This window comes from Sus scrofa, chromosome 7 (genome assembly GCF_054392235.1).
Source record: "Sus scrofa isolate SSC_HxYL_T2T_F1_AM1 chromosome 7, Sscrofa_HxYL_maternal_Yorkshire_Landrace_v2.0, whole genome shotgun sequence".
NCBI classification, from domain to species: domain Eukaryota; kingdom Metazoa; phylum Chordata; class Mammalia; order Artiodactyla; family Suidae; genus Sus; species Sus scrofa.
The window spans coordinates 63,725,852-63,976,265 of NC_139389.1; the positions used below are offsets into that span (position 1 = coordinate 63,725,852).

The following is a 250,414-nucleotide window of genomic DNA, read 5'->3' on the forward strand; positions in this document are numbered from 1 at the left end:
CCAAAATTTCCACCAATGATAAAATGCTTTTCTCACACTCTCACCTGCCCAGTCCGGTGTGTGTGTGTGGGGGGGTGGTGGTGGCATTTCTGGTAACTCACTGTGGTGGCTTATTTTTGGATGGTTTGGTTTCTTCTTTTGGCAATACTAAACATTTGGTTTAGCATTTAACTGTCTCTAAAGTATTCTGTGTCCTGCTGCTTCTAATTCCCCCTAGAGAAAATGTTTAGCTTATTCTTCCTTTACATCTGTCCGTCACCATCACTAACAGTATGCAGATAGGCATTAACTTTTTTTTCTTTTTAGAGCCGTACCTGCAGAATATGGAAGTTCCCAGGCTAGGGGTCAAATTGGAGTTGTAGCTGCTGACCTACACCACAGCAACGAGGAATCTGAGCTGCATCTGTGACCTACGACAGAGCTCACAGCAACACAAGATCCGTAAACTAGCGAGCTAGACCAGGGATCGAAGCTACATCCTCATGGATACTAGAGGGTTTCTTAAGCCACTGAGTCACGGTGAGAATTCCAATAACTTTTCATTAACTGAATAAAAGGGTAGAAAACAGGGAGAAAAAGAGAAACAATTATTAAACAAACAAACAAGCTTGGGGGGGATTGTTGACTGGGGAGAAAAAATGTAAATTAATCAGATCTCTGTCTTTATTTTAAATGAAGACCTGACCAATTAACTTTATTCTTAAAAGTATTCTTAGTCTCTCCTTATGAAGCAGTTTTATGATCTAGGTCAAAAGCATTGTGCCCTGGGAACCTGCTTTTTGGACCTCAATTTGATTCCATCTGTGGTCCTGCTGTGCATAAAATCACAGAAAAGATTCTTCAAATTGCTCAGAGTTTCAGTTTCCTCTGTTTGTAAAAGCTTGAGTTTTATTAATAACTATTTAGAAGTTAGCGTGGGGAATAGGGAGCAAAATCCTATCTCAGGCCTTTTGCATTCAATGTTCCCTTTTCCTGGAACTCTCTTCTTTTTTTTTGCCTTTTTTTTTTTTTTTAGGACTACACCTGCAGAATATGGACGTTCTCCAGCTAGGGGCTGAATCTGAGCTGATGGTAATGCTGGATCCTTAACCCACTGAAAGAGGCCAGGGAGCAAACCTGCATCCTCATGGATACTAGTAGAATTTGTTACCAATGAGCCACCATGGGAACTCTCTTCTTACATGGCCAATCTCTTAAGTCTTTATTATTATTATTTTGTCTTTTTGCCTTTTCTAGGGCCACTCCTGCGGCATATGGAGGTTCCCAGGCTAGGGGTCTAATCAGAGCTGTAGCCACCGGCCTACACCACAGTCGCAGAAACTCGGGATCCGACCTGCGTCTGCAACCTACAGCACAGCTCACGGCAACGCCGGATCCTTAACCCACTGAGCAATGCCAGGGATTGAACCTGCAACCTCATGATTCCTAGTCAGATTCGTTAACCACTGAGCCATGATGGGAACTTTGAGTCTTTATTGAAATGTCACCTCAGTGTGGCTTCCCTGATTGTCCTATTTGGAACCGCATATGCTTCTTACCTATTCCTTATCCCTTTTTCAACTTAATTCTTCTCCAAAGCTCTTATCACCATCTAACATATTACATCTTTTACTTATTTTTATTGATTGGCTCCCCCTACTAGAATGTAAACTTCCCAGGGAAAGGACATTTTGTTCCCTGATAATGACTGCTTTTTGAATGAATGAACACCACAACAGGTGTAGTCGTTTTTTTAGCTAGCACCTGAAATCTTAAGACTAACAAATGTTTGTTGCTCTAAAATGACCGTGGGTGTGGATAGGTGGATCCGGAAACATCAGTGTTTTTTATTCAAGGACAATCCACAAAGTATCAGTGGTGGTCTTCCTAGAAATATTTGGCTCAGAGAATTGCAGGATTGGAAGGAAATTTAGACACAGGCCAGTCTTAGCTAGAGTTTAAATTCTGCTCTACTTTCAACAAAAAGGTCCTTTTCATTAAGGATATTCCACCTGAATGTAAAAGTTAAATAGAAATGTAGAACTGTAGGGAGTTCCCATTGTGGCGCTGCGGAAACCAATCCGACTAGCATCTATGAGGATGCAGGTTCGATTCCTGGCCTCACTCACTAAGGACCCGAGATTGCTGTGAGCCGTGGTGCTGGTCACAGTGAAATGGAGTTTTTACTAAAGAACAAACCTTCTTCCCCCCCCCCCCCCCCCCCCCCCCCCCCCCCCCCGCTTGGCTAAGAAGGCAGCTGCAAGCCTTTCCAGCTGTGCTCATCACTATGCCACCCTTCTTGTAATAATGTAACAACTGTGTGCTCTCTGTCCAAGCCAGCAGCCCTGCTAATCAGGTACCCAGCATTGCTTATCAGTTCTGCTTCTGTAACCTTGCTTGCTCAGTTTCTTAGGGAGGAACACTGTCTGCTTGGGGATGGGGGAGGTCCGGGATGCTTACATGGGAAAATCAAGACCTTGTAGTGTATAAAAGTTACTGAGAACAAAGACCTGGTGCTCAGACTCTGGAGGTGACTCCTCTGAGCCCACACCAGTGCTGAATAAAACCTTGCTTTTCCATATCTCCAAGTGCTGTTTGTCTCCTTCCACTGCCAGTTTTTGCAGTTTCCGCAACAACAGAGGCGGCTTGGATCTGGCGTTGCTGTGGCGTAGGCCAGCGGCTGTAGCTCTGACTGGACACGTAGCCTGGGAACTTCCATATGAGGCCATGAAAAGCAAAAATAAAAAAACATATACAGGACTTCCCTTGCGGCTCACAATGTAACTATGGTGGCTGTGGCTCCACCCCTGACTGGGGAACTTCCATATGCCACAGGTTCGGCCACTGAAAAAAAAGAAAAAATAATAAAAAATAAGCACACACACAGTATATTTGGGGATCTCACTGCATTGTGCTGTGTTTGCAGTCTTTTTCCACCTAACATTACGTATAAAAACATTACTTTAAAAACCTACGTGATGTTCCTCTTGGGAGGGGTACCATACATCATTTAATCATTCCCAAGTTGTTTTTTATTTTTCTCAAGTTAAACTTTTATCCTGCTCTCCGATTACTTTGTTCAGAGAAATGCCTAAAAGCTCCTGAGGCAAAGGGAGTAAACGTTTAATAATTATTTCTGAAATTACAGAAAATGTTAAGTCTTCACCATTGGATTCCACAAGATGGAAACTTTAGAGTGGCTTTAAGCAGTTCAATTCAAGCCTTTTTTTTTTTTTTTTTTTTTTTTTAAGGTCTTAGTAAACATTTCTCAGCACCATTGCACGGACGCCGTCGGCCCTCACAAAAGGGAAACTTAAAGGTACAGGCCGCAAGCACCACCTCTTTAAATTTTAAAACGGAGGCCCAGGCCAATGAACGTTACATTTCTCCCGGAACACAGCGTCCCGCCCACAGTCTCACCCTCCACCAATTAAGCAGCGTTCTTCACCAACGCTCCTCCAATCTGCGCCAAGGATGGAAGTAGCTCACGTAACTTACGTAAGGCGAGCGACCAATAGAAGTTGACCTTTGGAGGTAGCTCCACCAATGGTAGCAGCCCTTGGAGAGCGCGGGAGCCTTTCGACTGGGGACCTGCGAGCAGCAGAGAATGGCGCTGGTTCCCTGAAGCAAGAGTCCCGGAGGTAAGCCTGAGGCGGCCGCGCGGCCGACATGGCCTGCTGTCACAACGTCATGCTGCTGCTGGACACCGCGGGCGGCGCCGCTGGGGAAAGCCCGGTGCGGCGGGCCGCCCTGCGCCTCCTCACCTACCTGAGTTGCCGGTTCGGCCTGGCCAGGGTCCGCTGGGCCTTCAGGTTCTTTGACTCTCAGGGGGCGCGGAGCCGGCCTTCTCGCGTGTCGGACTTCCGCGAGCTGGGCGTCCGCTCGTGGGAGGACTTCGAGGAGGAGCTGGAGGCCAGGCTCGGGGATGGCGCCCGCGGCGCCCACCTGCCAGGCCCAGCTCCGCGCGCCACCCACACACACAGCGCCCTGATGGAGACGCTGCTAGACTATCAGTGGGACCGGCCCGAGATCACGTCGCCCACGAAGCCGATCCTGCGCAGCAGCAGGCGAAGACTGCTGGACGTGGAGGGCGAGGCTAAGGAGGCGGCGTCGGCGCTCGGGAGCTTTGTGAACGCAGTCTTCCTCCTGGGCCCCTGTCCGCACTCGCAGAGGGAGCTGCTGCAGTTCGTGGCCGGGTGCGAGGCCCAGGCCCAGCGCCTGCCGCCCTCTCCGAAGCAGGTGATGGATAAGTTGCTGCCCAGGAGAGTCCAGGAGGTCATGATCGCCCGGAAAATCACCTTGTACTGGGTGGATACCACCGAGTGGTCTAAGGTAAGGTGGAAGGGTGACGCGCTGGTTCTGGGGAACCCGAACTTGGCAGCCTGTAGACCCGGGAGGAGACCCACAGGTGTCCCTCCAGAAGGCAAGTCCCGGGGACACAGACAAACAGGGACAGGCATCACAGCGAGGTGGGAAGGTCCTCTGTACCTACTGGATTGAAGCGTTTGTGGTCCTTCACAATTTCGGCCCTACCTGCCTTCCCAGGCTTAATTTCTCCTACACACGACGTGTATTCCAGCCTGTTGAAGCGTGGTCTAGTTGGCCAGCAGGTCTCGAACACCTTGTTTGTCTTATCAGTCGCCTGAAATGCCAGCGCTCAAGCTTTCGTGCCAGTTTAAATCACAGTCTTTTTTTTTTTTTTTTTTTTTTGGCCGCCTCGCGGCTTATGGAGTTTCCAGGTGAGGGATCAGATTCCAGCCTAAGCCGCAGCTGCGGAAATGCAGGATCCTTAATCCACGTTGCCGGGCCAAAGATCGAACTTGCATCCCAGTGCCCCCAAGACACCACCAATCCTCTGGCCCCACAGCGGGAACTCCCACACTCATTCTTAAATTTTTAGGGCCGAACTTGGAGCCTGTGGAAGTTCCCAGGCTAGGGGTCCAATCGGAGCTGCAGCTGCTGGCTTACGCCGGATCTGAGCAGCATCTCCAACCTACACCACAGCCCACGGCACCACGGGATCCTTAACCCACTGAGTGAGGCCAGGAATCAAACCGGCATCGTTATGGATACTAGTCAGGTTCTTAACCCTCTGAGCCACAAAGGGAACTCTCCCACACTCATTCTTAAGGCCTTGCCCACATGACAGCTACTCAGTCTCAACTTCTGAATTTCTATACACTTTTGTGGCACTTACCCTTTCTCCGTTACATGTTCCAATTGCGCAATCTCTGGTTTTCCATTTCCTCCAAGAATAACCTCAGAGGCAGGCACACACATCTCTCTATCTCTTGCAGATGTGTATTGGTCGTTATAGGTGTTGAGTAAATATTTGTTGACCAAAACGAACAGATTCTTACACACTTACTATATGGCCAATTTGGGTTTTTGTAGAGGCAGTGGAGCCCCTGCTCCAGTTAAATGCTGTGATTGGGATATATTTTTACCTTCACTATTTTCTTCCTGTCGCTTCCCTTTGTCATCGCTCACCTGAGGAGCCACTGCTTTGAGTACCTCCTATGTAGTTTGAGCTGCTGAGGTTGTGGTGAACTAGGTGGAGTTTACCTTCTGGGGGAAGATTTGTTAAATAGTATGATTAACATATTAAACAGGTGAGGATAGGATGTCAAATAATGCTTTGAAGAAAATAAAGCTGGGTAAGGAGCCTGGGGAGGGGCAGAGGAGTTAGAAGGGAAAGCAGTTGTACCTAGGGTGGTAGTCTGGGAAGGGCTTTTGGAGCAGAGAATTGAATGGTGAAGGAGGAGGAACATGGAAGGTTGGGAAAGAACATTCGAGGCAAAGAGAAGAGCGTCTTTTTTGTGTAAAGATTTGAGCTGGAAATGAGCCCCGTTTGTTTTGGAAACAAAACAGAGTGCTGGAGTTCCCACTGTGGCGCAGTGGAAACATCCGTCTAGTAACCATGAGGCGGCGGGTTCGATCCCTAGCCCCTCAGTGGGTTAAGGATATGGCATTTCTGCAAGCTGTGGTGTAGGTTGCAGATGCGGCTTGGATCTGGTGTTGCTGTGACTGTGGTGTAGACCGGCAGCTACAGCTCCAATTAGACCCCTAGCCTGGGAACCTCCATACGCTGAGGGTGCGGCCCTGAAAAGCAAAACAAAAAAACGGAATGCTGAAACCTAGTAAGCAGGGACGAGCACAATAGGAGAGGAAGTCAGAGGCCTCTCTGTAGGGCAAGGTAATAAATTCGGATTTCGTTGTAATTGTTGGGAGAGTGGCTTAACCAGGTGAAAGATACACTTGCATCTAGGAGTGGGTTAAATTATCAAGTTACAAATAAGCAGGTACATAAAACAAATGATGTGGTATAGTGTGTTAAAATTTCCAAATTTTACATAAAAAGCCTAAGAAGGGCTAGCAAATGAAAAATTAGGCAGCAGTGTCTTGTCAAAGAAAAGGAAAAGACAAGTATTTAAGGGATGGTAAACTTTGATGGAGAAAATGGAATCCTAAAACTTTGTTAAGGCAGCAAGTCCGGTGCTGGGCACAATACACAACATTTAAGTGCTTAATTTAGGATAACTGATATTAAATCATGTCAAGGAATTTATTCTGGAATTGTATCATATCAAATACTGGCTAGAGGTGTTACTATTGTGGCTCAGTGGTAACGAATCTGACTAGTATCTATCCATGAGAACTCGAGTTTGATCCTTGGCCTCGATTAGTGGCTTAGGGATCTGGTGTTGCCATGAACTGTAGTGTAGGTTGCAGACATGCTCAGATCTGGTGTTGCTGTGGTGTAGGCCGGCAGCTGCAGCTCTGATTAGAACCCTAGCCTGGGAACTTCCATATGCTGCAGGTGTGGCCCTAAAAAGCAAAAAAAAAAATATATATATATATATATATATATGCTAGAAATAAGTCCTAGCAGATAGGGCTTGAAGATTGTTTTTCTCTTTTCAGAATGGCATTAAAATAAGTAAGTTGACAGAGTCTTTTTAAAGTTTCTTTTAGTTCTCACATTTCATCATCTGAGGAAATGGGTCTCCTCTGAGGCATCTTATATCTGTTTTGTTGTTTCCCATAACAACAAACCCCTCTGACAATCTGAAGCTTTTTTGGAATTTTTTTTTTTTTGGTGGATATCCATCTTTTCCAGTTCAAAAGCCTCTGCCTAGCCGTACTGTGGAGGTGAAAGGAAGACTTGGCTCTGTCCTTGGGGACCTCTCACTATGAGGGTAGAGAGAGGAAAAGAGAAATTTCAGGGTCTGCCTAATGAAGCTCTTAGTCTAGAACATAGAACTGGGAGAAACAGACAGGGGAGGGGGGCAAGCACATAGAACTCTTGCAAAGATAAAGAATAGAAAGAGCATAGGGAACCCCTTCCACCTTTTAAATTTCATGCCTCTGATTTCTCAACACATACCTGTTGTTGAATAAACTTAGAGGTATGCTGGGTACCAGGTGCTCTACCCTTGAACCAGGCAGATCTGGCCTCTGCTGTCCTGGATCTTGTAGTCTTGTGGACATTTATAAATCCCTAAATTTGAAACTATTACTAAGACTTGTCACTTATCCTATAATATGCATAAAAATGAAAAATGTAGCCAATATATTTGTTGTGGGTTTTTTTAATCATGTGCATATATTTTTTTTAATTTTTTATTTTTTGGCCATGCCTGAGACATGTGGAAGTTCTCTGGGCCAGGGATGGAACCCGTGCCTCCACAGTGACCCGAGCTGCTGCAGTGACAATGCCGTATCATTACCTTCAGCACCACAAGAAAACTCCAGTGTGCATATATTTTTAACCAAAACTAATGTCCTTTTCAGCTCCTCTTAAAGTTTTACTTTTCATTTGCTAAGCAATTTTTTTTTTTTTTTTCCTGGCTGGTCCTCTGGCTGAAATAATTTCAGTGAGTTTTTTGTTTCCCTTTGGCAGAAAATTCTTATTGGGATCTCTGATGCTTGAAGTAGCTTATCATTCTCCCCATAGCAGTGAGTGCAGGTGTGGACACATGGATGGTCACGTCAAATACTAATTGATTAATCTAGCACAGCATTTTCCAAACTGAAGCAAACAGGGCATAACTGAAGCAAGTTTTACAGTACATTGTTTGTCTTCATTACAAACAATGTACTGTAAAACAGATATTTTCTGTTATGCTCAGATATTTTCTTTCCTATTTTTTTTCTTTAACACAGATCTTAAACCACTCAATTGATTTGTCAAAGGGTCCATCCAGGTCCATCAATGTCACAATCCTCATTTTATTTTTTATTTATTTAGTTACTTGTTTTTTAGGGCCGCACTGGTTCCCAGGCTAGGGTTCAAATCAGAGTTGTAGCTGCTGGCCTACACCACAGCCACAGCAACGCCAGATCCGAGCCACCTCTGTGACCTTACCACAGCTCATGGCAGCACGAGATCCTTAACCCACTGAGCAAGGTCAGGGATAGAACCTGTGTCCTCGTGGATGCTAGCCAGGTTGGTTAACCACTTAGCCACGATGGGAACGCCACAATCTTCATTTTAAAAGCACTATCCAAGAGAGTCCTGGATTGTTGGACTGGACTAGCATTACCTTACTATGAACTTGGGCACCCTTATGCCCTCTTTGAGCTTTATATAATGGAAAGTTTGGAGATGACCTAGAAGATCCTTCTAGTTCTGATACATATTTTTAAAATTTTTATTTTATGGCCACACCTGCGGCATATGGAAGCTCCGGGGCCAGGGATTGAATCTGAGCTGCAGCTGTGGCAATGCCAGATCCTTTTAACCCACTGTTCCAGGCTGGGGATCGAACTTCATCTGCAGTGGGATTCTTTTCTTTTTTGTTTTTAGGACTGCATGTGTGGCGTGTAGAAATTCCCAGGCTAGTTGTAGCTGCCGGTCTACACCACAGCCACGGCAACACCAGATCCAAGCCCCGTCTGCGACCTACACCACAGCTCACGGCAACGCTGGATCTGAGTGAGGCCAGGGATCAAACCTGCATCCTTGTGGCTACTAGTCAGATTCTTAACCCACTGTTCAACAGCAGAAACTCCTAGTTCTGATTTTTCACATTCGCATAGCAATTTATGGTGTATAGTTAACTTGCATGTGGAGTAGGCAAGCCAGCATGAAAATGTATTCTAGGGTAGGTGTTCTTTCGTGTTTCCATAGTATCTGAATATTGTCACAGTATGTTTTGATTATGAGTTAAATATTTCACGTTCTTGCTGTTTTATTCACCCCACCCTTTAAGATCATAGAAGACAGAGACTGTCTTGCTAGTTCATGGTGTTACTGACCTGGGTCCTTTCTACTGATTAGAATCAGTAGAAAGTGATGAGGGCAGATGAGAAACTCAGGCAAGGCTTTACTGGGACCTGGGCTGAGGGAGCAAGAATAAGAAACAGGTGTCCTTCCTCACTCCCTGAGATGGGGTGAGCTGGTTCCTTAAATGGGGTAAGGGTAGGAGCAGTTTAGTGGGTTGGACTGGAGGCGTAGCTTCAGTGATCTGATCCTTTGGTGGTGCTGTGTACCGTTCCCTGCCTTTGCTCTTAGCACCTCAGAAGTGGCAGTTGGCTTGTGGCCTTTTTGTATCTTATTGTTCATAATTGCCCCTACTGTGTGCAGTTATGTTCAGTCCCTTATAGTTTCTTTGTGTTCTGTTGCTTGAGGAAACACTTGTCCAGGTGCAAGCACTGCCGTAAAGGGTGTCAGGTCCCAGCCTATCTCCATGGCACATAAAGGTTGCTCAATAAAATTTTGTTGAAAGAAGGTTGGATGAAGAGTCAGCAGTGTGTGAAGGAGTGAGGAGTGGCTTTTACAGAGACAGCAGGTTTGAGCTAGATGATGAAGTATAAGCATCCAGTTGGTGAAGATGGAAGGGGAAGATGCAGCAAACAGAACCAGCAAAAACAGGGAAGCATTATGAAATGTGCATGTTCAAGAAACAGCAAACAGTTCAGTGCGCCTGGAAGGTAGAGGTGGCTGAGGGAACGATGCTGTGTTGGGAAAGGTTGTTTAGGGCTGGGTTGTAAAGGGCTTTATTGTGGTCATGCTGTAGAGCAGTGGGAAGCTCTTGAGAATTTTTACAGCAGAAGCACAGGTTTGTGGTTGAGAAGAATACTTCTTAAAACAAAGGAGGAAAGATTAGAGACAGAGCACAGACTCTGTAGGTAATACGGTAGGAGTCCAGGCTTTAGTGAAAACAGTGAAGGTCTCCACACAGACCTGTGGGTGTGGGTGGGGTGGGTGAGTCATTGATGATCACCCTCTAAGGGAGGTGCTCCTGCCTCGCTCCCATGACACCTGGCCTGTGTTGTGTTGTGGAGGACACAATTATTTTTATTTTTTATTTATTTTTTGTGTCTTTTGTCCTTATAGGGCCATACCAGCAGCATATGGAGGTTCCCAGGCTAGAGGTCGAATCAGAGCTATAGCTGCCAGCCTACACCACAGCCACAGCAACGCCAGATCCAAGCTGCATCTGCGACCTACACCACAGCTCACAGCAATGCCGGATCCTTAACCCACTGAGTGAGGCCAGGGATCGAACCTGAAACTTCATGGTTCCTAGTCAGATTCGTTTCCACTGCACCATGACGGGAACTCCGACACAATTATTTTTAATGTGTGGTGGTTTTGTATTCCTTCTAACATTTTATGATTTATCCCTAGGGATTTGCATCACTTCTGTTCCTTGACAGAAAATAGAATTGAAGTGCTGTTTTCACTAAATAGATGCATTTTTGAAGGCATTAAATTGTATAGCAGCTCTTCAAAGGCTCTAAAGTAATGGGATGCTGGCCATTATTTGTATTTGATTCAACAAAAACATTGTGTACTTTGATCCCTTGATGTATGTATTAACTTTACTTTCTCCTGATTTCCCTCAGCTTTGGGAACGCCTAATTTATCACAACCTGTGATTCTTTGTAATTTTTATTTTAGTTGTGGGAATCCCCAGACCATGTTGGGTATTGGACAGTATGTGAACTGCTCCGCCATGTAGGAGGAACGGTCTTGCCATTTGAAACTTTCAGCCAGGATTTTACTAAGACTGGGGGAATGCCGCTGGGGAGCGAAAGCAAGCTGTTTAGGGAACCTCGCCTCTCTTCCTGGATTTCAACTCTACCAACTGATTCCACTTTAAACTGCTTGCTCTATAACTCTCATGAGTATGAAGCCTCATTTCCACGGATGGAAGGAACATTATTTCTCCCTGTTGAAGGTAAGCAAATGGTATGGGGCCGGGGCAGTGTTGGTCTCAGTTTCATTCATTTCTTCAAGGTAGGCCCATGGTTGTCTTTAGAATCTCCAGCAGCTTAGGCACTCCATTAATGCTTGTAATTAAAAGATAAGAAAAACTGAAGTTACCACAGAAGGGACTGAAGTCTGATACAATTGCAAGCCCAGGTAAAAAGGAGTGAATGATTTGAAAGAGTTTCCTAATCTTTTTGCAGGGAAGGATAATATTGTATAGGTGCCCAAACAAATCAGTGGTAAAGTTTCACTGCCTCATAGAAGAGATTGATAAGTTGAGACTGTAGTAAATCAATGATTGGCTCAGGGAAGAAATAACAAATTAGTCAGTTGAAGCTGAAAATGGTGCTTGTTATCAGGAAGAGCCAGCATGTTGGAATTTTCATAAATTTGCTTTATCATATGATTTGCTATCTGGTGAATCTAATTTCTGAATCACTATATAGTCACACAAATAATACTTTACAAACATAAAAGTATTATACATTATGGACAGTTTAAGGAAACTGTAAGAGTAGTTTTATTTAGGCAGTTTTGTCTTACATGGTCTTTAGAATTTAACCTCAAAAAATAAGATGCACTGTATTTTATGGATTAAGAAGCAGTGGGTTTTATGTGTGTGTGCGCGTGCATGTATGTTGCTTGAATAATTATTTCTAAATCACAGCAACTGAGAAATTCTAACATCAAGGCCTACCCTTATAACTCCAGTCATATATAGCTTTTCCTATAGAACTAAACGAACTTACTATGGTAGCCTGTTGGCAGTAGAACGAGAGTTGAAGTTGAACTAAGTGACAGTATTAGTACCTCAACTATCAATCTAATTTTTTTCTTATACTTACTATTAAATCTCTTTGTAGGAACTATTTCTTTTTTCTTTTTCTTTCTTTTTTTTTTTTTTTGTCTTTTCTAGGGCCATACTCTCGGCATATGGAGGTTCCCGGGCTAGGGGTCTAATTGGAGCTGTGGCCACCAGCCTATGCCAGAGCCACAGTGACGCAGGATCCGAGCCACGTCTGCAACCTACACCACAGCTCATAGCAACTCCAGATCCTTAACCCACTGATCGAGGCCAGGGATCGAACCTGAAACCTCATGGTTCCTAGTCGGATTTGTTAACCACTGAGCCACGACAGGAACTCCTAGGAACTATTTCTTATACTGGAATTTCAACATTCTTTATTTCTAACAGGCAAAGAGACTCAGGAAACATGGACAGTTATGCTAGAGCCCTTGGCCATGTATCAGAGACATTTTCAGAAACCAGTCCGAATTTTCCTAAAAGGCACGGTGACCAAGTGGTCCCTCCCAACAAGTGGTCCTTTGAGCACTGATAGCTGGATGCTACAAAGTCTGGAGGGGAACAGATCAACTCAAAGGATGTTATTTCAGCAGCTGGTAAACAGGCTGGCTGCTGAAGAGTTACATCTGGTAGGTATCCACCATGTGGTAAGTTATTCTGGTCTGATAACACACTAGTAAAGTGAAATAAGAACTTTTATGAAATGTCAAGGATTGCCCTATATAATAGAGTCTCAGTGAAACATGATGTTTTTGCAAATGTTATGGCGTCATAACAATGCTCATTAGCGAAGAAAACAATTTATAAAATTTGTGTACTTTGAATCTAGTTAAGCTAAATTATAGTTACAAAGCAAAAAGGCAGTGGGCCCAATGGAATGATTATATTAGTGAAGTGATGCGTAGTTTCTCATTATTTTTAAATATTCTATTATGTGTTTATCACTTTTACATCATACAAACATTTTATTTTTTAAACCCCTAAATTAGATATAATAGTGTCCAATAGTGATACAAAATTAAAAATGTCTTCTGAAAAGGAATACATACCTAGATTTGATTTAAAGGTGATGGTAATTTTTAAACTACCAGTAAATTCCATTCCTCACTTGATCTTTTGCCTTTGTAAACTCAGAAGGTCTCTATCTTCTAGACTCCATTGTGAAACATTCCACCAAAAAACTGGGTAGTCATCTGGTGGGTTTTTTTTTGTTTTTTTGTTTTTTTTTAAGAGCTACACCTGCAGTGTATGGAGGTTTCCAGGCTAGTAGTCCAATTGGAGCTACAGCTGCCGGCCTACACCAAAGCCACGTCTGGGACCTATACCACGGCTCACCAGATCCCTGACCCACTGAGCGAGGCCAGGGATCAAACCCAAATCCTCATGGATACTAGTTGGATTCATTTCTGCTGTGCCACATCAGGAGCTCCCTAGATGTTCTAAGAGTTGTGTGTTCCGACAGAAAGAGCACTGGGGTCAGGGAATCAGGTGACCTGGATTAAGTCTTAGCTCTGCTGCCCACCCTGTGCTCTGAATAAATCCCTTAAGTGGTGGAACTACTTCCTGGTTGAAAGCATGGGTTTCAGATTCATATACTTCTGTCTCTTAATAACAGGTTGCTTATTTCTCAACCTCAGTTCCTCCTCTGTAAGATGGGAATAATCTGTTTTTCCTTCAAGTGGTTATGAGGATTCACTGAGTTATGTAATAAGTACATAACTAGTGCTTAGTAAATATTCCTGGTAACCTCAGGGCTCTTCTTATTTGTAAATTGATGGATTAGGATTATAGGATCATTAAGTTCACTTCTAGCACTAATACCTATCAAGACTATCTTTTCCAGTTTTCTCTTTTATATTAATCATTGGACGAAACTATGTAGTCTTTCACTAAACTATTTGCTTTTTTAGACATGTCGCCAATATTCTCAACTAATTAGAACTTCCTTTGTAGGTTGCCAGTGTAGACCCTGGCGAAGGCTGGCCTCCCATCACTGGAGTTATTTCACCCTTCTCTGCCAGTGCAACAGTTCTCACTGTGTTCCACGCCAAGGAGACTGAATTTCAAAGACACTTTGTCCAAACAGTGCTGGCAGAGAGACCCCAGGATTCAGCTTCCCTTCTTTCCGAAGTTATGGATGGTGTGTTGAATCAGATTCACCATTCACTTGAAGATCCTGCTACCTCTGGTAAGCTTCTGAACCAATAACTACCATACTCTAGTCGGTGGTTTACCATCTTTTCTAGCATCATAATACTTTTTTCAATATACTTTTAGTAGAACCCAGTATCTGTTATAAAACAGGTAAAACTAGACTATAATATTTCTGGCAGTTGAAATCATTATTTATAGTAATCCTGAAACACTTCTGAGGAGGCCAAAGGCTCTGTGAAACGAGTTTGAAATAAAGGTGTCGGAGGAAGCCTGGTTTTTAATGTGTTTGATAAAGACTGCTTGTAAAACTGTTAGCATTCTGTCTACCTTCCACTTTGTTGCGTGGATACCGATATGATACAAACCTTATTTCTTCCATGCACATTTACTCAGTAGATTTATTGAGTGCCTACTGTGTGTAAGGCTCTGTTCCAGGTGTTAGGAGTACTTCAGGGAATACTATAGACAAGCTTCATGAAAACAAAGAACTTTTTCTAGTCAGGGGAGGCAAGACCATAAACTAAGGGAATTATATATAGTATATTTGAGAGTTAAGTGTGTAATGACAAAGCAGAGAAAAGGGAGTGGGGAGCGTTAAGGAGTGGGAGGGTTGCAGGTTTCAACAGGCCTTGTTGAAAAAGTAATGTCTGAGCAAAGACTTTGAAGGAAATGATAGAGAACCTTGTAGAGGCAACAGATGGTGCCAGGGCTTGTGTCTAGTGTGTTTGCAGAACTTTGAGGAAGCCCATGTTTGCACATTTTTGGAGTAGCATTTTTCATAGACAGTATAGGCCTGATGGGTTTGATGGTGCAGTTGAAGGAAAGTTGTTAGTGATGTCGCTTTGTCTGTCCTCTGGAGGAACACAGTCAGTCTAAGGGAGAAGCAAGTACTTGGAATTCTCGGCTTTGGTTCTAATGCCTCTTTTCCTCTTCGATTTTTCTCTGCTTCTTTCTTCCCACAGCTCCACCTGTTCCAGAATGGGCCCAGCAGGAGCTTGGCCGCACCACTCCCTGGAGTTCGACTATTGTGGAGAAGTGGTTTCCTTGCTCTAACTTAAGCGGTGCCAGTTCAAATTTGATGGAATCATTTTGGTAAAACATTTATTTCTCTGGGTATTGGTTATTGAAATCAGCTCTCAGTTATCTGCATGTGGATTTGTTATTGTTTTTAGCAGACCACATTTTCTGACTATTGTCCAATAATATTAAAAACTAATTACAAATGGAAAATATTGTTTAAGGATATAGAGTTTCAGTTTTACAAGATGAAAAGAATTCTTGGAGTTCCCGTCATGGCTCAGTGGTTAACGAATCCAACTAGGGACCATGAGGTTGCGGGTTCAATCCCTGGCCTTGCTCAGTGGGTTAAGGATCCAGCGTTGCCGAGAGCTGTGGTGTAGGTCACAGATGTGGCTCGGATCCCACGTTGCTGTTGTTCTGGCGTAGGCCAGCAGCTACAGCTCCTATTAGACCCCTAGCCTGGGAATCTCCATATGCTGTGGGTGTGGCCATAGAAAAGACAAAAAAAAAGAATTATGGAGATGGATGGAGATGATAGTAGCATATTATGAATATGCTTAATACCATCAAACTATATACCTAAGTGATTAAGATGACAAATTTATATTGTGTATTTTACCAGAATTAAAAATTTTGGGAGTTCCCATCGTGGGTCAGCAGTAATGAAGCTGACTAGTATCCATGAGGACTCTGGTTCGATCCCTGGCCTTACTCAGTGGGTTAAGGATCTGGTGTTGCCCGTTAGTTGTGGTGTAGGTCACAAATGCAGCTCGGATCCTGCTTTGCTGTGACTGTGGTGTAGGTCAGCAGCTGCATTTCCGATTTAACCCCTAGCCTGGGAACCTCCATATGCCACTGGTGCAGCCCTAAAAAGACAGAAAAAAAAAAAAAAATTGGAAAGTTAATTACAAAGATAAAATACTCTTTTATGTTATAGATGTTGGAAAATATTTAACATTAAAATCTCAATAAAAATGAAAACCAGCAAACTTTAAAATGCAGCTAAATTTATACTTATAGGAAAACTTAGACTTAAAATATCTTTTAAAGAAGAAAAATTAAAAACCAATTATCTGAGTTCAATAGAAGAAATAACATGATAATAAATCTGAAAATTTTAAAAAGGTAATAAAAATATGAGAAAAAAATGAATAGAAACCAATAGAAAGAAAAGATTCTTTGAGAAGCCAAATATAAAAATATCTCAATCTTGCTATAGATTATCTTGAGGCATCATTAAATAAATAATATTGGAAATGTGAAACATGACAATTTCAAAATATTAAGTGATGTTAAGGTTTATTTTTTCCTTAGAGATACCCAGATGTTCCAACACTATTTAAGACAAACTTTTTCTCATTGAATCACTGTGACACCTTTGTCAAAATCAATGTTCAGATCTATTTCTAGAAAAGAGTCTAGTCTAGAAATTATGTTAATATTACATTATCATGAGTAGTGAAATCAGGTAGTCCTCCTAACTTTTTTTTCCCCAGAATTGCTTTAGCTATTTTAGATTCTTTGCATTTTCATGTAAGTTCACACATACAACCTGCTAGGATTTTTGATTGAGAGTATATCAAGTCTGCAGTTCAATTTGGGAAGATGGACATCCTAATAATAATGCTTCTGATTCATGGACATGATACAGCTTTAAAAGACTTAAGAACAAAGCCAGGTGGACCTCCCTTATGAGATGGCAACATTTACCATAAAGCTCTGGTAAACAATGCAGTGTAGTTACAGTGCAGGATCAACAAATAGACAAGTGGAGTAGAATAGCAGGAAAAATAGACTCTTCAATAAATGTGTGCAATTGGCTATTCAGAAGAAAAAAGACAAATTAGATTTCCACTTCACAGCATATATAATGATAAATTCCAAATAAACTAAAAAAACAAATGTGAAAAGTAAAAATTTTAAAATGTATAAGAAGAAACACAGGAGGAGATTAGCCTAAGGATGAATTTCTCAAATGAGACCTAAAAAATTAAAAACTGTGAAGGAAAATGTATGACTATAATGAATTTTATAATGAATTTTAAAATGTCTATGATGAACAAGACTAGTCGCAGACTTGAGTAGCTTAAATCCATAAAATCAGCCAAGGACTAGTATCCAAATTAGAACAGAGCTCCTAAAAAAGAAAAAGACAAGTAATCCAATAGAAAATCATGTGAAAAATGTGAACAAGCAATTCATATGACAAGATTCAGCAGAGTGGTAACTTAGACACTTGACTGAGGCAAATAGAAACAAAAACCACAACAATGAAAAACCTACATGATTCTCTTTTGTACCTATTAGTTTGTCAGAAATTAGTAAATCTAACAATAGAATGTGGGAAGATGAGAACACCTTATTTTTTTTACTTTTATTTTTGTCTTTTTGTCTTCTTAGGGCCGATTCAGCAGCTTATGGAGGTTCCCAGGCTAGGGGTCTAATCGGAGCTGTGGCCGCTGGCCTACACCACAGCCACAGCAACACAGGATCTGAGCCACGTCTGTGACCTACACCAGAGCTCACATGCAATGCCAGATCCTTAACCCACTGAGTGAGGCCAGGGATTCAACCTGTGTCCTCATGGATGCTAGTTGGGTTTGTTAACCACTGAGCCACGACGGGAACTCCCAAGAACACTTTAGATGATAGAAGTATAAATTGCTACAGCCGTCTTAGAGGATAATATTCCTAGTAAAGCAGAAACCTCACATACTTGACCCTTAGCAATTCTACTTCCAGGTGTCTGCATTGAAGAAATTTTTGCATGAACACAAGGAGAGCTATACTAGAATGTTCATTTCCCATAATAGTAAAAAGTAAAAAGAACTAGCAGACCCTCAACAGGAAAAATGGATAAGCTTATATAGTGTTTAAATATAATGGATACAACTATATAATGATGGATTAACTATACAACAGAATATTATACATAGATTAATAAAATGGAATAAACTAGAGCTATTTATATGCATGTGAAAAATGTGCTGCGTGCAAACAAGATTACCAAAGTATGGTGGTGTAAATTTTACGAAAATTATACAACATGAAATAGCAATTTATGTTGGTTTTGTTACCTATGTATGTCTCTGTAAATAAATCTGGGAATACTTCTGGAAGGGATAGGAGGAGATTGGGTAAAGCTTTCTCTGTGTTTATGATGCTTCATTTCATTAAAAAAAAAATCTGATGCTGATTTGGCAAATTAATAGGGAAAAATAAACTGTCCTTACTGTTAAAGGAAATAGTGGCACCCTTAGGGAGAATTAGTGTGCTTCAGACCTGCTGGTTGTATGAATGGATTCAACTAATGGGACCATAACTTTCTCCTAAGTCAGATGCTATCAAATAATGGAAGATAATGAAATAGCAATAATACATTTTGAAAGTTGTGCTATTTTAGTTACTTCCTCAGTGACTGATTTGTAGCTCTAGGAGGAAAAGCATTTAATGACTTAATCATCTCCCCGCCCTACTTCTTCCCTTTTCATCAATCCCAAATTAGTTGATAGAGTATGAAATCATTATTCAGAAGTCATTCAGGTGCTTCACATCATCTTCTGCTTTAATGTCTGGATATAGGGTAAAAACCTACGGTGAAAGCCCAGGAGTAAACTAGCTGCCATAATTAAACATGTACTCTAGGACATGAAGACTCTTATTAATAAAAGTCAGTACTGTGTGTATTAATACATTAATGGTTTTGAGAATGGGTAGAATTTGCCACTGAATTTGTAAAAATCATAACTGAGAAGAGAGACATATTCCCTCCTGAGAAAAAGTACTTTGAAGGCATCTTCTGGGGACATCCTTTTATTAGCTTTTAAAAGGATAATGAGTTTTGTTGTTTTGTTTGTTTTCATTTTGGCAAATCTGAATTTCTTCTTTATACTAGATATCTTGACTGATTCACAGGTTACTACAGGCTGCCTCGTCTAATAAGGAAGAGTCTTCCAAAACTGAAAGTGAATTGACACGTTGCCTCTCTGAGTTCTACCAGGGAAAGTCTCGTGAGGAATCCACTGGATACAATCAGGAAGACAGCAGAAAGAAAAGTAAGCACATAGAAAGGCTGTTTCTTAAGTCTTTTTTGGCACTATATGTTTTAAAAGATTGATATTCCCTAAAATGAAGTTGAAGGGGTAACTGAGTAAAGAAGGTCAAGTTCTTATATTTCAAATTTGAAAATAATTACAAAAAAAAAAAAAAAAAAAAAAAGGTGGGGGAGAGTTCCCTTTGTGGCTCAGTTGTTAATGAACCTGACTAGGATCCATGAGGACACGGGTTCAATGCTGGCCTTGATCAGTGGGTTAAGGATCCAGCGTTGCTGTGAGCTGTGATGTAGGTTGCAGGCATGGCTCAGATCCTGCATTTGCTGTGGCTGTGGCATAGGCTGGCAGCTGTAGCTTCAATTCGACCCCTAGTTTGGAACTTCCATTTGCTGTGGGTAAGGCCCTAAAAAGCAAAAAAGAAAAAAAAGAAACTGTGGCTTGGATCTGATCCTTGGCTCAAGAATTCCATATACCATAGGGATACCAAAAAAGGAAAAGAAAAATATTTTTAAAAATATAAAAAAGATAATTACACTAGTTCAATAGTGATTTAAAATCACTCACAATCCTGTCTTCTAAATGAATAAACTATTTCCATTTTTAGTTATAACAGAAATTTAAATAATTTTGTATGCCATTTTGTTTATCTGCTACCTTGATATTTTTGGTTACGATTCTATCTCATTGCTTAACAAAATTTTCAGATTTCTTTCTTTTCTTTTTTATTTTTTCCTTTTTGTTAGGGCCACACTTGTGGCATACAGAAATTCCCAGGTTAGGGGTTGAAGCAGAGCCACAGCCACCGGCCTATGCCCATCGGCCTATGCCACAGCCACAGCAACGTGGAATCTGAGCCGAGTCTGACCTATACCACAGCTCACGTCAACGCCGGATCCTTAACCCACTGAATGCGGCCAGGGATTAAACTCGCATCCTCATGGATACTAGTTGTGTTCTTAACCTGCTAAGCCACAACGGGAACTCTGCAAATTTCTTATGTTGTTGAACATATAGATTATTTTCAGTTTTTGCCATTATAAATATTATAATATACATCATGTGTATAACTTAGACTTTGAGTGATTTCCTTAGTATTAGTTTCCAGGAACAAGTTACTGTATCAAAGGGTGGGGAAAGGTAGCTCTAGATGTAGACTGATAACTTGCCTTTCGAAAGAGATTCATCACAACTCTGTAACTAATCGGTAACACCAGCATGAGTCTGTTTGTCATTAGATGTAAAAATCATCTAATCACATTGAGATATTTAGTTGCTAAACTTAAGTCAAAAGAAGAGCTCTGAAATAGCAACAACAACAACAAAAGACAAAAAGACAAAAGACAAAAAAAAAAAAAAAAAAAAAAAGAAGAGCTCTTTTGGAGTTTCTGTTGTGGCTTCGCAGATTACAAACACAACTAGTATCCATGAGGATGTGGGTTCGATCCCTGGCCTCCCTCAGTGAGTTAAGGATCCAGTGTTGTGGTGAGCTGGGGTGTAGGTTGCAAATGTGGCTTGGATTCTGCGTTACTGTGGCTGTGGTGTAGGCCAGTAGCTGAAGCTCCAATTCAACCCCTAGCCTGGGAACTTCCATATGCTGCAGGTGCGGCCATTAAAAAAAAGAAAAAAAAAAAAAGTAGTTCTTGATTCCACAGAAGTAAAATTTATTTATTTATTTTTCCCCATGTTGTCGTTTTGGTAGGAGGTGTCCCTCGTACTCCAGTGAGACAGAAGATGAATACCATGTGCCGTTCCTTAAAGATGCTGAACGTTGCAAGACTGAATGTAAAGGCTCAGAAATTACATCCAGATGGCAGTCCGGACACAGCTGGGGAGAAGGGAATCCAAAAGATAGCCAGTGGAAGAACAACAGATAAATTTGAAAACAGAGGAAGAACACTAAGAAGTTCTAAACCTAAAGGTATTCCTCAATTCCATTGCACTCCGTTATCTAAATTCACGTTTACTTTCATATTTTAAAGTTTTAATGACAGCCCTCACTTACTGAACATTTGTTGAGTATCTGCTACATGTCCACAGGTGTGTTATGGGGAGTAAGTAAATAATTTAATTTACTCTCCTTAGAATTCTGATCCAGGAGTTCCCATTGTGATTCAGTGGTTAACGAACCTGGCTAGCATCCATGAGGATGCATGTGTGATCCCTGGCCTCGCGCAGTGGGTTAAGGATCTGGTGTTGCCATGAGCTCTGGTTTAGGTTACAGATGCAGCTCAGATCCCGTGCTGTAGGCCAGCGGCTATGGCTTTGATTTGACCCCTAGCCTGGGAACCTCCATGTGCTGTGGGTGCAGCACTAAAAAAAAAAAAAAGATATCTGATCCAGCTACAAAGAATAATAACGAACATATATATATATACACACACACACATAAATACATACATACACACAATGAACTGATAAATTTATAAGAGAGCCAAGAGTCTACAACAGAAAATACTTAGTCATTTTGGAAGTAAAGACATACTAGGAATTGAGAAAAGGAAAGTTAGTCTTGGGCAAGAACAGGCTAAGAAGGCTTCTAAGGAGCCACTGGAGCCCAGGTTAGATTTCGAGCAGTATAGATGGCAAAAAGTGTGTGCTAGATGAATGATTAGCATAAGCAAAATCACAAAAAAGAGCTGTGGCTTGGCCATAGCACAAGTGGTTAAAGAAGATTTATACATTTGTGAATAAGGAGAGAGGGGAGAAAGATTCATGAATAATCTAGGGTTAGATTACTGAGGTCTTTCAAAGTTGGGCAAAAGAATTTAGTCCAATACCTTTTGTTTTCCTCCCCCACTTTAAAAATGGATTGAATGATAGTATGTTTCCTCGTGGTACTCTCTTCGGTCACACTGACAGTTCTCGTCCTGTGGTGACTGTGATAATAACTTGTGAACTTTGGGCAATGACTGCCTGATAACACCTTTGAGTTCTTTTGAAAATTCTGGAATGAAAGTTTTCTGCATCTTTAAACATGTACCTCTTGTGGAATGCCAAATCATAGATGAGAATCGGTTTGAACAGACTGTCTCTGAGCTAGTAAGGTATTCAGGAAAGGGGATGATTCATTCAAGGGAGAGCAGAATGAACAGCAATGCAAGGCAGTGTGGGGTAACAGAGTTTCTGGACTAGAACTTTGCCAGAAATAGACTTGCACAACAGAAATAAATTGATGTTTGGAAACAGTGCCCAAACAGTTCAATAGAACAAGGATAGTTTTTTCAACAAATGGTGCTGGAACAACTGGATATCATTATGGAAAAAATGAACTTGGCCTTACCTCTTAATAATATTTTGAATTTCTCTCTCTCTCTCTCTCTCTTTTTTTTTTTTTTTGTCATTTCTAGGGCTTCACTCTCAGCATATGGAGGTTCCCAGGCTAGGGGTCTAGTTGGAGCTGTAGCCACCAGCTTACACCATAGCTCACGGCAACGCCAGATCCTTAACCCACTGAGCAAGACAAGGGATTGAACCCGCAACCTCATGGTTCCTAGTCAGATTCATTTCTGCTGTGCCACAAGAGGAACTCCAATTTTTCTTTAAAAAGATAATTTGTCTATAAATTTTCCTTTTATATAAATTTAACTGCATTATGTGTTTGCTCTATGTTCTGTGTTCACTGAGACTTAGTTCTGAATATTCTGACATCAATAATATAAGGAAGTGTTTTATTTTTGTAATTAGCTTTTGATGTTTTAAGACTGTGTGCAGACAGTGTGTTTTATGATACTGAATCTTTAATACTTGATGAAACTTAGTGGTCTAATAATGTCAAGTTTTGTTAATACTCTATGTGTATTTGAAAATAGTATATATTCTCTCATTTTAGGGTATTTGATTCTATACATATCCATGTTATTAATATTTGGATATTCAACCTTCTCATTAATTTTTTTCTATCTCTTTTAACTATAACTGAGATCATCATGTTACAGTCTTTCACCATGTAGATTTGTCCAAGTTTCCTTGCAGTTCTGCATTTTTTGCATCATACATTTTGAGGCTTTCTTTTTAGGTCCATACAAAATCATTATATCTTCCATGTGACTATGTCTTTTGTAATTACTCCCTTTATTTATTTCTAATAACTTTATGCCATGAAGTGTATTAATAATGTAGCTATACTACCTATCTTTTGGTCAGCGCTTGCCTCAGTATTTTTACCTACTCCTTTATTTCTTTGTCATGTGTTTCGGGTATATCTTTTTTTCTTTTTTTTTTTAAGGGCAGAACCTGCGGCATGTGAAAGTTCCCAGGCCTAGGGGTCGAATTCAAGCTGTGTCTGTAACCTATACCACAGGTCAGGGTGATGCTGGATCCTTAATCCACTAAGCGAGGCCAGGGAACCTGCATCCTCATGGTACTAGTCAGGTTCGTTACTACTGAGCCACATTGGGAACTCCTGGGTATATCTTTTATAAACAGCATAATTCTTTTTTTTTTTTTTTTTTTTTGTCTTTTTGCCTCTTCTTAGGCTGCTCCCAAGGCACATGGAGGTTTCCAGGCTAGGTATCTAATTGGAGCTGTAGCCACTGGTCTACGCCAGAGCCACAGCAACGCTGGATCCCCAACCCACTGAGCAAGGTCGGGGATCAAACCCGAAACCTCATGGTTCCTAGTCGGATTCATTAACCACTGCGCCACGACAGGAACTCCTAAACAGCATAATTCTTTAAAAAATTCTGATAATTTCTACCTTTTAACCAGCAAGTGTATTTGTAAAATAAATATTTAAAATTAGGATTACTGATAAGCTAGGGTGTATTTAAGTGGCTTATTTTGTGCTTTCTATTTTTTTTTCCTTTCTAGCAGGCTATGTCATTAATCAAGAGTGTTTTTTGTTTTTTGTTTTTTGCCATTCCTGTGGCATATGGAAGTTCCCAGGGCAGGGAATGAACGAACCCCTGCCACAGCAGCAACCTAAGCCACTGCAGTGACAACACCAGATCCTTAACCTACTGCACCATAGGAGAACTCCTAATCAAGTGTTTTTTATGCATCTTTTTCCTTTCCACTAGGTTTGAAGGTCATATGGTTTGTTTCCCTTTACTGGTTACCCTTAAATTTATAACATGTACACTTGATTTGAAAACCCTTAAAATTAATCACTATTTCTGAAAATTTTCAGGCTTGGTATTTTTAACATTTTGGACCAGATTAATTCTATAAACTATAGGATGTTTAGAAGCATCCCTGGCCTCCACTCATTAGATTCCAGTAGCACCCTCTGCCTCCCCACCAGTCACAGCCATCCAGATATAGCCAGATGTCCCCTGGGCAGCAAAACTTCCCAATTGATAACACTGGCTTAAACAATACAATGACTTTTGCTGGGTCTGATGATCAAGTTGACTTTTTTCCCACAGGTTTTAAAACTGAGGAGGAGCTACTATCTTACATACATGAAAATTACCAGAAGACTATGGCTACAGGAGAAATCACGTTGTATTCATGTGCTCGGAACATGATCTCAAACATTAAAGCATTCCTAAAGTCCAGAGGCCCCAAGGAATTGGACGTAAGCGAGTCTGGGTATTGTAAATGCAGTGGTTGGTTGCTTGTTGGTGGGTCTGGCTCATGTGTCTTGGCAGTGTATATTACACTTGGCATATTTCAAAAATGATAAGATGCGTGAGAGGGTAGACACAGTTTTAGGTCTTGGAAGGTAGACATGGTAATTATGGCAGAAATCAAGGAAACAGACCAGGTGTGGGTAATTACATTTACTTCTCTTCAAATGAAAGCTCTGTTTTCCTCTGAGCTGCATGTTAGTTTTTGGGGGGTTTTTTTTGTTTGTTTGTTTGTTTTTGTCTTTTTGCCTTTTCTAGGGCCGCTCCCTTGGCATATGGAGGTTCCCAGGCTAGGGGTTGAATTGGAGCCATAGCCACTGGCCTATGCCAAATCCACAGCAATGCGGGATCCAAGCCGTGTCTGCAGCCTACACCACAGCTCAACCCACCGGATCCCCAACCCACTGAGCAAGGCCAGGGATCGAACCCGCTACCTCATGGTTCCTAGTCAGATTCATTAACCACTGCGCCACAACAGGAACTCCTACATGTTAGTTGCATGACTTAAGCCACTGGTTCTTAACCGTGGCTACACTTTAGAGTCATCTGGAACATTTTAAAATGTTGATGTATTTTGCTTAGACTTCTCAATCAATACTTTACCAAATCTTCCTTTTATGAAAGTTCAAATCTGCAGGATTGCTGTATCTATGCCCACTTGCTCTCAAATACTTTTCTACATGTTCTTTCTAAAAGTATAAAAGAAAAATATGGGAGTTTCTGTTGTGGCGCAGCAGAAATGAATCCAACTAGTATCTATGAGGATTCGGATTTAATACCTGGCCTCGCTCAGTGGGTCAGGGATCCAGTGTTGCAGTGAGCTGTGGTGTAGGTTGCAGACATGGCTTGAATCCCCTGTTGCTGCCAGCAGCTGCAACTCCTATTTGACTCCTGGTCTGGTAGCTTCCATATGCCATGGGGGCAGCCCTAAAAGAACAAAACCAAAAAATATTTCACAAATTTTCAGCCAAATGAAAGAAAGGAGATATACTTCCTTTCTTTTTCTTTCTTTCTTTTTTTTTTTTTTTTGGTCTTTCTGCCTTTTCTAGGGCAGCTCCGAGTCATATGGACGTTCCCAGGCTAGGGGTCTAATCAGAGATGTAGCCACCAGCCTACGCCAGAGCCACAGCAACACCAGATCCTTAACCCACTGAGCGAGGTCAGGGATCGAACCCACAACCTCATGGTTCCTAGTCAGATTTGTTAACCACTGAGCCAAGACAGGAACTCCCCATATACTTTCTTTCTTAGGGGATTAGTCAGCTGTAAAGAAATGAGAAATAATGATAATTAGGGAGCTCTGGTTGTGGCTTAGTGGGTTAAGGATCCAACTAGTATCCATGAGGATGTGGGGTTGGATCTGGCATTGCTGTAGCTTTGGCAAAGGCCTGCAGCTGCAGCTTCGATTTGACCCCCTAGCCCAGACACTTCCATATGCCATAGGTGTGGCCCTTAAAAGAAAAAAAAGAAAGAAAGGAAATAATAAGTATTAATATTCTCCTATGTGATAATTTTGTATTTTCAGATGAATTGCCTACATCAAGTTAGAAACAACCTCTTAAAAACTAGCAAAAGTCTTCGACAGAATGTAGGAAAACTGGATAAAGAGGACAAAGTCAGAGAGTAAGTACTTATCTTTTATTTTAAAAAAAGAACTTTAAAACAAAGCTCCCAAGATTTGCTCACATCACTTTAATTTTTTAAAAAATTTTTAGGGAGTTCCCGTCGTGGCGCAGTGGTTAACGAATCCGACTAGGAACCGTGAGGTTGCGGGTTCGGTCCCTGCCCTTGCTCAGTGGGCTAACGATCCGGCGTTGCCGTGAACTGTGGTGTAGGTTGCAGACTCGGCTCGGATCCCGAGTTGCTGTGGCTCTGGCGTAGGCTAGTGGCTGCGGCTCCGATTAGACCCCTAGCCTGGGAGCCTCCATATGCCGCGGGAGCGGCCCAAGAAATAGCAACAATAACAACAAAAAGCCAAAAAAAAAAAAAAAAAAAATTTTTTTTTAATTCTTTTTCATCATGGTTTTTTACAGGACATTGAATATAGTTCCCTGTGCTGTGCAGCAGGACCTTGTTGTTTATTTTATATATGGTAGTTTGTATCTGCTAATCCCAAACTGGTAATTTATCCCTCCCTCGCTCCCTTTCCTTTGGTAACCCTAAGTTTGTTTTTTTGTCTGTTTGTCTTTTTAATGTCTGTGAGTCTGTTTCTGTTTTGTTAAGTAGTTCATTTGTATCATATTTTAAATTCCACATACAAGTGATGTGACATTCATCTTTTTCTTTCTAACTTTCTTCACTTAGTATGGTAATCTCCAGGTCCATCCATGTTGCTGCAAATGGCATTATTTCATCCTTTTTTGTGGCAGGTTATGATGTATTAGTTTAAGTTTATTGCCAGTTACTCAGAGAAGCTTTCATAGCCGATTCTTTATGGTGCTCTAGCATGAATTTACCTAATAACCATATCATTATTTATAAAGCAATGACTCTTCTTTTTGGTTGTTCTTTTTCTTTCTTTTTTTTAAGGGTCGCACCCACAGCATATGGAAGTTCCCAGGCTAGGGGATTAAATTAGAGCTGCAGCTGCTGGCCTTCACCACAGCCACAGCAATGTGGAATCTGAGCCACATCGGAGAACTACACCACAGCTCATAGCAACACCAGATCCTTAACCCACTGAGCAAGGCCAGGGATCGAACCCACATCCTTGGGGATACTAGTCAGGTTTGTAACCCACTGAGTCACAATGGGAACTCCCAGTTGTTGTTTCTTATATAAACTGATCTACAGATGAGGAAGGAACTTTGATTTTAGTTAAGTGACACTCAAAGTAACTTCACCAGGTATTTTTTTCTCTCAAGATGCCAGCTTCAGGTATTTCTTCGTTTGGAGCTGTGTCTGCAGTGCCCTTCAATACATGAAAGTATAGATGACATGGAGCAGGTAGTGGAGGAGGCAAGTATGCTGCTTAGCGCCACTGGGGATTTGCTATAGATGCTTTCAGCTTCCCTGCAGAGGCCATGTGGTAATTTTCTACAATCTCCTTCAGATGACAGATTTGCTGCGCATGATGTATTTAACTGAAGATTCGGCATACCTAGCAAAGTTTTTGGAAGAAATTTTGGGATTGTAAGTTTGATGACTACTAATTTAAATTTAAAATTGTATTTACCAAGAACTCTGTGGGGTATTAGAATTGTGAAGACTGTTTTTCCCGCTGAGGGAGGGAGGTGTGGAGAGAGTGGAAAGGTGAGTCTCTTCCACACTTGACCAGTCTCTTCCACAGGTATAGTGACTCAATCCCAGAGACACTTGGAAAGCTTTACAACAGCCTGGGATTTGTGATTCCTCAGAAGCTGGCTGGTGTCCTTCCTACAGATTTTTTCAGTGATGACTCCATGACTCAGGAGAGCAAATCACCCCTTTCTGTGCCTCTTATGTCAAGTGCTCATAGATCAGTGTCAGGTGGCACTGAATCAGACCAACTGGAAGAGCTTCGTACCAGGTCAGCTAAGAAGAGAAGGTAGGCTCTCAAAGAAGTAAAGGAATTACTTGCATTGTTATGGTTCTGGGGTAGGGCACATTTAAGCTTTAATTCAGTTGTTGGTTGTCTTTGTAATTTATTGAATGAATAGTTGCCCTTATGTCTGAATCACAGAACCCAATTATTGGAGTCCCTTACAAGGATCACCTGATACCCTCTATATTATCCGGGGAACATATAGTATGTATTATGTAGTCCGAAGCCCCCTTAATTGCCCACGTGGGGTCTCCAGAACTAGGAGCTTTCCATGAGATAGGCTGAAGGGTTTTTTTAAGTTTCTTTTCTTTTCTTTTTTTTTTTTTATTCTTATAGTCACACCAATAACATGGAAGTTCCCAAGCCAGGAATTTATTGAGTCCCAGCTGCAACCTACTGCAGCTGTGGCAATACTGGATCCTGTTAACCCACTGCACTGGGTCAGGGATCAAACCCATGCCTCTGCAGCCACCCAAGGTGCTGTACTCAGATTCTTAACCCACTATGCCAATGGGAGGAACTCCTGATTTTTTTATATTTTCCATGATGCTTTTCATTGTCCAGAACTCGTTAAATTAATAGTAGTTACTTTTAGAGATTCTGGGGTTGACTTGTTTTGTTGTAAGTTCAGGCTAACCTCAACATAACTTTTATTTTAAGTGTTTCTTTTAAACTCCGATTCCTTTTTTTTGCTTTTTGCTTTTTAGGGTTGCACCTGCAGCATGTGGAGGTTCCCAGGCCAGGGGTCAAATCAAGAGCTGCACTCCCAGCCTGCACCCCTGCCACAACAATACCAGGTCTGAGCTGCATCTGTGACCTACACTGCAGCTCATGGTAATGCCGGATCCTTAACCCACCGAGTGGGGCAAGAGATCTGAACCGGCATCCTCAGGGATACCAGTTGGGTTCATTACCACTGAGCCACAACAGGAGCTCCTAGTTCCATTCTAATCTGACTAGTTATAACCTCTATTAAGTATATATCAACTATTTCTTTTCTGGTTTTGAAAGGAAAAATGCAATAAGACATAAAAGCATTGCAGAAGTTTCACAAAATCTTCGACAAATTGAAATTCCCAAAGTGTCCAAGAGAGCTACAAAAAACGTAAGTCATTTCCAGGAGGTAAGAAATGGTACCACTGGAGTTCTTCAGGCATGAGTTGATATAATAAATAATAGAAGAAAGCGTCTTCACGTTTAAGAAATGAATGTTGAAGCATACAGAAATTGTGTTGTTTTTATTTAGGGCTGCACCCAAGGTGTGTGAAAGTTCCCAGGCTAGGGATCTAGTTGGAGCTCTAGCTGCTGGCCTACGCCACAGGCACAACACCATCAGATCTGAGCCACGTCTGCGACCTATTCCACAGTACACGGTATCACTGAATCCCTGACCCACTGGTCAAGGCCAGGGATTGAACCCAAATCATCATGGATACTAGTCAGATTAGTTTCCACTGTGCCACAATGGGAAATCCCAGAAATTAAATATTTTTATGAAGGTGTCTACAAGTATAATCTAAGAAGTAAAGAAACATAAATTTGTTAAAGAATAATCATTTAACCCAAAGTGTGACCAAAGTGTGACAGAGGTAATATTTTAAAATAAAATGATCATTGTACAACCATAAATTAATAAATTCATTGAGTAATAAAAAAATTAAAACAATAAAATTAGTAAAAGTTAGGAAAGAAGAATAAGTTAATTCAAAATCGTTAATGTTTTTGAGAAACTCATGAAATAATAACATAAGAGGCCACTGAGAAATAACATACAATCATAACAGGACTTTATGTACCAGAAAGCACTTTTCAGTACATATTTTACTTCAGTAACAAGTTTAAAAAAAAAAAAAACAAAACACAAATCCTCTCATGAAGCCAGCCAGGTGGTAATTATTTTTCTGTGGCAGTAGATGTTAGGACTGGATTGCAAAAAAAAAAAAAAGCCAGCTGGAGTCTGTTTACTAAGTATAATCAATGTTTTACTAAGGGAAGAAGAGACACAAAGAATGCTCAATGCAAACGTTTCAATAACTTTTGAACTGCATGAATTATGAGAAGAGTTAAAATTCTCTGAGAACTAGCTTTAGAAGCATTACTCGTTATAGAAGTGCTTTTCTCTGTTTCCAGAGATTTAAAGCTGTCTTTGAGAATTGGAGGTGGGATATCTTTTAAAGAGTGGCATGGGAGTTCCTAATTGTGGCGCAACAGAAACGAATTTGACTAGGAACCATGAGGTTGCAGGTTCGATCCCTGACCTCACTCAGTGGGTTAAGGATCTGGCGTTGCCGTGAGTTGTGGTGTAGGTCGCAGGCACAGCTCAGGTCTGGCGTTGCTGTGGCTGTGGCATAGGCTGGCAGCTGCAGCTCCAATTTGACCCCTAGCCTGGGAACCTCCATTTGCTGTGGGTGTGGCCCTAAAAAGACAAAGGCCAAAAAAAAAAAAAGAGTATTGAAATTGGAGTTCCCATTGTGGCTTAATGGAAATGAACACTAGTATCCATGAGGATGCACGTTCAATCCCTGGCCTTGCTCAGTGGGTTAAGGGTCCGTGTTGCTATGAGCTGTGGTCTAGGTCACAAACAAGGCTCAGATTTGATGTTGCTATGGCTGTGGTGTAGGGTAGCTACAGCTCTGATTCAACCACTAGCCTGGGAACTTTTATATTGCTGTACCTGTGGCTTTAAAAATTAAAATTGAAATTATATAAAGTCAAATGTTAGTGCTTCTTCACCATCCATTCTTCAGAAGTAATCACTGACAACAGTTTGTTATGATATTCCCAGGCCCTATTTTTGTGCATTTTATAGCTATTTCTGTTATGTAGTCTTACAGGTGGAATTGCAAGGGTCAAAGGGTTTCATGTGGAATTTTTATTTATTTTTTTCTCTATGGAAGTTCCTGGGCTAGGGTTAAATCAGAGCTGCAGCTGCTGGCCTAGGCCACAACCACAGCAATGTGGGATCCAAGCTATATCTGTCCTGCACCATAGCTCGCAGCAATGCCAGATCCTTAACCTATTAAGCATGGCCAGGGATCAAGCCCAAATCCTCATGGATACTAGACAGGTTCTTAACATGCTGAGCCACAATGAGAACACTTTATTCTTATATTTTAAATGAATTCCTATTTAAATTTTCTGACTGGATTTTCTCATCTTTTAGGAGAATTCTCAGCCTAGTCTTCAGCAGCCTCCACTCCCAGTGAAAGAAACTGTACAAGGTATTCTTTGTTTCCTCGTTGTACACAATGACAATTTTATTTATTTTTTACTTTTTAGGGCCTCATGTGTAGCACATGGAAGTTCTCAGGCTCTCAGGGTCGAATCGGAGCTGCAGCTGCCGGCCTTCACCACAGCCACAGCAACCCTAGATCTGAACCATGTCTGCAACATACACCACAGCTCACGGCAACGCAGGACCCTTAACCCACTGAACGAGGCCAGGGATCGAACCCACATCCTCATGGATAGTAGTCAGTTTCCATGACTAGTACTGCTGAGCCATGACACATGTATTTTTATTGCATTTGTTTAAGCAGTTGCATATAGTTAGAAACTAGTTTTATATAATTGATGGTTAATGAAATATGTTCAAATGCCATGTGCTAAGGGATTGAGATGTTCACATGGTCTCAAAATACTGCATTTTGCAAAATAACTGGCCTGAAATATGTTTTTTAAATTCATTAACATGAAAGCCAAAAAAGAAAATAGGCAGCAGAACTGGTTTAGATGAAAAGGGTTTAAGTGTGACATAAATACACTACATGATCCCTGCTCGGATCTTAAATTTAGAGGAAGAAAAGCTATAAAAAATGTTATTGAGATAAGAGAAATTCAGAGGCGTATTAGATAATATGCCCTTGTTCTTTGAAGATTCAAACTGAAATACAGGAACCTGAAAAGTTGTGATGTCTGCACCTTACCTCTGGCATCCAGGGTAAGCAGTTATGTAAATGAAGAGAGAGGAGGAGGGGAAGAAAACAGATGTGACAGTTGGTAAAGTTTAGTGGCGACTCTTTATTGTCCTTTGAAATTTTCTATAGATATTAAACCTTTTCCAAAACTTGGGAAAAACAAAAAGTAATAAATTTCAAATTTGGCTGTCAGGTCATGTTTCATACAATGCCCAAGGCAGGTAACAGGCTTTTCCAATGGAGCTAGAAAAACATTTTTTGAAACTTTGGTGTGCATTATTGGTGTCCTTAATGTTTATGTCATTGATGGGTAAAGGGCTTCTTCCATTTTGTGGATCCTGGTTTATTTGTGTGTGTGTGTGTGTGTGTTAATCGAGGTGTGTGATTTACAATGTTATGTAAATTACGGCCACACAGCAAAGTGATCCAGTTATACACACACACACACACACACACACACACACACACACACACACACACACACATATATATATTCTTTTTTAAAATATGTTTTTCCATTATAGTTTATCATAGGATATTGAATATAGTTCCCTGTGCCGTGCAGTAGGACCTCATTGTTTATCCATTCTACATTTGCTAACCCCAACCTCCTACCCCACCTCTCCCACAACCTCCTCCCCGCTGGCAACCACAAATCTGTTCTCTTTGTCCGTTTCCGTTTTGTAGATGCAGATACATTTGTGTCATATTTTTCTGTGTATGTGTTTAATTCAGATTTTATTGCTTTTTAGTGGTGTCTTTGTCTAGTTTTGGTATCAGTATATTTGATTTTTACCTAAGTGACTTGCTCTTTAAAGAATTTTTTTACCCTTGCTAAATTTTTGAATATCCTCCACTCAACCATCCTGCTAGATTGCCGAGTATTTCTTGACTCTTCAGCTATTACTTTGAGTCTAGATGGCTGCAACTCTCATGCTCTGGAGTTAGGAAGAGGATTTAAAATACAGTAGTTGCCCCTTATCCATGGAGAGGGGTGTGGTATGTTCCAGTACCCCCAGTGGATGCCTAAAAACTGCAGATAGTACTGAACCCTATATATACTGTTTTTTTTTTTTTCTATACATACATATCTGTGATAAAGTTTAATTTATAAATTAGGCACAGTAAGAATTATCAATACTTAATAATAAAATAGAAAAATTATATCGATATAATAAAAGTTATGTGAATGTGATCTCTCTCTCTTTCTCTCTCTCAAAATATCTTGTACAAATTTAATGCCTTTTCCATCATTTTTTTTTTCCCCTGTCCTTTTAGGTCTGCACCCATGGCATATGGAAGTTTCCAGGCTATGGGTTGAATCAGAGCTGCAGCTGCCAGCCTACACCACAGCCACAGCAACACCAGATCTTAGCCGCATCTGCAACCTACACCACAGCTCATGGCAACACAGGATCCTTAATCCACTGAGCAAGGCCAGGGATGGAACCTGCACCCTCATGATTACTAGTCAGATTCATTTTTGCTGAGCCACGTCAGGAACTCCTTTTCCATCTTAAATAAGCACTTCTCATGCACCATGGCCATAATTTTTTCAGTTTGAGGTGAGACAAAAACTAGCATGAATCTTTCCTTTTTTAAAAAAATTTTTTAAAAAATTATAGTTGATTTACAATGTTGTGCCAATTTCTGCTATGTAACAAAGTGACCCAGTCATACATATGTATACTTTCCCTTCCTTATATTATCTTCCATCTTGTTCTATCCCAATATCCATTCTAAGGGTAATAGTTTGCATCTACTAACCCCGAGCTCCCTGTCCATCCTTCCCCACTTCCCTTGGCAACCACATGTTTGTTCTCTGTCTGTGAGTCTGTTTCTGTTGTGTAGATAGGTTCATTTGTGCTATATTTTAGATTCCAAACATATAAGTGATATCATATGGTGTTTGTCTTTCTCTTTCTTTTTTTTTTTTTTTTTTTTGTCTTTTGTCTTTTTTGTTGTTGCTGTTGTTGTTGTTGCTATTTCTTGGGCCGCTCCTTCGGCATATGGAGGTTCCCAGGCTAGGGGTTGAATCGGAGCTGTAGCCACCGGCCTACGCCAGAGCCACAGCAACGCGGGATCCGAGCCGCGTCTGCAACCTACACCACAGCTCAAGGCAACGCCGGATCGTTAACCCACTGAGCAAGGGCAGGGACCGAACCGGCAACCTCATGGTTCCTAGTCGGATTCGTTAACCACTGCGCCACGACGGGAACTCCTGTCTTTCTCTTTCTGACTTACTTCACTTAGTATGATAAGCTCTAAGTCCTCCCATGTTGCTGCAAATGGCATCATTTTCGTTTTTTATGGCTGAGTAGTATTCCATTGTGTATATATACCACATATTCCTAATCCAGTCATCTGTTGATGGACATTTAGCTTGTTTCCATGTCTTGGCTATTGTGAATAGTGCTGCAGTGAACATAGGGGTGCATGTATTTTCTTTGAATTATAGTTTTGTCTGGATATATGCTCAGGAGTGGGATTGGTGGATCGTACGGTGGTTCTATATTCTGTTTTCTGAGGAACCTCCATACCATTCTCCATAGTTATTGCATCGATTTACATTCCCACCAATAGTGTAGGAGGGGAGTTCCCATCGTGGCTCAGTGGTAACCAACCTGACTAGTATCCATGAGGATATGGGTTTAATCCCTGGCCTCACTCAGTGGGGTAAGGATTCAGTGTTGGCATGAGCTGTGGTGTAGGTCGCAGATACAGCTCAGATCCTGCATGGCTGTGGTTGTGGGGGTAGGCCAGCAGCTGTAGGTCCGAGTCGACCCCTAGCCTGGGAACTTCCATATGCTGTGGGTTCAGCTCTAAAAAGAAAAAAAAAAAAGTGTAGGGCAGGGTTTCCTTTTCTCCACACTCTCCAGCATTTGTTATTTGCAGACTTTTAATTACGGCTATTCTGACTGGTGTGAGGTGGTACCTCATTGTAGTTTCGATTTGCTTTTCTCTAATAATTAGTGATGTTGAGCATTTTTTCATGTGCCTGTTGGCCATCTGTATATCTTCTTTGGAGAAATGTCTATTTTGGTCTTCCCATTTTTCAGTTGGGTTGTTTGTTTGCTTTGAGTTATGAGTTGTTAGTATGTTTTGGAGATTAAGCCTTCATCAGTTGGATTGTTTGCAACTGTTTTCTCCCATTCTGTAGGTTGTCTTTTCACTTTTTTAATGGTTTCCTTTGCTGTGCAAAAGCTTGTAAGTTTGGTTAGATCCCTTTGGTTTATTTTTGGTTTGGTTCCTTTGTCTTAGGAGACTAACCTAAGAAAACATTTGTATGGTTTATGTCAGAGAATGCTTTGCCTAAGTTCTCTTCTAGTTTTATGGTGTCATGTCTTATGTTTAAGTCTTTAAGCCATTTTGAGTTGTTGGTTTTTTTGTTTTTTTGTTTTTTTGGTGCATGGTGTGAGGGTGTGTTCCAGTTTCATTGATTTTCATGTAGCTGTCCAGGTTTTCCGAGCACCACTTGGTAAAGAGACTGTCTTTTTCCCATTTTATATTCTTGCCTCTTGTTGAACATCAATTGACTGTAGGTGTCTGGGTTTATTTCTGGGCTCTCTTTTTGGTTCCATTTATCTGCATGTCTGTTTTTGTACCAGTAACCAAACTGTCTTGATTAATGTAGCTTTGTAATATTGTCCGGGAGAGTTATGCCTCCTCCTTGGTTTTTTCCCTCAGGATTACTTTGGCAATTCTGGGTCTTTTATGGTTCCATACAAATTTTTGGATTATTCGTTCTAGTTCTGTGAAGAATGTCATGGGTAATTTGATAGGGATCACTTTAAATCTGCACATTGCTTGGGGTAGTATGACCATTTTAACAATATTAATTCTTCCAATCCAGGAACATGGGATATCTTTCCATTTCTTTGAATCCTCTTTAATTTCCTTGATTAATGTTTTATAGTTCTCAGTGTGTAAGTCTTTCACTCCTCGGTCAGGTTTATTCCTAAGTATTTTATTTTTGGGGGTGTGATTTTAAAAGGTACTTTTTAATATTCTTTTTCTAATATTTTATTGCTAGTATACAGGAGTGAAACCGATTTCTGAATGTTAATCTTGTATCCTACTACTTTGCTGAATTCGTTGACCAGATCAAGTAGTTTTTGTGCGGAGTCTTTAGGGTTTTCTATATATAGTATCACGTCATCTGCATGAAGTGACAATTTTGCCTCTCTCTTCCAATTTGGATACCATGTATTTATGTGCTTATTTATTTTCTGATTGTTGTGGCTAGGACTTCAAATAAAAGTGGTGAGAGTAGGAGTTCCCATCGTGGTGCAGTGGAAACAAATCTGACAAGGAACCATGAAGTTGCAGGTTCGATCCCTGGCCTCACTTAGTGGGTTAAGGATCTAACATTGCCATGAGCTGTGGTGTAGGTTGCAGAAGCAGCTCAGATCTGGCGTGGCTATGGCATAGACTGGCAGCTACAGTTCTGATTAGACCCCTAGTGTGGGAACCTCCATATGCCACGGGTGCGGCCCTAAAAAAAAAAAAAAAAAAGACAAAGAAAACAAAAAGTGGCGAGAGTAGGCATCCTTGTCTTGTTCCAGATTTTAGCAGGAAGGCTTTCAGCTTTTCTCCGTTGAGTATTGGCTGTAAATGGCTTTTATTGTGTTGAGCTATGTTTCCTCTCTCCCCACTTTGGCTAAGCGTTTTTATCATGAATGGATGTTAGATTTTGTCACATGCTTTTTCTGCATCTATTGAGATGATTACGTGGTTTTAGACTTTTATTAGCGTGGTGTATTACATTGATTGATTTGCGCATGTTGAACCATCCTTGTGAACTTGGAATGAATCCCACTTTGTCATGATGTATTACCTTTTTTTTTTTTTTTTTTAATGTGTTGTTTGATTCAGTTGGCTTAAATTTTGTTTAGAATTTTTGCATCTATATCCATCAAAGGTAATGGCCTGTAATTTTCTTTTTGGTACTATCTTTAGTTTTGGTTTTAGGGTGATGGCAGCTTCATAGAATGTCTTTGGAAAAGTTTAAGAAGAATGGGTATGTTTGTGTTTTTGGTAGAATTTTCCTGTGAAGCCATCTGGTCCTGTACTTATGTTTGTAGGCAGTGTTTTTAATTACATATTCAATTTCATTTCTAGTCTCTCTATTCAAATTATCTGTTTCTTCTTGATTCAGTTTTGGTGGGCTGTATGTTTCTAGAAAGCTGTCCATTTCTTCTAGGTCGTCAAATTTGTTGGCATATAATTGTTCATGGTATTCTTTCATGGTCTGGGTTTTGTTTTGTTTTTTAATGTGTTTTATTTTTTCAGTCATGTCTGCAGCACATGGAAGTACTAGGCAAGGGGTTGAACCCATGCCACAATAGCAACCCAAGCTTCTGCCATGATGCCGGGTTCTTAATTCACTGTCACAAGAGAACCTCCAAGTTTTCCTTTTTCACTATTTCATAGATAGGTTTGTTCTTACCACAAATCTTAGCAACCCCAGCACTCATTTTTTTGTTTTTGTTTTTGCATAAGTTGCAAAACCTTTCATTTAAAGAAAGCACTTTAAGATTCTTCAGCATATCCAAGTTGTCAGCATCACTCTTTTTTGGGCTTTGGGGCCTAAGAGGTATTTAAGTAAATACTAAGCACAGTACTGCTGTACTGTGACAGGCCATCTGATAACACAGATGGTTACTTATTGACCAATGGGCAGGATAGGCTGGATAAGGGAATGGTTCGTGTTTCTGATGGGACTGAGCAGCATGGTGTGAGATTTCATCACACTACTCAGAAAGGCACACATTTGAAACTATGAAGGGTTTATTTCTGGGACTTTTCATTTAATGTTTTCAGACCATGGTTGACTACGGGTAACTAAAACTGTGAAAAGTAAAACCACAGATGGGGGAGACTACTATAACTCAGCAAATTAGTAAAATAAAAAAAGAAAAGTGAAATTTCTGGAATTGAAAAGCAGTTTCTCTACTTGAGGCTAAATACAAAGAAGCAAAAAGGCCCAATGTGAGAAAAATCATCCTAACACTGGGATATGTTAAAATGACCATTGGGAGTTCCTGTTGTGGCACAAGGGAAATGAATCTGACTAGGATCCATGAAGATGCAGGTTCAATCCCTGGCCTTGCTCAGTGGGTTAAGGATCTGGTGTTGCCTCGAGCTGTGGTGTAGGTTGCAGACGTGGCTTGGATCCCATGTTATTGTAGTTGTGGCGTAGGCCAATGGCTACAGCTCTGATTTGACCCCTAGCCTGGGAACCTCCATGTGCTACGGGTGCGGCCCTAAAAAAAATAAAATAAACTGACCATGACTCACATTAGTCAACCTTTTTAAGGATTAGGTCCATTTTACAATGAATAAATCTAATTTAACACAACCCCTTGTGTTACTGAAAGTTTGGGCTTAAATTTGTAAGAGTAAATAGTTTTGATAAACCATGTGAGTGTACTATTTAAGGAAATCCCATTGGTAAATGTGAATATTAACAGTCTATAGCATAGTTTCCCCAAACATATGCTGTTTTGGATATCTTTCTTTTCCCATATATGGCATTTCTTAACGACATTTGACTTTTTTTTTTTTTTTTAATGCTTTAAGAAGTGACCAAAGTTCGAAGAAATCTCTTCAACCAGGAAATGATTTCTCCTTCAAAGAGATCCGTAAAGCGGGGGTTGCCTAGAAGCCATTCTGTGTCAGCTGTGGAAGATCTTGACAACTTCAAAAGGACTAAAGGTACAGCATTTTAGGGTAACTACGAGAAGAGGGTTCGTAAACCCCCCCAAAATCTCCGACTCTGGTGCAGAAGCTCGTTAATCCTCATTTATTTTCCTCTCCACTTGGATGAAGAATTAATTCTGGTCATTTTCAGTCCTCCCTTCCAAATTATCCTTACAGACAAACATCTGTTTTATAAAACCAGTTCAACAGAAATGAAGGATAGTGACTAGTTGTTTTTAGTCTTTTGGTTGGTTGTTTTGTGTTTTTGCTTTGTTCTTTTTTATTCAAGTATCATAAAATCAGCTCTTTTACTGGTCTTCATTATAGTTGCAGAGTTGTGCAGCCTTCATTCCAGAACACTTTCATCGCTCCAGAAAGAAGCTCCACACCTGTTACTAGTCACTCCATTTCTCCCAGTCCTCCCAGCTGTAGGCAACCACCAGGACTTTGTTTGTATAGGCTTGCCTATTACATATATTCCTTTTTTGTCTTTTTTTTTTTTTTTTTTTTGTCTTTTTGCTATTTCTTGGGCTGCTCCCGCGGCATATGGAGGTTCCCAGGCTAGGGGTCGAATCAGAGCTGTAGCTGCTGGCCTACGCCACAGCTACAACAACACGGGATCCAAGCCACATCTGCAACCTACACCACAGCTCACGGCAACGCTGGATCGTTAACCCACTGAGCAAGGGCAGGGACCGAACCCGCAACTTCATGGTTCCTAGTCGGATTCATTAACCACTGCACCACGACGGGAACTCCACATATATTTCTTATAAGCAGAATCATTTTATAAGGGCTTCGTAACTATTTTCTTTCACTTAGCATATTATTTTCAAGGTTTATACATGGCGTGGTATGTCTCAGTACTTCATTTCTTCTATTGCCAATAATATATCACTGTATGGGTAAACTACATTTTATTTATAGGTTCTTCAAGCGGTGGGCATTTAAGTTGTTTAGACTTTTTTTGACTATTGTGAGTGCTGCTGTAATAGTCACATACAAGATTATGTATAGACATGGTTTTAATTCTCAGGCATATACCTAGAAATGAAATGACTGGGTTATGTGGCAATTCTTTGTTTAAATTTTTGAGGAATTAACCAAATTGTTTTCCAAAGTGGCTATGCCATTTTAACATTTCTCACTGACAGTGTATGAGGGTCCTAATTTCTCCACGTCCTCACTACCACCTTCCATTGTCCCTCTTTTTTTAAATTTTTATTTATTTATTTATTAGTCTTTTCTAGGGCTGCACCAGCTGCATATGGAGGTTCCCAGTTTAGGGGTCTAATCGGAGCTGTAGCTGCTGGCCTACACCACAGCCACAGCAACGTGGGATCCAAGCCACGTCTACGACCTACACCATAGCTCATGGCAACGCCAGATCCTTAACCCACTGAGCAAGGCCAGGGATCAAACCTGCAACCTCATGGTTCCTAGTCGGATTCATTAACCACTGAGCCACAACGGGAACTCCTGTCCCTCTTTTCTGATCTTGCTCTTCATAGTGTGTGTGAAGTGGTATTTCATTGTAGTTATGAATTGCATTTACTTGATGAATAATGTTGCTGAGCATCTTTTCATGTGCTTACTGGCCATTTGTATTATCTTCTTTGGAGGAATCTTTGCCCATTGTATTTTATTTATTTATTTTTGTCTTTTGCTGCACCCACAACATATGGAAGTTCCCAGGCTTGGGGTTGAACTGGAGCTGCAGCTACCAGCCTATACCACCACAGCCACAGCAACGCTGGATCCGAGCAACATCTGTAACCTACACCACAGCTCATGGCAATGCTAGGTCCTTAACTCAATAAGCAAGGCCAGGGATCAAACCTGCATCTATTTTTAGTTTTTTGAGCAATCTCCATACTGTTTTCCATAGTGGTTGTGCCAATTTATATTCCCACCAACAGTGTAAGAGGGTTCCCTTTTCTCCACACCTTCTCCAGCATTTATTGTTTGTAGACTTTTTGATGATGGCCAAAGGTGTAAGAGGGTACCTCATAGTAGTTTTGATTTGTATTTCTGTAATAATTAACAATGTCAGCATCTTTTCATGTGTTTTTTGGCCATCAGTATGTTGTCTTTGGAGAAATGTCTATTTAGGTCTTTTGCCCATTTTTCCAATTGAGTGGTTTTTTTGATATTTAGCTGCTGGAGGTGTTTGTATATTTTGGAGATTAATCCCTTGTCAGTCACTTCATTTGCAAATATTTTCTCCCATTCTGTGAGTTATCTTTTTGTTTTGCTTATGGTTTCCTTTGTTTTGCAAAAACTTTTCAGTTTAATTAGGTCTCATTTGTTTATTTTTGGTTTTAATCTTTTGTTTTTACTCTAGGAGGTGGATCTGAGAAATACTGCTGCAGTTTATGTTACAGAGTATCCAGTCTTATATTTAGGTCTTTAATCCATTTTGAGTTTATTTTTGTGTATAGTATTTTGATTTCACTCTTTTGCATATATCTATCCAGTTTTCCCAGCATTACTCACTGAAGAGACTGCCTCTTCTCCATTGTATATTTTTGTCTCCATTGTTGTAGATTAGTTGACCATAGGTGTGTGGGTTTACTTCTGGACTTTCTATCCTGTTCCATTGATCTATATTTATTTGTATCTATATATGTTCTTATTGCCCTTCCGTCAATTGTTTTAGATTTGTTTTTGTTGGTCTTTTTTTCTTCCTTCTCTTCTCTTGTGGTTTGATGGCTATCTTTAGTGTTGTGTTTGGAATGCTTTTTCTTTTTCTTTTGTCTTTTTAGGACCATTACCTGAGGCATAGGAAGTTCCCAGGCTAGGGGTCGAATCCGAGCTACAGCTGCCAGCCTACGCCACAGCCACAGCAGCTCGGGACCCGAGCCGCATCTGCGACCTACACCACAGCTCACAGCAATGCTGGATCCTTAACCCACTGAGCAAGGCCAAGGATTGAACCTGTGGCCTCACTACAGATGCTGGCCTACACCACAGCTCACGGCAGCACTGGATTCTTAACCACTGAGTGAGGCCAGGGATTAAACCTGCAACCTCACAGTTCCTAGTCAGATTCAGTTCCACTGCACCACACTGGAAACTCCCAACACAAGATTGTTTTAAGTTGCAGGTCTCTTAATTGCATGTGCATCTCCAGCGTCCTGCATTTGTACCTTCCTCTTCTCACGGTTTTTGTTTTTGGTGGCATATTTCTGTGGATGATTTCCTATCTTTATTATGAGCCTTTACTGGTGAGCCTTCTCATTTGTAATTTTCTTATTTCTAGTTGTGGCCTTTTCTACCTAGAGTAGTTATTTTAGTATTTGTTGTTAAGCTGATTTAGGGGTGCTGAATTCTCTTAGCTTTTGCTTATCTGTAAAGCTTTTGATTTCTCCTTCAAATCTGAATTAGTGCCTTGATTGCATAGAGTATTCTTGACTGGAGGTATTTTTCTTTCATCGCTTTAAGTATATTGGGCCTCTCCCTTCTGGCCTGCAGAGTTTCTGCTTAAAAAAATCAGCTTATAACCTTATCAGGATCCTCCTATGTTATTTGTTTCTTTTCTCTAGCTGCTTTCAATATTTTCTCTGTCTTTAATTTTGGTCAGTTTGATTAATATATGTCTTGGACTGCTCCTCCTTGGGTTTATTTTATATGGTATTGGTTGTGCTTCCTGCATTTGAGTGAGTGAGTCCTTTCCCATGTTAGGGAAGGTTTTGGCTACTATCTCCAAATATTTTCTCTGGCCCTTTCTCTCTGCTCCTTCTGGCACCCCTATAATGCAAATGTTGGTGTGTTTAAAATTGTTCCAGAGTTCTCTTAGACTTTCCTCATTTCTTTTCATTCTTTTCTCTTTATTCTGTTCCATGTCAGTCTTCCACCTCACTTATTTGCTCTTCTGCCTCCTGTATTCTGTTATTGGTTCCTGCCAGTGAATTTTTTTATTTTGGCTGTTGTATTTTGCATCTCTGCTTGTTTAATCTTTAAATCTTCTGTTTCTTTTTCCTTTGTTTTTAGGGCTGTACCCATGGCATATGGAGGTTCCCAGAAGGCATTGAAGTGGAACTGTAGCTGCCAGCCTATGCCAGAGCCATAGCAACGTGAGGTCTGAGCCACATCTGCAACCTACACCACAGCTCATGGCAATGCTGGATCCTTAACCCACTGGGCGAGGCCAGGGATGGAACCCACATCCTCATGAATGCTAGTCGTGTTCATTAACCACTGAGCCACAACCGGAACTCCCTAAATCTTCTATTTCTTTGGTCAACGTTTCTTGTAATTTATCTCTTTGCCTCCAGTTTTTTCCCAGATTTTGGATCATTCTTGCTACCATTACTCAGGACTTTTTCATGGAAGTTGCTTATCTCCAGTTCACTTAGCAGTTCTTCTGGGGGTTTGTCTTGTCCCTTCATCTGGCTCATATTTCTCCATCTTTCCATTTTGTATAGCTTTTTTTGTAGTCTCCTTTTCACACGGTACAGGATTGTAGCTCCTCTTGCTTCTGGTGCTTGCCCTCATGTAGGTGAAGTTGATACAGGGGCTTGTGGCAGGCTTCCTGATGGGAGGGACTGGTACCTGCCCACTGGTAGGTAGAGCTGAGTCTTGTCCCTGTGGTGGCTGGAGCTTTGTCTCGGGTTGGAATTAGGAGGCTGTGTATCTAGGAGGACTTTAGGCAGCCTGTTTGCTGATGGGTGGGGCTGTGTTCCCAAACTGTTGGTTGTTTGGCCTGGGGCTTCTCAGCCCTGCCGGGTGGGGCCAAAGTTTTCCAAGTTCCCAGGCCAGGGATCAAACCTGTGCCACAGTGGCAACCCAAGCCACTGCAGTGACAATGCTGGATCTTTAACTCACTGCAACACAAGAGAACTCCAATACATAAAATATTTTTAATTTTGATGATACCCAGTTTATTTTGTTGTTGCTTATGCCTTTCTTGTCATATCTAAAAATCCATCAGTCAGAGTTCCCATTCGTGGAGCAGTGGTTAACGAATCCGACTAGGAACCATGAGGTTGTGGGTTTGATCCCTGGCCTTACTCAGTGGGTTAAGGATCCAGCATTGCTGTGAGCTGTGGTGTAGGTCGCAGGACGGCTCAGATCCTGTGTGGCTGTGGCTCTGGTGTAGGCCGGTGGCTGCAGCTCCGATTAGACCTCTAGCCTGGGAACCTCCACATGCTGTGGGAGCAGCCCTAGAAAAGGCAAAAAGACAAAAAATAATAATAATAATAAATTTTAAAAATCCATTACTCAATCCAGGTTTTATAGTTAACACTCTTACATTTAGATCTTTGTTCTTTTTGAGTTAATTTTTGTATATTGTGTAAGATGAGTACAATGTCATTCTTTTGCTTGTGGCTGTCTGGCTGTGCCAGTCCTATGTGTTGAAAAGACTGTTCTTTCCTCATTGAATTGTCTTAGCATCCTGCCTGGTCAGGTCAATTGACTATATATGTTAGGGTGTTAATTCTCTTTTAAATGTTTGGTAGAATTCAGCCATTTAATCTTATTTTGGGGAAGTTTTTTGTGATAGCTAATTTCATCCTTTTACTTATTATAGGTTTATTCAGACTTCGTATTTCTTCTTGAGTCTCTTTTCAGTAATTTATGTCTTTCTAGAAATTTGTTCATTTCATCTAGGTTTTCTTTTTTTTTTTTTTTTAACTTTTATTTATTTACTTTTTATGGCTGTACCTATGGCACATGGAATTTTCCGGGCTAGGGATTGAATTGGAGCCACAACCGTAAGCTTAAAATATAGCCATGGCAACACCAGATCCAAAGCACACCTGTGACCTATACCAAAGCTGTGGCAATGCCAGGTCCTTAACCCACTGAGCAAGGCCAGGGATCAAACTCACATCCTTATGGACACTTGGATTCTTCACCCACTGTGAACCACAGTGGAAACTCCTCATTATGACAGTTTTCTAATTTGTTGTCATACAGTTTTTCATAGTATTCCCTTATAGTCAGTCCTTTTTATTTCTGTCAGATTGGTAGTTTTACTCCATCTTTCATAGTTGTTTGTTCTTTTTACTTGGTCAGTCTATCTAAACGTTCATCAATTTAAAGATCTTTTCAAAGGACCAGCTTTTAGTTGTGTTGAATTTTCTATTTTTCTATTCTTGATTTCATTTACTTCCTATGTAATCTTTATTATTTGCTTCCCTGTACTTCCTTTGGTGTTAGTTTGGTCTTTTTCAGTTATTTAAGGTTAAGGTTTTACTGATTTTTTAAAATTACAGGCTTCTTTTTTAATACAAGTATTTATAGGTACAAATTCCCCTCTAAGCACTGCTTCAGCTGCATCCTGTTAAGTTTTGGTATATTGTGTTTTCAGTTTCATTATCTCAAAATATTAGCTAATTTGCCTTGTGATTTCTTCTCTGACCCATTGGCTTTTTAGGAGTGCGTAAATTTTCCCATATTTGTGAGTTTCCCAAAATTCCTTTTGTAATCTCATTCCAATCTCATTGTAATTGGAGGACATATTTGTATGATTTCAGTTTTAAATTTTTTCTTAAATTTTTTATTTTTTTAATTACTTAATGAATTTTATTACATTTATAGGTGTACAACAATCATCACAACCCAGTTTTATAGCATTTCCATCCCAAACCCCCAAGCTGTCTCCTTTGGAAACCATAAGTTTTTCAAAGTCTGTGGCTCAGTATCTGTTCTGCAAAGAAGTTCATTGTGTCCTTTTCCTAGATTCCTCATGTCAGTGAAAGCATTTGATGTTGGTGTCTCATTGTCTGACTGCCTTCACTTAGCATGATAATTTCTAGGTCCATCCATGTTGCAAAAAATGCCATTATTTCTTTCCTTTTAATGGCTGAGTAATATTCCATTCTGTATATGTACCACATCTTCTGGATCCACTCCTCTGTCAATGGACATTTAGGTTGTTCTTCGTTATTGCACATAGTGCTGCAGTGAAGATCGGAGTACATGTGTCTTTTCGAGTCATGGTTTTCTCTGAATAGATGCCCAGGAGTGGGATTGTTGGATCAAATGGTAGTTCTATTTGTAGTTTTCTGAGGCATCTCCATACTGTTTTCCACAGTGGTTGCACCAATTTACAATTCCACCAACAGTGTACTAGGGTTCCTTTTTCTCCACACCCTCTGCAGCACTTATTGTTTGTAGACTTTTTGATGACAGCCATTCTGGCTGGTGGAAGATGGTACCTCATAGTGGTTTGGATTTGCATTTCTTTAATAATTAGTGATGTTGAACATCTTTTCATGTGTTTTTTGGCCATTTGTATGTCTTTGGAGAATTGTCTGTTTAGATCTTCTGCCCATTTTTTGATGGGGCAATTTTTCGAGGCTTGTTTTATTGTCCTAACATTTGACGTGTTCTGGCAAATGTTTTGTGTGTGCTTGAGAAGAAGGTGGATTTAGCTCTTGGGTAGAATGTCCTATATATCTCTGTTACGTCTGGTTGGTTTATGGTGTTGCTCAATCTTCTGTTTCCTTGTTGATCTTCTGTGTAATTGTTCTATTACTGAAAGCAGGATATTATTGAAGTCTCCAAATAATATTGTTGATGTACCTATTTTTTTCCTTCATTTCTGTCTTTTTTTTTTTTTTTTTTTTTCATATAGTTTGAGTTTCCTACTGTTAGGTGTGTATATGTCTACTTAATGTATTGAACTTTTTTCATCTTTATTATAAATTTTTAGAACCTTTTTTATATTTAAAGTATTTAAACTTTTTTTTATAACTTATTGTAATGTACTTTTCTCTTTTGTGCCGTTTTTTGGCCTAAAATCTATTTTGTTTGACAATACTATAACCATGCCTGCTCTCTTTTGTATAAAATATTTTTCCTTATCCTTCTACTTTCCAACCTCTTTGTGTCTTTATATCTAAAGTGAGCTTATAGACAGCATATAGTTGGATAATGTTTTTAAAGATCCATTCTGCTAATTTCTGCCTTTTAATTGAAGCACTTGATCCAGTTACATTTAATGTAATTTAATGTAATTATTGATAGGGAAGGATTTCTGCCACTTTCTACTTATTTTCCATGTATCTTATATCTCTTTTGTTCTTCCATTTTCCATTACTGCCTTTTTTGTATTTAGCTGATTTTTTTTTTGTAGTGTAGTGTACCATTTTAATTCTCTTCATCTTGTCTTTTCTGTATATTTTCTAATTATTTTCTTAGTGTTTACCTTGGAGATTACAGTTAATATCTTAAACTTATCTTATTGAATAATACCAGCTTAGTTTCAGTAGTATACACTCTGTTCCTATATATTTCCATCATATTTAGTAAGTTTACCACCATTATTTCTTCGAATTTTTTCCTACCCTTTTTTCTTCCTTGCTCTTATTCTCAGACTCCCAGTATTTGTATATTATTATGCTTAATGGTATTCCACAGTCCTTTGGGCTGTGTTCATTTTTTTTCATCCTTTTTTCTTTCTGCTCAGATGGATAATTTTGATTATCTTATCTTGATGTTTATTGATTCTTCTGTTTTGCTCAAATCTGATGTTGAACCCCTCTAATGAATTTTTCATTTATTGTTGTATTTTTCAGCTCTAAAATTTCTCTTTGCCTCTGTTTTAGAACTTCTATTACTTTATTAATAGTCTCATTTTGTTTATGCCTTGTTTCCCCCCTTCTTTTAGTTCTTTATTTTTTTTCCTTGAGCTCTTTGAACATATTTAGAATATTTGATTTAACATCTTTGACCAGTGATTCCAGTGTCTGGGCCTTCTCAAAGGTGTTTTTTGTAAAATTCTTCCTTTTTTTTCTTAGGCATATTTTCCTGTTTCTTTATCTGCTTTGTAATTCTTTATTGAGAATATAGGTAATTTGAATATTATAGTTTGTTAGCCCTGGAGTTTAGATTCTCCTGCTCCTGAGGGATTGCTCATCTTTGCTTATTGAGGGCTGTCCACTTGCACCTTTTCCAACTGTTTTTACAAAGCGTGTATTCCTGGAGTTCCTGTTGTGGCACAGCGGAAATGAATCTGACTAGTATCCATGAGGATGCATGTTCGATCCCTGGCCTCGCTCAGTGGGTTAAGGATCTGGGGTTGCCCTGAGCAGTGTAGTCTCAGGTGTGGCTCGGATCTGGCATTGTTGTGGCTGTAGTGTAGGCCAGCAGCTGCAGCTCCAATTTGACCCTTAGACCAAGAACTCCTACATGCCGTGGGTACGGCCCTAAAAAGCAAACAAAAAACTTGTGTGGTCACTGGAGTTTCTGTTCTTTTATCTCTATGGCTAGCCAAGGACCTGACAGATATTTCCTTAAATGTCTGGCTCTAGAAAGGGAAAAACAAGAAGGTTTTCCTGTCGCTTCAAATCTTCTAATAGCTGCAGTGGGAAATGCTTCTACAGCCTGAGAGACCAGAAACAAAGACAGATGTCTGCACCAGCCTCCAGGGCTCCACTCTCCAGGGCACACTGACTGAACTGTGTAACCCCAAATTTGGAAGACGGGGTCCTCACTGTCTGCCCTGCCACCAGCCAACTGCTCCTAGAATATGGGCCGCTGTCCCCACAGCTGCCGTGTAGCTGAGGAAAGGAGGCTGGTAGCTGGTTCCTGTGTGTTATTCTGATCAAGTACTTCCCTGGTTGTCAAAAGTGTCTGGTCAGATTCCAGAGTTCTAAAACAGCTTATTCTGGTTATTTTTTCCTAGTTTACTAGTCATTTTGGAGGAGGGACCAAACCCTAGAGAGCTTCCTACCTCACTGTTTTGTGTGATGTCACTTTCCCTGAGGATTACAGTTAATATTTTATAATTTATCTAGTTGAGGTTAATACCAGCTTAGTTTTAGGAGTATACAAAAACTTTGCTCTTATGTAGCTAGCCCTATTTCCTACCCCCATCTTTGTGCTATATTGTCATACATCTTACATCTTTATACACTGTATGCCCATCAACACAGATTTATAATCATTTATAATCTTATATTTTAACTCAAAGGAGGAAAGAGTTACAAACAAAAATAATTTTATTCCATTTCTGCCTTTCTTTGTACCTTTACCACTGCTCTTTAATTCTTCATGTGGGTTCATGTTACTCTCTAGGGCCCTCTCATTTCAGCCTGAAGGACTCCTGGTAGTAATACTTGTAGGGCTGGTCTGCTCGTGTCAGATTTTCTCAGTGTTGTTTGGGGGTATTTTTTGGCAGGGTTGGGGGAAGGTGCTGATTTCTCCTTCGTGTTTGGAAGAATAGTGTTAACAGGATGTAGAATTCTTGATTGAGTCCTTTTCTTTCAGCCCTTTCCTTTGATCACACTGCCTTTTTGTCATCCTGTGTTTTTGATGAGAAATCATCTGTTAATTTTATTGAGAATTCCTTGTACATGACAGATCTCTTCTAATTTCTTGATTCTGTTAAGATTCTCTTCCCCTTTGGCTTCTGACAGTTTGATTATGATTTGTCTGGTGTGGATCTCTGACTTTATTGAGCTTCCAGGAAATGTAATGCCTTTCATCAGACATGGGAAGTTTTCAGCCAGTATTTCTTCAAATGTTTTTTCTGCTTCTTTATCTCCTCTTCTTCTGGAACTCCCACTGTGTCTATGTTGTGTTTGATTGTGTCCTACAGGTATATGAGACTGTTGACTTTTTTTTATTCTTTTTTCTTTTTGTCCCTCAGACTAGATAATTTCAATTACTTGTCTTCAGATTTGTTGATTCTCCCTTCTGGCACCTCATATCAACTACTGGGCCCCTCTAATGAATTTTTCTTTTTAGATAATGTAATTTTCATCTTTACAATTTCTGTTTGGTTCTTTGTTAACGATTTCTGTCTCTGGCAAGTCATGAAGCTCATACTTTCCTTTAGTTCCTTTAGTTCTTTAGATAGGATTTCTTGTAAGTTCTCTGAACATATTTCAGAAAGCTAGTTTAAAGTTTTAGGCTAATAAATCCAATATCTGGACTTTCTTAGGTTGGTTTTACTGAATGATTTTCCCCCTCTTGTGCATGAGCTATACTTTGTTTCTTGACTCATTTTTTTTGTTGACAACTAGGCATTTTAAATAATACATTGAGTCAACTCCGACATCAGACCTGGGCAGGGTTGTTTTTACTGTTACTGCTTTTGTTTACTTTCCTGACCTCATTCTTTCAAGTTTGTATTCTGTCATATACAGCTGCTGAAGTCTCTGCTTAGTTAGCTGAATGGGCAGCTAAGGGCTGGACAGAGATTTCCTTACATGCCTGGAAATAGTAAGTTTCCTAGCCTTTGCTGAGGGGCGCTATGTGTGCAGTGGCTCATGTCTTTAGTACTCAGTCAGGCATTTTACAACTCTGCATTCTGTTTTCCAGAGCTTCAAGGTCAGCCAAAGGTAACAGCTGAGGGCCTTCTTGGTCCATCCTGGGCGTGCACACACATGGACTGCACGTGGACTTTTAGGTTCCCAAGAACGTGTCAGCAGTTAACAGTGTCCCCTTTAGACATCTCATTTTCTAGTTTTCCAGTCTACACTTTGATTAGCCCCAAGTGGTTTCCCCAAGTGTTATCACCACCTCCAGCAGCTGTGATGTTTATAGTTGCTGCTGATTGTTTTCAGTAGTAAATGCTCCCTGGGAAAAGGTTGTTTGCACCAGATGAATTCTGAGGTAGGTCAAATAGAGACAGGTCTTATGAGTGGGATTTTCCAGGGAGCCGCCAGACAGGCCCGCTGTGACAGTTATCTGGGAGTGGGGTTTTGGAGGAGCTTGGATCCCATTCTCCAGAAGCTCCTGGGCTATTGGTTTCACTGTGATTGTGGGCTATTGAATCTCAAGGTCTGGGGCAAGTTCCACAAAGCTTGCTATTCTTAGTGAGATTCAGCTGTTTTTGTTGAATAAACTACTCCCTGGATTGTTGCAGATTTCCAGAGTTCTGGAAATAATGATTTTGACCATTTTTGCCACTGTGCTCATTCCTGTTATGAGTTTTTTCAAAGGTCTTTATTCCTCATTCCCACTGACATCACTCCTCTTTCTAGTCATTTTTATCTCCCTTAAAACCAGTCCTCCCATTAGTAGTCTGTCTAATTGAAAAAAATGTATGACAGCTAGATTTATCTTTAAATATATTAACATTCCATGGCATATCAGCATTTTCACATGCTTAAGAACTACCAACTAGGTGGACAGATGTGTTAACACTAATGAGTGAGCACTTTTAATAATACTTTACATTGGCTTACTTATTATTAAACTCTAATAGTGCTGCTACTAAAATGTTCTATCATGTTAAATTAGACCATGGTCCACAAGACCATTAAGAGCCACTCCAGCTAAGTTAGAAGCTATATTTAAGTTGAAGCTGTTCCCTCTGCCTGGCTGCTCCTTGATAAAATTCGCACTGTTTTCATTTTAGGTTTTCACAAGCTGCTGACTAAGAGTGTGGCTGAGACTCCAGTACATAAGCAAATCTCCAGAAGGCTACTTCATAGACAGATCAAGGGCAGGTGAGGGACATCCTTGTCTAACTTCTTCATACACCTACGCAGCCCTCCTAATCTCGTGGGTCACTGTTTACCTTCTCATGCCCTTCGTGACTTAAGTCTTTGTGATTGGCCTCTGTTACTTGGCATATATCAATAGTTCATTCTGTTTTATTGCTGAATAGTATTCCGTTGAGCGGCTATTCCACAATTTGTGTTGACATGGGTAGGGAGGGAGGCTCACTGCCTGGGAAGGCTGGAGGCTTGGGGTCCCAGCTTAGCCTGTTCAGACGGGGGTGTGGTGGGGCCACAGTTCTCCTGGTAGTTGGTTGGAGTAGGGCAGCTCTTGTCTGAAAGTCTGTCTTGCTTGGCTGCCCCTTTTCCTGGTTCTTTGGCTAGAGAGAGCTAGCTTTCCTTAGGGCAGTTTCCGTTTGCACTTCTTGGTGTATCAGAGAGCTGTTAGCTTCTCAAGCCCCCAATCCAGGATCTATGAAGCAAAAAGGAAACCCCGGGAGCTTGCCGCTCTCTCCTCAAGTCCTGAGGTCCCCGCCTCTTCTCTCCACTTCTGAGAGTCTTACACTTGGCTTTACATGTAACATGCGGGGTTCTTAGCTGTATGTAACCATGTGGATGAGAAGTGCATCTGCTCCTTCTTGTCCAGGCTTCATCTAGACATTGTGTGTGGATTTTACACACTTGTGCAGTTTATGTGCAGGGTCAATTGCAAGAAGTGAACTCGTGGGTCAGAAGATGTACATGTTTTTAATTTTGATGTTGTAAAACTGCTTTCCAAAAAAAACTGTTGTAACCATTTCACTCTTGACAGTAGTGTATGAGGGCTTGCCAATGTGGTGTCATCAAGACCTCCTGTGGTCCTGTGAGGTGAGAGGCTGTATCTCTGTAACGTGTTAATTATGACTGATACTGAATAGTCCTTGTGCTTGTTGTTCCTCCAGATCCTCTGATCCCGGTCCTGATATTGACGTTGTTGAAGAGTCTCCGGAAAAAGGAGAAGATGGTATTATCTAGTTTTGTTTTTGGGGAGGGGGGGGTTCTATTTTTGTGTGTTTTATCTACTTTCTGTGAAAGCCTTTTTTTTTTTTTTTTTTTTCTTTTTTTGTCTTTTTAGAGCCTGCACCCACAGCATATGGAAGTTCTCAGGCTAGGGGTTGAATCAGAGCTATAGCTGCCAGCCTATATCACAGCCACAGCAACACTGGATCCGAGCCACGTCTGTAACCTACACCACAGCTCATGGCAACGCCGGATCCTTACCCCACTGAGCAAGACCAGGGATCGAACCTGTGTCCTCATGGATACTCATCAGATTTGTTAATCATTGAGCCATGACGAGAACTCCTGTGAAAGCCTTTCTGTACTTGTGGTGTCACTCAGCATATCCTAAGATATTTTACAGACATGACGGCTCTGGGCCCACAGTATATGTCAGTACATGTTTACTGGTAAATGGTCTTTTACACAGAATGTACTGAGAGTTTCTGAGAAGTATTTTTACAAAATATAAATGAGATTCAGAGCAAAAGCTCAACTATGTTAATATAAAGTACTGTAGCTTATTTTTAAACATGATGAATGAGGGGGTTTCCAAACACTAACTCCTTTTTTTTAAATCAAGTAGTTAATGTTTAGTGTAGAAAAATCAGAAAATTTAGAGAAGCCAAAATCTTAATTATCAGTAAATAATCCTGTAAATTAGAAATACTCCGTTAACATTTAGCTTTAATATTACTCTTACAGGGTTTGCTTCTATACAAATATATGTATAAATATGAAAACCATGATTTTTAAATTTTTAGCAAAAGTCACGCTATACTTTACAAACCTTTTTTTTAGTCTATACCACACTTAAAGGTGGCAGTTATGAGACATCTGTAGGTTAATACAGTCTAGGCGTCGTTTTTGGGTTTTTTGTGTTTTTTTCACTTTGTTGGGACCACGTATCTTATCCATATTGGCTTTGTCACAACACTTCAGAGATCTCAAAGCCAGTACCTTGTCAAATATCCATCTTATACATGATGTTACGTAAATCTTATCCATTTCATACATGGGAAAATGTCATGTGTGTTTTGCATTTCTTACTGGTTACTAACTACGATTCTGGTTTTATAGAAGTAAGTTTGAGACGAAGTCCTCGAATCAAGCAACTGTCATTCGGCAGAACAAATTCTGGTTCCTTCTACTCTGTGTCTCAGCCAAAGTCTCGAAGTATACAAAGAGTTCACTCCTTCCAGCAAGTCAAGTCAGGTAACATTCTTTCCTCCCTGTCTTCGGGGGTCCACACGAACTTGGTGGGAGGTATTCTTGGGAAAAGAAGTATGAAATCTGACATTTTCTTACTTGACACTGGGGGGAGTAGACTAGATATAAATATTTGAGGTTCAAGGTGATGGACCAGATGAACAGTCCATGGCCACCGTCATCAGTCATCTCCTTGGATTCATTTGCACAGCAGGTTGTCCACACTGTCCTTGGGGAAATTACCTGTAATTTCCACCCTATGTTCAGATCCTACCAAAAGATATCCCCAGGTGGAAGGTGCTGTCTGTATGTCCTTCTTTTATCCATCATTAGCTTGGATCATCAGATGTGTCTTTTTATATTTGTCTTTGTAAATTAAACTATTTCAGTTGCCTACATCTCCTAACATAGAGACTGTGCTTAATATGCAGTCTTAAAATTCAGGAAGGCACATCATTGCCACTGCTGTCAATTAGGTGGCTCTCAAAAAAGATGAGGTGTCCTCTCTTTTGTATGGACTGGCTGTTTATGAGTCTTGGGGGAGGAGGAGTTGAGAAAGAATTCAATATTGCCACTGTTTTTGACTTGCAGACCAAAGAGAAAATTCTCCAATCCAAAGTATTCGGTCTCCCAAGAGGCTTCTTTTTGGGGCAGTGTCTGAGATGATCAGTCCCTCAGAGAAGGGTTCAGCTCGAATTAAAAGGCCTTCAGGAAACACAATGGATTCTGCAATGCTTACAGCTTATCAGGTATAAAATCACTATGATGTTTACAATAGTCTGAGGAACACAGAGACATGGACGAGGAAATCCCCTGAGTCCATCAGGGAAGAGAAAATAATCATAGAGATGAGAGTTGGTTGGGGTTGACCCAAAGGAATGATTTGTGGGGGGGGGGGGGGGACTTAGGGTAGCAGCTCGGGGGTTGGGGACAGAAAGGGCTCATCTACCATTTACACTGGGCACCACGTATGCCCCTTCCTGCGATGGTCAGTGTCATTTATCTGGTCTGTTAGATTGCCCACTGGATCCAGTTAGAAACCTGGGAGTCCCTGGATGTCTCCCTCTCTTCAGGCTTGCTTGCCTAATCAGTCCTGCCCGTCTTATTGACAGACTATCTCATACCCATTCCCTCTTCTCCATCCCTGCAGTTCCTGCCCAGAACACTTCCGCAGCCTTTTCCCTCTCACACCCATCCTGCCCCAGTGGTTAGAGTGACCTTTGTGACCCCATCAGATGCTCCTCTGACCACATGACTTTGCTTGAAGCTCCACAGACGCTTCATCTCTTAGAAAAAAGTTTTCCTGAAATGGAACCCTGCGCTCAAAAGTAATCATCTTTGTTTGGAAACCCACAAAACTGCCTAGAGGAGGGGGAGGACCTGGAGGGAGCAGTGGGGAAGAGTTTGAAAACCAGAGATCTACAGGACCATGTTCGTCTCCTCCCTGGTCTGCCCCCTGCTGGCCTGGCTGGCCTGGGTCCTCACGCCTGCTTCACACTCCACCTTCCCAGCAGCCTAGGACATAAACAGCTGCTGCTTTTGACCTGTGTGCCTCTGTGTGTTTTCTGTGGCTAAGTTCTCCCCGACATGCCTATCTTTTGTCCCCATTCTTTAAGACATGGCCTGCTATTCCTGTTCCCTCTCCTGCTCGCCAGGTTAGACAGCCAGCCCTGCTTGTGCTCCCCCTGTCACTGCATGGGCCACTGTATTATCTATCTGGGCCTCACATGAAATGATCAAATAAGATTAAACAATAGGTGTCTGACCTCCTCACCCGCTGGAGTATTTAACTGCATTTTTGTTGAGAAGGAAGGGAAGTTTTTGGTTGGGGAGTGTCCTTTCTGAGATGTTAAATTTGTTGCTGTGCCTCATATGTCCATGGCCTGCTATGCCCGTGGATTCCATGTTCCCTCTCACCTCCTGCACATGGCAGGTACTTGAGAGCACGCGTTGAATGCCAGCGAACAGCATGTGATGTGGCTCCTAGAGGCTGCTTTAGGCTGAGATCAGAAATAGTTCCCAGTGAAGAGCAGAGATTACTAAACACTCTTTAGAGAATATGGGTTACAGAGTTCCCGTCAAGGCACAGCAGAAACGAATCTGACTAGGAACCATGAGGTTGTGGGTTTGATCCCTGGCCTCGCTCAGTGGGTTAAGGATCTGGTGTTTCCCTGAGCTGTGGTATAGGTTGAAGACACAGCTTGGATCGGATGTTGCTGTGGCTGTGGCGTAGGCCGGCAGCTGTAGCTCCCGATTGGATCCCCTAGCATGGGAATCTCCATATGCTGCAGGTGAGGCCCTAAATAAAAAGCAAAAAAACGAGAGAGAATATGGGTTATGATGTTCAAACACTGAAATATGCAACTATCATTACAGACTCCTGAGAAGAGGTCCTGGAAATGTCCAAGTTCTAAAGCAACGCCAAGAAGATACCCTCATACACCGCAAACTCCACTGCGCACCCCGGAGAGGCTGCAAGGCTCCCCTGCAGAGATGACCCCAGCCAAACAGGTCATATTTAAGGAGTTCTTAAAAGAGGACTCCTCACACAGCTGGGATTCACCATGTCAATCAAAAGTCACTCCTCGGAAAGGACTCTCCCTAGTAGAAGGTGCTTCTCCTCTTAAAACGATACTGAGAACTCCCCAAAGGCCAGGTAGTCAGCCATCTAGATTTTTGCAGAATTCTTCCTGGCCATCTTTGGTGAATTCCAGTCCAGAAAGCACCTCCTGTTCAGCAGCCGTGGTTCCATCAACTGCCCAGACCAGGGGTGAGTGTCTTACTCCCATCAGATACTCTCCTCGAACACCTTCGAGGGCGGCAGCCCTAAGGGTACAAGGAGAAGCCGCCTTCATGGGCACGCCACCGACTCAGAAACACCAACTCCCCTGGGGCTCCGCAGCATCTCAGGCAGAGAAACTGGCACGGCAGAGGAAGAACGAAGCTGTCAAAACCCCAGGCAGACCAGGGGACACAGCTCTGACTTCTCCAAAGAAGCCCCTTACCTCTTCTTTATGTGCTGTTTCCAAGAGCCCTTTTAGGAAATTGCCTGTAGACTCTCCTCCCCCTGGAGAACAGGATTGGCGAGAGGTCCAGAAATCAGCCAGCACAGCCCCATCTCCCTGCTGTCCTCCTTCGACGCCCTCCAAGATCTGGCAGAGAGCCGGGCCCGCCCCCCGGCCTCCGCCTCCCCCTTCTAAGACTGGGACAGGACCTAGAAAGGCCTCTGAAGCTCAAAGCCACTTCCTGGAAGGCCAGCCTCACAGTTCTGCTGCCCTGAGGGCTGCCATGACCGACAGCCCAGCTCCCATCACCAACAGCCCAGCTCCCATCACAGACACGAGAAAGAAGCAGGAGGAAGCCGCCCTCTCCCCTCTACCTTCTCCCGAAAGCCATAGTCACCATGCGGCAGACTTCGGGGATGACTGGTGTGCGTCCCCTCAGCTGCTTACTGCCGGAGACTCGGCCTTTCTCACTCTGCTGGATGAAGCCCAGCACCGCGGCAGTGAAAACTTGAAAAGCAGCGTTGACCCCGTAGAAGAGGGCGAGGCGTCCAGAACGGTGGCTGCAGATGAGAAGCCGTCACCGCCTCACCCTGGCATTCCTCCGCCTTCTCCCTCCTCCGAGCCCAGCTCCCCTGCGACCCCCTCCTATGACCTGCGCTGCACCGCAGGCAGGAGGCAGCGCCGGGCTGCCGCCCAGCTAGAGACTCTGCGAGCAGCGTCCTGGCCCTCCGGGGCCTCCCCCGGCCCACAGACCTACGAGGTGGAGCTGGAGATGCAAGCCTCCGGTCTGCCCAAGCTGCGGATTAAAAAGGTGGACCCCGGCTCGCTGTCCGAAGCCGAGACCCTGCGAGGGGAGGAGAGCGCCCTCCCCGGGCTCAGCATACCCAGGCCCAGCAAGTCCTCAGGCAAACCCGAAGCCACCTACCTGTCACCCCCCTGCCTTCGTCCCTCGCATAGCACCCCCGGCAAGAGCAGGGGACAGACCTATATCTGCCAGTCCTGTACTCCCACCCGCTGCCCCTCCAGCACCCCCTCTCCATTTCAGACAGACGGTGTCGTTCCTTGGACACCGTCCCCCAAGCACAGCGGGAAGACCACCCCCGACACGATTAAAGACTGGCCCCGCAGGAAGAGAGCGGTGGACTGCAGCCTCGGCCCATCTGCAGGGAGGGGCGAGGTCAGTGGGGACTTCCCTGGGGGCATGTGGCTGCTGGAGCCAGAGGGGAAGGAGCAAGGCCTTGGACTCAGCATCACCAATACCCCCATCCTGGGGGACTTTGAGCTCGGAGTGTGTAAGCTGCCAGACCAGTCGCCTCCCAGGGACAGTGTGCCTAAGGCAGAGGAAGCCGCCTCCTGGGGACAGTTTGGGCTGGGGTCCAGGAAGAGATTCCTTTCAGCAGAGGGGGAAGCTGAGGGTCAAGCCAAAAGGGTCTGCGACGAGCAGAAAGGAGACTCAGAAGTCACTAGGAGTGAGGAGACATCTCCAGGCACCAGTGCGCGGCAGCTTCCCTCCTCGGGAGAGGATGACGAGGTGTTTGCTTCAGGTGAGTCTGCCCAGCAGTTCCACGAGGATGCGCCTTTCGGGAAGGCTCGTCTGGGCTGCGGGCTGCGCTGACTGCGCTGTCGCTTCAGGTGCCACCCCGCCTCCCAGCTATGCCGTGAGGAGCTGCCTCTCTGCCAGCAGTCTGCAGGCGCTGACCCACTCTCCGCTGCTATTCCAGACGAAGATGCCCTCCTCTCGGGGGAAAGACGCCAGAGGTAATTTGTTGAAGCTTGAGATGTTACCAGGATCAAACCTCCATCCTTGTGGTGACCCCTGGTGGCTTGGGGCTTGCAGTAGTTGCGTCTTGGAGGAGCTGTGGGACCCACCCAGTGTGGGATGGATGGGTTCATTCCTGCAGTGTGGTGTGTCCTTCCCAGAGAAATCCGCATTAGGACTTCATGGGAGTTCCCATCGTGGTGCAGGGGAAACAAACCCAACTAGAATCCAGGAGGACCTCGGTTCGATCCCTGGCCTCGCTCAGTGGGTTAAGGATACAGCATTGCTGTGAACTGTGGTGTAGGTCACAGACTTGGCTCGGACCCCACGTTGCTGTGGCTGTGGCGTAGGCCGGCAGCTGTAGCTCTGATTCGACTTGTAGCCTGAAAACCTCCATGTGCCTCGGGTTCGGCCCTAAAAAGCAAAACAAAAAAACAAAAAAAAAAATTTTCATGCATTTGAACGTGAACCTCTCAAAATCCTATCAGATGACTTCAGTTTCTTGAAGATGGTGACCAAGGCGGGCACACAGTCACTTACTGCTCATCTGTGGTCACTGCGGCCTGAGGGGAGAGCAGCACGCATGGCGGGTGGTGTGTGGGGAGCCAGCCATTTCCCTGAGGGGGTGATGCCCGTGTCCCTGTACGTGTGCTCTGAGAAAGGACTGGCTACTGTCATCAGCCTTCAGAGTCTAGGAGTCCCCTTGACCCCCCTGGAAAGAGCAGGACTGAGCCTGTTAACTGTTAGGTTTCCTTCTGCTGCTGGGACTGAAGGGGGAGGGCAGCAGTGGGAGGGGGGTATGTATACACAAAAGAAATTGGTTCTCTTCTGTCCAGACCTTGGTCTAAATCACCAAAGAGCAAAACCCCCACAGATTTGAGACAAAAAGAACGCAAAGTATCGAAGTGCATTTTCACAGCTACTTGCTACTGCAGGGCTCAGTGCTGACATTGAGGGTGGAAAGCCTGGTAGAAAAAAGCAGAGGGAAGGTTTCTGCAGGTGACAGAACCTACAAGCAATGCCGGTTTTCATAAGTCCTTTTCACTGGAAGCCTCTGCAGTCCTAGCCCATTTTCTTTTGTTCCAGTCTCAGTGACTTCCTGCATGCTAGCTAATTCTTTTTGCCTTTTTCTAGAAGAGGATGTAGAAGTATTTCCCTCTGCGGCAGAAGACTCTCCCTTCAGCCGAGCACTCTCCAGGAGACGTCCCATCAGCAGAACATATACACGGAAAAAGCTGATTAGCTAATTAGCGTGGGACTGGTTTCGGGATGTAACCACAAACACTACAGAGCTTGTCCAGAGCCACTGCACTCCCTGACAGGACACGTGCTCTGTAAGCAGTTTCCTCTGGACATAGAAGGAATTCTAGACACGTACCAGAAAAGAATTCTTAGCCATATATCCAGAAATTTGGTTCATCTGAGCCAGGGCCCTGCTGGTCCCTTCAGCATATGTAACCCTCAGCTTGCTGCACAGAAACTGGAATAACCAGGGCTTAATGGAACCGAGGAAATGGAAAACATGACGGTGAGGTCAGCCAGGTCCACGAGGTCGTAAAGGGGGGCCGGCCCCGAGCCTCCTGAAACCGTGATCAGCTCTCCCGCTCATGGAATCCATCCAGCCTCAAGCCCAGCCCTGACCCACCATGCTTGCCCCACGGTAGGGAGGTGCTATTGCTGGTGGCCACTAGTGAGCTACACTAGGTGTAGTTCAGAGGCCACCTAGGAGTCAAGAACCAGACAAGGATCTGTAAGACCAGGATCCCATTCCAGCCCCAGCCGTGATCATTTGCAAGTCAGACTGCTCTGCTTCACCTGTGAAATAGGAGAGGGACCCCAGGCTGGAGGCAGACTTGGAAGCAGCTTACACAAACGGAACACCGTCACAGGGGCAGAACAAATGTTTTGCCTTCCCTGGGGAACAATACATTTATCTCCAGCTACTGAGCATCTGCTGCATTTCTGTATGACGTTCCAGCCTGAGGTTAACTATGACCATAGACTTGCTCTGGTCTGTGGTGCAGCCACATCTCAAGGTCAATCCCGGCAGTCAGACCCTCAGTTCCCACCATTCACAGGGAGACTCACCTGAGTTGTGTTTTTGCCTGGAGCGCCCCATGGACCAGCTCACTGTCAAGTCTTGGCCAGGAGCCTGACTAATGGTGAGGGCTGATTCAGAACTATCTCATAGTCTCCGAAAAGCTTTCAAGCCTGTCATGTTCCCAAATCTGAGTCCTACTGTGATCCTGTAAATCAGACTCTAAGCAAAAACCCCTTTCTCCATCCAGAGATTATTCTCATTTATTTATAAAATGATTTTACAAAACTTTTAAAACTGCTAAGCTTCCCATTTCCCCCCACTGCCATATACATGAGACCGTTTAAACCAGTCCTGTTGCCACTGACAAGCCTTGGCTGAACTCCAGAATTAACAGTACACACATGTTGGCTCGAGACCAGAATCATCCCTCTGAAACTCAAGCCAAAAGGTAGCAATCTGGTACTGCAGCTTAAAGCGAGTGATTGGTAGGAATTTTTAAAAAAGCGATTTGAGTCCCATTCTGGGCTATGGCCCACATTTGTTGACTTCAATTGGAAAGACCAGGACCTGATTTGGAGTTTGAAGTAAGGACTCTACAGAAGCGCGTGTAGGCAACACCCCTTTCAGCAGGCTCCAGGTCTCCCTCCCGAGCGGCTCTCCCTACAGGGGGTTCTTCCTGACGTCAATCATCCCTGGGCTGGCCCTTCGTAGTTCCCGCCGGGGCTTGGGCAAGGACCCGAGGTTCCAGGGTGGACCCACCTCACCCACAGCTAGCACCCGCCCCACCAGGGGCTCAGTGGCCTCCCGCTGCCGCAGCTCCTCAGGGGAGCCCTGCTCCTCACTGCACAGGCTCGAGCGTTTCCATGTCAACGGCAATGGGGCATGGACCAAGTCCCTTATCTCCTCCCGGGCCCTGGGGGCGCCCTCGACGAGGGGGGACTGCCAGAGCGGCTCAGGTGCTGCGTGGGGCCCGTCTTCATTTGCAGGGGCTTGTCTGTTGTCCAGGCACAGGGTCCTCTTCTCCCCACCTGTCACTGGGGACAATGACATCCCTGTCAGAAACAGATGCAGCAGCACCTTCCTAAAGCCCTAACCTCCCAATGCCCTGGCGTAATGAGCAGTGTGTGAGCTGAGGTTAGAGTGGTCTCAGCTCCTCCCAGAACCAAGAAAAAAAACCCGACCTTAGAGCAAGGCAGGGCAAAGCATGCGCACAGGACAATTACCCCTGCCCTGGCCTCCAGTGTCCAAACTGCTGAGCTGCTGCTTCAGTTCCTGGTTTAGCCACACGTGGCGGCCCAGCTCCTTCTCCAGAGCTTGGATCCTGGTCTCATACTGCCTCTTGCTGTCCGCAAACCCTTCACCAAGGTGGTCTGGAGGGGAGACGCAGAAAAAGGATGAGGGGCTGCACGCAGGCCACAGCCACCTCAGCCTCGGGCAGGCCCACGCCTCACCTCGACTCTGCTGGAGCAGGAGCTGCATGTTCTGCTCATGCTCCTTCTGCTGCAGGGTCAGCTGGCGGTCCATCTCCAGGCGCTGCCGCTCCAGGGCTACCTCCAGCCAGTAGACCAGCCTCTGCTGCTCCTCCAACTGCATCTCCAACTCCGAGAAGGCAATCTGCTGCTGGTGCTGCTCCTCTCGGAGCGTCACCACCTGTCCCAAGACCCAGCCAGGCTTAGCCCCCAGCACCAGCTCCCTGCACTGAGGGACTCCTCAACCAGAGATCTGGCCAACTTGCCACCAATGGCCGACAATGCTCCTGCTGAGCCAAGACTTGGCTTCGGTCACCTCAAGGTGGCAATGCTCTAAGCAGCAATTTCCAAATCTTATTTGTCCTCCCTGCCTAAAACTTCTAGTCACACATTAAGAAGCTTCTAGGCAGATTTTAAGGCAAATTCTAAGCAGATCTCAAGCGTAGATCTCAAGATTTTATGGAGGCCAGGATTTCTCAACTCTGGAACATCTGACATTTGGGGTCTCGTAATTCTTGGTTGTAGAGGCCTGCCCTGTGTGTCATGAGATACTTCACTGCATCCTTGGCCTCTACCCCCACGGTTGTGACAACCCAAAGTATGCCTAGATGTGGCCAAATGTTCCCTGGGGCAGGGGATAAAATCCTCCCTTGTTTAGGACCACTGATCTGGGCCACCCTGAAGGTGCCAATAGGACTGGAAGGGGAGGTGGAGGAGACTTGGTCTTGGTTTCACCGAGTAAGGCAGACTTGAGGCATTTGAGACAGCCCTGGAGACTAGAGTTTGTCCTGATTCTGTCTCTCTGTCTGGAAGGGAACAGGGGGTTCTCGAGCTGCCATCAATACTGCCCCTGGCCCCACATTCCAGAAGGAGGAGGCAGAGGTTCGTGAGCCGGTGACCTACCTTGTCAAAGTACTTGCAGAGCAGGGCTCTAGTCTCCGAGGACGAGAGGTAGCTAAGCTTGGCCATGAGGTTCATCTCGCACTGGGACAGCAAGGAGGCTGAGGCCCGCAGCACCCGCTGACGGCACGTGATGGCTTCGTTCTTGTACTCGATGGCCGCATCCAGGGCCTCAATGGCCTCATCCAGCTGGAACAGTGTCCGCTCCTCCTGCGGGGACATGGGGATGTGTGTGTGGGGGGGGTAGGGGTGGACTCCCTGCACCACAGGATGCCCACTCACTGACAACAGAAGGCTCAGGATGTCACACATAGCCACCACCCAGCCCTTAACAGGTCCCCTTAACCACAGTCAGCATGGCGGCCTGTTCTACTACTGCAGGAACGGGTGTGTTTCTATCGCAGTCCTGACTGGGGTGGGCTGGGGGGGCTCTTCTAAGAGGCTCTTTGAAGCATGTGACCTCTGGGGTGATCAGCACTCGGGCTCCAAGACCCTGTCCTAAAGGAAAGGCATGGCGGGACCGCGAGGCACAGTCTGCCACGGTTTCTCTTAGGGCAGGCTGTCTCTGCTGTCGGGACTCAGCGCTGCACTGACATCCTCCCCAGGGAGCTGAGAGTGTGAGCCCGCAGGCCATGGGACAGAGGATGCAGAACAAGCCCAGAGTCCACTGGGCAGGACCGAGAGGCTGGAGTGGGGCGGGGGGGCTGGAGCGGGGCGGGAGTCGGGGGGGGGGTGTCCATCAGGCTCTTTGTGGGCCAGTAGCTGGGAGGACTGTGCATCCCAAAGCCTCGAGGAAGCCAGGGCCCGGGGCCAGCCCGCACCTCAGGGGACAACACGTTGCCCTGCCTCAGCTTGCCATCGATCTCCAGCCGCTGCTTGAGCAGTGAGTCCTTCTCCTGGCGCAGAGCGTCAATCTCCCTGCGGATCTGCTGCTGGCTCTGGGCGCTGCCCTGCCGCAGCTGCTCGCTCTTCTCCGTGAGCTCCTTCTCCAGGTGCTCCAGCCGGCTGGACACTCGCACAATGTCCTCGCTGAGGGCCTGGGGGTGGCACCGCCAGCAATTAGGGAATGAGTGGGTCCCACCCTCCTGGGGGCTAACAGGGACATCCCAGCCCTGCCATCACTGCTGGATGCTAGGGAGGAGGTGGCGCCTTCCTGCAAGAATCTGGCACCCCAAGAGGGCTGCTCAAGGGTAAGCCTGACTCTTGGTCCTGCACTGGGTAGTGAGGGCTGCTGAAACCCATGCCTCTGAGGAGGGGCCCCCAGAGATGGCCTTGAAGGAGGAGACAGATGAGCAGAGGAAAGGATAGTCCTGACCAGGAGGGAACGGATGACATGGGCAAAGGCAGAGCATGGTGGTGATGGCCTGTCACTGAGATTTGTGATGGGAATTGAGAGGAATTAGAGACCAAACCCCAGAGGCCCTTCTGAGAAGCTGACATGGGAGGAAGTGAGGGCTCTAATGGCTGAGGGAAACTGCGGATAATCCAGCATCACCGAAACCCTCTTGGACTCCATGACCGCAGGAGTGGGTCTAGAACCCTGTGGGAGTCTAGCCGGAGGACCCACTCCCAGAACAGGCTCTGGGCTTCGTATATGATGCACCACCCTCTCTAACCCTCATGGCAGCTGTGATTCCATTAGACAGATAGGGAAACTGAATCAGAAGCTTCCTACTGAAAAGGGACCAGGGAAGCCACATGGAGCTGGGTGGGGCCAGGTCCGACTGCCTCCAATGCCAGTGAAAGTTCTTTCTCTTTGGCCGAACCACCTCCATACCTGTGGTTTCTGGTTTTGCTTGCATGGTCCCAGAATGGGTGGTAAATGAGGTAAAATGAATTGTGGGGTAGATACTTGGAGAGGTTTTTCTACCCAGAACCTGCATCACAGGAGTTCCTGTGGTGGCTCAGTTGTAACAAACCCAACTAGTATCCAGGAGAACTCGGGTTCAATCCCTGGCCTCGCTCAGTGGGTTAAGAATCCGGCATTGCTGTGAGCTGTGGTGTAGGTCACAGGTGCAGCTCAGATCCCATGTTGCTGTGGCTGTGGCATAGGCCAGGAGCTGTAGCTCTGATTTGACCCCTAGCCTGGGAACCTCCATATGCCTCAGGTGTGGCCCTAAAAAGCTTACCAAAAAAAAAAAAAAAAAGACATGCATCACAGACACCCCAAAGCCCTAGAATTGTTGAGGGATCCATAGGATATAGCCCAGTAGAACAGCGCTTGACCTGGTTAGAACTTACCTGGCAGGGGTATCACCTAGAAGAACCTCAACTGTCTACACCTCACCTGGCAGGGTTATCACCTGGAGAGACTTCACCTGAAAAGACCTCACCTGGCTGGACCTCACCTGGCTGGACCGCAGCCGCTTGCTCTCCAGCCCTGTCTTCTCCTGCATCAGGGCCTCCTTCTTGGCCAGGATGGCTTCCCGCTTGCGGAGCTCCTCCCCCAGCTCCTCCAGTGCCCGCCGCTGCTGAAGCACCTTCTCCATCTCCTGGTCCAGCCACTTCTTCTGCTCCTCGATCTTCTAAGGGACAGTGGGGGAGGCGGGGAGAGAACTCAGACAGGAAGAAAGCTGTGCCCACTGGCTGACCCCTGGGGAACCCTAGCAACTGGCCAGGCTGTGGGTGCCCCTGGGGTCACAGGCCCAGCCCAGGCCCCACCTGTTGCTGCTCCAGGCTGACCACAGAGCCATTGCTGCCACTGCGCCGCTTCCTCTGAAACGCCGCGATCTCTTCTGTCTTGATCTTCAGGATCTTTTGCTGCTGCTCGTGCTTTAGCTCCAGCTCCTGGGGAGGCACAGGGTTAGCTCAGTGAGCAGGGCCATGAGTGGTGCCAGGGTCCTCCCAGAGCCTGTGACTCCCCACAGCCCGCAGGAGTGCCCGGCCCTGCATAGCATCACCCAGCTTTGCCACCCCCTAGGTCTTGCTGGGGACCAGCAAACAGACGTGAACACTTAACACGTTGCCAGTCCCCTTACACAGGTCATCTCACTGCATTCTGACCCTGGCCTTGAGCTTCCCATAACTCTCCTCATTTTCAGGTGAAGAAACAAACTCAGGGAGGCTGAGTGATCTGCTTGATGAGGTCATGTGGCTGGGAGTGCTGGGACCTGCACGGAGTCCTCTAGCTCTGTGCCCAGTGCAGCCTCCCAGCCTGGACAGGATGCCCCGTCACCAAGCACCCGACCTTGACTCGGTGCTGCCGCTTGTTCATCTCTGTCTCCAGGCGCCGCTTCTGCTCCGTCTCCTCTCGAAGCCGCCTCTGCAGCTGCCCCTGCTGCTGCCGCATAAGTTGCACATTCCTCTCAAGCTCCTGCAGCCGCTTCTCACTCTGGGCCGACAGCGACACCAGCCGCTCTGTCACCTGCTTCTTCTCCTTCAGCACCTGGGACAACACAGGCTCCACTGGGCCATGCATAGCGGCTGCAGAGAGCCTGGCATGGTGTCTGGGTCTCAACAAGGGCATGCAGGACAGAAGGGAAAACGGGTGGATAAATGATGGACTAATAAAAGTATCAAAATGACAAAAATGTCAAAATACTATGACATTTACTAGGTACCAAGTGTTCTCAATATATTAAAAAGTCCTAACAATTCTATGAAAAGGTATGATTATAATTATTCCTACTGGAGTTCCCGTCGTGGCGCAGTGGTTAACGAATCCGACTAGAAACCATGAGGTTGCGGGTTCGGTCCCTGCCCCTTGCTCAGTGGGTTAACGATCCGGCGTTGCCGTGAGCTGTGGTGTAGGTTGCAGACGCGGCTCGGATCCCGCGTTGCTGTGGCTCTGGCGTAGGCCGGTGGCTACAGCTCCGATTCGACCCCTAGCCTGGGAACCTCCATATGCCACGGGAGCGGCCCAAGAAATAGCAACAACAACAATAACAAAAAGACAAAAAAAAAAAATAATAATAATAATAATAATAATTATTCCTACTAAACAGATTAGGAAACTGAGGCGCAGAGAGGTTAAGACACTTGACCAAGGACACACAGCTAGTAAAGGGCAGAGCTGGGATTCAAACCCAAGCAGTCAGGTTCCAAAACCTGTGCTCTTGATCCCGCTACTGTACTGTCTCTTGGACGCGTGAACTGAGCAAAGAAGGGAAGAATGATGGATGGACACTTGGTTGCAAAGAGATGGAAGGGTGGGTAGACAGATGGATGGATAGGATCACATAAAGGTAAAAAACCAGACGGACAGATAATGCACAGATCGATAAAGGGGAATATAAAGACAAATGAAGAGATGCATAAGTGGATTAGATGCATAAATGGATTGGATGGACACATGGACTGATGAGTGGATGGACAGAGGGATGGTGGGACAGAGAGGTGAAAGGAGAAAGGAAGGGTAGATGGAGGGAGGGTGCAGAGGGCTGCATGCGGGAGGGTCAGCTTCTTTTGATGGTCTCCTGGTGGTCTTCAGGCAGGCCCCGCCTCCCTGCCTCTGCTGTGTTTAAAGCCGAGTTGACCCCCAGCTTCTGTCTAACACCAGCCTCATCCCAGGAGGCCAGGAGGCTGTTTGCATCACCAGCCAGGACTGGGGCACAAGCCCCTGAGCACCCACAGGTTCTTCTGTGACCTTGGGCTCTGGAGTTCACACGTCATGACCCCAGGACCACAGCCTCAGAGGCTGCCACCCCAACCCCCGGGGCCTGACACTGACCTGCACCTGGCTTTGAGCGGCAGCAACCCTCTTGCGGAATTCCTGGAGCTGGGAACGTGAGCCAGCGTCCTGGGGCTCCTTGCTCTCAAGCTCCCGCAGCTGCCTCTGGCCTTCGCTCAACTCGGCCCGCACCCGCTCGGCCTCCTGCTCCAGCTCTCGGATACGTTGGCTGTGTTGGCGGTTCAAGGCCTGGGCCGCCTTCCCTGGAAAAAAGGGGGGCTGTGTCGGCCCAGGCAGCCCCTCTCTCTGTAGAGAATCATAGTTTGTTCCCGAGAGGTTTTCCAGAACTGTGTTGCCCCTGGACACCTATGTGAATTTTGCCATACCTTTTTTTTTTTTGGTGGCTGCATGACACTGGTTTGATATGGGATCTCAGTTCCCAGGCCAGGGATTGAATCCTGGGCCATAGTGGTGGAAGCACCAAATCCTAACCACTAGCCCACCAGGGGACTCCCAAAATTGACTTTTTTTTTTTTTTTTTTTTTTTGGTTTTTAGGGCCATGACCACAGCATATGGAAGCTCCTAGGCTAGGGGCCAAATTGGAGCTGTAGCTACCAGCCACAGCCACAGCCACAGCAATGCCATATCCCCAACTCACTGAGCAAGGCAAGGGATTGAACCTGCATCCTCATGGATGCTAGTCAGATTCATTCCCACTGAGCCACAACGGGAACTCCTCATTTTTTAAAAGAGCTTTATCCATAGCAGTGCCCAAGGAAATTATGAATTACCTAGATCTTGTTTCACCTAACGCATGGCTAAAATAAAGGCATAACTTGAGTCTGCATACAGCTAAGCCTCTAGAACTACCATTTATTTGCAGGAAATCTGGAGGACAGAGGAGCAAGCAAGACGACAACACGAAGAGGCTAAGAAACAAATCCAGAACATTTGGGGTTTGGAACATTCTGGAGAATGACTGTGAAGAGGTGAGACAACATAGACTTCAGAGACCTAACAAAAGGAAGTATAATGTGTGGACAAGTCCAAAGCTGTACACAGACGCTACTGAAGAACTGCTTCTGCTCTGGGCACTGAGAGGACACTGGTTTTGTTAGATGTATTGATGGCATTCTGGTTAAAATGTCCAGAAAGAGGCATACTGAAAGGCTTCGGGATAAAAGGACATGACGCCTTGGATTTGTTCCAAAATATTTCAGCAATGAAAAAAGGGAGAGTTGAGCGTTCCTGTCGTGGCATAGCAGTAACAAACCCGAGTAGTATCCATGAGGACGCGGGTTTGATTCCTGACCCCGCTCAGTGGGTTAAGGATCCGGCGTTGCCGTGAGCTGTGGTGCAGGTGGCAGATGCAGCTCGGATCCCACATTGCTGTGGCTGTGCTATAGGCTGGCAGCTGCAATTTCAATGTGACCCCTAGTCTGGGAACTTTCATATGCCTTGGGTGTGGCCCTGAAAAGACCAAAAAAAAAAAAAAACCACGAAAAACCAAAACAGAAAGAAAAAGAGAAAAAGGGGAGAGATGAAACAAACGTGGATGAAGCTTGGAAATGCCACATCTGCTGATGGCTGTGTAGGGAAGCGCTACATTTGTCTATCCTCTCATATGCCCCTTTGAAATTGTTCCCAATGCATTTTGTAATAAATACATTCATAACTATTAAAATAAAAAAGCTCATCTGTGGATTCCCCCTGTGGCACAGTGGGTTAAGGATCCGGCATTGTCATTGCTGTGGCTCAGGTTGCTGCTTTGGCACAAGTTGGATCCCTGGCCCGGGAACTTCCACATACCTTGGGTGTGGCCAAAAAAAAAGCTCAACTGGTCACCACTGGTTACCACCTAAAATCGATCCCTGCTCAATCATGCATATCACCAGTAGCAGACATAGCATGATTTGGAGACACTGCTCTCCCAAGACCAGAAGATTCTATGCCCAGCACAGTGCTTGACACACAGCAAGCAATTGATAAATAATAGTAGTAAAAAGTAAGGCTTCCTGGAGTTCCTGTCATGGCTCAGTGGTTAACAAACCCGACTGGTATCCATGAGGACACGGGTTCGATCCCCGTCCTTGCTCAGTGGGTTGAGGAGCCAGCATTGTCGTGGGCTGCGGTGTAGGTCGTGGATGCAGCTCAGATCTGGTGTTGCTGTGGCTGCCAGTGTAGACCGGCAGTTATAAATAGCTCTGATTCAACCTCTAGCCTGGGAACCTCTATTTGCCATGGGTGTGGCCCTAAAAAGACAACCAAAAAAAAGTAAGGCTTCTTGAAAGCTGCTGTAAGAACTTTACCTGAATTAACTCATTTCAGCAACCTTATAGAGGCAATTGTTATCTTCACCGTTGAGATGAGAAAACTGAAGCACAGAGGGGTTATCCCACCTGTTCAAGGTCACACAGCTGGAAGGAGCTGAGCTGGGTATCAAACCTACACCTTCTGGACCCTGCTGTCAACCAGCTCTGGGTAGGAGGCCCGGGGGTTGGGGGGGGGAAGCCCCTCACCTGTGCGGACCAGCTCGCCGATGAGCTCCTCCTTCATGCGGATGTTGATGGCCAGCTCGCGGATCTTCTGCTGTGCTTGGGCCAGCCGCCACTCAGAGGCGGTGGCAGCCGGAGCCTGGGGGGGCCAAGCTGGGGTCTTGCTCCCACCAACCACTGTAACAGGCCAACCGTCAAGGCTGCTGCCCCAACTGACTATGGGGGAGGCAGGCGAGGGGAGGGGAGAGGAGGGGCCTGCCCTGGCCAGGGGCAGCCAGGGACGGTGGGCGGGCCGTCCGGGGTGGCAGGTCCAGGACTGTGAAGGGGAGAAAGGGGTGGGTCCCCTTCTGTACCCACAGCTCACCTCTGGGCCCCAGGATGGCTGTGCCCAGCTCCCCCAGGCGAAGCTCTGGGTCCTTCCTGCCAAGTGGATTCCCTGAGCAGGCCCCCATCCTCTGGCTCCGCTTACCGATCCCGTTTCTGGAGGGCAGAAATGGGAGTCTGTACCCTCCCCAGTCCCTGCCCCCGGCACAGCCACCTCCTGGAGGTGGCCCAGGAGGGGAAGAGATGCCATTGGATCTTCCAGCCCTCCAGGGTCACTGTGACCCTGGGGTGCCAGTGTGGCAGAATTCTGAGGCCATCAGCTGAGCTCAGAGGGCGCAGGGCAGCTGGGGGCACCGAGGGCCACCTCAGAGGCTAAGAACTGGGAGGCTTGGGCCCATTTGTCAGCACACCCAGCCCAGTGAGAACTCTGCATTCAGAGCCCACCACCCCTGCCTGCTCTCCCCCAAGGACCAGCCAGGGTGACATCGCTGAGGGCACGCTGAGACCACCGTGCGATTCCCCCTCCTGCCGTACCTTGACCTTGAGTTGGTCCTTGTTAGCTTGGCAAAGGGTCCCACTCACCTGCGCAGGTGCAGGGTCCGCCGGAGGGGCTCCAACTCTTCCCCCGCCCCTCCCCCCTCTTCCTCCTCCTCCTCTTCCTCTGATGATGCAGCTGAAGAGCCACTTCCCAGCCTGTCTCCCACCTCCAGAAACCTGGTGCCAGACTCCCTGGCATCTGTCACCTGCAAGGGGATGCCAGAGTTTCAGGACAGGAAGCTTGCAGGGTATTCTCCATCAGCCATCTCTCATCACCAAGTCTTTGCCCCTAACGATGCTCTATCTTGCCTGCCCCCTCACACAACTCCACCTCTTCAAGCCCTACCTCACCCTCAAGATCTAGCTCAGGAGTTCCTGTTGTGGCACAGCAGAAACGAATCTGACTAGGAACCATGAGGTTGCGGGTTTGATTCCTGGCCAGTGGGTTAAGGCTGTGGTGTTGCCATGAGCTGTGGTGCAGACATGGCTCAGATCTGGTGTTGCTGTGGCTGTAGTGTAGGCCGGCAGCTGGAGATCCAATTTGACTCCTAGCCAGGGAACTTCCATATGCTGTGGGTGTGGCCCTAAAAGCTAAAAAAAAAAAAAATGTAGTTCAAATGACATCTCTGGGAAGCCTTCCGTGTCTCCAGGTGGAGTAGGAGCTTTGTCCCTCTTCCCTTGCTCCTTCCTCTTCTTCCCCCCCCCACCCCACCCCCACCTCCCTCCCTGCTCCAGCTCCCAAAGCAAAGCTGGCACTCCTCCTCTGGTGGCAGCCTGCCCATTTCTATCTTGTATACAGGTCCTCCACACCCATGTCTTAGCTCACCAACAATGCCCGCCAGAGTGGGGGGTGCATAACAGGCTTCTGCCAAAGCCACATCCTCCCTCTCCTCAGTCCTCTAGGCCTTTAGAGCTGAGATGACCCAGAGCTTTCAGGCAGATGCAAAGGAGCAGGCTTGGTCCAAAAGGCCCCAAGAGACAGAACTAGAGCAGGAAACCGGGCTCAAGAAGATTAGAGCTCATGGAAAAGTGAACTTGTGAAGAAAGGCAACCACAGACAGAGAGGTGGGGTAGCCTCAGAGGTGATGAGCTCCCCATCTCTGGAGGTATGCAAGCTTTCTGTTCCAGACAAGAAGCTCCTCTGTAACCTCCTCATCCCAAACATCTACTCTGGGGGATGCTCAAGGGCACCAGATCCTTCTGAGAGGCCCTACCCAATTTTGCTTCATTCCTCTAGGGACCCCAGAAAAGGGGCATCTCGTAGCTAGTCCCACGAAAGCATGGGGCAAGGGCACATTACCAGCATTACCTTTCCTTTGCCGGAGCCTGCCTAGGTCAACAGGCCTAACAAATGCCCAGCCTCACCACCTCCTCACCTCTCCCCAGTTCTCAGGACCAGCTCCGTCTCCAGGAAGGCAGCCAGGGGGCACCATGCCCAGCACATGGGTGTTGGCACCCCCCAGGGGAGCTGTGTGAGGACGAGGCACAAAGGACCCAGGGGGCAAGCCCTGCAAGAGCCCTGGGGCCCCCCAGCCAGGCCGCACTAGCTCCAGCCGCAGCCGCAGCTCTGCCATCTCCTCCTGCTGCTCACGAAGACGGTCGCTCTGGAAGACATGGTCCAGGTGCTGACAGAGGACCCAGATGTGGGAGAGGCGGGGTGCAGGGATGCTGACAGGCAGAAGTACAGGGAACTGAAGAGCATGTCTGAGGCCATCCTGCCCTCTCTGGGCTAAAGTGGGGGGTCAAATGCTTCTGACCACTTCTTGGTGTCCCTCTCGCACACAAATTGCCTTAGTTTGGGTTCAAACCCGTCCACCCCGCCACATATCCGAATCACGTCCTCCACAGCCATGCTCCTCACGGCCACCAGAGGGCGCCAGGAGTAATGCTGACCCAGTTACCTTGGGACAAAATGCAGGGCTGCCTCCCCCCATTCCCACTTCCCATCCAACCTCATTCCTTTCTGCACACCCCCTTGTACCAATGTGTTCCTCACCTCCGCACTTTTGCTCATGTTGTGCACCTCCCCGTATTTACCCATCCTGCCAGAACCCTGCCTCCGCTAACTTCCTCTCATCCCAACATGGTGTTTCACCTCCTGACAGAAATGCCCCCCACACGTGGAAGGGGGCAGCCCCACCTGCAGTTTGTACTGCTCCATGGCGTCCTCCAGCGCAGCCAGAAAGTCCCGGTTCTCTTCCTCCAGCTGGGCCACCTGGCTCTGCAGGGCCAGCAGCTGCAGCCCCCCCTCATCTTCCTATGGGGCGGGGAGAGAAGCTTCAGGGGCAGGAGCTGGCTGTCAGGACAAGCCTGCCTAGCCCTGAGACACCTGAGCCCCTTCCCTGCCAGAGGTTCCCCTAACCCTGCTTGCTACTCTGCTCCAAGCCCTATCTGCAGTGGGGGCCCCACCTGGCCTGCGGTCCCCTCTGCAAGCCACGGAGGGTCATGTCTCATCATTATTAATTATATTTCCCTTAAAAGTAACATCACCACTATTAGTAGGAACAGCTTAGCCTTCACCGGCACTTGCTGCATCTTCAATCTTTACATGACCGGGGTTAGCCCTGTTTTACAGATTGAGACTCTAAGAAATGGAAAAGTCATCTCGATCATCAGCAGAAGTGCCTCCGAATCCCGAACGTGCTCTGCTAAGGAGCAAGGGGCAGGGACACACAGTTGGCTGTATAATAACCTTCTTTTTTTTTTTTTTTTTTTTTTTTTTTTGGTTGTTGTTGTTGTTATTTCTTGGGCCGCTCCCGCGGCATATGGAGATTCCCAGGCTAGGGGTCGAATCGGAGCTGTAGCCACCAGCCTACGCCAGAGCCACAGCAACTCGGGATCCGAGCCGCATCTGCAACCTACACCACAGCTCACGGCAACGCCAGATCGTTAACCCACAGAGCAAGGGCAGGGACCGAACCCGCAACCTCATGGTTCCTAGTCAGATTCGTTAACCACTGCGCCACGACGGGAACTCCATATAATAACCTTCTTCCTCCCCTCCCCCAGCCCCGGGAGACACCCGGCCCTTGGCCACCTTTTGCCCGCCAGGCCCCTGCGTGGCCTGCTCCTCGGCGGAGGCGCTCTCGATGCCGCTGTCCGGCCCAGAGGCGGAGCTCAGGGCGCTGCGCTCGCCCTCGACGGCGCACAGCCAGTCGCGCACCTTGCGGGCGGCAGCACCAGGCAGGCCAGGCTCGGCCTGCAGCTCACGCAGGAGGCTGTAGGCGGCGTCGGTGCGGGCTCGGTAGCGCGCACACTCGGCGCCCAGGCGGGCGGTGGCCGCAGCGGAGGCGGCCGCAGGGCCCGGGGCGCGCCGGCCCCGGTGGATGATGCGCGTCTCCGAGCGGTGCTTCGGAGGCCCTCGCGCCAGGACTGCCGCCGCCGCCTCCTCGGGAGCCCGCTCGGCCTCGGGCTGCCAGTTGATGGTGGCGCGGTTACAGATGTTCTGGGCACGGCTGGCGTAGTTGAGGGTGTTGAGGGTCTCGTCAAAGTCGGAGGAGGACGGGCTGACACAGGCGATCATCACTGTCTTGGCGTTCCCGCCCAGGGAGTCTTTGAGGATCCTGAAGACACCAGGAGAGATGTGTCAGGGACCCCAAAGTGGCAGGGCTAGCGCACCAGACGCCAAACAGCGTCTGATCCTCTGTGTGGATCGAACCGCATAAGCGATACACCCCGCAAACCAAAGGCGGGGCTATCTCCTAATCGCCTCCCCCAACCCCAGAAGCCAGAGAACAGGACAGACTAGTGTGGCTCTCGAGGCCCCTTCTCTGTGGGCCAGCGGCCACTGGGCAGCTCACCGGGTGATCTTGGAGTCCCGGTAGGGGATGTGGCTGCTGCGGCGCTGGGGGTCGCCCAGGGCGCTGATGACGTTGCCCAGCGCCAAGAGGCTGCTGTTGATCTGGATGCTCTCCTTGAGCCGCTCACCCGTGCTGCCTGTCTTGAGTACCCTCTCCGAGCCTGCCAGGTCCACGAAGTGGAACTTGGAGATGAGCAGCTGGCCCGCGGGGGGTCGAGGCAGGCGGCTCGGCGCCCGGCCCCTCTGCTCCAGAGTCACGGTGAAGACAGTGTGTGAGCGGCTGGAGAGGCGGTTGAGGTGTGTGGCCCCCGTGTGCCTCGCTGCGTTGCCCATCTCCAGGAGGCTCAGCACCTCGTCCAGGCCCTCCACGTCCACCTCTTTCACCCCACACACAACTGTGGACACAGAAGGCTGTGAGCCCAGGGCAAGGACAGCCTGAGACTGACCAGCCACCAGAGCAGGCAGAGCAGGCCTGATTCTCCACAGGCCTTTTCCTTTTTTTTTTTTCTTTTGTCTTTATAGGGCTGCACCAGAGGCATATGGAGGTTCCCAGGCTAAAGGTCGAATCAGAGCTGCGGTTGCCATGCCTATGCCTATGCCACAGCCACAGCTCACGGAAATACCAGATCTTCAACCCACTGAGTGAGGCCAGGGATTGAACCTGTGTCCTCATGGATGCTAGTCAGGTTCATTTCCGCTGAGCCACAACAGAAATTCTGACGGCCTTTCTTGACTCAGGGGCCTCTTCCCCATGCTTAGGGGGTCCTGCTCATCCTGGCTGGGGGTTGAGGGGATCCAGTTTCTCCCAGGCCCACCTCAATGCTTCTCATTCTGGGTCCACAAATGTATGCTGAGCTTAGTGGGGACAGGGGAAATGAAAGTAAAACCATCCAGAACTTGGCTTTCCCAGTGAGGAGGTATCCCCCCCACACCAGACAGGTAAGCCACCCTAAGCAGGTAAAGCCTCCCCAAGCCAGATACCCTACTCCGAGCCAGTGGAGGACCCAGGAGTTCCTCACCAACATTCCCGCGATCATCCTCCCGAAGCTGGATGTCACGGCTGGCAGTGCCCACCTCCAGCAGGTCCCGGAACTCCTCCTTGTACACTTCCAGGTAGGACACGTGCACCAGACAGTCAAGCAGGTCGTTCTCATCAATCAGCTTGAAGGCCTCAGCCATGGCCCGCGGGATGATGCCCTGTTCATCCTCATGAAGGGAGGCTGGGGGGGATACCACAGGGCCTCCTACCACCATGCCTTCTGCTGGATGTGGCTCCACCTCCAGGCAGCAGCAGAGGCCAGAGTGGACTGGGCAGGCAGAACTCCAGAACTGGAAGCAGCTTCTCCAGGTTCAACCAACCCCTTTCATGATGTTAGTATCCCGTTCACTATACCCCGGCCAGATGGTCAGATACCATTTGCCTGGCTCCTCCTGGGGACTCATTACCATAGTCTGTGCTCAGTTATCTAAAGGACCTCCTGAATTTATCCCAAGGAAGTAGTAAAGACGATGTTCAGAGCACACTCTTCCACATAACTTAATAAAAACGCAAACATCCTAAGCATCTATCCTAACATCCAGTAGGGGATCTGGTTACATAAATTATATTCACAATGGCATGCCAGGCAGCCGCTAAAATTTTTGATCGAAGATTACTTAACGATGTAGAGAAATGGAGTTCCCATCGTGGCTCAGTGGTGAATGAACCCGACTAGGATAGATGAGGATTGGGTTCGATCCCTGCCCTTACTCAGTGGGTTAAGGACCCAGCGTTGCCATGAGCTGTGGTGTAGGTCGCAGACGCAGCTCGGATCTGGCACTGCTGTGGCGTAGGCCGGCTTGGATCCCTAGCTGGTAACCTCCATATGCCTCGGGTGTAGCCCTAAAAAACAAAAAAAAAAAAAGAAAAATGAAAAAAGTAGAGAAATGTTCGTCATACATTGTTAAGAAAATAAAACAGAATACAGGAGTTCGAATTGTGGCTCAGCGGAAACTAATCTCACTAGCATCCATGAGGACGCAGGTTAAATCCCTGGCCTCACTCAGTGGGTTAAGAATCCAGCGTTGCCATGATCTATGGCATAGGTCACAGACGTGGCTGGGATCTGGTGTTGCTGTGACTGTGGTGTAAGCTGGCAGCTACAGCTCAGATTGAACCCCTAGACTGGAAACCTCCATATGTCACAGGTGCAGCCCTAAAAAGAAAAGAAAAAAGAATACAAAAGAACAAGTACAATACCATTGTTTAAGATATAATTTTCATCAAAAGTGAAACTGAAATGCTAATAGGGTGAGTGATTTCTGAAAGGCAAATATCAAGTCAGTTTTATCTTGTGTGTGTGCTTTTCTGTATTTTCCTAAATTTCCACAACAAACATGTCCACAGGATCTGGCATTGCTGTGAGCTGTGGTGTAGGTCGCAGACGTGGCTCAGATCTGGCATTGCTGTGGCTGTGCTGTAGGCCAGCAGCTGTAGCTCCGATTGGACCCCTGGCCTGGGAACCTCCATATGCCTCAGGAGCAGCCCTAAAAAGCAAAAAAAGAAAAAAGAAAAAAAAGTACAGAAATGTTCCAACCTATATTCTGTGTTATTTTCTTAACAATGTCTCACGAACATCCCATTCCAACCACCATTCCAGCTAGAACACGGATTCCTGACCTTTGGCAGCCACCCTGACAACCTCCAGAGACAGGCCAACTTTCTGAGCACCCCTTCTCCCCGTGAGAGGTCCCCAGAACCAGATAACATGGACCCACCTCCATGGAGTAGAGAAGGCCACTCACCTCCAAGGACTCTTCCTTCTTGCCCTACTCTGCCCACTGACATGGCTGGGTGCAGCCTGGGCTGCTGATCTGTTTAGGAAACGCACCCTCCCTCCTCCAACATGCTGTCTCTAGCAGCAAGAGCGCAGGGGCAGAAATTCAGGAGACAGTGAGGCACGGGGCCTCAAGCAGGGTCACTCACCGACACTGGTCTCTCCCATGGTGTACGTCTTCCCAGAGCCTGTCTGACCGTAGGCAAAGACGGTGGCATTGAAGCCCTCAAAGAAAGCCTCCAGGAGGGGCTGCACACAGGCCTGGTATACAGTCTCCTGCCCGGCATCCTCGTCCAGCACTACATGGAAGCCAAAGTGGCGGTCTCGGCCCAGGGTGACTCCGCCATGCCCCGGCTCCACCCTCAGGCAGCTCTGGTGCCCATGCAGCAGCTCCTTGGGAAGCAGCGGGCGGACTCGAAGGGCCACCCTCACTGGGGCCTTCTCGGCCGCTGGCAGCCTCTGGGCCTCCAGCCCCATATTGAGGAAAGTCTGCTCCCGGCCCTGGGAAAAGAGGAAGAGGCCCCTGTCATCAGCAACTGGTCTCACCTTGCAGGGGACCTGGAGCCAGACCCTGCAGCTCCTGACTGTGGACGGATAAAAGGGAGAGTGATCAAGGTTCCAAACATCCTCCGTGCCCCAACCACCTGACGCCCAAATGCTGCAGGGGCCAGCATAAAATCCGACACAGTAACATCATGGCTCCCATCGCTGGCAAAATAAGGCCCTAAGCCCTCCAGTAGACATCCAGGGGCTTCCATGTTCTAGCTGCTTCCTTCCACTCTGACCACATCTCCTAGAAGGATGACACACACACACACAAGCAGCACCACACAGGGACCTTATTTCCCTAACACGCCCTGGGTTTTCTGGTCTCCACCTTTGTCACCTCACACCCACCTTCTTCAAAAAAGTCAGCAGAGGGGTTTCCACCGTAGCAAAGTGGGTTAAGAATCCAGCTTTGTCTCTTCGGCCAGGTGGGTTCAATCCCCGGCCTGGCGCAGAAGGTTAAAGATCCGGCATTGCCACAGCTGTAGCATAGGTCGCAGCTGCCGCTGGGATTCTATCCCTGGCCTAGGAACTTCCATATGTTCCATATGTTTGATGGGTGCGGCCAAAATCGAAGAAGAAAAAAAAAAAAAAAAAAAAAAAAGCCAGCAGATCCTTTGAGAGCAAGACCCCCACGGTCAAATACTGCCAAATCCAATTCCTAAATCAAGTTCACCTGTTTGTCTCCATCCTCTCGCCAAAGCCCTGGTCCCAGCCACAGAGATCTTCACCAGCCTCCTCACTGGCCTCAGCCCCCCTACACCTTCCTATGCTGCGACCAGGGGCATCTTGCAAAAATACAAACGTGATCTAGTCACCCTCCTGCTTAAACTCCCCCCAAAACTGGCTGCCCAATGCCTCTGAGATTCAAAACCTTAACAGAAAACAAACAAACAAAACCTTTATCGGGGCCGGAGTTCCCGTCATGGCTCAGTGGTTAACGAATCTGACTAGGAACCATGAGGTTGCGGGTTCGATCCCTGGCCTTGCTCAGTGGGTTAACGATCCGGCGTTGCTGTAAGCTGTGGTGTAGGTTGCAGACGCGGCTCGGATCCCGAGTCGCTGTGGATCTGGAGTAGGCCGGTGGCTACAGCTCCGATTAGACCCCTAGCCTGGGAACCTCCATATGCCGCGGGAGTGGCCCAAGAAATGGCAAAAAACAAAAAACAAAAAAACCTTAATCGGGGCCCTGCCTATTTACTTCCTGTACCCCACCTTCCCTCACCATCCTCTGCCTGCAGCACACTCAGTGTAGCCTGACTCCCCATCCCGCCAGGCTTAGGCTGGTCCCATCCTCAGGGAGCTAGGGAAGGGCAAGCACACGCCAGCACACACACCCCTGGTTCTTCCAACAGCCACTGACCACTCCCTTCCCTTGCAAAAGCCATATTATCCGTTGGTCTCCCCCTACCTCCCAAACTGGGAGCTAGGAAGCAGGGACCCTCCTGTTCCCTTCGTGCTCCAGCTGCAGCTCCCAGCATAAGGTCCAACGCTTAGTAGCTGCCTAACAGTGATAAATAATCTTTATCCAAGGAACTTTCCTCGTCCCCTTCTTCCCTTCGCTTATCGCAGACCTCACCACATCCAACCCCAACTCTAGGGTCACAGCACTTTTCTTTTCACGATTTAACTTCTCTCAGCACCTGTAATGGTCCGTTCGTTCATTCAGGCCTTGCTGGGTGCCCGGGCCTGAGCACACAGTGGTGCCTGCCACGCAAGATTGTAGGCGCCTCCATGCACCCCTCACCCAGAGCCTTTCCAGCCCCGTTCCGTGCTGGCTTCTCCGCGCCAGGGCTCCGGGCATTGTTCCGCGCCCCCAATCTCCCGGACAACACCGGCGCAGTCGGGCGCCCGGGGTAGGAGATAGGGAGTCAGAGAAGCTGAACTCTCGAGACAGGAACTCACGGAAAGTTTGGAGAAGTGATTACAAACGCGAACCCGACTCTCGCAGCGTGGGCCCTCACTCCTCCTGGCTAGGCCCGGAATGCCGGCCTCAGGCCCCCGACTTAGGGAAGCGGAGAGCCCCCGCCAACTCCAGGAGGCTGGTTAGCAAGGATGGAGGATCCTCGTGTTGGGTCAGGGATCCCCTGGCGTGCCGACGTCCAGGGCCACCCGGCCCAGGTCTGCCAAGGTGGGGGCGAGCGCGCGCCTCCCGCCTCCTAGCCCTCGACCTCCACCGCGTCCCGGACCCACACCCACCTGCTAGGGTAGGAACGCAGTCCCCCTGCGGGCCAGGAAGGCTCTGAACCCCAACTCGGCGCGCTCGGATGCCGTCATTGGGACCCCCGCCCATCAAACATCCCGCCCCTCACCCGCCACTCCGCCCGCCCGGGCGCTCGGGGGCGGAGGCGCTGGCCGCGCGGCGCCGCGGAGTCTGTCCGCAGAAGGGGCGGAGCCGAGACTGGTGGGGCGTGGCCTGGGCGTGGCCTGGGCTGAGGTGGGGGTGCCGCCCACCCCAGGTCCTCTAGCACCGCCTCTGGTCTCAAGCGCTGGGCGCCGATCCTAGCCAGACTCGCCTAATACAGAGGCCACAGCGGCCTCCAAGGCCGGTCTGATTCTCTGAACTGGAGAAGCCCACCAGCCGATGGAGCAGGGCCCCTGCGTCTTAAAATGCAAGTTGTAACAAATGAGAGAAGGAAAACTAACTAGGAGACTTTTGCACTCTGTGAGAAGAGGGTGGATTTTCCAACACTGAGACTCTGGAGAACAGAGGCCTAAAAATAAACTACGATCCGTTCGTTCTTCCTTCATTCATTCCGTTGCAGCCTTTCTCTTTCCCACCATTATTGCCCCTCTATCCCAGCACTCCTTCCACCCCACGCCCTCTCATAGCTCAGCAAAGCTCTCCCTTCCCAGACTCCAGGAAGCCTCCACCCCACTTTTTTCATCTGATTTCACGACTCCTAAAGCTGAGAAAGATTCATCCCCCACGCGAATTTTGCGGTTGGGATGAGTGCCCTGGCTGCACCCTGGGCACTCACACCAGGAAGAGCCCCAGACCCGGGGTGACCCAGGGGTGGAGAGATGAAGCCGCGGCAGAGCTCATTCAGGCCTTCTAGGCTGTGAGGCAGAAAGCAGGGGTTCTGCCCCCGCGGCGGGCTCAACCGGAGCCCGGCCCTGACAAATGTGACCCCACATTTCTGATTTGTAAGCCCCCAGCTTGAAATGGGATGGCATTCACCGGCCCGTTTGAGGACTACATTGCCACCTGGACTTGGGTTCCTGGATGGACAACTGCCCCTAGGAGAGGTCACTGGAGGTGGGGGCTGCTGTAGACATCTTAGCCAACCTCTCTGGTTGGGGAGGCAATTCTGTGGGTGCATGGCCAGTGGAAATCTTGCAGAGGCATTCATTCTGCATCCACCTGGGCAACTGCTGCCCAGGGCTGCCCCCAAACATCTCTTCCAGCAGATGCCCCTCCATCCATCCCATCACTGAAGCCATCTTTGACTCTTCTCTTCCACCATGTCTGATTACCCCTCCTCAGTAGCTTCTAAATCTGGGCAGATCTGTTTTCCACAACCTTTCTGCCCAAGTCACCACTGTCTTTTGCCTGGGCCACTGCAAATCCTCTTTGCTGGCCTCGCTTCTTATAACATACGCCAATTTTAAAAACGGGTTTTAAAGAGCACAAAAGCTGGAGTTCCCACTGTGGCTCAGTGGTAATGAACCTGTCTAGTGTCCACGAGGATGTGGGTTAAAGCCCTGGCCCCCCTCAGTGGGTTGAGGATCCGGTGTTGCTGTGAGCTGTGGTGTAGGTCACAGATGGGGCATGGATTCCCACATTTGGTGTGGTTGTGGTAGGCCAGCAGCTGTAGCTCTGATTCGACCCCTAGCCTGGGAACTTCCACATGTCTCAGGTGTGGCACTAAAAGCAAAAAAAACCAAAAAACAAAAAAATAAAAAAATAAAATAAAATAAAACTCAAAAGTACAGAAGAAGACAGGTAAGCATAGTCATGTCTTGGAGGGTACCCCTCTAACTATTATTCTCTATGTGTCTTTGTCCATTCAGGCTGCTGTAACAAAATACCACAGACTGGGTGACTCATAAACAGCAAATATTTATTTTTCACTATTCTGAGGGCTGAGAAGTGCACGACCATGGTGCTAGAGGACTCAGGGTCAGGTGAGGGCCCACTTCCTAAATGGCCATCTTTGCGGAGTGTCCCAATGGCAGAAGGGACAAGCTAGCTCTCTGGGTTTTTGTTCTTTTCTTTCTTTCTTTTCAGGGCTGCACCCGCGGCATGTGGAGGTTCCCAGGTCAAACCGGAGCTATAGCCCCACACCACAGCCACAGCAACGCCAGATCCGAGCCATGTCTGTGATCTACATCACAGTTCACGGCAACACTGGATCCTTAACCACTGATTGAGGCCAGGGATCGAACCCGAGACTTCACGGATACTAGTCAGGTTCGTTTCCGCTGCGCCCCAACAGGAACTCCTGGGGTTCCTTTTTATGAGGGCACTGATCTCAATCATCAGGGCTCCACCGTCATGACCAAAGGCTCCACCTTCGAATGCCTTCACACTGGGGGTTAGGATTTCAACATACGAATTCGGGGAACACAACATTCAGACTATAGCACTATGATATACAAGCATGTACATACACATATAATATACACAAGAAGAATATACATATTATAACTTGTCCTGCTAAACTGTGAGGTCCTTGAAGGAGGTGTGCCTTATTTATCTCCAAGTCTTTTCCGTGGCCCGAGACCTGGCATAGTCACTCCATAAAGATTTTGGTCAAAGTTACTGAAGAAAAGAAGGAAAAAACTGTCTTTGCATTAACAGAAATATGGACATGGATCAATATGGCTCATATTTTCATTTTGTAGACACAGATGACTGAGTGGTATGCAGAACACCTCTGCAGAATGCAGGCATAGCCTCGCGATGGCATCTCCTTATGTCACGTCTCCAAACTGGACACCAGACAACCCTGTCCTCAGCTCAGAGTCCTTTCTCCATTCACCCCTGTTTTCCACTCTCAGTCCCAAACCACCCCTCCTCACAAAAGACCAGCAGAAATTTACATCTCCCTACATCTAAAAATGCTTTCTCAGATTTAAGATTCTTATTTGCTCACATTTTAACATCTCTGAAATTAAGTTGTATCTTGTAGTCATTGCTAAGGGAAACCAGGCACCAGAAGAGGTGACATAGGAATATCCACATGCTGCCTTAAAGAGATGGTGTTTTCACCTCTGTGACCTCTGATGGGTTGGTGACATTGGGAGCATCATGCATGGCTAAATTTTAATGAACATCTAGAAGCATATTGGTTACTTAAAATGCCATTAGAGAAATTGAACTTGGGAGTTCCCATTGTGGCTCAGCGGGTTAAGGACTCAGCATTGTCTCTCTGAGGATACACGTTCCATCCTTGATCTCACTCACGGGGTTAAGGATCTGGTGTTGGCACAGATCACAGATGCAGCTGCCACTCTGATTCGACCCTTGGCCAAGGAACTTCCATATGACACAGTATGGCCATTAAAAAAAAGAAGAAGGAAGAAAGAAAGGAAGGAAAGAAGGAGGGAGAAAAGAGAAAGAAAGTAGGAAGGAAGGAAGGAAGGAGGGAGAGAGAAAGGAAGAAAACCAAAGGAAAAAAAAGAAGAGAAAAACTGAAATCTGAGACAGTAATGAAACAATTTATTATATGTGCAGAAAATTGCCTGTCACAGACAAGCATTATAATTAAAGGCTGTGGAAATTGCCAAGCCTCTTGGGATAGATCTGTATTAGGAAACCCTCAACCTCAAGAAACAGAAACCACAACTTGAAGTGGCTTGAACAATAGACCATGTGTTATCTCGGTGAACAAAGAGACCAGAAGGAAGAGGGCTCTCAGCCAGGTTGAATCAGTGACAGGAGACCTGGCTTTTCCATTTCTCCCCTTTGCCGTCACCTTCTACCAGAAAACTTCCAGAGGAGAGCACTGTGTCATGCAGCACACTGTTTGGATCGGGGAAGTTTTCCTAGGCACCTTGCTGTCAGCTTTCCTGCACATCTCCTGTACCACATGGCTGAGGCCTGTCCATCCCCCAGAAGTAACCACTGGCAAGGAGGGAGGATTGCTATGGTTGGCTTGCAATATTCACATGGGATGAATATGCATGGATGTTGGGATGTATGATGGTTTGTTGGTTGGTTGGGTTTTTTTTTTTCCCTTTTAGGGTCCCACTTGCGACATATGGAATTTCCCAGGCTATGGGTTGAATCGGAGCTATAGCTGCCGGCCTATACCACAACCAGAGCAACTCGGGATCTGAGCCATGTCTGTGATCTACACCATGGCTCACAGCAACTCCGGATTCTTAACCTGCTGATCCAGGCCAGGTATTGAACCTGCATCCTCATGGATACTAGTCAGGTTCATTTCCGCTACATCACAATGGGAACTCACAGTGAGGGTGTTTTTGAATGAGATTAACATATAAATTTGAGTAAAGCACACCCTTCCCCAACATGGGTGGCCCTCATCCCATAAATTGAAGGCCTGAAGACAACAAAAAGGCTGACCCTGCTCCTGCCAGTCTTTGAACTGAGACTTTGGCTTTTTTCCTGCTTTCAGACTCAAACAAATATCGGCTCTTGGAGTTCCCGTTGTGGCTTAGTGGCTAACGAACCTGACTAGGAACCATGAGGATGCAGGTTTGATCCTCGACGTCACTCAGTGGGTTAAGGATCCAGTATTGCTGTGAGCTGTGGTGTAGGTCGCAGACTCAGCTCAGATCCCATGTTTCTGTAACTGTGGCAGCTGCAGTTCTGATTTGACCCCTTGCCTGGGAACTTCCCCATGTCGTGGGTACAAGGGGAAAACAAACAAACAAACAATATATATATATCGGCTCTTCTGGGTCTTGAGTCTGCCAATCTTCAGTCTGGAACTACACCATTGACCTTCAGGCTTGAACTAGAACTAAACCACTGGCTCTCCTGTGTCTCCAGACTTGCCAACTCAGCCTGTAGTTCTTAGGACTTGCCAGCCTCCACAATCTTGTGAGCTGATTCCTTATAATAAATTTCTTTATATATGTGTGTATGTGTTTATATAGTTACACATACAGTTGACCTTTGAGCAACACAGGTTTGAACTGTGCAGGTCTGCTAATACGCATGTATTTTTCTTTTTCTTTTTTTTTCTTTTTTCTTTTTTTGTCTTTTTGCCATTTCTTGGGCTGCTCTCGCGGCATACGGAGGATCCCAGGCTAGGGGTTTGATTGGAGCTGTAGCCGCCGGCCTATGCCAGAGCCACAGCAACGCGGGATCTGAGCCATGTCTGCGACCTACACCAAAGCTCACGGCAACGCCAGAGCCTTAACCCACTGAGCAAGGGCAGGGATCAAACCCGCAACCTCATGGTTCCTAGTCGGATTTGTTAACCACTGAGCCACGATGGGAACTCCTATTTTTCAATAAATATATACTACAGTACTATACAACCCCTGGCTGGTTGAATCTGCAGATGTAGAGGGCTGACTGTAAAGTTATACTAGGATTTTTTTGGAGTTCCCATTGTGGCTCAGCGGAAACGAACCCGACTACCATCCATGAGGATGCAGGTTTGATCCCTGGCCTGGCTCAGTGGGTTAAGGATCTGGCATTGCCGTGAACTGTCGTGTAGGTCACAGATGTGGCTTGGATCTGATGTTGCTGTGGCTGTAGCTCTAATTCCACCCCTAGCCTGGGAACTTCCATATGTTTCGGGTGTGGCCCTAAAAAGACAAAAAGTAATAATAATAAAGTTATACTAGGATTTTCAACAATGTAGAGGGTTGGCACCCCAACCTGTGTGTTGTCTGAGGGTTAGCTCTGTATATTTCCTACAGGAATAAATTTATACTTCCTATTGGTTCTGTTTCTCTGGAGAGCCCTAATGTAGGAAGTCCTACATAATATCTACCAACAACCTCCTAGAATTTTCTTTCTTTTTTTTTTTTTTTTTCCTTTGTGCAGCCGCTCCTGTGGCATATGGAAGTTCCTGGGTCAGGGGTTAAACTGGAGCTGCAGCTGTAGACTATGCTACAGCCATGGCAACACCAGATCCGAGCTGCATCTGTGACCTATACCACAGCTTGCAGCAATGCCAGATCCTTAACCCACTGATCAAACCTGCATCCTCACAGAGACAATGTCATGTTCTTAACCTGATGAGCCACAACAGGAACTCCTCTTAGAATTTTTAAAGCTAAGAGAAGCTGGTCAACTGATTCATGTATAATGAAGGGCCATCATTCAGGGACTATACATCTATCTGTCAGAAGCTGCCAAAAGGTGTGACTCTTCCTAAAATACAGAATTCAATTAAGGAGAAACTAAAAATTCAAACATTTGGGAAAAGTAGATGAAACCCCAGTGTTTTCTGACATGCTATAGATTATACTGTTTGTTCTAAAATACTCTTTTTTTTTTATTTTTTTGTCTTTTTGGCCGCTCCCACGGCGTATGGAGGTTCCCAGGCTAGGGGTGTAATTGGAGATGTAGCCACCGGCCTGTGCCAGAGCCACAGCAACGTGGGATCCGAACCGCCTCTGTGACCTACACCACAGCTCATGGCAACACTGGATCCTTAACCCACTGAGCAAGGCCAGGGATTGAACCCACAACCTCATGGTTCCTAGTCGGATTTGTTAACCACTGACCCACAACGGGAACTCCCCTGTTCTAAAATATTCTAAAGCAGTTGGGGTCCTCAGCTGGAATAATTCATCCTGTTACCATAATGATTAAAAAAAAAAGATTCATTTATTAACACAACATTGTAAATCAACTATATACTTGAATAAATTTTTTTTTTTTCTTTTTAGGGCCACACCTGAGACATATGGAGGTTCCCAGACTAGGGGTCCAATCAGAGCTACACCTGCTAGCCTACACCACAGACACAGCAATGCCAGATCCAAGCCACATCTGTGACCTACACCACAGCTCATGGCAACGCCGGATCCTTAACCCACTGAGCGAAGCCAAGGATCGAACCTGCGTCCTCATGAACACTAGTCAGATTAATTTCCACTGCACCATAACAGGAATTCCTCAATAAACTGAAATTTTTTGTCTTTTTTTTTTTTTTTTGTCTTTTTTTTTGTTGTTGTTGTTGTTGTTGCTATTTCTTGGGCCGCTCCTGCGGCATATGGAGGTTCCCAGGCTATGGGTTGAATCGGAGCTGTAGCCACCGGCCTACGCCAGAGCCACAGCAATGCGGGATCCGAGCCGCGTCTGCAATCTACACCACAGCTCACGGCAACGCCGGATCATTAACCCACTGAGCAAGGGCAGGGACCGAACCCGCAACCTCATGGTTCCTAGTAGGATTCGTTAACCACTGCGCCAAAATTTTTTAAAAAGATTCACTTAGATGCTGAATGCGAGAAGTCTAAAATTAAAGACTTAGGTCTCTATGTGTGTAAAATAACAAAAAGTGATACTAATTGATGAAAGTTCATATTTAAGAGAAGGAGGTACAATTATAGTTACACTTATAGTACTTATGTTTAGAGAGAAGAAAATTGAAACTTTTGCTACAATAATTCTTTAAAAAATTTGTGATGTTAGAGGTTACCGAAACTATCAGTGTGAATTAAATACCTTTTTTCTAGCTTTCACTAGTGGATGTGCACTGCTTTTCTATCACCAATATTCACATGGGACAATCAGATAGGCATACCCAGGATCCAAGATATTGCCCTTTGAATGTAACCGATTCTGGAGTTCCCACTGTGGTGCAATGGGATTGGTAGCATCTTGGGAGCCCTGGGACGCAGGTTCGATCCCCAGCATTGCCACAGCTGCAGCTTAGATCATGACTGGGACTACTATTTGATCCCTGGCCTGGGAACTCCATATGTCATAGGGCAGCCAAAAATTTTTAAAGAAAATTTAAAAAATAAAAGTAAAAGTAGCTTATTCCATGGATTAGGTCAAGAACTGGAATAATTTTTTTATGGTCAGAAAACTCAGATGCTTTAAAAATGTCTGTCGTAGGCCTAAAGGACAAAGGTCCCAACTTAAAGGGGTCAAACTGTAACTATTTGAGCATCAAAAGTACAAAGAATAATTACAGTTAATTGAAACAAGCTGAGTCTGTAAATTTTCCTTTCATGAAATTTGACAAGTTGACTTTATTGTTTGTATGGAAAAGCAAAGAGCCAGAAGTTGCAAAGACCCTCTTCCAGAAGATCAATGGCAGGGGAGGGGGCTTGCTCAACCAGATATGAGAACATTATTTTTATTTATTCATTTTATTATCTTTTTTTTTTTTTTTTTGTCTTTTCTAGGGCCGCACCCACGCCATATGGAGGTTCCCAGGCTAGGGGTTGAGTCAGAGCTATAGCTGCCAGCCTACACCAGAGCCACAGCAACACGGGATCCGAGATGCATCTGTGACCTACACCACAGCTCACGGAAACCCTGGATCCTTAACCCACTGAGTGAGGCCAGGGATCGAACCTGCAACCTCATCGTTCCCAGTCAGATTCGTTAACCATTGAGCCACGACGGGAACTCCTGAAAACATATTTTTTAAAAAGTTTATGGCTGCACCTATGGCATGTAGAAGTTTCCTGGCCAGGGAGTGAATACAAGCCACAGCTACAGCAATGCCGGATCCTTTAAACCATTGCGCCATGGCAGGAACTCCTGAAAACATATTTTAAGTCAGACAATGTCTTAATGCCACAGGAACAGAACACACTTGGAAACTTGATCTTATTAGAGAAATGCAAATCAAAAACACTGAGATATCACCTCACACCAGTCAGAATGGCCATCATTAAAAAGTCAACAAATAACAAACACTGGAGAGGGTGTGGAATGTAAATTGGTACAACCACTGTGGATAACAGTAAGGAGGTACCTCAGAAAACTAAATATAGAACTATCATATGACCCAGCAATCCCACTCCTGGGCAGATATCCAGACAAAACTTTCATTGAAAAGGATACATGCACCCTCATGTTCACTGCAGCACTATTCACAATAGCCAAGACATAGAAATAACCTAAATGTCCACTGACAGAGGAATAGATTAAGAATATGTGATAATATACGCAATGGAATACTACTCAGCCATAAAAAGAACAAAATAATGCCATTTGCAGCAACATAGATGAAACTAGAGACTCTCACACTAAGTCAGAAAGACAAATACCGTATGATAGCACTTATGTCTAGAATCTAACATACGGCACAAATGAACCTTTCCACTGAAAAGAAACTCATGGACTTGGAGAACACACTTGTGGTTGCCGAGGGGGAGGGGGAGGGAGTGGGATGGCCTGGGAGTTTGGGGTTAATAGATGCAAACTATTGCCTTTGGAATGGATAAGCAATGAGATCCTGCTGTGTAGCACAGGGAACTATATTTAGTCACTTGTGATGGAGCATGATGGAGGATAATGTGGGAAAAAAAATATATATGTATGCATGACTGGTCACTTTGCTGTACAGTCGAAATTGACAGAACACTGTAAATCAATTACAATAGAAAACATAAAAATCATAAAAAAAAGAAACTTGATCTATGACAGAGCTGAGAGTGAGGGGAAGTCAGACTACTCCATACATGAGGCAGAAGCTGGTCCCTCTGCCCCACCTAGATGCAAGAAAGCATCGTTCAGGTATCAGACATCAACAGGCCAGAAGCTTCCAGATGACTTTCATGAGAAAATCTTAACCTTCCCACAGTATAAAATTCAACTAAGGAGAAACTAAAAAATCAAGGAATTAGAAAATATGTAGGATATGGAGTTCCTGTCGTGTCTCAGTGGTTAACGAATCTGACTAGGAACCATGAGGTTGTGGGTTCGATCCCTGGCCTTGCTCAGTGGGTTAAGGATCCGGCATTGCCGTGAGCTGTGGTGTAGGTTGCAGACACGGCTCGGATCCCATGTTGCTGTGGGCTGGTGGCTACAGCTCCGATTCGACCCCTAGCCTGGGATCCTCCATATGCCACAGGTGCAGCCCTAGAAAAGACAAAAAGAAAAAAGAAAAAAAGAAAATATGTAACATAACCAACTATCCATGTGGAAGAAAAAGTCAGATTCCTATTCAAATCATACATAAAAATTAATTAGATGTATAAAGTAAACCTATGAAAACATTTGAAGGAAATACAGGGGAATATCTTTATGACTTCTTGGCAGGAAGAGCTTTTAAAAAAATAATTCAGGAGTTCCCTCATGGCTCAGCAGAAACAAATCTGACTAGCATCCATGAGGACGCAGGTTCGATCCCCAGCCTCGCTCAATGGGTTAGGTTAAGGATCCCACTTTTCTGTGGCTGTGGTGTAAGCCAGCAGCTGCAGCTCTGATTCAACTCCTAGCCTGGGAACCTCCTAAAAAGACCAAAAAAAAAAAAAAAAAAACCAAATTGCAAAACATAAAGGAAAACAATTATAATTATATTATAGATGCAAGAAAGCATCGTTTTAATAATAATTTTATATTATAAACAATTATAATTTTGACTAAATTTGATTATAATTTTGACTAAATTAAAATTCAGAACTTTTGTTCATTGAGAGAAACCATAAAGAGAATGAAAGACAAGCCACACACTGGAAGAAGTGTGATGTGCAGAGCTGATAAAGGATTAGTAACCAGAAAATACAAAAATCTAATAAAGATCAGCTAGAAAAAGAAAAACTACCAATAGAAAATTGCTCAAAAGTTTTGACAGACACTTCACAGAGGAGAAATACAACTATTCAATAAACACAATAAGCCATGTTCAATATCATTGCTAATTAGGGAATTAACTCTATAAAGAGGTACCATTATATACACTTCAGATTTGCAAACATTAAAAACAGACAATGTCAAGTGTGATAAGAATATTGGCAAAAAAAAAAAAAAAAGACAAGTGCAACAACAACAACAACAACAACAAAAAAAAAGACAAAAAAAAAAAAAAGACAAGGGAGTTCCCATAGTGGCTCAGTGGTTAACGAATCTGACTAGGAACCATGAGGTTGCAGGTTCGATCCCTGGCCTCGCTCAGTGGGTTAAGGATCCGACATTGCTATGAGTAATGGTTTATGTCACAGACGTGGCTCGGGCTCGGATCCTGCGTTGCTGTGGCTCTGTTGTAGGCCATTGGCTACAGCTCTGATTCGACCCCTAGCCTGGGAACCTCTATATGCCGAGGGAATGGCCCTAGAAAAGGCAAAAAGACCAAAAAAAAAGAATGTTGACCAAGAGCACTAATACTTCTGGTGAAAATGTGAATCAGCACAACCAAGTTGGAGGACAAGTTGGCAATATTTGGTTAACGATACACATGATTCTTTTTTTTTTTTTTTTTTTTTGTTGTTGTTGTTGTTGTCTTTTTCAGGCTGCAACCACAGCATATAGAAGTTCTCAGGCTAGGAGCTGAATCAGAGCTGTAGCTGCCAGCCTACACCCCAGCCACAGCAACGCCAGATCCAGGTCACGCCTGCGACCTACACTATAGCTCATGGCAGCACCAGATCCTTAACTCACTGAGCGAGGCCAGGGATCAAACCTGTGTCCTCACGGATACTAGTCTTTTTGTATGCTTTTATTGGCCATACCCACAACATGGGGAAGTTCCAGGGCCAGGGATCCAACCTACGTCACAGCAATGGCCTGAGCCACAGCAGTGACAATGCCAGATCTTTAACCTGCTGAGCCACCAGGGAACTCCAGCAATCTCACTTTGAATTATATTCCCTAAGAAACTCATAATAATATTTGCTGCCCAAAGTATGTACTAATTAAACTATAGAAACAACCCAAATGTCTGTGGACAAGACAGTGGGGTAGCAGAGACTTCAACCTGCCCCTCACTCCCAGGATCCACTCCCCTTCCTAGGAAGACCTCAGGTTTTTAGCTGGATGCCTAGCCACTCCAAATGAAGATCATATTTCCCAACCTTGCTTTCAGCTAGATGTGGGTACGAGACTAAGTTTTTTCCAGCAAGTTATAAGCAGAAGGGGCATGTTGCATTTGTCTTACCCCCTTGCTCTTTTCTGTGGCTGGGATGTGGAGTTGATGGCTGGGGCTAGAGCACCTCTCTTGGTCTATGAGAAGACTTTAGAAAAGAAACTCAGAATGTACATATGGATGTGTGCCTGGGTCACCTTGCTATACAGTAGAAAACCAATGGAGCCCTATCAACCAGCTGTAATGGAAAACCATAAAAATCATAAAAAAAAAGAAAAAAGAAAAGGACCTCACTCACAGAAGAACAATAAAATCGAAAAAGCCTGAATCCCTGCCATCCCAGCTCTGGACCATTCATCTCTGCGCTTTTACATAACAGAGAAGTAAACTTCTATCATAGGCTGAACCAGTATGTGCTAGTTTGCATTACTGTTCAGCAAGTATTTGCTTCTCTACCTCGTCCCCTTCCCCACTGATGTGGCTGTGGCTGTATGACATGGTTTGGCCAGAGGAAGTTTGAGTAGATATGCAAGCAGAAGCCTGTTGATCTTGGTTCTCACTCACCAGTGATTTGTTATGGGGAGAGCAGACCCCACAGAGCACAGCCACTGATGCTGCAGCCCTGAACCACCACACCTAGAGCAGATCTGAACCCATGCACAGCCAGGAGCCAAGTTCAGCTGATCCACTGGCTGAAGCAGAGCCACTGTGGGTGCACAGTGGTGAGCTGAACAACAGTAGACCTGCTGACCTCAAAACATAAGAGTAAATGCATGGTTTTGTAAGCCACTGAGTTTTAGGATCGTTTCTTGTGCAGCAATATTATAGCCAAGGCTGACTGATACACACTGTTATTTAGGGCTTTCAGTCCCTCAAAACTGAATTGAATCCAATACAAAAAACTAAATAAGTTGTCACATGTTTATATATTTTTATTAAATTAAAAATACATTTGGCTTGGAGTTCCCTGGTGGCTCAGCAGGTTAAGGATCTGGCATTGTCGCTGCTGTGGCTCTGATTACTGCTGTGGCTTGGGTTCAATCCCTAGCCTAGGAACTTCTACGTGCCACAGGGGTTGGCCAAAAAATAATAAAATACATTTTTCTTAGTCTATTTGGGCTGCTCTAACAAAACACTGCAGAGTGGGGTGGCTTGCTAACAACAGAAAGTTATTTTGTACAGTTCTGGAGGCTGGGAAGTTCAAGATCAAGGTGCCAACATTGTCACATTCTGGGGAAGGCCCTCTTCTGGGTTCATAGCCAGTGTTTCCTTGCTGTGTCCTCACACCTGGTGGGAGAGGCAAGGGATCTTGCTGGAGCCTCTTTTATATGGGCACTAAACCCATCTGTGGGGGCTCTGCCCTCCCATAGGCCCCACCTCCTAATACTGTTATTTTTTGGGGGGGGTTAGGTTTTCAACATATGAATTTGGGAGAGGATACATATAATCAGGCCATATAAATAGCTGCATATTAAAATCTCTAGTGAAAATGAGTGATTCTTAAGAACTTGATTTTGAGTGGGAAAAAAGCAAGTCTCGGAAGAACACATGTAATCCTAAAGTTACAGCATGCAAAAGTAAATAATACTGGGATGTGGTATATACATAGGAAATAAATCTATAAAGAAAAGCAAGGGGGGAGTTCCCACCGTGGCTCAGCAGTAATGAACCCAACTAGTATCCATGAGGATGCAGGTTCAATCCCTGCGCTCACTCAGTGGGTTAAGGATCCGGTATTGTCGCAAGCTGTGGCTTAGGTGGCAGATGCAGCTCAGATCCAGTATGGCCGTGGTGTAGGCCAACAGCTGCAGCTCCAATTTGACCCTTAGCCTGGGAATTTCCATATTCCAGAGATGCAGTGAAAAGAAAAAAAAATGTTAGGATTGTGGTGGAGGGCGCCAGGGTGTAGGTTTTTCCAGTTCTGCTCATGGTCTAGCTCTTCCATGTGCTGGGAAGGGTAGGAGAAGGGTGCTGTAGGAGGAGACCTCACTGAGCCTGTGCAAGCTTAGGCCCCTCTCTGCAAACAGAGGAAACTCTGGATGCGGACAAACTCCAGCGAGATGTCGATAAGACATGCAGAGGTTTCCATTCACTCAGAGTTGATAGAAATGTTTGGCAGAATTTGACGTTTTAGTTTGCAATCAACATTTAAAGATTTTAAATAATTTGATTCATGCATTGTATAAGCTTATATATGAAGTGATTAAACGTTTAGGAAAACTATGCTTAATACAATGAGCATTAAAATCCAAGTCGTGGGCTGTTCTCATGTGAATCAGCAGGTTGAAGATCCGACATTGCCACCGCACTGAGGGGTCAATCCCTGGCCGGGGAACTTCCACGTGCTGTGGGTGAGGCCAGCAAAAAAAAAAAAAAAAAAAAAAATCCAAGTTTTAGAGGTGGCTCTCTCCAGGCACAGAAGTCCTTTGGATATTAAAATCCTAGATAAGTATGGGGGGGAAACGGTAAGTAATTGCATATGGATGTTGGGCTACACCCCACTGGCCTATGAGGCCCCGTGCTCGCCCAGCTTCAAGACCGAAGAAAGAGCCGAGAATCAGCAACAGAGCTATCAATGGTTTAATGGATGGAGCTGACACAGCTAAAGTAAGGAGCTGGCAGTTCCTGTCATGGCTCATCGGAGATGAATCTCACTAGTATCCATGAGGACACAGGTTTGATCCCTGGCCCTGCTCAGTGGCTTAAGGGTCAGGTGTTGCCCTGAGCTGCAGTGTAGGCTCAGATCTGGCGTTGCTGTGGCTGTGTTGTGGGCTAGCAGCTATAGCTCCAATTCTACCCCTAGCCTGGAAACCTCCAAATGCTGCGGGTGCAGCCCTAAAAAAAGGACAATAAATAAAGGTCCTGAAGCAACTCTCTCCTACCCCTTCACCCCCTCCCCACCCCTACCCCCCACCTTCCCACCTCATAGTGTTCGGCGGACAGCAGGCAGGACAAGATGGGTGTCTTGCTTCCTGAGGGAAGGGAAGATTGCCAGTTATAGGGGGAATTGATGCCAGGTTTGTTCATTAGTTTCCAGGGAAACCAGCAGAGGGGCACGGCTCTCAGCACCCCTTTGATAAGCATCACCAGCTGGGGCCTGGGGCAAAGAGCAGGAAGGTAAGTCATGGGCACGAAGGGTGCAGATGAAGCAGGCACTGGTTGAGCAGGGGCCGTAAAGAGAGCAAGAGAACAGCCATCTTGAGTGGCCTGATCACAGAAAAGATAAATGATGCTATGGTCTGTACTGCTTGTGTTTCCAACTCCGAAAGCTGTGATTGAGTTGGAGGTGCATTTTGTGAGCTGGAGTAGAAGAGAGGGGACAGTGTAGAAGAGGGGGACCTGGGCATCCCAGTGTGAAGGGGAGGTCTTCCTGAACTTTGGTCCAGAGCTACCAAAGGCAAGTGTGGACGAGCCCTCACATCCACCTGAGCAAGAAGGCTGGCCAGAGTGATGCCTTGCAGAACAAAGTCCCACATCCAGCCTGGGGCCAACAAAGCAAATTTCTGCTCTTCAGAGGAGATGCTTTGCTCTCATTTCTCACTAAAAAGTATTCAGGAAAACTGAGGGCCAGGCTCAAAGCACTTGGCTCTCAACCTAATGTTAAAAAGAGACTTTTATGACAAACTATTTGCTTCCTGGCTTGTGCTGTGCCATACACTGGTTCCTAGCACCCTGGTTGAGGTCCAGGGCATGGGGAGGGGTCTGGGTCTGACCAGCGGGTGTGTTGACTTCTACAGCCCTCCTGGGTTGCTCCCCCGGGGCAGGAAGGGCCCCTGGACTACGGAGGGGTGGACAGTCAGGAGTGAGGTTTCCGGAGTTCCAGGAAGAAGGCAGCAAGGACAGGCCAGCTGCACATTTCTCTCTACACACCCAGGCCTGAGGCCAGTTCTCCAGCAGCAGCTAGGCTGGGCTCTGTCTTCTTAGCCAAGTCATATCAGCTTCCAAGGGCCCCTCTTGCCAGATCCACACCCCCTCCCCAGGGAACTGCTGAGTGTGGTGGGGATTGTGAGGGGAGAGTGGGGAGGGGTTCCCAAAGCTAGTTCAAGGTCAAAACCATGCCCACATGTATAAGTCCATCAGCAGGCCCCTTTTCCCATTCTGGGCATCCTCAGAGTCCAAAATCATGGAGCAAGGCCAAGAACTCATTACATCAAAGATCTGCCTGGGCCCAGCGTCAGTGTCAGGGGGCTGGACTCACAGAGTGGGGGCCAAGAGGGTGCTCATGGATCTGAGGGGGTCCTATAGGAGAGAGTGTGTATATACACGTGTCTAAAAGGACTGACAGAAGTGTCAGAATTATCTGTGCAGCTGCAAATGCCAATAACAAGAAAAATGGAGTTTGTTTTGGAGGGCCACTTGGCATTATTTGTCAATATTTGAAATGAACATACTCTTTCACTTGGCATGTCATGGTTCCAAGTTACAAATGTTTCCTATAGACATATGCACATATCTACATGAAACATTTTGTATAGAGACATTTATTGCAGCACTGTTTGCAGGAGCAAAAAATTGGGAAACAACCTAAGAGTTCATGACTAAGGAACTAGTGTAATCAAATACAGCACATTTATATTATGAAGCACCTACTACGTGACCATTAGAAAGAGCAAGGAGGATTTATGATACTGACACAAAAAGATTTCTAAGATGTATTGTTGAGTGAAAAAAAAAAAAAGCAGTGAGTATAACATCCCACACATGTGTAAATAGAGTAGAGGGTGTATATAGGTAAGCTTGCCCATGCACAGCCGGTAACCAGAAGGATACTCGAGAGACTGGACCCCCACGGGCTTTGGCAAAGTGGAACCAGAGAACTCAAGGAGGAAGGCACACACCCTTTTGCAATGTCTGAATTTTTACATAATATGAAGGCATTTACCAAATATTAACATTTTCAAAAATAGGGCTGGGAATGAACTGTGGCCATAGAGCCCATATCTAATATCTATATGATCTATATAATGAACGGTTTCTACTGTCCCTCAGCATGCAGGCGGGGGGTGGGGGGTGGCGGGGGGAGGAAGGCAGCATTCAAAAGACGGCTGGAAGGGTGGAAGTGCAGGTGGAAGGAAATAACGCTGCAAATGGAAATGTGTCTGTTGAGCAGGAAGGTGTCGCTATACAGCACAGGCCACGACTCAGCCCGGGAAGACAGCCGGTTACTCAGAAAGTGACGCTAATATGTACATAAACGCTCCTTAGCTTTTGCACCTGACCGCTGTTCCCTTCAAAGTGGTCTGCTGCGAACCTGGATACTCAGAGGAACCTCTGCATTCGGGGCTTAAAAATGTGTCAGGATCTCCCGCTTGAACCCTCGGGGTGGTGACACGTCCCTCGCTGGTGGCAAATATTTGTCTACAGAAGATGGATGTAAATACTGGAAACAGTTAAATGTCATTTGGCCACAAGTTTGGTCAAATAAGCGAGAGATCAAGCTAGGCAATTAATTTTTTGGTAAAAACAAAACAAAACAAAAACCAAGGCATAGAATCAAAGCGGGCTGCTACTCTGATGCTTCTCAAAAATGGGCTCTGACAACTAAGCCCCAAAAGGATGCTCAAAAGATGATGTGTGCCTTGGCAGCGTCCTTGGAACGAAGCTCGGGACGCTCGCTTGGCCGCGCAGGTTCTTCTGGTTTGCAGGAGACAGCGCCCTGGCCCTCGGGGGAGCGGGGGGCGCGCGGGCCGGGCCAGGCCGGGCGCGGGAGGCGAGCTCAGCTCTTCTTGCGCAGCTGGTTGTACTGCGCGCGGCCCAGGATGGGCTCCATGACGCTGGGCCGGAAGAAGCTGTCGCTGACCCTGCGCGCCGGCTTCTCGCGGGGCACTGCCGGGAAGGCGGGGCGCAGCGCGGCAGCGGTGTCCCCCCGGTCTTCGGCGCCAGGGCCCCGAGCGCTGCGCAGGCTGCCGCGGGTCGGCGCGGGGCGCGGCGCGGCTTCCGGGGCGGCGGGCAGCGCCCCGGACCCCCTGCGCTCCGCCTCCCGGCGCTCGGCCTCTGGCGGCGGGTTGTCGATGTCCCGGAACTCGCTCTCGGGCTCCATCAGCGACAGCCTGGGGAGCTGAGGGCCCGGCAGCCCCGTTAGGGCCCCGGCTTGGCCCTCATCCCTGCTCCCTCAACCTCCGCCCCTCAACCCGCGCCGGGGCCCCGGAAGCGGCCGTCAGGAAGGCACAGGCGGCGGTGCAGGAGGAAGGGGGGTGCCGGGGACACCGCTGAGCCCCTGCCCTCTCTGACCTTGTGCACAACCCAGACCCCCAAGGCAAGGCAGGCAGCCACCCTCTAAAGCTTCTGGACCCTTCTGGTCACCCTTGGAGGTCCCTCAGTGAGAGGTCAGCGGCTTTCCTGACCCTTCCTTAGGCTGAGTTGTGGGCTAAGGACGGCCCCCACTTTCCCCCCTCCGGGCACGAACACCTCGCTGTTTCTCTGTTCGAGGCCCGAGGTGGCTGCCAAGACCCCTGTCATGCCTCTTGGTAAGAGTGACTTAGTAATCAATTCCCCCCCACCCCCGACCCCGCAGCACCAACCCTCAGCTCGAAGGGGCTTCCTGCCCAGACCAGCCCTCCTAGTGGCTGCACAACCTGTAACTTGCTCTGGGAAGGGACCCAGGGACTCCCAGAGTGATAGTCCTGGTACCCTTGGAGTTTTCCTGTTGCCCTGGAAATCTCCGTCCAACCTCTTCCCAGGGAGCAGTGGGCAAACCTGCCAGGCCCTTCAGTTGGGAGCTGAAGGGTGAAGGCTGGGCCCCTGGGGATCCCAGACTGATGGTGGGCGCCCTGTGAGCAGCAGGTGGGAAGGGCGGATGTGGGGAAAGGTCTCAGGCCAGGGCCATGGGTCTCTATGCTCTCGGGGCTGTGAAGGCCCCCAGTCAAGGCCAGAGTACGTCGAGGTGTTTCTGGGGCACTGAGGATCGGAGAACCCCCAGGAGACTGGGGAAGGAGCGCAGCTGCAGGCGCTTCTGTCAAATCGGCTTTACCCGTCCTTTCCAGGGGAGAGGGGATTAGGGCAAGGAGGGTGGGGACTCACCGGCACGTAGTGCACCACCGTGTCCACCACGTTGTCAGTAACGCCCTTCAGGGCGTCAGACAAGGACATGGCCCTCCCCTTGGTCGAGGAGACAGCGCGAGCCGGCGTGAAGGGCAGCATCCTCCCAGCGGTGCCCAGCGCAGTCGCAGGTGCCCAAGTCACGAGGGAGATCGTGCTCTGGAGCGCTCTCTGCAGGGTGTGCACCGCTTTGCCCAGGAAGCCTTGCGGGCCAGGCAGGGCTGCTCCCTGGAGGCCAGAGCAAAGTCAGTGCCTCCAAAGGAACCCCCCCCCCCACACACACACCAGAGCCTTCCCCTCCTCACTATCCCCAGGGATAGAGGGGAAAGGACGTGGTCACCAAATTGAAAAAAACTATCGGCCTGGCTCTTGGGTAGGTCGCTTCTGCTTTCTGCACCTCAGTCTCTTCATCTGCAAAATGGGGATGACAAGCTCTGTCCTGCCTATTTTATGGGGTTGTTGTGAAGCTCTGCTGAGCGGACTTTCTTAGCTGGGTGTTCCAGGGTGAGGTGAAGGGCCACTGAACCCATGTCCCTGGGCCTGGAGGCGGAGACCTTGTCTCGGCCGCTCAGTGGGCTGTGGGATCCCCAGTTTCCGTCATCCCCACTCAGCTTCCGCTTTCTCCCTTACCTCACTGAGCTTATTCTCCTCTGTCTCTGGTTCCGCCTCCTCCTCCATCTCCTCCCCCTCTGTGTCCGTCTGGTCATCGTGATCCTCCTCCTGGGTGGCCGCCAGGTTGTGCAGCCAGGGCACCCGCACCACACTCTGCCGCCGGGACACCACCTGCATGGCCGCTGATGCACCCCACTGGGCCAGGCTGCTCTGGGGGTGGGAAGACAGCAGGCCACTGACTTCACAGCACCTGCCAGAGGCTGGGCAGCCCCAGCAGGCAAAGCTCCTCTCCCCCAGGGCCTGACCCCAGCAGACTGTCCTTCACACCTTTTATGGTGTGGTAACTTACACCCACGGAAGCGCACTCAGCCTTGGAGTACAGCTCCAGGAATATTAAGAAGCACACACCTCTGGGACTACCACAGATCAAGATACAGGCCATTTTCAACACCCCAATAGACTCCCTGGACCCTTTATCTAGTCAGTAACCCCCAAGGGTGGCTGCTTTCTAGCCTCTGTCATTCTCTATCATCATGCACTGATTTTGCCCATTTTTGAACTTCATGTAAATGAACTCAATGTGTTATGAACTCAGACAATATGTTTTCTTTTTTTCTTTCTTTTTTTCTCTTTTTTTTTTTTTTTTTTGCTTTCTAGGGCTGCACCCGGGGCATATGGAAGTCCCTAGGCTAAGGGTGGAATCAGAGCTACAGCCGCAGGCCGACACCACAGCCGCGGCAACGGCAGATCCTTAACCCACTGATCAAGGCCAGGGATGGAACCCACATCTTCATAGATCCTAGTCAGGTTCGTTAACTGCTGAGCCACGAAGGAACTCCCACACAATGTGTTTTCTTTCATGAATAGCTTGTGTTCAGTGTCATGAGATTCATCCATGTTTATCTGTTTGTTTAATTTTATGGCCACACCTGCAGCACATGGAAGTTCCCAGGCCAGGGATTGAATATGAGCCACAACTGTGACCTACACTACAGCTGCAACAACGCCAGAACCTTTAACCCACTGCCCTGGGTTAGGCTGGGGAATCAAACCCTCATCTCCACCACGACCACAAGACCTGCTGCAGATAAGTTCTTAACCCACTGTGCCACAGTGGGAACTCCCATCCATGTTATTACTAAGTGTCAGAGTAGTTCCTTCTTTTTCATTTCTGTGTCTATTCCACTGCATAAAATACACTACAATTTACCCATTTTACCACTGATGAACGTTTTTGCTGTTTTCAGTTCTTGGATAAAGGTAAAGCTGACAGGAACATCTCCAACATGTTTTGGGGGTGATAAACTCTCCTTTCTGTTGAAGGAAATGCTGAGTCATAGGGGATACGCATGTTTAACTTTAGTAGATGCACCTGGCAGATATTTAGAGAGTGAAAAACCAAGTGGGCCAGAGTTTCCTATGGGAGGAAGCTGACCTGGGCAGGTTGGCTGATGTCCACTGAGGCATAGCTTGGCTCATTTCAAACCCCTAGGGAGCCCCACAAAGAGGGTCTCCTTGTTGTACAACCTTAGGAGACACTCTTCTTTTCTTTTCTTTTTCTTTCTTTCTTTTTTTTTTTTTTTTTTTTTGCTTTTTAGGACCTCATCCTTGGTCTATAGAGGTTCCCAGGCTAGGGGTTGAATCAGAGCTGCAGCTGCTGGCCAACGCCACAGCCACAGCAGCGCAAGATCTGAGCTGTCTGTGATCTATGCCACAGCTCACGGCAACGGTGGATCTCACTGAGCGAGGCCAGGGATTGAATTTATAACCTCGTGGTTACTAGTTGGATTCATTTCCACAGTGCCACAAGGGAACTCCCAGGACACCGTTATTTTCTATGTGAAAGGTGATGTCTGAGGTTGTGCTGTACAGCGTCCCCCCACACACACACCACCATAGGGGCTGGGCTGGGGCCCAGGAGTTACTCGAACTCCCAGGGGGAAGTGACTGCCCAGTGCAGACAACAGAGTAGAGCACTACTCTTGTATTGCTATTGGAGGTACCAAACCTGACACACAGTAGGTTCCCAGCAAAGATTTGTTTGAGTGATGGAGCCAGGCCTGATGATGCTTTTAAAACTACCACTGTTTGGAGTTCCCATCATGGCTCAGGGGTTAACGAACCTGACTAGCATCCATGAGGACGAGGGTTCCATCCCTGGCCTCGCTCAATGGGTTAAGGACCTGGCATTGCCATGAGCTGTGGAGTAGGTTGCAGATGCGGCTCAGATCCCGGGGTGCTGTGGCTGTGGTGTAGGCCAGCAGCTACAGCTCTGAACGGACCCCTAGCCTGGGAACCTCCATATGCCGCAAGTGCAGCCCTAAAAACAAAAAACAAAAACAAAAACTACCACCCTTTGGAATTCCCGCTGTGGTACAATGGGATCAGTGGTGTCTCTGCAGCATCAAGATGCAGGTTCGATCCCCAGCCTGGCACAGTGGGTTACAGGATCTAGTGTTGCTACGGCATAGGTAACCTGATCCCTGGACTGGGAGCTCCATGTACTGTGGGGTGGCCAAAAAAGAAAAAATAAAAAAACTAACACCCTCATGATGGCCAAAAAGTGGTTATCTTATTTGCTGACCTTTGTTGTTTAATGCTGTTTTACTTTTTTCTTTTCACCTTAGTTTCTCACTAATGTTCCTATGCAAAAAAAAAATTCAGGTGGAGTTCCTGTTGTGGCTCAGTGGGTTAAGAACCTGACATAGTGCTCCTAAGGATGTAGGTTCGATCCCTGGCCTCAGTGGATTAAGGATCCAGCATTGCCGTGAGCTGTGGTGCAGGTTGCAAACGCAGCTTGGATCCCGTGTTGCTGTGGCTGTGGTGTAGGGCGGTGGCTGCAACTTTGATTCGACCCCTAGCCTGGGAACCTCCATATGCTGCAGGTGCAGCCCTAAAAAGAAAAAAAAATTCCAGACTATCTCTGCTAAAATCCAGAGAGAGGTGGGGGTAGGGTGTAGTGGGGAGTAAGCCCTATCTGGGCTTAGAAAAGGAAGCTTTGCGTGGGTGCAGTGGGATGCAAATTAGAAGCCTCTAGAAGGGCCCAGGACCCTAGGGGTAGGTAGGACACAGACAGCTAGGGCTCTCTTCCCAACAGAAGGGGTTTTGTGCCTTGCTTATTTACAGGTGACACTCCCTAGTACCTGCAGGTTTCCTCACGGGGACGGGGGTGGGAGGGCCACTTGGGAGGATGAAGGCTGGGATGAGGGTAAGACTCAGAGGGAGAATGACAGCAACAGAAGAGAAGGAGAGGCAGGACCCCCTAACAACCAGGCCTGCCCTTGGCTCAAGTCGTGTCCCTTCTCTCCCCTGGCATCCTAGAGGACTAGCCTACCTCCCCTCTACTTTTTTTTTTTTTCTTTGGTGGCGGGAGTGCCCAAACTCATGGCATATGGAAGTTCCCAGGCCAGGGATTGAACCTGAGCCACAGCAGTGACAACGTGGGACTCTTTTCTTCTTTCTTTCTTTCTTTGCTTTTTAGGGACGCACCTGTGGTCTATGGAGGTTCCCAGGCTAGGGGTCGAATCGGAGCTGTAGCCCCTGGCCTATACCACAACCACAGCAACGCTGGATCCTTAGACCAATGAGTGAGGCCAGGGATCGAATCTGCATCCTCATGGATGCTAGTCAATTTTGTTAACCGTTGAGCATGATGGGAAGTCCCAACTCGGGATGCTTAACCCCCCGTGCACCACAAGGGAGCTCCCACCTTCTGCCTCTCTTAAGGCCTCTTGTTCTTAGACCTAAAGTCCCAATCCCAGCTGGAAGACAGGCTGTTCCCAGGACAGAAGGCGAAGTGGGGTGGAGGATGGACGGGCCCAGGAGGCCCTTAGGATTCTCATGCTGGGCATCAGTCAGAGCTCAGGGCAGACACTCACCAGGGGTGCCACACCGGGGATCCACATGGCCAGGGCGTGGCCCTGTTTCAGAGCGCGAGACGTGGCCTGGAAGGTGTGTTGAGAGATGGTGCTGGCCAGGGTTCCAACCCTGCTCACGAGGCTCGGCTTGGCCTTGGGAGGCTTCTGGCCATGCTGGTGTCCTGGAGCGGAGGCTAGGTAGGGATTTGGGGGTGGGGGGAGGGAAGGAGAGCAGATCAGAGAGGGCTGGCCAAGCTGGGCTGTGTCTCGGGTTGGAAAGTGGTCATCCCGGCTCCCACCACCAGCTCCCGGGTGATGCGGGCAATTCACTGTCTCCACTTAGGGATGGGGTTGGGTGGGGGTGGGGGGGGGGTCGGTGAGGGTGGATCCATCTGAAAACCTTGCTGGGCTCCAGGCCCCCTCTGTTCCAGCAATGGCTAGAGGAGCCCTGGTGGCCTCTTGGTAATTCCCAGGCAGCATGGGGGGCCCACTCACTCCCCAGGGTGCATCTGCCAGATCCTGATACCTGACTCTTCCTTGGCTGGAGGGAGGAGGAGCTCTACCACCTTCTCAACACCCCCCAAGGCCAAGTCGGCACCCCCAGAGGCCAGTCGGCCGGCTCGGGTGTTGGCGGCATATTCAGCAGTGTCTTTGGCCATCCCCCAGGCGAGCTCGCAGCCAGCTAGAGCAGCACCGAGGACTTTGTCCGCAGTGCTGGTGACGGGCACGCTGATGCTGTTCCTGGCACTGCGGAGGCGGGTGGAGATGGTGTCCTTCAGCTCAGAGGCGATCTGGGGAGTGGGCAGGGAGTCAGGCGTGCAGATCTGGCAGGCCCCGAGCCCAGCTTCAGGAAAGCCTCATGTCAAGCCCAAGGGGCTGGCACTGATATTCAGGCACCTTAAGCTGAATTTTATTTTACTTTTTTTGCCTTTTTGTAGGGCTGCACCCGCAGCATATGGAGGTTCCCAGGCTAGGGGTTGTATCGGAGGTGTAGCTGCCGGCCTACACCACAGCCACAGCAATGTGGGGATCAGAGCCACGTCTGTGACCTACACCACAGCTCACGGCAATGCTGGATCCTTAACCCACTGAGCAAGGCCAGGGATCGAACCCGCGTCCTCATGGATGCTAGTCAGGTTCATTAACCACTGAGCCATAACGGGAACTCTCTATAAGTTCTGCACTGAAATACCTTTCTCTCCACTTAGCTTGGGGACTCCTTTGAGACAAAGGCCAGTTGCCCTTCATCTGGAAAAATAAATGAAGAGCACAGACCTCACAGCCAAATAGACCTGCTCCCCCATGACCTTCACTTACAGATGTGTGGTCAGGGGGACGTCTAGATTCCTCATCTCTAAGATGGGGTCACCCGCCCCCATCCCAGATAAGAGGAGTAAATGTGAATTACACATCATGACCCCTGGCAGAGAGTAGGGCTCAGTAAATGTGAGAAGAGTGGAAATTTGTTAGTGAGATGGATGAGCTCTGAGACTAAAGCTTCTGCCCACAAAGTACCTGGCATGGCTCCTACCAAGGCAAATACCCAGCGAATATGGATCTGGATGAAGTGATTTTTCACTTTCATGGTCCATAAAGTCTTGAAGACATGGGACTGTGATCCTGGGATCTGATGAGTTGGACCCGTGACATTAGGTGATGCAGCCACCAAATGGTCCAGCATAGGTCCAAAGGGGCACCCGTAGAAAGGGATCGGGAACAGTGGGCCCCACTCCACCCCAAGTTCCTTTTGGAGTTTGCCTCTGGGCTATGCATGCTGGTTTCAGAAAGCCTGCCTTCATTTGGCCCCACAGGGAGAGGAAGAAGCCTGATGTGCGGTCTCAGGAGCAGGCAGCTGCCACCAGCCCTGGAGGCGTTTGCCATGGAAGCGAAAGTCTCTCAGTCAATCATCGATCATCGGCTGGTGCCCTCTCCTCCCCTGAGAGGCGGGCATCAAAATATGGAGAGCATTAGAGAAGGCGCTGGGGGCTCACCTTTTCAGGAGGATACTGGAGGGCCGGTATCTTTTCTTCCAGGTGGTCCAGGCCTCGGCAGGCCAGCTCATTGGCAGCTGTGACTAGAAGTGAAAGGCCATGGGGGACTGAGCTCTGCCCATCCTGCGAGAACCCAGCAGGGCCTCTGTGCCAAGGAAGGCCCCTTGAAGTTCTCCAACCCCCAGCTCTGTTCCCTCCAAGGGTCTGGGAACTGGAGGCCCTCTGCTGCCCTGAACCCCATCTACTGTGACATCCTGGGACCAGAGCAGTGCCTTCCCCCCTGCAGGAACTCTACAGTCATACAGATTGGCACGCAAAGCAGTGTGGCTTCAGGCAAGTCAACACTTGGCTGAGCCTCAGTTTCCTCATTTGTAAAATGAGAAAGTGACAGAAGCTATGTGCATCACCAACAAATACTGGCTCTCTCCTCTCTCCTCCCCTGAGCCCTCTCTGGGTGAGGGCTGGGTGTACCTGAGTAGGGAGACAAGTGTGCGTGGGTAGGGGCAGCCTTGGTGGGAGCAGACCTGGTACTGCTGTCCTAGAGCTCCAGATGGTTCATGGCCCTTCCCCCCACTTTCTTTTTTTGCTTTTTTAGGGCCGTATCTGCGGCATATGGAGGATACCAGGCTAGGGGTTCAATTGGAGCTGCAGCTGCCGGCCTACACCACAGCCACAGCCATGCAGGATCCGAGATGTGTCTGTGACCTACACCACAGCTCACGGCAACACCAGATCCTCAACCACTGAGCAAGGCCAAGGATGGAACCTGAGTCCTCATGGATACTAGCAGAGTTTGTTACTGCTGAGCCACAAAGGGAACTCCCTCATGGCCCTTCCTTTTGAGCTCTCGACAGTGGCAGAGGTTCATACGGAAAAGAAAGGGGCAAGTGCCAGCAGGTGCAAATGTCCTGGGATACCGCCCAGGGACTGCCAAGGGCAGGACCTCTGTGGTCATGACCCCTGGACATCATAGTTTTAAAGGATCCCTATATAGTCTCTTTCATGCATTCTTTCTCCAGGTGTCTTAGGTTTCTTCACAAAATTCTCAAGCAGCAGAAAGCCCAGTCAATTTGGCCAGCTTCTGACTGAGCAAAATGAGACCCAGGGCAATGATTTCAGGCACTTACAGGCCGGGAGTCTGGCCAGGCTTGGATCTCCTTTATATCTACCCTCTCCTGTTTGCCATGCTGAAACTTCAGATACGCATAACTCGTTAAAGAGGATGATGGAAGGTCCTAGACCTCTAGAGTTTCCCTCCGCCCTGTCAAGGGCTGTGCCTTGGAGACTGTATTTTCAAATGAGGCAGAACAATTTCAACAGGGGCAGGTCTGGTGAGGCCTGCAGGGCAGCTGTCCTCCACCTCCAGGGCCCTGACTGGTAGCTCTCTGGCTTCCCCTGCTCCGCCCCCACTCCCCTCAGCCCTGCCAGGCCAGCCCAGTGCCTGCTGCCTCTGCCTCTGTACCAGGCTCTACTAACTCCTGCTACTGCTGCTGCTGCTGGATTTGGAGCTAAGGTGGGTGTTTGGTCTGGCATGGGCCCCACTCCCACCACTGCCCATGTAGCTCTGCCCTTCCCTTCTCCGGTCAGTCCTTTGGCCCATTATTGTCATCCTAGGAAAATACCAGTGGGGATATTGATGAGGCATCTAGAGATGAGAAGAGACCCATGATCTATAGCTACATGTGCATATCATGTATCTATATAGATGAAAAGATTATATAATGGAATACAGGGAGTTAGGCAGGCAGGCAGACAGACATACTGACAGACATACTGGCAAACAGACATACAAGCTATCAGACAGACTGATGGATGGAGGGAAAAAAGGCTGGCAGGCAGTGAACGAGCAAGCAGCCTCCAGGTGCCTGGACGACTCACACTGGGTGGACAGCCTGCGGACCACTGGCTCCATGCTCCAGGCGGCCAGGCTGCCAGCGCTCTGGATGCCCTTCTCGTAAGCATTGCATACAGACGCCACCAGGGGGTGCGCTTCCTTGGTGCTGGTGTAGGTCTTCTGGAAGCACTCACAGGTGCCGCTCACCACCGGTAGCTGCAGGACCCGCTGCAGCACGTTCTCCTGCTCCTGGCACGGAAGGAATGCAGCACTGAGGGCAGGCGGCCCCAGGGCCACAGAGCCCATCAGGACTGGCCTGGGTCCAAGGAACCCAGACTAGGGAGGTCTCTGGATGCCCCACAGGAAAAACAAGAACCAGGCTGCCATGCTCTCCTGGTCACAACCTTGGCTCTGGAGAGCTACTAAGGCAACCTCTGTCCCACAGGGGTTGAGCCAAATGCCACCCCATCTTGCAGCCACCCCACTTAAGCTTAACAGCAGAGGGCAGGTGTGTCATCTGGAGTTTTTCGGTTTGTTTGGCTTTTTGGGGGGCCCCACCCCGGTATATGGAGGTTCCCAGGCTAGGGGTCAAATCGGAGCTGTAGCCCCCAGCCTACACCACAGCCACAGCAACTTGGGATCCAAGCCGTGTCTGCGACCAACACCGCAACTCACAGCAACACCAGATCTTTAACCTATTGAGCGAGGCCAGGGATTGGACCTGCATCCTCAAGGATACTACTTGGATTTGTTTTTGCTGCACCACAACGGGAGCTCCCCCCCTCTGGAGTTTTAGTCCACCTTGGATGGGTAGCTTTATCTGAACGTTTTTCTGGTCCCTCTGGAACACCACCTCCCTGCCTGTGTATCCTGGTCCCACCACCTAGGGCGCTCCCCTTCCCTCCTACAGTCCTTTCTGTCTGGCCAAAGTCCACTCCTTCAAAGACAGAATTTTTTTTTGTCTTTTTGCTATTTCTTTGGGCCGCTCCTGCGGCATATGGAGGTTTCCAGGCTAGGGGTCCAATCGGAGCTGCAGCCACCAGCCTACGCCAGAGCCACAGCAACGCGGGATCTGAGCCACGTCTGCAACCTACACCACAGCTCACAGCAATGCCGGATCGTTAACCCACTGAGCAAGGGCAGGGACCGAACCCGCAACCTCATGGTTCCTAGTCGGATTCGTTAACCACTGCACCATGATGGAAACTCCCCCAAAGAGAGAATTTGAGCATCACTTTTCCTGGGAAGCTTCCTGCCTCTCCTTTCACATCAGAGGCCACCTCTTCCTCCTGGGTTGTCTCCAGGCTCATGCCAGGGTGCTATACTCGTCTTGGTCATGTGTGTACTTCTCTCTCTCCCAGGAGACTGCTGTCACTGTACCTCCAGGGCCTGACCTCAAGCCTGCACATGTGAGTTGAATAAGTGAGTCACTGTTGGGGCTGCACCTAAGGAGTAAGTTCAAATCTGCGCAAGTGCACAGAATCAGGGACTCTCAGGCCTTCCAGGGGCCTCTGTGGCAAGGGTGCCTCCTACAGTCCCTCTGGGAGGCTTGTACTTGGTCATCTACTTGGATGGAGCTCACCCTTCACAGAGCGGCCTATGCCCCTTGTTGGATGGTGTTGCTGAGCTGAAATCCACCTCCGCCCACTGTTCCACCCTTTACCCTGTGAAACAACACGAAGCTATTTCATCACCCATGGGCTGGCCTTTCACACACTTAAGACAAGTATTTCTCCCTTGCTTGTTCGGTCCCTGCCCTTGCTCAGTGGGTCGAGGATCCGGCATTGCTGTGAGCTGTGGTGTAGGTTGCAGACGCGGCTCGGATCCCGCGTTGCTGTGGCTCTGGCGTAGGCTGGTGGCTACAGCTCCGATTCGACCCCTAGCCTGGGAACCTCCATATGCCTCAGGAGCGGCCCAAGAAATGGCAAAAAGACATTAAAAAAAAATACATATATATATATATATAAACTCAGACCTGAAGAGAGAGTCCAGGTGTGGTCTGAGTGTGGGGTACACTGAAACCATCATTTGCCTTATCGGGGTGCTGTGCTCTTATCAATGTGTTCTAACTTTGGCAGCAGCCACATACTTAAACTTCAGATCACCTGGGAAGCTTAGTGAAAAACCATTGGTCTTTGGGTGAGGAAAAAAATGTGAATTCTAGTCTCTTGGAGAGGGAGACAATATTTACTCAGGGTCATTGTGCTCCAGGCACTTATCGGAGTGTTTTGGTGACATGACTTTATTTAATTTTAACTGCAACTCCCTGAGGTCAGCATTCTCGCCACCACTTTGCCAGCGGGGAGGCAAAGGCTTGGAGATGTGAAATGACTTATCCAAGATCACACAACTAGTTAAGTGGAAGAGCCAGGATTCCAACTCAGGCCTGAGATGGCATATGTGGAATTTGTTTCACAATAACACAAGCTTGGGGAATAGAGTGAGGATGGGTCAGAACTGTCCATGGATTACATTGCCGGGGCTAGTGAAGGGCATTCTATTTTTCCGCCTATTTTTAGGAATGTTAAGAATCTCCCCATGAACATCTCAGGTCAGATCAGAAGTGCGAGCTCTCTGCAGCTTTGAACACACACTTTTGCGTGGTTCGGCTCTGGAGGGGAGAACCTAGCTTCTTCTGTTTGTAAGAGGCTGTGTCAGAAGACCCATCAGGGAGGCTGGCATGTACAGTAGAGAGCAGGCTATTCTATTTTAGCTTCTGGTCTCACATGTGAGTTTGAAATTTGAACTAGAAAATGATTAGGACTGAAAGTAAGAAAACATTTTCTTTTACATTTTGGGCAGAGCCTTCCGGGGTTGTTTTCGGCAAAGCGGAGGAGCGAGGGAGACCCTGGGAAGGGAACCAACTACCACCTGTTAGGATGGCTTAACCATGCCCTTGACCATTTTACGCCTGTGTTCTACGAATGAATACGAAACATAATGTGGCGATTCCTCATGCAAAGGTGAGTTAAAGCCTAACTTGGGACAAAATGCCTATTATATGGGTTCAAGACTTTTTCAAAGTTTCACTGTTTGAACTGGACCAAATCAGAGGGGCCTTGCCAGGAGGCACTGGGTCCACCTAAACGTGTTAAACCACTTTGAGTCACAGTGAAAACGAGGCTAAAGGCACAAGGCCAGACACACTGCCTCTCCGACCTCCTCCCACCTTCACAGTGTGCACTGTGTAACCCTGAGAGGTGCCACGGACATAGCCTGCACCGTGCACGCCACCTCTGGAGTCACAGAGCACAGTGGCTTAGTCCTGAACATACATTTCACCCAGGTGGACAAAACATGGGCTTCTGCTTCCGGGGTCAGAACCTAGAGCTTCCCCTCCTCTCCTTTCCCTCCCAGCCAGTTTTCCATTCTTTTTGTCCAAGGTGGTTCATTTTCAATAGGCATTTCACTCCTGCAGATCCTCTAATAGGCTTCCGCAAGAAGGAGTGAGGGCAAGAATAACTCAGACATAATGGTCAATGAATTAAGAATATAATCTACACCCATCTTGCGCTGAGGCCCCGGAACCTCTCCTCCCAGCTCTTCCTTCCCCCATCAGTTGTGCATGGCCTCAGAGAAGCCCGTTACTTACAGGGAGGTCTCCATCCAGCAAAGTCAGGCCCTTGTTGACTGCCATCGTAGTTCTTCAAGCTGCAAAGCACAGGGGTCCAGGTCCATGAGCAAGTCCCCTGCCTGAGATCCACAGGCTCGGCCCCCTACCTCTCACCATCAGTTCCCTGAACAGACAAGTGGCCGCTCCCTGGAGTCTGATGAGCTACTCTGCAGCCTTCTTGTCAAGACTGATGTTTCTTATAAAGATTCAGGGTAAGAAATAAAAAATGAAAGTAGCGTTAAGAGAGAAGAGGCCTTAAGATGAAATTTAGGGGCTCTCAGATGACTGTCCAAAAGAGACTCAAGAATGAGTTTCAGGTTTAGTCTTTTTTTTTTTTTAATTTTAATAAAAAAGTTCTTCATTAATTCCTTCTTTTTAAGCAAGACTATCTACCAGTCGTTCCCTCTATGCTCGACCAGATGAGAAAGCAGTTGTTCTTAAAACCAGCCATTTCAGCTGTGTTCTGGAAAAGCTGGTGGCCCCGGAATTCCACACCCTTGGTCATTCACCCTGAATAATCTCTCTGCCATTGGTTTCCCTGCAGGCCTCTTCATGCTCAGTAAAATTCCCAGAAGACCCTAACCCTCAACTTCTTTGGTGCTCGAAAACAAACCTAGTAAAGTTGTCCCAGGACCCCGACGCTCGCTCCAGCTAATGCCACCTCAGTCCCACAGAGCCCAGGCTGCAGAGCGTCTCGTCTGGCAGAAGCAGCCCCGTTGCTCTGGGGAGCCTTGAGCAAAGCTCCTAACACCTCCCAGCTAGAGGAGGGCAGAGAGGAAGAGAAAGTTGGATCAGTTGGTTGCTATGGTTATTTGACCCAGTGTCCCCTGGGCACATCCTAACTTCTTTAAGGAGGTTTAGCCAACTAGGGGGTAGATCGCAGAGCTGAAAGAACCAGACTCAGAGGAGTTAGTATTCCAGAGCTGTGAAATATCTGTTCTGTAACTTATTTCTGGCCCCTAGTTCTCAAAAAGCTGTTTCCAGAAAGATGTTGAGATATGTGTCATTAAACTCATAAGCTCTAAAGTTTTATCATCTTTGGCTCCTTTTCCGCAGAGGGGTCCTGTGGAACTGTTTTCAACCCATTTCCATCATGTTTATTTTTCACTTTCGGGAATGAAGTTTGAACAGTAAGATTTAAACCCACACAGGAACAGAGTTCTCTTGAATGTACAAGTCTTTTTTTTTTTTTTTTTTTTTTTTTTTTGTCTTTTTAGGGCCACACCCGCAGCATATGGAAGTTCCCAGGCTAGGGGTCCAATTGGAGCCACAGCTGCCAGCCTACATACACCATAGACACAGCAACATGGGATTCTTAACCCACTGAGCAAGGCCAGGGATTGAACCTGTGTCCTCATGTTGCTAGTCGGGTTCATTACCACTGAGCCATGACAGGAACTCCTACTAGTCTTTTGATTATGAAGATAAATTTCTCTCAGTGAAGAAGAGAAACAGAGCTGAGGTGGACTCCTTGACAGTCTAGCTTTTGAGAAAGCAACTTCATCTCCGTAAATCCTAGATTTCTTTTTTCTTTCTTTTTCGTCTTTTGATTTTCAGGGCCACACCTGAGGCATATGGAGGTTCCCAGGTTAGGGGTCTAATCGGAGCTATAGCTGCCAGCCTATGCCACAGCCACAGCAATGCCAGATCCCAGCCGCGTCTGTGACCTGCACCATAGCTCATGGCAACACCAGATCCTTAACCCACTGATTGAGGCCAGAGATTGAACCGCAACCTAGACGGATTCGTTTTCGCTGCGCCACAACAGGAACTCCAAATCCTAGATTTCAAAATAGTTTATTGAACTCTACCTGGTCTAAGATGTCCCAGACTATGCAGTGGGAGAGCCAACTGGTTTTTATCAGGTTTTGGAAAAGGGACAATGTTGACCAAGATTCTGTTACTGATCATCAGCATCCAGACAACCAGCTGCCACCACTCATCCTTAGCAATTAATCAGGCAGGAGTCCTGAGTTCTAATGCCTGGCTTCAAAGATGATGGAAGGCTGTGGTGTAAACCATGGCCTCCAGCTGGTCTAAGAAGGCCTTTAGAAGTTCCCATCGTGGTGCAGTGGTTAACGAATTGGACTAGGAACCGAGGTTGCGGGTTCGATCCCTGGCTTTGCTCAGTAGGTCGAGGATCTGGCGTTGCTGTGAGCTGTGGTGTAGGTTGCAGACGTGGCTTGGATCCTGCGTTGCTGTGGCTCTGGCATAGGCCGGTGGCTATGGCTCTGATTAGACTCCTAGCCTGGGAATCTCCATATGCCTTGGGAGCAGCCCTAGAAAATTCGGCAAAAAGACAAAAAAAAAAAAAAAAATCCTTTAATTACAGTGGATAATAGCAGCACCTGAACCGTCTTTTATATTCCCTTCCAATTGTGACAACCGCCCACCCTGCCAGGGTAATCCTCTTACTATCTTGACTTCTAATATGTAGGTAAGTTTTTCCTTGTTTTGGATTTTTAGTAAATGGAATCAGTAGTGAAAAAAAAAAAAAGAAAGAAATGAAATAGGATCGATACCAGGACACAACTTATTTCCCTTATTTTTGGTAGAAGCATATCTATTGTTGCCTCTCTGCTAAGGCGTATACTGTGGGCAACAGGAGAAAGAGGCACAGGGTGGGGAGACACGGAGATTCGTGACAGATCCTTTATAATCAATTCTGTATCTAGGATATGATAAAGTGGGAGATGAGAAGTCAGGAAAGGGAGGAGAAAGTCAAGTAGATAGTCTCCAAAAGGAGTAATAAATACATGATGCATTTAATACTTACTGATTCAACCGGGCCTTTCAAAAACACAGGATGATAACCGGGAGGAAGGGTGGTGGCTAAAGAAGCAACCTCTGCCCTGACCACACTTCAAGGCTCAGGGCACGTTGTCTACGAGGCTGTGCCAACAGAGCCACCTGGGCCAAAGGGCAGTGTTAAGCCTCTGGAGCAGTGGCTTTGGGCTGCAAGGAGCACAGGGCTCCATGCCCGACACTCTGCTGACAAAGCTCATTCTTTGGCTGCTTCATCTGGGCATCCAGAATGTGGGCAAGAGGTGGGAAGTGGTGAAAGGGCCCAGGAAGGTCCCTAGGCAAAAGTTCACTTTCCAGAAGCTGCTGAAAGGACATAGCTATCTTCTTTCCTTCCCTACTCCTAATGCCCACCTCTCCAACCTCGTCCAACCACTGCCCAAGCACAGGGACCTTGGCCATCTTGGGAACAAATGGTTCCAAATCAGGGACAGCATTCAAACATGCATTACTGACTAAACAAATTCTCAAGCAAAAACATTTAGTTGTGAATGTGCTGACCTGTACACCTATTAGAAATGTCTTTGGACAAATATTATGGTATCACTTATACATGGAATCTAGAAAATAATACAAATGAATCTATACAGATTCACAGACATAGAAAAGGAGCTTATGGTTACCAAAGGGGAGGTGGGAGAGGGACAAATCAGGATGATGGGATTAAACACACACACACACACACACACACACACACACACACACACTGCTATATACAAAAGAGATGAACAGGGACCTTACTGGAGTGCCCATCATGGCTCAGCAGAAACGAATCTGACTAGCATCCATGAGGACGCAGGTTCGATCCCTAGCCTCGCTCAGTGGGCTAAGGATCTGGCATTGCCGTGAGCTGTGTTCTCGGTCACAGACGTGGCTGAGATCCAGCGCTATTGTGGCTGTGGTGCAGGCCCGCAGCTACAGTTCCGATTCAACCCCTAGCCTGGGAACCTCCACATGTTGCAGGTGTAGCCCTAAAAAGACCAAAAACAAACAAACAAAAAGGACCTACTGCATAGCACAGGGAATTATACTCAATATCTTGTAATAATCTGTAAAGAAAAAAAATCACTGAATAGTTTGCTGTACACCTGAAATTAACACAATATTTTACAGCAACTATATTTCAATTAAAAAAAAAAAGAAAAGAAAAGAAACACCTGGGGAATTCCCATTGTTGTGCAGCGGAAACAAATCCGACTAGGAACCATGAGGTTGTGGGTTCGATCCCTGGCCTTGCTCAATGGGTTAAGGATCCAGTGTTGCCGTGAGCTGTGGTGTAGGCTGCAGACGTGGCTCATATCCTGCACTGCTGTGGCTGTGGTGTAGGTCCACAGCTGTAGCTCTGATTCAACCCCTAGCCTGGGAACCTCCATATGCTGCAGGTGTGGCCCTGAAAAGCAAAAAAGAACCATCATTGTAAATCAACTCTAATAGAAAAGTAGAAATCTTATAAAAACCAAAAATAAAAATAAAGATAAAAATACAGTTAGTAAGAATACCTTCCATTTGGGATGGGGGAATGGGGGGAGAAGAGAAATAGGTAAGGGAGAGTAAGAGGTACAAACTTCTTAGTTACAGAATCAGTGTGTCATGGGCCTGAAATGTACAGTGTGGGGAATACAGTCCATGATTGTGTAATATCTTTGGTGACAGGTGGTAACTAGACTTACCATGGTGATCATTTTGAAATGCACAGAATTATCGAATTACTAGGTTGTGCACCAGGAACTAACATAGTGCTGTCAGTTCAGTATTACTACCACCACTACTGCTTCAGAAACAAACTCATAGGAAAAGAGGTCAGCTCTGCAGTTACCAGGGGCAGGGGATGGGGGAGGGGAAACTGGATGAAGGCAATCAAAAGGTACATACTTCCAGTTATACGACAAGTAAGTACGAAGAATGAAATGTACAACAAAATACACAGAAGTAACACTGCTGTTCATTATTTATGAAAGAAAGTCCTAAGAGTCCACAAGGAGGAAAAAAAAATTCCCTATCTTTTGTTTTACAGCTGTATGAGATGACGGATATTCACTAAACTCTGTCATCATCATTTCATGATGCATGTAAGTCAAATCACTATGCTGCACACCTTAAACTTACACAGTATTGTGTCAGTATCTCCACAGAACCGGAGGAACAAAAAAGCACACGTCTTTGGTATTTAGAAGGCCTTATGAATAAACGCAGAGGCTTGGAGGTGGGGGGTTAGTTATAAAGGAGAAAGACGCACAAGGAAGGAGGTAGCAGGGCACCTCGAAGGTTTTCACAGATTCCAGTGGGGGTGGCACTTCCCAGACTCTCCACCACCCACCCCACCTTGTAGAGGACAGACCTACCAACACGGACACTACTGTAACATGCCATGGCAGATTCAAGGCAGAGTTCTCCAGGCAGACGGGAACACACTACTGACAGGGCATCAGGGGACCCTCTCCCGGGTAGCAGTCTGGATGAGATGGTCTTAGAGGTCTCCGTCTACCTGGACATCCCACATCTAAATCCTCTTCATCCTCCTCATCAGCTTGCACCTTCCAACCGGGGGCTCATTTTACCAGAGCTCACTCTACCAACTGTGTAGATGCTGATTAAGTTTGGATCCTCCTGTTTTTAACTCTTCTCCATTGTAGAACACATGCACAGATACGTGAGGACATTCTGTCTACAAGTTTATTAGACATCGTTAATTTATTACAATAGAAGATCTGGGCAAAGTAAAAACAGTTAAATTTTTCATTTGCCAGGGCTTTGCTAGCAGCTTTCATTTCTCTTAAAATTCCCCAAATGTTCTTTCTCAAATCCCATTACCTTGAGTGGTCACTTGAAAAATAGAGATCCAAGGACCTGAGTCTACTTTTTAAGAATCTCAATTACAATTTTTTTTTTTGTAAGAATCTCTATCACATTCATGGGAAATTTATTCAGTGCACATTTCTTTTCTCATTTCCATTCAGATAAATGTGACGGCTTTACTGGTAGGACTGACACTGATCCCTTACCTGATGGTACCCTATTTCTTTCTCTCACTTGCCTCAAATTAAGAGGATCTGCAATCAGAAATAAGACCCCAAAACCCAAGACAGAAAGGAGGAACATAAGTGGCACTGACTCAGTATTCTACTGTCCCCTTCACGAGCCCCTCCTTGCTCCTTCCTGCCTCCCCAACCACCCTACAGACATGAAATCTGATTTGTCATAGAACATTACCACCCTCCTACTTTTGTAGTCTTCTTGAAGTTGTGTTTCTTGTTTTTTGCTTTTTATGGCCGTACCTGTGGCATATGGAATTTCCCAGGCTAGAGGCGAATCGGAGCTACAGATGCCGGCCTACACCACAGCCACAGCCACGCCAGGTCCGAGCTGCGTCTGTGACCTACACCACAGCTCACGGCAATGCTGGATCCTTAACCCACTGAGCAGGTCCAGGGATCAAACCTGCGTCCTCATGGATGCTAGTCTGGTTCTGTACTGCTGAACCATGATGGGAACTCCCGTGAAGTTACTTAATTGTACAATTTTGATGAAAATGAATGTAGAAGTGCCCAAACTGTTATAGGGCTTAAACTGAACAATCCAGTTGATGGATCTAGATCTAGTTTTAATTTTTGTAGAATAGAATATAAACCACTCACCAACAAAGGGTCTAAAAAAGGCTTTTTGCACAGGATTCTGGAGAGTCTCATACATCCACTCAATCGGGAAGGCAGTATATGGGGGAAAGAGCACTGGATTGGGAGTCAGAGAAGTGAGGTTCTGCCCTCAGTTTTAACCTCTGCCTCCTCATCTGTCACAGGCACCAACTGTGACTTTCCATTTTATTTTGACCTCAAGTCATTTTTATCTGCTTCCAATTTTTTGTTTTTTCACTGTGTTACCTAAGGATCAATTTATACCATGAAGGTGCCTGATGCATTTGATTTGACTTCTGGATACAGGAAGGACAGGAATACAGTGATGTAAAAGCCAACAAGTTAAGAGGCTATAAGCTCAGCTCTCCTCCATCCTGGCACTGGCAGCTATGGAGGAAGGGGGGGTAAACCACCAGAGAATAAAGGGCCGCTACTAGATCTGAGAGAGGGCTGTGCATCACATCTAGTGTAGCTATGCAAAAGTAGGCGGGTACATGGCCCCAAAGTCACTGCATATTAGGGTCCACTTGTTAGGTTGAATCTTTTTCAATTTTTCTCTTTCAATTTTTATTTATTCAGCAACTACTAAGTTCCTCCTATGCACATAAGAGATGCTCAATAAACGTTAGATGAAGGAAAAATACTCAGAAGTTCAGACGTCACTCCAGCACTCTAGAACACATATAAATCATGCTCTCCCCTCCACCATTCTTGGCTTCACCTCTGGTCACATCACAGGTCACAAACTGGTCATGTGAGTAAGTCCTTAAACACAGTATGACATGACTGTGCCTTAATGCAAATGTGCATTCCACTAACAGGTTGTCTTTAAAAAGCAGATACCAGTCTTCAGCCTGAAACCACCTCAGTGGATCTTCAGCTTCATCTGAGGATACGCCAGGGTGATGATGCCTGCTAGAGAGGACACAAGACCTCCAAGGCCTATGATGCCAGCATTGGACTTATAGATCCCCAACTGGTCCAAAGGGTTCAGGATATCACAGAAGTTCTTCACTGTGTCCAGGAGCAAGGGAGGATGCTTCTTCAGAGACCGGAATAAGAGAAGGAGAAAGGACTGGAGCCATTCGGTTTCCTCATCAGCCACGCTGTACCCAAAAGGATCCTGGGTGGGTGATTTCTCCCTCTTTGCCCTGTCGTGGGCAACCTGCTCCATCTGCAGGGAGATTTCATACAGATCCCTGACCAGGCTCAGCAGAAGGGAGGAGCAGTAATAGCGAGCAGCCCACACTTGCCATGTCTCTTTGTTTATGCCAGAGGTGATCCCTATGCTCTTCACAAAGAGGATGGTGTCACAGATGAAATAACCCACGCGGTTCAGGCTGGCTAGTGTTAGGCAGAAGCGGGGCACCAGGTCAGTGGCATGAATGCTCTCTCGAGTCGCCTGTAGAGCATGTACCACATTGCCTACTCTGAACCCTGCAAGAAGAACCCATGACAGTTAACAGTTATTTAATGGGTAGGTAATAGGATTTTATAGGCAGAATCTCTGCATCGGGAGTTAGGTCAGTTGTTTTAACAGCTGACTCATCTGAAGCTCAGCCTTTGCTCAAGAAAGGAGAATTTTACAGTCTGTTAAGGATACCTAAAATGATCCCGGAAGGCAAAAAAGACAGGGACTCGTTAAACACTGCCTCCATTTCACTGACTACATTCACGAGGACTTACAATACACCTTAGGTCAGGTCAGTCTTCAGTGTGGATTGTTATATTTGAATATTACTTCTTTAGCATGAAGGTACTACTATAACATGAACTCAGATGCAACATTCTACACTTTTATTTACTTTCCAGTGAAAAGACTGCTTTAAAAACAAAAACAAACAAACAAAAACCACACCATTGTCATCTTGCCCTTTCTTTTCTTTTTTTTTTTTTTTTTTTTGTCTTTTCTAGGGCCGCACCAGCAGCATATGGAGTTCCCAGGCTAGGGGTCCAATCAGAGCTGTAGCCGCCGCCTACGCCAGAGCAATGCGGGATCCAAGCCGCATCTATGACCTACACCACAGCTCACAGTGACGCCGGATCTTTAACCCACTGAGCAAGGCCAGGGTTACCCGCAACCTCATGGTTCCTAGTCGGATTTGTTAACCACTGCGCCACAATGGGAACACCTATCTTGCCATGTCTCTGCTCCAAACCCCCTTTGGCTCCCTACTGTCGAAAAGACAAAGTAGAGATGGTAGAATTTAGTGGACAGCACAACTAATAATATTGTCACATGTGACTCCTAGCTGAATTAAACCAACCGTCACAAGGGCATGTCCTTTATCTGATGTTGTAATTCAATTAATCAGGGACAGCAGCAATCAACCAATATTTACATAGTACTTTCTCAGAAACAGTTATAGTCCTAAACATTATGGATGATACAAATGAAGTATCTTCCTTAAAGGACTCTATCTTAGACTCAGCAAATGCTCAGAAGTAGCTACCCTCAGGAAACTTACAATCTCAGAAAAATCTTTGGTAATTAATTACTTTATTTATTTATTATTTTGCTTTTAAGGGCTGCACTCGGGGCATAAGGAAGTTCCCAGGCTAGGGGTTCAATCGAAGCTGCAGCTGCCAGCCTACACCACAGCCACAGCAATGCCAGATCTGAGCCGAGCCTGTGACCTACATCATAGCTCACGGCAATGCCGGATCCTTAACCCACTGAGCGAGGCCAAGGATTGAATCCGAGTCCTCATGGATCCTAGTCAGGTTTGTTGGAGCTGAGCCATGACAGGAGCTCCTGTTTGGTATTATTTTATCAAAAATAACACAAAATATGTAATGAATAATCCTGGGTTCTACTTTTGGCTCTTCCACTAACTGGCCGAGTAACCTTGGCTACGTCATTTCTGGACTTTAGAGACTAGTGACCTTTAAATTAAGGACCTTTGAGCTCCAACATTCTAAAGAGAACTTCTAATCTCGGCTTTCTAAGCCATCCAGAAAAGCTCACCCCGCCCTCTGCTTGACAATTTAAGTGTTTTCTCCATCAAACCAGTTTCTTCATTGATTCTCCAATACAATGGTTTGCTCATAACAATTCTGAGCCTTCACTAGAGGAAACCACCCTTCAAGAATGTTCTCCTTCCTTCTCCCTTTTGCCACACCTCAATTTCTACTTCCTCAAAACACCTTTCTTTTTCTCTACCCCAACCAACATATTTGGTACTAAATTTTATATGATTATACCATGTCATCTTAGGTGTCTCATAAGGCTTAGTACTATATCTTTATGAAGTAGGTACTTGAAAATAATTGATCAACATCTGATTTCTACATTGCAGGCCTCTGCTTATCTGATTCTCATCAACGAGGAGTTAAGCATGCAATTGCTATCAGAAGTATGAGATTTTTCCAGTATGCATTATCATTATTATTATTTGTTTTTTTTTAGGGCCAAACTCGAGGCCCTATGGAGGTACCCAGGCTAGGGGTCAAATTGGAGCTGTAGCTGCTGGCCTACACCACAGTCATAGCAATACCAGATCCGAGCTGTGTCTGTGACCTACACCACAGCTCATGGCAACGTGGATCCTTAACCCACGGAGTAAGACCAGGCATCGAACCTGCATCCTCATGGATGCTAGTCATTTTTGTTTCCACTGAGCCATGACGGAAACTCCCACATTATTATCAAAGTGAATCAAATGAGTACAAAACACTGATCATTTTTTGCCTTGAACATGAAGCAACCCCACAAATGACTTAAGAAAATGTATCCATCCATTTCCTCTAGCAGTCCTTCAAGAGAAGAGGAAAAGGCCAGGGTTCAAGCATACAGCAGTTCTGTTCTTCCAGGGCTCCCAGAGCCAGGAGCTTAGGTTAATGTTAGGGATTACCAGAACATTTTGTGATTCTAAGAACTAAAGGTGAACTCACACACTGTAGGTCCTTCTGGCTATGATTAAGCAGAAAGATGTGGAACACAGGACAGTGTTTGTGAACGGTCAACCTTTTTGGCCTGACATTTTGTGAGGGCAGCCTTGCTAGTGAACTTCATCAATAAACTTGACTGACTACAAATCAATGATCTAGAAAGTATTTTGTGCATTACAGGATCTGAAGGTGCTACACCAGGAGCCACTGTCCCTCAAGGGACAGGGTACTTACATTTACGGCCAGTGCTCACACTGGCCTCCAGTTTCTTGAGCTTCATTACCACCTTCTCTTTGTCAGCTTTAGGCTCTAACAAATATCTAAGCAACATGCATGTGTACTGAGTGGCTCTGAAATGGAAAAAAAAAAAAAATGAGGAGAATGATTTACAAACCAAATAAAATTCATGAAGTAAGGGAAGGAGAAATGTGTCTTGCTAAAGGCAAAGTTTCCAGAACAATGTCTCAAGTAGCAGCTCTTACAAGAGCAAATTTTTCAACAGTCACCCCACAGGGCCAAAAGGTAGAACATGCAATGGAAACGCCACACAGAGGTAACACAAAGAGAATGAAAAAGAACTCTGCAATAACACACTCAAAAGGCCTTTGGCTGGCACAGAGAATGGAAGATAATCAAAGCAGTAAATTGCACAAAGATCTACCTCATGTTAATTCTGCAAAGATCTTTACTTATTTTCTCCAATGTAAATTTCTAAAAGATTTTCAAATTTCTAAAACAGATTTTTTTTTTTTTTTTACCAACTGCTTATATGACAGGTCACACATTCAAACCAGACCCAGTGAAAAGGTCACAGTCTGAGTATTGCTTAACTTTTATAAAAGGTCCAAATACACACCTATACACAAATAAGTATAGATTTGTCTTTTGAAACTAATTAGTGACTAATTAGTGCAGTTCCCATCATGGCTCAGGAGCAGCCCTAGAAAAGGCAAAGAGACAAAAAACAAAACAAAACAAAACAAAAAAAACCACTAATTGGTATTTTATATAAAATACAAACTCTTGTTTGATAATAGTAAATGTCCAATAAAGTGATTATTGTCATGAGTACAAACAGCAATGCCTTACCAAGAAACATAAAAAAATGAAAAATTTTTTTTTTTTTTGTCTTTTTGTTGTTGTTGTTGCTATTTCTTGGGCCGCTCCCGCGGCATATGGAGGTTCCCAGGCTAGGGGTTGAATCGGAGCTGTAGCCACCAGCCTACGCCAGAGCCACAGCAACTCGGGATCCGAGCCACATCTGCAACCTACACCACAGCTCACGGTGCCGGGTCGTTAACCCACTGTGCAAGGGCAGGGATCGAACCCGCAACCTCATGGTTCCTAGTCGGATTTGTTAACCACTGCGCCACGACGGGAACTCCAAAAAATGAAAATTTTTATACCACATAGTCAAACATCTAAATGCATTTGGCAGTCTAGTAAACCAAGTAGGCAGGTGCTTGTAGTCTATAATCCCGTAACTGCATTTGAAACCCTTTATGCCATAAATACTACTCCCAGTAAAAATGTGGCACATTTTCCAAAGTGGTGAACTGTGACTGAGGGTGAAGTAAAAAGGAACAATCTCTCTCTCTCTTCCTCTTTTGGTATGCTTCTTGGCTAGAGAGCTCAAGCTGCTCAAGTCAATGAATCCCTCTTTCTCAGATGAGGTCTAAAAACAGAAATGTGTCCAAAGACAAAGCACTACTTTATGAATGCCAGTCTGTTCATAGAAGCTGTAGATCACCAAGTAGATTAGGAAATGAATGGCAGAGATCTCAGATCATGCTAAATAAGTACATCCTAAACAATTATTTATTAACCAACTTCACTGATAAACTTTGCAGGTATATTCTGAGTACACTGGAATTGTAGGCTTTGATTTAATGAAGCTTATAATAGAATGCAACCATTTTGAAAATCTATCAAATTAACCAGGAAGGTAGTATGGCTTGGTAATTAAAGACGTGGGCCCTGGAATCAACTGCGTGCTTTGAAATCTCTCAGGTCAACCATTTAGTATCTATTAACCTCCTGCTTCAGTTTCCCCTTTCTTGAAATGGGGATGATTTAGAGAATTTAATTTCCTAGGGTTGTGTTGAGGGTTTAAGGGGTTAATAGTCGTAACATACTGAGAACAATATCTGGCATAAAGTCGGCTTTCAAAAGTTTCATATTTATTGGGGCTACTATTGGCCTGGGTGTCGTAGCAGTTGTATACCCAGAAGAAGGAAAAGCTGTTAAATCAAACTGCAACTGTAATAATTTTTTTTATTATTGAGCAAAACTCAACTGAATTTCTAAACGAAACATTATGAATTAGCATTAAAAGTGCAACCTCCGTTCAATATTTTCAGTAGCACAGCGTGTGCCTTCGAGGTGCTGTCAGTTCTTTCTCCAGCTCTCCACCCTCTACTTTCCACAAAACCATTTCACACATGGTATCTCAATGACAGGACAAGAATGGAAGATAAATAAATGCATTTTTATTCTCCCCATAAGAAGTTCGTGGGGTCTTCGAAGTTACAGCCATGTATGGTAGGCTTCCCTAGACACAGATGTCAACCCCAAGTTTTTCTTCAATAATTCCTCGGAAGAATAATCATTCCCAGTCTTTCTCAGGTTAGGAGAAAAGGGTTGGTTGGCTGGTTTAACACAGCCATCACTCCCGAGAGGGCTGCGGGGTCAGGCACCCGGGCTTTGGGGCGACAGGTTCAGGATGTGAAGCGATGCGTTCGGCTCAGCCCCTTTGAATTTAGGGTGAACAGGGGTTCCAGGACTACATTCCCTGCAGGGGCCGGCAGCGTCCTTGCTGCTTCCGTCCGCTGGGCCACGATCTCCTCCCCAGGTGCCGGAGAACATGAAGCCGAGTCCGGGGTGGAGGGATGGGGCCCGGGTGGAGGCCGCAGGCACCTGACTCACCTGAAGAGCCGGTCCCGGCCTTGGGTCTGGTTGGTGAAGCGGATGAAAGCGTCCATGGCGCCCGGCCCAAGACCATGCGTCGCACTGGGCTGTGTCGCGCGAATGGTCAGGGGCGGCCGTCGTCGGGTCCCCGCGGGAAGGTCAGTCTCCGCCGGCCCCAGGGACCGTCTCTCCGCCCCCGCAGGGGCGGGCGCCTATTCGAAACAACGACTTCTCGGGCTTCCGGCTGGGCCGGAAGTCGTGGTTACTAGGCAACATCAAGCTGCCAGCCCAGGTGAGAGAATCGTGGCTTCGGGCTTCCCGGGCTGCGGCTCCCGGTGGACTTCCACTTACCTTTGGGATCTCCTAGCAGGGGGAGCCGGGCTAGAGAGGGCCGGTCTCCAAGCCTCAGAAGGCCCCGGGGCGGCCTGCGCCTCCCGGCAGATCCTGGGTACCCAGGTTCTCCCGCGGAATCCCTAATGGAGATTCCCCTGAGTTTTCACTTGCGGATTGAAAGGCCTGGTCATTTCCCAGCTCTTTGCCTCCGCGTCCCTTGAGCAACACAGCTCCACTTCTGGGATAGGAAATGGTTAGAGCAGAGTTAAGCCAATGCTTGGAATGTATTTTTAGCATGAGAACTGGGTAAATGAGAGAACTTTCTGTTGGGATTATTTAACACTGCCAGAAGAGTGCTACCTGAGGAAATTCTCAAAGATTAACATGAACAAAATGGGGGCAAAAAGAGATTAAAATGAAACTGCACAGTTGATGGAACTTGGCCTCTGTCCACAGGTAGAAACAGTAATGTGGAGTCAGAGTTTTAGGTGAAGGAGAAAAAAGTTGCTTTTATTGCTAGGGGTCCAATCAGAGCTGCAGGTGCCAGCCACAGCCATAGCCAGGAGGGATCTGAGACACATCTGCAACCACACCAAAGCTCACAGCAACACTGGGTCCTTAACCCACTGAGCGTGGCCAGGGATCAAACCCAAATCCTCATGGATCCTAGTGAGGTTCCTTACCACTGAGCCACAATGGAACTCCTGTTTTTACCTATTTTTGTGACTCATTTTTTCCCCTTTCGTTGGCTTATTAGCTATAACTCTTTGTTTTATTACTTTAGTGGTTGCTTTAGGATTTATAATATGCTTTTGTTTTTGTTGTTGTTGTTGTTGTTTTTTGGCAGAGACAGCATGCAGAAATTCCCAGGCCAGGGATTGAACCCATGTCATAGCAGTGACAACCCTGAGTCCCTGTTGTTCTACATATGTTCTTAACCCCACGTTACATTATTATTTTTGTTTAAACATTTTAAATATCTCTTAAAGAGATTTACATAATAAGAGAAATTCTTTTATATTTACCTACATATCTATCATCCAGTGCTTTTCATTCTTTTGTTTAGATTCACATTTCTCTCTGATGCCTGAAGGCCTTTCTTTCACATTATTGTTGCTTTTTTTTTCTTTTTACGGCTGCATCTGCAGCATATAGAAGTTCCCAGGCTAGAGATTGAATCGTAACTGCAGCTGCCAGCCTATACCACAGCCACAGCATTGCCAGATCTGAGCTGCCTCTGCAACCTATGCTGCAGCTTGCAGCCATGGCAGATCCTTAATTCACTAAGTGAGGCCAGGGATTGAACCCTCATCTCATGGATACTGGTTGGATTCTTAACCCTCTGAGCCACAACAGGAACTCCCTTTGCATTAGTTCTTATAATGCTGATCTGCTGCTGCTGAATTCTTTCAGTTTTTGAATGTATAATAAGTCTGTATTTTACCTTCATTTATTGAGATACGTTTTTTAACCTAGAATTCTTGATTGACAAATTTTTTCTGTTAATACTTCACTGCCTTCTCACTTGCAATGTTTCCTTCAGGAAATCTGTTGTTCTTTGTTCCTCTGTAAATGTCTTTCTATCTCTGGCTGCATTTCAAATTTTGTCTTTATCATTTTTTTTTTTTTTGTCTTTTGTCTTTTTAGGGCCCCACCTGTGGCATATGGAGATTCCCAGGCTAGGGGTATAATTGGAGCTGTAGCCGCCAGCCTACACCACAGCTCATGGCAACACCAGATCCTTAACTCACTGAGTGAGGCCAGGGATCGAACCCACAACCTTATGGTTCCTAGTCGGATTCGTTAACCACTGAGCCACAACAGGAACTCCTCTTTATCTTATCACTAGTTTTGATTATGATGTGCCTTGGTATAAATTTCTTCATGCGTAATTTGCTTAGGATTTGTTTTTCTTCTTGAATCTGTGGGTTTAGAGTTTTCATCAAAATTTGAAAATTTTTGTCCATTATTTCTACAACTGTTTAAAAAAATCTCTTCCCTCATTTGAGGATTTCAATCACACTTATACTAGGCTACTTCAGATTATACCACATGTCACTCTTTTATTTTTTTTCTTTTTTTTCTCTTTGTTTCATTTTATTTCTGTTGCTGTGTTTTTAAGTGCACAAATCTTTTCTTTGGCACATTTAATTTGTCTTGTTTTGAAATCTTTTTATGAATCGAATTCATTGCATTTTTTCATCTGAGACATTGTAGTTTTCATCCCTAAAAGTTCAGTTGTGTGTTTTTAAATATTTCCACATCTTTACTTATCATATACAGCATTTCCTCTTGGTTTTTGGCCTGCTGAGTCTAATATCTGTTAATTATGACTCAGCTTCAAGTGACTGAGTTTTCTCTGTATTATGGCTTGTGGTTTCCTGCTTCTCTGCATGCCAGGTAATTTGTTTTTATTGGATCCTAGGCATTGTGAATTTTACTTCATTGGATGCTTGATCTCTTTGTAACTGAGCAAGGGCTGTTGTGCCCAAGGTGCAGAAAGCCAAACTCTGACAGCAGGTGTTTGCAGCATAGTAAGTGTTTATTGCAGAACCACCAAGCAAGGGAATGGGAGGAAAATCTCAGAACCACTCTGTCTTGTTCTTTGGGTTAGGGGTATTTTAAAGGAGAACAAAGAAACTGGCATTAATCATCATCTTGTGACATTTCTGTGACATGTCTTAATCACAGTTTCGGGAATCAGGATGTCTCTGATTTACAATCCTCTGGTCAGGTGGTCCATGGCTTGGGGGTCTGCGAGCTCATCCTGCCCTGAAGAAACAACCAGAGTGTGTACTTTAAGGATGATGTCTACATGTCTAAGTTTAGTACTTATGATGTTATCAACTACTGCGGTCTTAGTCATCTGATTCTGGGTGATTAGTGTTTAATCAGCACAGGCTTGAGTTCAGAGGAGACATAAAAGGGAATAAAGTTTCAGACAGAAAAATTAATCGCAAACTCAGTAAGGGTACCCTGTGTTAGGGAGCCTAGGTTGCATATTTGTATTCCTATAAGTCTTCTCCAGCTTTGTCTTGGTATATAGTTAAGTTACTAAGTAAGTTTGACCTTCTGACTTCTAAGATTTGATGGGTAATACCAGTACAGTGTTTATTCCAGGGTTAATTTTTCCCACTACTTGGCTAGACTCTTCTGAGTACTCTAGCCAGTGTTTGTGAATTAGGAGCTTTTCCCATTCTCACTAATGGAAACAGTTGTTATTCCCAGCCTTTGGTGAGTTCAGCTTACTGTTCCCATGATTATTCAGGCGGTTCTTTCCTCTCAGACCCAGACTCACCTTTGCACTGGAAACATCACAGATGTGCTCCAGCGGGTAAGAGAAGATGGTGGGAGCAGAGCCTTTATATGACGTCCATGGATCCAAGACACTCTGACAGTGCAAGACCCTACTCCACTACCTATTAAGCATCTTAAAATCTACCCTGTGTTCCACATTAAATGCCTTTTTAAAACTGTAACATTTGAAAGCCTTTTTTTTTTTTTTTTTTTTTTTTTTTTTTGCCATGCCTGCAACATGCAGAGGTTCCTGGGCCAGGGATCAAACCCATGCCACAGCAGCAACCCAAACCGCTGCAGTGACAACATGAGATCCTTAGCCCACTGTGCCACAAGGGAACTCCTGAAAGTCTTAAACATTATGCACACTCAGAGTGGAGCCAATAAGTTGATTTGGGTTTTTTTTTTACTCAATATTTTTTTCGAGTCTCAAACATTTCTTGAAAAATCTCATAGGCTCTGGGCACTGTGCCTATAGAGCCCCTGGATGGCAGCAGCGGGACTAGAAAGGAAGGAACAAATTCAACAGTGAGAGTTGGAAGTACTTGAGTTACACCTTATTATTTTTTTTTTTTTTTAGGGCCACACCTTTGGCATACAGAACTTCACAGGCTAGGAGTTGAATCAGAGCCACAACTGTGCCACAGCCACGCAACGAGGGATCCGAGCCGCATCTGCAACCTACATCAGAGCTCACGGCAATGCCACATCCTTCACCCACTGAGGCCAGGGATTGAACCCTGGTCCTCGTGGATACTAGTTGGGTTCATTAATCTCTGAGCCAGGATGGGTACTCCGTACTTGAGCTACATCTAATTGGAGGTGAGGGAAAAGGAAGTGCAAAAGTCATGGCTCCTAACCCAGCTGGCTTGAGCACAACCGTTTGCAGAGATGCAAGAGCCAGGAGAAAGCATAAGTTGTAGGAGAAAAGGCGTATCCTCTTTGGTCCAGAAAGACAGCCACTCTCTCATCGGGAAGTGAAGAAAGGCAGTAAGGATGCCAAATTTCTTTCCTTCCCTCATAGCACACGTCATCCTGGGCTGGCCTTGAAGATGTAAGCAGTCAGTACCTATCTCGGCAGATAGCCTTAGTAACATGAAGAGCATCTCTTGACAATGTGCTAACAATCATGTGATAAATAAGGAAGGTATCAGTCTCTAGAATAAATAGCTCCCACAGACTCTTGTGCCAAGGAGAAAATAGCTGTCCTTTGTAACTTATCCTTTTTCTCAGAGTACCTTGGCTTGCTTCCTTCATCAGCCTTTCCGAGTTTCACCGATGTTTCCAGCACCACCTTCTGCCATGACAGCTCCCAAAGGAAGTCGAACCCAGAAGATGAAGCTGCACATTTTTACACGAAAGGGGACCCTGGAGGTACCCTCCCCCACAGAGGAGGACTGGTCTAAGGATGATGAAGAGGATTACATCTTCAAGGGTCCAGATCAAGAGCTGGATTCCTTACCTCAGCCTTATCGAATGATCAACAAGCTGGTGAACTATCTGTTTGACTGTTCATGGGAAATTATTGAGGAGAGGGACAAATCGAGGAAAGCTGAGCTCAGCCGGATCCAGCCCACCATCTACCCTCCACTGATGGAGAGCAAGGTATGGAGCAGCTGACCAAGAGCCCTTGTTTCTCAGTTGAGTGTTGATGCATGAAAGCATCTGATCTAGGGAAGGACTCCTACCAGGAACCCTCACTCAGTAAGACAGGTGCATAGTTGAAAGATGATGGGCCTGCTGATGCTGATTAAAATAGATTTAGTAAATGCCTGAGGTGGTTGTTCTGGTTCATTAAAGAGTATACAGTTATGGGAGTTCCTGTTGTGATGTGGCGGAAACAAATCTGGTATCCAAGAGGATGCAGGTTTGATCCCTGGCCTCCCTCAGTGGGTCTGGGATCCAGCATTGTTGTGAGCTGTGGTGTAGGTTGCAGACACAGCTCAGATCCCGTGTTGCCATGGCTGTGGCTGTGGCCGGCAGCTGCAGCTCTGATTCAACCCCTAGCCTGGGAACCTCTATATGCCACACATGTAGCCCTGAAAAGAAAAAAAAAAATTATACAGTTTTATCTTTTACATCCTATTGTTATTTTAAAATCTTCCTGAGTATAATAATCACTCTCTTGCTGGATTGTTGGGAATCTGCCAGGGCATCAGCCATTGTTCTTTCTGCAGGGTTCTAGATGAATAAAACACAGAGAATGGGGTCACTGGTCCACTCAGCACAGGGCCCACAACCATACTTCATGTTGGGATTGAGCACTTTATTCTCAACCTCTTTGCTTTCTCTGGCCCTGTTCCCCTAAAAGTGGAATGCTCTGACTTTCTTGATGCTTGAGCAAGACAATTAGATAGGAACTGTGTTTAGGCATGATACCGTAAGTACAAAGGATTTACATCCCTCTTTGCAAAGTTAGCTCATATTACTTGCAGATGGTGATAACTGAAAGCCATTTCTTTCTTTTTTTTTTTCTTTGTTTTTCTTTTCTCAGCTCAACAAAATGCCACACTGCATGGCTCTTTCCCAAGACTATGTGTTTATTGGAGGAACCAAAGGATTCTCCATCTACAGTCTGTATAATGCTAAACGAGTCTATGCTTGGGAGAAACTTAAGGTTGATGTCATGTCCATCTGGGCCACAGATCTGGGAAGTGAAATACTCATTGCTCCTGTGGATGAAATGGGTATTTGCCCCTCATCTTCCTTTTTAGCCTAGTTTGCAGATATCGGTAGACTGGTGTTCAATTTAATCTCCTTTCCAGGCATGGGAGGCGCCAGACATGGAGAGTCCTCCATGGCCACACAGTATTAACTAATATCTGCAGGACAGTCTGGTGTGCCAGGCACTGTTCTAACAATTCACATCCCATTTAACCCTCACGACAGCCCCTGGAGGTAAATAGAGTGTTTTTCAGAAGACTAGACAACCGAGGCATGGAAGTTAAATAACTTACTCGAGCCCACGCAGGAAATAAGGGGCACAGGCAGGATTTGCAGCAGGCAGTATGGCCCTGGAGGCCACACCCTTTCTGGCACTTAGCAATCCAGCTGCTCAGATAAGCCAGAGTTGCTTTATTTTCTCTTGGCCTAAGGATGAGCCAGGCCTGAGGACCACAGTATAGAGAACTATGGACCATTCCTGGATCCTGTTTCTGCAGGAGAGTGGCTCCTCCAGTTGGCATTTTAGGAAGAACACCCTGATAGTGTTTGAAAAAGTAAAAAGGAGAGGTTGAGAGACCAGGAAGAGCTAGTGCATCTGATGAGGGTAGGAATTACCAAAGTCTGAACCAAGGCGGGGGCTGTTAAAATGAAAAGAAGGAGTTCCCGTCGTGGCACAGTGGAAACGAATCCGACTAGGAACCATGAGATTGCGGGTTCAATCCCTGGCCTTGCTCAGTGGATTAAGGATCCAGTGTTGCCGTGAGCTGTGGTATAGGCCACAGACACAGCTCAGATCTCGCATAGCATGGGCCAGCAGCTGTAGCTCTGATTGGACCCCTAGCCTGGGAACCTCCACATGCCTCTGCTGTGGCCCACCCCCCAAAAAAGCAAAATAAATAAATAAATAAAAGATAATAACATTAAAAAAAGATAGATTTGCACTTATCACCCTGCATTATATCTAGTTGGTTACATATCTGTTTGAGTTTTGTGATGAATTTGAGAGCAGAAATTGTCTTGGTTGTCCCAGCACATTCATGGTCCTGGAGCAGATATACCATGAATGTTTATTGGGTTGAGTTAGACTTGTACCCACAGTGGGCCAAATACCCCTACAAGGTCTGTATTATGGCTTTAGGGGCAGGTTATGAGTGTCTGGGAGGCACCCAAAGAAAGAGGCAAGAAATCATGGTGGGTGATGATCATATACTGGAGCCCTTAGGTTAGATGGGAATTAGAATGACAGAATTACTTACTGAGGAGTTCTGGTTGTGGCGCAGTGGAAAGTAGTATCTATGAGAATGCTGGTTCAATCCCTGGCTCGCTCAGTGGGTTAAAGATCCAGCATTGCTGTGAACTATGGTGTAGGTCATAGATGCCGCTCAGATCCCAAGTGGCTGTGGCTGTGGCGTAGGCCAGCAGCTGTAGCTCCGATTTGACCCCTAGCCCTGGAACTTCCATATGCTGAGGGTGCAGGCCTTAAAAAAAAAAAAAAAAAAAAAAAAAAATCAAACAAACAGATTACTTATTGAATAAAAAAAAAATAACCGCATAAGGAGCTTTTTGGGGTTTGAGAGATGAGGCACATAGAAGAGTAAGATATGATCCTTTCCCTTGAGAATCTGTACATTTGCAGGAGGAATAAAAGACTCAGGAAGCAGCTGGCAAACAATGGGAAATGCTGCTGGAGGAGATGCTAAAGCAGGTGGATAGAAGTCATGGAGATTGGTGTGGCCAAAGTGCTTACATGAGGATTCTAGAAGAGGTGGGGCCGGGGTGGACAGAGAGGACTGGGGAGGGAGAATAATTTGAACATTTCAAGTAAGAGGTAGAAACAAGGAGAACAAGGTGCTCCTGGGCAGTGGAGGGGCCAGGGAAGAAGCCTAACATTGCATGAACTTAGAATGGTATTTCAGAAAGTCAAATATAAAATTCCAGTTTTTGGAGTTGCCATTGTGGCACAGAGGAAACAAATCTGACTGGGAACCATGAGGTTTCAGGTTCTATCCCTGGCCTCGCTTAGTGGATTAAGGACCTGGTGTTGCTGTGAACTGTGGTGTAGGTCGAAAACATGGCTTGGCTCCCACATTGCTGTGGCTGTGGTATAGGCTGCAGCTGTAGCTCTGATTGGACCCCTAGCCTGGGGAATCTCCATATGCTGCGGGTGTGGCCCTAAAAAGAAAAAAAAAAAAAAATTCCAGTTTTTCTTTAGCTCAACTGTCGGTCTTCATTCTTACTTATTTTTCTGTTTCAGGTATCATTAGACTGTTTTATTTTTATAAGGATGGTCTTTATCTCATCAAAGCCATCAATGAAGTGGTAAGCTCCTGTTCTTTTATCTATAGCTGTGCCCAAACTGTAGTAAATCATGTTCATTTCAACATGGAGATCAATGACAACCATTCTAGAGTAAAGAGAAACAGAGACCTCCCTGGCCCGAAAGCCTTCTCCAAATAGCCAATTAAAAGATCCCTCAGTATCAGAGGGTACATGCTGGATGCCTTGGATTTACTTATCTTGTTGTCAACAGAAGAAAATTACCAAGGAGCTCCAGATTGAGTACCAGACCAACATATCTAATAACTACTCACAAGTCCCTGAATTTTCGGCTGCGCCTCACATCCAGTTCCTTTGTCTGTGCTGTTCCCTCTGCCTAGAATGCCCTTCCTTGTCTCCCTACTTACTATGTGTGCCCCTTAAATGTCTCTCATTCTTTAAAACTAGCTCAGGGAGTTCCTGTTGTAGCTCAGTGGTAATGAACCTGGATAGTATCCCTGAGGATGCAGGTTCAATCCCTGACTTCACTCAGTGGGTCGGAGATCCGGCGCTGTGGTGAGCTGTGGTGTAGGTCACAGATGTGGCTTAGATCCTGAGTTGCTGTGGCTGCGGTGTAGGCAGGCAGCTGCAGCTCCAATTTGACCCTTAGCCTGGGAACTTCCATATGCCACACATGTGGCCCTAAAAAGCAAAAAACCAAAACCCAGCTCAGATATCTCCTCTAGATACTTTCCCTGATTGACCCAAGAGGAGCTAATCTCTTCGTTCTCTGTGCCACCAGCATGTAGGACAGAATTGCTATCACAGTTTTCTCCACTTTCTGTACTTAGCTGTTTGTATGACTGCTTCTTTTCCTGGATGTAAGTTCCTCCAGGGCAGGAGACATGCCTTACTCACCTGTGTTTTTCTGGTTCTTAATACATTGCCTATGTACTATAGGTTCTTAGAAAGTGTTTTTTGAATTAGTGAATCCAAAAAAGGAAGGTATTGCTCAGAGTATATTTTTAATCGGAGTTTGTTTTGTAAAAAAATATTATTGATGAGTATCAAAGAAATTCAGTGGGGAAAGAGTATTTTCAACAAATAATGCTGGAATGCTAGATAAACAAATGGGGGGATGCATCTCAGCCCTATTTCATACTATATATAAAAATTAATTTGAGATGGATTATAGGCCTAAATGTAAAGGCTAAAAACATTATCCTTCTTGAGGAAAATATTTTTCTAAACTTGGGGCAAAGATTTCTTAGGACATAAAAAGCACTAAACATAAAAGAAAAAAAACACTGAAATTGGACTTATCAAAATTAGAAACTTCTCATTCTGCACACCATATACAAAAATCAACCTAAAATGAATCATATATCTCTACAAAAAATCTAAAATTATAAAACTTCTAGGGAGTTCCCGTCGTGGCACAGCAGAAATGGATCTGACTAGGAACCATGAGATTGCGTGTTGGATCCCTGGCCCCGCTCAGTGAGTTAAGGATCCAGTGTTGCCATGAGCTGTGGTGTAGATTGCAGACGCAGCTCAGATCTGGCATTGCTGCGGCTGTGGTGTACGCCGGCAGCTACAGCTGCGATTAGACCCCTAGCCTGGGAACCTCCATATGCCATGGGTGTGGCTCTAAGAAGACAAAAATAGATAAATAAATAAATAAAATAAAACTTCTAGAAGAAAACATAGGAGAAAGTCTTTGTGACCTTGGGGTAGGCAAAGATTTTTTTAAACTATAACACCCAAAACGCAGTCCATAACAAGAATAAAACTGATATATTAGACTTCATCAAAATTAAAAACTTCTCTTCTGCAAAATACACTGTTAAAAGAATAACAAGGCAAGCCATAGACTGGGAGCAAATACTTGCAAATAACATCTGTGATAAAGGATTTGTATCCAGAAGTTATAAAGAACTCCCCAAACTCAAAACTCAAAACTAAGAAAACAACCCAATATTTAAAAACTAGTCAAGATTTTGGAAAAAAAAAAAAAAAAAAAAGGACAATTCACCAAAGCATATATATGGAAGATAAATAAGATGTTCACCACCATTAGTCATTAGGGAAATGCAAATTGAAATCACAAACTATTATTGCACGTGTGTTTGAATACCGAAAACCAAAAAGACTGAACATACCAAGTGTTGGCAGAGATATGGAGCATCTGGAACTCTTGTACACTCCTGCTGGTGAAGCATGGCACTACAACCACTTTGGCAAGTTTTTTTGGTTGTTTTTTGTTTTTTGTTTTTTGAGTCAAGGAATTCTCCAGTGGCTCAGCAGGTTAAGGATCTGGTGTGGCTCCAGTCACTGCTGTGGGTTCAGTCCCTGGCCCTAGAACTTTTGCATGCCGCAGGCATGGCCAAAAAAATAAAAATTAAAAAGTTAAACATCCACTTGCTGTATGATATGGCCATTCCATTCCTAGTAATTTACCCAAGAGAAATGAAAGCATATCTCCATACAAAGACGTGTACCTGAATGTTCCTAGCAGCTCTATTTGTTATAGCCAAAACCCAGAAACCACCTGATATCCATCAACATAAGAATGGATAAGCAAGTCATGGTACATACTGCTCAGCAGTCAAAAAAGATGCACATAACAACATGGATAAGTCTCAGAATAATGCTGAGTGGAAAAAGTCATAAAAAGGAATATCTAGTGACAGGAAACACCAGTTTTTGCCTGGAGTGGGTTGAGAGAGGGGTGGCGGGGAGGCTTACAAAGGGGCAGGAGAAAAGTTTTGGGGGTGATCGATGTGATCGATGGAAACTACTGCTCATTTCAAGGGGTATACATATGTCTAAATTAATCAAATGGTACACTTTGAGGGGGGGCACTGGAGGTGTGCCTATGAGACATGCGGAAGTTCCCAACCCTGGGGATCCAACCTGTACCACAGCAGTGATCTGGGCTGCTGCAGTGACAACGCCAGATCCTTAACCAGTTGGGCCGCAAGAGAACTCCCAAACTGTACACTTAAACATGCACAGTTAATTATGTTATCACATCCCTCATAAAGCTGCTAAAAAACTTCTACTCATCAAAAGATGCTATTAGAATTCGATCGGTATCAGGGCCAGAGAGCGGACCCCAGAGAACTTGAGAAAGCCCACCATTCCCCTGTCTAGTGACCCTCACACCCCAGGAGGAGCCGCAGCTGTCACGGCAGCCCCAATCACCATGACCACAACCCTGAGCAAGGAGGCAGAGGCCCAGCCACCCACTGCTCTCTGTGCTGCCCACGCCTGCACCATTCGCTCAAGGAGTGTCACCTGCTGGTGGGACAAAGAGGTCATGGCAACAAAGGTTTAGGGAACAGTTAGATGATTCCTTCAAGTAAGAGTTAAGTTTTCACTGACAGTAAGGACATCAAGGAGGATGTATTTGGGCAGCAGACTTCCATAAAGAGTAACCCCAGGACGTGCCTTTGCTGTGTAGGAGATGGAGGGACCCATGGCGTGTGGCATTGTTGAAGGAGAAAGGATGCAGAGGTCGCTGATGTTACAGGCCCTGTATGATTCTAATTACATGACATTTAAGAATGAGGGAAACTAAGCTGTGCTGGTGAGGAAGAGCAGAATGCTGGTGGCCTATAGAGGTATAATTGACTAAGATGGAGCACTAGGGAACTTTCTGGGGTGATGGTAAGGTCCTATACCTTGACTGTGTATCAGTTACACAAATGTATACATCTGTCCAAACTCACCAAGTTGTACGTTTAATATCTGTGCCTATAACTGTTTTGAAATTCATTGCCTTTGGAAGCTGCTAGGGTACAAACTCAATACTCTGAAAACTGATTAGGGAAAGCATCAAGCATTTATCTTGACTTTTCAGTATCAGCTGTATTTCAGGGTAATCAAATAGTTGATGGTGGAAAAAGAGAAGGATTTTCTTTATAGAAAAATTCTAACAAATGCAGAAGGAATGATATAATTGGGATATCTCAATTTGGTAGCCTATTTCTAGAGTAATGGTATAGGTAATGGCCTTCAATGGTTGATGGGGAACTTTATTTATTTTTTATTTTTTTGTCTTTTTAGGGCCACACCCTCGACATATGGAGGTTCCCAGGCTAGGGGTCAAATCAGAGCTACAGCTGCCGGCCTATACCACGGCTGCAGCCACGGCAATGCCAGATCGGAACCGTGTCTGCAACCTACACCACAGCTCATGGCAGCGCCAGATCCGTAACCAACTGATTGAGGCCAGGGATCGAACCCGCAACCTCATGGTTCCTAGTCGGATTCGTTTCCACTGTGCCACAATGGGAACTCCTGATGGGGAACTTTATAACTGACAAGCCAGGATAACAGCTGTTCTCAGTGATCAATAATGTGGCTATTATTAAAAGAAAGAACAACTAGCTATCATTAATGAGCCTTCTGACGTAAGGCCAGAGGGAAGCACTGAACACCTGTGATTAGTCTTTTTTTTTGGGGGGGTGGCGCTGTCTTTTTAGGGCCGCACTCGTGGCATATGGAGCTTCTGAGGCTAGGGGTCGAATCAGAGCGGTGGCCACCAGCCTACACCAGAGCCACAGCAATGCCAGATCCTAGCTGCATCTTCGACCTACACCATAGCTCACGGCAACAATGGATCCTTAACCCACTGATCAAGGCCAGGGATGGAATCCACTACCTCATGGTTCCTAGTCAGATTCATTTCTGCTGCGCCTCACAGGAACTCCCAGTCTTGCCTTTTGTTTTAATTGGACCTAAGTCAAATTAAACCTCTAGATGTAGTTTCTACTTTACTGGAAAGAGAAGGGACACAAGGACATGTTTAACAATGCAATCAGTCTAATGTAGAAAGTGAAAAGTTCTATAGGACAAAGGACCCAAATAATTCAACAACCACAAAAAAGGCAAAAAGAAAAACAAATGGGTTAACAGCTATAAATTAAGAGAGACTTAAGAGATAAATTGACAAATTAACTAAATACAATATGTGGACTTCATTTGAATCCTTATTTGAATAAATCAATTGTGGAAAGATATTTATAAGACAACTGAAGAAAACTGAAAACAGACGAATTAATAAGTTATAGGGGATAAACAACAAAGTCCTACTGTATAGCACAGAGAACTATATTCAATGTCCTATGATAAACCGTAATGGCAAAGAATATAAAAAGTGAATGTATATATGTATAACTGAATCACTTTGCTATACAGCAGAAATTAACGTAAATCAACTATACGTTAATAAAAGAGGAATTATTGTTAATCTTTTAGGTGTGATTAAATAAAAATACTTAATGAAGTTGGGAGGTAATAAAACAACATTTGCCATAGATATATATATTTTGTTTGTTTGTTTGTTTTGTCTTTTTAGGGCTGCACCTGCAGTATCTGGAGGTTTCCAGGTTAGGGGTCTAATCAGAGCTACAGCTACCGACCTATACCACAGTCACAACAATGCCAGAACCGAGTCACGTCTGTGACCTACACCACAGCTCACGGCAACACTGGATTGTTAACCCTCTGAGCAAGGCCAGGAGTTGAACCGGCAACCTCATCATTCCTAGTCAGATTCGTTTCCACTGTGCCACGATGGGAACTCTTTTTTTTTTTTTTTTTTTTTTTAAAGGGCCGCATCTGCTGCATATGGAAGTTCCCAGCTAGGGCTCAAATGGGAGCTACAGCTGCCTACCACTGCCACAGCAACCCAGGATCCAAGCTGCATCTGCAACCTACACCATAGCTCACAGCAATGTCAGATACTTAACCCACTGAGTGAGGCCAGGAATTGAACCCACATCCTCATGGTTACTGGTCAGGTTTGTTACCTCTGAGCCACAATGAGAATTCCACATTATACTATTTTCTGCCTTCATGTGTGTTTGAAATTTTTATAACCCACAGGTTGATATTAAAATAAATACATTAAAAATGTAGAAAAAATGATCACACTACCCAAGGCAATCTACAGATTCAGTGCAATCCCTATCAAAACACTAATGGCATTTTTCATAGAACTAGAACAAATAATTTTAATATTTGTATAGAAACACAAAAGATGCCAAATAATTAAAGCAATATTAAGAAGAACAGAACTGGAGGAGTCACACTCCCTGACTTCAGACTATACCACAGAGCTACAGTAATCAAAAGAGTATGGTACTGGCACAAGGACAGAAACAGGTCAATGGAACAGGATAGAAAGCCTAGAAGTAAACCCACGCACCTACAGCCAACTAATCTATGACAAAGGAGGCAAGAATATACAATGGAGAAAAGACAGCTTGTTCAATAAGTGGTGTTGGGAACACTGGACAGCCACATGGAAAAGAATGAAATTAGAACACTCCCTAACACCATACACAAAAACAAACTCAAAATGGATTAAAGACCTAGATATAAGACCAGACATCATAAAACTCTTAGAGGAAAACATAGGCCAAACACTCTCTGACATAAGCGACAGCAACATCCCAGATCCACCTCTTAGAGTATTGACAGTAAAAACAAAAATAAACAAATGGGACCTAATCAAACTTCAGAGTTTCTGCACAGCAAAGGAAAGCCTAAACAAAATGAAAAGACAACCAACAGAATGGGAGAAAATCTTTGCAAATGAATCAACTGACAAGGGATTAATCTCCAAAATTTATAAACACCTTCTGCAGCTCCATACCAAAAAAACAAATTACCCCATCCAAAAATGGGGAGAAGATCTAAACAGACAATTCTCCAAATAAGACATACCGATGTCAAAAAAAAAAAAAAACACATGAAAAGATGTTCAACATCACTCATTCTTAGAGAAATGCAAATCAAAACCACGATGAGATATCACCTTCCACCAGCCAGAAGGGCCATCATCAAAAAGTCTACAAACAATGAGTGCTGGAGAGGGTGTGGAGAAAAAGAACCCTAGTACACTGTTGGTGGGATTGTAAATTGGTGCAACCACTGTGGAAAACAGTACGGAGATTCCTCAGAAAACTAAAAATAGAACTACCATTTGATCCAGCAATCCCACTCCTGGGCATCTATCCAGAGGAAACCATGACTCGCAAAGACACGTGTACTCCAGTGTTCATTGCAGCACTATGTGCAATAGCCAAGACATAGAAACAACCTAAATGTCCATTGACAGAGGAGTGGATCAAGAAGATGTGGTACATATACACAATGGAATATTACTCAGCCATTAAAAGGAACGAAATACCGGCATTTGTAGCAACATGGATGGACCTGGAAATTATCATGCTAAGTGAAGTCAGCCATACAATGAGACACCAACATCAAATGCTTTCACTGACATGTGGTATCTAAAAAAAGGACAGACTGAACTTCTTTGCAGAACAGATATTGACTCACAGACTTTGAAAAATTTATGGTCTCCGGAGGAGACAGTTTGGGGAATGGGGGGATGCTCTGGGGTTGTGGGATAGAAATCCTATAAAATTGTATTGTGATGGTCATTGTACAACTACAAATGTAATAAATTCATTGAGTAATAATAAAAAAAAAACCTAGAAATAAACCGTGTACTTATGGTCAATTAATCTATGACAAAGGAAGCAAGAATATATAATGGAGAATCAATGTTCTCTCTAACAAATGGTTCTGAGAAAACTGGACAGCTACATGTAAAAGAATGAAATTAGAACATTGCCTAATACCATAAACAAAAATAAACTCAAAATGGATTAAAGACCTAAATGTGGGACCAGATACATAAAACTCCTAGAGGAAAACATGGGCAGAACACTCTTTGACATAAATCACAGCAATATTTTTCTTGGATCTGTCAACTAGAGTAATGGAAGTAAAAGCAAAAATAAACAAGTGGGACCTAATTAAACGTAAAAGTTTTTGTACAGCAAAGGAAACCATAAACAAAATGAAAACAACCTACAGAATGGGAGAAAATATTTGCAAATGATGCAACCAACAAGGGATTAATTTCCAAAATTTATAAGCAGCTCATACAACTCTACATCAAAAAACCAAACAACCTAATTAAAAAATGGGCAGAACTGGGAGTTCCCGTCATGGCTCAGCAGAAACTTATCTGACTAGGAACCATGAGGTTGTGGGTTTGATCCCTGGCCTCACTCAGTGGGTTAAGGATCCGGTGTTGCTGTGAACTGTGGTGTAGGTTGCAGACGCGGCTAGGATCTGGTGTGGCTGTGGCTGTGGATTAGACAGGGAACCTCCATATGCCGAGGGTGCGACCTTGAAAAGACAAAAACACAAACAAACAACCCACAATAGGTATCACCTTACATCTGTTAGAATGGCTGTTATGGAAAAGACAGACATAATAAGTGTTGGAGAAAAGGGAACCCTCGTGTACTGTTGGTGGGAATAAACTGGTGTAGTCACTATGGAAAACAGTATGGAGTTTCCTCAAAAAATTTAAAAAAAAAAGGGGCAGAACCGAATGGACATTTTTCCAAAGAGGAAATGCAGATGGACAACAGGGAAATGAAAAGATGCTCAACATCCCTAAATCATCAGAGAAATGCAAATCAAAACCACAATATCACCTCACCGCTGTCAGAATGACTATTATCAAAAGAACACAAATAACAAATGTTGGCAAGAATGTAGCAGAAAAGGTACACTGTTGGTGGGGAGGTAAATTGGTACAGCCACTGTGGAGGTATGGAGGTCACTGTAAACCAGCGATAATTGAAAAAGATAAAAATCATTTAAAAAAACAGTATGGAGGTTCCTCAAAAAACTAAAATAGAACCATCATATGACCCAGCAATTTCACTCCTAGGTATATGTCAAAAACAAAAAACAAAAACAAACCCAAACCTACAAATTTGGAAAGAACATGCACCCCTGTGTTTACAGTAACGTTACTGATAATTGCCAAGACATGGAAGCAACTTGAGTGTTCATCAACAGATGAGTGGGTCTAGAAGCTACACACACACACAATGAAATACTGTTCAGCCATAAAAAAAGGAGATTTTGCCATCTGCAGCGATATGGATGGAGGTGGAGGGTATTATGAGAAATGAAACAAGTCAGGCAGAGGGGGACAAATACTGTATGATATCACTTCTATGTGGAATCTAAAAAATACAAGTTAGTAAATATAACAACAACAAAAAAGAAGCAGACTCACAGATATAAACAAACAAGTGGGAGTTCCCATCATGCCTCAGCGGTTAAGGAACCCGACTAGCATCCATGAGGACTCGGGTTTGATCACTGGCCTTGCTCAGTGGGTTAAGGATCCCGCATTGCTGTGGCTGTGGTGTGGGCCGGCAGCTTCAGCTCCAATTCGACCCCTAGCCTGGGATCTCCCATATGCTGCAGGTGCAGCCCTAAAAAGACAAAAATAAATAAATAAATAAAAGAACAAACAAGCAGTTACCAGTGGGGAGAGGAAAATGGGGAGGAGAAATATAGAGGCAGAGGATTCGAAGGTACCAACAATTATGTATAAAGTAAGCTACAAGGATATATTATACAACATGGGGAATATAGCCAATATTTCATAACTATAAATGGAGTTTAAACTTTAAAAATTGTGAATCACTGTTTACACCTGTAACTTATATAATATTGTACATTAACTTCAGTTTAAAAAGGAAAGTGAAGGAACAAAGGGATTCGGTCCTTCATTCTTTATTTTGACTGTTGCAGTGAAGATGAGTTTTTGGACTTTTAGAAGCCGTTTGACACCACATAAACCACAAGACAAACCAAGGACTGATGCTCACTGGGGAAAAGAATGCTTAATCTTTTAAAGATTGAATGTTGACCACTGGCCGAATGCTCCCAGTGGGATTTTTCCTAAATAAGCAACAGTAATGTTTTAGGACAATTCACTGGAAAAACTGATCCCTGGGTGGAGGATCCTGCTGTTGGCCAATCTGAAGAATGAAATCTGGATTTGACTGCTCTATTCTCCAGGAATGTTGTTAGGCCAGTTTTTAACCAGCCCCTAAACAGCTGTAATCATTCACTGACCCAGCAGTTCTTCAGATCACACATTAAGAGAATTGTATCTACAATTCTTATCCCTATTAAAGACACAATAATCTGCTAATATTTTGACTGCCAATGTAAAATAAATTAATTAATTAAAATAAAAAAGTGAAAGAAAAACAAAAATAAAAAATGTTTAGGAGTTCCTATCATGGTACAGTGGAAGCGAATCCATCTAGGAACCATGAGGTTGCAGGTTCGATCCCTGGCCTCGCTCAGTGGGTTAAGGATCCAGCATTGCCATGAGCTGTGGTGTAGGACACAGACGCGGCTCAGATCCCATGTTGCTGTGGCTGTGGTGTAGGCCAGCAGCTGTAGCTCCGATTGGACCCCTAGCCTGGGAACCTCCATATGCCACGGGTGCGGCCCTGAAAACACAGAAAGACCAAAAAAAAAAAAAATGTTTAAAGTTCATTCTCCTTAAATAATTTAGGGGCCTTAGCAGCCTAATTAGTCTAGCCATCTTAGAGCTAGTCTTAGAGCTCTTTAAAGGTACAGCCCAACCATACACATTGAGTTTTTATCTGGCCCAAAATTTTAGCAGACTTCATACTAGGGTTACATTCAGTCTCTAGTTAATTTGGACTGAATGTTTGTGTCCCCCAAAAATTCATGTTGAAATCTTAACCCCTGATGTGATGGTGTTAGGAGGTGGGGGCCTTGGGGAGATTAGGTCATGAGGGCAGAGTTCTCATGAATGGGGTTCTTATGAATGTGCCCTTATGAGACCCAGAGAGTTCCTTTAACCCTTACACACCATGTGAGAACACAGCTAGAGGTGGCAGGCAGTGCTTTCCAGACACCAAATCTGGCAGAAATTCCTGGAAATCTTGGATTTCCAGCCTCCAGGACTATGAAGAATAAATGTTAATTGTTTATGAGCCACCCAGTCTATGGTGTTTGTTACAGAAACTCAAACAGACCATGACACTAGTGTGGTCTAGATAGATCCTTTTTTCAAGCAACTGATCAGAGTTTCCAGGGCCATGTAGAACTTGTTTCAACTCACTTTGAATAACTGAGGTCTGTAGGGGGTTGTGAAACTGACCAGGACCTCTGATAGCCTGAAATCACCACAAATTATTGAGTATTTAAGAAACCAGTAAATAAGCCCCAAACCTTTAGACGGAGAGTTCCTGTCATGGCTCAGTGGTAACAAACCCGACTAGTATCCATGAGGATGCGGGTTTGATCCCTGGCCTTGATCAGTGGGTTAAGGATCCAGGTTGCCCTGAGCTGTGGTGTAGGTCGTAGACATGGCTCTGATCCGGCGTTGCTGTACCTATAGTGTTAGGCTGGCAGCTGCAGCTCTGATTTGACCCCTAGCCTGAACACTTCCATATGCCGCAGGTACGGCCCTAAAAAGCCAAAAAAAAAAAAGGGTATTAAAAAAAACCCAGGGAGTTCCCGTCGTGGCGCAGTGGTTAACGAATCCGACTAGGAACCATGAGGTTGCGGGTTCGGTCCCTGCCCTTGCTCAGTGGCTTAACGATCCGGCGTTGCCTTGAGCTGTGGTGTAGGTTTCAGACGCGGCTCGGATCCTGCGTTGCTGTGGCTCTGGCGTAGGCCGGTGGCTACAGCTCCGATTCAACCCCTAGCCTGGGAACCTCCATATGCCGTGGAAGCGGCCCAAGAAATAGCAACAACAACAACAACAAAAAGACAAAAGACAAAAAATAAATAAATAAATTAATTAATTAATAAAATAAAATTAAATTAAAAAAAAAAAAAAACCCAGGAGTTCCCGTCGTGGCGCAGTGGTTAACGAATCCAACTAGGAACCATGAGGTTGCAGGTTCGATCCCTGACCTTGCTCAGTGGGTTAAATATCCGGCATTGCTGTGAGCTGTGGTGTAGGTCGCAGACGCAGCTCGGATCCAGCGTTGCTGTGGCTCTGGCGTAGGCTGGTGCCTACAGCTCTGATTGGACCCCTGGCCTGGGAACCTCCGCATGCTAAAGGAGTGGCCCTAGAAAAGGCAAAAAGACAAAAAAAAAAAAAAAAAAAGAGAGAGAGAGGAGTTCCGGCCGTGGCGCAGTGGTTAATGAATCCGACTAGGAACCATGAGGTTGCAGGTTCGATCCCTGACCTTGCTCAGTGGGTTAAATATCCGGCATTGCTGTGAGCTGTGGTGTAGGTCGCAGACGCAGCTCGGATCCAGCGTTGCTGTGGCTCTGGCGTAGGCTGGTGGCTGCAGCTCCGATTCAACCCCTAGCCTGGGAACCTCCATATGCCGTGGGAGTGGTCCAAGAAATAGCAAAAAAAAAAAACAAAACAAAACCCAAGCACCTTTAAACAGAAAATTGAATTCCATGTCTTTAAATACAGTCTTGTCCAACTCCTGTACAAAAATGGAAAGTTTGAAGCCTTTTTTTTTTTTTTTTTTTTTTAGGGCTGCACCAGCGGCATATGGAAGTTCCCAGGCTAGGGGTCAAATCAGAGCTGCAGCTGCCAGCCTACGTCACAGCCACAGCAATGCCAGATCCGAGCCTCGTCTGTGACCTACACCACAGCTTACAGCAATGCTGGATCCCCGACCCATTAAGCAGGCCAGGGACTGAATCTTCACGGATGCTAGTCGGATTCATTTCCACTGCATCACAATGGGAACTCCCAAGGCATCTTTTTATGCTTGAGCTTTAAAAGGATTTATGTTCCCTGGTAAGAACCACAAATACACTCTTCTTCTGTCATCAGGCTGAGCTTACTCTATCAGCATCTCTGTATTTTTCAGGATGATACCAGCAAGCAGACCACCTGTGTAAAGATGGAGGTTTCCGAAGGAGGGGACTTTGCAGCCTTCCTCCTCCAAGGCAAGACTAACCAGAGGTTCTTAAAATGGTTCACATTTGCCTACTCTTCCAGATAATCACTCCCCCTACCATCCTTTTATTTAGAAATAATTTACAGAAGAGTTGTAACCATAGGACAGAATTCCCCTAACTGCTTTATCCAGTTTCCCTAATATCAACATTTAACATAACCATGATACATTTGTCAAAATTAAACAAATAACATTGGTATAACATTATTAACTACAGGGTTTTTTTTTTAGATTTTACTAGTTTTTCTTCTAATTTTTCACTCCAAGTTTCAATCCAACGTATCATATTGCATTTATTCATCATCTTTTTAGTCTACAACTATTTGCAACAATGTCTTGGTCTTTCTTTGTTTTTCATGACCTTGACATTGATGAAGAGTACCAGTCAGATATTTTTTCTTTTTTTGTTTTTCTTTCTGCTTTTTTAGGGCCACATCCATGGTATACAGAGGTTCCCAGGCTAGGGTCTAATTGGAGCTACAACTGCCGGCCTAGCCACAGCCACAGCAATGCCAGATCCGAGCCTTGTCTGTGACCTACACCACAGCTCATGGCAATGCTGGATTCTTAACCCACTGAGCGAGGCCAGAGATCCAACCCCGAAACCTCATGGTTCCTAGTCAGATTCGTTTCCACTGCGCCAGTGGAACTCCACCAATCAGATATTTTGTGCAATGTTCCTGATTTGTTTGTCTGACTCTTTCTTCATGCTTCAACCTGGGTTAAGGGTTTGGGAGAAGGTCCGGAAGAAGTGACATGCTCTTCTTGTCGCATTATATCAGGGGGAAGTAGTAGCAGTGTGACCACTCCTGCTGATGTCACCCTTGATCACTTAAGTAAAATGACCTGCCACTTTCCTCCGCAGTTGAGCTCCTGTTCTTCTGTTTCCATACTCTAAGTCCAGACCATACTCAAGGGGAGAGAATTTAAGCACAATTTCCTAGATATATAAGGATCAAAAATATTTAAGACATACACTGAAACTGCCACAGTGACTGATAAATTGAAGGGAGATACTTTGAGAATATCCTGTTTCTCCGTAAAGTTTTGCCCCCCAATTTTTATTTTTTATTTTTATTTATTTATTTATTTTTTGTCTTTTTGCCATTTCTTGGGCCACTCCCGTGGCATATAGAGGTTCCTAGGCTAGGGGTCTAGTTGGAGCTGTAGCCGCCAGCCTACGCCAGAGCCACAGCAACATGGGACCCGAGCCGTGTCTACAACCTACACCACAGCCTACAGCAACGCCAGATCCTTAACCCACTGAGCAAGGGCAGGGACTGAACCCACAACCTCGTGGTTCCTAGTTGGATTCATTAACCACTGCGCCACAACGGGAACTCCTGCCCCCCAATTTATAGAAGAAAATAGATAAATGTTTTGGCTACACCTCATGGCATGTGGAAGTTCCCAGGCCAGGAATCAAACCTGTGCCACAGCAGTGACCCGAACCCCAGCAGTGACAACGCCAGATCCTTAACCACGAGGCTACCAGGGAACTCTGACAGAACATATTTTATTCAAGTGATTGTAAGCATGATTTTTAAATATTTAGATGTATCGTATGTTAGCCTCTATACTCTTGTCCCAGGCTCCTCAAATGTTAGGTGCTTGAGGAAGATATATATTTTATAATGCTTTATGCATCAAAGGAAGCTTTTTTATTCATCTATTTGTTATTCATTTATTATTTTTTAGAACAGCTGTAGTTTCATGGCAAAATTGAGGAAAGGTACAGAGATTCCCTATATACCCTCTCTGGCCCCACACATGTGTAGCCTCCCCCATTATCAACAACACCGGTACATTTGTTACTACTGATGCACCTGCATGGACACATCATAATCACCCAAGGACCAGTCATCCAAAGATTGTTTACATTCCGGTTCTCTCTGGTGTTATACATTAGATGGGTTTGGACAAATGTATAATGACATGGATCCATCATCAAGCTGTCATACAGAGTGTTTTCAATGCCCCACAAATCTTTGGTGCTCTATCTCTTCATCCCTCCCCTCTCCCCAACTCCTGGCAACCACTGACCCCTTTACTGTCTGCATAGTTTTGCTTTTTCCAGAATGTCATGTAGTTGGAATCATACAGTATGTAGCTTTTCACTTTCACATAGTAATATTCATTTAAACTTAGCTTATTTCTCTTTAATTTTTTATGAAAGTATAGTTCATTTATAATGTTCTGTCAATTTCTGCTGTAAAGTGACCCAGTCATATCTATCTATCTAGCTATCTATACACACACACACATTATTTTTCTCAAATTATCTTCCATCATGTTCTATCACAAGTAATTGGATATAGTTCCCTGTGCTACACAGCAGTACCTCATTGCTTATCCATTCTATTTTTTTCAATTTTTTTATTTCCCCAATACAGTTTTTTTCCTACTGTACAGCATGGTGACCCAGTTACACATACAGGTATACATTCTTTTTTCTCACATTATCATGCTCCATCATAAGTGACTAGACATAGTTCCCAGTGCTACACAGCAGGATCTCATTGCTAATCCATTCCAACGGCAATATTTGCCTCTATTAACCCCAAACTCCCAGGCCATCCCACTCCCTCCCCCTCCCGCTTGGCAACCACAAGTCTATTCTCCAAGTCCATGATTTCCTTTTCAGTGGAAAGATTCATTTGTGCCATGTATTAGATTCCAGATATAAGTGATATCATATGGTATTTGTCTTTCTCTTTCTTACTCCACTTAGTATGAGAGTCTCTATTTCCATCCATGTTGCTGCAAATGGCATTATTTTGTTCTTTTTTATGACTGAGTAGTATTCCATTGTGTATATATACCACATCTTCCTAATCCAATCATCTGTCAATGGACGTTTGGGTTGTTTCCATGTCTTGGCTATTGTGAATAGTGCTGCAATGAACATGCGGGTGCATGTGTCTTTTTCAAGGAAAGTTTTGTCCAGATATATGCCCAGGAGTGAGATTGCTGGGTCATAGGTTAGTTCTATGTATAGTTTTCTAAGGTACCTCCATATTGTTCTCCATAGTGGTTGTATCAGTTTACATTCCCACCAGCAGTGCAGGAGGGTTCCCTTTTCTCCACACCCCCTCCAGCATTTGTTATTTGTGGACTTATTAATGATGGACCTTCTGACTTATCCATTCTAAATGTAATAGTTGCAACTACTAAACCCAAACTCCCATCCATCCCACTCCCTCCCCTGTCCCCCTTGGCAATCCCAAGTCTGTTCTCCATGTCTGTTACTGTTTTGTAGGTAGGTTCATTTGTGACATATTTTAGATTAAAGGAACCTTTTATACTATCTGAGTCATGACTTGCTGGGACTGTCGTGACAAAGTGCCATAGCTGGGTGGGTTTAAACCACAGATAGTTATTCCCTCACAGCTCTGGAGGCCAGGAGTCTGAAATCCAGGTGTCTATGTGATTACTCTTTCGGGGAAGCATTTAGCCAGAATCCCATGATGGGAAAGTAACCTTTCCCAGGTTGGCACGTATTCAGTATAGAAGTGGAACATGCTTCTCTAGCAAGAGAGAGTTTCACAACCACCCCATGGCATGTCACCTCCTTAAATCTTGGTCAGAAGAATCCACTTGGGGCATCTCCCTGGATTCTAACCCTTTCTCAGCCATACTTTTCTGATTCTATATATGCCATTTTCCTCCCCAGATGGGAAGAGCTGTAAGACAAAATGTCAGTGGAATTTACTGTTTGGAACCTAGAAAACGTGGGGACCAGGCAGAGCAGACAACTGGGTTACAACTGTTACATCAGCACTGAGAGTATGAGAAGCCCCTATTTCCTTTAGACGTGGTGGATGGAGAGGAGGAGCCAGCAGCTCTCCGTGAGTGAAGGCTAGAATAACCACTCCACAACCACGTCTCTCAATTTGTCAGAGTTGCTGTTCCAAGGGTTCCTGCTGGTCTCTGTGCCAGCAGTTCTGAGAAGGCCGTTTCTCAGAGGCAACTTGTTGCCTGCTTGTGGTTGCTCAATGCTTTCCTGGTTTCCCAATGCAGGAGCCGGAGATATTTGGCTGGACGTGTATAAATTGCCTAAGGAGTCTTGGCTCAAGGAAGTGGAGCACCCCCAATTCGCCTTGAATCCAAAGAAAAGAGTCAGACAGCTGCAACTGGTAGGAAACAACTTATGTTTCTCCTACCCTTGACCCCCACATCTAGCCTAAACCCTGCAATTTCAGGATGAAGGAGGCCTCTGGAGACACTAAAAGAGGACAAGAGGCACACCGGCCCCTGTCTCTCAAACTGATTTGCTTTGGTTAAAATAAGATGTTACAAAGTAGAGGTGTTGGAGTTCCTGCTGTGGTGCACCTGGTTAAAGATCCGGCATTGTCTCTGGGGCGGTGTGGTTTTGAACCCTGGCCTGGCACAGGGGGTTAAGGATCTAGCATTTCTGCAGCTGTGGCTCGGATCTGATCCCTGGTCTGAACACTTCCGTATGCCGCACATGGAGATCAAACCAGCCCCTCCACAGAGACAAGCTGGGTCATGGTCACCCACCATGCTGCAGTGGGAACTCCTGCACTTATTATGTTTTAATCAACAACTAAATTAATTGAGTAGACCTTTGAAACGTATTGTATTACATACTAAATAATCTGTAAAATTGTTAATGTAGGAGACCAAGATTGAGACTCATAGTTGATGCTGAGCTCATTGAGTGGCTCTGGGTAAAAGTTTTTTTCTCTCCGGTGAATGTCTTCATGACAGGGTATGATCTTGTATCTCTGGAAGTTACCGGCCCAGAGAACTTCCTCTTCTAAACTCGTACAGAATTTATTCTCTGTACGTCTCTGTGGTGCTTCTCACACACACTCCTGTTGTGCATGGCATTCCTTCCCTCCTAACTAGGTGATCAGTTTCTAGGTGATTAAGGTCATATCTTCTGCTTTTTTAAATCAGCCAACCCTTTGGCATCCTACTTGGTATCCAACAGATAGAATTTTTGGAGGGATTATTCTCCGAGTGGGAAAAGCACCTTTTGGAATGGGGGTGGTTCCTTGCCACAACCTAATCGGTTTCTATAACTGGGAAGCAGTTAACTACTGCCAGTTGACAGTGGTAGTTCTTGTACCATTGTACAAGAATTATATGTTGAGTTACTTAAATATAATGGCCAACATCATGGATATATTTTTTTGCCCGTCAGAAATTTCACTTCAGGGAGTTCCCGTCTCGGCTCAGTGGTTAACGAATCCAACTAGGAACCATGAGGTTGCGGGTTCGATCCCTGGCCTTGCTCAGTGGGTTAAGGATCTGGTGTTGCCGTGAGCTGTGGTGTAGGTTGCAGACATGGCTCAGATCCCGCATTGCTGTGGCTCTGGTGTAGGCCGGCGGCTACAGCTCCAATTAGACCCCTAGCCTGGGAACCTCCATATGCCGTGGGAGCGGTTCAAGAAATGAAAAAGGACAAAAAAAAAAAAAAAAAAGAAAGAAAGAAATATTCACTTCAGGGGTTCCCTTGTGGCACAGGTGTGGCATAGGTTTGATCCCTGGCCTGAGAAAGAAAGAGACAGAGAGACAGACAGAGACAGACAGACAGACAGAGACAGAGAGAAAGGAAGGAAGGAGAAAAGAAGGAAGGAAAGAGGAAGGAAGGAGGAAAGGAAGGGAGGGAGGGAGGAAGGAAGACTCATTTCTCCTTAGATTTTTGTAAGAGTCTCCTAGTGATCTCACTTCCACTCACGTCTCCTCTTACTGTCACTCAGGATTTCTTGTTTCCCCAAATATGTCTGACGATCCTAGAGAACAGGAATTGTGCTAAAATCCTGCAGGCCGGAGGACCACGGAGTTAGTGATCCTCCATGTCTACAGGCTGAGTTCATTTCTCGCGAGAGTAACTGGAGGGAAGAAGGCGCGTCTGAAAGGTTAAGGGAGAACGGGAAGATGTGCCAAAGCCAACTGCGCATTCATTTCTCATTTTTATCCTCAGGACACTCTTGATCCCATGACTGCAGACAATTTAGAAATGGTAAGAAACTTTAAAGAAAATCTAAGTTGCAGGTTAGACACGTGGCTCGGATTTTTTAGATTCTATTAAATTATCCTCCAAAAATGGCCTATGAGTTTACATTTAGTCATTATTTCTCCACAGACCAATGAACTTGATGTTATCAACTAATTGACTTTTTTTGCAAACTGATTAAACAAAATGGCATCTCGTGTTAATTTTCACTAATCTCTTCATATTTTTATTGGCTATGAAGTTTTTTTCTTCTGTGAATTGTCTGTGGATTCTTCGCCCATTATGTATTTTCTTCCAACCTATTATTTCACTTTTTACCTTGTTTATGTGCCTTTTTGTTGTAAAGAAGTTTTAGATTTTGATATAGACAGAATTTTCAGTTTTTTCTTTACAGGTATTATACTTAAGAAGGCTTTCTCTATCTCAACATTATATATAAATTCTCCTGTGTTTTCTTCTAATACTTTCATAGTTGGCTTTTTTTTTTTTTGACATTTAACTCTTTAATACACATGGGAGTTTCTTTTGTGAATGGAGCAAGGAGGGGATCAACTTTTATCTATTTTTAAATTTTTGATTATTTTATTATTTTATTTTTTATTTTTGGCCACACCCACAGCATGCAGAAGTTCACGCCAGAGATCCAGCCCAAGCCATAGCAGTGACAACACCAGATCCTTAACTGCTAGGCTACCAGGGAACTCCTGAAATGAGTTTTTTGCTGCTGGAGTTTTGTTTTGTTTTGTTTTGTTTTGCTTTGCTTTTTAGGGCCACACCCTGCAGCATAAGGAAGTTCCCAGGCTAGAGTTTGAATTGAAGCTACAGGTGCCAGCCTATGCCACAGCCACAGCAGTGAAGGATCCGAGTCGAGTCTGCAACCTACACCACAGGTCACGGTAATGCCACAGCTCATGGCAATGCCAGATCGCTGACCCACTGAGCAAGGCCAGTGATTGAACCTGCACCCTCATGGATCCTAGTCAGATTCATTTCCACTGCGCCACAATGGGAACTCTCTGAAGTAAGTATTTTTAATGATCCTGTTTTATCTCCTTTGTTGGCTTATTAGCCGTGCCTTTTCCTTATTGTAGGATATAAACATTTGTTTTAGAGGAGATTTTAAGCTGAGTCATCCAGTTTACATAATGAAGATCAAACCACCCAAACCAGTTGCAGGTGGGTAGAATTCGATGAATATTCTCTTTCCTTTTACCATTGATTTCTCAGTTTCTTCTTTGCCTTTCTCTACATTTCCCATCTTTCCCATTTATTAGCAGCAATATCTAATTTACAAGTATGGTTCTGAATATAACTTTTTTGTTTTGTTTTGTTTTTGTTTTTTAGTGCCGCACCTGCAGCATATGGAAGTTCTCAGGCAAGGGGTTAAATCAGGGGTATAGCTGGCGGCCTATGCCACAGCCACAGCAATGTTGGGATCCAAGCCACATCTGTGACCTACATCACAGCCACAGCTCATGGCAATACCGGATCCCAGACCCACTGAGCAAGCCCAGGGATCGAACCCGCATCCTCATGGATACTAGTCAGGTTCCTTTATGCTGCACCATGAAGGGAACTCCCAGGAAGATAACTTTTTAAGTTATAAGCTCTGGGACCTACAGACTAAGTATACAGTTAACTAACAGAATTGGGACATCAGGAAAGAGACATGTTCCCCGAGTGCTGTAGAGTTCATTCATTTGTTCCTACATTCCTTCGCTGATTCATTCATCAGTGCTTGCTGAGTGCCAATAATGCACCAAGCACAAAGATGAATAAAACACATTTCCTGTGCTCTCAAAGCTGCTAGTATAGCAAGAGAGAATAGGAGGAAACTACCATAGTAGGATATAATAGATGCAGTAATGGGGAACATCCAGGACTGTGAAAACATAGAGGAAGGAGTAACTAATCCGCCCAGGGAATAGGCAGAGGCTTTATCAGAAGAAGGGTCATTTGGGAAGGTTTTGAAGCATAAGTGGGAGTCAGTCTAGAGGAGCAGAGAAGAGGTCCATTGTAGACAGCGGATGTAGAGTCTATCCTCCAATATTCACACATGACCTCAAAGATATGTCCGCAAGAATATTCACTGTGGTGTTTTTATAGAGGCAATAGATTGGTTGGATGAATCTGGTACCCTCTTACAAAGGAATACTTTGCAAATATTAAAAACAAAGAGAAATGCAAAAGCCCAAGAATAGCCAATTCACTTTTACAAAGAACCTGGTGATATGATTTTCTCCATCAAGATCTATTATAAAGCCTCAGTAATTAAGACAAGGTAGAAAAAGAGATGAGTGAATAATAGATGGAAATATATATAAAATATATATAGAGAAGGAGTTCCCATTGTGGCTCAGTGGTAATGAACCCAACTAGTATCCATGAGGATGTGGGTTCAATCCCTGGTCTCACTTAGTGGGTTAAGGATCTGGCGTTGCTGGGAGCTGTGGTTGTAGGTCGCAGATGCAGCTTGGATCCCGCATTGCTGTGGCTATGGTGTAGGCCAGCAACTATAGTTCCAATTCAACTCCTAGCCTGGGAACTACTGTGCTGTGGGTGCAGCCTTAGAAAGAGACAGAGATTGGTGTTCTCTTATGGTGCAGCAGGTTAAGGATTTGGCATATTCATTGTAGTGGCTTGGTTTGACACTGTGGCGTGGGTTTGCTTCCTGGCCCAGGAGCTTCCACATGTCACAGGCATGGCAAGAAAAGAAAAGAAAAGGAAAGAAAAGAGATTGATCATACCAAGTTAGGATATGGAATTACCAGACCTCCCATACATTGCGCTTAGCAATGAAAATCAGTACAACTACCATGGAAAATGTTTTAATATTATCTAGTAATGCTGAAGATAATTTATATCCTATGACCCAGCATTTACACTCCTAGGTAGGGTGACCAAGCATATCAGTTTGCCTGGTATTAAGGGGGTTTCCTGGGATGTGGGACTTGTGGTGCTGAAACCAGGAACTCCTGAGCCAGCCAGGATAAGTTGGTTACCCTACTTCTAGATATATACCTGATAGGCTTGTAAGTTAATGTGTATCAGGACACATGTACAGAAATGATAACAATGACAAGATTTCCAACAGTCCCAAATCATGAAACACCTGAAATACCCATCAATAAAAGAACAGATAAATAAATTGTAGTCACGCAATGGAATACTATACAGCAATGAAAAGGAACAAACGGCAGCTGTACCCAACAAAATGGAAAAATCTCAAAAATAACCTTAACGCAAAAGAGAACACATACAGAGTTAATACTGTGTGATCCACTATGTACAGTTCAAAATCAGGCAACATAAAGCTGTAGTGTTTATTTATTTATCTTTTTTTTAGGGCCACACCTATGACACATGGAAGTTCCCAGGCTAGGGGTCGAATTGGACTACCGCTGCCAGCCTACACCACAGCCACAGTAACGCCAGGTCCGAGCCTCATCTACAACCTACGCTACAGCTCACGGCAACGCTGGATTCTTAACCCACTAAGCAAGGCCAGGGATCAAACCTGCATCCTCATGGATACTAGTCAATTTCGTTGCAACTGAGCCACCATGGGAACTCCAAAGCTGTAGTATTTAGATGCATATTTAGGTAGCAAAAGTAAAGTGCATGTCATGAGGTAATTACATAAAATCCAAGCAAATGGCTGCTGCTCTTCAGGGGGCTATGACTGGAGGGGCCTTTGGCAAGCTTTTAGGGAGAGGTGACAATCTGTTTCTTGACCTCAGTAGAGACAGATGTCTGCTTTATAATTTATTGAGATCTAATTTTATGTTCTTTTCTGAATGTGTTCTATTTCGCAACAAGAAAAATGTTTAATAAACGAAAATAAGCAACAAACAGTGAAGAAGATCTTATAGCACTGAAATGAAGAGATCTCCAAGATATTTTGTTAGGTCACAATGCAAGGGGTTGAGTGTATGACAGCAATTCTCAAACTTCAGCTGGGTCAGACTTTCTTGGAGAACTTGTTAAAACCCAAATTGTGGGGCCCCACCCACAGTTTCTATTTCAGGAGGTCTGGAGTGGAGCCTGAGGACCTGCAATTCTAACCCTGTCGGATCCCTGCTGATCTGGGACCACATTTTGAGAACTGCTAGTTGATATCTGTTATCATTTGTTTATAAAATAAGTAAAAATGTATATGTAATACATACAATGATATAATACATATAAAACTATATATTATACAATATAATAATATGCTACCATCTCTTTATAGAAAGGGGTCTCCTTCTAGAAAGTTATGCAAGAAAACTGATAACAATGGTTGCCTCTGGGGAAGGGGACTAGGGTTCTGTGAGACCTTTTGGGCAACTCGAGGAACTGGGGTATCCTCCAAAGAGAGCATAATTCTGAACTTCCCATTGTGTTGCAGCAGAAACAAATCTGATTAGTGTCCTTGAGGATGCAGGATTGATCCCTGGCTTCGTTCAGTGGGTTAAGGATCCTGCACTGCTCTGGCTGTGGCATAGGCCGGCAGCTGGAGCTATAGTTCGACCCCTAACCTGGGAACTTCCATATGCCACAGGTGTGGCCCTAAAACGGGGGTAAAAAAAGAGAACAAAGTTCTGAAAGTTGGGGTGTGAACCCAGAAAATAAACCACCTAGTTTTACTGTGGATTTAGGAGCAGATGAAAAAGAAGAAAATGAAAGGTTACTGGGAAGGAGAGTCACAAGGAAGGTGACTGGCAGAGAAGGGAGATTTTTTTAAAGGAAGGTAGGTGGATAAATGTAAGCACAGGAAGAGCTGGGACTGTCTAATGTGGGTCCTCAGCAGCAGCTGAACAATGAGGGTAATTGACAGGTTTGCAGGCTTGCTGCACTGGGGAGACAGCAACAGTGATCTAAAGTCTCTAGTGACATAGTTGGAGTTCTCATCATGGCGCAGTGGGAATAAATCCGATTAGGAACCATGAGGTTGTGGGTTTGATCCCTGGCCTCACTCAGTAGGTTAAGGATCCAACGTTGCCGTGAGCTGTGGTGCAGGCCGCAGATGTGGCTCGGATCTGATGTTGCTGTGGCTGTGGTGTAGCTCCGATTCGACCCCTAGCCTGGGAACCTCCATATGCTTGCTGCAGGTGCAGCTGTAAAAAAAAAAAAGAAAGAAAGAAAGAAAGAAAAAAATTTTTTAAATTAAAAAAAAAAGTCTCACACTTCCTTGGCCTTTGGAGATTCTGTAGTCTGGAAACGGAGTGCTGGCGGTTTGGAGACGGAGAAGCGGGAGGAGCGAGAGCAGTGGCCCTTTGCTTCTGCTCCATGAGCTGGTGGGGCGGGAGGCTAGGAGAAGACTGAACGGCTGGGCAAAGCGAGAGCAGATCTCTGAGTGTGAGGGATCCTGCAGGAAAGTGTGAAGCGTGGGGATGAGGGGAAACCAGGAAGGAGGCAGTCCGGTGGTTTGAACAATGCTGGAATGTCTTCAACCTAGGTACTGCATTTAAAACTCCCCTGGAGGTCTTTGCCAAGATAGAGGACTGCTGCGGGCTGGGCTCCGGGCAGAATCACTTCATCAAGGAGAGTCAGTGGGATCAGCAGGCATCGATCTTCAAGGCCACGTACCAGAAGTACCTGGATGGGGAGAGGGAGGAGGAGCCGCTCAGGTGAGCCAGGGGGTGGGGGTGGGGTTGGCACCCAGCGAGAGCACCTCCATCCTCAGAGCTCCTCTTCTCTGGGCCTCTGTGGAAATCAGCCCAAAGACCTGAGCTGATCTAGGTCTCAAAGCACTTGATGGTTTGGGGAACCTTTCTGAGAACTTCAGAAAAATCTTTTGAAAAGTTGTCTGTTAAATAAAGTTAGAACAGAGGCTGATAGTATGGATTTCAAAGAAGGACTAGAGATCTACGGAGATGGGATGTAGAGTTTATTTTACAATTTTATGTATGATAGCATCTCCTTAAAAAATTTTTGTATTCCTGGAGTTCCCATCATAACTCAGTGGTTAACGAACCTGACTAGTATCCATGAGGACACAGTTTCCGATCCTTGGTGTCCATCAGTGGGTTAAGGACCTGGCATTGCCATGAACCATGAGCTGTGGTGTAGGTCGCAGACATGGCTCAGATCTGGTGTTGCTGCGGCTGTGGCGTAGGCTGGTGGCTACAGCTCCAATTCCACTCCTAGCCTGGGAACCTCATATGCCGTGAGTGTGGCCCTAAAAAAAAAAAAAAAATTGTTTTCCTAATTATCTAGACAACAGAAGATCCTAAAGATAGGAAAAAATGTCACCACTATTAACATTTTCTCCATTTCCATCAAGTCTTTCTAAATGCAGTACATGAATGTGTAATTATTAAAATACGTTACTTTCTAATCTCGGTCAACAGGTTGGCCTCACTCACCCCGTGTTCTGAGTGTTAAAAACTGAGCCCAAGGCTGTGGGATGGAAATCCTGTGAAATCAGATTGTTATGATCATTATACAACTACAGATGTGATAAATTCATTTGAGCAATTTAAAAAATAATAAATAAATAAATAAAAATCGAGCCCAAGTCCTTAAAATACCTGGCGGAGCCAGTTGAGGAGCTAACTCTCCTCACAGCTACTGTGGGTCTCAGGAATGTTCTTGCTTCACATGGGAAGTGAAACCTCTCATCTTGCCATTAAGTGGACCTTGAATTTTCTCACTTCAGGACGCAAAGTCCCAGGGCTAAGCCCTAACAGCAGCTACCAAGGCCGGAACTGGAACCCATTAAGGTTCAATGCTGTGCTGCCTAAGGAGGTAGTTAGGAATCTTGCAGGCCAGTTGCTAAACCTCTAGTAACTATCTACAGTGCGAGTATTTATACCACAAAAAGCTACAAACACTATAAATCAAATCAGGGTTTTTGTTTTGTTTTACTCTGGTTTTTTCTTTTTAGGGCCACACCCATGGTATATGGAGGTTCTCAGGCTAGGGGTCCAATCGGAGCTGTGGCCACCAGCCTACACCACAGCCACAGCAAGGCAGGATCAGAGCTGCATCTGCGACCTATACCACAGCTCACAGCAATGCATGTCCCCAACCCACTGAGCGAGGCCAGGGATTGAACCTGCACCCTCATGTTTATTAGCTGGATTCGTTTCTGCTGTGCCATAACAGGAACTCCTGGTTGTTTTTGGGTTTTTTTGTTTTTTGTTTTTGTCTTTCTGTCTTTTTAGGGGCACACCTGTGGCACATGGAGGTTCCCAGGCTAGGGGTCTAATGGGAGTGTAGCTGCCAGCCTACGCCAGAGCCACAGCAACGTGGGATCTGAGCCGCTTCTGCGACCTACACCACAGCTCATGGCAATGCCAGATCCTTGACCAGTGAGGCCAGGGATCAAACCTGCGACCTCGTGGTTCCTAGTCGGATTCATTTCTGCTGCGCCACAGTGGAAACTCCTGTTTTTTTTTAAAGAGTGCCAACTTAGCAAACCACTGGGGGTATTGCTCCCAGGAAAGAAGCATTTATGCACCTCATCCAAAGTCTAGTCCTGAAGGACAGAGATGGCTCTGCCCCTGTTGTGTGCTGTCCCCAGCCTGAAAGGAACTCCTGCCTCTCTTCCTCACCAGCTTCCAAGGTCTGCACCCCCCAGAGTCAGCATAGGATGTGCTTTGCCTCATGGCTCTGGGTGCCTGGGAAGGTCCATCCTAACGACCCATATCTGGTCTTAGCACCAAGACCCTGCCAGCATCTCCTCTTGCCAAGCAGTCTGCCATGGCTCTGATCAGTGTCTCTTTCTTTCCCAGTATGGCCACATTCCACTTCCTCTTTCCTAGCTGCCTAATTGCAATGCCAGCAGAAGTCAAGAATCCCCCAGGTAAGTGAAGGTGAAGCAGGTGGTTGTCCTGGGCAAGTGGTCACCTTGGGGGAATCCTCAGCAGGCTCCTAGCGAAGCTCTGCCCCACACACACTGACTGCTGGCAGGAAATGAGGTGGACAGTGGGTTCCCAGCTGTAGCTTAACTGTGTCTGCTTGGTGCTCTGGTCCCCGAGCTCTGATTCCCTGATAAGGGAGACTGGTGCTGTCTTCTGGGAGTGACCTGCCTCGGAGGATGGTAAGCTCACATCCCACTGGCTGCTTCTGGATAGGGATTCCTTTTGTATGAAATGTTATTTATGGAGTTCCCATTGTGGCTCAGTGGTTAACGAATCCGACTAGGAACCATGAGGTTGCGGGTTCGATCCCTGCCCTTGCTCAGTGGGTTAAGGATCCGGTGTTGCTGTGAGCTGTGGTGTAGGTTGCAGATGCGGCTCGGATCCCGCGTTGCTGTGGCTCTGGTGTAGGCCGGTGGCTATGGTAGCCATGGGAGCGGCCCAAGAAATGGCAAAAAGACAAAAAAAAAAAAAAATGTTATTTAAAACCCTGACAGGAGTCCCCACTGTGGTGCAATGGGATCAGTGGTGTCCTGGGAGCACTGGGACCAAGGTTTGATCACAGTGGGTTAAAGATCTGGCATTGCTGCAGCTGTGGCTTAAGTCACAGCTTTGGCTCAGATCTGATTCCTGGCCCGGGAGCTCCATATGCCTCCGGGCAGCCATAAAAGAGAAGAAAATAAAAGAAATAAAACCCTGACAGCCAAGTGGACGTGAATCATCTAGAAGATGTGAAAGCAGGGAGTTGGGTCTAGAAACAGCCCTCCTGGAAGCTCACCCTTTTGATGGGTGCTGCCCCCTTAGAAGGAACTATTGCAAGCTGCCTTCCTCTTGAGCAAACCCCTTCACACAAACCAAGGGCCACCCAGTCTGCTTACATGATGCCCCTTTGCTCTCATCTTTCCCAGGGGTGGCCTGTGTCCTTGGTGTGCACTGGACTGGAAGTCACAACTTCTTCCTCTATTCACTTAACCGAACGCTCAAGGATAAATTTGGTACTTTACTGTGGAGACCGGGGTAGCCTAAGCTCAGGACTCTCAGAACATGTCCTTCTTCAGCTTAGCTGAGAGCAGGTGACTGACACAGCAACGTGGCTTTAGGGGACCACAGCTGTAGTGGCTGAAGTGTGACCCCAAGCCTGTCTCTGAACTGTCATGTTTCTTAAAGATGACAGGGGAGTTCCCATTGTAGTTCAGCAGATTAAGGACCCAGCATTGTCTCTGAGAGGAGATGTGTTCAATCCCTGGCCTCGCTCAGTGGGTCAAGGATCCAGTGTTGCCTTGAGCTGTGGTGTAGGTCACAGACGTGGCTCGGATCTGGCATTGCTGTGGCTGTGCTGTAGGCCAGCAGCTGTAGCTCCAGTTCCACCCCTAGCTCAGGAACTTCCATATCCCGTGGGTGCAACCCTAAAAAAGCAAAATACAAAAAATAGATGACAGGGTCATAGGGACAAAGAGCCATCAGGCCCTAGGGCCCCTTAGGCAGCAAACATCAAAAGAAGGTGGGGCTGGCACAGGAAGGCCCGGCCCTGCACAGGGGTCAGCAGTGTGATCTCAGGCCAGTCCCTTTAGCTCCCAACCCGTTATCTCATCTGAAACAGAAAGCCACTCAATCACACCATCTTTACCTACTGCACACACATCTGTTGTGAATAACAAAGTCCAAAGAATTTCTGTGCATCAAAGCTCTTTGAAGTTGAAAGGCACTCGGGAAACATGGGTGGTGGTTGTTTGCTTTTTGCAAAGTCATGGAGACAGGTTACATAAGCAAGTTCACTTTGTGAGAATTCCTTGAGCTATACCCTTATGTTGTGCTTCAGAATTAGACTTCAGGAGTTCCCGTCGTGGCTCAGTGGTTAACGAACCCGACTAGGAACCATGAGGTTGTGGGTTTGATCCCTGGCCTTGATCAGTGGGTTAAGGATCCAGAGTTGCTGTGAGCTGTGGTATAGGTCTCAGACGTGGCTCAGATCCCGAGTGGCTGTGGCTGTGGTATAGGCCGGCAGCTGCAGCTCTGATTCAACCCTAGCCTAGAAACCTCCATGTGCTGTGGGTATGGCCCTAAAAAGCAAAAAAAAAAAAAAAAAAAAAAAAAAAAAAAAAAGAATTATACTTCAGAAGTAACATTTACAAACTCACGAAGGAAGAATTTCTTTCCTCCCATCCCTGTCTCAGGCAACCTGGATTCCTTTTTTTTTTTAATTATAGTTAATTTACAATGTTCTGTCAATTTCTGCTGTACAGCAAAGTGACACATATATATGTATGTATCTCGCATTATTCTCCATCATGTCCCATCACAAGTGACTAGATACAGTTCCTGTGCTATACAGCAGGATCTCACTGCTTATCCACTCCACACACACTAGTTTGCATCTATTAACCCCAAACTCCCAGTCCATCCTACTCTCTCCCACTCCTCCTCCCCCTTGGCAACCACAAGTCCATTCTAGGCAACCTTGATTCTAATCTCAGCTTCTGTACTGGTTGGCTAGGTGACCTTGGGCAAGTCACTAACTTCTCTGCCTCAGTCTCCTCATCTGTAAAATGAGGGTGCTAATAGGACTCATCTCATAGGATCCTCTGAGCATTAAATGACGCACAGACAGTGCTTAGCACTGTATTCAGCACCTAGTAAGTACTCACTCAGTGCTAGCTGTAGTATGATAGCAGTGTGTAACTTGTTATATTATCCTGAGGAAGGAGACAGCGTTGCACAGAGAGGCAGGAGATGGAGAGTCCAGACGGGCAGACAGTCTGGGTCTCAGGTTGTCCAGGTGGAGGTAAGGGGTGGGGGTGGGGGTGGGGGTGGGGGGCAGCCTGGTGAGTGGCGTCCTCCCCACTAGACCCCGAGAGTGTGTGGCCCTGTGCCGCGCCCATTGTGGTATCTCAGCTCAGCCACTGCTGCTCCTACCTGGTGCTGGCCTGCGAGGATGGTGTGCTCACGCTGTGGGACCTGGACGAAGGTGAGCCCCGCCCCTGCCTGGCAGCATGTCCCCCTGCCACACCTGGACAGCCCAGGGTCAGCTATAGTGAGTCCCTGCCTGGGTTGGAGCTTCCTTCCTTCTGCTCTGGTGCAGACTCTGTCCCCCCTCCATGGGTCTGGGTACCCCATACACTCTGGAGGGAGCTCCCCTCCCCCTTGGCCACTGGGGCTTCCTGCTGTCCCTCCAGGGGGGAGGGGGTCGAGGCTGCTGCTGGTCACAGACCCAGCACCCCTGGCCGTGCCCCTCCACCCCCTTCCTGACCTGCCTGTGTGATGACCTTCAGGACTCTCTCTTGGAGTCATCGCTCTTCCTGAAAAATGTATCTGCCAAAGCGTTCACTTCCTGAAATACTTCTTGGTGCACAAGGGACGGAACATGTATCCTGAGGGTCCCGTGAAATCCCGAGTGAAATGTGTGGTTCTGTGCACAGATGCTTCTCTCCATCTGGTGGCAGCCTCAGGGACTCAAGGACCCACCCTCAGCTTGCTGGTGGAGAGGTTGGTGGCTTGAGGGCATGTGGGGGGGTGGGAAGGGGAAATGATGCTATCTAAGAGTCAAAAGTGACCGTCTCTCAGACCAGAGTCCACTTTCCCTCTAGTCAGCACTTTCCTAGTGAGCCTCTCAAGATCACCATCTTTTACATGTGGCTACATGTATAAAAGTTTTCTAACAAAATGTATGATGGCACAAATGACATCTTTCATATCACACATGGCCCACAGAAGGTCATTTCTGCCCAAATAGGGCTGTATCAGTTTCTCCAAGGGTCTCTTTCTCTGTCTTTTATTTTATTTTATTTTATTTTGTCTTTTTGCCTTTTCTAGGGCTGCTCCCGTGGCACATGGAGGTTCCCAGGCCAGGGGTCCAATCAGAGCCGGCCTAAGCCATAGCCACAGCAATGCAGGATCCGAGCCAGGTCTGCAACCTACACCACAGCTCATGGTAACACCGGATCCTTAACCCACTGAGTGAGGACAGGGATCAAACCCACAACCTCATGGTTCCTAGTCGGATTCATTAACCACTGCGCCACGGCCGGAACTCCTCTCTCTCTCTTTTTTTTTTTTTTTTTGTCTTTTTGCCTTTTCTAGGGCCACTCCTTTAGCATGCGGAGGTTCCCAGGCCAGGGGTCCAATCAGAGCTGTAGGCACCAGCCTACGCCAGAGCCACAGCAATGCAGGATCCGAGCCGTGTCTGCAACCTACACCACAGCTCACAGCAACACCGGATCCTTAACCCACTGAGCAAGGGCAGGGATCAAACCCGCAACCTCATGGTTCCTAGTCGGATTCATTAACCACTGCGCCACGATGGGAACTCCCAGGAACTCCTCTCTCTGTCTTTTAAATTGTGAAATAGTCCATGCATGCAAATGATCTATGCATCACATATGGGGGGTGTATTCAGCCAGATTGAGAGAGAGACTCCCCTGTACTCGTCACTGAGCTTAAGAACTAGATCATCCCCAGTTCAGCTCAGGCTCTGTGTGTGCTCCTCCCTGATCACGTCCTTCTCGCACCTCCTCAAGAAGTAGGAGCAAACCACCGCACAAGGTAATGGCTTAAGAAAACGTCACCGCTTAGCCTCTGATGCGGTAGGTCGGCGATTTGGGTGGGGTTCAGTTGGGGGAATCCCTCCCCTGGTCTCGCCTTGGCTCTCACAGGTGTCCCTGGCCAGCTGGTGACTCGGCCAGGGGCTCGATGACTAAGCAGCCTCACTCACATACCAGGCAGTTGGCCCTGCTGGCCAGGCCCCCTCCTCGTGGCCTCTCCTGAAGGCTGTTTCAGGCTCCGTCACCTGATCGCCTAAGGGCTCCCAGCCGCCAGCGAGGGCGTCTTGATTCAAATGCTTTCCAAGTCTCTGTTTGTGTTACATTGGACAAAGTGCGTCACCTGGCCATGCCCGCATTCAATCATGGAAAAAAACGATTCCACCTTTGTTTTTTTCCCTTTTCTTTTTACGGCCGTATGCAGCATACGGAAGTTCCTGGGCTAGGGGTCAAATGGGAGATGTAGCCGCTGGCCTGCACCACAGCCACAGCAATGCAGGATCTGAGCCCCGTCTGTGACCTACATCACAGTTCCCTGCAATGCCAGATCCTTAACCTACTGAGCGAGGCCGGGGATCAAACCTGCATCCTCATGGATACTAGTTTGATTCATTTCCGCTGAGCCACGATGGGAACTCCTAGAACACAATTACTTAAGCATCCTCCTACCAATGGATATTTAGGTTGTTCCCAGTTCTCGCTACTCTGAGCTGTCTCTGACATATCTCCTGATGCTCATAGACAAGAATTTCTCCAGGACACATGCCTAGGAGAAGATAGCAAAACTTGAAACCTCTTCAAGTCTGGCTGTCTGTGTCTTGTTTCCCATAGGCCTGTGAAGCACCTGGATGAAGCCATCTGTGCAGTGGCCCCGGTTCAAGCCTTCCCTGGCATGGTAGGTTCCTCAGGCCTCTCATTCCTCTTCAGAAAATGTGCTCATTATTCCTTCCAAAAATATCTACCAAAGGCCTATCATGTGCTGAGCACCAGACTGGCTCCGGGTCACAGAGACCCGGGGGCAAAAGCACCTGCCCTCATGGAGCTCAGTTCCTTTGGGAAGGCAGGCGAGTCCCCAAGCAGCTGCCCTGGAACCTGAGAGAGGCCGTGATACATGCTTTGCAGGAAGTATCAGAGAGATGGGCCTCCTCCCTCAGCCTGCTGAAGGTGGTGGGGGCGGAGAGGATGCTTTGGAGGAAGGATGGGCAGCTGAGCTGAGCCCCGGGAGCTAAGAGGGCAGAACCACAGGGGCGAGAGAACTGCGCATCCCAGCACAGCAGCAAGTTCAAGAAGCTGCGGGATCAGACTTCCGTGGGGTGTGGAGAGGGTGGAGGATAGGGATGGGGGCAGGGGGCCCTTGTCTGCAATGGCGCCTGAAGCTTAGAGGGGATTTAGAGCCGGGGTTGGCGGGGGTGGGGGGGCGCAGGGGGCAGCGTGTTCAGAGCAGGATGGAGGATGGCAAGGTGTTAGTGAGGAGACAGACCCCACAGCTCTGGGCTGAAGCTGATCCTAGCTTGTGCTGCTGATTCTCTGATCCTTCAGGGCCCCACTGGGAAAGTCTGAGGATGCCCAGTGTGGCCTGCCCGGGAGGACGGGCTCGTGGAACCTCCAGAGGAGGCTCTGAGAGAGCCCAGGGCTAAAAGCGTAGATTCGGTGTTCAGTGGCCATGGGTACCAGCACAGCTAGTCAGAGAGGAAGTGAGTGGAGAATAAGTTTGCTGGGGGGACCACCATCCCTTACAGGACCGGGGAAACAGCTCACGAAGTGACTGGCAGGGACACCCCAGGGAAACCAGGAGGGGGCTCCTGGCAGCTCAGGGAAGAGGTTTTGGGAGACGGGAGCACAGGGTCCTGTGATGAAGAGAAGCCAGGTACATTGTGGAGACAAGTGTCTGTGGCAAGGGCGATGGAAGGTGAACAGGGGTGGTGGGGTGCGGGTGAGGGAGGGGAGACGAGGGGCTTTGTACAGACTGTAGTGGGTTTAGGATGTTCAGCTTCAGAAAGGAAAGAGCCCTGGCAGGAGAGAGGCCCCAACTGTATCTTGGGTGAGGAGGCGCCCCAGGACTGGACAGTCCCTGGCAAGGTGGGAGGAGAAGGTGTCTGCACAGAAACACAGCTGGATCCTGGCCCCGGAGCGAGGAGCGGGGGGAGGGTGGGGAGCAGCCAGAGCAGCAGGGCCAGGCCAGGAAGGACACAGCGCCTGGGGAGCGCCGCTGCTGGTGGTGGCTCCCAGGGAGAAAGCACACACTTCAGCCCTCATCCCCTGAACAGCTCTGGCTGGACGCAGAGGCTGGGTGCCCAACAGTGACTACATGCTGTTTTTCATTTCTAGCTCCTTTTCTGATTTCACACCCAGGAGAGTGACGGGGGACAAGTCCCCACTCACTGTCTCTTTGCTTCCCAGGTGCTGGTCTTTTCCAGCAATGGCTCCGTGCAACTCATGGATGTGGCCAAGCCCCAGACCGTCTGCGCCTTTGCTCCTCCCAGGTCCTACCTGCTGGCAATCCCCTGGAAGCCAGTGTTTGTCGTGTCTTTACACCACCCGTGTTTCCTGCTCCGAGGTACAGGACCATGAGGGCTGCTGCCCAGACCTGTGGCCTGCTCACCATTTCTGTGACTTTCTCTCTTTTTTTTAAGTGCTGCACCTGTGGCATATGGAGGTTCCCAGGCTAGAGGTCAGATTGGAGCTACAGCTGCTGGTCTACACCACAGCAACAGCAACTCGGGATCCAAGCCACATCTGGAACCTACACCACAGCTCACGGCAACGCCGGATCCTTAACCCACTGAGCTAGGCCAGGGATCCAGCCTGCATCCTCATGGATACTAGTCAGGTTCATTGCAGCTGAGCCACAATGGGGATTTCATTTCTGGGATTTTCTTAGTCCTCTCACAAAGCATATGGCGACCTCCCAGGCTCCATTCCTCGTCCCCTCCCTCCCCGACAGGCCAGAAGGACACCACTGCTGGGTCCTCACGTGGAGCTTAGGTACAATGCCAGGCAAGGCCCCCACTCTGGACCCCTGCTGCTCCAGATCACGTGAGCCACACACACACCCCAGCTCCACTCCCGTGACTCAGGTCTCGGAAGCAGAGAACAGCCCCCTCGTGCCCACTGGACTACAAGGCCTACGGAGAACGTAACCACTTAGAGAACACGGTTTTCCTATGTTCTCAGGGGACCATCCAGACGAAATTGGATCTGCCAGCAAAGCCGACGATATTCCAACTTCTGTTTTCTACTTTAATTTCGAGGCCTACCCACTCCTGGAAAACATCTCAAGAAATTGCACCATTTCTCAGACTGACATGTTGGATGATATGGCCTTCCCCCAGGCATTGCCCTTGGAGAAAAGATGTGAGATTTTCTTCCAGAAAAGGTAGCGTTCTGGGTCTCTGTCCCCTCCCTGCACCCGGGGTTGTATCCCAATTAAGCAAGAGTGGTTTGCTTGATGGTAAAATCATTTTGGCGTTATAAGCCCATTCAGATTGTAGAAAAGGAGGAACGCATTCAGGCTGGTAAAAAAGAAGGGCTTCAGGTTGGTGTTTTCTTTCTGTCAAGACTCTTTGCCTTTCTCAATTCTTTTTTTGTTTTTGGGGTATTTTCTTTCTTTGTTTTGTTTAGTTTTGCTTTTTAGGGCCACACCCATGGCATATGGAAGTTCCCAGGCTAGGGGTCGAATCAGAGCTACAGCTGCCAGCCTACACCACAGCCACACCAGATCCAAGCCACATCTGCAACCTACACCACAGCTCATGGCAACGCCAGACCCTTAACCCACTGAGTGAGGCCAGGGATCAAACTCGCAACCTCACGGTTCCTATATAGGGTTCGTTTCCACTGCACCATGATGAGATCTCCTCAATTCTTTTTTTTTTTTTAAGCATATTTGGATTATCAGACACAGACAGGGGTTGGCAAACTGCAGCCTGTGAGCCAAATTTGACCCACTGCCTGTTATTGTAAATAAAGTTCCACTAGAACACATCACACCCACTGGTTTATGTCTACTTATGTGGCTACAACAGCAGAGTTGAACAGCTGCAACAAAGACCCTGTGACCCCTAAAGCCTAAATCATTTACTATCTGGCCCTTCATTGAAAATGTTTGCCAGGGAGTTCCCATCGTGGTGCAGTGGTTAACGAATCTGACTAGGAACCACGAGGTTGCGGGTTCGATCCCTGGCTTTGTTCAGTGGGTTAGCGATACGGCGTTGCCGTGAGCTGTGGTGTAGGTTTCAGACGCGGCTTGGATCCTGCATTGCTGTGGCTCTGGTGTAGGCCAACAGCTACAGCTCCGATTCGACCCCTAGCCTGGGAACCTCCATATGCCGTGGGAGCAGCCCAAGAAATAGCAAAAAGACCAAAAAAAGAAAAAAGAAAAAGAAAATGTTTGCCAGCCCCTGGTCTAAGACTCCTTTCTTCTCTCCGTCATCCAGATAAATGGCTAAGTTATACATCTCTCTTGGCCCCCGAGTGCCCCAGGAACTCTGCTTGTGTTCCTTCCTGCTATGAAAACATCATTAGTGGTACTCAGTCCATTCTGGGGAAGCAGGTGTCTCTTCCAATCCATCCATGACAAGCTTCTGGGGTTTACAGATTCTTGTGGACGTTTTCTGCTGTGATCTGGCCCGTGTGTTTCGTGTGGAAGGGGGTCATCCAGGGAGCCCTGGACTCTTGCCCCCCTGCTGCTACAGAGTTGGGGGCCTTGGTGCCCCCCCCCCGCCCCCCGCCTTCCAGGGCCTCAATGTCCTTCTGCAACATGAGCTCCAAGATTCTGTGATCTCTCCAATCTCCATAACGTCCTTTCACGGCCACATTTCCCTTTCTTTCTAACTCTTTCCTTGAGGAAAGAAGCGGAGTGGCTGATGTACTTAGGTTTGCGTTCTAGGGCCACCACTTACACTAACTGGGAGGCCTTGGCTGTGTTACTTAACCGCTCAGAGCCTCCGTTTCCTCAGTCATTCAAAAAATATTTAGTCAGCACCTACAATGTGCCAGACTGTATCCTGGACATTTTTTAAAATTATAGATGATTTAAAATGTTGTGTCAATTTCTGCTGTACAGCAACGGACCCAGTCATAATATATATATATACATTCTTTTCCCCACATTATCCTCCATCATGTTCCACCACAAGTGACTAGATATAGTTCCCTGTGCTACACAGCAGGATCTCATTGCTTATCCATTCCAAAGGCAATAGTTTGCATCTATTAACCCCAAACTCCCAGGCCATCCCACTCCCTCCCTCTCCCCTTTGGCAACCACAAGGCTGTTCTCCAAGTCCATGAGTTTGTTTCTTTTCTGAGATAGATTCATGTGTGCCATCTATTAGATTCCAGATGTAAGCGCTATCATATGGTATTTGTCTTTCTCTTTCTGACTTACTTCACTTAGTATGAGAATCTCTAATTCCATCCATGTTGCTGCAAATGGCATTATTTTGTTCTTTTTTATGGCTAAGTAGTAGTTCATTGTGTATATATACCACATATTTCTAATCCAATCATCTGTCAGTAGACATTTGGGTTTTTTCCATGTCTTGGCTATTGTGAATAGTGCTGCAATGAACATGCAGGTGCATGTGTCTTTTTCAAGGAAAGTTTTGTCCAGATATATGCCCAGGAGTGGGATTGCTGGGTCATAGGTTAGTTCTATGTATAGTTTTCTAAGGTACCTCCATATTGTTCTCCATAGTGGTTGTACCAGCTTATATTCCCACCAGCAGTGCAGGAGGGTTCCCTTTCCTCCACACCCTCTCCAGCATTTGTTATTTGTAGAATGAATGATGGCCATTCTGACCGGTGTGAAATTGTATCCTGGGCATTTTGATGATCCCTCATTTCCTGGTTTGATAGGTATTCAGTGAGAAAAAGACATGTAAAGTGCTAGGCACAGGGTAGTCACTCAGTAAATGGTAGGTACAAAAATGGTGCCGAGTCCCCTTCAAGTTAGTTCAAGTTCATACCTGGGGAAATCATAAATATCACCACGAGGTGGCGCCACAGCCCTCCTCCGTGACTGCATTTACTGGCTGTATTGGGTTCCTTCCTGACTTGTGGTGGGTGCTTAGGGGACTTCCTGGGGGAAGCATGCCCACCCACCAGGAGGGGGATATGGCCCAAGGGTCTTGGGGAAGGAGGACAGTGAAGACAGGCTCAGTTCCCCTGATTAAAGATTTACCAAGAACGCATGGCTATTCCTGACGTGGAGGTTTCCTATGTTGGCTCATAAGGATTTGACTTGTTCTTAGGAGATGCAGCTGAAGAATTTAAGGGTGAAGTATGACGTTCACAACTTACTTGCAAGTAGTCCAAGAAACATTTGCAGGGAGAGACAGAGGGAAAGAGAAAATGTTAACAATGCTGAAACCCAGGAGAATATTTAGAGAGAGAGAATGAGGGAGGTGAGGTGTTCTCGTCATGGCACAGTGGAAATGAGTCCGACTAGGAACCACGAGGTTGCAGGTTCAATCCCTGGCCTCGCTCAGTGGGTTAAGGATCTGGTATTGCTGTGGCTGTGGCTTAGGCCAGAAGCTGTAGCTCTGATTAGACCCCTAGCCTGGGAACCTCCATTTGCTGTGGGTGTGGCCGTAAAAAGACAAAAAAAAAAAAAAAAAAAAAAAAAAAAAGGATGGGGGGAGATAAAGTGTTACCAACTGGTGAATCTGGGCAAAGGCTGATTGCACTACTTGCAATGTTTCTGTAAGTTTGAATTTTTTCCAAATAAAAGAGGGAGAGAGGTTATATTATTTACAGTATAATCCTGATTTGAAGTAAGAGAAAACTAGAAATAGGTACACTGCGAGTGACAATAGTTATATTTGGGTGATGAAGCATGTTTGATTTTTTTCTTTGTATTTTTCCTATTTGCAACTTTTCTACAAAAAATATGCATTATTTTGGACATTTATAATTTTTTTTTTTAAGTCAAGAGGATGAGGTTAGGTCACAGCTGTCTGGGGCTGTTCTCCCGGGTTGGAGGTCACAGCATGGAACTTGCCTAGGAAGGGGAACTCTCCCCACTTCACTGGAAGCCAACTGGCTGCCCTCCCGTGGGAACGGGCACCCACCAGCAGCTCCACCTCTGGGCAGCTCACCCCATTACTGGCCACCAAGGGCCCCAGACTCAACCCCTAACTGTCATTTCCCTCCCTCAGCCAGGCTGCAGGAGGAGGTCACCACTAGACACCTGCTGAAACCCACACACCCCTATTAGGTTGTTTCAAGTGTAGAACTGTGACCATAACAGTGATTCTTCACTGTATGAAAGGTATATATACACTTGTAGGAATTTGGAGAACAGAACAATACAAAAAAGAAAATTTAAGTAACCCACAGTACATCACCCCAAATTCCAGGACTGCCATCATCTGTTAGGTTTCCTTAAGGTTTCATCCTTGACATTTTTGCTAAGTTGAGATCATGCTCACTTTTAAAATCTGTTTGTTTTGGGTTTTTTTGTTTTTTTGTTTTTGTTTTGTCTTTTTAGGGCCACAGCCACGGCATATAGAAGTTCCCAGGATAGGGGTCAAATCAGAGCTACGCCTGCTGGCCTACACCACAGCCACAGCAATGGGGATCCGAGCTGCATCTGCAACCTGCACCACAGCTCACGGCAACCTGGATGCTTAACCCACTGAGCAAGGCCAGGGATCAAACCTGCGTCCTCATGGATTCTAGTCAGATTCATTTCTGTTGAGCCACAACAGGAACCCCTAAAATCTGGTTTTATGTCACTCCAGAATATAATTTAATGACTTTTTAAGAAAAACTTCCTTGTCAATACAGTTTTTAATGCCTATGTAATTTCCAGGGAAAGGGTGGCTATAATATAGTCCCAGCCCCCATGATTGGCTCTGCTCTCACAGGGAGGAGACAGCACCTTCTGCCCTGACCTCCTGAGGCCTCTGGAACCCCAGAGGCCCATCCTCCTCCACTGCCCCCTTTCCTGTCAGCACAGCTTGGCTCCCAGGTCCCAAGTTCCAGCCCCTCTCAGGGAAGCTCCCCCTCACCCCCACAGTGGTTGGATGGGGTGAAGCGACTGTCTCTCAAGGAACCTTCTGCAGGGAATAGGGCCCTAGTCAGCACGGCTGGCCAGGTGGGGCACAGGGATCAGAGGCAGGACAGGGACTGAACGAGCAGTGGGAGCTTGGGCAATAGAAAAGCCAGAAAAGCTCCCAGCAGAAGCCAGGAGGGGTCACACTGTGTGCTGGGGGCAGGCCCAGCGTGAAGGGACATTTACTTGGGTCTGATCACAGTATTCGCATGTCCGTCGTGACAACCCATTTTCTGAACTGGGTCCCAGAACTAAATTAGGAAACACTGGTTTCATTTTTATTTGTTTTTCTTTCTTATTTTTAGGCCACCCCTGAGGCATATGGAAGTTTCCAGGCTAGGGATCCAATTCGGCCTACACCACAGCCACAGCAATGCAAGATCTTAACCCACTGAATGGGGCAGGGATTGAACCTGCATCCACTAGTCAGGTTCTTAAGCCACTGAGCCACAACAGGAACTCCGGGAAACACTGATTTTAAAAAAGGCTTTTCCTGTTCTAGTTGCTCTGAGGTCTGCTCTCTGGGGCTTTCCCAAAGAGTACCCCCCCTCAATATTTTATGATGTTAAAAATACAGATGCTTTGAAAAAAAAAAAGTCCATGAACCCACAACCTAGATTCTGCCATTAACATTTTACTCTCATTGTTTATCACATATGATTTTTTTTTCTTATTTACTCTTTGTATATGAAACAGTTTCCACTGGCCCCAAAACTAGGTGAAACTTTAAGGCAACAGACTTATGTGGCAATAGATTCAGAATCGCAATAGTCTGTTCAAATTGTTTTCACAAAACCTACACTTGGGATTATAAATAGCTAGTATGAAACTGAGCCTGTCTTTAGGGCTTTGAAAGGAGGCCAGTTAGCACCAAATGTGCCCCCCTCAACCCCTCCCACAGGCCTGGCTTCAGCTCCCATCCAGCCCAGGGAGACATTTCCGTCTCCAGGACACCATTTCCGTCTGGTTCCACTCCCTGCTGTGGTGGCCGCCCAGCTGGGTCAGACTTTTTGATCATAAGACGGCAATTTCTGCACCCTAGGAAGCAGAAACGGAGTGCCTCTCTCTCTGCCTTCCTTTATGCCCTGTGTAGTACAAGGCCAAACAGGATCTAGGCTTTATCCCCCCATCTTTCCACCGGACGGTGGGCTTCTGGGTCAACCCGACAGCCCCAGGTCCACAGGGCACATGCCCCCTTGGCGAAGGGGTGAGCAGGTCCCTGGTGGACACGTGATGGTCTGGGCGAAGAGGAGGGTGAGGACCGACCAGGACTCTGACCGCTTTTCACTCTCCCTGGGAGGGAAACTGTGGGCCTTTCCTAACCTTCCTTTGCCCTTCTTGAGAAACAAAGGGATGAATTCCTAGAAAGTTACTTAGAGACTCAGGCGGTCAGGCTATTGGAATTCAAAGGCTTTGCACGAGGCTTTCCAGATGTTCCATCTCCTAAGCCACTTGGCGGATGGACAGCCCAGCTTTTGGGAAGATGTGCGCACACACCTTGCTTGGGAATAACTGACAGTGGTCCTATCTGCGGTGCCATCATGGGAAGGGAAACCCTTGCTTTGCTGATGGTGGAGGGAGGGTGTCTCAGCCTCCAAGGAGGACTTTCCCCAGGGGGCTTGTGACCGTCAGGGCACCCTCCGCCGGCCCTCAGGGTCCTGGGCACTGATGCTGGAGGGTGCCCCACCCAACTGCCACCTGCTCCCACCACCTCTGCCCCGGCCGTTGGTGATGACCTCGCCCCCCACCTCCCAGAACACGCCAGTCCCTTGGCTGCCCTCTCACCCAGGTCTCCTGCGCCACCTCCCACGCCCAAGCCCTGCCTGCCCCCTGATTCAGAGAAGGAGGCGCCCTGCTTGTACCCAAGGCTCATGGCTCCTCCTACATTGAGGTCTCCGGCCATCTCCTCCCCCAGGACACCAAGACCATCTCATCCAGCTGGATGGCACACTCTTCCCTCCATTGTCCTAATTCCCCTGGGCATGTGTCCCCGCCATATTCCCATGGGAGAAAACAAGGATGCCTTCCCAGTTCTGCAGCCAGCTTCTCTCTCCCCCACCCAGAGCCCGGCTCCCAGCAGTCACAGTCCACACCCCCCTCACCCTGTGTCTGCTTCTCCCATTTGCTCCCCAGTCCCCTGCAGACTCACTGTGGAAATCACGCTGGCACCACCCTCCCAGCCCAAGGTCCTCACGCAGTCATTTTTGTTTACCTTAAACTGCCTCAGGATAAATTCTTTTTTTTTTTTTTTTTTTTTTGTCTTTCTGTCCTTTTTAGGGCTGTACCTGCGGCATAGGGAGGTTCCCAGGCTAGGGGTTTAATCAGAGCTGTAGCCTATGGCCTACACCACAGCCACAGCAACACGGGATCCGAGCCGCGTCTGTGACCTACACCACAGCTCATGGCAACGCCGGATCCTTAACCCACTGAGTGAGGCCGGGGATCAAACCCGAAGCCTCATGGTTCCCAGTCAGATTCATTTCTGCTGTGCCACGACGGGAACTCCCTCAGGATGAATTCTTTGAGGCGGGCTTTCAGGGTCACAGGGTAGGCACATTTGCACTGGGACATTTGTGCCCGCTGGCATCCCAGAGACAAGAGGATCCACTCCACGACCTCGTCCCTTCCACGTATGGCCAGAAACGAGGGACAAAAATTGATAGTTCATTACTGATTTAATTTGGAGAAGTTCCCATCGTGGCGCAGCAGAAACGAATCCAACTAGGAACCATGAGGTTTCAGATGCGATCCCCAGCCTTGCTCAGTGGGTTGAGGATCCGGTGTTGCTGTGAGCTGTGGTGTAGCTCACAGACTAGGCTCAGATCCTGCGTTGCTGTGGCTGTGGTGTAGCTCCGATTGGACCCCTAGCCTGGGAACCTCCATATGCCATGGGTGTGGCCCTAAAAGGCAAACAAACAAAACTATTTTAATTTGGAAATAAGGAGGTAGAGCACCTTTTTTGTTATGTACATTCGATTGGCTGCCTCCTAGGTGGTCGCTCAGGGATCCCACACTGTACGGAGCCCTCCCCTCAACAATTTCACTTCCACTTTTTTTGGGGGGGGCCCTGCCCACACCATGCAGAAGTTCCAGGGCCAGGGATCAAACCCGTGCCAGAGCAGCGACCCAAACAGCTGCAGTGACGACGCACATCCACAAGAGAACGCCTCACTTCTACTTAGCAGCAGCATTATGACAATTAACCTTTACTGAGAGCCTACTGTGTGCCAGGCACTATGCTGAGTGCTTCCTGGGCATTATCTTGTTTCTGACTATGATTGTTATCATCCTCACTGTACAGCGAGGAAGTTGTAGCTGACAGAGGTCAGATCACCTGTCCAAGGTCACCTGTTTATATGCGAAGGAGCTAGGTTTGCTCACAAGCAGTGCTGGCCCAAGGCCTAAGCTTCTAAACCATTCACTTCCACCCGGCCCTGGCCCACCTGCACCCACGCACAGGCAAAGACGCCGCATTTGGGACTGGACACCCCAAGTGTCATCAACTGGGAAAGAGAAGGAGGCAGATCTGAGTGTTGCTCAGAAGCAACCGCTAGGTTATATTCTCAGTGCAAAAAGAGCTGTGTGTTGCATGCTCCCATTTAAGTTTAAAAAGAGAAAGACTATATGCGCATCTATGCTATGTGTGCATGAACAGCTTTCAAGGATTTACAAGGAGCAGTGAATTATAGTTGCTTTGGGAACAGAAAATAAGGACCTAAGATGGGAAGGGTTATTTGTAATTGTATACCCACTTGGATCCCTTGGTTTTTCTTTAAGCAAAGCATAGATTACTTTCTTAAGTTTAAAAAAATATATATTTTAATGCACTGAGTACCAGACGCATCTCCGTGTGGCTGTCCCACAGGCAGAGCCACCAAACCAACCCAAAGCTGCAGCCGTTGTTTTTCCCCTAAAAGTGTGCCTCCTCCCATTTAAGCTTTTTAACTTTGCTATCATCAGGCAGCCAAGGCAGAAACTTTGATCTTTCCACCAGGACCAGTCACGAATAGATGCTCAAGGAATGTTTGTTAACTCTAACCATTGAGAGTTCCCGCTGTGGCGCAATAGGATTGGTGGTGTCTTTGCAGCACCAGGTCGCAGATTCAGTCCTGGCCCTGGCACAGTGGGTTAAAGGATCTGGCACTGCTGCAGCTGTGGTGTAGGTCTGAACTGATCCCCTGGCCTGGGAACTCCATATGCTGCAGGGCAGCAGGGGGGCAGAAAAAAGGAACCATTGGCATTCTGATATATTGAACTTTGGTCCTGCAAATAGACTTTTAGTTTGTAAATTCCCCATGCCAGTTGCTAGTTTCGAATGCTAGGCCTATGGTTCCTTCAGGAAGGCTGATTCCAGTGCCTTCTGTGCACCAGGCCGAGCCCTGAGAACACTGACAGGAAGCAGATATGTCATTTGGAGACTTTCTCATGTCAGCCCAGGGTGGTCAGGGTCCTGCCCTGGGCCCTGGGAACTGGGAGGGGGCATGAACGTGGCACAAAGCAGGTTCCTCTTATCTCCAACTGTGTGGCCCCCAGGCTAAAGAAGCTGGCGAATAACAAGGTGAAAGAGCAGGAGCACTGGACCCGGCTCCGGAGGTATTCCTTGCTTCTCCAAAGAGAGAACCTCAAGAAGTGACTGCGCTTCTGTCCTCTGAAAAGGCTGGCAGCAGGCGGATCCTTGTGCTGGGACACCCTGAGGCCCAGAGACGTGGTCACAAAGGACTTCAGCTCAGGAGGCCAAAGGGCCCAGACTTGCAGTCTGACCTCTGCAGAGCCTGCAAAGGGACAGGCACAATCGGGAGGCCTTCAACCACTAAGCTGCTTGTCAGAGCCCTCGGGTGGGTAGATGTATCACCTAAATAAACAGTGACGATGTTTCCAGACTCCAAAGTTGCGATAGTGACCCTTCCTTTCTGCCCAGTCCAGACCCCAGCAATGACATCAGCCAGAGTCCCAGGGCTTGTGAGGGCCACTCACCTCATAGACCCAGGAGCCACTCTGCCCAAATGAGCAAGACACCCAGTCCACCCCAGCTCTCACATGGCCCCTCTTCTCCCCACCCACTTCTTCTCATAACCTTTTTTTTTTAAGGGCCGCAGGTGCAGCATATGGAAGTTCCCAGGCCAGGGGTTGAATCAGAACCACAGCTGCCAGCCTACACCACAGCCACAGCAATGCAGGATCTGAGCTGCATCTGTGACCTACACCACAGCTTGTGGAAACGCTGGATCCTTAACCTACTGAGCAAGGCCAGGGGTCCAACCCACACCCTCATGGTTACTAGTCAGGCTCATTACCACTGAGCCACAATGGGAACTCCTGCTGTCTCATAACTTTATGGAAACACTTTGCAAAGGCTGAGGCTCAGAGTAGTTGGGTGACTGCCTGAGGTCACACAGGTATGAAAGGCGGAGGAGGAGCAAGTGAGGAGGCAGGCAGGAACTGTGCCACTACTGCCTCTTGCTTGATGGCCTGGGAAGCCTAGAGGAAGCTGGGGGGCTTGGAGGCACAGGCCGGGGGCAGAGAGGTGCTTTTTCTTTTCTAGAAACTCCCCTTCCTAGGAAAACTGGGTGCAGGCTATGCCTGCCTCTCTGAGGACACCATGTGGTGTGTTTGAGAACTGCAGGTGGTTAACACATCCGAACCCTCCCCTGGATAAACAGCCCACCAAGGCCAGCGGCTGGCGGTGATTGTGGCTGCCGCTGGGTGGCGCCTCCTCCCCTGGGTCCCACATGCTCCTTGTGGCATGACACCTCCATCATGGCACTGATGCTGACTAGCTGAATGTCCCCTGGATGAAAGGGTCCCCAACTAAGACACTGCCCCTTGCCCTCCATACCAAGGGAATAAAAACACAGCAGCATAAATAACTTTTTGCAGCAATCCTTTTCCTCTACACAGTAGGCATGGTGGCAGCCCTCTCTGAGATGAGGAAAGAAGACTTAGGATGATGGTCTTGGCCTTACACGCTACCTAAATGTAACGGGGAACTAACATTTATGGGACTTCTGCCGTGGTTTGTGTATTTAACATGTTAAGCCTTAACCTTGTGAAATGTAGATATTATCTTTATTCCCACTTCACAGAGAGGGAAACCGGGGCTCAGGTTACATAGCTCAGAGCAGCCTGTACCAAATCCCGATGGACTTTTTCAACAGTGTCAGAAACCCAACTTTTGCTATTGCAACAAGAGGAATTGGTTGGCTCGTGCAATGTAAGAGTCCAGGTGTAATGCTTTCCATATGGCCAAACCCAGGTGTTGGATTACATCAGGAATCTCTCTGGTTTTTGTTTTTGTTTTTTTTTTTCTTTTTAGGGCCGCACCTGTGGCTTGTGGACATTCCCAGGCTAGGGGTCAAACTGGAGCTGCAGCTGCTGGTCTACACCACAGCCACAGCAACATGGGATCCAAGCTGTGTCTACAACCTACATCACAGCTCACCGCAACGCCAGATCCTTAACCCACTGAGCGAGGCCAGGGATCGAACCTGCAGCCTCATGGATACTAGTCAGGTTCGTTACCATTGAGCTATGATGGGAACTCCCACTTCTCAGTTTTGATTCTCTTTTCAGGTAGGCCCCCTGCTTGGGCAGCAACATGACCACCAACAGCACCCATAGTGAGTGTCCCTTACTCCACAGCTCCAGCAAAGTCCTGAGCCTGCTCCTCCCCGGCCTGCACGTGGTCACATCCCTGAACCACTCACCATGATGACTAGGCAGGGTTGTGAATGTGCCCATCCCTGGAGGCGCCTGGAAGTCATGGCCACTCAAACCAAGGAAGGGAGAGCTGTCTGGAGAAAAGAAAATGGCACACCACAAGGGTGCCAAGCAGGCCAAGGCAATGGAGGTGCCCTGTCCACTGTTCCAAAGTCATGTACTGCCAACACCAGGCCACCTCCTCATTTCCCAGTGTTTGTGGGGGGAAGGGAAGTGGAGACCGGGGACAGTCACAGGGAGCCTTATATACCAAGTCGTACAAGAGGGATGAAGGAGAAGGAATCAGGGTGGGGAAAGTGCCAGAAGATGGACAAAGAGAACTGGGACCCAGGGCTCTACCCCTGGGCTCAGTGGTCCCCAAAGAGATACCGGCCCCCTGGGAGAAAGGGACGCTGGGAAGCACCAAGAACCCTGGGTCATCTCAGGGAGTGTTGGGGCTAGGGAAGCTGGGTCCAGGGGGAGGCAAGGGCACGCCTGGGATGCAAAGTTCAGGAGGCATTGTGCAGCTGGGGGAAGTGGGCAGGGAGAGGTGGACAGAGTGGCCTCGGCCTCACCCCGGGATAAGAAGGGGCTTCACAGTGAAAGGGGCTTGTGCCACTTTGGCTCTCCAGGTAGGGGTGTCCCGGAATCCTAGGGCATCCATGTGCCTCTCTGGTTGACCTTGCATTTAGCAACCCTGGCCCTCCTCCAGGAGTCCCTCCCCTCCACCCAAGGCTGAGCCTAGCTCTCCAGTCCCACTCAGTGGATGGTCTGCCATCCGCCCATCCAGACAACTCAGGCTCACCACCCCTTTCCTCCACCCCTGGGTTCATATTATGACCCCAGTGCTTTGAGAGCCTTATTTCTTTTTCTTTTTTGTTTTTTCAGGGCTGCACCACGGCATATGGAGGTTCCCAGGCTGGGGCTCGAGCTGGAGCTATAGCCGCCGGCCTACGCCACAGCAACACCAGATCCCAGCCTCGTCTGTGACCTACAGCACAGCTCAGGGCAACGCCAGATCCTTAGCCCACTGAGTGGGGCCAGGGATCGAGCCTGCGTCCTCATGGATGCTAGTTAGCTTCCTTTCCACTGAGCCACAACTGGAACTCCAGCGAGCTCTATTTCACACACACACACACACACACACACACACACACACACACACCGCAACACGTGCACACTTGCCGGCTAAGCTATGACAAAGACCGGATTTGCCAACCACCATCCACTGTTGTCCCCACCCCAAGAGCCGAGGATTAGCTTTGTAAAAAATTCCTTGACTTTTTTCTGTGTCCTGACCGGTAAAAAGGTGTAAGCACCACCTGCCGGCCTCACCTGTGGCTCTAAGGCTAAAATGACTTGAAATCAGTTGGCGAATTTAAAGCCCTAAAGACAGTCTTGGCCCATGTGGCCGCTCCATACGCGCCAGTTTCTCCACCACGTGGGTTCTGACCCGCAGGGCCACCAGGGCAGCTCTTTGGGGAAGGAGGGTGGCACCAAAGAGCAGCGGCGACCAGAGCGCGGGCGGTACCTGCAGGCCGGCCGACGCCCGGAGCACAACCCACCCCCTCGCCGCCCCCACCTCCAGCAGCCCTGCGCCCGGAGCGCCTGGCCCGGCCCGGGTGAGCCGTTCGGCTGTCACAAAGTCAGTGCATCCACGGGGGAGCACCCAGGCTCTGGAGTCACAGCCTGGTCCCCATCCTAGCGCCGCCCCCGAATCTCCGCGCGGGTGGGTTAGCCTTAATCCCCGTCGTCGCGACGGCCTAGCCCGCTGGGGGCTACCTCCCAGGTCGCCCGAGAACCGCGGGGCAGCGCTGGCCGGGGCTCACCTACCAGGACGCTGCTTACAGTCCTCCGCCGGTGGGTGCGAGGGGGGGTCAGTCCAGGAAGAGGGAGGCGGTGCTGGAGCGGCAGGAGGCGCCCCCTGCCCACCTCCAGGCCTCTCGCTTATTAACGCGAACGTGTTAATGAAAATTCACACCCAGGTGCTAATAAACTGTAGGCCACTCCTGGGCTCCGAGAGCGAGGCGAGGCTCTCCGCAGGGGAGGGGACCGGCCGATGAGCCCCACTTATCTACGAAAAGACTTGCTAATAACTTTAATACCCTGTCCTAAACCACCGGGCCTTTGCCATGCAAACAGATTTTCTAAACTGGGCGGGGTCCTGGAAAAGGCTTCCCGCTCTGCCCTTTAAGGCTCTGGGAGGGTGGAGCGCGTTGGGGGTGGAGGCGCGGGAAAGGGGGCGGGTCAGCGAAGGTGTGAGGCCCCGCCCCGCCGCCGGGCCGCTGCAGCCAAATGCTGCCCAGGGGGCGCCTGGACTGCTGAGTCACACACAGTGACACCCCCTGCCCCCGTCCCACTCGGAATTACTGCCCCTCCTGGCCTGAGCCAGAGCACTGGAAATGATCTCCCAAGTGGTTTCAAAAACAAACCTATCAATAGCAATGGATAAAGAAACTGTAGTACATCCATACAAGGGAATATCATTGGGCCATAAAAAGAAATGAAGTCCTGAAACAAGACAGACAAAAAAGACCTCATATGATTTCATTCCTCGGAAATGTCCAGAACAGGTAAATCTATAGAGATAGAAAGCAGAAGTGCAGGCTTCGGTGGGGAAATGGAATAATGAGTCACTGCTAATGGTGACGAGGTGTCTTGTAACCTGTCAAAAGTAGACAGCGGTGATGGTTACATGACTGCATGAATCTACGAAAACCACTGTATTATGTACTCTAAAAGGGTGAATTTTATGGTAAGTGAATTGTATCTCAAGCCCTTATAAAAATGATTAAAGTCAGTATTTCAAATATGTTTAAGAGAGGCAGAGGGGAAGAACTGAGTATCCATAGATGGCTGAGGGAACCTTGGGCAGAAAGGCTACACCCCTTCGCCCCACTGCACTCCCCAGCCTTGACTGCTCACCAGCCCCTCTGACTAGGCTCCTTCACCACACAGTGCTTCCCTAATCTGAATCCAAGCCCATGTAGACAGGGGTGTGGCAGCTTGTCCTGGCTCCAGGTCAGCTGTGTGGATCTGGACACAATTGGATGGACCTCTCACCTCACCCTAGACCTCTGAGAGGTCACAGTAACATACACCCAGGTCTGACTCATTGATATTATTTTATGTCTCTAAACAACATGGAAGAGAAACCAGAGTGAAGGGAGATGGAACACCCCAGGGTCCAGGCCATGATGCTCCAGCACAAAGGGAATAAGGACTTGGGACACATGCAATGCACCCGTGGAGCTGGTGTCCCCTCAGGCCCCAGAATGAATGGAGCTGGCAAAATCCTACCAAAGCTGAGAGCTTGTATTCTGAAGTCACATCTAGACTCGAGTGCTGATCCTTGATTTATCCTTCTGTAAAATGATTAGTTGGGGAAATAACTAAAAAATGCTTTAATATATTTTTTAAATTGGGGAAATAAAAAATGCTTTAATATATTTAAAAAATAAAATTAAATGATTACTTAGGTATTGAAAAAGAATGTGAAATGGACCTGGTGCACGGTAAGTATGTGATAATGGAAATGTATTTTCTACAGAGATACTTGGTTTCATCCAGCTCCTCACCAGGTTCAAAGAAAAGATGGTCAGATTCCACGCTGCCTCTTTCTCACTTGAAGCTCCGCCCCCTTCAAGCTGCCCCATTGGGAACAGAAGATGCTAAGCCAAGGCCGGGGGCAAGAACGAAGGGTGTGTCCTTTGGGGCTGAAGATTGCGACAAACCCTCCCGACTCTCCTATGTTCTTTGGAGAAGGTGAAAGGGGCTTTGTGTCCCTGTACAGGAAAAGGAAGTTGCCAACTGAAACCAGCACAAAGTTTATTCACAAATAAATAAATACATACTAGGCAGAGCCTCCTGCTTGCCTCAAAGTGTTTACCCTCTGGGGCCCTCCATTCTGGGAGGAGTGGGGGAGTCCGTCCTAGGTGGGGTCAGGCCCTTACTTTCAGCAATGCCCTTGCCCTCTTCCAGGAAAGGGAGTCTAGAAAGGGACGGCTTCGAAGGCGCGGAGGCCAAAAAGGCGTCGGTGCTAACGGAACAGGGGGCCAATATTCCACCGTCACGTCAACTGCTCAGGCCGGCGGCCACTCCAGTGGCGAGAGGGGCATCCAGGTCTCCAGCAGGGCCAGTACGTCGCCGGGAAGGAGCTGCGGGGAGAGAGGAAACAACAGGGCTCTCAGCTTTGGCCTCTGAGCGTCAGCGTCCGCGCTGGAGAGCGCACACTCTTGGGGAACCTCTGGCAAAGAGCGGGACCCGGTCACCTGCGTGTCCTCTCCCTCCCAGCAGCGCTCGAGCTTCCTAGCCTGGTGGTGCGAGGGCCGCACAGGGGCCGGTCCCCGCAGTGCGCGCCGGGAGCGCAAGACGATAGGTGGCGCCACCCACGACGGCGCCGAGACGGGAGGAATTCCGCGCGAGGAAGGCGGTACTAACCGGAGAGGAGGGGTCTGGCTCCATCGCAGGCCCTTCCGGGCATGCAGCTTCGTCGTAGAGCTGCGGCGGGTCGCACGTAGCGAGGGCTCCCGGGCAGACAGAAGGAGACCCCCAAGACGTCGGAGCACCGGCGGCTGAGCTGCGGCCCAGGCCGCCCGCTTGCGTCTGCGTCTGCGCCTGCGCGGGGCCGCCGTCGGGGCACCGCGGGCAGCCCCGGGGCAGCACCACGTCGCCGCGTCGCCGGCGCTCGCGCTGCAGGCTCTCCTCGCTGAGGCCCAGCACGGCCGACAGGTGGCCGATGTAGCGGATGGCCAGGCGCAGCGTCTCGATCTTAGTCAGGCTCTGTCCGGCGGGCGCCACGGAGGGCGGCAGAAAGCGGCGCAGCTGGTGCAGCGCGCGGGCGAGCGTGCGCATGCGCAGCTTCTCGCGTTCGCTGGCGCTCTGCCGCTGCCCGCTGCCCAGGCGACCGCCCCGCGCGCCGCGCCTCCCCGCAGGCTGGGCGCGGAGGGCCGCGCGGGCGAAGGGCCTCCCGGGACTGGGCACAGGACTGCTGGCCGGGGCGCTGCACCAGGAGTCCGGGGACGAGGCGGGGGAGCAACCGCAGTCCCTGTCGGCGGTCGGCGGCGGCCGAGCTGGGCCCCAGCCCGCGGAGAGGACCCAGGACTCTGAGAGCGGCGGGCAGAGGGACTGGGCCATGGCAGCGGCGGCGTGTCTGGGGACTGGCGGCGGGCGACCGCTTTATCCCGACCGCGAGGTGTGAAGTGGCCCCTTCCAGGCCACATCAGCACTTCAAAGCGGGCTCGGGGCCTGAAGGGGGCGGGGCTTGACCCTTTGAACCAACGGAGGGCGCGAAGGTGCGGGGCCCGTTGGCTGCGCCAGGTTGGTCACACCTGGGCCCGCGCATGGGCACCTGACCCAGACACGCAGGCCTTCTTCCCGTGCCAGTGGCCCGCGCTGTCCGAGTGTTGGCCCAGCCCAGGAGGCTAAAGGAAGCGACGTCAGGGACCTGGAAGTCCAGTACGTAGGTTTGGAGCTGCCTTTACCTGTGGGGACCTGAGGCACATTCTTCACTTTTCTTGAATCTTCCTTTCCAGTTTGTATAAGGAGGCCTCAGGGCATACTGCAGCCAGGTCCGTGGACTTGCAGTGGGGACTGGCAGTGGGGCGCAGAGGCCAGAGGCACAGTAACCTGTTCCTCCTCTGAGGCCGGCTGGCCCTAGATGCGCCCTTCCCTGGTGGTGGTGAATGGGAGGGATGCTGAAAGGAAGTTACTCCAGGCGGATGCAACAAACTGGCAGAATCTGGTCAGGGTGCCGGACCATCTGAGCCCAGGGTGCCGGACCATCTGAGCCCAGGGAGGGGATTCTTCCGCCCTCCGGGACACCTTCCTCCTGGCAGGATCAGGGACTTAGCCTGGGGCCACAGCTGCTACCACTGGCTAGCAGCTGGTATTCTGCCACTTTGGGGCAAGTATAACGGGCTTTGCCAATGAAATGTGAGTGGAAACGACGCAGAAAAAAATTAACAAAATTCAGCACCCCTTCATGATAAAAAATGTTCAGCAAACTCAGACTAGAGGAGAACTTTCTCAGTCTGATAAAAGAAGCTATAGCTAACATCATAATAAAACTGAAAGATTTCTCCCTAATACTGAGAACAAGGTGAGGATGTGGGCCTCTAACGACACCTGCAGGGGTGCAGTTGGGGGGGGGGGTGTCCAGCTTGTGCAATAAAGGAAGAGAAATAAAAGGCATTACGGACTGGGGAGGAAGAAATGAACTATTTACAGACAACATGACTGTCCACATAGGAAATCTCAGGACATCTACACTGCCTGCCTGACTCCTCAGGGGGTTTGAGTTTGTACCTTGTCACAATAGCTACTTCATGCATAGCTGTCTGCTCTCCAGCTAGATTGTTAAGTACATGGTGTCTGGTATCATGTCTTCAAAAGAAGTGGTATCCAGGGTCTCTCTCAGCGTTGGGGGTCTAGTGTTTGCATACTCCCACCCCCACCCCCTGAGTTTCCAGTTCTGTGAGACTGATGGGTGAGCTGGTTTGAAGCAAAGAAAGCCAAGCGTCTATCTGGGCATCTCTATTCACCACCGCCCCCTTCTCCTTGTCCCTTTTTACTTCTACTGCCCTTGGCCTCCTCTAACACCTATGTCCCCTCCCAGCAGCCCCAGATGCTTGTGCCCATGGTCACACCTGGGAGTGGCAGTGCCAACTCACCCTTGGGGAGAAGGAGAGGAACCCACTCCAAGGGCACATGCCACAGGATCCATCTACCCCCAAGGAGAAGCTGGTCCAGGAGGACCCTCCTTGGCCTACAGCTGTCAGCACAGTCTACCCCTTCTGGACCCTGGCCAATAGATGCCTTCCTGGGGTTCCAGATCCAGGCCAAAAACTTGGCATTGGAGCACAGCGAAGTCCCCTTTGATCCCACTGGACTGCAGCTAACAAAGAGTGGGAACTGGTTGTGCACCCAGGCAGGAGGGGTGCAGAGTAAAAACTAGACAGGCAGGTGGGTCGGGGTCTCTGTGGCCAACCTCTGAACGTCAGAAAAAAATCCTTCCTGTTCTTGCGAGTGATTCTGATTTCCACTTTGTAGCTAATTTATTGAGAAAACTCAGAATGACCAAAACCCCCTAAGGTGATCAGCCACCTTTTGTTTTATTGTCATGTCTCTATTTGAAGTTAGAATATACACAGGTGACTAAAAAGTCAAGAGAATGAACAACTGCAGAGGGTCTAACAAATCTTTCTTATCCTACCTCTGAGCCCTCCAAGTTCCCGTCCAGAGGAAAAGGCCATTAATGGCTTGTGGGCAACTATGCTCTGAAGTGAATTTTTATTAAACACAAAGTCACCCAACATTTTTTGGACAAGGGGCCATGTGTAGGTGGCAGACTTTATCTTAAAAAGCACAGCTCTGGCCCCTGAGGATTCTCGGATCTGGGATCCGACATGCATTGCTCACTTACGTGGGAGTCACAGAGTCCTGGAGCGTGAGAGGGACACTCTGAGTGGTGCATGACAGGAGGCTCTCCGGTTGATAGGGCTGAGAGGGTTAAAAAGACCCATGGGTGCCTGTAGAGACAAACCCCAAAACTGGCATGACAGAGGCAGAACAGATGGGAGGGTCCCCACCCACCCCCAATCTTTGGGTCTTTGAGCCCCAAGGGCTGCCTTGGCAGCAAACTGGAGGGGCCATGTGGGAGTCCCGTTGCCTTCAGAGTCTCAGGGCCCAGGGTGTGCAAGGGTGATGGTGAATGAGCCTGATAAAGCCAGGTGGGGGCAGAGGAGGGAACCCCCAACCTGGAGCTGGGCTCTACCCCCTCCTGTCAGCCAGGCTCCCTCTTGCCCTTCCCCATTCCTCTCTCACCTTTGATCTTATCACCAGCCTCTCCAGTGGCTTCATTAGGGAGCTGCCCCAGTTAATGAGTTCTCCAGGCGGCAGGGCCCACACGCCCTCCTGCTGGGGTGAGGACTTCACACTTTTGGGGCCTGTGTTTTGACAAGTGCCGAAGCCAGTGGCTCCTGCTCCCCTGGCCTGAGCCTGCCTCTGCCTGCCAATGTGTCAGGCTGGGAAATGAGGCCTTGGGGCAGCCCCACCGAGCAGAGGTGAGAGTTCAGACGGGGTCCTTGGCCAGGGTGGGGGTGCAGGCAGGACAAGGCAGCACCCCCTTGGGCCCAGGGCCCGGGTCTCTGCCTGCCCACTAGGAACCAGCCGGCTTCCTCAGACCGAGCCTGGGTCCTGGGCGCTGCCCCCTCCCACTTCCCAGCCTCAGTACCCTTATTTTCCGGCCAGCCCCTCTAACATGGGAGTGCTAATCAAAGGTGCAGTGTCGGTTTTCCCCTTGCGGCCCCTAATCCCCATCCCCACTGGAGCCAGAGGCCCCAGGAGAAGGAAGCAGCTCTGTCCTAACGCCAGCCTGTTTAGCATGAGCAGCACACCTCCTGGGAAGCTCCTAATTTGGGTGTCCCCTACTGCCAGGGATCCTCCCACCACACCTCGGCACCAGCCCGCAAGGCAAGCTCTTTCAGGGCAGCGGTTCTTATTCACGAAGCCCCCACCTTCAGATAACCTGGGGCACCCCTCTGGGGTGTGGCCAGGGTGGCTTAGAATAGAATGCCCTTCTGCCCTGTACCACCGGTGGCACTTGGGTAACTCACTCCATGTTTCTGCCCTGGCCTCTGTTTCTGCCCTGTAATACCTCCTGTGCCAACAGTGCAAGGATCAAATCATAGCACAGGGACCGTGCTTTGGGCAGAGCCCACCTGTGTGTTCCTGCTGTCACTTGGGGTCTGACACTGTACTGGGGCTTGGCTGGGTTACAGCTCACAACCACACTGTGATATGAGTGTCATTGCCCCACTTTGTAGATGTGGAAACGAGTGGAAGCCCAGAGAGGTGGTCCTGTGTTGCATGGCTAGTAGGGGAAGAGCTGGGATCTGTTCTGCTCTGTCTGGGACCAAAGCCAATGTTCTGTTTTCCCACCAGTCCCCCTGCCCCCTCTGGAGGACTAGAGTGGCTCCTTTCCTCCTGGAGGGGTGCCCTGGGAGTGCCCTGCTGGGGGAGGGCTATGCCGCATAATCTTTAAGCCCCCAGGAAACCTTGATATACCAGGACCTGTTGAGAAGTAAAAAGAAAACAGGTTTCCAGACCCTGGACCTGCTTGAACCAGAATCCCCAGAGGAGATTCCGGGTGTGAAAAGTAAAATCTGGAGTTCCCATGGTGGCTCAGTGGTTAACGAACCCGACTAGGAACCATGAGGTTGTGGGTTCAATCCCTGGCCTTGCTCAGTGGGTTAAGGATCGGGCGTTGCTGTGAGCTGTGGTGTCGGTCACAGACACAGTTCGGATCCCACGTTGCCGTGGCTGTGGTATAGGCTTCAGCTGTAACTCCGACTTGACCCCTAGCCTGGGAACCCCATATGCCACGGGTGCGGCCCTAAAAAGCAAAAACAAGAAGAAAAAAAAAAGTAAAATCTCCGGAGAATTATGAGGCTTGGCCACTTTTGAGAAGTAACACCCTAGAGTGAGCACTTCCCAATCCAGAGAAAAGGCATGGGGGGCAACCCCCACCATGGAGCCTAAGCTTCACCAGGTCTTGGAAAGATGAGGCCGTGCTTGTGCTGGCGAGGGGGCTGCAGCCACCTGGAGCCCAGGGCCGTCAGGGGCCCAGCAGGAAGGCTCCCAACTTCTCCTCCACTTCCCCCCTTCCCCACCAGCCCAGCTTATGCCCCCAAAACTCCCAGGAAGCCCCTTCCAACGGAGGCCACCCCCTCTCCTCACACCTTTAGCTCCTGGAGCCACCGACTTGGCAAGCCATATGGAATAGATTATTCTGGACCCATGATAATCTGATTATCTTGGTCATGGATCAGCTGGATGCGCAGCTAGTGGAAGTCACAGGAGGCAGAGTGACAAGGAGGGAGGGGGTGGGAAGAAAGGAGAGAGATTTGTCAGATTCCGGGGAAAGGCTGGAGAGGAAGTGCCAGAATCTCCCCAGTTTGGAGAGCTGGGCAGAGAATGCAGGGTGAGTAGACTGCACCTCTCTCCTGAGGGTGTCACACTTATGCCTCGCTTCATCTAGGTAAGTGGAGCCTTGCAGTGAAACACGGGGAAACCGCAGCATAAAGAGCTGACCAGCCCGAAGCAAAGAGACAGACATGTAAATGTGGGAAAGTTTGTCACATGACCCCTCAGTTTCTAAGCTGTGAAGTGGAACGGGGACCCCCAAGTGCTTGCTGAGATGCCTTGGGGGACTGACTGCATACCTTGTTTGCAAGGTACCGGTCTCAAGCCAGAGGGATGCCCTGGCTATCCAGCCTCCTTGCACTCCCAGCCACAGACAGCAGAGGGCGCTGCCCAACCACTTGGAATCTTGGGATCTGAGGTGGGCCGACCAGTCAGGGGCCTTTTTTCCTGGGGCCTGGGGCCATAGTGAGTACAGGATGGGGAGCTTAGCAGACATGTCAGAAATGCTGGGGCTGGCTTAAGAAAAGGGTGAAGCCAGCTTAGTGCTGGTGTGATGGGCTAGGTGACCCCAGAGAGGCCACTTGCCCTCTCTGGACCCCAATTTGCTCATCTGTCCACTGGGAAAAACATACACCTGTGTGCTGAGAGGGAGAGCAAGATGGAGCCTAGAGGAGTGAGGAGAAGGGGGGCGGGCTCAGGTCCCTACACACCCCTGGGAGCAGAGGCAGAAAACAGACCACGAACCAACCAAAACTCTAGGCTCCCCAGCAAGGATTTGCAGGCCCGGCTCGACTGCCAACTTGGGGCGTGTCCAGCACCAGCCCCTGTAGATGGCACAGGAGGGAGCTCCCTCCAGGCAGGATGCACAGGTTTTGGGTGCCTTCTGACCCCACCCCTACCCCAACCGCACAATAGCACAGGGAGGTGGCAGGACAATGATGAGGTCACTGGGTGGCTCAGGCCCTCAGCCAGCTCCAGGTTGTCCTTCCCAAGGACAGGGGAAGGCACACACCTCCTCCTCACCTCTCCTGAGGGATCTGACTTCAGACCCAATAAAAAGCAGAGGGGCTCGCTCGTAGGGCTGAGCTAGAATGCCTGGGCAGGACCTGGTGGAGTGAGGAGCCTCTGGGCTTAAGATCCTTTGCCAGAGACTGGGGGACAGTGACATCCTTGACAGAGCGGAGAACGTGTAGGGGGTGAGGATAGAGTTTAAGGTGACCAGATAATAAATCAAACAGAAGAAGGGTCTTACCTGGTCAGTACCGATTACGTGCCAAGGACTAAGGACGGGATGAACGCAGTCCTCGGCTCTGGAGGTTCCCCCACCAAGAGAAATCCAAGACTCAGCCCTGGCCTGAGCTGAGGGAGTTTCCTTCACCCTTGGAGAGTATGCCTCACCCCAGGCCCCAGGAGGACACGGTCAGCACCTGGCACAGGTGGCCAGGCTGGCTGAGACCCCCTGGGAATGCTGGCTCTGCTGCTGGCCGCCCACAACCAGGCTGCCTCCCAGGCTCCACAGGGCTGGCCCAAGGCTTTTGAACAGCCTTGGCATGCCCTTTGCCCAGGGGTTTCCCTGACCGATGACTCCCCTGATAAGAAAATATTAAAAGGCTCAAGAGAGGGAGTTCCCGTTGTGGCTCAGTGGTTAACGAATCTGACTAGAAACCATGAGGTTGTGGGTTCGATCCCTGGCCTTGCTCGGTGGGTTGCAGATCCGGCGTTGCCGTGAGCTGTGGTGTAGGTCGTGGACACGGCTCGGATCCTGCGTTGCTGTGGCTCTGGTGTAGGCCAGCGGCTACAGCTCCGATTAGACCCCTGGCCTGGGGGCCTCCACATGCCGCAGGAGTGGCCCAAGAAATGGCAATAAGACAAAATGTACTGCTGAACCAAACTGCAGAAAAATCCCTTCAATATGACCCCACGGATATAAGGAAAAACAAAAGACAACAAAAATCTAAAAAACAACCCCTCCACAAAAAGGCTCAGAATGATACCACACATTTGGCAAAAGGGGTTTCTGTATTTATGTGTGTAAATGCATACTCCCCAAATCGGAATAATGTACCAGGACTTATGTGGTGTGGGGGTGTGGGCAAGGCTAGGTTCTGGGAAGTGACAAAGGCAGGCTTTAATCTCATCTGTAATGTCCAAAATGTTTACAGAGAGTTTAAATTCAAATATTACATGTGCAATTTTAAAATAACTTTGAGGAGCTCCCATTGTGGCTCAGCGGGTTAAGAACCTGACTAGTATCCATGAGGATGTGGGTTCAATCCCTGGCCTCACTCAGTGGATTAAGGATCTGCAAGCTGCGGTGTACGTCACAGATATAGCTCAGATCTGGCATTGCTGTGGCTGTGTCAGAGGCTGGCAGCTGCAGCTCTGATTGGACATCTAGCCTGGGAACTTCCATATGCCACAGGTGTGGCCCTAAAAAGCAAAAAAATAAAATAAATAAATACCTTTAAAAATAACTTTTAACATATATGTATAAGGGAGTTCCTGCTGTGGCCCAGTGGGTAAAGGATCCAGCATTGTCTCTTCAGTGGCATGGGTTCGATCCCTGGCCCAGCACTGTGGCACAGTGGTTTAAGGATCTAGCATTGCTGCAGCTATGGCATAGGCTGCAGCTGCAGCTGAGATTTGATCCCTGGCCTGGGAACTTCCATATGCCATACATGTAGCCAAAAAATATACAGATATTAGGATATACCTATGTGGAAAACTTTAAGGCATCTCAGTATATACTAATAGAGAATGTGTTACTTAAACTGTTATCATCACAGCATGGAGTACTAGGCATGTCTTAAAAATCTCATTGCAGAGGAGTTCCCGTCGTGGTGCAGTGGTTAACGAACCCGACTAGGAACCATGAGGTTGAGGGTTCAATCCCTGGCCTTGCTCAGTGGGTTAAGGATCCGGCATTGCCGTGAGCTGTGGTGTAGGTTGCAGACACGGGTTGGATCCTGTGGCTGTGATGTAGGCTGGCGGCTACAGCTCTGATTAGACCTCTAGCCTGGGAACCTCCATATGCCTCGGGAAGCGGCCTTAGAAAAGGCAAAAAGACCAAAAAAAAAAAAAAAAATCTCATTGCAGAAATACATCTACTGATGTGGAAAAAGTTCTTAATACATTAGTGAGAAAAGCTGGTCACAGAACAACCTGCTCTTTCTACATCCCGAGGAATTGAAAGCAGAGACCAGAACAGATATTTGTCCACCAACATTCATTGCAGCATCATTCATAATAGCCAAAAGGTAGAAACAAGCCAAATGCCCATCAACAGATGGATAAACAAAATCTGACATATATGTACAATAGAGTATTTCTCAACTATAAGAAGGAATGAAGGGAGTTCCCGCTGTAGCTCAGTGGTTAACAAATCTGACTAGGAACCATGAGGTTGTGGGTTCGATCCCTGACCTCACTCAGTGGGTTAAGGAGCCGGCATTGCTGTGGCTGTGGTGTAGGCCAGCAGCTGTAGCTCCGATTAGACCCCTAGCCTGGGAACCTCCATATGCCATGGGTGCGGCCCTAAAAAAAAAGAAGGAAAAAAAAAAAAAAAAAAGGAATGAAGTTTGGGCATATGCTACACAGTGAATGAACCTTGATGCCATTTCGAAATAAGCCAGATACCAAAGGACAAAAACTGTAGGATCACACTTAGAGGAGGAACCTAAAATAGACAAATTCATAGAGATAGGAAGCAAGCGAAAGGTTACCAGGAGGGGCTGGGGGGCTGGAGGTAAAAGGGGGTTTTTGCTTAATGGATATAATTTCTACTTGAGAGGGCGAAAAAGTTTTGGGAATGGAAGTAGTGATGGTTGCACAACATTTCGAATGTAATTATTGCCACTGAATTGCATGTTTAACAATGGTTAAGATGGCAAATTTGGATTCCCCGTTGTGGCGCAGAGGAAACGAATCTGACTGGGAACCATGACGTTGCAGGTTCAATCTCTGGCCTCGTTTAGTGGGTTAAAGATTCAGTGTTGCCATGAGCTATGGTGTAGGTTGCAGATGCGGCTTGGATACTGCGTTGCTGTGGCTGTGGCGTAGACTGGCAGCTGTAGCTCCAATTGGACCCCTAGCTGGGAACCTCCATATGCCATGAGTGCGGCCCTAAGAAGACAAAAATGAAAAAAAAGGTTAGGATGCAGAGATACTGACCAGTGTTCTTGTTCTCTCTGGGTGGAAGTGGGGGCATCCTAAATTCCTTTCTTTTTGATCATCTGTATCTTCTCACTCTTCCGTAATGACTATGCATTGTTTTAATAAGTTAAAAAAGAAAGAAAAAGAAGGGAAGGAGGGAGGGAAAAGGAAAAGACTGCAGCCCCTCCCCCACCGTGTTTGCATCCAGTAGCAGAGCCTGTGGACTCAGGCACCCCCTTGTGGCTTTCAGAGATCAGGTTGGGTCTTCCCTAGAGGAGCCCGAAGGAGTGAGCACCCTTCCCCCTCCCCCTTTGTCCCTCCCAAGAGCTGCAGGACCACAGATGGTCACTTCTCTCCAGCAGGGCAGGCAGGGGATACTCTTGGAATCCCACATGCTCAACCATGATGCTGCATCTCTAATCCTCCCAGCAAGGTTACCCATTTCATAGATGAGGAGACTGAGGCTCTGCTGGGGACTCAGCCCAGGCACAGCTGGCCCTAGGCCTGAGCTGCCTCCGCTGGGCCTTGCTGCCCCAGGTGCTGGACCAGGCAGCCCTGGGCTCTCTGCAGCCCCTTCCACACCAGCTTCTTTGGCTCAGCCTTCTTGCTGGAGGAAGGTCAGGGGGTCCACCTCCATGCCCCAAGCCTGCTGGGCAGCTCCCTGGATGTCTGCAGCCCCAGCCAATAGAAGCTACATCCTTCCCAACTTCCCCACATTCCCTCCTATGGGATCCCCAGCCCACTCCCAGCACCTCTGCCTCTGCCCCATCCAGTCAGCCCTTGGTGCCTCGTGACTGGTTTCCTGTCTCCAGCTCTTCAACTTCCAACTCCTCTTCTTCCTCAGAAGTTCTGTAGATCTTGTTACCTTCCTGAGTCCAAATTCCTCACTTGGCAGGACTTTCCAAGCCCACCTGGCCCCCACTTGCCTGTCCACCCCCCGCCGACCCTCCCCACCTCCACCCCAGGGCTCCAGCCCTGGGCTTCCCTGCTCCACACTGGGTTCCTCCTTTCCCCTCCACTCGAAGGAAAATCCATAACCTCACATGACTTCAGGTTCCCCGCTTCCTCCAGGGACCCACCCTCATCCCTTGGCCAGGTAGCACTGCTCGCCCATGGTACCCAGCACACCAGGTCCCCACAGACTCAGAGCCAATCTGTCCTTCTCCTCCAGCTCAGAGCTCCCTGGAGCCTTGGCCTCAGGTCCAGGGCAGTATCCCCATAGTGGAAGGCATGGCCTTGAATGGTTCGAATTCTGGTCCTGGGGGACCTAAGGCGAAGGCAGTGGTCTCTCTGGACCCAGTCTCCCCACCTGAGCAGGGGAAGAAGTGCAGGCTGTAAGGCCTGGGGTTCGAACACTGGACAGGTTACTGCAGACACAGCACTGGGCGCTGTGTGACATGAAAGCGCTTAGAGACGGGCAGGTCCGAGGCCCAGTCAGGGTGAGTTCAGTTCCAGGGACAGCTCTGTGACCTTAGCCTCTGGGCCCCCTGGTGACACTGATGGTGCCCTGTGTGGCAGGACTTGGGCATCAGGCTTCCTTGGCTGTGCCCAAAGTCGCACATCAGCCCCCCGGGCCAGGAGAGGGGAGTATATGCACAGGCTGACTTAGGGCTTCCAGAGCCAAGTGTCCACGTGAGGCCCTTGTCCTGCTGTGTCCCTCCCTCCCCATCCCAGGGACACAGACTCTGCCATCCCTGGCCTCCCAGGATGGGGACCAGTAGCCTCCCACCCCCACCCCAGAAGTGCTTTCTGGGGTTTCTGCGGGGCCCTGCTGCCAGGCTGCTCTGGAGGCCCCTGTACACCCTAGTTCCCAAGTCAACACCTTCTGCCCCCGGGGAGGCGGCCTTGTATCCACAGGCTGACAGGAGGTGTGAAGGCAGCCGCAGTGGCCAAGGGGGAGGCTGGGCTGGTAATGAGAAAACCACACGGCCCCTGCAGCCCCCGGGCGGCCTGCCTCCCACTTCACATTCCCACAGCCTGACATCCCCCCACACCCTGGGCCTTGAGGGGTCCCAAGAGGAAGGAAGGGAAAGAAGATGCAGGGGCCAGTTCCCAAGGGCCTTGTGCTGCCGGCCAGGAGGGGAGCAGGTGGAGGACTTCCAAGAGTGGGGCTGGCGTAAACAGACGGTCAGTCCTAGCTCAGCCACCGCGGCTGACCGGCTACACTGCCTCCCACGGCCCCTCGCAGGGCCCGAGCTGAAGGAGCACATTTGGAGTCCAGCCTGGGCCTCTGCCCTTCTCCGGAGATGTCGATATGGAGATGATGGGACAAGGCCTCGGTTTTCTCACCGGTATAGGAGGTTTTTTTTTTTTTTTTTTTGGTTTTCTTAGGGCTGTACTCGTGGCCTATGGACGTTCTCAGGCTACGGGTCCAATCAGAAATGTAGCCACCGGCCTACACCACAGCCACACAACATGGGATCCAAGCCTTGTCTGCAACCTACACCACAGCTCATGGCAATGCCGGATCCTTAACCCACTGAGCGAGGCCAGGGATCAAACCTGTGTCCTCATGGATAGTAGTCAGGTTGTTTCCGCTTCGCCACGATAGGAACTCTGGATAACAGGAATGCTGATGTGGCCATGCTTGCCTCCCCAGGCCGAGGGGCCTCCTGCACGGCCAACAAGCTGAGCCAGAGTCCCTGCCCTAAGAGCAGGCCCCGCTGAGCCAGAGCTGCTGCAGCGAAGAACAGGCGCAGGAGTGTCATGAGCGCTAAAGCACTTATGAGGCCTCATTCCACCCCCTCTCCCTTACCAGGATGTCCTGAAGCCAAGGTCCTCTGTGGCACTCTCATTCTGAGGCTGCCCAGGGCAGTGAGGGGACAGCTCCTGTCCTCTCCTTGGTTCCTGGCCTCAGCTCTGAAAACACTCAGGGAGCATCAGGTCAGACTACCTGGTTTTACGGTACGCGTCCGTACTGGCAGAGGCAGTGACAGCCATCCACCCTCGAGTGTACCGTCTGGCCTCCTCTTGATAACCTCCAGGAACAGGCTACTCCCTCCCTCACAAGAGAGCCCCTGGGAGCTTACAAAGTCCCTCAACTTCTCCCTGGAGTATTCCTCTCCGAGCATCCAGAGACAACTCTCACATCCCCTATGTCTCTTCTTTTTTTTGTTTTTTTTTTTTTTTTGCTTTTTAGGGCTGCACCCATGGCATAGGGAAGTTCCCAGGCTAGGGGCTGAATTGGAGCCATGGCTGCCAGCCTACACCACAGCCAGAGCCACGTGGCATCCCAGCCGCATCTGTGTCCTACACCACAGCTCACAGCAACACCAGATCCTTAACCCACTGAGTAAGGCCAGGGATGGAACCCACATCCTCATGGATCCTAGTTGGATTCATTTCTGCTGAGCAACAATGGGAACTCCCTGTTTTTTCCTTTTTTGGACTAAACATTCCTAAGTCCTTCATCTACTTCTCTGTGACCTGGCTTCAAGCCTCCTCACTAACCTCCCTCCCCTGAGCCAGGATTTGTCCCCTGACCCCATAAACTGTGGCCCCCAGGTTTGACCACTTACCCCGCATAGACAATAAGAGACCACTGCCCCCTTGCTTGAACATCCAGTTTCTTGCAAACATGAAGGGGAATCACATTTGTTTTTCTTGCTCTTGGTGCCTGGAATGCAATGACTACCGTGCCCTTTCCACAGCTGCTGGTGGTTACACGATGCCTCATGACCTTGAACTTAAGAGGGAGGTACAGAGAGTTCTGTTGATCCTACCTTATTAGTAATTAGGTCTGATGAGTTGTTCCAGCCTGCCAGAATCTCTTTAGATTCTGGCTGTTACCCAATTAATTTCTTGGGTTTGGATCTCACTCCAAATAAGATCAGTTCATATCTCCATTCAAGATCATAATACTGCCGGAATTCCTGTCGTGGCTCAGTGGAAACGAATCTGACTAGGAACCATGAGGTTGTGGGTTTGATCCCTGGCCTTGCTCTGTGGGTTAAGGATCCAGCATTGCTGTGGCTGTAGTGTAGGCTGGCAGCTGTAGCTCCGACTGGACCCCTATCCTGGGAACCTCCATATGCTGCAAGTGCGGCCCTAAAAAAGAAAAAAAGAAAAAAAAAAGATCGTTAATACTGCCCAGGACAAGGCTGGGAACAGAGCTGGTGGGACATCACTAGGAACATTTCTCCAGGCGAACATCCACCCATTCATCTGTGGAAACACTGAATCTGTTATGAATTCACTTCAGTTCACTTGGCCCCAGTTGTCAACAAGGACACTCTAGGAACTTCTTCATTATGTGGACAGAAATTATGTTTGACTGCTTGCAGCACACAGCCAAAATAACAATGACTTAAGATGGTAATTTATTTTTTCTCATATTAAAGAAATTTAGGGTTGGAGTTCCCACGTGGGTAGGCAGATTAAGGATCTGGTGTCATCACCACAGTGGCCTGGGTTGCTGATGTGGCACAGGTTTGATCCCTGGCCAGGGAACTTCTGCATGCCACAGTTATGGCCAAAAAAAAAACTCTGGAAATTTAGGGTTAAACAGTTCTGCAGTTCTGGGTCCACATGGCACTTCCATGTTATCAATGCCTAAGGTTTTCTGCTCCACTGTGACCTTAGGTGACGTCTGTCCTTGAGATGGCCTCAGGGTTACAAAATAGTTGCTGAAGCTCCAGCCATCACATTTGTTTTCCAGGATGACAATATAAGGGAATGAAGCAAAAGGAGTATACCCTGCTGCTTTAAAGAGCTTTAAAAAAATTCCATACAATATTTCTACTAACATCTCACTGGCCATTCCATCTCCAAGAGAGGGCGGAAATGCAGATTTTCAGCTGGGCATATCACCACCCATGATAATACAGAGCCCTGTTATTAAGGAAGAAAGAAGAACAGAGACTGTAACAGATATTGTGTGGTCAACCAGAAGTATCTGCCACACCAGTGAGCATTCTACTGACCATGTTTCCCTAATCTAGCTACCACATCTCTTCCTATTACTGGAAGGAGGGGGGATAAACCTGGTGTCACTATCACACTGGGACCCAGAAGTTAAGCATATTATCTAACACCACACCACCATAGACGGTCCTCCCTTTACCAGATGAAAGAGAAGCAGAGGCTGCCCAACTGGAAGCCCCTGTGGGGCTTGTTCACATAGCACCTGAGGCTGGTTCCAGCACATAGGGAGGGATGCCTGACGGTCACCAGGAGAAGCTGGTTCAGGTCCTCCACATCCATGGTTAGCCTTGGTTGGCCTGGTCAGCTCTGGCTCCAGCTCCAGGCATCCAGAGCTCCCCCACTGCCTCTGCACTGCAGCTCTGGTGACTCTTGCCACAGGCCAGGAGCTGGAGTGTCCTGCTGAGGATGACCCCCACGCTGGTCCACAGAGAAGAAAGGCTGACGATGGAGGAGGGCAATAGGGCAGAGTGCCTGAGGCCTGGTGCTAGAGTTGAGTCTCAGAAAAGGAAGGAATCACCTTCCAGGGCCAAGGCTGAGGATGTCAGTCCTCTTACCCACAACCCTTTACCTACTACATTCTGCTGCCCCCTAACTTTATAAGTGAGATTTATAAACAGAGCCTCTATGCTAACCTCTATGACATGCATTATCTTACTTTGCCCCCACAGTTGCTCTGGAGATCAGAATCCCCAATTTTTTTTTTTTTTTTAAATTTCTTGGGCCGTTCCCACGGCATATGGAGGTTCCCAGGCTAGGGGTCCAATCGGAGCTGCAGCCACCGGCCTACGCCAGAGCCACAGCAACGCTGGATCCGAGCCGCGTCTGCAACCTGTACCACAGCTCACGGCAACGCCGGATCGTTAACCCACTGAGCAAGGGCAGCGATCGAACCCGCAGCCTCATGGTTCCTAGTCGGATTCGTTAACCACTGCGCCACGACGGGAACTCCCCCCAGTTTTTTTTTTTTTTTTTTTTTTTTGTCTTTTGTCACAGCATATGGAAGTTCCCAGGCTAGGGGTTGAATAGGAGCTTCAGCTGCCGGCCTACCCCACAGCTACAGCGACACCAGATCCAAGCTATGTCTGCAGCCTACACCACAGCTCACAGCAATGCCAGATCCTTAACCCACTCTGCGAGGCCAGGGATTGAACCTGCATCCTCATGGATGCTAGTGAGATTTGTTTCCACTGAGGCATGACGGGAACTCCAGAATCCCCACTTCATAGCTGAGAAAACTGAGGTTAAGTTACCCAAATTCAGACAACTGCTAAGGGGTTGAGCTGGGACTTTAAACCCAGGTCTGATTCCATAGTCTAGCCTCCTAACCATTGAGCTACACTGCCTCCCTGTGCTAAGTGACTGGGGCTACCAAACCATGTACCTCTGTGCCCCCAGAGCTTGGCTAAGGGGCCCAGTGAAGAGCCGGGGCCACAGCAAACCAGCTCTGGGACTCCACCTCCCAGAACTTAGGCTCGGCCAACCCACAGTAAGCCTGGGGCTCCAGAGCTGGCCCAAACCAAGAGAATGAGGACAGGTTACCCTAGAGGGGAAAGGACAGTAGGCAGGGCTCTGTGCTGATGGCCAATTCCCATAATTCACCAAATCCTTTCACAGGAAGTCCCTCCAGACTTGCTCTAATGAGTGTGTGGGGGTGGGGATGGGGGAGAAAGAATGATTCTGGATATTCAGAACCTTCCTGGAAACCGCAAGGCCATTCCACCACTGCATACGTAGCTGCCTGTGCACAAGGCGGCACTCTTTGGCAAGAACTAGAAACACACTAAAGGTGCATCACCAGTCAGCTTGGATCCTCACTGACTACAGTGTGAGCATGCTAAGGAATACTATACTGCAGTTAAAAAGGGTGAGTTGGAAAAAAAGAGAAAATAAAAAGGAGTTTCTGCTGTGGCACAACGGGATTTGCAGTGCCAGGACACAAGTCTGATCCCCAGCCCGGCATAGTGGATTAAAGGATCCAGTATTGCCTCAGCTGTGGCATAGGCTTAGATCTGATCCATGGCCCAGGAACTCCATATGCTGTGGGGCAGCCAAAAAAGGAAAAAAATAAAATAAAATAAAAATAAATAAATAGGAGTTCCTGTTGTGGCTCAGCAGAAATGAATCTGACTAGCATCCATAAGGATACAGGTTCGATCCATGGCCTTTTTCAGTGGGTTAAGGATCCGGCCATGAGCTGTGGTGTAGGTCGCAGATGTGGCTTGGATCCCTTGTTGCTGTGGCTCTGGCGTAGGCTGGCAGCTACAGCTCTGATTGGACCCCTAGCCTGGGAACCTCCATATGCCGAGGTTGGGGCTCTAAAAAGACAAAAGACAAAATAAATAAATAAATAAAAGAGGTGAGTTGGAACACTCAATATCAACAGCACAGTCATCTGAAACTTCAGAATTCAGATCAAGAAATATATATGAAACCTGATGAATCTCATTTACAACTGTCAATCACATATATTACATTCTTTGGTAGTATATCATGAGTTTTATAGTACTGTTCAGTCTAGGACAAATGATGGTTTATTATAAATAATTTGCCATTATTTCAACCCTAAAAAGTGTAGGACTGACTGTTTTCTAAGTCCCCCTGCCCTTAAGAAAAAATATTGTTATTTCTTTTACCTTGGCCTTTTTACATCAAAATTCTCTTGTGGTACAGTGGGTTAAGATTTTGGCGGTATCACTGAACCAGCGGGATCAGGGTCACTGGTGTGACGTGAGTTCGATCCCTGGCCCAGGAACTTCCACAAGCCAAGGGCACGGCCAAAAAGAAAAAATGAATTAAACCCTTTTAAATCATGAAATATTGTATAACTAATTGCTTCTTTTCAAAAACTGAAATCAAAGCCATTAGCAATTAATTCCACCTTCTTTTTGTGTGATGGACAAATTTAAAATGTCTTCCCATTCGTAACAGCTAAAATAATAACAGTTGCCCTGACCAATCTTATTTAATGTCATTTATCATTTCATCATAGAGTAGTAACTTCAGCATATTTTCTCCAACTTTGTAAAAAATAAGTTCTGAGGAGAAAGTGATGCAATTTCATCATTGAAGGTTTACCTGTAATTTTTTTCTAGTTAAAATTATCCACTATGATTTTAAACAGATGAACATTTAATCTATTTTTGCCACACCCGCAGCATACAGAAGTTCCCAGGCCAGGGATCAACCCAAGCTATAGCAGTGACAATGCCAAAAATCCTTAACCAGTAGGCCAGCAGGGAACTCCTTAAATGGGTGAATGCTTAAATTAACTAAGGCCAGCTATGAGTCAGCTAAATATGTTCTGAGATGGAATGCTCTAAGATATGGTGTTGAAACCAGCTATGATGGAAAAATAAAAATCATTTAAAAAAATTTTTAAATTAAATAAAATAAAAAGGTCAAGAAAAAAAAAGATATGCTGTTGAATGAAAAAAAGCAAGTTACATGCAATGTACCATGCATATAAACATAGTCTTTTAAGGATACATATGTTTTTATGCATATGGACCACCTCTGGAAGGACACATGACCTTTGGGAAGGGGCTACAGGGATGGGACTAGAGCTTTATGTTTCCATTTCTTTCTGTCTTTCTTTTTTTTTGCTTTTGAGGGCCTCACCTGCAGCATATGGTAGTTCCCAGGCTAGGGGTTGAATCGGAGCTACAGTTGCAAGTCTACACCACAGCTACAGCAACACCAGATCCAAGCCATGTCTGTGACCTACACCAGAGCTCATGGCAACACTGGATCCTTAACCCACTGAGTGAGGCCAGGGATCAAACGCACATCCTCATGGATCCTAGTTGGGTTTGTTAACCATTGAGCCATGACAGAAACTCCTGTTTCCATTTCTTACAAAAAGAATGTATTAGTTACATAATTTGTGTAACTAAAAGTTAATTTTTAAAAAGTCACAAAAGTACAAGGCTATTTATTACTTCAGTCTAGTGTAGGCTAATCTATTCCTGAAACATCATGTTGACTTTTAGTTATTGATTACTGATTTTTTTTTTTTTTTTAATGTCACACTTCTACTCAAAAGTCCATTTGGCTCCCCACTGCCTTGGGAATAAAATCCAACTTCTTAACCTGGCCCCAGCTAAGCTGTGCTTCAGTTCATTGCACAACGCTCCTGAAGCACCCCTGGAACTCCTCTTGCCAGGCCCTTGCTTATGTAGTTTCCACATTCAGAATGCTCTCCACCTGCCTCTCTGCCTACCCAAGTCCAACTCACAGTTCAAGGCCAAGCTGTGATCTATCCACTTCTGTGGCCGGAGCTCGACAGTCCCTGGCCCTCATGTGGCCCTTAGCCTCTGAGTTCAGCCCTTTTTCTGAAGATCATGAAGAACACTGACTGCGTTCCTCCAAACTGTAATTATTGCTGAGGAATGAGAGCTTTTACTTTTTAAACTTCACTGTGTCAAAAGTTATCCTATAAGACTACAACAAGGAGGTCCCGTCTTGGTGCAGCAGAAACGAATCCCACTAGGAAAGAAATGAATCCGACTAGGAACCAAGAGGTTGTGGGTTCAATCCATGGCCTCGCTCAGTGGGTTAAGTATCTGGCGTTGCTGTGAGCTGTGGTGTAGGTCCCAGATGTGGCTTGGATCTGGCGTTGCTATGGCTGTGGCATAGGCCAGCAGCTACAGCTCCGATTAGACCCCTAGCCTGGGAACCTCCAATATGCCTCAGGTGTGGCCCTAAAAAGACAAAAAAAAAAAAAAAAAAAAAAACCAACTAAACAAACAAACAAAAACCAAAGACTACAACAACCATCTTGTGAGCAGATGCTACAATTATTATTCCTGTTTTAAGAGCCAAAGCTCAGGCTCAGACCTGCCCAGGGGGTACACAGCTAGCTACTGGTGGAGCTACTAATTATATACTGTTCACTCCTCTCTCCCACAAGACTGAAATGCTGTGAGAGCAGACATCACAATGATTTTGTTCACTCCAGCATAACTGACCTTTACCATTTGCCAAAGAAATATGTATTAAATGAATAATACTCACAAGCCTCTAGAAGCACTTTCTTTATAAAATAATAGCAAACATTCAGCCAACTTGCCAGGCTCATGCTAAGTGGTTCCACAGATGGTTCCACTTAATATCAGAAATCATTCTAGGTGGTGGGTATTTCATATTCTTACTGCCAGAAGGATGAGGCGACTTGAGCCTCAGAGGAGTTAAGTGAACTGCCCAAGGTCACACAGCGAATAAAGAGGGTCTGACTCAGACCTACCTTCCCCTTTTTTCACCACCCACTCCACCCTCTTCTCCAGGCTGCTCTGCACTATTTTTCAGGGAAAGAAACTGTCGACACTCTCGGTGTCACACAGCAAGAGTGGGTTCTGGGAACCTGGGAAGGGTTCACCTGTCTGTCCCTTCCTGCCCCAATCCCCCTCCTGCCATCACTGTGAGCAGGTCCCTCGGGGGTTTGTCTTGACGCCTTATCCAGCAAACTGGTAGGCACTGGGTGGGAGTTACTGGGCACAGCCCCCCGGAGAGTGGTGATGAGGGAGGCGGCCACTCTTTGCGGGGGTCCTCGAGTCACCTGAGGGACGGTCTGGCCGCCTCGAGACGATGGCATTGCCCACCACTCTCAGGGTCCTGGGCACTCACCGGAGCAGTGGATGGGGCCAGGTGGGTGGGAACGCAGTGAGAAGCTTAGCAGCTCCAGCCAGATGCGAATTGTCCCTCCCACACTTCCCGGGCTGCAGGGGCCTCCATTAGAGCCCCCAAGGAGTCAGAATCCACACCTCTGCAAATGGGCCCGCTTTCCCAGGGCCCCCCTACCCAGACCTTCCCTGGGCTCTGTGGGTTTTGACACCTCTCTGTAACCTGGCGGGGGGTCCACCTCACACCTTTGGTCCAGATAAAAGGTAGGTCCTGGAGGTAGCCGGCCCAGCTTCCCAGAGCCTGCAGCCCGGCCATGGCCCAGTCCCCTCCTGTGCAGAGCCTCCTCGGCCGCGACCACTGGATCTTCCCTCAAGGTTGGGGCTGGGCCAGCCACTCGAACTCCACGTCCCCAGCCTCTTCCTCAGACTCATCGGGCTCGTGGCCCTGCGACCGCGCCCCCGGCCCCTTGCAGGCTGTGCCCTCTGCCCGCAGCGCAGTGGAGGCCGCCCCGACGGCGCCTGGGCGTGCGCGGACCCGGCCGGCCGGCGGGCAGCGGCAGAGCGCCAGCGAGCGCGAGAAGCTGCGCATGCGCACGCTCGCCCGCGCGCTGCACCAGCTGCGCCGCTTTCTGCCGCCCTCAGTGGCGCCCGCCGGCCAGAGCCTGACCAAGATCGAGACGCTGCGCCTGGCCATCCGCTACATCGGCCACCTGTCGGCCGTGCTGGGCCTCAGCGAGGAGAGCCTGCAGCGCGAGCGCCGGCGACGCGGCGACGTGGTGCTGCCCCGGGGCTGCCCGCGGTGCCCCGACGGCGGCTCCGCGCAGGCGCAGACGCAGATGCAGATGCAGGCGGGCGGCCTGGGCGGGGGCTCAGCCGTCGGTACCCCGACGTCCTGGGGGTCCCCGCCCGCCTGCTCCGGAGCGCTCACGGAGCCAGAGCGCCTGGGGAGCAGGGTCCCCGACATGGGCCCCTGGGTGACACCCCCTTACTGCCCTGGGCTGCAGTCCTCCTCGCAGCTGTCCCAAGGGAGAGCCCCCAACGCAGCCCTTTGGATGCCGTCTCAAGCTTGTTCCGGAACGCAGACACCCCCGGCGCCCGGGAACCAGCCCATACCCTGGACATCACCCCCCGCGTCTCTGGAGCTGGCTGCAGCGTACCAGGTACGCCCTCAGGCCCTGTCCTCTCCCCCTCAGAATGGTCCCCAGGCTTCGAGTGGAAATGAAGCAGGTGAGTAGGCTCTAGTCTCCAGGGAACCTCCTCCTTTTTAGATCCCGGGTTTTCTACCCCAGCTCTGGTTAGGGATGGAGAGAAACTGAAGGAAGGATGAAGAGGACCCAGCCTCCTTGAGGGGAGGCGGGGCTCTGCAAAGTCAAGGCCACCACCCCATCTGCTTAGAGGACTTCTCAGCCAATATGGAAGTGGGGAGAGTCTTAAGACTTGCTTTCAGTGTCCAGGGTGGAAGGTAGCAGGGGCCACTGTCAGGAAATTCTCTCCAAGTGCTCCCTTAAGGGTTGCGGTGGAGGGAGGCCTGGCTGCTCCAGGGGTAGAGGCTTCCCAAGTAGATGAGCTTGGAGCTGGTAACCTTCATGTTTTCCCCAAGCTTCCATAAAAAAGCATGTTTATAACCAAAATGTATTGAATGCTGACTGTGTGCCAACAATATTCTTGGTACTTTACATGTATTAATTTATCAGCCCTCCAGCAGCCCTACGAAGCAGCTTTTCTTATCATCACCCCCATTTCACAAATGGAGAAACAGACTTAAAAAAGGTTATCGGAATTCTCATAGTGAGCGCCAAAGCTGGGACCCTAGCAATGGATCTCCAGAGCTGTACCCCTTTTTTTTTTGGTGGGGGGAGCACACTCACAGCCTCCCAAAGTTCCACGCGCCAGGGATCGAACCCTCACCACAGCTGTAACCAGAGCCACAGCAGTGACAGCACCAGATCCTTGACTTGCTGAGCCATGAGGGGACTCTTGGAGCCTGTACTCAACCATTTTGCTTCACTGCATCCATGGCACCAGGGGCGTTCGGTAGCTGCCAGCCACACTATGGGGGAAGAAGATCCGCGTTCAAGTCTCAGGGCGTGAGGTAGCAGCCCACTAACCAGCTGCTCTTATTTCTCTCAGGGTATCTCTGTGTCTCCGGAGTCCTATCTGTCACCAGAAACCCCTCCTCTCCTGCCCGGCCCGCCATGCCAGAGATTCCAGCCTCAGGCCCAGTGGGAGTGCTGGAGCCACAGTGCAGAAGGGCTGCCCAGCTTGGAGGACCAGGCCCCAGACCCTGCCTTCCAGCTCAGTGATCAAAGCCGTCCCCAGAGCTCAGGCCTACAGCTCAGTGGCTGCCCTGAACTTTGGCAGGAAGATCTGGGGGGGGCTCACCTGGGCATCTTCTACTGATGGCCTTGCCTGACCCCCCTTTCAGCCAGGACTCAGGCCTGTTGTGTGGGGAGCCCTCCTCATTTGTGGTTTGTGTGTCTTAATCTTCTTCCTGAACTTTGGCAGGAAGATCTGGGGGGGGCTCACCTGGGCATCTTCTACTGATGGCCTTGCCTGACCCCCCTTTCAGCCAGGACTCAGGCCTGTTGTGTCGGGAGCCCTCCTCATTTGTGGTTTCAGTGGTTTTCAGGCTGTCTTTTAGCCACAGATCTCTTTTCCAAATGATGTCTTTCATGGAAGCAGTATTTGAAACAGATAGGGGGCTGGGGCAGTCCCTCCAATCCTATATTCCCCCCAGGTTGACCAGTGCCCTGCAGAGCACAGCCTGAGCTGCAGTAAGATGGTGGCTGCTTGACTGCAATGGGACTGGTGGTGGTGTAGATTTTGGGGGGTGGGGGTGGGAAGAAGCCTATATGCTTATATTTTGTACTTCTTAAAAATAAAAACAAAACCAAACAAAAAGGAGTTCCTGTTGTGGCTCAGTGGTTAATGAACCTGACTAGTATCCATGACGACATGGGTTCAATCCCTAGCCCCGCACAGTGGGTTAAAGATCCAGCGTAGATTCAGCCCCTAGCCTGGGAACTTCCATATGCCGCAGGTGCGGCCCTAAAAAGCAAAACATAAAATAAAAACAAAAACAAAAATTTGGTTTGGTCTGTTTTTCTTCTATTCACCTGGGTTGTTATTGCTCTGGAAAAGGAAAAAATGTTCCCATCCCGCAGGGAACAAGTCGCGTTTGCTTTTCCCCTCCTGGAATCTAAGCCTACCAAGGTTGATGTGGGCCCTCACTTGTTGATTTGGCAATGACTGTGCAGGGGCTCCACCTGGCCTGCTGTGCAAGGCGGCACATGTGGGATCATGCTCGGGCCTCTCCCCCCTGGCCTCCGCCCCCTCACCACTGCCCTTTTTCCTTCTCCTGGATGCATTCCTGCCAACCTGAAGGGATCTTTCACGATTATGTGAAACTGTTTCCAGAGGGCGCTTGTGAGTGGCTCCCGCCTGCTGGGCCCAGTGTACTAGTGTACTAGGACTGCCATGAGACAATATGCCAAATTGGGTGGCTTAACAAAAATTAATTTTCTCACAGTTCTGGAGACTGGGAGTCCAAGACCAAGGGGTCAGCAGCTTTGGTGAGTTCTGAGGCCTCTCTCTGTGGCTTGCAGATGGCCGCCTTCTTGTTGTGTCCTCACATGGTTATCCTGTGGTCCAGTGTGTCTGTGTCTTAATCTTCTTACAGGGGCACCAGTCCAATTGGATTTGGGTCCACCCATATGACCTCATTTTACCTTAATTACCTCTTCCAGGCTCTGTTTCCAAATATAGTCACATTCTCAGGCACTGGGGTTTAGAACTTCACCACGAGTTTTGGGGCATACCCTTCAGCCCATGGTACCCAGTACTAGGTGCCAGAGAAAACAGTCTATGGAAGTTCCGTCGTGGCTCAGTGGTAACAAGCCTGACTCATATCCATGAGGACACGGGTTTGCTCCCTGGCCTTGCTCAGTGATCCAGCGTTGCTCTGAGCTGTGGTATAAGTTGCAGATGTGGCTCGGATCCCGAGTTGCTGTGGCTGTGGTGTAGGCCATTGGCTGCCCTCTGATTTGACCTCTTGCCTGGGAACTTCCATATGCTGTGGGTGCAGCCCTAAAAAGACAAAAAAACCCGCAAACTTTCCCATGTTTCCTGACTAGTGGGTGAATTAAAGGAAAGAAATGATCAGAGGCCGAGGTGGGGGTTCATACAAGGTACTTTGGGACCAGAGGGGATGTGCCAACCCCTGATGATGGGATTGATGACACAGTTTCATTCTTGAGTTACCTGATCCATTAGTCCTGCTGCATTGATTTATGCAGCCTTGAGCAAGACTAAGAGGCACCTCCAGGATCTTGGAGAAAGGGTGCCACGATCCATTAGCAAAGGCTGTCGTGGGCTTGGGAGCCAGCAGTGATAGTGACTTCGTTCTCCGGATTCCAGGAGGGGAAGAGTTGCAATGAATATCGAAGGATGTGCCGGAGTTTGCCAAAAAGGAGTAAGCAGGAGAAGCAGCAGGAGCCAAGTGGGAACAGAGGTGGCTGAAGTTCAGAGTCGATGCGGAAAGTGATGAGTTGGAAAGGGAGTTTGGAGGCAGGGCTGTGGGGAACTGCATGCGGCAGCACAGGGAAGCATCTGGCCTCTGGGTCCTGGGTGGAGGAGGCAGTGAAGGTTGGGGATAGGTGTGCTCATTAGAGCCACTCGTGGTCTCTGGCTGCTTCACAGAGATGGAGCCAGGCAGGAGGTCCTGTAACAGTGCAGGGCGAGAGAAGGGAGGGAGGGAGACAAGAGCCTGGTCTACCCCACCCGAGCCTCATATCTGACCCTTGTGCCCTTGGACATCAGACAAGCCACTCCCCCTCCATGTCTCAGTGTCCCCATCTCTTAAAGAGGAACTGGCCTAAGTGACCACGTGCCTCCTTCTCCTAACTCCCTAAAAGGAGGTTCTGCTTCCTACCCCAGGGCCTTCTGCAGGGGCTGCCCGCGGCAGCAGAGGGCGAGGAAACCTCACATGAAATTCCACATGGCAGGGAGACAGACCCAGGGCACAGCTGCCCCAGGTGCTCCTTCATGCACCTATTTTCTGCACAAGCGCCCGCAAGCTGCAAACCTCCCTGAGCCTTGGTCTTCTCAGCTGTGAAATGGAGACAGTAAAATACTGACCTCTCAGGGCTCTCAGGCTTGGCACATAGTAATGGCTCAGTACATGATAGCTGATGATCCAATCTAGTGCTTCCCTAAACTGGCTGCAAGGTGAGCCATCTGGTCCTACCCTGAGGGCATGACTCAGTGCATGGGTTGGGACCTGGGACCTGGGGCTGAGGCCCAGCCAAGTTTAGGAGCAATGGATATTTTTTGCTCCTTCATTCTATTTTTTTTTTTTAATTTTTTTTGCTTTTTAGGGCCGCAGCTGTGGCATATGGAGGTTTCCAGGCTAGGGGGTCGAATCGGAGCTGTAGCTGCCCGCCTCCACCACAACCACAGCAACACCAGATCCGAGTCGCATCTGCGAGCTACACCACAGGTCACAGAAACGCTGGATCCTTAACCAACCGAGCAAGGCCAGGGACCGAACCTGCACCCTCACAGATACTAGTCGTATTCATTTCCCCTTTGCCACAACGGGAACTCCCTGCTCCTCCATTTGACAGTTGAGAAAGCAGGCCCAAGGAGGGGAACAGTTTTCTCCAGCCCTCCTTGGACATCAGGCCCCCTGACTCCCTGTCCAGAGCGCTCTCCTTCCAGAGAAGACCCAAATTCTTGGCTCCACAGTGTCACGGCACTTGCACCAAAGACAGATCTGAACAGTTGCCTGCCTCCTTCCTTTGGCTCCCACCTATCTGGGCTTAGTCCTTACAGAGACAGAGAGGGGGATCCCTGGTCAAGCTGCTGATGACGGCTGGAGTCACAATAAGGACTGCGTTGCAGCCTCCACCAGCAGCAGCCAGAGGTGAGCATCTTCAGGAACTTAGCAGCCTTGTTCTCCCAGCTCTCGTCAAGAGGTGCTCCTCTGGGAGATACAAAGGCCAGGGCAAAAGGCTGCCATCACTGCAGATGGAGCAGCCTGGACCCTTCCTAGATGCTGCTACAGGGAGGGAGCAGGGCCTGGGGGGTTTGGGCTAATCCCCCACCCCTGTCCTCACCCTCAGGAGGGAGGCTCAGCCCTGCCTCTCAGGAGCAGCAGCCCCTGTCCCCATCTGTGGCTCCATCCCAGGCAGACTGCTGCTGGCTGCTCCTCTCTGCTAAGTGCCTGGCAGAGGAGGGAGCATGGCTGATGCTAGTGTCCTGTCTGGGATAACTGGTCTACCCATACCTTCCTAGGGACCCAGTCACCATCCCTAAATGACGGGACATTCACTGAGTACTGCATCCAGGCCTTTCAATAATCCTGCAGTGCAGAGGACCTGCCTCCTGAGGAGCCTCCCAGAGGGTGGGGAGGTGGGAGAGGGTGCCACCTCCCACTGCTCTGGACTGATCCTCAGCTCCTGCTATCCCCCTGTAGCCATGAGAGGTCAACCCACCTCTGGACAGGAAATGAGCAGCCTGAGTTCTAGTCAGATCCCATCCTGCATACAACCTTGAACGAGGTTCCGCAAGCAGGTCTCTGGCTCTACGTGTCCTCCCTGCCTCCCCAGAATGATTTCCTCCAGCCGCACAGGCCGTTCTGAATGCCTGCATTGAAGCTGTCAGACGAGAAGATGTGGATGACTCTGCCATGGCCCCAGATGGAGACCTGGCTCCCACTCATGCACAGGGCATCAGAGCCAGGGCCTTAACCTTCCTGAACCTCAGTTTACTTATCTGCAACACTGAGATAAAGACAGTCCTTATCTTCCGGCGCTGTTGAGAACCAAATGAGATAATGCGCATAAAGCCTTAGCCCAGTGCCAGGCACAGAGACTAGGGTCCCTGCTGACTCTCCTACCTGGAGGCCAGCTCTCCCTCTGGGACCCTTGATGGCAAGGCTAGTCCCTCCCCCAGAGGAGCCACCGGAGGGGGCCCTCCTGCCCTCTGGTCCGCAGAAGGTCAAGTGCCAGCCAAGGCTGCTGGGCCCTGGCGACAGGAAGAGCTGGTCTAGAGGGACTGGGCTGGGGGGGAGCTTCCTGATTGGTGGAGGGATCCATAACCAGGGCTGGGACCGCCCCTTGGCCCGCCCCACCCTTTGATGTGCAGGAGCCCCCAGAGCTGGGGGGAGCCTTCCTGGCCCCAGGCCTGTTTGCACCTTCTCAGGAGGGGAAGGAGGCTGGGAGGGAAAAGGTGGAGGGGCTTTGAGCAGACACCGGGCTAAGGATGTTAGTAACACCCAGCTCCATTTAAGCGTCAGACTGTGAGCTAAGTCCGTGCATCTCCTTAGATCCACACCCCAACCCTAGGATAGACCAGCTCTAGCGTCCAAATGAGAAAACCATCGCCTAAGGGTTTAGGTCACTTGTTCAAGGAACAGTGGCTGGATTCCAGGGCTGGAGCTGGAGCAGAGCTCACAGTGGTGTCGACTGGAGGTGACCCCAGAGGAGCCCTGGCCTGTCTGTCTATTCCCTCCTTCTTTCCCTCCAACCAGCCTTGGATGCTCGGCAGGGCCTTATTGGCCAAGAAAGTTCCACCAAAATGGATGTGGGGCTTGGAGTCTTCTGGGTCCCAAACTTTCTCCCCAGAGGTGGCCTTCACCACTGGCTGCCCCAGATGATCTGGAGGACACCTGCCTTTTTCTGCCTGCTACTCTTGAAAACACCGGTTTACAAATCAATATGCCGCCCTCCACCAGCGATCCTGGCCATTACCTTGGCCAGTGCATGGTCGCACCAGGCCCCGACCCAGGGCTGCTGTCCTCCCTGCAAGCCCCTTTCGCTCACTGTCCCAGACGTCCCAGCGGCGGAGCAGGAAAAGGGCCAGCCGGCACGCTACTATCTTGCCTCATGTTAGTTCAGGTGCCAATCCTAGCTTCTCGAACCATGGCACTTCTTGCTTTCTAGAAAAGCACTGCCTCCACCGTCAGGCCCTGGCTCTCTCCACCATGGGGACCGCTGTGTCTCATTCCCTCTACCTCCCCTGGCTCCCCAGCACCCAGAGTTTCAATCCTGCCAAGGCAATGAACACTGCAGGCAGACACTGTCCTCCATCTCCAAGCTAGAGCCACACGGGTGTCCTGTAGGAAGATCTAGCAGGCTGGGTACCTCCCTCCTAGGCTTCCTGGGGGTCCCCAGACCCCCATGCACCCCAGGTTCCCTCCATCCCTGTCTCTCCAGCTATTATGCAGACTCATTCCTTCTTGAGTTTAGTAAAGAGCCTGGAAGCTCATCTAGAAATCCTTTATTTACATTTACTCCTAGGAAAAAAATATACAGATCTGATGCCCTGTTGATTCTCAGGTTCAGGGTCTTTATGGAAAAAGGGGAGAGAGGGTAGAGGGCAGTTCTTCAAGGCCATCCATCATCCATCAAGGGCTTCTGCTCATCTGGCCTTGGAGCTGGACTTCCCTGAGAAGGGCCCTGGGCCAGGCCCAGGGTGGGGTTGGCACAAGGGGCAGTGGCTGGGAGACACCTGGACAGTCTGGTCACCAGAAACTGGATTGGGCCCCAGGGCAGAATGGAGATAACATGGGCCACAGGCTTTGTCCCTAAAGGGAGGACGCAGGTGCCTCGGGCTTCAGGAACATGGGCCCTGCCGTGGGCCCTGGGATGGACACATGCGGGCATCTTGTGCGGGGGGCCAGGTGGCGGGAAGGACCAGGCACTATTAGCTGTGCTCTATGAACCAATTCAACACCACCTCCTTGTTCTCCTTCACCCACTTGATGTTGGCCTTGGTCTTCTCCAGGGCTTGCTCCAGAGCCCGGGTGCCGGAGCCGAAGCCCACATCCATGTTGTTCTTCTTGAACTGCTCCAGCTGCCAGGACAAGGGTGATTCTGAGCGGCAGGCTGGGTCGCTAATACAGCCCTGAGGAGAGGGCTGCCAGGGCCTCTGTCCTCCCTCTCCAGGCGAGAGCCCCGGGGCCCAGGGCTTCCTACCTGCTGCAGCTCAAACTCAGAGGAGAATCTTCGGGTCACACCCTGGATGAGGTTGGAGAAGGAGAAGGAACCACCGCCATAGCTGCAGGGCAGGGAGAGAGGGGCACCATCAGGGGACAGGGAATGGTTAGTGACTGGCAGGTGACAGGACCCTGTGACCATCCCTGTCTTGTAGATGCAAAACAACGACACACCTGAGGAGACACCACTGGAGACGCGAACACAGGTTTGACTGCAATGTCCTTCCTCCCACCTCTTCAGAGAGTACTCCCACCAGCCAGATGTCCCCCAAGTGGAAAAAGGGATAGCCGTTCCCGCTGCCCTGTCTAGCTTTCTTCCTTTTTCCCTCTCTTTCTTCCTTTTTTCCTCTTTCTTTCTTCCTTCCTTTCCTTCCCTCCCTCCCTCCTTCCCTTCCTTCCTTCCTTTTTCTTTTTGGCTTTTTATGGCCGCATCCATGACATATGGAGGTTCCCAGGCTAGGGGTCGAATTGGAGCTGCAGCTACCGGCCTACACCACAGCCACAGCAACGTGGGATCCAAGCTGCATCTGGAATCTACACCATAGCTCAAGGCAATGCCAGATCCTTAACCCACTGAGCAGGGCCAGGGATCGAACCCATGTTCTCATGGATCCTACTTGGGTTTGTTACCCCCGAGCTACAGTGGGAACTCTCACCACTGTCCTATCTTTCAATTCCTGCCCCTACCTGGCCTAAAGTTGGGTTCTTTTTCACCACGCCTAGGCAGGGTCTACTTTCCAGTCCTGACCCCGTGGGGTCCTGTGCACACGGGCCATCCCCAGGGACACCCAGGCCTGGCAGGTGCTTCCCCTAACACATTCTCGGGAGACTCACTCCTGAAAGAGCTTCTTCCAGTTGCTCTGGACAAAATCCCAGGCCAGAGGCTGCCCGATGACATTGCTGGCAATGCTGTTAATAGTGGAGGTGGCGTCTTGCTTCCGAATGAGGTCCGGGTTCAGGGTGTAACCCAGGTACCTTTGAGAGCAGAATCTGTGTTCATAGAAGGACCCTGCCCTCTCCCCAACCCCACACACCTGTCCTGCATCCCATCAGCATCCCTTCAGCCGGCTGAGGGTTAAAGACCCCTTGGTCCTACCTCCTTTGTGGGGATGAGACACTGAGTCCACTAAGCAGGGTCCCTGGCTTCGCCAGGTGTCAGGCCTGACTTAGACCAGGTGCCTGATAAACCCCTGTCAATGAATGAGCCAAGGAAGGGGTGAGCCCTGAGTCAGATAGGGTGGCCACTCCTGCCTTTGGCACTGAGGGTGGCTCTTCCTTACTGAGGTCCCAGAGATGGCACACAGTAGGGCCCTCCTTCAAAGGTTGTGGGTGGGGGTGGGGTGCCCAGCTGGATGAACAGAAGGACTCAGGTCTAGCTGCACCAGAGCCCTTGACAGAGACGTAAAGGCTAGGAGGCTGCAGCAGTTTTGAGCACAGGACATGGACCTGGACCCAGATTCAAGTCTTGGCTTTTTTACTTGGTTAAGCTTCTGGGCCTCGAGCAAGTTGTCTTGCTTCTCGCAGCCTCAGCAGCTTCATCTCTCAAATGGGGTAGGTACTGCCCCACTGCACAGACTTGTGGGGATCCCACGAGGGAATGTGGAGGCCTGGCTGGTTCTTGCTCCTCCCACGCTGGGAGCCTGGTCCCTGGGGTCGGGGGGCAGTGAGCTTACCCAGCCCTGTCTGGCTGCAGTCCTCACCTGTTCAGGAGCCAGACCTCGTTGCTGCAGGCCAGCGCTGAGCGGAGTTTGTCGGCCTCATTTACCAGCTGGGCTTGTTGTAACTGCCCCCAGGCAAAGTCCCACTGGTCCTGGCCGCCCTGGGCTATGGCATTGCAGTAGATGGTGGACCGCAGGTTGGGGTGGATCCTGGCATGGGGTAGGGGTGTCAGGGATGGAGCAGCAGCAGGGAGGGTGGGATGAGGGCCTGAGGCGGACAGGGTTGTGGGCTTGAGGGGCAGATGAAAATCAAGGGAGGAACAAAGGACACACTCACGGGTTATTTTCTGGGTCGCTCATCCACTGGTCGAAAAGGGTCTTGGCCAGATTCTCACATTGAGGCAATCCATTGGAGCAGGCAGTGCTGATGGCATTAATCTCACTGTACCTACCCCGGGGGTGACACTCTGTCAGCACGCCTGGACCTGACGCTGACCAAGACTCCCCTGCTGACACACAACTCCCAACAGGGAGGCAGGCCCGCACTCTGCAGGTATAGCCCACCAGCCACCTTTGGGTTCCCTTCTTTGCTTCTTGCCCTTGGGCAGCCTGGGGAGGGCTGGCACAGGCTCCAGCCCCAGCTTTAACACCTAGAACCTCACCATGCGGGTGAGGGACCCTCAGAGGTTCAGTTTGGTCCTTTGCCCAAAGAGGCCAGATGGTTCATAGGCCACACAGAGCCTCAGAGCAGAGTCCCTACTCCTGGGGCCGGGGGCGGGGTGGGGAGGGGTCGCTCTCCCTGACTGTGGCCCTGGTCCGGCCAGGAGTTGGGAGCTCCAGAGAGGATGCTGCTGGACTTGCTATGGGCCCCCAGGTCAGGCTACCTGCACCACCCATGATCTCCAGACCAAGCGAGCTCATACTCACTGGTCCATCAGATTTTCTGGGCGCTCGGTCCAGTTTTTAGTGAGAGTTTCGAAATGTTGGAAGAGGGGTTCGACCTGCTTCCTGAGGTATTTCTAGAAAAACAAAAACAAAAAACAAGAACAAAACATAAAGAGCTTCAAAGAGGAAGTTCCAGAGTTCCCGTCATGGCACAGCAGAAACGAATCTGACTGGGAACCATGAGGACATGGGTTCAACCCTGGCCCCACTCAGTGGGTTAAGGATCTGGCATTGCTGTGAGCTGTGGTGTAGGTCGCAGACGTGGCTCGGATCCCGTGTTGCTGTGGCTGTGGTGTAGGCTGGCGGCTACAGCTCCGATTCAACCCCTAGCTTGGGAACCTCCACATGCCGAGGATGCAGCCCTAAAAATAGCTTCAAAGAAGAGACTCATGCCTGAGTCATCTGGAGACCCATGGAGCCTCTGATGTGGGTGGGCAGATGTAGCAAGAGCTAATGGCTACAGGAGCAAGAGGCCAGAGGCTAAAGGCCTCGCCCAAGGCCAGACTGTGCTCAAAGGGGCTGGCACTCGTCCAGGTTTCAGATGACTGATCTGAGGTTCTCCTCCACAAATCCTTGACCAGTTCTTCTTCTTCTTTTTTTAAAGGATATCTTCATTTTATTTTTTACTTTTTTTTGCTGTTTTGGGTCATACCTGTGGCAGGCAGAAGTTCCCGGGCCAGGGACTGAACCTGCATCACAGCAGTGACAATGCCGGGTCCTTAAGCATTAGGCTACCAGGGAACTCCCCTTGATCTCTTCTGATACTCTTGTGTCTAAGTGTCACCATTTCCTAATAAGTGTTAGGCCCCTTTATTGTGAGGAATTCAGAAAACGCCTTAAAGCATAGGCAGAAAACACTAACGACTCTAGAATGTACCAAACCCAAGATTTCCAAATTGGTGCATTTGCCCCCTCTTTCCTCTTTTCTGCCCAGCAGGTCTGCAATGTAGCATGCTGATCATTTTAGCTGGCATCCCCATGTAAGCCCTATCCCACGTTATTAAAATTCTTTGCCGACCTTGGTTCAGCAGAGTAGATTGTCATGTACGTCAACTAGCATCCACATCCGAATGTAAAAGGAACACCCTCACCCCCCAGCCCAGAACAAAGAGAATAGGAAAGGAAGCCACAGAGGATGAGAGAGTTCGCACATTTAGGAGGTGGAAGGTGTAAGAGGGAGGTGGAACAGGCCTGGCAGAGGGGGAGAGGCTGCAGCAGAGCACCTGCCATGGGGGAGATAGAGACAGAAGCCGGAGACTTGCTGTGACAAGGCTCAGGATTAGAGGGAAGGGCATGCAGGGGACAGGAGTGAGGCAGGGCCGTGAACAGGTCGATGGAGTCAAAGTCTGTAGAAGGATGAATTAAACTTTCAAGCCTCCACTTCCCTCCCTGCATCGAGCAGCACCCCTCCCTCCTTCCATGGGCAAGGCTAAATCAGAGGGACTCAGACCTCTGGTCCCCAGACACAGTGGGAGGGTTGCTGGACTGCAGAGGGGGCCAGAGGTGAATATTTGCATTCTGAACAGAGGTACCCCCAGTCTTCTTCCTCACCTTGATCCCAGAAAGTGAGCCTCGGTGCATAAGAGAGAGGGTCACTCTCTGGACACTGAAGAGTCCCCAGGGAACACACTCATGGATACTAATTTTTGAGGTTCCCCATCAGGAATTACTTGGCCACCTAGTCACCCCACAAGGAGACTACAGGTGACAAACTCCACCTCCCCATGGAGCTTTCTTTCTTTCTTTTTTCTTTTTAGGGCCACACATGTGGCATGAGGAAGTTCCCAGGCCAGGGGTTGAATCAGAGCTACAGCTGCCAGCCTACACCACAGCCACGGCAACGCCAGATCCTCAACCCAGTGAGGGAGGGCAGGGATCGAACCCGTGTCCTCATGGATACTAATCGGGTTCTTAACCCACTGAGCCACAGTGGGAATTCCCACTTTTCATTGCCTCATTCTCAAATTCAAAGGGGCAGCTCAGCCTCCAACTTGAAAGAGGAGACCAAAGCAAAAAACTCAGAGGAAATAAGTCAGTGAAAGGAAAATAAAACTTCATAAAAGCCTATGGTAAATATCCTCTGAGAGTGCAGAGGGGATATTGCATAGGATGCTGGAGCCAGGAATAGCACTTGGAAGCTTAAAAATACGATAGGAAAAATGAAAACAGTCTGTAGAGAGGTGGTGTGCTAAGCTGAGAGCATATCCCAGAGGACAGAACAAAAAGTCAACAAGCTGGAAGATAGGAGAGAAGAAAACTAGAGGACCAGTGTAAGAACAGTAAATTGAATTAACAAGGGCCCCAGAAGGAGAAAACTGGGCTGGGGGTGGGGGAAGAACAGTTAAAGGAGCGAGACAACGTTGTCCAGATTGGGTGTTTTTTTTTTTTTTTTTTTTTTTTTTTTTTGCTTTTTTAGGGCCAAACCTGTGGTGCATGGAGGTTCCCAGGCTAGGGGTTGAATCGGAGCTGCAGCTGCTGGCCTACACCACAGCCACAGCCACGTGGGATCTGAGCCGCATCTGCAACCTATACCACAGCCCACGGCAATGCTAGATCCTTAACCCACTGAGCAGGGCCAGGGATCAAACCTTCATCCTCATGGATATTAGTCAGATTCATTACTGATAAGCCACAATGGGAACTCCAAAAAGTTGCCCAGATTGAAAGCACAGAAGGATGAGAAAAGCCCACCAGGATGGAGAGAAAAGCCCATAAGCTCCCAGAAGGGGGAACCTGGCCACACTGAAAGAAGCGGAAATGAGAACGGCTCTGGGAGTTTTGACAGTAGCACGAGAGACTTGAGGTCAATTTCAACCTGAAATTTTCTGGAGAATAATTTCTAACCTAGAAAATTCTAAACCCAAGTAAACTCGCAATCCAGTGTGAAGGTAGAATAAAGACATGTCAGACAATCTACCTGAAAACAATCCACCTCTTACGAACCCTTCCTGCCAAACTGGAAGATGTGCCCCAATAGAGAACAAACTCAAGGAAGGAACCGTGGGTTCAGGAAACAAGACCAACAAGGGAGCGCCTCTGGCGTGGGAGCTGAGGAGCAGCCCCAGAGGGGCCGGCTAGCAGAGGGCTCCAGGAGGATGCCTCCAGGAGAAAGCAAAACTGATGTATTACCTGCTACATTGGATAAGATATATAAAAAGGGGATGTAAACAGCACTCTATGTGGCTTAGCAGAGAATGACAGTTTAGAAATCACATAAAGTAAATATTGATACTGAGTTGACCAAACACTGTGATTTAACTACATTACGAGGATGCGGTTGATCCAAGGTGTAGGTAAGCTAATACATTTTTTTTTTTTTTTTTTTGGTCTTTTTGCCTTTTCTAGGGCCGCACCCTTGACATACGGAAGTTCCCAGGCTAGGGGTCGAATCAGAGCTCCAAGGCTTATAAATTAAAAATAGGTTAAAACCTCATTTACCATACCAGGAAGTTAATAATGTGAAAAAAAAACCAAAACATTTTTAAATGACCTCTCTAAGTGTGATCTAAGAGTGCATAATATTCCACCAAATGCTTATTCTAGTTTAGAGGTCGAATGGGAGCTACGGCTGCTGGCCTGCGCCACAGTCACAGCAACGCCAGATCCAAGGCACGTCTGCAAGCTACACCACAGCTCACGGCAACGCCAGATTCCTGACCCACTGATTGAGGTGAGGGATCGAACCCACATCCTCATGAACACTAGTCGGGTTCATTAGCGCTGAGCCACAACGGGAACTCCGGCTTTGGTTTTCTTGTCTTTTATAAACCACACTGCAGTGAACATCCTTTACAGATTCAGCTTCATCCAGAGCAAGCAGTTTCCCTCTGATCCTCCCGCCTCCCTGCGACATCTGCAACTCCCTCCTGGCCCTTAGGGCAGGCTAGACAGGCACAGGTCCACCCCTTTCACGGAGGAGTTCTCTGGGCCTGAAGAGGATTGTCCAAGGCCACACCTCGGGTGAAAGACTGGCCTCCCTACCCGGCCCCACCCCCGTTTGGTGGCTTTTTCTGTTGCCTTCTGAAAGTGCTAATTTCCAAATCTAGCAAACTTTGCTAGAAGTCTGTGCCCCTTCTTTGTGTTGCCCAACCTGCTCACCTTCCCAGCTCCTGCTCCTTTCACCCCTCCATCCCTCCCGCTCTCTCACCACTGCCAAGGCTACTCTCAGCCAAGGACCTGGTGTCGTGTCAGCCTGGCAGTTTCACCACTCCCGGCAATATTTCTCTTCACCTCCTTGAGGCGTAATTTCAAACACGGAGGAACTGGTCCCTGAACCCTGCCATGCTCCTCTGTACCTTCATGGGGCCATAGACCTCGGAGCGGTCGAACATGAGGCTGAAGTAGCTCAGGCTGCTCAGGGCGGCCTGCCAGGGCATGTACTCTTTCTCTCCGTTCAGGAAGAGGGTGTTGTCCAGAGCCAGGGTGACAGGGACCATGTGGGCACTGGGGGGAGATAGAGGGGCTCAAATAAGCACCCCCAGCCAGCCCATCCTCCCTGTAGGAACCTCAGCCTCCTCCTAGAGCCTGAGGTCCCAGAGCTGCAGTTGAGCCAGCTCCAACATTCACCAGGAGTGGGAGACATGGCGGCTGGGTGGTGCCACAAACAAGGGCAGCCCAGGCCTGGCCCTCATCCACTGCCAGTCACATGTCCTTGCTCATGGTCCCCGTTTTACAGGTGAGGAAACTGAGGCTCAGAGAGGTGACATGCCCTGCCTAAAGCCACACAGCCCATAAGAGACAGAACTGAGGTTCAAAAAGACAAGAAGACTGTGCTTCTTCCTGTGCCCTCTCTTCTCTGATCTGCTTGGCTCTCTGGTCTTTCCTCCCTCCTCCTCCTCCATCGGTGACCATTTTGACATTTATGAGCAATGTCCGTGTCTATGGGTGACATCTATGGCAAAGAACCTCGCACCTGCCAGTGTTCACACACACAGCAGCTGCTTGATAAATATTTGTTCATCCATACTGCGTCTCTCCTGTACCGACCTTCCCAGATGTTTTTTAGCCTCTAGCACAGTGGCCTGGCCCATAGTTAGCCCTCAGGAGAACCTTGGTGCCATGGAATTCAGTGTAGTTTTAGAGAAGGACAGGCCTGTGTCTGGCTGTCCTGGGCAACTATGTGACCTCAGACAAGGAACTCAAACTCTGAGTCTCGGATTCCTTCTCTGGGAAATGTGGGCTGTAACACTAACAATCTCTGGGGATGTGAGGCCAGGGGAGGGGTGTCCGGAAGCCCAGGGAGCCCGCTGTGCTGTGCCGCTCGCGGTGAGGACAGGGGGAGGAGCACTGGCTCTCACTATGGAGTCACACTTGCCAAGTCACTAGGCTTCTGTGGCTGAGCTGGCAGGGCTGGAGGAGGAAGGGACACTCACGTGGCCAGGTTGAAGCTGTCGTAGATGACCTGAGCCCGATTGATGACAGGGATGACCTAGGAGGGGCAACAGAGCGTGTGACCTCAGGCTGGCGATGCAGGCAGGGCCTGCAGTCTGGGGCAACATCCCGGGAATGGGGTGGGGCGACAGGTACCCACCGACAGGTTTGTCTGCAGCTGATGCTGAATCATCCTCCAGTTGTCCTCGTCGTAGTTCACCTGGAAATAGCCTGTCACGTTGACGTTCAGCAAGACCCAATCGTCCGATGCGGTTTTGAACAAATCATTCTGGGCTGTGGGGAGGGAGCAGAGCCGGGGAGGGGCTGCTGAGAAGGCCATGGACTGACCTGACCCCCGGCCCTCCTCTCCCCAGGCTTCAGCAGAGCAGTCCCTCCTGCAGCCTGGCAGCAGCTGGCCCTCAGGCCACTGGGGCAATGCCAAGGAGAGGGGCTTACCTTGGGAAACATCCCGCAGCCAGTAGTGATCCTGCATCACACCATTTTTAATAGATGAGATGGGAACAATCCAGAGGTAGCTGCAACAAGAGATCCAGAGGCCAGGTGTGAGAGACGGCAGCTTGTGACCACCGCCAGCGAAGGCAGCCCTGCCCGGCCTCTCGGTTTCTGCTCGACTCTGGCCCCAAGAGGAAGACTGTCAACAACTATTGTGGCCGAGGCCACAGAGGCCAGACCCTGCTATGGTCAGAGTGTCCCACAGCAAATAGTCCTCAGAACCCTCGGGAGAACGCCTGGCTCAATGACTCCATCTGCTCACTCGAACGCTGAGGAGCGGGTGACGTTGGATTCGGAGTCGAGGAGGAAGTGCTTCTGTGAGATGTTTCCTGTCTTGGTGTCCACGGTGATGACGGGGAAGCCCATCTGCAGGGTCCATCGATCCATGATGGCTCTCACAGTGTCTGGCAGCCTGATGGACGTCTGAGCATCCACAGCCTTGGGTAGAGTGAGATAGCGCAGCCGTCAGCAGACTGCTCTTCTCCCACCTGCCCATCTCGGCAGCCCTGGTACCCCTGGACTAGCCCTAGTGGTGCCTTGCTGGAAGGCAGTGGAGGAGCACTGGGCTGGGAGGCAGGAGCTGGGGTCCCGGCCTGGCCATCTCTCCCCTCAGCTGCCTGGCACTGGATGAGCCAAGAGTGCCCCAGCCTCCGGTTTATTCTGCACTGATTCAACACATCCCTGGCCCTCCTTTTCTGTGGTCCAACCTGAGGTGGGTGTGTGTCGGGGAGGGGCATCCAGGATGCCATGGGTCAGCCTGAACGGATCTGGGAGGATGGGCAGGGATGAAGGAAGATGTCACAGGCAGGGCCAAGGAGCGGGCTGTGGTCGATGCAAAGGAAGTGCACCAGGCTGAGAATGTGGGGATGGGCTTTGGGTGGCTATTATTGTCTTAAAGCTTTGTTTTGTCTTGTCTTTTTTGGCTGCCCCCACAGCACGTGGAAGTTCCCAGGCCAGGGATTGAATCTGTGCCACAGCAGCGACCTTGGCCACTATAGTGGCTATGCCAGATCCTTAACCCACAAGAGAGTCCCACTGCTTTTTTTTTAGCTATTTCTTGGGCTGCTCCCGCGGCATATGGAGGTTCCCAGGCTAGGGGTCGAATCAGAGCTGTAGCCACTGGCCTACACCACAGCTCACGGCAACGCCGGATCGTTAACCCACTGAGCAAGGGCAGGGACCGAACCTGCAACCTCATGGTTCCTAGTCGGATTCATTAACCACTGCGCCACGACGGGAACTCCCTCATTGCTTTTGTAATAACAAAAGGGCAACCACCTCTGTTAATAACTGAGAAAATAAAAACTAACAACAGCATAAAAAGAGGGCAGAAGACCACGTTAAAAGGGGCAAGCTGAGCAGGAGAGGAGCTGGGGGAGGGGGCGCTCAGGGAAAGAGGGAAGGGGAGGCAGAGATGGGGCTGAAGGGGCTCTGGCGTGGAGGAGGGATGGAGTGAGAAATCCAGGCAGGGCAAGGAAGATGTGGAAGCAGAGGGGAGGGACTGAGGCTATGGGAGGTGGGGGAGGGGACCAGACTCGTGGTAGAGGGTGTTGAGCTGGCGCTGGGAGGGCCCTGCAGCCTGGCCGGGGCTCTGGAACAAGGCCCCAGGGCTCCCCTCCCTGGTCAGGCTGGTCATGGAGCATGGGCACGTGGAGGGGTCAGTGGGACTGATGAGGGCCATAGAGAAGGGGTGGGTGGCGGCAGCTGTCAAGGAGAGACTGTGGTGGGGGATGGTGGAGAGGGTGCAACTCCAGCCTCAGGAGGGCAGGGAGGGGCAGGCTGGAGGGAGGGAGGGGGGACTTGGCCCAAAGGTTTGCCCTCACAGACGGTGGAGTGGAGCTGGGTGGGAGGGTCAAAGCTGTGCTGAGGGTGCTGGTCTGTGCGAAGTCATGCCTGGGAGGGGCTGGCCGGGCACAGGGCAGCCAGAAGTGCTGAGCAGGTGAACCACAGGCTCCAAAGTTCCTGGCAGAGGAAGGCTTGGCCCTGGGAAACCTGAGAGCCCATGTCCTCCCCACCTAGATGAGGGGACCCCTCAGAGCTCACTACAGTGGTAGGGCCAGCCCTCTGCCAGAGCTCCCAACACAGGCTCTCACCATGCCTCCTCGAGGAGCCATCACCTAGCCCATTTTAGAGATGAGCAACTGAGGCTCCACGTGACCTGTGTGGGAGGGTAAGCAGGGGGGCTGGGCCTGTTCTCTTATATGCGTGCTGCCCCTAGGGACTTCCAGCATCTCAGAGCCCCCATAGAACAGCTTGGGTTGGGAGGGCGGGGGGGGGGGCAGGGGCGGGGTGGCGGCGGGGAGTGGGGTGGTGGCTGGCTATCACTGACCTTCTGCAGGTGCTCCCACAGGTCCAGGTAGGTGGTGTTCTGATAGGCAAAGGCATGCAAGTAGGACTGTGGAAAGACAGGGCACAGTGAGGGGAAAGCCGGTGCTGCCAGGCTCTAGCAATGGACCTCTGCAATTGGCCAGGGCTGGAGGAAACGCCCCCCACCCAACAGCTGGCCAAGGGTACTCACCGCCAGGCCCTCCTTGAACAGGTCCTCAGTCAGGAAGTTGGAGAGCATCCTGATAACCGAGGCTCCCTGGTAGAGGGGAGGGGGCTCAGAAGGCTGCGCAGAGCCAGCAGGACCCTGTGTCCCCACTGGGCTGGGACAGGCGCTCTGGGAGCCCCAGCTTCAGTGGGTCCGCATGGGCAGGGTCCCCACCTCCTTCCCTGCGCCCCCCACTGTCTCAGCACCAGCACGGAGGCTGGGCAGCACCTTGCTGTAGGAGATGGAGTCAAACATCTCGCTGATCTGGGCAGGTGTGTTGACCTCCTCAGCAGGGGTGGTCAGCGGGTGGGAGGAAGCCAGAGCATCCACAGCCATCACTCGGTACACGTCGCCTGGCACGATGAGGTCTTTCTGCAAAGCCCTGAGAGCCATCAGGAGACTGGCCTGGGAAGGGTGACGCAGGCCCTCCCCCATCCCAGACCACAGGGCCCCCGGGCAGTGGGCTTACCAGATTCCAGGTGGGCTCTGCGTGGTCAGCACCCAGGTACTCCACATAGGAGGCAAAGCCCTCATTCAGCCACAGGTCATTCCACCAGGCCAGGGTCACCAGGTTGCCAAACCACTGTGGGGGAGGGAGGTCGCTAAGTACCCAGAGCTACTCTTGACCAAGTGTTCTTCGCATGCCAGGCTTGAGTGTGAGGCTTTACTGACCTAATTGTGACTCCTCCCTGCCACCTGCCAGGTGGACCCCTCCTCCCTCCTTGGCTGCCAAGGACAGAGCCAGGACCTGTGCCATCTCCTCCCAGAGCCCCCCTCCCTTCTCTGTCTGCACGCCCTGCTATGGGGGCTACCTGGTGGGCCAGCTCGTGAGCAATCACAGTGACAACTCGCTCTTTGTTGCTGATGGAGGAGGACTGTGGGTCAAACAGCAGCGCGTTCTCCCGGTAGGTCACCAGCCCCCAGTTCTCCATGGCACCGGCATTGAAGTCGGGCAAGGCAATCTGGTCTGGGGAGGCCAGGGTGTTGGCAGGATGGTCTCTGGGTATGGGGAGGTGGGGGGAGACCAGTCCGCCTCCCCCCCATGCAAGGCCCCTCACTCACCGGATTTGGGGAGTGGGTAGGGTGTATTATAATGATTGGCAAAGAAGTTTAGGATGGGACCTGTCACATTCAGGGCATACATGCCATGGCCCTCTGCAATTGCATTAGGCCGAGCCCAGATCCGGATCTGCAAAGATAGAGGTGGGTCAGGGCCCCCCTTGGGTCCTGGTGCTGGTGGGCCAAGTCCCAGAGTCAGGGGGACAAACCAGGTTAAAGTGGAGGTTTGGTCAGCAGAGAAGAGGGTGGCGGGGGCGGTGGGGCGGTAAAGGGGGTGTCCCTGCGGAGCTTTGAGCCTTTGGGGAATAACCACAGACTCAGCTGCTATCTGTCTGGCATTCAGGGGCCAGGAACTCCCTTCATGAGGAGGGTCCCATTTTTCAGATGCAGAGACTGAAGGTCAGAGAACTTGGGACATTTGCCCAAGATGACTCAGAGCTGGAATTCAAACACTGCCTCACGACTCAAGCACAGGGACAAGGATGAGGATAAATGGGAATACTTCCCAGGCCAGGGCCAATGTGGGGAAGGGCAGGTGGGCTCAGCCCCTTACCAGGACGCCATTTTGGGCCGTTTCATTCACGCTCTGGAACTCGCTCACGATGTAGGCCAGAAGGTACGTGGACATCACAGGTGTGGTTTCGAACTCAGTGACAGACCAGTTGGGGTCTTCTGCAAGTGGGGTGCTGGAACCTGGGTGCGACACGCAGGCGTGGAGGGGTGCCCTCTTCCTGGGCCTGCACCCCAGCAACAGGGACCTGCACCCCAGCCCCAGGGACCTGCTTTCCCAGGCCGTGTGGTCCCCGCCAGGCCCGCTCACCTTTGGGCGGCATATTGGACAGGGCCGTGAGGTTGTTAGGGTGGATGAGAGTGATGTTGAACGTGGCCTTCATGGCTGGCTCGTCAAAGCATGGGAAGGATTTCCGGGCATCTGTAGACTGCATCTGTGTCGTGGCCAGCACCCTGCCCGAAGCAGGGGGTTAGAAGGTATGCCAGCAAAATGCCTGTGCCCATGGGGGTGGCCGGGGGTGGGGGGTGTAGGCCATGGCTGGCTGGGCATGGAAAGGGGTGCACAGCCCCATCCCTGCCCTCCCCGCCTCCCCCAGGCCGCCTCCAGGCTGACAGGCCAGCTGACTTGGGAGAGCAGAGCTCCTTCTGGACTTGGGGTCAAAGTCCGGGCAGGCTCCACCCCTGAATTAGCTGGGAGACCTTGGGCAAATTTCTGTCCTCAGAGCCTGTTTTCCTTTCTACCCAAGGGGGCACTTGGATCACTCACCCCTGACTCCCTAAGGTTAGGGGGGCTCTCCGGGAAAGGGCTGATTGTCTAGATAGCTTCTCTACCAGAGCTGCGGATGGAGCGACGGGCCAGCCAAAGTCTCCAGAAGGTTCCAAGGTCCCGAATCCAAGCCCTTCCTTGGCCCCCAGGATCCAGCTCTGCCTCAGCATCTAGGGTGTGCCCCCACCTGACTTACTTTTTGACGTTGCCCTCCATGTACTCGCTGCGGTAGAAGCCTGCCAGGTCGTCGGCAAGTTCCCCCTGGAATTCACTCTCCATCTCGTACATGTGGCCGGGCTGCAGCGAGCCCTTGAGGTGGACCACCAGGTACTCAGTGAGCTCTACCAGCTCAGTCCTGTCGATCTCTGGGACCTGGGAGTCCCCCACGCCCCGCAGGACCACCATGTGCCCCTGGGTGGTGTAGTTGAGCTTCTTGCTATGGATGATGATGACATCGGTGGGCTCCTGGCAGATGAAGCGGACGATGCTTTTGCCCTTGAAGATGTACAGGCCATCCGCGTTGGGAGTGAGGTAGGGTCTCAGCGTCACGTTGTAGGAATCAGGCAACAGCGTTGTGGGTAGGCGGTACCGGTTCCACGGCTTGCTCTGGTCCAAGGTGATGGCGGCTGTGGTGGTGATGGTGGGCGACGTGGGGGCCTGGGGGACATGCTCGGCATTCTTGTTCTTCTCCTGGGCGTACACCACAGACAGAGCGATGATGGTGGCCACGGCCGCCACGCCGAGGAGGATGCCCAGGATGCCCAGGGCCTTGGAAATGTAGAATCCCTTGGCCATGGTGAGGGTGAGAAGGGAGCTCGGGGAGGCTCAGGACGGGCAGGGGACAGGGCAGCTTCGGACCAGGCTTATATCCCTGAAGGGGAGGAGCCCCACAGCCTGCAGACTGGGCAAAAATTAACCAGGGCTCAGACAGACGAAGGTCACTGAACTGGGTAGAGACACTGCTCCGGTTCTGGAGGGGAGATTCAGGAACAGCGTGCGGAGTGCGGCTCAGGGGTGCCTGCTGGGAGCAAACAGGGTCTGGTTACAGGCTGCAGGAGCCTGGGAGCCCACCAAGGGCTGAAGGGCAGGTGGCAGGCGGCTGGCCCAGCGGGGAGAGGGAGCGGCCAGGTGGCTTGGATCTCCCTGTGAGCTGTGAGCTATGACAACAGGCACAGGAGCAGGAAGACTGAGGTTAGATCCAGGAGGGTCGAAGGACGTCCCAGGAGCAAGAGGTGGGAGGTGAAAAGACGGGGAGAGCCGGCCTCTGGCTCGGGTCAAGACCACACCGGGTCAGCCCTGCAGTTGGAGGGATGCCCGGCGCTCCTCAGGGACATGGTCCCAGCCTCCCGCATTCTTCCAGAGCAGGGAGTTCTTCCAGGTCCTCCCCCCGCCACTTTCCCTTCTTGCCAAAAACTTTCCCCTCAATTATCAGCTCACTGAGTAGAATGAAATAAGTTGTTTTGCCTTTTTTTTTTTTTTTTTTTTTTTTAAAGAAGGGAGGCTAGCGGCGGCTTAACCTCTTCCCAGCCATGACCTCTGGCAGGTAAGTTCTCCTTTCTGAGAACCCTGTTCACATAAATAAATACTAGAATTTACGTCTCAGATTTGGTGAGCGGATTTAATGTTAGAAAACATATTAAACACCATATAGTAGAACCTCAAAATCCTTCCCTTCTTTCTCATCCAGAGGGTCACCCATTCTATCCGTGGTAGAAATGAAGGTACTCCTTATACTCAACAGCACATGTCCTTACAGGAAAACAATGTTCACTGTCACCCTTCCCATCCACCAGTTTCTTGGACCTCAACGCCTGACCCTCACCCCAACATCTGACTCACCCTCTCCCCCATTCTCACCGTGTCCTTGGCAAAAGCCATTCTCATCATTTATGTGGGCAAGGCTGGATCCTCACGTTATCCTAGTGGATAATCACTTGCACTAGGGCCCCCTCAAACAAGCTTGCCACACAAATTGGATCATTTTACCCACTGCTTAAGACCTTCCTTTTGCTCTTGGAATTCAGACCCAGTCTTTTAAAAGACACCCACAAGTTCAAGTGCTATCGGCTGGCTAATTTCCCAACCTCATTCTCACCATACCCAGCTCTGTGCAGAACTGTAACCACTCTGGCCTTCATCCAGCCCCTCCACCACAGGACCTTGCACGTGCAGTTCCCTCAGCTTGGATCCTCCTTTTCCTCTTCTTGCCCTGGTTAATATCCTCTTTATCCCCCCATTCCACCTCAGAGAAGTCACCCTGACCTCCCTGACCAGTCATGCCCCTTCAGCACCACAAATCTCTTCCTTAAAGCCCTATAACTGAGCACCATTTATCTGTGTGGTGATGACTCAAGGACTGCCTGGCTCCCCCACTAACTGCAGGACCCCCCCCTTTTGTCTTCTTAGGGCTGCACCTGCGCCATATGGAAGTTCCCAGGCTAGGGGTCCAATCAGAGCTGTAGCTGCCAGCCTACACCACAGCCACAGCCACACAGGATTTGAGCCACATCTGCGATCTACACCACAGCTCACAGCAACACCGGATGCTTAACCCACCAAGTGAAGCCAGGGATCGAATCTGCATCCTCATGGTTACTAGTCAGATTCATTTCTGCTGAGCCACGATGGGAACTCCTGCAGGACAGGCCCCTGGAGAACAGATCCTTGGCTGCTTCTGCTCACTGGCACTAGGCATGGTGCCCAGCACACAGTAGTTGCTCAATACATATTTGTTGAGTGAATACACACATGCATGAATGGGTGCATAGACAAATGAGTCAATTCAAGAGTCACTCCTTGCTGAAGTCTTTCTAGCCCATCTGTCCCCTGTCCCCATTCCCACCCTTGCCCTGGGAGAATTGTCAGCCCCTTTCTTTTGAGCCCTCCTCCGACCATGGCAGATGGGCAAGACTCTCCTGGGGCCAAACGCATCTCAGGGCTTATGCCTATCTTGTCAACGCCTTGAGGACCTTGTTCATCTGCCACTCCCTGCTCTGGCTTGGGCTGGCCACCCCCCGAGCCTGCCTGAAAGCCTGGTGAATGAATGCATGCATGGATTAAATGTATGCATAGATTAATTCCTTCAGGCATGCTTGTAAGAGTGAATGACTGCTACCTGTCCTATGGCCAGTGGAGGCCAGGGACTTGAGTGCAGGGTCTTCAGAGGGATCCCAGGTACCTATCGTTCAGCTTAAGGGGGCTCTGAGCCCTTAGCACTTCCCTCCTTCTCTCTGGAGACTTGCCCTCAGGGCCCTAGGCTGGGCAGTGTGGACTTACCACCTCGGTGACCTACAGCCACCTCCATCAGGCCTGGGCTGATGGCCAGGGGGCATGAGTGAGAAGCCAAGTACCCGGGGGAGGACTCCAGCTTGGGCACAGTGACAGAAGGAACAGCAGCCCCTGAAGTTGACCGAGGGTGAGAAGTATATACTTCTGGCCTCCCTCCATCAGAGCTAGACTTTGCCAAGGCAGGTCCCCTTTATTTACCTTTATAGGCCGATGGTCTGGCACCCAGGGGCCATGTATCCCCTGCACTGAGTTTCACTCTGCAGGGCCTTCAGCCCCCTCCCTTTGCTGCAGAAAGACACACAAGCCTGCCTGGCCTAATCCCTACTCCAAACAAAGGAAGAGGCCCGGCCTGGCCTACCATGGCCTCTTCCTGTTTGCTTTGGACACAGACCACGGGCCTGGTTGGCTGGAGTCTTTACTCCTTTGGAAAGGGCCTCTGGTCCTCCAAGTTGGCGCAGCGGGCCACCCATTGCCCTGTAATGAGAGGTCCCTGTTCTGGGCACCATGCCAGCCCAGGCTGGGGGCACAGAGGGGCCTGCTCCACAGTCCCCATTTTCTTTGATAATGAAAAGGGACCCTTCTTTCAGCCCCTGACCCAGGCACAGATCTCCACCCCCAGGGAACAGCAATAACTGAGCTGTCCTCCCTGTCCCCCAGCCTGCCCACACAGCTCCGCAGAGGGATCTTCCTCTCCTGCTTGAACCTGGTCTCCAGTTCCTCACTGCTGGCAGAATGAAACCTCATTTCTGGCTTGAGTCTGAAAACCTTCTGTGAAGTTAACCCTCTGGCCTCTGCTTCCAATGCCCAACATGGCTCCAGCTGTTAGCATTTCTCCATACTCTCCACTTTTTCATACCTCTTGACCCATCCTATTTCCACTGCTGAGGAATGCCTTTCCTCTCCCTCCTGTCAAGCTCCTTCCTACTCATTCTTGAAAACACAGCTCAGATGTCACTACCTTCTCATGAGTGGGCAGCCCCTTACCCCAGTGCTTCCCTGGCCTCTGGTTCATTCATCTATCGCAGCACTTAAGAAAAGGCCATCCATGTGTTCTAAAGCTTCTCGCTAGACCAAGGCACCTCAAGGGAAGGCTCTGCGAACACCCCTCCATGCCTAGCACAGGGCAGAAGCCCTATGTTGGCTAAACGAATGACAATGTCCACGATGTTTGCCATGGCTTAGAGGTCCGGTGTGACACAGCCCCATGAGTCTCCAGTCTTGTCTCAACGCTTTGGCCTCTTTCGGTTTCTCAAGCCCATCATCTCTTCCCTCTTCCAGCACCCACCCTCCCCCCACCCACCCTCTGGGCCTGGAAAGCTTCTGTCTTTCCCTCACCTATCACCCCCTCATGCTGGATGCTCACTTCAGTCATGCTGTCCCAGCACAGCCCTCCTGCTTCCCCAAGACCCAGCGCTGTGAGGACAGTATCCTCCACACCAGGCAAGCAGCTAGTATGCAGCAGGCAAGTCACACACGCTAGTGGAATGGAAGCAGCAGTAAGAAAATGAGTGGCAGCGGTTAAAGATGGAACTCGGTGTAACTCAAACTCTTGACTCTCAGCACAGATTCCCTCTGTGGCTCACACTCCTTCTCGGGCTCCAAGGCTGTGCATACAAACCACTTGCATGAGTTTTGCCATATCCGTGATCCTCCTGTACATTATTTACTTATACTTTTCTTCAAATCAATTTACTGCTCTCCTTCTGAATAGTAATGACCATAAAGTCATGGTTGGATGTATTACATTATATTTTTCCTGATACACTTTCCATTTATGACTACTGATTTAAAAATGATTCAGGAGTTCCCATTGTGGCTCAGTGGTAACATAGTATCCAGGAGGGTGCAGGTTTGATCCCTGGCCCGGCTCAGTGGGCTAAGGATCCGGTGTTGCCATGAGCTGTGGTGTAGGTTGCAAATGTGGTTCGGATCTGGCGTTGCTCTGGCTGTGGTATAGGCTGGCAGCCACAGCTCTAATTCAACCCTAGCCTGGGAACTTCCATGTGCCACGGTTGTGGCCCTAAAAAGACCAAAAAAAAAAAAAAAAAAAAAAAAAAACTATACATCTAGGTATTCCCTAAAATGATCTTGTATAGCTGCACTTACTTTGGGAATCACTACTCCATCCTACATGATTCTGGGGGTGGCATCACCTGCCGGCTGTCTTGGGGGTGGACAGGTGAGCAGAATGTGCACATTCCTTTCACTGCCCATCTCTTGATGAGGGAGAAGCCTAGTACCAAGCCCCAGTCTCAACCAAAGCAGTCTATCTATGGGTTTATGTATACATACAGAAATTATGTATTATGCCTGCCCTGCCTATGTTTGTGTTTGAGAACAAAAGTTCTAAATTAAAAAAAAAAAATTTAAGGTTGATAACAATTGTATTAGAGAATCTTTAAGGCATAGCCACTCACATAGAAGACATCAAATGAAGAGCCAAAGGCAGCTCAATCTCAGATGTGAGGGTACAAGTTGCCTTCGTTTCAAACATGAACTCGCCAGGAGCCTGCGAGGGGCTGGGAGGGGGAGCCTAGGATCAGCAGGCAGGCAAACAACTGTGCAGCCCAGGCTTCCTCGCAGATCCCTGGGTCTTGGGATAACTGCTGCTCACTCGGTGCCTCCTGCCGGCCCCGCCCCCAGTGCTACCCCCCAGCCCCCTCAGCTGCAGGGCTGGGCAGGCTGGGAGCCAGGGAACAACCCAAAGCCCATCTGTCTGCTGGGAAGGAGCAGAGAGTGGGGAGGGGGATGAGGCTGGGGCTGGGGCTCCAACACAGGGCACACACTGGCCCTTCAGGCCCCTGGCCTTCTCCCAGGCTTCTGAGGTCTCCACCCACAGCTCCAAGAGGCTGGGCCTGGGGCCAGCCGCAGGGTGCTTCCTCTGGGAGCCGTGAACATGGTCCATCCTGTGAGAACCACAGACGGCCCCAGTGGAGAGTCGGTTCCTGTCGTGGCCTCTGGAGCCCAGTGGCAGGGCACTCAGAACAAAACGAGCAGAAGAGGCCCTCGTGGAATAGGGGGGATGCACACTAGCTTTGGAAGGGCCATTCTGGGCTTCGGATCCTGCCCGTTAAATCCCATCTATCTAACTGAGCAGATAATCACGACCAGGATAATCATCACTGTTTGGCTATTTAGGAAACCAAGGCACAGAGAAGTTAAGTGACTTGCCCAAGGTCACACAGCTAGTTAGTGGCAGATTCTCTCGCTTAACTATATACACCTCCTAAAGCATCCTCCCATACATCTCCCCACATTTCCTGAGCAGTGCCCAGGAGGGCTAAAACACCACAGGAGGAGACATACGCCTTTTAGTCAACTAAAGCAAGGCTGATCTGGGCAGGATGAAATGTCTGATCACCTTTTAAGGGAACTGTGTGTCCCTTTTACTGAATTTTATAGGCATACTAAAGGGCAGGGATGGGAGTGGCTGCTGCAAAGGAATGACTGAGAGACTGGGAACCTGGTGGAAGTCAGTTTGGGGACTTTACCCAGGGGACATGAACTCCCTACCCCCAGACCAGGACCAGAAGCTAGGGGTGGTCCTAGGGAGGGGCACTTTCTCTCAGCAGGGGTGCACTACCAGGCACAGGCCTCCGGAGGGACTCTGGCCTGTCCTGAAGGGTGCAGCCAAATCATGCAGCATCTCTGAGGACAGACACCCAGGGCTGGGCCTGGGCTGGAGGCAATGGCTGTCTGCCCGTGTGAATGAAAGACCCAGCGGCCTCAGCGTGACCAGCTGGCCCACCGTCCATGTTTCTCTCCAAGATTCTCGAATAGCCCCCAGCATGGGGTCCTGTCTAATATCTTCCAGCAGAGCCGCAGGCCCAGGAACTAGGCCTAGTTCCAGTGCCCTAGTGCCTACGCATGCGGGGGCCCCCACTTATCTCCTCAGAATACTTAGCAATAAAACTCTTGAAGCAAAGGGGCTGGAGGACTTGTGGAAGTGGGAAGGAGCTGCCCCCTCTCCCAAGGCTCTGAGACAGGGCAGGGGGCGTTTCTCCATCTGGGAAATGGGGCAGTGCTCTCAGGTAGGCTATTATCCAAACTCATCCAGCCTTCGATGCTAGGGCTCCTTCGGGAGGTGGGCTAGTGGAGGATGCCAGTCCACGGTAGTGGAGGGTGCCCTGCCTTTCCCAGCTCCCTTACCCTCAGGCTTCCTTGGCCTGGAGGCCCATTTCCACTTCCTCCCAGCCACATCATCATTTCCCCTTCCTCCACCTCATTCCTCTACAGCCAACTCCTCAAACACAGATGGACGGACTCAAGGGCCCATATCTGGTCCAACACTCCCCTTTCACAGGTGAATAAAGCCAGGCTCAGAGAGGTCCAGGTCATATAAAGACTCAGGGACAAAGCTACAATGAGACCTCAGGTCTCACTGAGAACAATGCTGGGACAATTGAACAGCTTGGCCTGGGCTGGGCTAGAGAGAGGAGGCGGATTCAAGTCACAAAAGTGCAAGGCATGACCCAGCTGGGCACCCTGGCCCACTGCGCTACTGAGGGTTTTGGAGGTGCAGGGTACGGACCCCGTTGGCCCCATTTGGGGACCCCTCCCCTTTCAATGTTGGTTGGAACATTGATCTGTCTTGGCTGCTCCCCAAGGAGGGCTGGAGCAGACTCCATAATCCCAGAGCCTCTGTTCCCGCATCTGGAAAACCCACATGCATCCCAATGGGGTCGGTGTAAGAAGGGAGACTACGATTTTAAAATGGATGCTTAAAAACAGGAATTCTCTTTAAAATAGGGGTTAGGTGGAAGCCTTTGGAGAGAGGCAAATGTCCAAGGTTGGCGAAGGGGGCCCTCTCCTCTCCTGGGGGCTGTGCGGATCCCTGGGGCCGCTGGAATTCCCGCTCATCTTTGGCTGTGCCCCACCCACTGGAGGACTCAGCTGCTGTGCCTCACAGTCACCCAGCTGGCACTCGGCTGGGGTTGAGTCCCCCAGACCACCCTGCCTCAGATCCCAGCAGGGCAGAGTCTGCGGCACCACCCGGGTCTCTCCATCTGTCCTCCCCCAGAGGCGCCAGAAGCCCCCCTCCCCACCCTGGGGGGCCACCTCTCCAGGTGGGTGGTCCCCTGGCCCGCTGATAGGCGCGCTGCGGGGACCAATTTGGCCGAGAGATCAAAGCGGGACATTGACCAAAAGAATTCTTCACTCTCGGCTGACCTCAGTGTACCAGTCTGAGAAGAGAGCGTCCGCGGCGGCCGTCGCGGGGAGTTCCGCGCGCGCGCTTCCGTCCAGGTCCCTGCCTCACTCCAGCTGCCGCCCGCAGCAGCCCCGCAGCCCCTCCGAACCCGCACTCCACTTGCCTGCGGCCGCAGGGGCGCTCAACCCCAGCCGGCTCAGAGCCTCCTCCCTGGGACGAAGAGCCAGGCCAGCCACCGACACTGCCCACCAGAACCTGACTCCTCCTTTCCGCGTCTTTTTAAAGGGAAGTAACCTGACCCCACCACTATTCCTCCCGAGTTAACCCCTGCCCGCCCGCAGCCCCGCCCCGACTGACCCCACCTCCACTCCCTGGAGGCCCCCAGACGTAGAGCCACCGCAGTGGCTCTTCCGTTCCAGACCTCCTGCTACCGCACCCCCTTCCCCAGGGCCCCGCCCCTACACATCTGGCGGGCATCTGCCCTTGGCGGAGGGGCACAGAGCCTCGCCTTTCGATCTGGGGCAAGGGGAACCAACCACTCATTCAGAAAAAGAAATCCGACGTTCCCTGGAGATGGCTGTTCCAGATAACTGAATCTCAGAAGGACATAATTTAACTTATGTGAGACATGGGGCTCATTATTAAGAAGGCAGAGAAGCAGCAGGACCTAGCAAAAACAAGGACAACAACAACAAAAACTGGAGCCAGAGGTATGCTGCTTTCAGAAGCTGTGTGGCCAGGGGAAGGGTACTCCTCTTCTCTGAGCATCTTTTGACTGGGCCAGATTATTTGTATTCCTTACCTATGGCTGCTGTAACAAATAAATACACATTTAATGCACATTATTATCTTGCAGTTCTGTAAGTCAAGTCCAAATTGGGTGTCACTAGGTTATATTCATGGGTGTCCACAGGACTTCCTTCTGGACAGTCTACATAAGAAACATCCATTTCTTTGCCTTTTCCAGCTTTTAGAGCCTGCCCACATCCCTTGGCTTGTGGCACCCTACCATTTTCAAAGCAGGCAAAGGCCCATCCACCACTGCCACAGCAACGCAGGATCCTTAACCCACAGAGCGAGGCCATGGATTGAACCCACATCCTCATGGATACTAGTCAGGTTTGTTACCTCTGAGCCACAATGGGAACACCAATCTCCTTATTTTAAGGCCAGCTGATTAGCAATTATTTCCATCTGCAACTTTAATACCTCTTTGCCACATAGCAAAGCGTATTTACGGAATCTAGGGATTAGGACAAGAACTTCTTTGAGGAGGGGGCATTATTCTGCCCCCCACATTGTTCAAGATACCTTCCAGAATCTCAGGTTTAGAAGCAAATTGAGATCACCCAATCTAATTGACTCTTCCTCATCCATTCCTGGGGTCTGTGGGACAGTTTAGCACTGGTCTGTGGGTGGTTGCTTGTTGTCTGACTTGTGCTTGCTCTTCTGGAAACAGCACCATGGGCCAGGGTGCCTCTAAGAAGCAGCCTTGCTTCTCCTTCCTATTCTTCCTAATTCGTTGCTGTGCTCTTAAAAGCCAGGTCACAAGTTTACTGGAATATAGAATTGTGTGTAAGGTGAATAAGTTGGCTCTGAGCGAGATCCCAGCAGCTTCTTTGGGGCTTCCTTCTCTCCCTCCGATCTCAAGATGCCTAGACCCCTCCTCCAGCCTATTTGCCATAATTCTCTCTATGGCGGACAAGCCATACAAAGGCTCAGCAAGGCCAGGAGACAATCTGAATCCTGGGTTCCTGCCTGTCCACCTTAGGCTCTGAGGGCACTTGGAAAGTAGTACACATATCCCTGTGGCCGAAGGGTAGCTGGATCTTCTGGAGGGCAGTTTGGGGATAGAAGTGAAGGTAACTTTCAGAATTTAGCCTAATGAAGTAGAACATTTATGGATAAAGCTTTTACTGCAGTGAGTTTTTTTCGTTTGATTGTTTTGCTTTTTAGGGCCGCACCTGTGGCATATGGAGGTTCCCAGACTAGGCGTCGAATCGGAGCTACAGCTGCCGGCATACACCACAGCCACAGCAACACCAGATCCAAGCCGCGTCTGTGACCTACACCACAGCTCATGGAAACGAGGATCCTTAACCTACTGCTCGAGGCCAGGGATCAAACCTGCAACCTCATGGTTCCTAGTCGGATTCGATTTCGAGGCACCACGATGACGGGAACTCCTGCAGTGATATTTATAATTCAGGAAAAATCAGAAATAACCCAAATATTCAGCTGTAGGTGATTGGTTGAGTAAATTATGGTCTGGCCATATTTGAAATGAAATATGAAATCCCATCCTACTGTGAAAAACAAATCCTGTTTTATGACTACTGAATGAAACCATGGGAGGATTTTTTTCCCCAAAAATCCCAGAGTAGGGAAGAACTTTATAAATATACAAAACCTGAAGCCTCAAAAGAAAAGTTTGACAAATTTGACTACATAAAAATAATTAAAATTTCTGCCTTGCAAAAAGCCACCGCAAGCAAACACGAAAGAAAAACTTTAAACTAGGGGGAAAACTGAAACTTGTAACATAGGGCAAAGGGCTGATTTCTTTAAGATGTAAAGAGCTCCCATAAATCTTTTTAAAATGAACCACCAAGGACTCAAACACAGAAAAATGGGCAAAGGATCTGAAGAAACATTTAATGGAAAAGGGCAAATTTCCATGGGTCCTTAAAGATGTGAAAAGATGCTCAATTACTCATTAAAATGAGTATCTCTAAAAAAGAATAAAAAGAAAAGATAAATAAATAAAATGAGTATTTCCAGGAGTTCCTTGGTGGCTTTCAGTGGGTTGGGGATCTGGTATTGTTACTACTGTGGCCCAGGTTGCTGTCTGGTTCAATCCCTGGCCCCGGAACTTCTGCATGCCGCAGGCGCGGCCAAAAAAAGAAAAAAAAAAAAAAAGTGTATCTCTGTTCACTTATCAGATCAGCAGAGACAGTCTGGTAAAATGATATGTTGGCAAGAGTGGGAAGAGAACCACCACTCTTCCAACTTCCCCCAGTCTCCTCTGCCCTTCCCTGCATTGCTGGCTGACTCAACTTGATAGGGACGATTTGGTAATATTTATCTAATATCTAAACACATGTTCTCCTTTGACTTATCACTTCCACTTTTGGAAACTACAAATATCCTCATGCATAAGAGAAATCGGGAGTGTGTAGGGCTTTTCACTGCAAGAGCCTATAGCTGGAGAGGACCAAAATCTCCCCCAGTCGAGATGGGATAACTGTACTCTCCTTGTATGTCCATGCAATGGACAAAAAGAACTATAAAAAAGAACTAGGATGCTATCTATGGAACAATTTCCAAGACATTATGTTAAGTAATAAAAGCTAGGTGCAGACTCTTATTCAAGTAGCTTATCAATTGTATTTTAAAAGGGGGAAAGCACATAATTCCCTTTTATATAATGTATGTAATGACTCTATAGATACATAAGAAACTGCTAAAAGGTGGGTAACTGGACAACTAGAGAACAGGGTAGGAAGTAAAATTTTCAATTTATCATTTTGTTCTTTTGAATGTTGAGCCATGTGAATACACTGGCCAATCAAAATATAAATAAAATTACAAGTGCAAGACAAAAAGACAAGAGTATTAATAGATATTATGATATAAAATTTTTTACCCTTTTTTTTTTTTTAAGGGATGCACTGGCAGCCTATGGAGTTTCCCATGCTAGAGGTTGAATCGGAGCTGCAGCTGCCAGCCACAGCCATAGCCACAGCAACGAGGATTCAAGCTGCATCTGCAACCTACACTGTAGCTCACAACAACACCAGATCCTTAACCCAGTGAGTGAAGCCAGGGATCGAACCCGAAACCTCCTGGTTACTACTGGGATTCATTTCCCCTGTGCCACAACGGGAATCCTATGATATAAAACTTTTATATTTATGAATGAAACAATTTGATGTCAGAGGTTTGCTTTGAAATAATCCAAGTGAGGTGGGAGAAGACAGGGCTGGCTTCTCCAAATGAGGTAATTTAAAATAGGGGGAGGATGAGCTCCAGTCGTGGCTCAGTGGTTAATGGATCCAACTAGGAACCACGAGGTTGCAGGTTCGATCCCTGGCCTTGCTCAGTGGGTTAAGGATCTGGTGTTGCTGTGAGCTGTGGTGTAGGTCGCAGGCGCAGCTCCAATCCCACATTGCTGTAGTGTAGGCCAGCGGCTACAGCTCCGATTACACCCCTAGCCTGGGAACCTCTGTGTGCCATGGGTGTGGCCCTAGGAAAGACAAAAAAATAAAAAAATAAAATAAAATAGGGGGAGGTAAAGAAAAAAATAGGAGAAAATTATAAACAACTTAATGGTCAATAATTGGGGATTGGTTAAATAGCTATGGTCCTCTGTGTGAAAAAAATACTATGCTACCTTTTAAAAAATAATAAATAATATTTTAAAAGTACTAGAAGAATCTGTTTTGTTTAATAGCTGTGGAGTGGGAAGACCTTTTTAAGCATAATACAAAGCTCAGAACTCACCAAAAGAAAGACTGAGAAATTTGACTCCACAGAAGCAAAAATCTCTGCATTACAAAACCACCACAAGCAATGTCAAAAGGAAAACTTCATACTGGGGGGGAAATCAGACTTATCTTGATCACTGTTGGAGCTCAGAGGTGGGAACTTTAGGAATTCATTATATTGGTCTTGTTACTTTTGAAGATCTAGCGTTGCCGTGGCTGTGGTGTAGGCTGGCAGCTCCAGCCCCTAGCCTGGAAACCTCCATATGCTATGGGTGCAGCCCTAAAAAGACAAAAAAAGAAAAAAGAAAAGGAGATAAAAAGCATTGAGGAAGTGGGAGAGGGAAAGAGTTGAGGTTATCCACTCACTCATCTGGTTGGTCAGTCAGTCAACCAACATTGAAGGAGCTTGCACTGCCAGTGGGCATCAAGCTCAGCTCTGGGCAGGCAGGTGGTACCTCTCCTGGGTGACTCATGGTCTACCTGGGCAACAGCAGCGGGGCTGATAAGGTCCACGGGTGCAGGGGCCAGGTCTGGTCTGCATTTTCTGCTGTGCCTGGTGCCTAGCATGAGGCCTGATACCTACCAAGTGAATGAATGAACCAAGTTCCATGCTATTGTCATGACAGCAGGGAGGAGGCCACTCTGTGCCTGGGGAGGGAGGTAAGGGTCAACAAAAGTGGGAAATATTTGGACCGAGTCTTTAGCATCGAGTTGAATTATCTTGATGGACAAGGGGAGGAAGGGTGGCCCAAGTGGAGAGAGTAGCATATGCAAAGGCCAGGGGGCATGTGTCTGGTGGGGTGTGAGCAGGGATGGGTCCACTGGAGCCTTAGATGCCATGCTGAGGAGTTTTGACTATGCATTTGTTTTGTTTTGTTTTGTTTTTCCTAGGGCCGCACCCACAGCATATGGAGGTTCCTAGGCTAGGGCTCCAATCAGACTGTAGCTGCCAGCCTACGCCAGAGCCACAGCAACACCAGATCCGAGCCATATCTGCGACCTACACCACAGCTCATGGCAATGCCGGATCCTTAACCCACTGAGCGAGGCCAGGGATCGAACCTGCAACTTCATGGTTCCTAGTCGGATTTGTTATCCAATGAGCCACAATGGGTACTCCCTCGACTATACATTTTGAGTAGAGAACACTGATGGAGTTAAATTCGTCTTGTAAAGTGAGCTTCTGGGGAGAGTGTGGGGAACAGCTTGGACTGGAGTCAGATGGGAGGCTGGGAGAGCAGCTGGGAGGGGGAGAGACTCCCCCAAGGAGAAGGATCTAAGCAGGAGGCAGAGGCTGAGGGGCTTCGAGGAGGCAGTTAGGGGATATTTAGGATGCCTGGTACCAGGAACTGCGCGTGGATAGGCAGGGCTTGAGGGAGAGAGGGAAAGGAGAGGCTCCTCTTGGGCTGGAGAGGGTAGTGCTGGAGTCAGCACTTCCTGGAGCCAAGTTGTTTTTTCTTTTTCCCATTGCTGTTGTTTTCAAGAATTCAGTTTGGGTTTTATTATAAAATTGATCAAAAACACACTTTTTTGAAAAAAAAAAAGGACAAAGAACAGCTTTTAGAGCACATTGTCTTGGAGAGGCCGGAAGTGGGAAAGAGGCTGTTGTTGATGTGAAGTTGGGCCCAGCGGGGCCCCGGGCCTGGAAGGGACAGAATGGGACCAGAAGCTCAGCAGGAGGGACAGAGGTCCCTGAGGCAGGGTGAGAGAGAGGGACAGGCCAGGCTGGGCAGGAAGGCAGAGTGAGCCCTGCTCCTTTGGGTGTGCTCTCAGTCTCAGTGCTCCCCCAACACCTCAGCCACCCATGCACTAGCCACAGGCCTCCCCGGGAGCCGCCCCCCACCCCCCCGAGGACAGGGAAGATGTGCAGGAGGAGGCCAGCTTGGCAGGCAGCCTTCCAGTCAGGGTCTGACACTTAGTAGCTGAACAGCTGACCTTGGGAGGTTACTTACCCTCAGCCTTCACCTTCCTCATCTGTAAAATGGAAACAACCCTGTGCAGAACTGTTGTGAGAGCTTATGGGTGTGCAAGGTGTTTACCACCCCCGGCCCACGGGAGTCCTTGGTAACACGGATGATGGCATGCAATGCCCATCACTGACCTACTTAGCACAGCTCGTCCCTCTCCCACCATGCTTTCTCTGGGTGTGTCAGCTTCTTCTTCAGAAATTCTTAACTCTTGGGGTTTCCCCAGTCTGCCTCCTTGGCTCTCACTTCCTAGGCCCTGCCATCTCCTGAAAGTGCCCTTTTCCTGAGCCCTCTTCTGGACCCTGGCTCCCCCACGCCCTTGAGAGGTGACTCCTCACCTCCCCCCCTGTCTTTTCTACCCATTGCATCTGCTGGCTTCCTTCTGCCCACCCAGCCTGAGCCTTCCCTGCTCCACCCGCCAGGCTACGAGCCTCTTTTCCCAGCACTGACCTGTGCAGTGGAGGAATCTCTGTATCATGCCCATTTTCACCTCTGCTGATGGGTTTCCTGGGGCCTCTACAACAAATGTTCATAAACTGTGTGGCTGAAAACAATAGAAATGTATTCTCTCACTGGTCTGGAGAAACATCAGTCTGAAATTATGGTGTCAGTAGGGCCACACTCCCTCCAAAGGCTCCGGGAAGGACACTTCAGTGGCTCTTTCAGCCTCTGGCAGCACCAGGTGGTCTTAAGCTTGTGGCTGCATTACCCCCATCTCTGCCTGGGGTCATGTGGCCTTCAACTCTGTGTATTTCCTGTAAGGACAGTTGTCATTGGACTCAGAACTTACCTAATCCAAGATGACATCTCCAGATCCCTAACTTAATTATATCAAACACCCTTTTTCCAAAAAGGTGACATTCATAGGTTCCAGGGATTAGGGCTGGGACATATCTTTTGAATGGGCATCTTCAGCCTACCTCACTCAGCAGGGCCCTGGGCCCTCCTCAGCCTCCTCCAGGCCAGTCTTGGCCCACTCGCCACATGGCTCACCTAAAACACAAAACACAAGCACCCCTCGCCCCAGACTATGGACAGTCAGCCATTCTTACTCCCCAGGCCCTCTCCACCCCCAAGCCTCCACTTCCCTCACTTGTGAAGAGGAAGGTCCGAGAGGCCCTTCAGGCTGTGGCGTCCCCGGATTTCTCCTCTTCACAGTCCTCAGAAGGCTGCAGAGCCTCCACAGCCCAGCTTGGCCCCTAGGGCTTCAGGGCCCCTGGGAGGCCCAAGCTGTTGTGGAAAGAGCTCAACCAGCCCTTGGCCTTGGTCGTGGAAGATGGGTCAGTCTTCTTCCCGGTCTCAGCTCTGCACAAAATGTGGCCCCCAAGACAGGCTGTCCACAGGAGACATGGGGCCACTGACCTAGTGGTCACTGAAGCCTACTCCAGGCTCCTGGGGACCTGGGGCCTGTGCCGGGCTGGAGGTTTCAGGAAAGGGTTAGGGCAGACCCTGCACCCAACACTGAGACTAGCTTTGTATCCTGCCTGTGACATTTCTTAGCTGAGTGACTCTGGGAAAGTAACTTCTCAGTTTCCTCATCTACGGAGACTAATAGCACTTTACCTCTCAGGGTTGCAGGGAGGATTAAATAAAGAAATACACAAAAAGCTTATCAGGCAGCTGGGCTCATGTCAGGCTGGCCTTGTGATCACCATCATTACAGGCAGCCCTGGGCCTCCGGCCTCTGTCTGAACCTGCCTCATCCTTCAGCCCCAGACCTGAGCCTCCTGCCCGAGACCCTAGGGCTTAGTGATATGATGATTACATGTTTAACCATCTGCAGGGAGTGCACTTGAGAGATTAGCCCTGACTTAGCGTTTTCCCATATCCGGGGTGTAAATAACCCCAAAGGTTCAAATTTGAGCTTCCGCAGGAGGCAGAGTTGGGAAGAGACCGCTTCTACCTAACAGATACAATGGTGTGCAGAACCGCAAGAGCAAATATACCAGTCAGATGTGGAAGTGTAATTAGGAGGCCATGGTTTTGAGTATTATTACTTTTGTTTTTTACACTTTTTTGAGTGCAAGCATATATAATTTAATTGTTGTTTATTTTTGTTTTTGTTTTTAGGGCTGCACCTGCGGCATGTGGAGGTTCCCGGGCTAGGGGTGGAATCCCAGCTACAGCTGCCATCCTACATCACAGCTCACAGCAACACTGGATCCTTAACCCACTGAGCGAGGCCAGGGATCAAACCTGCATCCTCATGCATACTAGTCAGGTTCCTTACCACTGAGCCACGATGGGAACTCCCTAATTTAATTTTTAATAATGGCTGAGTTTAACAAATGATCCATGGAGTTCCTGTCGTGGCACAGTGGTTAACGAATCCGACTAGGAACCATGAGGTTGCAGGTTCGGTCCCTGCCCTTGCTCAGTGGGTTAACGATCCGGCGTTGCCAAGAGCTGTGGTGTAGGTTGCAGATGCGGCTCGGAACCCGAGTTGCTGTGGCTCTGGCGTAGGCGGGTGGCTGCAGCTCCGATTCAGCCCCTAGCCTGGGAACCTCCATATGCCGCAGGAGCGGCCCAAGAAATGGCAAAAAGACAAAAAACCAAACCAAAACAAAACAAAACAAATGATCCATGAAATTCCTGAAATTTTAAGTTAGCTCTCCCAAGTGGGTACAAGTTGGCTTCAGAACCCCACTGCTGCCATGCCATGCCCACTTTTCCAAGAGATGTGGGTCTTCTCTGAAAACTGTGGGGCCTGACATCTGCTTACCTCCTCTTCCCCCAAGGTGACTATTGGGGAATATTGTGTTTAAGCAGGGGCTGTGTCTGGGGTTCCATGCGTAGCCCATATTCATATGTGGAGACCCTTATCTCTGAACCCTTGACCTACAACTCAGACTCCTTCAGGGTTAAAAGGCACAGGTTTTTAATTCAGGCACACCTGGTCCAGATTCTGGGTCCAGGTGAGCTGAGTGACCTTCAGCAAGAAATTTAATTCCAAAGAACCTTGTTTTCCTCATTTGTAAATAAGGATAAGAATTTGATTAGAATTCTAGTCTGACAGTTTTCTTTAAAAACAGTTTACTGGAGTTCCTGTCGTGGTGCAGTGGAAATGAATCTGACTAGGAACCATGAGGTTGCAGGTTTGATCCCTGGCCTTGCTCAGAGGGTTAAGGATGCAGCATCACCGTGAGCTGTGGGGTAGGTCACAGACTCAGCGCAGATCTCGAGTTGCTGTGGCTGTGGTGTAGGCTGACAGCTATAGCTCTGATTTGACCCCTAGCCTGGAAACCTCCATATGCCATGGGTGTGGCCCTAAAAGCAAAAAAAAAACCAAAAAACAAAAAACCCAAAACCCAACAGCAATTTACTGGAGTAACTTGACATATAATAAACTGTATGTATTTAAAGTATCTAAGCTCTGACATGTATATATTCATGTAACAATCTCCACAATTAAGATAATGAACATATCTGTCACCCCAAATCTTTCTCATGCCCCTTTGTAAAACCTCCCTTTTGCCCCCTTCTATTCCACCCAGTGGCCAGGCAGCCACTGATGTGCTTCTTGTCACTGTAGGTTACTTTATGTTTGCTGGAATTTTATACGCATGGAATCGCATACTGTGTGCTCTTTTTTATCTGGCTGCTTTTACTCTCAGAGTTACTTTGGGATTAACTGCACAGTGCCTGGTGCAGAGCAAGCATTCCAAATCCATAGGGAGCTGTAGCAGTCAGCTGAGACTACGGTATGCTTCGGTAACCAGCAGCTCCCAAATTTTAGCAGCTCACAACAAGGTTTATTTCTTACTCACATTACATGTTTCCCATGGGTTGAGTGCAGCTCTACAAGTCAGCTCCACTCCAAAACCCAGGTTATAAAGGAGCAGCCCTTATCTGGGACACTCCTGGTCTCCTGGCAGAGATGAGAGGACATGGCAAGTGCTGTGACTGCTGAAGTCTCTTCCTAGAAGTGGCACGCCTCACACACTCAGGTCACTGACCAAAGCAGCCAAGCCTATCAGGCAGCCAAGCCTGATTTCAAAAGTGTGGCAAATATCATGTGCCCCAGGAAGAGAAAAGAGACATTTTTAACAGGAACAGTGTCTATCAAGCTGCTTTCACCATTACTGTTGATGTTGTTCTGCAAGTTGGAGGCCGTGCAAAGGCTCCACACACGTGATCCAGCCTGATGCGCTGCCGCCCTGGGCTTGGCTCTCTCCTTTCCAATCCAGGATCCTGCCATTCCCCAGTGCCTGGTTCATTGGCCTGGAAGTTTAGGGACAGGCTAAGCATGCCAGGCCCCACATCTCTGTCATCCTTGGCCACAGCCCACTCCGTGCATGAGTCCCACCCCTCTGTCAGCCCTTCCCCCTGAGCCCCAGATATTCTTGTTTCATGGCCCGATCTGAGCCTCTCCTCTGGGCCAGCTGCCTAAACTGGGCACCATCCTTATAAGCCAGGTGTTCTCTGTGCTTCCCTTCCCTTCTGCGACCCCACCCTCCAGAGGCCTTGCCCACTGCATCTCAGTCTTTTCGGACTCTTCTCTCCAAACCTAACTTATGCCCACCCCCAGTCCTGTTCCTTGGAGGAGCCTGGCAGTGCGTTACCCAGGGGGCCTTCCGAGTCCCTGGTACTGCCTGCCTCGTCCTTCCTCATGCTTCCCTCCATGCTGGGTGACAGTCCTCAATGTCACCCAATGTTCCACGTCTCTCTACCTCCACAGGCCCACCCCAACCTGGTCCGGGTCACCACCAAAGGCTTCCTAATTTGGCTCCTGGAATGTTTTTGTCTCCCTCACTAAAGCCAGGGCAAAACTGAACACATATACCTCCCCCATGCCCAGCAAACACATACCCAGGCCACTCCCTCCCTGGCTTCCTGCCGTCCTCAGGATGGACTCCAACCCATTTCCTGCCTCCAAGGCCCCAGCTCTCCATCACCTCCCTGACCTCAGTTTCCACTCCTTGCCGTAGCTACCTGCAAGCCCTTCGTTTACCCAGTTCTCACTCTCTGGTCTCCCAGCCTCTGCAGCAACTGGCTAATTCCTTTTTTATTTCTTGCTTTTTAGGGTCACACCTGCAGCATATAGAATTTCATTCTAGGGTTAGAATTGACAGAAGTTCCCAGGTTAGGGGTCAGATCAGAGCTGCAGCTCCCAGTCTATGCCACAGCCACAGCAACGGGGGATCCAAGCCGTGTCTGCAAACTTTACCACAGCTCACGGCAATGCCGGATCCTTAACCCACTGAGCAAGGCCAGGGATACTAGTTGGGTTTGTTACCACTGAGTCACAATAGGAACTCTAGGAACTGGCTAATTCCTTGCTGAGTGAGTGAGTTAAGCCAATCCAGGAGGTCTGTACCCACTACCCACAAACAAGCTCGAGCCCCTGTGCTTGCTGCACCTGTTCTGTCTCCTGAAAAGATTTGAGGGTTGAGAACAAAAAAAGAAAGAAAAACACAAAATCATAAAAGAACTCATCGAAGCTTCACAACGTGAACACACTGTGAATCCAGTACCTGGATCAAGAAAGGGAGCTTTTCCACCCCCAGGAACCCCCCTGCTCCTTCTTCTCTGCCCTGCTGGGATGACACCACTATCCCAGCTTCTAAAACCAGGCATTCATTTTGTCTGTGTTTGATGTGCAACTAAATGACACCATACAACTTATGCTGTTTCCTGCCTGGCTTTTTATGCCTGGCATTGTGCTTGTTAGACTTCTTCATGTTGTTACATGGTTGTATTTTGATCTTTCTAACAGCTGTTGTGGTATTCCGGGGTAGTTATTTATTCATATTTTCCATCGTTTTTTTTTCTTTTTACCTGTGGCTAGGGGCTGAATCAGAGCCGCAACCACAGGCCTATGCCACAGACATGGCAACACTGGACCTGAGCTGCATCTATGACCTACGAGGAGGCTTGTGGCAACGCTGTAAAATTAACCCACTGAATGAGGCCAGGGATCAAACCTACATCTTCAAGGACATTATGTCAGGTTCTTAACCCACTGAGCCATAACAGGAACTCCATGCATTGCATTCCTTTTTTTTTTTTTTTTCTTTCTTCTTTTTTTTTGTCTTTTTAGGGCCACACCTGTGGCATATAGAGGTTCCCAGGCTAGGGGTCAAATTGGAGCTGTAGCCGCTGGCCTACCCCACAGCCACAGCAATGCAGGACCTCAGCCACGTCTGCGAGCTGCACCACAGCTCATGGCAAATGCTGCATCCTTAACCCACTGAGGGAGGCCAGGGATTGAACCTATTCATGGATGTCAGTTGGATTCGTTTCTGCTAAGCCACGACAGAAACCCCTGCACTGCATTCTTGATGGCATCTGGCTGTTCCCAGATTTTGGTGATTACACATAGTGCTGCTGTTAACTTTTTTGTTCCTGTCTTCTGGTGGACACGCACACTCGTTTGGCATCACTGAGTCATAGGATAAGCATACACCAACTCCAGAGGATTCCACCAGGTTTCCCACCAGCTGTGTATGAGGTTCTGGATTAACTCCTAATCCTCAGGACAACATTCTGCATGCGATGTAGTGGGTGATGTCCTTCCTTGCTCAGCAAGCTCCTTCGCTGGCCCCTGGGCCTGGGCCTCACAAAGCAGGGACACTGCCTAGGAGTCTTGTCTATTCAAGGGAGGCCAGCAGGGTCTGTGGCCTCAGGGTCCAATGCTGGCAGTGCTGGTGGTGTGCTCCAGAGAATTTTTTCCCTGTGTCCTGGTCAGCTTTGTTTTGGGCTTTCCACCTTCCTGTTGAGACTGTGAGAGCTTTCCCATAACACTTTAGCAAGCTTCTGGGTTGGTTCTATTGTCTGCAACTAAGAACTCAACTGATTTAAGGAAGCTGTTTTACTTCTGTTTCAGAGATGAGAAAACGGAAGCAGAGAAAGGTTAGGTATGCTGCCCCAGGTCACACATTTGGCAGATGGTGAGGCTGGGATTCAAACCAAGTTTCTATCCTGTCCAGGGCTTTGTCTCTGTATAATAAGTGCATTCTCATACACTATTCCTACAACTAGAAGCAGGCAACTAAATGACTCACTAAGGCTCACCCATGAATCAAAAAGCCAGGCCCCATGACTCCCACCCCAAAGACTCCTGCCCCTAGGCCTGGAGTGGGTGTAGTGCTCCATGCGCATTGAGAGGGAAGCAGTGGAAGTGTTCATTAAGTCATTCACAATCATGTTTACTGACAACTGACTAAGGTGGGTCAGGCACTGTTATAGGCACAGCGAAACAGCAGCAAAAAATAGTGAAAAAAAAATCAGTTTGTTACAGCAGAACCAGGAACGAGATGTTCTGGACTCTGGGATGTCACGATCCAGGGAAGGAAAAGAAATTTGACACTGGATCCATTCCCTCCTTGGATCTCCCTTCCACCAAGTTTTCGATTCTCGGACCAGCTGCTCATTCAGAGCTGAAGGCAGCCTCTTCTGCAACCATTACTGGCCTACTCTGGCTTGTCGGGAAAACCACCCCGCCCCTCTAGACAGGGCCCGGCTGGCTTCTCTGTTCCATACCAAGTACTGGAGAATAGTGTCAAGCCCTTAGTCACCCCTGCAGCTCCGACCTTGATGCCCATCCTCTCCTGGCAGAGGCCAAACCCACTCTCTATCTGTAGCCACAACACACATTTACAGTGACACAGTGAGATGTGATTGAGGGGCTTTGAACCTGGCTGGCCTGGGGAAGCTGTAGGGGTGGACAGAGCTGTCTTTCCTTCTGGGTTATCTCCATCTGTCCCTACCCCTTCCACGCCCCACCCCACTCCCACCAAAAAGTTAAAAAAAAAAAAATCAGGATTTTTTTCACTGTCCATTGCTTTGTTTTAATAAATTTGCAGTGAAAAAAAAATCAGTTTGAACAATGGACTACTACTCAGCCATAAAAAAGAACAGAATAATGCCATTTGCAGCAACATGGATAGAACTAGAGACCCTCATATTATATGAAGTCAGAAAGAGAAAAACAAATACCATAGGATATCACTTATATCTGGAATCTAATATATGGCACAAATGAACCTTTCCACAGAAAAGAAACTCATGGACTTGGAGAACAGACTTGAGGGGGAGGGGGATGGACTGGGAGTTTGGGTTTAGTAGATGCAAACTATTGCCTTTGGCGTGGATAAGCAATGAGATCCTGCTGTGTAGCATGGGAAACTACATCTGGTCACTTATGGTGGAACATGATGGTGGATAATGTAAGAAAAAGAATGTGTGTATATATATGTATATATATATATATATATATATATATATATATATATATATAAAATGTATGTATGTAAAGCTGGGTCACTTTTCTGTACAGCAGAAATTGACAGAACATTGTAAATCAACTATAATAAAATTTTTTTAGATCAGTTTGACAGCATATACACTATTCTGTCAGGTGATAAATGCCATGAGAAATAGGGAAGAACAGGGAAGTCCTCTGCTGGTGGCATTTGTGCAGAGACTCTCTTGAAGAGAGGGAACAAGGAAGACCTGGAGATGGGCAGAGGGGACGGCCTGGGATTTGAGGCTTTTCTGGGGCCATGGGAGCCCAGAGCAGCTCAGCAGTTCTGGGCTGGGGCTGGGAGCCGGTGACCTGACAGGGAAAAGGGTTGTAACTCAGAGTACTGTGGCTCAGGGCGGGGCCTGGCAGGGAGGGCCTGCTGCGGGCTGTCAGTCTGCCAGGTGCATTTCAATGCCAGGTAGTGTCACTGTGACGTCTGCCTGTTTGGCATAGAACTTGGACTCAGGAGTTTCCTTCCAATCCTCTAACATCACCGTGCACTTTAAACAGTGGATGGGTTGGGTGGTTAAGAAGTGAGCAGAGCCTGGGAAACTCAGCAGAAAACACCCCAAAGTGCCCAGTCCAACGTTTGAGTGGGAGCCACCTCCTGGTGGCCGGTGCTGAGGGGGCAGGTCCAGCTGTACCTCTCAGACACACAAAGGAAGGTCCAGAAAAGCTGGTTTAGCAGTTGGCAGGTCAAATCCTACCTGGCCTCAGTTAGATAAGCACTTCTGCAGGAAAAGATCACCTCCCAGCATACATGTGCCATCCTTGGCATGCAGCTTCCTCATGCCTGCCAGCCAGAGTAAGATTCCTGTGGCCTGTGGCCAGCTAGGGGGCCACTGGGAGGCTTGGAGAGGGGTCAAGGGAAGGGCACCCAAAGCCAAGTGCTCAGAACTAGGAGGCTGGAGGGAAGCTTCACTCCCAGGCTGCCCAGGGCAAAGGCGGTGATCTTCTGCAGTGGGCGTTGAGTTGGGCTTGTGGCTTCTAGTTTCACTGCCAGCTTGTGAGGGTCTAGGGGTGGGGTACAAGAAGGCCCCTTGTCCCTCCCACCACAGTGGCCAAGTGAGACGCTGACTCACCAAGCCACAGCTACAACCAACAGGGCCTCATTCTCACTTCACCCAGGCCAGCAGCAGACTGAACTGTGGCAGCTCCGGGTGAGGTGGTCTCTGGGCTTCTCTCCTCTGTTGCCACAGGAGAGGCAGGGACCTGGTGACAGAAGCATCATGAACCCCCAGTAATACCCCCAAACCCCCATCTGGTACCTCCAATCATCGGTGCCTGAACCATTCCTGTTGGTAAACATTTTAAGTTATCACTTGAGTCTGGGGAGCTGTGAAAGTTTTACATGGCTCCTTTGCTCAGCTGCTGCTAGGGTGCTCAGTCTCTCCGAGGAAGCTCAGGCTGCACTGGGGTCAGGTCCTCCTTTCGTACGGTGACTAGCACTGTGCCAGGCAGTACCTGCCTAGCACTCACCGGCACCGTGGCCTCTTTCTCAGAGCTTACCTGCATCTACTCAGCCTTCATTCATGGAGGATCAATGCCTTCATTAAAGCAGCCAGTGTAAATGCTGACCCCTTCTGGGCAAGATTGTTTGCCGAGGCTCTGGCCAGTGTCAACATAGGAGGCCTCAGCTGCAATGCCTGGGCTGGTGGGCCTGCCCAGCAGCTGGTGCTGGACCTGCAGGAGGTCCCGCCCCCTCCACCACTGCTGCTCCAGCTGAGTAGGAGACAGTGGAAGCAAGGAAAGAATCTGAGGAGTCTGATGATAACATGGGCTTTGGGCTTTTGGACTAAACCTCCTTTGTAACATGTTCAATTTTTTTCC

At 48.1% G+C, this 250,414-nt stretch overlaps 8 protein-coding genes across 22 annotated transcripts; 3 read left to right on the top strand and 5 right to left on the bottom strand.

The window, feature by feature from the left end:
- The first annotated feature begins 3,551 nt into the window (after nucleotides 1-3,551).
- TICRR (TOPBP1 interacting checkpoint and replication regulator) lies at nucleotides 3,552-60,690 on the top strand. The gene is made up of 22 exons (XM_021098959.2): nucleotides 3,552-4,311; nucleotides 10,889-11,168; nucleotides 12,396-12,634; nucleotides 13,959-14,193; nucleotides 15,122-15,251; nucleotides 19,095-19,234; nucleotides 20,931-21,149; nucleotides 24,598-24,749; nucleotides 26,327-26,424; nucleotides 27,666-27,759; nucleotides 27,854-27,933; nucleotides 28,091-28,327; nucleotides 29,336-29,429; nucleotides 31,488-31,545; nucleotides 38,824-38,958; nucleotides 51,263-51,353; nucleotides 52,286-52,347; nucleotides 53,463-53,597; nucleotides 54,183-54,340; nucleotides 55,968-58,140; nucleotides 58,229-58,354; nucleotides 59,490-60,690. Exons 1-22 carry the CDS (start codon nucleotides 3,649-3,651, stop codon nucleotides 59,600-59,602), a joined length of 5,712 nt encoding a protein of 1,903 aa, XP_020954618.2. The 5' UTR covers nucleotides 3,552-3,648; the 3' UTR covers nucleotides 59,603-60,690.
- Nucleotides 60,631-80,148, bottom strand: KIF7 (kinesin family member 7). Of its 3 annotated transcripts, XM_084968608.1 has the most exons (20): nucleotides 79,430-80,148; nucleotides 78,244-79,012; nucleotides 77,496-77,847; nucleotides 75,550-75,750; nucleotides 74,532-74,925; nucleotides 73,769-74,294; nucleotides 72,872-72,988; nucleotides 72,108-72,335; nucleotides 70,777-70,937; nucleotides 70,235-70,350; nucleotides 69,895-70,047; nucleotides 67,435-67,637; nucleotides 65,953-66,150; nucleotides 65,427-65,552; nucleotides 65,114-65,290; nucleotides 63,587-63,802; nucleotides 62,769-62,975; nucleotides 61,848-62,046; nucleotides 61,620-61,766; nucleotides 60,631-61,430 (listed from the first exon to the last, which is right to left on the bottom strand). In XM_084968608.1, the coding sequence occupies exons 3-20, from the start codon at nucleotides 77,821-77,823 to the stop codon at nucleotides 61,057-61,059; spliced, it is 4,071 nt and encodes a 1,356-aa protein (XP_084824734.1). In that variant the 5' UTR covers nucleotides 77,824-77,847; nucleotides 78,244-79,012; nucleotides 79,430-80,148; the 3' UTR covers nucleotides 60,631-61,056. The 3 variants fall into 3 exon arrangements, with proteins under 3 accessions (XP_084824734.1, XP_020954619.2, XP_020954620.2); XM_021098960.2 differs by lacking the exon at nucleotides 78,244-79,012 and having other exon boundaries at nucleotides 80,092-80,148; XM_021098961.2 differs by having other exon boundaries at nucleotides 78,244-80,148.
- A 16,331-nt stretch (nucleotides 80,149-96,479) lies between these two features.
- PLIN1 (perilipin 1) lies at nucleotides 96,480-111,513 on the bottom strand. Of its 2 annotated transcripts, XM_084966807.1 has the most exons (9): nucleotides 111,373-111,513; nucleotides 110,739-110,797; nucleotides 107,191-107,395; nucleotides 105,313-105,395; nucleotides 103,848-104,112; nucleotides 103,343-103,515; nucleotides 99,483-99,674; nucleotides 98,835-99,080; nucleotides 96,480-97,872 (listed from the first exon to the last, which is right to left on the bottom strand). In XM_084966807.1, exons 2-9 carry the CDS (start codon nucleotides 110,781-110,783, stop codon nucleotides 97,531-97,533), a joined length of 1,551 nt encoding a protein of 516 aa, XP_084822933.1. In that variant the 5' UTR covers nucleotides 110,784-110,797; nucleotides 111,373-111,513; the 3' UTR covers nucleotides 96,480-97,530.
- Nucleotides 111,514-116,220: 4,707 nt separating this feature from the next.
- Nucleotides 116,221-124,183, bottom strand: PEX11A (peroxisomal biogenesis factor 11 alpha). Of its 2 annotated transcripts, XM_005653526.4 has the most exons (3): nucleotides 124,010-124,183; nucleotides 121,319-121,434; nucleotides 116,221-118,630 (listed from the first exon to the last, which is right to left on the bottom strand). In XM_005653526.4, the coding sequence occupies exons 1-3, from the start codon at nucleotides 124,063-124,065 to the stop codon at nucleotides 118,059-118,061; spliced, it is 744 nt and encodes a 247-aa protein (XP_005653583.1). In that variant the 5' UTR covers nucleotides 124,066-124,183; the 3' UTR covers nucleotides 116,221-118,058. The 2 variants fall into 2 exon arrangements, with proteins under 2 accessions (XP_005653583.1, XP_005653584.1); XM_005653527.4 differs by lacking the exon at nucleotides 121,319-121,434.
- A 59-nt stretch (nucleotides 124,184-124,242) lies between these two features.
- Nucleotides 124,243-176,670, top strand: WDR93 (WD repeat domain 93). Of its 7 annotated transcripts, none has more exons than XM_013997115.3 (17): nucleotides 124,243-124,283; nucleotides 128,855-129,226; nucleotides 130,116-130,308; nucleotides 132,540-132,604; nucleotides 145,267-145,345; nucleotides 149,377-149,492; nucleotides 151,310-151,348; nucleotides 152,434-152,518; nucleotides 156,783-156,954; nucleotides 159,064-159,134; nucleotides 160,098-160,184; nucleotides 162,035-162,154; nucleotides 162,459-162,672; nucleotides 164,556-164,619; nucleotides 166,125-166,281; nucleotides 166,899-167,100; nucleotides 176,317-176,670. In XM_013997115.3, the coding sequence occupies exons 2-17, from the start codon at nucleotides 128,900-128,902 to the stop codon at nucleotides 176,414-176,416; spliced, it is 2,091 nt and encodes a 696-aa protein (XP_013852569.3). In that variant the 5' UTR covers nucleotides 124,243-124,283; nucleotides 128,855-128,899; the 3' UTR covers nucleotides 176,417-176,670. The 7 variants fall into 7 exon arrangements, with proteins under 7 accessions (XP_013852569.3, XP_020954622.2, XP_084824737.1 ...); XM_021098963.2 differs by having other exon boundaries at nucleotides 128,882-129,226; XM_084968611.1 differs by lacking the exon at nucleotides 166,125-166,281.
- A 5,620-nt stretch (nucleotides 176,671-182,290) lies between these two features.
- On the bottom strand, nucleotides 182,291-187,901 carry MESP1 (mesoderm posterior bHLH transcription factor 1). Its single transcript, XM_001925990.7, has 2 exons — nucleotides 182,920-187,901; nucleotides 182,291-182,636 (listed from the first exon to the last, which is right to left on the bottom strand). Exons 1-2 carry the CDS (start codon nucleotides 183,613-183,615, stop codon nucleotides 182,562-182,564), a joined length of 771 nt encoding a protein of 256 aa, XP_001926025.1. The 5' UTR covers nucleotides 183,616-187,901; the 3' UTR covers nucleotides 182,291-182,561.
- Nucleotides 187,902-203,410: 15,509 nt separating this feature from the next.
- MESP2 (mesoderm posterior bHLH transcription factor 2) lies at nucleotides 203,411-206,182 on the top strand. Of its 2 annotated transcripts, none has more exons than XM_001926032.5 (2): nucleotides 203,411-204,256; nucleotides 205,227-206,182. In XM_001926032.5, exons 1-2 carry the CDS (start codon nucleotides 203,411-203,413, stop codon nucleotides 205,494-205,496), a joined length of 1,116 nt encoding a protein of 371 aa, XP_001926067.1. In that variant the 3' UTR covers nucleotides 205,497-206,182. The 2 variants fall into 2 exon arrangements, with proteins under 2 accessions (XP_001926067.1, XP_013852608.2); XM_013997154.3 differs by having other exon boundaries at nucleotides 203,411-204,323; nucleotides 205,227-205,997.
- A 5,179-nt stretch (nucleotides 206,183-211,361) lies between these two features.
- Nucleotides 211,362-234,138, bottom strand: ANPEP (alanyl aminopeptidase, membrane). 4 transcript variants are annotated; one of them, XM_005653524.4, is made up of 21 exons: nucleotides 234,049-234,138; nucleotides 225,645-226,466; nucleotides 224,993-225,135; nucleotides 224,726-224,865; nucleotides 224,176-224,302; nucleotides 223,926-224,080; nucleotides 223,583-223,696; nucleotides 223,342-223,485; nucleotides 223,099-223,164; nucleotides 222,910-222,975; nucleotides 220,843-221,018; nucleotides 220,524-220,603; nucleotides 220,228-220,361; nucleotides 220,070-220,125; nucleotides 218,993-219,140; nucleotides 214,680-214,771; nucleotides 214,090-214,200; nucleotides 213,795-213,962; nucleotides 212,929-213,069; nucleotides 212,075-212,156; nucleotides 211,362-211,952 (listed from the first exon to the last, which is right to left on the bottom strand). In XM_005653524.4, the coding sequence occupies exons 2-21, from the start codon at nucleotides 226,241-226,243 to the stop codon at nucleotides 211,803-211,805; spliced, it is 2,892 nt and encodes a 963-aa protein (XP_005653581.2). In that variant the 5' UTR covers nucleotides 226,244-226,466; nucleotides 234,049-234,138; the 3' UTR covers nucleotides 211,362-211,802.
- Nucleotides 234,139-250,414: the final 16,276 nt, after the last annotated feature.

Coding starts and splice junctions, on each gene's coding strand:
- WDR93 (XM_013997115.3), top strand. CDS start 128,900: ATGTTTCCAGCACCACCTTCTGCCATGACAGCTCCCAAAGGAAGTCGA. Junction 151,349..152,433: donor CTGCAGACAATTTAGAAATG/GTAAGAAACTTT, acceptor TCCTTATTGTAG/GATATAAACATTTGTTTTAG. Junction 156,955..159,063: donor AGGGAGGAGGAGCCGCTCAG/GTGAGCCAGGGG, acceptor TTTCTTTCCCAG/TATGGCCACATTCCACTTCC.
- PLIN1 (XM_084966807.1), bottom strand. CDS start 110,783: ATGGCAGTCAACAAGGGCCTGACTTTGCTGGATGGAGACCTCCCT. Junction 105,396..107,190: donor CCGCAGGCTGTCCACCCAGT/GTGAGTCGTCCA, acceptor TTTCACTTCTAG/TCACAGCTGCCAATGAGCTG. Junction 103,516..103,847: donor TCCAGCCAAGGAAGAGTCAG/GTATCAGGATCT, acceptor ATCCCTACCTAG/CCTCCGCTCCAGGACACCAG.
- ANPEP (XM_005653524.4), bottom strand. CDS start 226,243: ATGGCCAAGGGATTCTACATTTCCAAGGCCCTGGGCATCCTGGGCATC. Junction 224,081..224,175: donor CTACCCACTCCCCAAATCCG/GTGAGTGAGGGG, acceptor TGGCCTCCCCAG/ACCAGATTGCCTTGCCCGAC. Junction 211,953..212,074: donor CTGAGTTTGAGCTGCAGCAG/GTAGGAAGCCCT, acceptor TTGTCCTGGCAG/CTGGAGCAGTTCAAGAAGAA.
- PEX11A (XM_005653526.4), bottom strand. CDS start 124,065: ATGGACGCTTTCATCCGCTTCACCAACCAGACCCAAGGCCGGGACCGG. Junction 121,435..124,009: donor GGCCGGGACCGGCTCTTCAG/GTGAGTCAGGTG, acceptor TTTCCATTTCAG/AGCCACTCAGTACACATGCA. Junction 118,631..121,318: donor TGTGAGCACTGGCCGTAAAT/GTAAGTACCCTG, acceptor TTCTTCTTGCAG/GGTTCAGAGTAGGCAATGTG.
- MESP1 (XM_001925990.7), bottom strand. CDS start 183,615: ATGGCCCAGTCCCTCTGCCCGCCGCTCTCAGAGTCCTGGGTCCTCTCC. Junction 182,637..182,919: donor AGCCAGACCCCTCCTCTCCG/GTTAGTACCGCC, acceptor CTCTCCCCGCAG/CTCCTTCCCGGCGACGTACT.
- KIF7 (XM_021098960.2), bottom strand. CDS start 77,823: ATGGGGCTGGAGGCCCAGAGGCTGCCAGCGGCCGAGAAGGCCCCAGTG. Junction 75,751..77,495: donor CATGGGAGAGACCAGTGTCG/GTGAGTGACCCT, acceptor TATCCCCCCCAG/CCTCCCTTCATGAGGATGAA. Junction 63,803..65,113: donor AGCGGCTGCGGTCCAGCCAG/GTGAGGTCCAGC, acceptor TGCCACCCCCAG/GCCCTCAGCGAGGACATTGT.
- MESP2 (XM_001926032.5), top strand. CDS start 203,411: ATGGCCCAGTCCCCTCCTGTGCAGAGCCTCCTCGGCCGCGACCACTGG. Junction 204,257..205,226: donor AGCTGGCTGCAGCGTACCAG/GTACGCCCTCAG, acceptor TATTTCTCTCAG/GGTATCTCTGTGTCTCCGGA.
- TICRR (XM_021098959.2), top strand. CDS start 3,649: ATGGCCTGCTGTCACAACGTCATGCTGCTGCTGGACACCGCGGGCGGC. Junction 4,312..10,888: donor ATACCACCGAGTGGTCTAAG/GTAAGGTGGAAG, acceptor TTTTTATTTTAG/TTGTGGGAATCCCCAGACCA. Junction 28,328..29,335: donor AGGTCAGCTAAGAAGAGAAG/GTAGGCTCTCAA, acceptor TGGTTTTGAAAG/GAAAAATGCAATAAGACATA.